The following is a 288,358-nucleotide window of genomic DNA, read 5'->3' as shown; positions in this document are numbered from 1 at the left end:
TTGAGAAGTCAATATTAATATATAATAAGTTCTTTATATACATGGTTCTATGAAACCATGCACTATTGTTTTCACTGACATGCTTGTTCTGTTTACATAGTTTTAATTATTAATTTAAATACCTTTATTTTTCTGTGTTTCTTTTGTTATTCTACTGTGAATATTCTTCAAAGTATAAAATATAATCATTTTGAAAAGCTCTACTCAGAAAAATTTATATTTGAATTGATTATCAGTAATTTTTGAGTTGTTTTACTTTGGTGAAATAAATAACGATAAGGCAATAATGACTATTATGGAGTTCCATTGCAATATACTACTATGACTTATCTCTTTTTAAAAACAAGAAACAAGGGATCCCTGGGTGGCGCAGCGGTTTGGCGCCTGCCTTTGGCCCAGGGCGCAATCCTGGAGATCCGGGATCGAATCCCACATCGGGCTCCCGTGCATGGAGCCTGCTTCTCCCTCTGCGTCTCTCTCTCTCTCTCTCTCTCTCTGTGACTATCATAAATAAATAAAAATTAAAAAAAAAAAAAAAAACAAGAAACAAAAAAATCATATTGCTTGTGGATGTTTCAAGAAATATAATGTATGAACTCAAAATAAATTATAAAACAACGACCAATTTTACCAAGCAGTACAAGTTAGCCAAAAAAAAAAAAAAAGGTTTGAATTATTGAACTTGTGTCCCTAAGTGGGGTAAAGTAATTCAGAATATAATTAGACCCTTACTCCTCTGACTGATTGCAATGAATGATGAATCATCCTCCTCTGGTGGGAAAAACTTGAGGGATGTTAGCTTTACTCTGCTATCTTTTCCTTAAATGCCTCACGTTAAAAAGAGGACTTTTGATTGAACTAAGAAAGTGAGCTAGGAAGAATGAGAATAAAATTCTAGAAATTCTTTCCCACTCACGTCACTACATTTAGTGAGGTTATGTTTATAATTTCTTTAAGTACAGTTTTGCAACATTTTTCTTTATTTTAATATAGAGTCCAACAAAATTTTTTTCATCAACTTCAATTCATTCCAGTAATATCATAAATAGGATGTTTATCAAATTTTCTAATTGTTTCTTACCGGTATATAGAAATGATATTGATTTTCTAAGAGGCCATGAATGGAACTTATTTATTAGGTGCAATAGGTTTTCTCAGGTAGGTGACTTTCTTATCAAAACAATAATGATTTTGGCAATATTCATTTCAAAATCTAGACATTTTGTGTCTCATCAGTTACCTCCTCCTGGAAAAAAAAAATTAGTGACAATAGTTATCAACATTTTCTACAGCACAGCACTTGCTCAGGTTATTACCAGTACAGTTTTAGTTACATGGGAAATTAATACAACATTATTATGTGGGAAAATATTCCATGATCAAATAAGTCTGAAAAAAAATGTTGTTATATTAGGTGAGCCTCACTAGTGAAAAAAAGCTTAGAATTTTAAAGTAATGCTTATTTTGGACCTCCTAGAATATAATATTGTAGGCTATTTTTCACCTAATTATTTGACCTATGTAGATCACTAATTCATCCTAAATTTAATTTATACCGTGAGAACATTAAAAACAGATATAGATTAATATTATTTTCAGATAGTTAACTCTTCCAAAGTCAGGTTTTTTTCCACAGATTTGAGAAATCACTTGCAAAATAATATTTACATTTCCTGTTTAGTTTATTATATATATATTATTGTATAAGATTTTTGTGCTAGTCTTTATCAAAGACATTCTTTATGTGTAGTATAGATTTTCTGGTTTGAATTTTTTTTAGTTAGCTTTTACATATTAATGCTTTATCAGACCACTTTGTAAGAATGTTCATTCATAGTTCAATGACTCCTCTGATTTAAACTTTAGCCAAATCACCAGATTTATTTGATATTATATTACTAATACAATTTCATGTTTTTTTAACATTTGCTTGTTTAATGTAATTATATTTTTAATCACTTTTTTCAAGCATCACCTGTAAACAACATGTAGTTTTTAAAAAAATACTTTACCTAACCTCCAACTGCTTAGTAAGTAAATTTATCTCATTCATATTTATTATTGTGTTATTTTATTTCAGTCAACTTCTTCTATATGGACTACTTTTTTTCTACTTTTATATTCTCCAGTACTTTAGATGAAATATATTTTATTTTAATTTTATTCATAATTATTGTAAGATTCAACAACATCTTTGAAGTTATATTAGTCTAGTATTAAAATAAAATATAAATTGATATATTTTGGAACCTACTTTTCTGATGATACATTTCACATGTTCAGCTTTAAAGTTTTTCCCTATTTAACTTTATTATCTGCTACATGCCTCTTTTGAAATTTTAACTAGTAACTGTTCATACCATGAAATATAATGATTATCTCATAATCTAAATATTTCTGACTTTAAAATAAATTACTATACTATATTATACTCAGTTATAGAAAAAATATTGAAAGAAAATACTAGAAAATAATCAAATACATATACATACTATGTTGGTTAAATTAACAATGTTGTAGTTTTAGAATTAGATTATATTATTAATCTCAACTTCACTGGGATTTGCATTCTATTTTTCACTTATTTTTTCTCTTTCTCCTCTCATTTTTCTTTTTTCTTTCTTTTCTTTCTTTCTTCTCTTCTTTCTCTTCGTGAATTTTTTATTTACCCACCTTGGCCTCACCTTCTTTCCCCATGTTCTCACACACAATCTGAGACCACCCACACAGATAGTCAGGATGCTTTTAAGACTTTTTCTTAAGGAGACATATACCCAGAGGTAGCTATATTTCTATTTTAACTCTTTGACTAGTAACCTGAAAGCTTGATGTTCATCTACGTAATTCAGAGAGCTGTATAAGTGTCAGGAGGGGAATGGAAAGATGTCGTTTCATTCACCTGGTACTATTGTATCTCATCGGCTTAAAAGCACCATGGCAATAGTCAGTCATTAGGCTTCAACAACGTCCCTGACTTTGCTCTGAAAGCTCCACTAGAGGACGAACAAGAATTCCTCTGTCTCACTGTTGAAGCTCCAACATTTATCCCAACTCTAGCACAAAATTAAAATGTATACTGTCTAAATTAGAATAATGGCCAACACCACCAACAGCATTCAACGTTACTTAATAATAATTAACAACATTACTTAATAGAATATTGGTTTTTCTTAAACAAAACCAAGGCAGATATGAAGTGTACTGTTATGCTTTAGATTATATATGCCATGTAATGATTCAACTCTTTCTCCACTTTTTTTCTTCAAACTCAATGACATCATTATTCCCACAGAACGGTTTGGCTCTCATTTGATGAAGGATGCATTATTTTTATATTCTTTTCTTATTAGCCAGTAACAACTTAAGTATTCTGTCTTTTGCATTAAGTCAACTCAATGTTTTAATCTAAAAAACTAAATTTTTATTCAATAAAAATGTCTTTTACTACTAGAGGACTTCTGGAGAAGCTGGCAAAGTAAGAGGATCCTAAACTCACCTCTTTCCATGGATGCAACTAGAAAACACTGACATCAGTGTAAATAAACCAGAAAATGAACTGAAGACCCTTCACAGCTAAATCTAGAGAAGAGGTGCATCAAAGAGTGTCTAAAGGCCAGAGATGCACTGGGGAGCCAAATGGATCCAAGGAACTGTCCATGGGATGGAGGGATACTGCAGGCTCAGAAAGGGAAAAGGAGCAGATCCCCAAACATTTAGCTTTGAAAAGCAAAGGGGCCCAACAATCAGTGGGGCCTAACACCTGGAACTTTAAAAATTGTCAGGTTCAACTCTGGGAGAACTAAAACGCCATAGAAAACGGAGTCCCTGCTTTTACAGAGATAGCACAACCAAGAGCCCCAAAGAGATACAGTGTAGAAGTGGCAGTTTGAAAAACTCTTGGGATATGTAGTAAGGAGATTTATTTATTAATCTCAGAGCTAGAGGATCAGATATCTTTAGGAGACTTTTCCAAATCAAAAAGCTGGCAGGACACATTTCCCTCCCTGGCCCCCAGCCTAGATACCTAACCACCTGCAGGAACTAGGTCAGCACAACACTCTCCACCTAGCTTGCTAACAGTGTACCCACCCCCCATTCTGTGTGCATCTGTGAATCCACCCCCTCCAACTTAGCCTCTGCAAGAGTTTTCTAGGTGGCTGCAGGTCCCCTCAGAGAGCAAACACAGACCTTGCTGGCACTACAAGCCCCACCCCCAAGATCTTCTGCAGACCTGCCCTCTCCAAGAGGCCTTGGTAGAAACTCATCCAAAGCAGAACCACAAGCCTGACAGTGTGCAAGCAGCCCTAACAGGGGCCAGCACCACTCCAAGGTGGCCCCTGCCTCAGGGAGAGGGGATGATAATCCTCTTGAACACTTGCCAGTTCAATTGTGACCCCAGTGAATAAACTGGGGGCAAACAGTAGTCTAACTGTGGGCCTCTCGCACCAAGGAAAACTTTTTAGAGAGACAATATGGGGCAAGTGCCCTGCAGTTCAGTGTTACTGCATCTGGCAAATAAATACCTGGTCTGACTCAACTCAAGCCCAAGGTGGCCCCAGACTGGCTCACTAACACCACAGGGACCGATTCCTCTCCAAAACAGGCAAACTAGACTGAAGGCAAAAGTAGCTCAGCCATAATAGTAATAATAGGTCCTCAGATTGAGGCTAGAGTCTGCACTGGGTGCTTAAGATTCTCTGTCCCCTTCTGCCCCAGCATCCTCCTCTCTCTTTCTTTCTCTCTCTCTCTCTAAAAAAAAAAAAAAAAAAAAAAAGGAAAGGAAAGGAAAGGAAAAAAATAGGTGATGAAGGAATGCTCCAAATTTACTCTATGAGGCCAGCATGACCCTAATTACCAAAACCAAATGTAGACACTATTTAAAAAAAGAGAGAGAGAGAGAGAACCACAGCCCAACATCTCTAATAAACATAGATGCAAGGGATCCCTGGGTGGCTCAGCAGTTTAGCACCCGCCTTCAGCCCAGGGCATGATCCTGGAGTCCTGGGATCAAGTCCCACGTTGGGCTCCCTGCATGGAGCCTGCTTCTCCCTCTGCCTGTGTTCTGCCTGTGTGCATTCTCCCTCTGCCTCTCTCTCAGTCTGTGTGTGTGTGTGTGTGTGTGTGTGTGTGTGTGTGTCTCATGAATAAATAAAATCTTTCAAAAAAAGAAGTTTAAAAAAAACAGATACAAAAGTTCTCAATAAAATAATAGTAAACCTAATCCAACAATACATTAAAAAAAAGTATTCACCACCATTAAGTAGGATTTATTCCTGGAATGCAAGGTGGTTCAATATTTGCAAAAAATCAATGAGATACATCACATCAAGAGAAATAATCTTAAAAATATCATTTAGGTGGATGCAGAAAAAGCATTTTACAAAGAACAATATCCATTCCTGATTAAAAAATCCTCAATAAAGTAGGTTTAGAGGGAACATACCTCAACACAACACAACGAAGAGAAAACCTCACAGCTAACATCATACTCAGTGTTAAAAACCCAAGAGCTTTTCCCTTAAGGACAAGAACAAGACAAGGATGTCTATTTTCACCACTTTTATTCAATAGTACTGGTAGTCCTAGTCACAGCAATCAGACAACAAAAAGAAATAAAAAGAAGGTAAAACTTTCACTGTTTACTAATGACATGATACTAAATATAGAAAACCCTAACTCCACCAAAAAATTACTAGACCTGATCAATGAATTCAGTAAGGTCGCAGGATACAAAATCAATATGCAGAAATCTGTTTCATTTCTATACACTAATAATGAAGTAGCATAAAGAGAAATTAAGAAAACATTCCTATTTATGATTGCATCAAACTAATAAAATACCTTGGAATAAACTTAACCAAGGAGGTGAAAACTTCAAAACACTGATGAAAGAAATGGATGAGTGAAATTGGGGAAGGGGATGAATAGCATACTTATCATGAGCACAGAGTAATGTACAGAATTGTTGAATCACTATATGGTACATCTGAAATCAAAATAACACCATATGTTAACTATACCAGAATTTTTTTAAAGTTATTATTTCAAAAAATAAAATATCTTTAATTGCAAATTTAATTGGCAAAATAAAGGTTGGGAGTTTATACCAGATAAAATAATTCAGCAACAATTTTTAGAGATTATTGTTCTCATTTTGACATTAAGATATGCTAGCTTAATGGCAGCCCTACTTATTTTACCAGCACAATAATATTTAATAGTGTCACATTAGGTGATCGTTTGACATCTATGAAGTCATAAATATGTATGAAAATACAGTAATTGAAATAATAACCTAGAATGTGATTACATTAAGATATTAGATTATTATTAAAATAAAATGCACAAAATTTTAAATTTCTACAGAATACTCATGGTTCATGAAATTTCATCCTCTTACCACAGTTTGAGAAACAGTGCACTATTATCACAGCAATGATTAAAGAAGTGAAAGCATAAATGATTTTGATGTGAGAATGAAGTAGAGATAGGCAGGTTCTATCTAGCTGAGATGTCAATGAACCAGGCATCTGCTAGAAGTCTCATTTTGCCGAAAATTTTCTCTCTCAGCTAGGTGATGAAGCAATGAGGACTATTTCTCTAGCTTTAACTTTGACCAAAAAGAAAGAACTGGTTCATGAAATTCAAGTGACAGGAACCTTGGGAGAAAGTCAACTTGTCATCTTAGTGCTTGAAATAGCCAAGAAAGGAAACAGCACAGTCTGACAGGTAGCTTGGACTTCAGAAAGCGGATTTCAAAAATTTCAGAAAGTAGATCTGAGTGATTCTATGACTTCAAGTCTTTTAAAAGGATTGGAAGCCTTGAAAAACAACTTCTGATAAGAAAATTATAAACATTAACAAGGTAGAAACAAAAGGGCACAGTATATAAAGGAAACTAACATAGCTACATACATTTTCCTGCATGCACTGTGAGGACAAAGGGAAAGGATTGTAATTTTGAACATCTTTATGCATATAAAAGATGCTAAATTGTTCACATAAATATGTTCCTATATCCATTTTACTGATGAGGAAACTGAGGCTCAAGGAGATTATATAGACTCTAGAAATACAAAGTCTAGTATAGAGTTATTAAAATAACTAAAGATAATAAAAAGCTCTGGCAGCCATTGGCAGCCATGTGAAAACATTTTTTTTAATTTTTTTTAAATTTATTTATGATAGTCACACACAGAGAGAGAGAGAGAGAGAGAGAGAGAGAGAGAGAGGCAGAGGCACAGGCAGAGGGAGAAGCAGGCTCCATGCACCCGGAGCCCGACGTGGGATTCGATCTCGGGTCTCCAGGATCGCGCCCTGGGACAAAGGCAGGCGCTAAACTGCTGCGCCACCCAGGGATCCCTGAAAACATTTTTTAAAAAAGAAAAATGGTTAATTCCAGTACTTGATGCTGATTATTTCATATTAACCAAAAATAGTAAATAAGCATAAGTAATTAATGCTTATATTCTCTATGATGGAAACGCATTTTTTTACTAGTAAGGATAAAACAAATGCAAATAAAAGACACTTATGGATATACCTATAATAAGAAGCAAATTTAAGGGTCTGTTGATACATTATGTTCTGTATAAGCAAAAGTATCTGTCAATATGCTTGCCCTGCCTTTGTCCCCTTCTCAGCAGGTAAGAAACACACTCACACACACACACACCAGCCAATCCACTGCCAACTAGTAACTAAGTAGATTCTCTTTTTCTAAGAGTCTAAACTAAGAGCCTCAGAAATAGTAACTAGTCAGAAAAAAGTAAGTAGTAGAATTGAAGAGTCATTTTAAGGCACGCCAGCATTAGCATCATGGCAAGTCTGAACCATTTTGCACATTGACATTATGGAGAAGCAAAAGTCACAAGTAGACAAAGTGTACAAGTGTTCTGAAAGCAACAAGACCATCAGGCATGCATACAGAGAAAAGTGTAGATGAGGGACCTGATATCCCAGGAAAGACAGGAATTATACTGCCTCAGCTAATGGCTTTCCAATTCTAGGCCTCCTGGGTCCAGGCTGCCCAGTTCTGATCCTTAAATACCTAAATGACACATGAAGTGTAATGTGGATACCTACAGGGTTATCTGTACATCATCTCTAGTTCTAGAAACTTCTCTACCTCCTGCCATCCACATATTAATAGAGTAGTCATATTCATACACTATAACTCCATCTCCTGACAACATTGATTAATCCAGACATGGAAATCTTAAACAAGAGAAACAAAAATATTTTATGCATGGAATATGGAATAAAGGATTTCAACCTAAAATATACTACTTATTGATAGAGGACATAAATTTGAGTGTTATTGGTAGTCACCATGATCTACTTCTGAACTAGAAAACTATAAATATTCTCTTAAGGTGATATGAAGAGAGAAGCAGAGATAACAGAGAGAACTTACTGGGTTCCCTTCAAATAGACTAATATGGGATTCATTTCTGAAATATAATTGCATTCCTCCCTTGGGACCACAAGATATTCCCCATGTAATGGTGACTGGGAAAACTGTTTTAAAAAAGATATACAGAAAGATGCTAAAAATGATATATTTTATTGAATTCCATGTAAAATTAAAATGTACATACAAAAATCTCACATCTTAAAGCATTCTATCAATTACCAGCAAAATTCCAAGACATATAATTAGACAGATGGCTCATGAACACCTAGAAAAGGAAGTGGTAATCACCAAGAGCCACTTTAAATTCACTAAGAATAAATTATACCAAATTAATTAAATTATATAGACATAGTGAATCTGTATTTCAATGAGGCATATAATGCAGTGTTCTGTTGATGTCTTTTTGGACAAGATATATGCGGAGAGGATGTTTGTAAATTATGTGGATATGTGTTAGTTGAACAATTATCCTCAAACCATGACAATTACATGGCTCATTTTTGAACCTGTTGTGAGCCTTAATCACAATTTTGAGTTAAAAAATTGATATAGACATAGAAAAGATGTGTATTAATTTGGAGAAATAGTCAAGTATTGAATGACAGAATCATGATTGAAAAATTGGTATTTTCTTTTCATTACTAGAGTTGGAACAATGCATCAAATTCAGAAGAAGGAATTGTAGAAGATAAATATGAAGTCTAATACTTCTGGTTAAAAAGTCAACCTCACAAACACAGGATAGCAAAGATTATAAACAGAAAAGAAATAATCATGTCTTTTGAGTAATGGACTATACCTTGTAGATCCATATTCACAGCTCCCAACACAACTGGAACAAAACAGATGCTAGAGTTAGACGATTTTTAATCACTGAGAGATTTAATATGAGCCAACAAAAGTCATGCACACTTATGTTGCATTTACATAAAGACAGTATTTAACAAGGAAGTCGATAATATCCCTGTCCCTTACACTGATAAGATCATATTTGGAGCACTGTGTCTGCTTGGGAGCCATATATTAAGCGAAACACTGATAAATTGTAATGGTTCCAGAACACAGTAAATAAAACAGTGAAAAGACAGCATTCTTGCTCAATGTACTCCAGAAAACAAAACCAATAGGATATTCTTATATTTAGATCTATATTTATCTATGTATTAGGAGGAGAGAGAGATTTTAAGAAATCGGCTCATGTGATCATGCAATTATGGAGACTGGAAAAATCTACAGAGTGTGCTGGCTAGGTGGAGACTCAGAGATGAGTATGTTAAAGTTCAAGTCTGAAGATAGTCTGCTGGTACAATTCCCTCTTTCTGGATGCGGTCAGTCTTTTTCTTAAGGCCTTCACATGACTGGATGAAGCCCACCCACATTATAGAGAGCAATCTGCTGTATTTGGTCTACTGCTTTAAATGTTAATATCATCTAAAAAATATCTTCAAGGAACATCTAGATTAGTGTTTGACCATATATTTGAGTGCCATGCCCTAGCCAAGTTGACACATAAAATTAACCATCTCAACTCCACTGTCATACAATAAACAGTTAAGGGAAATAGAAATATTTAACTTGGAAGAGAGAAAAGCTGGAGAGATAGATATATAGAATCTGTTTTTTAAAATTTCAAATTTTAAAATAAAGACTCAGCCATTATAACTCTAAAGTGTTATCCTAAAATGAAGGTCAAAAATTACAAACAAATCTAGAGAAGAATATTTTTAGCAGCTAAACTATCTAATTTAAATGAAAAGTAGGATATACTTAAGGGAAAAAAGTATGTGGCAAAGTCTCAATCCTCAAAGCAATTTACAGTTTAATTGTGAAGGCAAAAATGCAGATATGAAAAAAACTCATTCATTCATTGAACAAATATTAGTTACTTATGATTTTCTACACATTAGCAATACACTAATAAAATTTGCCTGCCCTCATGAAGCTCATATTCTCATGGAAAGATACAGAAAACAAATAAAATATATAGTAGTAACATAGAGCATGTTAAAGTGGTAACTTCTAAGAAGACGGAGTCGTCTGGCTCCTGCTTAAAAACCGAGGTGTGATTTTTCAGGCCTGATCATTGGCAATTACAAAGGCTTTATCTGGCAGGTCTCATGGGGAAAAGGTGTCCTCTCCACATCAGACCTGGTGTACATACAGCCAGTGCTTACAATCTGAAGGAGTTACATCGGTCTCAGGTCCTCATGGTCAGCCGTGCTCTTATGCTCATCCACATACTTAGCCCAAGTACTTTCATTTTAAGGTTTGCTTATCAGGGGTCTTTATCTTAGGCTTTCTCCAGGTTACTCTGCCTACAACTTCTTATGGGATGTAACTATATATGAAGACATTTTTCTTCACTCTGAATCAGCACTCAGTACTTTACCACTCCCAATCTTTTTCTCTCTCCCATTATCTTTCAGGTCCACAAGACTGCAGGAACCTTTTGATCAGTGCTCCCTCAGTGAAACAATCCCTACATCTGTGTGGAGCTGCCTGACCCTCAACCAATGTGCCTTTCCATGGGGAAAATGGAAGAGGAGAAAGTCCATATCTCCACCAGTTTAACTTCTTGCTTACACTATAGCAGTTAGTGTAAATGTTTAGCTATTCCTTTTGGCTTATTGTCATAGTGGACTACTTTGACCCCTGACAGTTCAGCTATCCCCATAGTGAGCTCCAGAAAGAAACTATCTGGGCCAGTTCCAACTGCTATAACAGAAATATTGAAGACTGGATGGCAAAAACAACAAGTATTTATTTTTCATAGTTCTGGAGTCTGGAAGTCTGAGAATAGGGTGCCAGCATGGTCGGGTTCTTGGCCATATTCTCAATGTACCTTTGCAAGACAGAGAGAGACAGCATGATCTCTCCTGTGTCTCTTCTAATAAGGGCACTAATCTCATTCATGAGGACTCCACCATTATGATCTACTTACCTCCCAAAGGCTCCATCTAATACCATCACACTGAGGACTAGGATTTCAGCATGTAAATTCTGGAGGGACACAATGTTCAGTCCAAAAGACAGGCAAAAATAAATAAATAAATAAATAAGGAAGATAAGCTGGGACAGGGGAAGGAGTACCATAATGTAGTCAGAAACCAAAGAAGGTAATACTTGAATAAACTTGAAGGAGGTGAAGGAGAGAGTTTGGAGGACACCTGGGAAAGAGTACTGTAGGCAGGGTAAATAGCAAAGACAAAGACCCCAAGGAAGATACAGGCCCTGCTAGACAGCGGCCAGATGGTGAATACTGAACTATAATGGAATACAAGAGGTCTTGCTTCCATAGTTCTTTCAGCCTAATTAAGAAAAAAGCAAAGAGGACGCCTGGGTGGCTCAGCAGTTGAGTGTCTGCCTTCGGCTCAGAGTGTGATCCCGGAGTCCCGGGATCGAGTCCCACATCAGGCTTCCTGCATGGACCCTGCTTATCCCTCTGTCTGTGTCTCTGCCTCTCTCTCTCTGTCTCTCATGAATAAATAAATCTTTAAAAAAAAAAAAGGAAGGAAGGAAGGAAGGAAAAAAGAAAGGAAGGAAACAGGATAAAAGACTGTGAGAAGTGCTGTGGCAGAAGAAAAATAGGGAGGCTCTGGAGATACAAAGCAAAGGAGCCCAACAATCATCAAGTGGTCATGATAGATACGCCAGAAGTCAGGATGGCTAGTCAGAACATAAGAAGAATAAGAAACAAACAAACAAGAAGGGTCAGAAAGAGTTCCATGATCTAGATATATAAAGGTTAGTGATTAGGTAGGGAAATCATGCTGCACAACTCTAGGGAGCTCCACTCACAACACACAGTCTTGGCATCATGCAGTGCACAGATGTGAGGCCTTCTATGATGAAATCAGAAGATAAAAAATCATGCTGGTTTGGGGGAAACAAACATTCAATTCAACTAGAGTGTAGAGTAACTCAGGAAATAAGATGTCAAAATCAAGAGGTAAGCAGCAGAGATTTACACAAATTTTTTAAAGTCATGAAAATATTTTAAGTAAGATGTGAATACGACAAAAACTCTGGCTGTTATGATGCAATAAGGGATTATGGGGTAATAGGGAAAACCAGTGATGAGACTATATAGTCAGAGATCAATTTTCTTGGCTTAGACCAGGGTCTTAAAAATAAGGTTAAAAAAAAGAAAGTAGAAGCAGAAAGGGCTAGGAGCTGATGGAATGTGAATGAGAGTAAAAAAAACAAAAATCAAGGATCATCCCTCGGTTTTGATGTGGACTCTTGCACCAACAGTGACAACATTTCTGACTTACAGAACAAAAGAGGAAAACTAGATACTGAATATAAGAGGATTTCCTTAATATGGACTTTATGCACTTGAAGGGCCTTTATGGGATTCAATGGATAATCCATAAAAGAAGGGTTTCTTGGTCAGATATATCTAGAAAAATACTATATATTGTATCCTGCTCTTAAAGATCTATTTAATTATTTACTCATTCAACCTACTTTGTAGGTTTTATAGTTCCTACTTTGTGCCATCAACTATGTTTCACTCTGGAATACAGAACTGAATAAGATGAACATGGTCTCTGACTTCAAGAAGACAGAATCAAACAAATACCTATTTAAATTATATTTGGGATAATTCTACAAATGAGTAGTATGAAATCCAGGAATGTGTAAAACGGGGGCCAAATCAAGCCTGAGGAGCCCCCTTGTCACTCACACATGAATGTATTCAAATCCTATCACTGTGAAATTCATCAAAATTATTTAAATAAAGAGCAAACCTCAGAATGTAGCTTGAAAAATTTCTCAAGAAAGAAAACAATGAAAATATAACAAGTAGTGGAGTCTTCATTGACAGTGTGTTGTTTCCCTTTTCTTCAAAGAAAGAACAAGACCAAAAATGTGGAGGCAAGACACACAAGGCAGTTTGGAGCATAGGAAGTAGAACAGTCTGATTAGATAAACAGCAGGTCCAGATAAAGCAATTCGGACCAATTGGGGACTCAAAGAGAAACTGTAGGAGTACTTGCACTGAGTCACTTGACCACCCAAATTGCTTCTATTTCCTACTTCACACACTAAAACTTAGGACATTCATTTCTCTTTTCCTCCTATTCTAGAGACACAGCAAGTCTGTCATAGCTGTGTTTAATGAATGAAAGAATGAATGAACTCTGATCTCTTTGGTATGTGTAATGAATAAAATATTATTGATATTAATAATGAAATACAGTTATTCAGCTTTTAACTGGCACAGATTAAGATTTCATTTCTGATGTCTGCAACTGTTCTTTGAGTCATCAAAGGACTTTAAATCAGTTGAATGTTCAGGCTGAATATATTTATACTTTTTTTTTTTTCTTTTTGGGTAGAAGTGTGAGTCAAGGATATTGGAGCTAGAAATATGCCCTGGGAGGACCAGGACTTAGGGTGCCTTCTCAGCTCCTCCCTCTCTCCCTGTTGATCTTGTCCTCCCAAATACACTCTACTAAATTCTCAGCCAAAATGTTTACAAGACAATCTACATGAGAGCAATATTAGATATTGATCACCATGGATCCACTAAATACTAGAGTAAATCACTGTACTTAGATTAATATGCAATGATTAAAAATAATATTGCATTTAATGGTGCAGGAAGATGTTAAAAACATGTTAACTAAAAATGCAAATTCAGTGTACACTCCCATTTTTGCTTAAAAATGCATGTGTGCAGATAGATAGTTTTACTTTTCAGTTGCACTACTGGGTATTTACCCAAGGAATACAAAAATGCTAATTCAAAGGGATACATGCACCCCAATATTTATAGCAGCATTATCTACAATAGTCAAATTATAGAAAAAGCCAAAATGCCTACTGACTGATGAATGGATAAGAAGTGGTGTGCACGCGCGCACACACACACAAACACACACAATGGAACATTACTCAGTCATAAAAAATAATGAAATATTGCCATTCGCAACAACATAGATAGAACTAGAGTATGTTATGCTAAGTGAAATAAGTCAGAGGAAGACAGATACCATATGATTTCACTCATTTGTGAAAGTTAAGAAACAAAACAAACAAGCAAAGGGGAAAAAAAAAAACAGAGGGAGGCAAACCAAGAAGCAGACTCCTAACTATAGAAAACAAACTGATGGTTACCAGAGGGGAGGTAGGTGAGAGGATGGGTGAAACAGGTGATTGGGGTTAAGGAGGGCACTCGTCCTATTGAGCACCAAGTGTTTCATGGAAGGATTAAATCACTATATTGTACATCTAAAACTCATATGACTCTGTATGTTAACTAACTGAAATGAAAAAAAAAAAGACTTTAAAAAAAGAGTTTTATTTCTGATGAATAAAAAACAGATTTTTTAGTTTTTTATTCATCTATAATTTAATTTTTTTTCTATTTACTGTTTTAAGAAAATATGTAAGGAACTAAATAAATTAAAAGTTTCAAAGGCTTTTTGAATAAACATTCTGAGGTGATACAAATGAAGTTGTATTAGGAATAGCTTGTGTTAGGTTTATAAGTAGGTTTGAATTTTATTTACTTTTAACTTTACATTTGCAAAACCTTTTCTGACATTGGGTAAATATTCTGTTCAATAATCTTTCCATTGTTGCCTTTACAAATACCCTATGCTCACTGCTTTCACCACTCACTAGCAAAAAATAAGCAGCAATGGCAACCACTTGTTACATTTCAGAGATCTGGTGGCTAAATTCTTCAAAAAAAAAAAAAATCAGCTGCAGCCTGTATATTCTGAAAGAAATGCTCTTGGTGAAGCATCTAGGTAAAGAGCCCTGAACAGTGAGGGCAGTTTACATGTGAACACCAAGCATTTTATACAGGCTCTTGAAAAGAGAGCTGATGAATAAAGGCTTTTTAATGACTAACTCTGTCCTTCTTGCCAAACTATACTTCTATGTAAAACAATCCCTGCATGAAAAAGTGAAACACTAAAGTGCCAAACTGATTTTCATGAGTCTAAATCTTGTAACTTCATAGTGACACTCCAGAAACTTTTCATGAACACTGTCTATGTATCAGCACAAAAGAGAAAGAGTTTGTGTATTGCACAGGTGGTATTGGATGAAGTGAAGGATACAAATGGGAATAAATTATTTGTTTTAGAAATATTTACAAAGTAGAAATGTAGATAATCATAATGCACAGTGGAATAAACTAACATAACTCTTTGAAGATTAAATAGTTTTCAGTGACAGGAAGTAGGGAAAAGGTATTCCAAGTTCATCAGGACCAAGAGCATGAGGGCATGAAAGTACACCGTGTACCCAGAAAAATGGCTAAAAGCTAAGCTTAATGGAAGAATGCATTGGGGGGGTGGTCTGTATAAGCAGACTGCAGTCAGTCCTAGCAGCCTGTGAACACCACTCAGAAATGTGACTGGGGGTGCCTGGGTGGCTCAAATGGTTAAGTGTCTGCCTTTAGTTCAGGTCATGATCTCCAGGTCCTGGGATCAAGCCCCTTGTTGGGCCCCCTGCTCAGTGGGGAGTCTGCTGCTTCTTCCTCTGTCTCAGCCCCTGCTTGTGCTCTTTCTGTCTCTCTCAAATAAATTTTTTAAAAAATCTTTTTTAAAAAAAGGAAATGTGACTGTATTTTATAGGCCACAGGCAATCATCTAAGTTCTTTGAACATAAAAGCTGGAGTAGTATATTGAAAGGCTAAAGACAGATACAAGTTGGAAAGTTACTGGAATATTCTGGTTGTGAGATGATGTCTCCACCTGCAATATGAAAGGAACAAGTGAAAATAAATGATAAACTGATGAAGCACCAGTGTGCTCAAGAACAAACAGAACTCAATAATTTACCAGTAGTGTGGGTAAGGGCAACAAAAGATTCAAGGATAAACAGCTTCCTTGTTATAAGCAAGTGGGAAGATGAAGTACCAGCTCTACTGGATTAAATTTAATATGGCTTCAAGACATCATGCAAATTCTTGGGAATTAAGAGAATTTCAGGAAAAATATGTAAAGTTGATAGTTACTACCCAGAAGCCAGAGAAGGATATTAAACAATATGTGTTAAACAATAAAAAAAGTCCTAGACCAGAAATATAGGGAAAGATTACATTTTTTGAAGGTTAATCAAAGGTGCAGAAACAGTGGTAGAGACAATTAAGGAGAAAGATAATATGTGGAAAACTATAAATCTGTAAAATTAAGAAGAAAATATCATCTTTCTTACTTCTTTGATCAGAATATAAGTACTATGATAAAACTAAGTAAGGAACAATGTCAGGAAATCAAATGGAGCAGAAAGGTTAAAGAATGGAGTAGTCAACAGTGGTCAAATATAGCAGAAAAGTTGGGGAAAAGGAAGTCTACAAAGAATGACTAGGAATGGCAAATAATACACTACTGATGACTTCTGAAAAAGCAATTTCAGTAAAATGTGGAAGATAAAAGCCATAAAGAAACATTTTAATGGATGGTTAATAAATGGAGACAGCAATTTAAAATAGTCTTTCAAAAATTTTAATAAAGTTAAGAAGAGATATGAGGTGTCAATTTGGCAGAGAAACAAGGCCTGAGAAAGAGTTTTTCTTATTTATTTACACTTAAAATATGGGAGACTTTGATCAATCTGTTGACCAAAGAAAATCTAGTGAAGATAAAGAAATTAGTTATAAATTGAGTGATAAATTATGGACAATTATGGAACTGAGGATAGTAATGAATTCAATCAATAACAAGAATGAATTCAATCAAGGACAAAGGAACCAGCCTTGGAAACTAGGAATACTTTTTCTGTAAAGCAAGGACAAATGATGTGGAAGTCCAGAACAAATCAGTTTATTGGAAGGGAAGGAAGTTGAGAGCAGTGTGTTGGCCTGTTGCTTTACTACTAAATCATAGAGCAACCCTATGGCTTAAGATAATATATGGGTTTAATAATTTTACATCGCAATGGTGATTCACAGAACAATTGTGAAATTTCAGAAACCTTTGGGTGGACAAAGTTACCTGACATAACTAGGCAGGTAAGGGTATAGCTCACAGACCCAGAAGATAAATGGACCCCAAGAAAAACAATTACTACCACTGAAATTAGGTTTCCTTTGGAAGTACCTTTTTTTAAAGATTTTATTTATTTATTCATGAGAAACGCAGAGAGAGAGAGGCAGAGGCAGAGGGAGAAGCAGGCTCCATGCAGGGAGCCTGATGTGGGACTCTATCCCGGGTCTCCAGGATCACATCCTGAGCCGAAGGTAGGCACTCAACCTCTCAGCCACCCAGGCATCCTAGGAAATACCTTTTATTTAAGATAAACTGAATTGAATCTATTTAGTGCCTGAAAAATCCAGTTCCTATAACATGGCTCAGTGAACTACACATCATAACACTACTTTCATGTAAGTCAACTTTCACAAACGCCAACAGTCTTGGAAAAAGATGGTGTCAGTAAGATGAGCAGCTAGGGAAAATGCCATAGTCGTCCGATTCAGTATTGGGTGTGACCATAAGCACAAGCATGTTACTTAACCTTCTATGCCTCCTTTTCTTCATTGACACTGATCTGACAGTTTTGCTATGAAGGTGAAATTGCTGGTGCACAATAAGACCCATTAAAATTAATCACCATTTTCTTCCTCCAGCTCTCTTTGTCCTTCTTCTCTATCTTCTTTCTTCTACTTCACTATAATTCTTAGTTAACTCCATCAAAAAACATTTATTTAAAACTGACTATATGCCAGATACTATTCTATGCCCTAGATGTATTCTAATGAACAAAACATACATGGTTCCTGGGCTCTTTGAGCTTGCAAACTTAGTACAGAAGGTAAATGATGAACAAATAAAATATATTTGTATATAAATATAAATAAATATGATCATAAATTGTGTTAAGTTCATTGAAAGGAAATAGTAAAAAGCAAGAAAATAGACTGATACAAATAATTATTCTAATGTGGAAGCAGGAGAAGGACTTTCTGAAAAACTGACAGTTAAATGGAGATATAAAAATGCCCAAATTGGGATCCCTGGGTGGCGCAGCGGTTTGGCGCCTGCCTTTGGCCCAGGGCGCGATCCTGGAGACCCAGGATCGAATCCCACATCGGGCTCCCGGTGCATGGAGCCTGCTTCTCCCTCTGCCTGTGTCTCTGCCTCTCTCTCTCTCTCTCTCTGTGACTATCATAAATAAATTAAAAAAAAATTAATAAAAAAAAAAAAGCCCAAATTTTGGGATCCCTGGGTGGCGCAGCAGTTTGGCACCTGCCTTTGTCCCAGGGCGCGATCCTGGAGACCCGGGATCGAATCCCACGTCGGGCTCCTGGTGCATGGAGCCTGCTTCTCCCTCTGCCTGTGTCTCTGCCTCTCTCTCTCTCTCTCTCTCTCTCTGTGTGTGTGTGTGTGACTATCATAAATAATAAATAAAAATAAAAATAAACGTTTAAAAAATGCCCAAATTTTTAAAGCATGAGTATTACTTAATTTTCTAAAAATAGTCATCCAAAATTTATTTATTCCCAGTCAATTCAATTAGTTAAGATTTTAAGTGCTTTATTACACATTATACACTTCGAATTTCTGTGCGAAAAAAAAAAAACCAGAAAAATCTTAGCTTGAAGTCTAAGATTGTTTCTATAAAAAACAGGTTAATCAACTAAAAAGTAATAAATTCCATTTAAAGAAGTCAACAAATTTTTTTAGGTGGAGAGGCAGAGGGAGAGAGAGACTCTTCAGCAGGCTCCACACCCAGCACAGAGCCCAATATGGGACTTGATCTCACAACCCTGAGAGCATGATGTGAGCCAAAATTAAGAGTTGGATGCTTAACCGACTGAGCCACACAGGTGCTCCAGTCAACAAAAAAATTTAAAAGGCCTTAAAACATGTAATGAGTGTTACATGTTTTAACTAATTTTCATTCAACTAGTTTATGTAGAAGATATAATCTAAAGCTAAATTACCAAATTTACAACCTTAAGGAAACAAAACTTTATATTGAAAGGACAACTAATTATAGTTAATTTGTATAGTATCTGTCATGTAGATATCACTTTAATTTTGTCTGAAGTGTCAGGAAAAGGTTCTTAGCTCTTCTTGCTGATATAATATGGGAAGATTAATTATAATTAGCCTCTAAGACTGATAAAAAAAACATCTATGCTAAAACATTCAAAGAGAAGAGTTGGGAAACTATGGTGAGATTATAGATTTCAGATTTTGAGGTGAAGTGGAAACAGTAAAAAAGAGCAAGTTTGACTAAACTAGTGATCAAAATCAATAATATAAAAAGAGAAATGTAAGTCTCATAGTTAAGTCAAGAGGGTTGGTTTCCTTTTTCTAAATGAGATTGCCAAAAAGCAGGAGGTGGGAGAAGTAAGACAATAGCCATGGTTTAGCTTTGATGCTTAAAGAAGGAAGAGAAACTTTAGGATCTGACTCTAGTTGGGGGATGTCTTTACTGCCAAAGGACTTGAAATATTCAAGTGAATGCCAAATTCACTGGCCTCACCTGAGGGCCCTGACATTCATGATTACTGGTATACCAGATAAATAAGACCTCTTGAAAGTGGGTAAACCTTATATTCTGATTTTCTAACAGCTAACATCATTCCATAGAAAAGAGTAGAAATGGTAAAATTTTGGTGGGTATGTTACAGCTAACAATTGAACTGAGGCCACTGTCCACAGCAAAGAAAAATATAAATAGGTAATTAATAAATCAGATATGATTATGTCAATTATGTATTATTATCATGTGGAGTTTAGGCAAGACATAAATTGATTACAATATAAAAATATTCAATATACTTGGTTCCCTACTATAAAAATAAGTGCAGTTTAAGTATACTTGGAGAAATAAATAAAATATATTTAAAGACAGGCACCAGTTTCTGTAATGAAGTAGTTATTAGCTTCAAAGAAAAAGTGACTAGCTCAAACAACAAATGTATGAAGTAGTTGTACTGCAAATTTGCTCCTTTTCATTAGCTTGTAACATTAGCCTGAATTCTATATTCATGTGTGATGTGTATTTTCTACATTACAACAATTAGCAGTTGATGATTGCCACACAAAAGAAGTATTTTAGGAGCTTTTAACCTTTACTTACCATACTTCTTTGCACTTACTGATTTTAAAATCATGACATCATTTCTCCAGAAAATCTTTAATTGTAATTCATAGCTTTAAATAATTTCTATGCACTCTATGAAAACTTCACTGAGAAATTAAGTTGGTGAGAGTTTACTTTGGAAGTTATCATTTTAAATAATTTATAGGCAACACTTTTCATTTTTGCTAAATGGTATGACAGACAAAAAGCCTAAAATATTTAATAGATTTAAACTCTTTACTTTTGGACCTTATACAAACCATATAAAATCGGAGGCGAGGGGCAAGGATTCTCAGGGAAGCAAAACTAAATTCAAGATTTAAACAATTCTATGTTGAAATTTAGTCCACAGTGATATACATACATACTGAGTTCTCATTGAGATGAATATCAATAAATTGACTGACCTGAGAGATAAATATTGATTTTAGCAAGCCCAAAGTCTGCATTTATATCAGACAATTCTTCTTGATATTTATTAGGATACAAAGTCAATAGATGAATTGTTATATTTATATTCTGAATAATTTCCCGAGTCTTCAGGAACGTTAGGTTTTTCACTCCATTTTGGAGAAGTAGTAACCAATTTACATTTATATTTTGTGAAATAAACCCAAATGGAATATTGCTCATATTTGTAGCGCTAATATTTGACTCACTTTTACAACACTGAGTATCATTCCAATTCAGTGCTATTACTTATAGTCAATATTTTTCTATCCAATAGATTTTTTATATGTTACCATCATATTCAGACTACTTTGATATGAGGCCAGCACATATGGTCACTGAAATTAGCCCAGAAAAAAATAAAATTTAGCAATTGAGTGAAATGTTTTGTTCTGATTGTCTGGCAGTAATTATAGTAAGCATACAGATGTTTTCATGGATTGTTTATAAATTAAATGAATAAAACTTCTGATATTCTATACATAAGGATAACATTCTTTTCTGATTAGGAATATTGCATTGTCTTCACTATCACTTCAGTTTTATGGCTTTGGTCTAATCTAAAGGGGCTGATAGCAGCACTAACTATATATTCAAGTTTTAAATAGGCATCAAGGGATGTGCTTTAAAATAAATTCATAGTCCTGGTGCTGATAGCCTGAATTTCTGAACCAGGAAATCATTACTACCAATGATAAGTTAATACAGATAATTAACCTAATAAATATTTTGAATCGTGCCCCAAAGGATTATAATCTTTTTGTTTCTACACTGAGTCTTCATTCCAAGGAAAGCAACAGGTATAATTCCTTCTCAGACTCATAGGAGAATGTGATGAAATAACTAAAGATACATGAAGTTACTATAAATAAAGTATATCTTTCATGAGTATTATTCTTACTAGATGGTAGATATACATATTAATTTCCCAGGGCTGCCCCAAAAATATATCATAGACTAGGTGGCTTAAATAACAAAAATCTACTCCTCACAATTTTGGAGGGTAGAAGTCTGAGATCAAGGTATCAGAATCGGCAGGATTGGTTTCTTCTGAATGCCTCTCTCCCTTGAGATGATCGATTATCTTTTTCCAATATCTTCACATGGTGTTCTCTCTGTCTGTATCCTAATCTTCTTTTCTTTTTTTTTAAAGATATTATTTATTTATTCATGAGAGACACAGAGAGAGAGAGAGGCAGAGACACAGGCAGAGGGAGAAGCAGGCTCCATGCAGGGAGCCCAATGTGGGACTTGATCCCGGGTCTCCAGGATCACACCCTGGGCTGAAGGCGGCGCTAAACTGCTGAGCCACTGGGGCTGCCCCCAATCTTCTTTTCTTTTAAGAATTATGCATATTATATTAGGGTACACCTCAATAACTTCATTTAACCTTAATTACTTCTTTAAAGACCCTATCTCCAAAATACAGTCACATTCTGAGGTACTAGAGATTAGGACAATGTATGAATTTTGAAGGGACAAGTTCAGCCTATAACAGTAGCTAAGGGAAATAATTGTTTTTATTTATGACAAGGAAATATTATGGTTAGAAAACAAAATTTGCTTAATTTGAAGATATACAAGTGACTCCAGAAAATATTTGTTTGTATTGCATTTCTTCAGACCATGCTCTTGGAAACTTGAAGGTATAGTGTTCTCAGCTCTGAGGATGTTTCAGTGGAAATATTGAAGAAGCATTGGCAGTAATAAAATAACAATATATAAAATAAAACATACCTGGGGGACCTGAGTGGCTCAGTCAGTTGTGCATCTGACTCTTGATTTCGGCTCAGGTCGTGATCTCAGGGTCCTGAAATCCAGTCCCGCTTTGGGCTCCATGCTCAGTGTGGACTCTGTTTGATATTCTCTCTCTCTCCATCTCCCTTTGCCCTGTCCCATGCACTGTTTCTCTCTGACATTAACTAACGAGTTAGTACATGGAAAGCCATTATAAGAGTCACTGGCATCTAGAGATCAATGAATGTTTGTTATTAGCAGTACTACTATGTATTCGTCACTATGCTAAACAATTTACTATTAGCAATTTACTAATAGCACAAAATGTATTACTTCATTTATTCTGTCAATATCCCTATGAGATCAGTACTATTATTATCTGCATTATACAGATGAGGATGTTGGAGTTCAGACAGGCAAACTCAACTAGTAAATTAAAGAGTCGTGTGTAAAACAAGGGGTTTTCAACTTTAGAGGCCAAACTCTTAAAAGCCATGCTATAATTCCTCTCCCACATTTTATCACTGGTGGGGACAGTCTTAGTAAATGTTCTCCCATGGGGTATTTCAACTTTCAATCATGCTTCTTTCCTCTTCATTTAGTTGGGGAACCATTTTTATTCCAAAAGACCCAAGGTTTCCAGAATATATTAAATAGTGTCAGCATAAACAAAGGAGACCGTGCACCTGCTTCTCCTTTTCTTTCTATTCTCTTTTGGTTTAAATTTAATAAGAATTGTGTATTTCTGGAAGGTATATGATTATATTTTCAAATGAGACCAATGTATGTAATTGCCTTCTCTTACCAAAATGGTATAACCTTGATTCGAAAGAAAGAAAAGGACCTAACAGTGAAAAAGATGACTATCACAGAACTGCACCTCTGTAGAAACAATACAGATGAATAACGACTTACACTATTTTCTACTTTCACTATTTTACACTAGCTCCCCATCCAATATACTTTCTACAGTAACAAGGTGCTTAGTGAATCTGAATAACTAATTGTACAGATCCAATAAATTTTTTAATGAGCCTCATATTTCTGAAAATTTATTTGCAAAATGTTTAATTATTATTTGCAAAACCAGTATGTTATCCTGAATTCTGAATTCTACCATTTCTCAATCTTTGTTCCTCTCTTTTTTCCCATTTATTGATACTGTCTGCTTTAGTTCACTATGCATGAATCTTTCTAATCTCAAATTTAGAGAGCACAAAACAGATTCCCTGAACCTTAATGTTTTGAGAAGACATTAATGAAAAATAGGTGTCCATTTAATTTAATTTGTCACTACTCCCCCCAAATCCTCCCTGGTCAAGTCCCATAAGGGTGCTGTCATGCCACATTTATACATTTTTTTTGTTTAAGCTGCTCACCTAAACTTTAGAGAACTTAATTAAGTATTTCTAAATATAATAGCATATACCTCATAGAAACTGAATTTTCCATTAAAAGTTACCAAAATAAATGCATATATAAAAGCTTGCATAGTTGTAAAGACAAAGTAAAGATGTCAGCTGAAGGGAGATAAAAGATGGAAAGAAAATTACTGTGTCATCAAAAAGATAATGAAGTTTAAAAGAAATAAAAAAGATGAGACATTTTGTAGGACATAAAAAACAGTTTGTCTAGAGCCAATAAAAAGAAAGAAACTTTGGTGAAGGAAATGTCACTAATTAGATATTGTTAAAGCTGAAATGAACATTTTATATTATGCTTTTATAGGCTAACAAATAAAAAAAGGCAGTTAAATGAGCAATATCTAGTTTTTCCACAGATCAGAGTACAGATTGTATGACATTATCTCTACAGGAATACAACCTAATCATGTGGTGCTATGACACCAAGAAACAAAGTGAAAATGCATTTTGGAAAAGACCTTGAACTTGTATGCTACATACAGAAGGAAGCAAATGCATTTTTTTAATCCCTGGAAAGGATGGAAAGGAAACACCTTTGAAAGTAATCTACAAAGAACAACAACAACAACAAAAAAAACCCCCACAATTCTGTCCCAACCATTCTAGCCTAAGATTAGTCTCATTATTAGCAGAAGTTAAAAATTATACTTATCACCCAGAAATAAACCCACAACTATATTGGTCAGTCTTTGACAAAGCAGGAAGGAGTATGAAATGGGAAAAAAAAACAATCTCTTCAACAAATGGTGTTGGGAAAACTGGACAGTAACATAGAAAAGAATGAAATGACCACTTTCTTACATCATACACAAAAATAAACTCAAAATGGATTAAAGACCTAAATGTGAGTCCTGAAGCCATAAAAGTCCTGGAAGAGAGCACAGGCAGTAATCTCTTTGACATAAGCAATAGCAACTTCTTTCTAGATATGTCTCCTGAAGCAAGAGTAACAAAAGCCAAAATAAGCTTTGGGACTACTTCAAAATAAAAAGCTGCTGCACAGCAAGGAAACAACAAAATTAAAAGACAACCTACTGAATGGAATAAGATATTTGCAGATAACGTATTTGTTGGGGTTAGTATCCAATATCTATTAAAGAACTTATCAAACTCAACACCCAAAAAACAAATAATCCAATTTAAAAATGGGCAGAAGACATAAACAGACATTTCTCCAAAAAGGACGTAGAGAAGACCAACAGACACATGAAAAGATGTTCAACATCACTACCATTAGGGAGCTTCAAATTAACTCTATAATGTGATGTCACCTCTTACCTGTCAGAATGGCTAAAATCAACACCACAAGAAAAAACAGGTATTGGAGAGGATGTGGAGAAAGGGAGATCTCTCTTGTACTGTTGGTGGAATGCAAACTTGTGCAGCCACTCTGGAAAACAATATGGAGATTCCTCAGAAAGTTAAAAATAAAACTTCCCTATGATCCAGCAATTGCACCAAAAGGTATTTACCCAAAGGGTACAAAAATACTAATTCAAAGGGATACAGGCACCCTGATATCTATAGCAACATTATCTATAAGAGCCAAATTATAGAAAGAGCCCAAGTGCCCACTGACTGACGAGATAAAGAAGTGGTGTGTGTGTGTGTGTGTGTGTGTGTGTGTGTGTGTGTGATGGAATATTACTCAGCCATCAAAAAGAATGAAATATTACAATTTGCAATGACATAGATGGAGCTAAAGGGTATAATGTTAAATGAAATAAGACAGTCAGAGAAAGACAAATACCATATGATTTCACTCTATGTGGAACTTAAGCAACAAAACAAACAAGTGAAAGGGAAAAAAGAGACAAACCAAGAAATAGGCTATAGAAAACAAACTGATGGTTACCAGAGGGGAGGTGGGTGAAGGGATAAGGGAAGTAGGGGGTGGGAATTAAAGTGTACAACTTATCATGATGAAAAAATAAAATTATAAAAATTATAATTGTCATAATTATAACACCTTGTATTTTCAAAATAAAATCTTATACGGCAAAACAGTGTAATAACAAGTAATGGTCAGATGTCATTTGTCATAATAAGACTGACAAAGGTGGAGATATTACCAATAAATAGTGTGAGGAAACAGAATTGCTGATGGTGCAAAACACATCTTTGTAAGGGACAACATAATGGCAGGAGTGAAATGTTAAATCTAAATATTCTTTGATCCAACAAGCCTATTTCTAGGAGTTGATTATAAATAGAGATTACAATAAGGATGTAAGGATATATTCATAGTAGTTTGCAATAGCAAAAAACAAAAATTAACCTAAATGTTTCGTCAGTGAAATAGAGCTCATTAAATGAGATAGTCAATGTCCTTTAACAGTGGTGATGCCTTATTCATTGATATGTCTCTAGGAGATCTTTTGAAGAAAAATAGAATTTATATATATATATCATATGTTTATATACACATGTATTTGCAAATGTGTGTGTGAATTTTTATTTTTTCTTTCCCCTTTATTACACCTTTTCACATTTGCATTTTATACAATAAGCATATATTTAACTTTCTAAGCAGATAAAGTAAAAAATAAAAAGAAACAAGATATTGTATTGTAAACATGGAATCAAGAAGCAGAGATGGAATGATGTGCTCCAAGTGTTAGAGTTAACAACAGAACCAGTACTAAAGCTCAGGTTACAATGCTACTTCAACCTGTATCCAAGGAATGATAGAAAGGTTTGGGTTTGTCCCACATTAACACGCATTAATATACAAGATTACACTGAGCTACAACACTCTTACATTTGAAAACAGCTAAGAAAAAAAAGTCAAAAAAGAGGGTAAAACAACCATAACATAAATCCATTATTAATCCAACTCCGCATTTTTATATGATGAATACAGAGTTCACTCTTTGTGTCTATTATATTAGCAAAACCTCACATTGCCGATAGCCAGCATAGGAATCTAAATAATGTAATATATAACTTTTCAATTAAAAGAAAAACATTATAAACCACAACAAGTTATCATTTGTTTCTGGAAAAGATCTTAGTTTTATCGTGTCCAAACTTTTCAATTTAAAAATTAAGAAACTAAGGCTCAAGTCTGATTTGTTCAAGCTCACAATAATATAGAGTACCTTGTAATTTGGAATTATAATTGAAATGGCATTCAAAAGAGCATAGAACACATTACATCTACGAATTGTGCATGTCATTTAAAGACAAATATTAAGGACCTGAGCTGCAATTTCAACCTGTTGATGGTTATTGGTGTCACTCTTTTGCTTTTGTAGACAGTCCTTTTTATCTTTATACCTTCTCCACCTCCATATCAGCATCACAGAACACAAATGATCTCTTTGCAGGAAAACCAAGCTAAGTTCCAAATGCAGATGTTCAATTAAAAAAAAAAAAAAAAGTAGGGGCACCTGGGTGACTCAGTTGGTTAAGCAGCTGACTTCAGCTCAGGTCATGATCACAGGGTCCTGGGATGGAGCCCCCCACCTCGCCACACACACACCCAGTAGGGACTCTGCTTCTCCCTCTACTCCTCCCCACTGCTTGTGCTCTCTCTGTCTCAAATAACTAGATAAAATATATTTTAAAAATATTTTCCTCCATAAAGGGAGCCTAATGTGGGACTCAATCCCAGGACCATGGGATCACACCCTGAGCTGAAGGCGGATGCTCAACTGCTGAGCCATCCAGGCGTCCCAATAAAATATTTTTTAAAAGCATGTTAATGTTGGGACACCTGGGTGGCTCAGCAGTTTAGCGCCTGCCTTCGGCCCAGGGCGTGATCCTGGAGTCCTGGGATAAAGTCCCACATCAGGCTTCCTGCATGGAGCCTACTTCTCCTTCTGCCTGTGTCTCTGCTTCTCTCGCTCTCTCTCTCCCTGTGTTTCTCATGAGTAAATAAATAAAATCTTTTTTTAAGTATATTAATGTTATATTCCAAGATTTTCACCCATGAGAATTTAGATGATCATGGCATACAAACAAAACAATAAGTCAATACACGTATTCACAAAGTTGAAATTTATAATTAAACAAAACAAAATTGGATTAAACAACACTAAAATAATGTACTGGGAAAACTATCAAATGTCTAGGCATAATTGGGGCAAGAGGGGTGCTAAAGGTAAATTTTAGTTTTGCTTTGCTCATGGCTCAGTTGCCCTACCTAATCTTGCCCAGATGTCACAGGATTTAACTCTGTGATCTAATGGACTCAATAAGAGGTGGCTGCCAATACAAGAGTTTTTCTCTGCCAGGGTTTTGCCTCACTTGGACACATACCCAGGGAATCAGAAAGTCAGACCAATGTTTACCTAATTATTCACAGGATGACCTATGGCGGATATTGAGAAATGAATCATTTGTGGCTCACCCAGTAGAGCACAGGAGACTTAAAAGTACTCTACAACTTACCTAGATCCAAACACCAGGACAGTTTCCTGATTTGTCTAGAAGGCTACACCAGATACTCCTTAAGGTGACTAAACGTCTTGGATCATGTCTCAGCTCAGAATGCTATAAACAAAATGCCATAGAGTGAGTGGCTTAAATACCATATTTATTTCTCACATTTCTGGAAGCTGGTAAATCCAAGATCAAGTTATAAGCAGATGCATTTTCTGCTGAGAGACCTCTTTCAGGTTTGCAGACAGTTGTCTTTTCACTGTGTTTCCATGTGGCAGAGATAGGACAAGAGCTCTTGTCTCTTCCTCTTCTTATCAGAGGAAGACAGTCCTACACTCATGACCTCATCGGGATTTAATAAACTCCCACAGGCACCACCTCTAAATATCACCAATTTGGGGAATGGGCTTCAACATATAAATTTGGGGGCCCAGGGAAGGATAAACATTTAGTCTGTAATAGATCACAAGTGCACTCTAAGTTGGATAGTGCACTGATCCAACTGATCAGAATGGTTTCCTGGGACACAAAACATTTTTGGCTTGCGGAGAGATTGGAAAGGAAAGCAGAGGTGTTTATGCCCTCAGACCTGGGAGCACTAACAAGGCTATCAATGCTTACTTCCAATGCAAATGTTATCTATGAATGCATAATCACAGTATAATTCAAGGGACAACAAGAAAGCTTCCCAACTACAATGTTTTCCCCACCCTAAGTCAAATAATCATTACGTTGAAAGTAAACATTCCAGGAAAGGATAAGGGATGGTGTGTGGGTGACTGCCAAACATTTCAACTTAGGTTAATTATGTTTACTCAGATTTATTCCCAAAAGTTAAAGTTCATGGAGAGAGTTTTGATGAAAGGGACTGAAGAAAGAAAAGGTAATTTTGGATTGGGAGCACTACAGAGAAAAGAGGGCATACACCCAAGGCACTGGGCAGCCAATGACAATAGGAAAGCATGTATGTGAGGAATTCCAGGTGACCAAAAGGAAACAGAAAAGAAAGGTGAGGAAAAATGCAAACTTTCAGATTCTACTGATGACTAAGCCAGCCCTCCCCCAACACGAAGTGAACTACAACACTCACTGAACACTTGTGAAGAACCCTGTACCCAGAAACCCTGAGACACACCATGGTGCGACATAACTAATGATAGAAAAACAAAGGCGGAACTGGTTTGGGCCTCAGAAGACTGTAAATTAATCTGGTGATTCTGGAAGGTCACATTCCTTCTCTGCGGCCTCATTTCCAGGTTGTACTCTCTCAGGAAGGGTTTCTCAATCTTGGAACTATTTACATTTTTAACTAGAAAATAACTAGTTATGAGGTGCTGTCTTGTGCATTACAGAATATTTAGAAACATTTCTGGCCTTTACCACTAGATATAGTAGCATTCCTCCAGTTATAACAACCAAAAATACCTCCAAATGCCACCAAATGTCCTATAAAAAACAAAGCCTCTCCCAGTTGAGAACCAATGCCCTGCTACTTGTAATTTTTCATTCTCTAATTATATGTGTTTAATATGCCAAAGTAATATATAGTAAAGTAGTAAAGAGCATAGCATCTGGAGTCAGAGTACCTGGGGTAAAATCTCTCTTTACCACTTGGAAATTACTTTTGGCAGCTAATTTAACTCATTTGTAAAACGAGAATGGTAATAGCCACTTCATAGTGTTCATTAGGGGATCAATGTATAGAATGTACTAAGAACATCATCTTCCTCTTTGCATGCAATTTTGTAAGTGTAGCTATTTTGATTATTATAGCCCTAATCTTTCACCTAGAACATTGGGCTGGTTCTTTAATGACACATGGAGGATTCCTGTGACTTGCTTCCCCAGGTAAACTCCATATATCAAATCTGAGCACAAACATATAATATGCAAAGCTATCCTTTGGAGGAAATGGTGGCTAGATTGAAAGCACCATGGGAAGAAGAACAGCTTTATGCATTTGGCTTTGCATCTTCAAGCTCTCATCATTAAGACCTATAGAATAGGCATTCAGGAAATAGTTGCTTATGGATAGATCAACTAATAAAAGAATGATGTAGAATACTGATAATTTCAAATGTATTGCTTGATATTCCAAAAAGCCTAAAAGTGAGTAAAGACTTATTTATATTTGATAGTACCTTTATGCCAAAAGACAAAGAAATCATATATCAAAAAATCATCCATGTTCTTGAGAATTTTACAGAATTGCATTACTCTGATATCAGAAATAGTTATGAAAACAAAACTACTCTTCAGCCATACTTCTTGCATCACTAAGGAATCAATAAAAAGAATAAAAAATCAATCTGTCTGCATCTGCAGCTTGTGTCCCACTCTCCACTAAAGACATTGGATGCTTAAATTCTAATGTAGCTGTTCAAATCACCCTTTCTCTCTCTCTCTCTCTTTCTCTCTCTCTCTCTCTCTCTCTCTCCTCAGCCTTGCCAAACAACTCTACAAGGGAAAATAGAAAAACTGAGAGAAGAAACTTGTGAAATACAATTCTCCCAGCAATAAGGATTTTTATTGTCAATCTAAAAACAGCTGACACTGCCTGAAAGTAGGACCATAAAAACAAAATAGAGCATACATCCTCCATTTGCCTACACTTGAAGGAAATGAGAAGTTCTCACAATTGTTATGGCAGCTAATGTTACCATGTTTGATAGTTTGCAACAATGGATAAAGGTGGGGGGGGGGGGGTGATCTTCTGAGCCTTAGGACACCTCCTTGCTTTTCAAACTGAAACAGCTTAATTTAAGAAGCTCTACAGTAAAAACGCATCTTCATGATGAAAACGTAGTTCAACAAAGAATGGGATGTTAAGAAAACCCACCACACACTCAGCATGGACCTTGCAAATACCTAGTTATTCTAGCTCAGTAAAAAGGTAGAGAAAATAAAGTTAACTTTCTTGCCTTTAAAAAAAAAAAAAAACGTAGTTCAGCTTCTTCACAGTTCTTACCAACAATCATTATCTGCTAGTTATAGGACCAGAGAAGTAACTGTTGCACTAAGATTGTTGAAGTCATTTCCTTTTCTACTTTCAAAATTAAAATTCTTCAGAGCCAAAACTTTTTCATTCCGTCTCCTATTGGTCTCCCCAAATATTCCAAACCTTCACAACTCTTACCTCTGGAGAAATCTTTCTTCCTACTTCCCTGAAAAATATAGTCAATTATGCATTAAGTACCTCAATATCCTGCTTAAAAATGTATCTGTATTTCAGATTTTCCCTAATTAGCTATTTCTTATCTCCTTCTCATGGACTTCTCATGGATCCTACTCAAATGTGTATCCTCTCCTTCTCAATGGACTCTTTTCTTCAGAATCCAAACCTGCTCAAATCTGCTTAAATTTTTCCAATCATAAACCTTTTTCCCTGAATGTTCCTCTAGCTTATCTCTGGCTATTGCTCTACTTATGCATCTCTTCAGAGTTAACATCTTAAAGGAGCATTTTTTTCACAGCTTCAATTCCAACATGGTTCTACCCATTCTAACAGCCTCTGATCCCATTGACTATAACCATTGTTGAGAAGGTCAGTAACAAATCCTACATTTCCAAAAATCTATATTCTTCATGTGACAAATCCAAAACAATTAACTAATGAGTATTATTAGGTATTTCCCCTCCCAGGTTTCTGATTTTGCCCTCTCTGTTTCTCTTACTTTCCCTCTAAAGAAGGTTTCTTCTTGCCCGATGTTTTTTTGGGGGGATTTTATGATGAAGGATCAGAAAGAAATAGATAAGAGCACAGGATAAAAGACAAAGAGCTAAAGACAATGGAGGAAATTTGGGAGAACATTTTTTTAAAGGGTGCCAAAAGAGCAGTTATAGTGAGACAAATAAATAAAACAGAGAGTGAGGAGGTTAGGAATGTGGTTATAAATTTCCTCAATAATATTAGACAAATAAAGGGAAAACTAAGCTGTTTTGAAATTATTTTCCATACTGATGACGACATTTCTCAGAGAGTGGACAATTGTTACGCTTAGCTTATCTGATGTCTCATCATTTGACATGGCTAATTAAAGGCTAATTGAAGACGTCCTTGGGGCAGCCCCAGTGGCTCAGGGGTTTAGCGCCACCTTCAGCCCAGGGTGTGATCCGGAAGACCCGGGATCAAGTCCCACATTGAGCTCCCTACGTGGAGCCTGCTTCTCCCTTTGCCTGTGTCTCTGCCTCTCTCTCTCTCTCTCTCTCTCTCTCTCTCTCTCTCTGTGTGTGTGCGTGTGTGTGTGTGTGTGTGTCTCATGAATAAATAAATAAAATTTAACAAATAAATAAATAAAGATCTCTTTGAAGGTCTCGATTTTCTACACTCATCACTTTTCTTTGACCTAGTTTTGTATCTCTAGCATACTTATAAATATCACACATAAACTTCTCTTCCTTCCTAGCCAAAGAAATCCATGATTGGAGACTGATCTAAATTCTTTTCCCCCTTCCTTGGAAGCCATCCCCACCTTACAATGAGAAGATACTCGCTATGAACTGAACTGCGTTCTCACAAAATTCATATGTTAAGGTCCTAATCCCCCAGTACCTGGCAATGTGGATGTATTTGGAGATAAGGTCTTTAAAGAAATGATTAAGTTAAAATGAGGTCTTCAGGATGGGCCTTAATCCAATCTTACTGTTGTCAAAAGAAGAAGAGATTTAGATACCCAGAAAGACACCAAGAGAAGGACCATGTTGGGACACAGCAAGAAGCAAACACAGAAAAAAGACCATGTCAGGACACAACAAGTGGCCATCTGCAAGTCAAGGAGAGATGTCTTAGAATGAAACCCACCCTTGAACTTAAGCTTCTGGACTCCAAACTATGAGAAAATAAATGAGAAAATAAATTTCTGATATTTAAGCTGCCTCCTCTGTGACATTTTGTTATAGCAACCCTAATGTGACAATATTTAAATATTTGTTTTGGTATGAAACCAAATGAAGATTATGAAGTCTAATTCTGATTCTGTATTCTGAAACAGAGTCACACAGTATTAAAGCTGAAAACTTCTTAGTAGTTGAGTAGTTTTTTTTAGGGGTGTAGTAGTTTTTAAAATGACTAAATTCTTTGTAAAATTTACGTAAGCCACAGTCCCTTCCCCAGCATAGTGAACATGAGAACACATACATAACTTTTGCACAAATTTCATTTTATTGTATTAGGAAGTAATTTTATTATATAAGCAGATTTTTTAAAAAATATGAATAAATAATTCTTTCTGCCTCTAATTTTTCAAGAAAAATTTAGAAATCACTTTCTGAAATAAAAGACAAGTGAACTGTATTGTGAAAGTAAAAAGAACACTAATCTAACATGGCTCAACAGCAAATTTCAATAAGAAACCTGATTTAGGGTACTTTAACATGGTAATATCTTGGACATTCAACAGATTTATGACTTTGTTCAGTTTGGGAGCAGGAAGCAGTGAAAAATCCTAGCTTGTTATATAAGATGTCACTGCCATATTATTCAGAATTAGAATAACCATTAATTACTCTCTTTGCAAGTCAAGGATAGGATTGCGTTAAGAAACAAAACATTCTCCAAGACCCTTTGAAGAAATTCTAGTCACATAATTTCCTCCAGTCAATAAGGTCACCTTTGCCAAGTACTGCATCACTGATCCTGTCTATTTCAGCGAGAAAATAAAATAAATCCATATTTTGATGTTAAGGTCATAGAAGCAGGGGTAACTTTCAAAGAAGTTTTTCAGTACTTTGATATATCCAAAGATTTCTGCCAATGGATAAAACGACAAGACTGTCAGTCTCAACTCCAGGCTCTAGAAGCATTTTGCTTGGAATTAGAAAGTTTGTATATTTGTCAAATCTGCTCACCTCTCGCAGAATGAAAATGTGGCCAAAAGAGCTTCTTTTTTTCAACATCATTCACAGGTAATGTAAGGGCATAAAACCAGAAGATCTGCCTTTTTATTGGTCCAAATTATCTGCCCCTGAATCAGTTCACAAATACAATTTTCCTATGATTTGGGCTTTTTTTTTCTCACAAAATAAGTAAAACTTGTTTAAAGTTTAGTCAAACACTTAAAAAGGCAGCAAACTTTTTGGTGTTCAAAAACTTTCCATTATGCTTGAATTTGTGACAGATTTCTTGAAAAGACATGATTTAAAAATCTGGCCTTGAAAACAATAAATAAACAATCTGATTTTGAAGAAACTGGTATTGTTCATAACAATAAACAAGATTCTTTTCAAGACTGCTGGCTGGGTCTTTGACAGCAGTGCATCCTCGTGTCAAAAGCAATGAAAAGTCAAAATGATGGGACTTCTCCAAAGTAGGAAATCCAGGTGGTAGCCAAGCCTGTTGATGCTTCACCGGAGTACAATAAGCTGTTTTCTGCCCCAAGCCAAAGGCTTTCTCATTGAAGAAAATTCTCACCATTTAGAAAGTATCTATGGCCATTGACATTTCTAAAAGTGATACAAATATTAGAACATTCTTTTTGATAGTTTTAGTGTGTACATAAATCAGAAAACCAGGGTTTGGTAGCACAGAAAAATAATAGAAGTGTTACCTAGTTTTATACTAAAAGGAAAATGACGCAGTTGTGAATTCTTCCTACTTCAGGGTATTAGAAAAAATATCAGCAGGTCTGATGTGCATGATGTCATTTGCTAAAGACTTTGTTTCTATTTTCCTCTGTGATTTCAATCACAAACAAACTCAAAAATTTCAAGAAGACCATGCCAAGTGTCTCTAATTTTATGTGGCATCTTGTTCTTAGCAATGTCATCAGTGACATCTTACCTATAGAGAACTAAATAAAGCCAAAAACATCATCCCAGTGTCAAAGAATCATCAGGAAAGAGACACCATTGTACTCATTGAGAATCTCTTCTCAACCACCAGGTAGTATTGGCCATTTTTCTCTCTCTGGCTCAGACTCCTGAAGTGATCAGTGGTAATGGTGTGACAGTGTTGTTTATGCCTATCCACGTCATTTTGCCATTGCCCACACTATATATGATGTCTGTCAAAGTATCTCAAGAAAATGATATCTGCACCAACTGTGGTTTTTTTTTTCCACTGCAGAAGCTATCGGCATGGTCAGCAAGCCCCAAAAGCAATCCAAGACAGGCCTATGTTCTCTACTGGGGAGAATAAATCCTTACAGCCTTGCTCTAAGTTACACATGTGCTCTCAATTCTGATCAGAAGCTTACTGTATCCATTATGTACTTTACTCTCATAATTCATATAGAGGTATAATTATGCACAGAGATACAGGAACCCTATGTCTACTGGATGCATTGTCAGAGTATTATATTTTCCCTTAAAATGAGAAATTAAGAGTTCTTTTATCTTGTTCTATATATTACATTTTGCTTTAGGTTGTGAACTGTGAAATCAGAATTTGAAAAAAAAGTTTATAGTATTTTTTAGCTAGTTGAGCTGAAACCGAGTAGTTGAATAGCTAGAAGTAGAAGCTACACTAATAGCTAAAAGCTACTAGTGTAAAGACTCCCTATACTCTTAGGTACTGGTATCCATTTGCATCAACAAGCATAGAATGTTTTTTGGTTTGTAACTGAGAAAGTATGGAAAACTTTGGAGTCAGGGCATTAGAACAGAGGAGGACAGAAAAGGGATGACACAGCATTTACCCCCAATCTACTGTCTGGGATTACTTTGGAACTTCTATGGACAGAGAGATTGAGGCAGAATCTGATAATATTTTCAGGTGCTGGGCACAAGTAAAATTGCTTTGGACCCAGGTATCAGGGTGGAGCACACAGTAGGAAAAAAACAAGTTCCCATATGTATTAGTGAAGGTTCTGAAAAACAGAAACAATAGAGAGTATTAGGGGGAAATAGGTACATGTTAAATACATGTAAATAAATATGTTTATATATTTAATTCTATATAAAATAAAATTTTACACACACATATATATGAAATGAAATGATTATAAGGAATTGATTCACAGGGTTACAGAGGCAAAGAAGTCCCATTCTGCCTTCTGCCATCTGGCTAGAGAGCAGGAAACCTAGTGGTAGTTCAAAGTCCTGAGAGCCAGGGAGCCAATAGTGTAGATTCCAGTCTGAATTCGAAGGCCTGAGGCTCAGAAGCACCAAGCACAGGAGAAGAGCAATGTCTTGGCTCAAGCGGAACATTGAGTAGTAAATTTAACCATCCTCTGCCTTTCTCTTTCTATCTAGACCTTCATTGAATTTGATGATGTCCACTCACATTAGGGAAGGCAATCTGCTTTATCCTAAATCCACCAATTCAAATGTTAATCTCTCCTAGAAACACCCTCACAGATAAACACAGAAATAATGTTTAACAAGATATCTGAGCACCTCATGGCCCAGTCAAGTTGACACAAAGAATTAATCATCACATCATACTTCGCATGGAATTATGAATTGCTCAGATGTCCTGAGGATTAGAAATGTGGAATCAACTGAAACAGGAACTTTGGCTTTATACCTGTGCTTTGGTGCTCTTGTGCTGGGTATTGATAGCAGTGAAATATCTGTAAGTAGCTCTGTAGAAAACAGAGCTGAAAAGTGCAAACTGAAGTAGAAGCAGCAGAGAATAAGGGCACTGTGTCATAATAAATTCTTCTGATAGCTAATTTAGGGCCCATGCGATACTGCTCCTAAAGGAAACTCAAAAAAAATGGGAGACATTTTGAGGATGCTATTAGCAAGCAGTCAATACAATGGGGATGCATCCCATTACACTTTGGGTATAACAAGAAAGTGCTGTCTTTCCTTATAGCCACAAGCTGCTTGGTCTAGAATATTAGGATTCTGTATACAGTACCATATAAGCTCTTGATTTAGCATAAAGAAAGACAGGAATCAGAGAATCCTGGGCATAAACATAACTGAGGTGACTTGGAGAACAAGTAGGATAATGGAGCCACACTCTGTATTCAAAAACAATTTAAATTTGAACTTTTTTAGATAGGCACAAATAAGAACATAAGGCACAAATAAGGCACAAATAAGAACATAAACATATCACGAACCAGTGATACTGAGTAACATAGTTTATTGTCCCTGAAGGTGAAATAAAGAAAAATAATCAAAAGATGATTTGACTGGAGCAATTGGGGTATCATTGTTTATTTACACATTATAGAGTTATCCCTTCACAAATATAAGTATTGCTCCATGATAGGCATAAAGTACATACACCGTATCAAATAAAATTTATCATTAAGAATTCATGATATAAATGTTGGACTTAAAATGAAAATAATATACATGTTCTGAAGCATTGAAACAAAAAATGTTAGTTCCATTTATTGTTTGATCCTGTTTTCTTCTTTTTCTTATCTTCTATCTTTTCTTCTACTTTCTATCTTCTACATATTATCATCAAAATGTGTTCTCTTTCCCAAAAAATTATTCAGTTGCTTTGCCCCTTAAAAAATATTAGTGGTAGTCTTCATATGATCTTTTTTAAACAGTGTATAGGTTTCAGCACATAAAGTCAACAAGAGGAAACTTCATACCCAACTTCTATCTGCTAGGTTCCAGTAAAGGCAAATCATTTCTCAGTGATTCTAATCAAATTACATTGTTCCCCACACCCACATCCCGCAAAATCCTTGCCCACACACACACACCACCATAGCCATCATCACTGCCTTCATATTGTCAAGTGGCACAAGATTTTTTGTAAAGGAGAAAGCTGCACAAATGCTCGAAATAGGCACGATAGGGCTCCATGTATCTCATAGGTCACTTCAGGAGATTATTCTGGATAAGCCCCAACAACCTAAAATGGCCCTTGGAGCAGCAGCAAGTAGTTTTCAAGAGCCTGTACTTCCTGCCAGTGACTTGAGTCAAGTTTTGGAACACCTCCCAAGGGCTTAGAAACCTCTAAGAAAAACCTCCCTGGTATTTGCCAGCTTTGCTTACAGTGTATCGATAAGTGACTGAGTATCAATCTGCTATGAATTTGAAGACATGGTCATTTCCCATATTGTTGGTCATTAAATATGCCTTCATTCTGGTTACAAGTTTATTGGCTCCCAGTTCTAGACATGAATAAATTACTGGAGTTAGTAACTTATTATTTAGAACAAATATTTATATCTATATGTATTTATCATGTTCTCATACCTGTATAACATTGATATATCTCTAGGACCTAAATATTAAAATTCATGCTCACCCAGAACATGCACACAGCTATTTTATAACATGATGGCATGGGGAGGGGTGGGAAGAAAACTTGAGAGTTGGAATAATTTATCCCATGGTATTGCATCAGATTTAATATTATCAAAAAAGTGTGGTTTCTTATTATTTTAATATCAGTTTTTTTATTTGAAAAAAATTAAATGTACGAAAAGCTGCAAGAACAGCCATATGTCCTTTACCTAGAAGCCCCATTCAAGTTTCTTCAATGTGTGACAGGATCTTAAATTTCCATCAGTCCAGGATGGCTGAAGTGGGTCACTTCCAAATCAGTCACCTTCCTCATGAGGGTTCCAACTCCTATTGTGTCATGACCTTCAATCACCTTCTTCCTCTGGACCAATATTTCACTCAAGGCCACTTCTTTGTTCAAGTCCATCATCCCCTGCCCCCCGCCCCACAGCTACTTTCCTCACTCAAGAGTTTGGATTGAACCATTTGCTTTATACTACCTTCCTTTAAGGGTGTCCATCCAGTCCTGATCTGGCCAGCAGTTAAACTCCTGGCAGATCTTCTTGATCATAAAGGATTTGTTTTATACTTTATTAAAGAGGGTCTATTTTGGCTTTATCCTTTTTCCTGTCATATGGTCCTTACTTTATTTTCTAGTTATTCCTAAAACATGGCCTTTCTAGAGTACCAGCTAAATGTCTGAGGTGTTTCCCAAGGCCCCTCTCCACTCACCTGGTCATGAACCCAACCATCTCCTGCACTGCATAATCTCTGGTACTTCCCTTCAGCTATCAGCCCTGCAGCAGATGTTCTCATTCAGGCAACATAGTTTTGCCCTGCACAGGGACACCAGTGTTCTCATAAAGACCCCCATGCTGACTTCTGGAGCTCCCCTCCATAAAGCTCTTGGCTCAGCCAGTTAAGCATCCAACGTTTTATTATTTTTTTAAGAGAGAAAGAGAGAGAGATAGTGCAAGAGGGGGGAAGGCAAAGAGGGAGAGGGAGAGAGAGAATCTCAAGTTGGCTCCTCCATACTCAGTCCAGAGTCTCACCACCCTGAGATCATGACCTGAGCTGAAATCAAGAGACAGACATGTAATGGAATGAACCTCCCAGGAGCCCCAAGCACCATTTCATCTAAGGTCATGATCTCAGGGTCATGAGATTGAGCCCTATGTTGGGCTCTGAACTGAGCGTGGAGCCTGATTGAGATTCTGTCTCCCTCACCCTCTGTCCCTACCCCTCCACACGCTCATAAATAAATAATAAACAAATAAATAAATATAAAATGCCAGTTTGACTATAAATCACTCAAGTACTCCCATTAAGGTACATAATACACCAGCCCTAGCAAAACCCATTGATAGCACAATTCTAAAAAACATAGAGATATTTTTTGTTTGTTGTTTGTTTTTGTTTTTGTTTTCTTAAGATTTTATTTATTAATTCACGAGAACACAGGGGGGAGGGGCAGAGACACAGGCAGAGGGAGAAGCAGGCTCCATGGAGGGGGCCCGATGTGGGACTCTATCCCAGGACTCCAGGATCATGCCCTGGGCCAAAGGCAGGTGCCAAATCGCTGAGCCATCCAGGGATCCCAAAACATAGAGACATAAAGTCATCAACCAATATGCCCATAATTGCATCTTAATTGATTTGAGTAAATGATGTTGTGGATGCAATTCCATACGGATTATCCCAAGTTGACTGTGACAGCACAGATTCATTTAGTGCTGTCATTTCCTGGAATGCATTCACACTTCTAAGTTTGGTATAACTAGCTTATTATCAATGTATCTTACCCTGAAATATATTAAAGTCTGTCAGACTTTTCAAGTGTACCTAAGAAAGGTAGTACAACTCATGGAAATTGATCACAATATTAAATTGTTATATACCTTATATGCATAATTAGCTGTTTTTTAAACATCAATTTAATCATATGCCATGGTTGAAATGGATGTACTTGAGGTCTACCACTGGAAGAAAATGTCAAGGACTGGAAGAGTGATGACTGGTGAGTGGTGAGACATGCATGTCCCCTTGCATACATATTCACTGGTGAGTGGTGAGACATGCATGTCCCCTTGCATACATATTCCCTATGATTTTCCTCAATGCAAGAAAAAATCTACACCGAGAGCTCTGATTTTCTACATACTACAGAGAACAGAATGCATTATGGCAGGAAGCTCACTTTTCTCTTATAGCCACATAGTATTCTCAACTAATTCTAAATTTTTATAAGATAAAAGGAATCAAAACCACTGTTTGTTTGTTTTTTTTCAAAAGAGACAGATATTAGTGAAAACTAAACAGTGTTCACTGAGAGACCTAGTTTGGCACAGAAGTCTCCCACTCAGCAGTATAGAATGTAAGCAACATGCCAAGGAGTCTCCTCAGAGAGTATGGAGGATATCTTAGGAATTATAGTCAGCAGGAATCAATGAAAATCTGAGTAGGGTAACTTACCAAAATATGGAATGATTTTTCTCATGTTATTAAGGTGCATAAAAAAGGCAATATAGGATTGATTTAGCTGCTCAAGAAAGTGTTCATGATTTATAATAATGGTGTTTATAAAAGAATTCCCACCTTCTATCATGAAAAAAGGTGTTTTTTTTTAAGTTAAGGGATGTGTTTGCCATTCTGTAATGAATTTAGAGTAGTATTTAAAAACACATGTAATAATGGTGTTTATTAGTTGTACATGAGGAATACTTTAAGAAGTGTGTTATTTCAGGGAATGGATATGACACTTCTTCCCTAATACATTTAGAGAAGTGCTTAAAAACATACATAATAAAAATGTTCTAAAAAGTGGTAACTACAAAGAAAAAAGTGCTTTTTTAAGTTAAGGGGTGTCTCTACCATTCTATAATGCATTTTGAGAGATGTTTAAAAGCACATTGCAGATTTCCTTTTTTTTTTTTTATCTGTACATGGTTCTAGGGTCTTTTCTCAAATCAAAGGGTAGTTACTCTACCACCAAGGGTATGTGTGTTCTAGGCAGAAAGAAAGTGGAAGGATAAAGGTCAAAAGACAAGAAGAGTCAAAGAAGCAAGTAGTCCTGTCCTTTTTAAAATAAAGTACTTCCTCAGAAGCCTCTTCTCCCATACACAGCAACTTCTAAATGTATCTCTTTGGTCAGAATTGTGTCATATCATTACAACTGACAGATGAATATTTAATTATATTAGATTCTATCACTAAACAATGGGAGAATAGTTATTGGATAGGCAACTAGCAATGTCTTCCTTAAGGTCTTTTAAACATTGTTTGCATTATTTTGGCTGCGTCTGATTTAACCTTATTTATCTCTGCAAGAGCATTTGAAATCTTGAATTTTATTGACTCCCTAACTATTTCTAGATCCAAGCTGGCTATATTGTGTCTTTACTTGGATATTAGGTCACAAAGATAAAGTAAAAGTTATATATGATATAAAACTTTATATTTAAATAGGTCTGGCAATTTTTAATAATAGTAAAAACAGAAGAGTACTGATTATTGATTTAATGATTATTAAAAGAATATTATAAGTTTTTTGAACTATAGATTTTGTATATTAGCCATAAAATCATCTAAGCAAGATATGCCTTAAGAAAGGGATTCAAAATATATATATACCCATACTGAACAAAGTAAAATCTTAGACACGAGAGTTAAAGGAACAATACAATGTTCCTTTAACATTCTGTATTCAGAATGTTACATTTCTGTATTCAGAAATGAATACAATGTATTCACAGCTCAGTGTCATTATCATAGGATTTAAAGATTAATGAGATGTTTTGAAGAGAGCATGCCCAAGACTAACTGGACCCGAAGCAACCAACCTTGGCTAGATCTTCCAAGGAAACACCTCTGTGCTATAGAAAATTATTTTTGGAAAGGACTACTGCAGGTGAAATAGATGAGAAATGCTGTTTCTTGAGCTTATGGAAGCTTATAACTATCAATTCAAGTTGATCAGTATTTGTAGACCCTATACTATATGTTACAGATACTAGATTATTTAGTTAATCCTTTCTTTTACTCCACTGAGTGAAAAACAGTTAATTATCTAAGATCTTTTCTTCTGGGGAAACTTAAATATTAAGTAACTGGGCAGTTCATTTTAAGCAATTAAAATGAAAAATAAAATAAGAGTTTGCAACATGATGGCACATTATGGCAAAAGTCTATTCTCAAAGAAAATTTAGTACCATAAATCTAAGAGTTGTTTAAGAATTCCTAAGAAAAAATCTAGAAATTAAATAAAAAATTAGTTTTGGCTAATAAAAATGTTAAGGGCAGCCCTGGGTGACTCAGTGGTTTAGTGCCACCTGCAGCCCAGGGCATGATCCTGGAGACTCTGGATCGAGTCCCATGTCAGGCTCTCTGTATGATGCCTGCTTCTCCCTCTGCCTGTGTCTCTGCCTCTCTCTCTCCCTCTGTCTCTATGAATAAATAAATAAAATATTTAAAAAAAATAAAAATGTTAAATCTGGAAAGTCATCAGTACTCACTTGTCTAAACCCTAAAATGAATCCAAGCATATCCTGAGGAATTCAGATAGGACAGGTGGCTGAAATATAATCAACCCTGCCTTATTTTTTAATTTAATTTAAGGCAGTCTGAAGTGAGGTGTAGGGACCCTTGATTCATTAACCAATAGTAAAAGCTATGACACACTTAGAGATGGGAAAAAAAGGTGAAAATTGTCTGCAGAAGGAAAATATCAATGAGAATCAACTTGATTCTAATCTTGATGGAAAAATCTCACTTTGGTAGTAAAATCTCAGAGAAGCTATTATTGTGAAGCACCAGATTATCTCTGAAAGCCAGAATGAAGGATGAGGCCGAAAACAAAAGGTATACTAAATAATTTGCTTCAAAAGTTCAAAACTAGCTCCTCTCCTTCCTTCTGAAATTGCTTCTCCTTTACCTAGGAGGAATAATCGATCAAGTTAATTTATAGAGAGTTTGAACAACAGATCTATAGACCTAGGGATATCAGGGAAATTATAGGCCAACATATGGCCATACTCAAAGCAATTAATGACATTCTGTATTCTGAACAAAGAGACCCCTATTGTCCTAATGTGCTGACAGCCAGACAAATCCCCAGAAAGGAAAAGGGATGCTTTATCTCTAAAAAATAATCAACTCAAGAGAAAAGACATATAGATACTAACATTTAGATTCCCAATGACAGAGTCTACTTCTCACCCAATAACCCTATACTGTAAGGACAAACCTAAGCCATACACACAATTTTCAAACAACTATTTGGCATCTCACTCTTAAAACTATCAGCTTAGGATCATTAGAAAGCCTAAAAATGAGAAGAAAAAAAAAAAACTAAAACAAGCAAAAGGCAAAAAGAAGTTTAAGGAAGAAATAAACTTCAAAAATATAAGCAATGAATGACATCAGAGAGATCATTAAAACACTGAATCAAAAAAATTATATTATAAAGATATGAGAAAAAAGTGACAAAGCTTAACAAAGTAAGAGATGCTAGAAATTACCACTCTTGAAGCAGAATTTTTAAAAAATTAATAGAAGAGCTGGAAAAAAAGTCAAGCTAATCTCCTGGATAATTAAATGAAAAGACAAAGAAATGGGAATTAAGAAAAAATTATAAGAAAATCAGAAGATTAATTCAGGAGATCAACCTCCCTCTCAAGGGAGTTCCACAAAGAGAAAATAGATAAAATGAAAAGAATTTTTAAAGAAACAATACAAGAAAATGATTTAGAATTAAAAAAAAAAACTTTCTGAGTTAAAAAACATAATGAAAATGCATAAAGCACAATTTTGTAAAATATTAAAATAAAAAATAGAAAGTAGTAAAAGTTTATAGAGATAACAAGGTCACATACAAAGATGCAGAATAAGATCATGCTCAGTAGTGGTAATATGGATAATTGAAAACAATGGACCAATGCCTTCAAAATTCTACAGCAAAATTGTTTCCAACCTATAATTTGTTACATAGCCAAAAAACCACATCAAATGGAGAGTCAAAATAGTTATGTTTAGTCATGCAAGATGTTAAAATAGCTGTTTATGCACCTACCCATTCTTTTTGTTTTTGCCTTTTCTATGCAGTTCAGTACATTTTGCTGTATAAAATTTGTATTTCCACTATCTCAGAAGCAAAAAATTCTCCAAAACTCATCAAGCTTTAGGGAATACCAAGAGAGAAGTGTTTAGAAATAGGTAGAGATTAGAGATAGAATTAATGTCAAAATTCCTAGCATAATCTCCCCAAACAAGATTTCTATGATGTAGTAGAAAAACAGGAACAAAAAGACAGGAAAAAGGCAATCCAAAACAGGTATTACAAAAAGGGAATCCCATGTATGATGGTGAATGAAAATCCTAGGAAAACTGTTGTGCAGCGGGCCCAGAAAGCAACAGTCCAAACTGAGGCAAGAGGTCAGAGGCTCATAAAGGGGTAGAAAGAGGACTGATGTACTTAATAGGGCAATAGTGTTCTTTACTCTGTTGGCTAGTATGGGGCTGAATGTGTGCTAGAAAAAGAATAAAACAAAGAGATCATTATGTGGCAGACACAATAATTAAATGATTAAATGATTAAATTAGAATGGCCTCCATCCCTGTCTTCTGGTATTCATACCTTTCTGTGTATGTAATTTCCTCCCCTTAGGTTTGGGTAGCACCAGTAACCTGCCTCTCATCAAAAGAATATGGCAAAGATGTTGGGATGTCACTCTTGTCATTACATTATACTTTATAAGACTCTGTCTTCTAGCCAACCTGCTTTGCCTCTTGTTTGCCTTGAAGAAGAAAAACCATAGATAGAAATAAGAAACTGCAACAGAGGGACACCTGAGTGGCTCAGTGGTTGAGCTTCAGCTCAGGTCGTGATTCTAGGGTCCTGGGATCAAGTCCCGCATCGGTTCCCCTGCAGGGAGCCTGCTTCTCCCTCTGTCTCTGTATCTCTCATGAAAAAATAAATAAAATCAAAAGAAAGGAAAAGAAAAGAAAAGAGAAAGAAAGAAGAAAGAAGAAAAGAAAGAAAGAAAGAAAGAAAGAAAGAAAGAAAGAAAGAAAGAAAGAGAAGAGAGAGAAGAGAAGAGAGGAGAAGAGAAGAGAAGAGGAGAAGAGAAGAGAAGAGAAGAGAAGAGAAGAGAAGAGAGAGAAGAGAAGAGAAGAGAAGAGAAGAGAAGAGAAGAGAAGAGAAGAGAAGAGAAAAAAAAGGAAAAGAGCAACAGAAAACATTAACCCTAAGGGACAAAAAGTTGTTCAAAAAAATAAACGTATAGAACATGGCTTAGCCATGACTAATATTTATGATCATAATCATGTAAATTCTGAATGTTGACTCTATAAGATTTCTGAATTGAGAATGAGGGGGAAAGTACATATTTGGCAGAAGAAAAATTTATAAGAAAACTAATTCCTCCCCTTCAGAGTGATAATAACAAAATCTATTTTCTGCAATTTTCAAGCACCAAGATGCATTATTTCATACATTGATCAGTGGCTTTATTCATCTTCCTCAGCTTTCCGAGCAGTCTTTCCTCATGCCCGCTTCCCTGACTTTCCATCCACCATCCCGGACACTGTCTTAGCCACTCAGTCCTTTCTGACTACTCGGCTCCTGCAACTCCCCTGACGCCTTCCTTTACTAAAAAGGCTATATATGAACATGCTGGAGGAAGCCCTCTGAAGAGAACGAATTTCATCTCCCCAATGAGAATGAAAATATTTAGACCAAGAAGACCAACCCTCCCGGGCTATTTGAAAGGGAAATCAAAACTGTTGCCATTTAGAGCCACGGGCTAAAGCTGTGGGTTTTCCTTGAGGTGGAGACCTGCACAGAGTTCCACTCAGGACAACTCAACATTGCTGGAGCTCCTGAGATTCTCCCCCAATTTCCAGCCACATCCAAATTTACTCAGAGCACATCACTGGAGGGGGAGGAAAAGAGAGAGCTAAGATCAAAGAAAGTCATAAAAACACAGTGAACAGAGATGTATTCTATAATACGTATAAATTTTCTCTATTTAAAGTGTTTCATTTTCACTGATAAATTTTATTTTATAAAACCTGAACACTTTCAGCAGTTTGATTTTTTTGAAAACTATGTTCAGAATTCATGGAATAAGGGACGCCTGGGTAGCTCAGTGGTTGAGTGTCTGCCTTTGGCTCAGGGCATGATCCCGGGTCTGGGGATCAAGTCCCACATCAGGTTCCCTGTAAGGAGCCAGCTTCTCCCTCTGTCTCTGCCTCTCTCTGTGTATCTCTCATGAATAAATAAATAAAATCTTTAAGAAAAAGAATTCATGGAATAAGATATTAAGCAAAATAAATACTGAAATGCCAGAATTCCCGTTTTTGCTTAAGTAGTGCAATCATTCATAGCAGGAAGCCGATAGATACTACCTAAAATTTTGTAAAAAAATAAATAGTCATAGGGACACCGGGGTGACTCAGTCTGTTAAGCTGCTGCCTTTAGGTCAGGTCATGATCTCAGGGTCCTAGGATCAAGCCCCACATCAGGCTCCCTGCTCAATGGGCAGCTGGCTTCTCCCTCTCCACCACTTGTGCTCTCTTGTACGCAGCCTCTCAAATAAATAAAATATTTTTAAAAAACATACAAATAAATAGCCATAGAAACACACTATTTTGTATGGAGGCAAATATCAGAAGATTTGAAATTACCTCTTTATTCTACAGGATATTGATGTCATATTTCTAAATGATATCGACACATCATTTTCAATATGCATTTTGAAGTTATAATAATTAGAATGATGTGATATTGGCCCAGAAGTCAATAAACAGATTAATGTGCCACTACAGAATTTAAAGATTGTTATAAATGAAGTTTGTGAAAAGAGCAGACTTTTCAGATGAACTAAGGTCTGGTTAAATGACTAGCATACTCAAGTAGACAAATGTTGTGCACAACCACAGGCCTCCACATGCAAAACTAAGACAAAATATTCTCCAGGTGGAAAATAAAATTACATGTTTTTGGTAAACAGTGAGTAGTGTTTTGCTCTTCTTCAAATTTGCTATTGCATACTCCGTGAACAAAGCCTACTCACAGCACTAACATAGACTCACATATCCCTCACAAACTAGTCTCTCCCTCCTTGAAGAAGGAAAAACAAACAAACAAACTTCTCTAAACCTCTTCTAGCAGTGAGACTTTGAGTCAGAGGTCTGAGTTGAAGTCCATCTCTACAAACCAACTTTGGAACTCTGGGTAAACAAAATAACCTTGAGTCTCTGCTCCTTTATTTTAAAAACTGTGATGAGTAACCACTGATAAAAGCAAGCTATCTCATTTAATTTCATGGTACCTGATGTAGACCTGCCTTGAAAACAGCAAAGCACCTAAATGAGTAATTGGTATTAGAGTGACCATTGCTTAAAAGGACAAATTCACATAAAATCCTTAGGAGAAAAAGAATATTTCCAAGATTTGGGATGTGTGTGTGTGAGTACACACATATATATGTTCCTATGTATATGTGTTGCTACTAACAATTCATATTCTTGAATAGAATATATTGCATTTGTATAGTTCTATTTTAGAAATAACACATTGCAAGAATAAATTATTTTACTTCTAAACATATTTGAATTCAACAATAAGAAAATGAGCAACCCAATTAAAAAATAGGCAAAGATGTGAATAGACACTTCACCAAAAAAGATACACAGATGGTAAATAAGCAAATGAAAAGAAGCTTAACATCATGTCATTAGGAAACTGCAAATTAAAACAACAAGACATTACAATTTAAAAATAGGCAATTAAAAAAAAACAAGCAAAAGATCTGAACAGACACTTTACCAAAAAAGATACACAGATGGAAAATAAGAGTATGAAAAGATGCTCAACATCATATGTCATTAGGAAATTGCAAATTAAAACAAGATATTACATGTCTGTTAGAATGGGCAAAATCTAAAACACAACACCAAATGCTAGCAAGGTATGGAATAATAGGAACTCCCATTTACTGCTGGTAGAAGTACAGAATGGTATTGCCACTTTGAAAGACAAATTAGCAGTTTCTTACAAAACTAAACATACTCTTACCATATGATCAGCAATTAGGCTCTTTGGTGTGTTCTGAAAAGAGTTGAAAATTTGTGTCCATGAAAAAATGTGCACACATATGTTTTATAACAGCTTTATTCTTAATTGTCAAAAGCTGGAAACAATCAAGACGTCCTTCAGGAGGTGAATGGATAAATAAACTCTGGTATATCCAAGCAATGGAGTATTATTCAGCACTAAAAAGAAGTGGTGGGGGGAGGTTAAATAGATGAAGCGCAAAGGATTTTTTGAGCAATAAAACTACTTGACTCATACTATAGTGGAGAATATATGTCATTGCACATTTGTCCAAACCCACAGAATGTGCAACACCAGGAGAGAATCCTAACGTAAACTATGGACTATGGGCAATAGCGATATGTCAATGTAGGTTTTTCAATTGTAACAAATGTACCAGGCCATAGTAGGATTCTGATATTAGGGGAAGCTGGGTATATGTGGGAGCAGAGAATAAATGGGAAATCTCTGTAACTTCTGCTTAATTTTGCTGTGAAGTTAACACTGCTCTAAATCCATTTTTTAAAAAGTACTTGAATTTCAAGTATATATGATTTAATTTGCTAGAAGCATAGAAGCACATTTAAATAATTAAAATTAAAATCAAGCTGCAACATAGGGTAGACAGTTTAGGGTTTTTTAAGGGTAGTTTTTTAAATAACATGATATTTAGAATCTTAAACATATTTGACTTTTAATTTATTCCTCATAAAATTCAACAAATTCAAACAAATTTTTAAATGAATTGAAACCACAGAAAGTATTTGAATGAAAATCATGATTTAATGTATTTAAATTAGCACTGGGGTTATACTGTATGTAGGCAAATTGAATTTAAATAAAATATTTTAAAAATTAAAAAAATAAATTAGTTCAATTCCAAAAGTTTCATAATGGTGACCTTTCAAGGAGATAAACTGGGATATTAACAACATTATCTGCTTAAATTAATTACTGAAAAGCACAAATCTTAGCCAACAAGTTAACTCCAAAAAATTGGAAAGTTAGTGAAATTTAGGCTTACATTTTATGAGGGAAAAAAATCTACCTGAGCAGCATATTAGTTGGGACACTTTTACTTTCAAATAACAGAATCCCAACTCAAACTAGTCTGGATTCAGAGTCCAGAGTGCTCACCATTACATCATGGAACCACCATAATTCAAACTAGTCTAAGGAAAATAAAAGGAGTTGGGGAATTTATACTATTTCCTGGGAAGAATGGGGTAAACCAGATTAAGTTAGGAATAGGTGTCTGCTTCCTTCTTCCTCTTTCCCCAATCTTACTGCCATCTTCCTCCTGTCTCTACTTCTTTTGCTCTCTCCATCTTTATATGTTTGGTTTTTCCCCTCATTTTTTCCTGTTGAGGATTTGATTCTTCCAAGTACTGGGAGATGGACATTGCCTGTAGTTGACTCCATGCTCACAAATCCTATACTAGCCACATCAGAGGAAGGAAAGAACATTTATTTCCCAGAGCCACCACATAAAATTCCAATGAAGCAATCTGATTAACCCTGTTTGCATCACATGTCCATCTCTAAGTCAAAGTCATTAATTTCACTTGGCATAGAAAGGAAAATGCCCCCAAATGAGGAGGGCAGAAATGGAAAAAAGGGGTAGAGAGGGAAATTAAGAAGCCAACAGTTTGATTAATATATTTAATTTGGTTTTTATTAATACATTTAATTTTTTAAAAAGCTTTCAAATATAAAAGTCCTAGGACAAAAATTAAATTTTTATTGGGAAATGGTAAATCCAGAAATGTGATTTCTTAAGATAATCTAAAATCTGATAATGAAGACACCCAGTATATTAGTTAATCAGATAACACCAAGTACTGAAAAAAGCATTTTCTTGAAAAAAAAAATGTGGCTGACATTGTCCTTTATTATTAAATATACCCTCCTGTCAAGATGAAGTCCTTTTTCCAATAGTCCGTTTAGATTTTTGAAAAAAAATTTTTTTTCACTTTGAGGCTATAATCAATCTGTAGAGCTCTGAATGATTGGTTTACATGATAAGTGACTATGGATTAGATTTCAGTGTTAACAGTGTATTTCCATTAAAAATGTTCACCACATAAGCAAAATAAACAAAATGGTTTCACCTTACTTCTGAGATGAAACCAAAGTGAAATATTAAATAATTAAGCTTAAATTCAATGATTTCCCAAAGATCTGAAGAACACTGCTCCTCATTAATGTCTCCGAAATCCTAATTCATAACTTAGGAAAACAGATTTATAGACCTTGTTCCAGTTCCACTTTCATATCTAATCTCAGTAAGCTCAAATGGTTCAGTGGCATCTCAAGTTCCAACTCTGTCACCACTAACATAGCTCATAAATCCCCTCCACCAATCTCTTTCCATCCTGATTTTCCTGCAGTGTATTAACTATCCATGTATTTATACTATAATAAGGTTTGGACGCACGTGAGAAAATGCTATCACTTGCCATCAGGGAAATACAAATCCAAACCACAATGAGATACCACCTCACACCAGTGAGAATGGGGAACATTAACAAGGCAGGAAACCACAAATGTTGGAGAGTATGCGGAGAAAAGGGAACCCTCTCGCACTGTTGGTGGGAATGTGAACTGGTGCAGCCACTCTGGAAAACTGTGTGGAAGTTCCTCAAAGAGTTAAAAATAGACCTGCCCTACGACCCAGCAATTGCACTGTTGGGGATTTACCCCAAAGATACAGATGCAGTGAAATGCCGGGACACCTGTACCCTGATGTTTATAGCAGCAATGGCCACAATAGCCAAACTGTGGAAGGAGCCTTGGTGTCCATCGAAAGATGAATGGATCAAGAAGATGTGGTTTATGTATACAATGGACTATTCCTCAGCCATTAGAAATGACAAATACCCACCATTTGCTTCAACGTGGATGGAACTGGAGGGTATAATGCTGAGTGAAGTAAGTCAATCGGAGAAAGACAGACATTATATGGTCTCATTCATTTGGGGAATATAAAAATTAGTGAAAGGGAATAGAGGGGAAAGGAGAAGAAATGGGTAGGAAATATCAGAAAGGGAGACAGAACATGAAGACTCCTAACTCTGGGAAATGAACTAGGGGTGGTGGAAGGGGAGGAGGGCAGGGGGTGGGGGTGAATGGCTGACAGGCACTGAGGGGGGCACTTGAAGGGATGAGCACTGGGTGTTATTCTGTATGTTGGCAAATTGAACAAAATTGAATAAAAAATTTATTATTAAAAATATATATAATAAGGTTTGGTAAACATTTTGGTAGCAGGGAAGATAGACTTTATAAGATTAATGCCTCTCATCACGTACAATCTCTTACAGTACTTTCAGTCGCAATGAAATGAGAGAATATGAACTGCAATCAACTAGGAGCACACAAAGACTGACTTTACACATCCCAGTTATTCATATACTGAATTGAATTCAACATCTCTTGGGTCTGGAGTCATAAATACCATCTGAAGTAGGATTTTTCCCATATGGAAAAATATTTTTTCTGTAAGTCCTTGACCTTGACCTTGCTATCCTAGGCCCTCAGAAATTTGATTCATTTCTGGACACCTGATTGCCACTGCTAAATGCATTGTTTTTAATCTGTTCCCTGCTCAATTTTGGTTACCTGAATGTAACTCCTACATTCTAGCCTGTGTCTGCATTTCTATATTTACTCTCCTTTTTAACCTGATTTGAAACTAAAGATTTTCCTTGTATCTACGTTCACCTACTTTCTTTCAGCATATTTAGGCTTCTGGCTTCTACTCCCAGACATATCCCTGCTCTGGTGGCATCTTGATTGAAATATGACTAATATTAAAATGAGTTTGCCTTGAATATACAACAAATAATGGCAGTAGGAAGAATATAGCGAGAAAGGCATCCTTCAATCAAACATTATTTGTGGAGAGCCTACAAATGATACTAATACTGCTAGACAATCAAAAGTTGTATATTGGGACGCCTGGGTGGCTCGGAAGTTTAGCCCCTGCCTTCAGTCCAGGGCATGATCCTGGAGTCCAGGGAGAGTCTTACATCAGGCTCCCTGCATGGAGCCTGCTTCTCCCTCTGCCTGTGTCTCTGCCTCTCTCTCTCTCTCTGTGTGTCTCTCATGAATAAATAAAAATAAAATCTTAAAAAAAAAAGTTGCATTGAGGGGCTGATTAACCACACCTAATTATTCAATTCTTTTATCATCTGAAACATGTCCATTTTTTTGTTTTTTTTCCTAGTATCTACCTTTTCACCATTTCTTTAAATTGAAACATTAACATTTCTTAAACCAATATCTATAATGATATTTAGAATTCATGAATTTCGGTGATTTGTGCAACACAGTCAAATCAAGAGTCAATACTCTCTGAGGAACTATCTAAAATCTAGATAGTTCCAAAAGATTTAAATATTTCATCATTCTAAAACTGAGCTTTTTAGGGGTGTAGTAGTGAGAAAAATGTATGCCAACTTTTTCTGAGAAGTAGTGGGGAATCAATTTATTGATACCAGTGGCTAAAACATTTCTTAAAACTAGTATGATTTCCTTTTGGTAATTTGTACATTACATTTTCCATTCACTAACTTTATCCTTATTTGTGTTATTACTTCTGGATGTTATTATATAAAATATTTCAGTGACTATTTAAAATTCAGGGTATTAATAATGAAAAACAATTCAATCCTTTACTATTTTAGCATTTTACTACACAACAAGAATACACAGCATTGAAAAAATGAAGATATCACTTTTTATCATGTTTAAATCTCATATCTTATCCATTCTTGTATCTTAAATCAGTTCTTTCTTATAGTTCAAGCTATTTGAGTATGGCTGCTTTGTTAGGCAGGATTTTTTCCAAGCTTCCTTTTTCAGTTGCTTTCCAAATGTGCAAAAATAATCCTGTCACAACAGAGAAGAAGAGCTTATAAAGATGCTTTAAAAACCTTATCACCAGGAAACAGTGCACAGGGTATTGTATAATATAGTGTCTTAAAATACTTCTGCTTACCTCCTCATTGATGCTGCTACAATATTTACATAACACTGCTAACTAATTCTTCATTATGTAGATTATTTATCCTCTCTCTTGGAGACTGTCTTCCTAACACATTTAGTATTATCGAAGTGAGGCATTGTTTTTATTTCTACCTGTTTAGAGGTAGTCTATCTCTTCTCAGTTCTGGGGCTCCATTGGTGGGTCAGGATTCATGTTTATTGCTCCTTGGAGAAAGAAATGAAAAAGTAGGAGGAGGTTTGTGGCAGGACAGAGTCTTGGCTAGCCATCAAGGCAAGTTGTTTATGGCTGCAGGATGGGTTATTTCAGAACCCAAAAAAATAAAATAAAATAAAGGAGTAGTTGTGGTTCAGAGGAAAAGTTGTCCTGGGAGCAGAAAAGTAAAAGTGGAAATATTTTAGAAAATATTTCAACAAAAAGACACTTTTAGTGCAAGATATCTCAGAGGTTAGGGGAAATTATTTGAAGCATTGAATATTTTCAGGACTTTTTGTGTTGAATACATTTTTAAACCCTAGGCTAGATGTTTTTGTTAACATTTCATGTTGACGAGTTGATTCACATCAGAAACAAACAAAAAATCATATATCCATGTGACCAACTCAGAGCTCTCCAAGGTAAATAGCATGTAGGCACTTAGGTCTACATAGTTTCAACCTGAAGGTCAATCCAGATGGACAAGGTCTTTGAGTTTCCTCTTTAACACTTCAACACTCTGTTAAGCCCGGTTTCCCATTAATCTTGCCACACCATGTGTCTACCATTGCAGCACAGTGCCTCGGGCCGAGATCACCTAGCTTCAAACACAGTTGTCAGTCCCACTCCACAAATAAGTCACCTCATCAAGCAGCAGCCAACAATGTCTTGGCTCATACCCACACTCTAATCTCCTGGAGCTAAACTACACTGCTTCTCAAATACACTCCTCCTCCAGTAGCTAGGGAAATGAAACCTAGAGGTCACTTCCAAGCTAGGTTTTTCTATATGATTTCTACCAATTCTCCAAGCAACGCCAATGGCAGATATTTACAGTAATAGAGTAGCTGAACTGCTTTAGATTTGTAGAAAGGAAAAAAAAAATCCAGGTTTACATTTTTTTTTCTTTAGCTGAAACGATAAACATCTAAATTTTAGAGGTTCTATAAACCTGTATAGTTTTATGTACTAAACCTAGCTGTGTATATATAAAGTGGCCATGCACCCTTTTTCTCACCAAGTCAAACAATAAAATCAGAATCATTCTGCCAAATAAATGCAGTAGTCCTTCCAAAACTGAATTCATATGGTCATTTAATGAGCAAAGCAGACCTCTTAATATGTTTAGCTAAACATTAAAGTAATGTGATAATTAGAGCATTGAATATATATTACTAGAATATGACATTTTCCTGTTTCTTATAAATAAGAAATCAAACAAATATTAACTGACTAGTAAAAAAGTGACACTTAACCATGGGCTTTCACAAAGTCACCTCTCAGTGAAGCTATGAGTTAGGTTTTATCATCCTTTTAAGACTAAGGAGAAAAACAGCCTCACAGAGAACAAGTGACTTCCCAAGTTTACTCAACACATTAAATGAGCTCTGATTCAGTTCTTTAACTCCAGCCCCAGTGTTATTTCCACTACTTGATGCTGCAATTCTTCATCTGAAAATTTAATCATAAAGAATACTACATCATTAATACACAGACATGTTTTCTTTTCCTTTTTTTTTTTAAGATTTTATTTATGTATTCATGAGAGACAGAGAGAGAGAGAGAAAGAGAGAGGCAGAGACACAGGCAGAGGGAGAAGCAGGCTCCATGCAGGCAGCCCGACGTGGAACTCAATCCCAGGTCCCTAGGATCAGGCCCTGGGCTGAAGGCGGCTCTAAACTGCTGAGCTACCCAGGCTGCCCACAGACATGTTTTCATTCCACCCTGTAAAATTTGCTGAGTACATTGTGCTGTCCTCTATTAAACTGCATAACCTTGGACAGGGCTAGGGTAGTTTTGATCTATTAAAACAGATCTGATTAAAAACCTACATTAGAATACACGGCTAAGAATTTGAAAAGCAAACATACATTTTCAAGCTCATGGTAAGTTCTGTTTTCAGGAAGAATGTTTTTAGATGATTTATAATGGGAATTTTTCAAATTACTTATTATAATAAAATACTTGATTGTACTTAGTAACTGTACATAAGCATATTTTAAACCATTTTAAGAGGATGAACATGATTTAAAACTCCTTATACTAATTTCTGCCTGATGTAGAGGACTTATAACAGATGCATTAAGGAGATTTAATGAACTTCACAAGGATAAAACTTACAACAGAGCACTTTCTTTAATGCTGAATTTAAACTCTTATACAACACTAGTTTTAGAGTACATTAATGAGTTTTAAAAAATCTAAGTAGATTTAATGTGCTTGGGATTTTATTTTTTTTGTCTATCCATAATGCAGAAAGGTGCGTTGTCTCACATGAAACTTTGTTGAACTGTAGATAAGTCATTTTTATGATACTGTAAATAGCACTACATATTATATTAAGTGTGTTCAGTAGGTGTTAAATAATAATTTTGACTTAGTTCCACAATTTACATGCAATACATTACTAACTTTTGGACCAAAGAATGGTATGCCAAAATGCTATTTGAAAATGGAACATAACTGAATGACTAGTCTGTTAAAAATGAAATTAATGAGAGATGCAGCCATTTCATATCCAGTGTATTCATCTCTACTGTTTTAGGTTCTAAGGTGATTTCAGTTGTAAGAGAAATAAAATACCTTTTATCCTTTCTCTATAATCCCCAGTGTGTATTTGTTGGCCATTTCCCTATATTAAGAAACCTACCATTGTTTATAAGATCAAAGTACGATGAATACAGAAAAAGGGGAAGAAAGCAAACTACCTTTTACGGCTTTTTTTAAATTATAGGGTTAATCATTTTCCATAGCTATTAATTACTCTAATCAGCAGGTCAATTATTTAATCATCCTCCACTTTTTATTCTTTAAATTTTCATACAATATTCTTGACTACCTGAGAAAATGGAAGTTTCAGGACTTACAAATACTCTGGTTTTCCACTTCTTTTTAAAAGTTTAAAAATCCTCCTCAACATTTTTGTATGCTAGCAACTTGGTTCAGATAGAGCTTATACTCCCTGCATAATCCAATAAAAATAGCTTATGTGTGTTTAAAGTGCTTTATACATATTAATATTCTCACCAATACATTTGATCCTCCAAGTCCAGAAAAATATTTGGAAAGTTTATGTAACTTATACAACTATCATCCACCTAACCACAGTCCCGACTCTAGAACTCTATACCTTCCAATGGGAAGAGCCCTAGTAGAAACATAGGTAGTAGAAAAACCTTGGGAACTGTAGAAAAACAAAAAGAACAAATGTACAAACAGCTTAGAATTAAGAAATTTCCCAAGTCTGGCTGCTGACTTCCAGGAAACAAATTCCCAAAGAGGTTAGAGGTTCCCCTATTCTCATGGACAAATTAGTCTCTAAATTTTCTAAGCCTTGACTTGATTTCTTACCTGTATAAGGGAAATAACTGATATATCTAAATCCTCTACAGTGTGCCTCATTTTATTAAATCCAGATCTTCCTAAGCAATATGGAATTCTATGTAGTTTTCCATTTAACTACTATCATAAAAATGTTGTCTTTATGCCATTTGTAATTTCATAATTTCATTTCATTGGATAATGAACAAAATCCAGTTTAATTTTAGAACTATAATTGAAACCTGCATTATTAGAAAAAACTAAACAAAGTATAAAAAACACAAAAATTTTGTTTTTAAGATGGCAAAAGAAATCTGAGGCTATTTCCATAAAGAATATGATTTTTTAAGTGAAGAAAAATTAGGATAAAGAGAGATATTCAGAAATAGAATGACATAACAAATTTTGATGACAAAGATCTCTCTCTCTCTCTCTCTCTGGATCCTCCTAATTTTCCATAAGAACTCAGGAGCACAGAATTGATGATCATAATTCACATCTCATGGCCACACTAATCGCTAGATTGTGAAAAGGACAAAAGGTAGTTGAATTCATCTATAAAAGAGAACATGTACAAAAGAAAGAAGAAAGAGGTATGACCAACAACAAATATGCAAGTGATTAAGAAGTACAAGAGTGATTTTCAAAAGGCCAATAACCAGAATGCAATGAGGCTTGCCAAAATTCTAAAGACACGCAAAATAGGGTTTTAAAGTTATGCTCAGAGAAAATGAACATGTTGCTTCAAAGTAACATTTTTATAACACATGACAAAGAAAAAGCTATACCATTCAACTTTTATTTCCATCTTCTCTGTCAAGGATAGCAAAAATAATGTTGGTGAGAGGAAATTGAAACCCAAGAAATATAAGACTGTAAGAAAGCAATTCTTTCCCTAAATGACTTTACATCTTTTGTCCCAGATGAATTATATCCCAGGTTAAAAAAGGAACTTTCAAATAAAATGTCTGTACCATTGAACTATTTCTTGAGGCACTGTGAATAATCAGAAAGAGATAACCAAAATACTAGAGAGGGAAAAAATGGTTAATTTCTTTTTAAATTAAAAATTAAGGACTCAGCCGTAAAGAAGAATGAAATCTTGGCCATTTGCAACATGTATGTATCTTGAGGGTATAATGCTAAATGAAATAAGTCAGATTAAGACAAATATGTTATTTCACTCATATGTGGAATCTAAAAAACAAAACAAACAAAAAAAACAGACACTTAAATATAGTGAACTGGTGGTTGCCTAGGGCAGGTGGGTGGCAGGATGGGTGAAAGAATAAAGGAGATTAAGAATACACTTACCATGGTCAGCACTGAGTAATGCATAGAATTGTTAAATAGTTACATTGTACACCTGAAACTAATGTAACACTGTGTATTAATTATACTTGAATAAAAAATAAGCTAAAAAATTAAAAATGGGGAAAAAATTAAGAATTCTATACTATACTGGAGAGTTTGAAATTAATTCCATAGAAAGTTCTAGAAATTATTATTATAATATGGTTTATGAACAATTGGAAACAAATGATCATTAGGAATCAACATGGGTTCACTAAACACAAATCATGCATGTCTCATTTCATTTTGTTGTTGTTGTTGTTGACAGATTTAGCCCATTTATGTACTGAGTGATTTCTAGACACATATTGCAATTCAGGCAAATTATCAATTAGGTATGATCTTGGATGATATATTCATGAACAAGCAAAAGAAATTATTCAATTCCATTATAATTTGCTAATGGTTTGAATGGTTGCACTAAAAATATATCATACATAACAATCTGGAATGACATTTTTAGTGGAACAGGATTTTGTTTCAGGCTCCATTCTCATCAAATGTATCTGAAAAAAAAAAAATACTGCATAAGATTGGATTAGGCAGAGAAAAGCGGTGGTGGCTAGGGGCCATAAGAATGTACCTCAAAGACCAACTACAGAAAGCCTAATTGACCAAGCGCTCCTGCTGCTGTACTGAAATCCAACTGTGTGTTTATGCTAAAGGTACGTCTCGGAAGGGCTGTTCCTAATCAACAACTGAGCCTGGCAGGGATACTGAAGCAAGTCTGTCCCTGGAAATTGTGGGACTCCCTGAGAGGTGATTTTGACTCAAGGGCTCCCTGATGGCCTTGCTGGACCTTCTTGTAATCCAGGATTAGATCTCAAATCATATGAGAGAAAACTTAATCAGTTTGGCACCTAGGGCATACACACGGATCACTGGATTTCAGGTCTTGGCTAAAAAGAAACTCACAGTTGGAGCTCCAGATTCTAAGTATGAGAGTTTGATGTAATTCCAAGCTCTACTCAATGGGAAATGATAATAAGACTATAAATGATAATAAGACTAACTTCCTCAGAATTGAAGGGCATCAGTAGATACAATGGGCAAGACAAAAGCTAACAAATGAGGGAGACTTCAATATCTTTGTATTAATCTAAAAGTAGTTCATGTTTCTTCAAAAGACACCGATTTATGAGTAAAATAGGGTCACAGGAAATACACAAAAATGGTTTGATACTGCTTTTGAGAAAACAGTTGCCCACATACTCCAGTGGTTCAAGAAACTAGCCTTCCTTCTATCAGGAAATCTCATTTCCTTTCCCCTTCCTCTTCTGTGCTGCATGTAATGGATGGCTCCTTCCACCAGAGGCAATCTTTCCTGATGTATGCTAGTGTGGCTCATAACCTGGCCTGTAGAGGTCTTTCTCTTACTTTGTTAACCAACCTGGAAGAATGTGACTTTCCATTATTTATGTTTTTAGGAAAGATCAAAAGATGCTTTATTTTCTCATTCACAGATATTCCTAGTGGGATTTACCTGCCAGCTTTCCAGATATATATGGATAGCACTGAATGTACTTTAAGCTCTCAGGCTAGAAGCCAGAAAACATAATAAAAGACATATTCAAAGAATGGCTCAGCAAGAATTTGAAGATACTACATTGGAATTCAGGAGAAACTATGCCAATGGATATAGATTTAAGAATCATCTTCATTAAAATAGTAACTGAAGAATCAAAAGAGATATATTTAATAAGGCAGGCAGTGTAGAGAGAACACAGGGCTAAGATTCAATCTTAAAAACTGCCAATGTGACCTGGTCTTGGGGACCCATTTGAGCCTCTCCACAGCTCAGCCCTTAGACCTTTCCATGGTCTCTACTAGCTCCCTGTGTTCTTCATTTCCTTCCATCTTTGCAGAAGCTCCCATAGACTCAGCTTTCTCCATTTGGTAGTTTCCACCACCATTTCAATTCTTGGGATTCTATTCATGTCAGCTAAACAGTAGCATAGTCTCCCCAACTTTCTAACTTCCTTTGAAAATTATGTAAACTCTTATCTTTCTCCTCAGAGTCTCTGTGGCCACTATAATAAATCACAAACATACACAGAAATATACACAACTGTACATGTGCACATATGCACACATGAGGGACATCAAAAATAAAAAGGACTAGAAAAACAAGCCATTAAATGTAGTTTTTAGTCTCAATTGAACAAATAGGGGTAAATGGATACCTGATTATCTTCAGTTAGCCGTATGTTTTCATTTTCCTCAGAGACAAGAGCCCATTACACCTTCCTTATTGCTTCATCCATTGTCTTTTTCTATTTTTGAGAGAGGGAGAGAGAGTGTACATGAGCAGAGGGGAGAGGCAGCAGCAGGCTCCTTGCTGAGCAAGGCACCCCATGGGGCTTGATTCTAGGACCCTGGGATCACAACCTGAGCTGTAGGGAGACATTTAACCAACTGGGCCACTCAAGCACCCCACCTCGTTCATTCTCTTAACCCTTCTTTAGAAACTACCACTTCAGAAGTTCTCTTGTACTTAGCACAGTATTTTTCAAACTCTTTTATCCATGACCCATGGTAAGAAATATGTTTTATATCACTGCCCAGCAAACACATAGCTATGTGTGCATGCATATGTTTGAAATAATTCCTATCCCTACTGCAACAAATGATATTATTTATTTTTCTATGTTTTTTTCTCTTGCTATTGGTTATTACCTATTAACTAACCTCATAGCCATCTATTAAAACTAGAATAGGGCAGCCCCGGTAGCTCAGCGGTTTAGCACCACCTTCAGCCCAGGGCCTGATCCTGGAGACCCAGGATCGAGTCCCATGTCAGGCTCCCTGTATGGAGCCTGCTTCTCCCTCTGCCTGTGTCTCTGCCTCTCTCTCTCTCTCTCATGAATAAATAAATAAAATCTTTTAAAAAATTTAAAAATTAAAAAAAATCTTTAAAAAATAAATAAAACTAGAATAGAGCCATATTTTGAAAAATCCTGAATCAAAGACCAAATTAATGCTTGAAGATGAAATACATGGAGAAGTAAAACTGTTCCCTTTGTCTCAAAGGGCTCATGTGCCCTTTCCCAGACCTTCTGGCAGGCCTCATCCACACATCTTCTGCCCTGTTTAACATTTTCCTGTATTTATTCATACTGAATCTATGGGGGAAAGGGTTGAAACTCCTGGTAAGAAGTATTCCTAATTACGAGGGCACAGGATGAGGCCACAGAATAATAGCACTTCACTTCCTTCATATCTTTTCTCAAATGTCACTTTCTCTATGAAGTCTTCTGTGGCCATTCCATCTAAAATCCAAACCTCTACCAATGTATATATCCCCATTCTCCTTAAATATTTGTTTTTCCTTAGCAGTTGACCCTATTTAATATTCCATATATTTAAGATACCTATCTTTCTTATTCATTATCTGTTTCTCCGCTATAATATTAATTCCAGAGAGACAGATGCAAAGAACAGGAGTGTTTAAAACACACACACACACACACACACACACACACACACACACAACTTAGAAGCCGAGAAAGAAGAAAACAAACATTTTTCCTGAGCTCTCCTTATCCAGGAGAGATGTGGCAAGGCCAAGTGTAGCTAGACTGCATACCCTATAGCAAACATGCACTGGAGAGGAACCCTTACCCAACAGTGCTCTACATACTTACAGGGACAGGGACAGAAAACAGATTTGAATGTAACAATGGAAAGTTCTTAAGAAAGTAGTCTTCAACTTTCCCTTAAAACCTATTCAAGATTTTAGAGGAAAATTTTAAGAGAAAAGACATGATCAGACTTGTCTTTTAGAAAGTATACTTTATTATAGTGTGAAGTTGGTCAGACTAGCTATTAGCAGTTCCTCTTGTCACTCTCTACCTTCTGAGAAATTGGCTAAGGCTTCTCTAGGTTAAGAAATTTGGCTGGTTGAGACCTCAATAAATCGTAGGTAGTTCAGAGAGATGCTTGGCTCCATTAGCTATAAGGAATATGTGCTTAAGTGTTGCCGATGAAGTCATTATGTGCAAAGCACAGAGAAGAGGGATTGCAACATAACTTTGTGTACTTTATTCCAATTTTTAAAATTATAGTAGACCATAAGAAAAAACTTCTTTCACCTTTTAACTCTAAGGAGACTAATCAAAAATGTTTGCTATCTGGCATAATTTGCTTTTTACAAGATTTTAATACAATGTGATTCCTTTCTCCAAGGACTCTAAAGTATTAAAAGATAACAAAATCTTTCCTTCTCCGATACTGATTAGAATTTTATTAGAACCTTGGATTTTTTTATATCTTCTCATTTCTAGATCAGCACTATTCAATACAGAATGTGAGGAACAAATACATATGTAGTTTAAAACTTTTATATACTACATTAAAAAAAGAAACAGGTGAAATTAATAATATTTTTATGCACACTAATATATCTAAAATATATCAATTTCAACATGTAATATAAATAATTAAATGAGATATTTTGCCTTCTTTTTTTTAATAGTCTTCAAAATCTGGTGTGTACTTAATACTTATAGCATATCTCAATTCAGAAAAGCCACATTTTAAATGCTCAATTTGCCTTATGTGGTTCATGGTTACCATATTGGACAGGCACATTTATATATCTTTTTTGAGGGAAAATATCGATAAATGAGAGTAGAAAGGAATATTTACTGAGTACCTACTGCCAGCCAGACTTTACCAGCAATTTCACATAGATTTAAAATTTAATACTCACAAAAACATGTCTAATAGTTAATATATTCATATTTCAGATGAAAAAACTATCACTCAGAGGTTTAACAAACTTGTCAAAAGTCATCCAGCTAAAAAGTCTATCTGGACCCAAGATATCCTCTGTCCACCCCTCTTTCCTTCCTCAAAGCAAATATCCTTACTATTATCAATAAATATTTAAGCTATAGTAAAGATTACCAAATGCCTAAATTGTTAACTATTAAGGCAAGGAAAGAGGAAATTGCATTCATTTTCTTTATATTTGAAAGGAGATGTGTATATTACCATTATATCACCCAAGAAATGTAATTCTGGATTCACTGATTTGTATATTTCAAGACATGTTTTTCACAGAGATCATAAATTTGGAATCTCTAAAATGATATCTAAAGCTGATACTTGTCAGTTTCTGTCATTATCAAATCAGTCTTTTTACAAACTGAATTTCTTGGTCTTGGTTTTGAAGGGCATGTGAATATGACAGTGTCAAGGTCTGACTGACATAGGCTGAAGAAAATATGTTTGTTCTGATTTGCTGTGCATGAAAATATTAATCCCACAACATGTAGGCCTATATTTACAAGGCATTGCAAATTGATGCTCTGCATATTTTGGTCACAGATAATTCTAACACAGTTGAATGTGAAATTGGCCGTGCAGTATTAAGAAGATAAAAAAATAATTATTGTACTTATTTTGTTGTTTGAATTTGATACATACTAATAGTTTAGAATTGCTTTATTTTAATAACCTATCACCATTTTTTTTAAAAGCGTTTTTAAGAGTTTATAAAGTGTTCTATGGTGTGTCTGATTGAAAAGCAAGAAAATAATTTCTTTCAAAAGTATAAAATTCCAGATATTATTATTGTGAAATAATAGATTACAGAAAATAATTTTTTGAAATAGAGTGTGATTTAGTCCTACAAAAAAAGATACATGCATAATATATATATAATTAAAATCATTAAAATATTCTATTTGATTTTTTAAAATTTTATCTATGATTACAGCAAAACTGAAATACAGTATACATATATTTTAGATAATCAAAATAAATAAAAACCAAAAAGAAATATCTTTACTTTTGGTAACTTAGTAAATCACTAACTAATGAATAATTCATATATTTTATCGGTGGACAGGAGTTTGTTTTTATGTAAACACTACTAATTGTCTTTGATTTCTTTTTAAAACTTTGATTGTTTAAATATTTTTGATGTTTTGAGATAATGTTATCTGTAAACAACATGGTTTATTGATAAGAATCTAGGATTCAATCTGAAAACCTGAACTTGAAATGATTTTTGATTGAATATCACTTTTTGTCATGAATATTAGATAATACAGAATTCGACATAACTATAAATGTTTGTTTTACATAAAATGTGATTTTGTCAAATAAAATAATAATTCAGATGAAAGTGTTTAAATTTTATTTATTTGGTCTATATTTATGAGAAAATCCTGATTCACATAGAAAGTTTCTAATTTGGATAACATGCTAATTTTTGTTAAATTTTCCCTCAAAATTTCAAAACAATTTCTTCTTTCTATGGCAAGTGATTTAGAGAGTAACAAGTGTCTTTACATTCACACAGTATAAAGAAAAACAAGTAATGGAGAGCTCTGGAATATTTTTTCTCTTGTCCAGTTGAATTGTAAAGATTTTCATGTATGTCAGCCTATGAATTAATTAGTCAAGTAACTTGTATGCATAGTCTTGTAGTCTCTTAGCTTTATTTTCAGACAATGCACTAATTGTGTTTTCCTAGCTGCCTGCTAATCTAATACAATTGTTACAATATAATAGAATGTCATTTAATAAGTGCATTTTCAGCATCAGATTCAAATTGTGTTTGCATACATTTTTCATAACATTAAGCTGTTTCATTTATTCTGAAAGAACTTGAAAGCTTTATTTTTATGCTTACTTTGTTTTGTTTCAAATAATGTTGTAACTTGGCAGAGATTGTAGAACTCTTTTCAAAATTTCACTGCATACCACACTGGGGATTTGAGTAATTTTTATTGCCATAAAATGATCCCCAACAAAAATAACTTTAACTTTCTTTTCTGTTTTTTCTTTAAATTTCTAATGACTTTGTAGAAGAATTTCCGGCATAATGTGTTACATCATGGCATAATGTTTAATATAGTACATGTTATTTCATCCTAAACCAGAGCAAATTCATAATTAAATTCTTCCCTTTTTTTCATTTTTTACCAATAATTTTAGTTTTAAAAGTAATTATATTTTATTTGAGGGTTGCTTGTTGGGTCAGTGGTTAAGTGTCTGCCTTCGGTTCAGGGCGTGATCCTGGAGACCTGGGATCAATTCCCACATGGGGATCCCTGCATGGAGCCTGCTCTTCCTTCTGCCTATGTCTCTGCCTCTCTCTGTGTGTCTCTTGTGAATAAATGAATAAAATCTTTAAAAATTATATTTTATTTGAAAAAAGTAATAAAAAAGTTAAGAATACAAAGCTTACCATAAACAGTCATAGAAGAATCTAAAATTTAAAATAAGTGCTAAAACTATTTTAACACTATGTGTATTAGAGTTCTCCAAAAAATGCATCAAAGGGATGATTATAGACATGTGTGTGTGTGAGAGAGAGAGAGTACAAGGAGTTGGCTCAATGATTATGGACACTGAAGTTCCAATATCTACAGGGTAAGCTGGCAAGCTCAAGACCCAGGAGAGCAAATAGTGTAGTTCCAGTGTGAAGGCAGGCAGGCTAGAGACCCAGGAAGAGCCTGTTTCCATTTTAGTCAGGCTTTCAATGAATTGAATGAGATCCACTCATTTCACAGAGGGTGATATGTTTTCCGCAGTATGCCCATTTAAATGTAATCACATCCCAAAATACCCTCAGAGAAATACTCAGGATGTCTGACCAAAGATCTGGGCAGCCTATGGCCCAGGCAAGTAGACACATAAGATTAATCATCACACCATATTATATACACAGAGTTTGTTATATTCGCCAATCCACAACAAAATATTACCCTATGATTTGATCCTGCACTCACAGATATGCCTGATCCTCACCTGGCATTAAATTGAATGCAAAGACATACACTTATGCTATAATAATTTCCTTCCTTTCACAGTTTACAATTCTTAGCATGCAAGGGTCTGAACCTTTTTGGTATCGGTGTAGCATTAAATTATATTGCAATGATTCAATGAAAAGTTTCAAATATATGCACAGAAATGACAAACAAGCTTTTTTCTGATACATATAAAAAATGAGCTAACCTGGCAAAGTAAGTTAACTAATAGTTTCTGATGTTTTAAATACAGCATACAACATCTTTGAGAGACTGTGCTGCTTTATTTTATAGTTGAAGTTATTTTCTATTAAATTTTTACTAACTTTCACAGACTCTGAGTCCTCTTTGTACTAATCCCTAGCAGCCACTTTTTGTTCTTATTTATGGGTCACAGATCATTACTTCAGAAAGTAGCACATTGAACATCAACTCTCTAAAATTTTGTAAAATATCCATGAGACCATCTGGAAAGGAAGAATTTTCCACTTAATAATAAGGAATAAGCATATTTTAAACTCTGGTAGGAATTAAATAACCTCTCATTGATAGTTGGGAATTAAAAATAAGTAGCTGCTAGAATTCAACCTATTTCAACCTATTTCCTGTTTTCCCTCCAGGTAGTTGGGTTTCTGGGTAAATTTGGCAAAATCTTTGTGATTCGGTAAAAATCAACTGTCATACAGGAACCCTCTCTGCCCATTAACTTTCCGGCTTCGTACTCTACACTGGCAAAGTGTTTCTGGACATATATGCATTCTGCCACTTTATTGTCCTTCAAAAGTACATTGATAGAAGCATTTCTTTTCCCCCTTAAGAACACAAATCATATCCTTATTTGCCCACCATATTTTTGGCCTTTGATTCTTACCTATGACCTGAGTGAAATTCAATGAAACCTCTGACCTAGAAGGTCTCATTGCATTTTACTTAGAAGCAAATCAGTTTGACATCAAAACCCAGAACAAGGGCTCTTATCCCTGGGCACCGTGTATATGTATGCAAAATTTTACAGTTATGTACATGTATACACATTTTCCTGGGTAAATTCTGTACTGTTCACTGCGTCTTAACTATGTTTTTCATCCCAAATAGGTAAAGCCCTGAACCATTAGGAAGAACCAAGATTCACCAATTTCCTTTTGTATTATGGTTCTCTAGGAAAACAAGAAACTTTGTAGAGATGATAGATGATAGATAGATTAGATAGATAGATAGATAGATAGATAGATAGATAGATAGATAAAAGAGTGAGTGAAAGAGGGATTTTAAGCAATTGGTTCATGTAATACACAAGGTTAGCAAGTCTGAAATTCACAGAGCAGGCCCTCAGGCTGGTAATTCTGGCAAAAGCTGATGTTGCAATCTTGAGTTCAAATGCAGTCTGGAAGTAGAATTCCTTTTTCTTTGGAACCTCAGTCTTTTCTCTCAAGGCCTTCAACTGATTGGTTAAGGCCCACTCACGTTATAGGAATGACTTGCTTTACTCAAAGTCTCATGTAAATGTTAATCACATCTAAAAAACGTTTTAACAGCAACTCTAAAACAAACATTTGATTTTTTAAAAATTGGGTACCAAGGCCTATGCAAATTGACATACAAAATTAATCATCATACATACTCTTTATGCCCAAGGGCACCTTTCTGGGAGTACTGCCTTTTGATAGTAGTATTGTGACTCACAATAAACATTCAATAAATGTTAGCTTTGTATCTGTACATTTTAGCCTGCTCTTTGACTTCAGATCTGAGAGAGATCACCTACCATACTTTGGCTAAGAATGGACTACAATTCTTTATCCTAACTGTCCTCCAAAAGCTCGTCTGAACTTCTTTACCACTGTGCAAAAGGATATATCATGCATACTATAAAACCTATTTCATATTGGGTAATGTCAACAAGATGAACTAGTCAAGTCAAAGATAAGTAGACAGGAAACAGACAAATAAAAACAGCGCCCTTAATGAAAAAACAGGAGTATAAGGAGGAAACAAAGAAACAAATTTAGAGACAAACTTTCGCCTTGGCCCTCCAAGTTATTAATTGATTTGCTTCTTGAAATAGGACAAAGTCCTAGACTCATCAAGACCCAGTTTTCTAAAAATTTATATTGCCTAAATTTAAACTGGCAAATCACTGCTCTTTAGCAATTCTGTCTTTAATTTACTGTTTAGTCTCTATGAAAATAATTCTTAAGTTCAGGAGGGAGGTTATGAGGAAAAAGATACAGTTGAAACCATTTTTTTAAGATAAATATATACATTCTTTGGAGGATTTGCCCTCCCTGGGGAAAATACTTGTAATAATTATTGTTACAGATAAGGGTACATAATATTCCTGAGATGATATGCTGACAAATGTTTGAGGCTACTTCTGTAGAAGAATTATGGAAGTGTTGGGGCACCTCCGTGGGTTAGTCAGTTGAGAGTCCTACTCAGTTTCAGCTCAGTTCATGACCTCAGGGTCCCCAAGTCACACTCTGTGCTCAGTGTAGAGTCTGCTTGTCCCTCCCATCCCCCCCCACCAATCTGAAATACATAAAATATTTTCTTAATGCTCTCCTCTCCCTGTCCTTGTCTCCTGAAAGATCAACTTACAGTCTTTAAATTAAAACATCATCTTCATTCTACCATAGCTCAGCTCTTTCTTGATATTCATTATCTTCCCTTACTCCTCAGGCAGAACTCCCTTCCTTGTCATAGCTAACCCCAATGAATGGTCTTGGTCTTCTTCTCTCCTTTCCACCCCCAAGACCTGAGAACATCAACAGGTGATCTGAGGATACCAGCACCTAAAACATCCTTTACTCACTTAAAGCTCTCTTTTCTGGTCTCTACTTTGATATTACCGAACCAGAATTTCTGAAATAAGGCCCAGATTTGTCACCCTTACCTAAATTCTCTGGGAACTTCTTATGTATATTGATGATTTAAGAAACACTGCTCTCAATGATTACCTCTTACTCTAACACATCCAGAAGTTTCCTCTCATTGTCTTTGAAATCTGACTCCCATTCCCCAATTTAGTCTACATATTCATTGAGATTACTTATAACTCCCTAAATGGTCACTAAAATGACATATTTCCAGTCTCTATTCTTCCTGACCTCTTTATTGATTTATTTTTTCTTCCTGACCTCTTTACAGCATAAAAGAATATTCATATCATAAAGCACTGAACTTCTGAAATTTCAAAAGTTGACCAAAGGAAAGAAAATATAACATAAGCAGGTGATTGATGTGTTATTCCATACAATGAGCCCTGGTCCCAAATGGCACCAGATGGGATACATCAACCTATTGTCATCTCAGTAGCTCATACAGTGTGAGCTACTTGATCAGTGTGTAAATCCAGTGTTGAAATTATCTTTTACATGCAACATGGTCCCTACATGAAATTCAACTATGACTTATGATGCTGGGAAGAAGTAAGGGAAGGAGAGAGGGAAAGAGGAAGGAAGAGAAGGTTGGAAGAGAAGAAAGAAAAGAAGGGAGCATCTATTTCAACTTGTGGGGAAAAAATTACTTGTGTTGAATTTCTACAGAAAAACTATGTGTCTATATCTACTGTGGCACTTTTGTAAAATAATTTTGACTTTACATCATTTTCAACTTACGTCTTGAAGTAAGAATTATAGAAACCATAGATAAGATGAAAATTCACTGTATAACTAACTATATTCTTTATTAAACTACTTCCTTCTTTAGCCTCAACAAGTTATTCTCCTCTGGGTTTTTCTCTTTTATCTTATTGTTTTCTATCTTGATCTTCCTGATTCTTTTCCCTAAAAATGAAGGCATTTTTAACCCTTTCTTTCTTCCTTCTCTTTCTCTAGCTTCTTCCACTAATCGGTACCAGTTGTAGAACAAGGCCATCACCTAGTGTCTAACTTAACTTCAGCCAAGGGTAGAGGTCTTCTGGTAGCACCAACTCCACCAATTTAAGTATACTTGAAATAAAGTCCTAGGTCCTAGGTAATGGATTCTAGTGACCCAGTCACAAAGGTCAAGATGCTGTTTTGCTACCCCAAGTTTCCTTGTTATCTTTCAGGTCCATTACTTTTTTACTGAAGGATAAATTGCCAGTGTCTATGTCATCCAGAAGTTAACAGGAAGTCTCTGTTCTCTCCTCTGCTGATCTTGTTCACAGGTTGAGGTTCTGCCTTGAAATTCACTCAGTGAGCTGATTTGTTGGCCTATGCTCTCTGTGAAGCACTATCAGCTTCTCTAATTTTAAGTTCTATCAAATAGTGAAGCTGAGAAACTGACCAAGTGGCTGGTGAGATAGACCAGAGACAGAGCTCCAGTGGATCCAGGTATGGAGAATGTGGTAGCTGAAAGCAAAAGAAATAGAGGGATAGAGAAAGTTCTTGTTGTATGAGAGGTTAGTTAGCCTTTAAGGCACTTTTCATTTTATAACTATTCTTCAATATTAGACTGAACTTAAACAGGAACTTTTAAAATTTATGATATGTTCTCACTTTTATTCAAAAAAGCACACATTTCTATGTTTGAAAATGTCAAAGAATCACTATGAAATTAGTTCTAATCGGATACTTGCCATTAGTGAAGTGTGAATTCAGCAGCATTCAGAGGAAATGGCTTTCTGAACATAAAAGTTAATCTATCATGCTAAAAGATCATTGAAAACACTATTTTATAAGCCAAATTGATGGCAGCTATATTAACCAAAATATATTTGCAAAGGAAATTTTTAAGAAGTATATCTTTATTTCTACTAGATGAAAGTATATGTATATCTCCACTCATACATAAGCAGATAAAATTATAGAATATTTTATAGTTGGGAAGGATTTAATTAATTAAGTCTAGCATTCTCATTTTGCAGATAAAAGTACCAAGGCCCAGCAAAGGCAGAATAAATAACACATCTAACATCTAGTTACTGGCATTACTAACTGTAGACCTCTTCTCCAATGCTATTTCATTTTTGCAACAGCTATCCACTGAATGCCTTCTCCATGTACTGGAGCAAAGATAAATAGAAGCATCCTGTTCACCAAAAGCCCACAGTACAAAAGGAAAATCACAACTGCAAATAATATAACCCAACTAACAAGTCCTTCAGCTGTGGGTTACCATACTCCCCTTTATATTTAAATGAACTCATTTAAGCTCCTATCATGTGTATACTGGAAATCATTGTCTTCTTTCCCATCTATTGGTTTCTCTGAAAGTTCATGTTTTTCTCCTCAAGTTTTGCTGCAATTTCCTGCTTTTGATGAATTGTGTTTCATCTTTTATGCGTTTCATCTTTCCCAAAGCATCCGTAAATGGAAGACCTTAATATTTATCTTACTTTCTAAAAAGTTGGGAATGGTGAATGGGTATTAAGTGAGAACTACAGTTCCTTGGATCTCTTGGTTGTAATCAATAAGAAAAAAAATGAAGTCAAATAGTGCTAAACTGTTCACTAATTCAATAGTGCATTATTGATCCAGGCATTGGGGAATTAGTAATGAAAAAATAGTAAAAAAAAAAAAAAATCTTGGGAAGATGAATTTTTCTTGGGGGACAAAAATAACCAATATGATCATTAATATAAGCAGTGATCATATCAGAGACAACATTAGGGGAGAGGAGGGCACAAGGCATGGTTCGTCTATTTATTTATTTATTTATTTATTTATTTATTTATTTATTTATTTATTATTTTAGTTAATCTGTTAAATATGTGGCATTTAAGAGAAACTTGAAGGAACTGAAGAAGTGAGCCATGGGAACATTTTAAAGACAAGAGTTCTAAGCAGATGAAACAGCAACATAGAGACAATGAACTTGGCAGATTTGAAGAAAAGCAAGGAAGCCAGTGTGACACACCAGGAAAGTAGTATATAAGAACTTGGCAGATTTGAAGAAAAGCAAGGAAGCCAGTGTGACACACCAGGAAAGTAGTATATAAGATCTGGACTATAACTGAGGTCCATATCAGACAGAGGCTAGTGAATGGACTTGGGCTTTTACAGATGTATAACTTTATGACTGAAGACTGTCTTGCTTTAATTATAACTTTAGAGAATCACTACAGTTACTCATTAGAGAAAAGGATGGCAAGAGTAGAAGCTGAGAGGCATTTGGGAGCCTATGGTTATAAACCAAGAGAGAGATAATGTGGGTTTAGATTAGGGTAGTAGTGACAGAAATAATTAAATGGTGAGAGTCTGGATATATTTTGATGGAAAAACTCTCAAAATTTGCTAACAGATTACATGTGGGTTATAAGAAAAAAAGGGTAAAAAGTGGGAGGACAAAGACATCACTTGACAAAATTAGAAAAAAAAGGAATAAAATCAATAGAAAAATTAGCAACAAAATATATAGAAATCTGTTGTGTCTCTATAGACTGATAATAAACTATCACAAAAACAACTATCACAAAGAACATTTTTTAAAAATCCCATTTACAAACTGTTCAAAAAGAAAATATCTAGGAATAAATCTAACCAAGGAGGTGAAAAACCTGCACTCTAACAACTATAAGACATTGGTGGAAAAAAACTAAAAACAATACAAATTAATGAAAAGAAATACCATTCTCTTGGATTGGGAGAATATTGTTAAAGTGTTCATACTACTGAAAATCTACAGATTCAATACAATCCCTAGAAGTAGAACAAATAATTCCCAAATTTGTATGAAACCACAAAAGACCCTAATAGCCAAAGTAATCTTGAGAAAGACTAAAGCTAGAGGCACCATGCTCCCAGATTTCAAACTATACCATAATTATAGTAATCAAATCGGTATAGTACTGCCACAAAAACAGACATGTAAATCAATGGAACAGAATATGGAGCCAAAGATTATATGGTCAATTAATCTACAACAAAGATTATATGGTCAATTAATCTACAACAAAGGAGCAAGAATATACAATGAGGAAAAGACAGTCTCTTCAATAAATGGTGTTAGGAACACTAGACAGCTATATGCAAAAGAATGAAAGTGAATCACTTTCTTACATCATATACAAAAATAAACTCAAACTGAATTAGACTTAAATCTAATACCTGAAGTCATAAAACTCCTAAAAGAAAATACACTAAGCCTTTTGACACTGGTCTTATTGATGTTTTTTGTATTTTTCTCCTCAGGCAAAAACAACAAAAACAAAAATAAAGAAATGGGACCACATTAAACCAAAAAACTTTCACACAGCAAAGTAAACTATGATCAAAAAGAAAAGGCAACCAACTAAACAGAAGAAGATATTCACAAATGACAGAGCCAAAAAGGGGTTAACATCCAAATTATGTAAAGAACTCCTAAAAGTAGGTATCAAAACAAACAAACAAACAAACAATCCAAGTAAAAAAATGGGCAGAGAACCTGAATAAACATTTTTCTAAAGAAGACATACAGATGGCCAACACACACATGAAGAGATGCTCAACATCACTAGCAATCAGGTAGACGCAAATAAAAGTCACAATGAGGTATCACCTTACACCTGTCAAAAAGGCTGTTATCAAAAAGACAAGAAATAACAAGAGTTGGCAAAGCTGTAGAGAAAAGAGGACCCTCGTGTACTGTGGGTAGGGATGTAAATTGGTGCAGCCCTATGGAAAACAATATGGAGGTTCCTAAAAAATGTAAAAATAGACCTACCATATGATCCACCAATTCCACTGCCTGGTATTTACCTGAGGAAAATAAAAACACTATTTTGAAAAGGCATGTAGACCCTATGTTCATTGCAACATTATTTACAATAGTCAAGACATGGAAACTACATAGATGGCTATTGACAGATGAATGGATAAAGGAAATGTGAGATATATATATATAAATAAATATATATATATGGATATTATTCTGTCATAAAAAAGAATGAAATCTTGCCATTTGTGACAACATGAATGGGCCTAGAAGACATTACGCTAAATAAGGTAAGTCAGACATGGAAAGACTGATATACGATATTTTTTCATTTATAGAATCTAAAAAACCAAAACACATAAACATACAAAACAAAACAGAAACAGACTGATGGTTGCCAGAAGGGAGGCAAGGTAGGGGGATGGCTGAAATAAGTGAAGGGTGTTAAGAGGTACAATCTTCCGGTTTTACATAAGTAAGACATACAGATATAATACATGGCAGGTAATATTGTCAATAATATTGTAACAACTTTGCATGGTGACAGTTGGTAAACACACTTACTATGGTGACCATTTCATAGTGCATGGAAATACTGAGTCACTATGTTGTACATCTGAAACTAATACAATATGGTAAATCAATTATTCAATTAAATGAATCAATAGATACATAAAATTGGTAATGCTATAGGAGAAGTTTATTTCGAAGGGGGAGAATTGAGTTTGGTTTTATTCAATAAATGAGATTCACTGGGTCATCTAACTAGAAATCTACACCAGAAGTGTAGAAGGCTTCAAGATTAGTTTATATAGGTCGTTTGATCTTAGTGATTAAATTAAGTCATCAAATACTAATTTTTTTCTTTCCATTCTTCCATCTCTGTTATTCACAGTCAGTCTTCCAAAGGATGACTTCCCATATGATCAATGGATAACTGCCATCAGAAATTGGAACTCTGTCTCCACATGCAGTAGGACAGGAAGAGCAATTCTCACAACCATAAGACAAAAAGTCTTGAGTGTCTGCTAAATAGATCTTTCCTGAACCAACCCCTGTGCCTCAGAAAATGTCAGGAAACTTGTTAAACCTGAATTAAGTCTACACTACTTTCAAACTAATCACCATCTAAATGGTATTATGGGATTACCTGATTGTTTAGACCAATATGCTGAGAAGAAAGCTTAATCCTATCTAAACCAACCGGTTGCTACATAATCAGGGAAGAGTGAAAGAGACATAAAGACAGGCACAACACACCCAAGGAAAGGCACAGAAGAGGGATCCTTGGGGTGGCTCAGTGGTTTAGCAACTGCCTTTGGCCCAGGGCGTGATCCTGGAGTCCCAGGATTGAGTCCCACATCAGGCTCCCTTCATGGAGCCTGCTTCTCCCTCTGCCTGTGTCTCTGCCTCTCTCTCTCTCAGTCTCTCATGAATAAATAAATAAAATCTCTGATAAATAAATGTGCAGAAGAGCAAGTGACTTAATATTAAGTACTGGATGCAACCATTCTTATAAGCCCTTTGGCAATTCCTATCCTAGGGAAATCTCACTGGCTGGTTTTTGTTTTTATGGTTTTTTTTTAACTGAGGTTCCCCAACACAATGAGTTCCATGTTTGTATAACTTTCTTTCCTTCAAAAATTTTCTCATATCTCCTCTTCATATTACTTCTCAGGCTCCCTAAACCCCTCTCCCTCATGTTACCACCAGGATATTCAAAATCCCCATAACCTGTCACTTCATTATGCAGAAAATTAGTTTCATGCCAGTTTTGCATATATACAAATTCATTAAGGTGGTCTGTTAAATGAAAGACTGTTCACTCCAAATATAAACTCTTTAGCAGAAGCATTTACAGACGTTTTGAAATTGGGTCTTTTTCCTTTAAATATACGCAAGTTTTTATTCTTCTCCTATCAAGCTCTGTGGGTGAGAAGTAGCTATATGGACAGATACAAATTGCTTTAGAAAACAGAAATAACAAGACAAGTAGGATTATGTGAGTTTATCTGAGAATTTATTGTATTTACTGTTTTAAATAGTTTACCCCTTTTTCACAAAAATTACTCAGTGAATCAGAAATGCTAAATAAGGTATGTACAAAATGCTATAATAGTTAAGTGAAATAGCATCTAATTCTGCCCAGCATGGTGATAAGAATGGGTATTAAGGATCTTTTAGACAGTATTGAAGCTACTACAGTTTCCATGAGACAAAACTGTATTCTAGAAATATATCTCTAACAGTTAAAGAGGAGCAACTAGGAAGTTGATGAGTAAAACTAGATCCCACACAGTCAGTTAGGAAGCTACGGCAGTAGCCTAGCAAAGATAGAATGAGGAATCGGCCCACAACACTGACAGCTGGAAAGAGGCCCCAGCTCAAAGATAGTCACGAAACTGAAAATTATTATGCCATCTCCCCAGTATTTCATATAAAACGTACTATAGCAATATGAGGTGATATCTTTGGAAGCCTAAAGATTGAATAAACAATTTTTTATTTTGTCACTTTCTTTTGGAACTTGTTATTTTGTCAATATCTTTTTTCTTCCTCCATTAACAACACCTGAGTTTTACTTCCAGGGAAATGCTCTTTTCCCATTAGATACTAGTTAGAGCAATCAATAGGATCCGTTTTCTTCCATATTGTTCAGTTTAGACCAGTAAGACATATCTCTGAAATCTGAGAGTGGGAGTGGGAAGGAAGGAATGAAGATGATCATCAGCAACACCTGATGAGACCGTCTATTCGTTGTTACTACCAGAATTCAAAAAGCTGCCCTGATGTTTAGATTTTAGATTTTTCAGACTTTAAGTAACAGATTCTTATTTCTCCCTCCCAAGAAATTACTTTCTGTCTATGTAAGCTAGGATAGGTTTCTATTTCTAACAACAAAAGCAGCCTAATTAGCACATAAGTATGGTAAAAATCAAATGAGCCGAAACAAAACAGGGCTAAGAATCCCAATCCCCTAATACTTCGTTCAGTAGCTTTTCTACAATGTCATGTAAATATTTAAATATTCATTATGAAAATGTTCTTCAGACATAAAAAATATAGTATCTAATGGAAGTGTTTTAACACTAGAATAAATTATAAAGAAGGATACAATAACAGGTTTAGATCCTATGAGACAATGGCAAAGAACAAACTGGGTATTACACATGCTAGGACTTTATGACAGCATATCTGACCTTAGCCATTTCTGAGAATTATATTAAAAAAACTGAGTAAATAGAACACAGTCTTGGGGGTCTGGAAGGAATGGACCACAGGCCAAGTGCTTGGACCTTATCATCAGAACAATCTGGGAATTTCTGAGCTTTCACTGTAGCTACTGCAAAATTCTATTTTGTGGTTTGTGGGTAAATTAGAGAACCTTCAATCAAGGCTTTAAATTGGAGGTTTTGCAAATAATAGAAAGCATAGCTGAATAGATTTAAAACCATCTTCCTGGTTCACTGAGTGTGCAAGAATAAAATTTAATGGAACGGGGAAGCTCCTTTCTGCTCAGTTTGCCCCCAAGTTTAGGTGGTGATCAAACTCCTGTGACCGTACCTTGATCTTTCTGGCTTCTCAGAGATGAAGGAATTCTGTAATTTATCTGCTAAGTAGGGAATATGGCTCCTTCCACAGTAAAGATCAAACTGAAACTTACAATACAGGAGCTATTAGAAGGGGGAGGAAAGATGAATTCAAAGAGAAACAGACCAACAGACTGAACAATCCTGAAAGCTGACACATATCAGTGCGAAAAACATTGGCAGATTGCCAGACAGTATTTCGGAAGAAGATATTCAAGTATAGAAGAGCTAACTTTGGAATGAGAAAAGGCAGTTGAGTGGAGGAAAATCAAAACAAAATGGGTCAAGGGGGGGAAATGTAAAATAATCAGAGTTAAATTCAAGAAGAGACACTGACAGTCCCTTTGCTTTCATAAAAATACCAACGACAAAACAAGTTAAGTTTTCCTTTTCTACTTACTGAAAAATTACTAAGGATGAAAATCCACCACAACTAAGCAACAACACTGATGATTTCTTTGATTTAGTAGATGGTGGCCTAATCAACAAGACGAATTAAAGAACACTGGTAAATAACGTGCAGTTTCCTTCACCCTGACCACACAGGCTTGGGACTAGAGGCCACGACCTCCCGTTGATGAAGTCTCCAAAGCCCCGTTGGTAGAGGTGACCTTTTTGTTTTTCCTCATAAAGTCATGTCACTTAGATCCTAAACAAACCGCAGAAGGGGTGAGCACGAACCAATGGGTCCCCTCACGAGCTGGGAACCCAGTCTCGGGCTCCTGCCAGGTGCGCGTCCCTCCGCCGCCGCCAGGTTCTCCCTCCCACGGACCCACCCGCCTCGGGGACCCGACCCGGGGGCCCAGCGAGGAGGGGCCCCGAGGGACGAGGGCCGTGGTCCCCTCCCTCCCCAGCGGAGGAAGGCTCAACGCCAATACGGAAAAGGAAAGCGAGGCCTAAAGCAAACCCAAGGAGAGGGGCGGCACCGCGGCCGGACGGCGGTGCCCGAGGGTACAGGGCGGGGCCCGCAGCGTCAACTTCTGCGTCTGGAGCCGGCCCTGGCTTGGCCTCGCCGTCCTCACTCGGCGCTCCACGGCCCAGGCGGCCTGCGCGGAGCGGGGTGCGCGGTGCGGGGTGCGGCGTGCGCGGAGCGGGGTGCGCGGTGCGGGGTGCGGCGTGCGCGGTGCGGGGTGCGCGGTGCGGCGTGTGAGGTGCGCGGTGCGGGGTGCGCGGTGCGGGGTGCGCGGTGCGGCGTGTGAGGTGCGGGGTGCGGCGTGCGCGGTGCGGGGTGCGCGGTGCGGCGTGTGAGGTGCGCGGTGCGGGGTGCGCGGTGCGGGGTGCGCGGTGCGGCGTGTGAGGTGCGCGGTGCGGCGTGCGCGGTGCGGGGTGCGCGGTGCGGGGTGCGCGGAGCGGCGTGTGAGGTGCGCGGTGCGGCGTGCGCGGAGCGGGGTGCGCGGTGCGGGGTGCGCGGAGCGGTGTGCGCGGTGCGGCGTGCGGGGTGCGCAGAGCGGGGTGCAGGGTGCGGCGTGCGCGGTGCGGGGTGCGCGGTGTTGGGTCCTGGCGCTCACGCGGGACGTAGCACCCTTGCTCGGCTCTCCTTCCACTCTTGCACGCCGGACGTGGGACTCGACCCCCGGGTCTCCAGGATGATGCCCGAGGGTAAACCGCTAAGCCACCCGGGCTGCCCCAGTCCTCGCGTTCTGAGTGGGGTTCTGCCACCCTGAAGGTGGCTCCCTGTTCCAGGGGCCGCCCGTGGAGAATGGAGGTGCAAACATCCCCCATCCCCCATCCCCCATCCATCAAAGCATTCTTCTATTCCCAAGTAATCTCTAACATTGTTCTATCATATATATGAATCTGAATGCAACAAGTAGAGGGGCCACATCTTGGTCAGGAACCAAAAGGTCAGAGGGGAGAAGAGGCAGTCCACGGGGATTTTGGGGCACGTCTTGAAGAGCCACCCTCGTAGTAGATGTTGAAGTGCCCAAAGGTGGCCACTCCTCAGCTGTACACCTTCATCCAAAAGGCCACGCAGAAATCCTCGACCTCCTGCGGCCCCTTGAACTCCAGCAGCTGCCCTTCTGCGAGCTGGGCGCCAGCAGGCTTAGCAGAAAACTGCTTATCTTCACAATGCAGGGTGGTGGGACAGCAGATCTGTATTTCTAGATTTTTTTTAAAATTATATTGTCAATGTATTTGAAAAAATTTTATTCTTACAGAATAAATAATTTGACAAGAACATTTGAACTAGTTGTGAAAAGTGTGTAACAAAAGATACCATTTATATACAGTGGAGTAACCTAATTGTATAAAAAGCAGAAGATGAAGGAAACTTCCTTGATCACCAACTGGAAAACATCTGATTTCCTATATATTGATAATTTTCTTTGTATGTGCTTATCTGGATGACCATCTGTGTAAGAGAGGTGTAATGGTATGTCATATATATGGCTTCACAGTCTTTTGGCTTTCATTCCTTAAAAACATTATTTTCTGAGCTATGTAAAATTAATAATTAAGCTGTGTAAACTATAATCCATGTTTAGCTTATAGGTACATTCAGAGTACAAGTAACAGTTTGAATGATCAAAATTGGAGAATAAAAAGTAACTTCTGCACGAAAGAACTTTAAAAAAATTCCTAGTTTGAAAACCTGAATTGGCATATGTTTATTTTGTTAGACATTTAGACTTCTTATGACCTAGCTCTATATTTGTTGAACCTTTGCTTCAACAGCATGTTTCGAATTGTTCATCTTTTTTTAAAGCATTCTTCTATTCCCAAGTAATCTCTAACATTGTTCTATCATATATATGAATCTGAATGCAATATTTAATAACTGCCATCATCATGTAAGCATATGTCAGCTATCAGAATGTGGGGTAACTAGAATTTACCATCCCTGCCAATTATATTTCTATAAGATATTGATGACCCATGTATCAAATCTATTCATGTTGCATAAAAGGGTTAGACAAGCATCATGAAAATTGGTTAGGTCCTTTGTGATTTTTGTTTTTATCATTGTTTGATGTGACATCTACTTAGGAAAATATTGTTTTAACATTTAGACCTATTTCAAACCTGCATGGAAAAGGCGTGATGAGATGGAGCAAAGTTGCTAAACTTAATTGAGCTTTTTCTAGTATAAACGATTAAAAAGTCTCTATTATTTTAATGACCAAAACTTAAAAAGATATGTAATATATAAAAAAGGTTTCAATAAATATCAATACCTTAATACCACAGATAGCTTCATCTGTAAGCAATCAGAGCTTAGCTCAACACATGAGGAGATTCATTCATGTGTTATGAATTTCTCCTGGTCCATAATCATTCTGAACTTTGGATTTATGGAGGTAAAACCTTTCACTAACTAGAGGCACTTATCAGAGAAAAGTTTTTGTTGTTTTTTCTTCAGTTCTTCAAATGATCCCTATGGTAACTCCACCAAATGACTGTTTTCCAAGGTCTAAATAGAACATTACAACATGCATAATGTGTTTTTCCAATGCTGTTTTTTTTTTTCCCTCATTCAGGGAATTATCTGAAATCATACTTCCATATATTTTTAATTCTATCCCAAAAGCTCCTTCAATTTTCAATTATTTAACAGTTAGTTTACACTGAGAGGGTTTTCTTTTCTAAAATCTGCTGTTGTACAACCAGATTGTTAAAAGTCTCTAATTAAATTGTGGGTGGGTCCCAACTTTTCCCTCTCAATATGTTAAAATTATTCAAATTAGAAAGGATAGTTTGTTACACAGGTACACAGACAAATATTCCAATAATTTGGGGTCTCATTTGCTGAGCAATACTGTTTGTGGAATGCACCTACTTTTCCACTACTCCATGACACTGTGCAAGTCCCTTAACATCTCTTGTTCTCATCTTCCTTCCTTTTTTTTTTAAGATTTTTTATTTTATTCATTAATGACACAGAGCGAGAGAGAGGCAGAGACATAGGTAGGGGGAGAAGCAGGCTCCATGCAGGGAGCCCGATGTAGGACTTGACTCAGGGACTCCAGGATCACGCCCTGAGCCAAAGGCAGACGCCCAAGCACCGAGCCACCCAGGAGTCCCTCACCTTCCTTCTTTATACAGAAGTTGAACAAGATGGTCCTTTGGGTTGTTTTAAGCTGTAACGTTTTATTCTATTCTCAAGAGCGCAGTTCTTAAATGCACGAAGGTATTCCTTTCCTAACCTTGCATTGACAATCAAACTACTATGTGTTACACTGAAACTACTTTTTTCAAAATAGAGCTTGTTTTTTAGAACAGTCTTAGATTTACAGTATAAAAGAGAAAAAGCTGAGATGATATACAGAGTTTATTTATACCCTACAAGTAATTTCCTCATTCATACCTGTATGGTACATTTATTACAAGTGATGAACCAATGTTGAGCCATTATAATTAACTAAAGTTCATACTTTATTCCAGTTTCCTTAGTTATTGCCTTATACTCTCTTTCTGTTCCAAGATTCCATCCAGGATACTATATATTTAAGTATCGCGTCTCATTAGGCAGTTCTTGGGTGTGACAATTTTTTATTTTCTCTGTTTTGTATGACCCTAACAGTTTTGAAGGATATATATATATTAGGTAATTTGCAGGGTTTTTTTTTTTTCCTCATAGCTAGACTGGGGTTATGAGTTTTAGCAAGGAAAATCAGAGAGGTAAACTGCCATTTTATCACATCCTATCAAAGGCATATACTACCAACTTGCTTTATAACCTAAAACTGATGTTGATGCTGATGTTGATCACCTCGCTGAGGTAGTATTTGTCAGGTTTTCTCATTGTTCATTATCCTCCCCTTCCCATTTTGCCTTCCTTAGGAAAAAAGTCACTACATATCCCACACTTAAGGAGTGGGGGGTTTATACGCCCTCTCCATGAAGGCAAAGAATCTACATAAATTATTTATAATTCTTCTAAAAAGGAGATTTGTCTCTTCTACCCTATTTATTTATTTATTCAATCATATTTATACCATCATGGACTCATGGGAATTTATCTTATACTCTGGATTACAATCTAATCCTTTATTTATTTTGTTGCTCAAATTTTTCTGGCTTTAGCCATTTGCAACACTTTCAGTTGGCTTTCTTATCCCTTGAACAAACCTCATCAATGTAGGTTTCTGTTTTGTTAGTTTTGTTTTGGGCATTTCCTTAGTTCAGGCTGCTACGATAAAGGCTACCACGGGCTAGGTAGCTTATAAACCACAGAAATTTATAACTCACAATTCTCGAGGCTGGAAGTCTAAGGTCAGGGTACGAGCACAGTTGGGTTCTGGTAAGGAACCTCTTCTGGGTTGTAGACTGCCAACTTATTGTATTCTCACATGGCAGAGAGAGAGCTACTACCTCTCCTGCCTCTTTTCATAAGTGCAGTAATCCATTTAAGGGCTTCACCTTCATGTCCTAATAGCCTCCCAAAGGCCCACCCTCTAAATAACATCACATTGAGGATTATATTTCAACATATAAATTTGGGGGAGACACAAACTTTCAGTCCATTACACTTCTCTATGTTCTAGCACTGTGTGATGCTCCAGACTCATATAATTCCTGATCCAATCTTAGAATCAACCATTTATCCAAGAAGCTCTGGTTCCTCTTATTGGTGATAGTATTAGAAACCAAAATCTGGGTACTAGATATCCTTGCTGTTACTGGATGTCATTGTTTTGAGGATCTCTCAATTGCCAGGTTAAAAAATATATAATTGTGTATACTAATCTGTGTATATACACATATCTATAAATATTTCTGTATGCAACCATATATACCTATATTAAGCTAAACATGAGTTCATACTGAAACATGAGTTCATACTGATGTTTCCAGCTCTGACCTTTTACTACATGGATCATTCTCTTTCCCTTGCTTATCTCTAACCTCCACTTAATGGTGAGAAACCTGGCTTCCACTATCTTCTATTCATTTATTTAATTGTTCAATTGAAGTATATACATATACATATATATATATATATATAGTAGTTTTATCAACATTAACTCATACTCCCATTGGAAACAGCTAAAAGTACAACGTTTTGCATTAAGAATTAGAGGCTCCACTCATTTCCAGCTATTTACATTAGCGCCTTTCCTCCCTACCTCCTTTTTTGTGAAATATATATATATATATACACACACACACACACACACACTTGGCATATGGGCAGATTCTTTCATTGTAGTCTGTATTCCAATTTGGGATTCTCCAACCTTCTAGATAATTTTTTAAATGTTTATATACATGAGCTTTACTCTTCGTGTGAAAAAATTATAAAGGTTTTTGTCAGATGCATACTATTATATATTCATATGTATAATAGTATATTATTATACTTTCAGAGTACAAGTATACTTGTATCACACAGGGTAATTTCAGTCCCTCAAATAAAAAAATATTTACACCTTCTCTCCTTCCTCCCAAATCTAGTCATCACTAGATTTCTTTATCGTCTATATAGTTTTAATCTTATATACCATTTTAATAATTTCATATAATTAATCTTAATGTATGTAACCTTTCAGACTATCTTCTTTCACTTAACAATATGCATTTAAGGATGCTTCATGTCTTTAACTGGGTTGATAGTTCATTTCTCTTACTATCAAGTAATATTCCATTGTATGGATGCACCACAATTAATTTATCATTCATGTATTGAAGGACATCTTTGTTGCCTTCAGTTATTTATAATTATGAGCAAACCTACTAAAAACACTTGAAGATTTTTTTTTTGTGGACATAAGTTTTCAAATATGTCGGGTAAATACCTAGTCATGGAAATGTTATAGGTAGCAAGACTATATTTAGCTTTGTTTAAAAAAAAAAAAGGAAAAAAAAGAAAGAAAGAAAAAAACCTGTCAAAATGTCTTCCAAAATGGCTCTACCACTTTACATTCCCACTAGTGATAAATGAGAGTTCCTGTTGCTCCATCTTGACAGTATATAGTGCTGTCAGTGCTCTGGATTTTGGCCATTCTAATAGGTGGGTACTGGTATTTCATTGTTTAATTTGCATTACTTTGATAGCATATGAAGTGGCACATCTTTTCAAATGCTTATTTGCCATCATATATTCTTTAGTGAGGTGTCCAGATCTTTTGACTATTTTTTAACTAGGTTATTAGTTTTCTTTTGTTTGAGCTTTAAGAAGTTTTTTAATATTTTAGTCCCATATCTCATATTCAGGCTAAGGAAGACTGACTGGTATAGTTCATATGGGTAAGACTCACAAAGCAAAGATCAAAGATAGATTTGAGTAGGAGTAGACTGGCAAACATGAACCCCAAAGAGAGAACAACCATCATAGAGATTTTTGTCCACATCAGTACATATGATCTTTTTCATTTTAAATTACTAAAGAATGAAGCTTATGGAATAAAAAAGGTTAAAATTTAATTTTGAAAAACTTCATAATCACTAATTTTACTACTTTGCTATTTTTCCCCAAATTCAAACTTATTTAGGTACTATCATATACCATCAAAATTTATACAGCACATGTAAACTTAGAAACTGGAAAAATGTAAACATCACCTAAATCTATAAACTTTATTTCAAATTAATTTACATAATATATGTAAACAAACAGGCTTTCAATCAAAGTTTAATCAACTTATTATTAAATATTAATATAAAACTGACATTCTCTCTAATTTATGTAACTACCAATCAAGAAAAGCTTTAATTTACTTTGTGGTTTCAAACCTCATTTGTCTTCTTCAAATATAGGAAAATATTCCATAGACAAAAGTTATAAAAGTCAGTTTCTCGAACATAATTTTACTATTAAGCTTATCTCAACTTGAGAAAGTGCATTTTCAACCAATTAAGTCTAAAACTATATAGATTCTTTTTTAAAATTCATGTTAACCTTTTTAAAGATTTCAAGTTCATTTAAAGATATTCTGACCCTGTTATTTGGCAAAAATAACAAAAAAAAATAGCCTTTATGGTGTTTAAACATTACTAATATTATTTTCTGGTATAAGTATGCTTAGTTATGTCTTAGATATAACTGACACTTGAGATAAGATAACCAGACAATTTATCATCCAAAATACAGTTTTGTGAAAAAGAAAAAGCAATAATAATGATAATAGTAATGATGAGACAGTGGGCATAAACTGAGTCTGTTCTGGGCAAACTTCAGTAAAGGGTTTAGCCTAACCTTAATTTTAAAAATCTGAGTCAAACATCCCAAAAATACTCAAAACTTACAAAATAACTAGCATTAAATGGCACAAATATAATAATCCGTCATTGATTGTAGATACTTAAGATGCAATTTATTTGCCAAACTGCTGATACTGTTTTGTGTAACAATTAGAAGACCAGCTTGATTTTAGCTTATTAATGAAGTCTGGGAGACTAAATATAAGATAGCAAAATATTTGTTTATCTTATGGAACAATTTAAAAATATGTTGAGGGGTGCCTGGCTGGCTCAGTCACTGTAGCATGTGGCTTTTGATCTCAGGGTTGTGAGTTTGAGTCCCACATCAAGGGTAGAGTTTACTTTAAAAAAATAATAAATAGGGATGCCGGGATGGTTCAGTGGTTGAGCATCTGCCTTTGGCTCAGGGTATGATCCAGGAGTCCCACACTGGGCTCCTTGTGTGGAGCCTGCTTCTCCCTCTGCCTGTGTCTCTGCCTCTCTCTCTCTCTCTCTCTCTCTCTCTCTCTCCCTCTCTCTGTCTCTCATGAATAAATAGTTAAATCTAAAAAAATAAATAATAAATAAATAAAAATATATTGAAGATCTTTAAAAGCTTTTCCTTTTCCAAACTTATCCACCTAACTAAAAAGTCATCATTAAACATTATTTGCTTCTGTTTAAGGCCACATTTTTCAAAGTCTATTAAAAGCATATCAGACTGTCAAACACTACTGGCAGAACCCTTAACAACATGTCCTACTTGAAAGCTAAGACCTTTTGATACAGACATTTAACATTTGTTTTTCCTTTTAGGGAAATAAAATGAGATTAATATACTTTACCTTTTGCCTATTGTTTGTAAGCAGGGGTAAGCCAAAGTACTTCTTTTCAGAGATAAGACAAATTTGCAAAAAAGAAGAGAAAGACTGTTGGAAGATTTCAACTTAAACCTCATATTTATTTTTTAATATTTTTAAATATTTATTTATTTTAGAGAGAGAGAGCACATGCATGCAATGAGCAGAGAGAGAAGCAGAAGGAGAGGGCGAGAAGCTCGAGTAGACTCCGCTTTGAGCATGGAACCTGACTCTGGCTCGATTCCTTGACCCTGAGACCATGACTTGAGCGAAAACCACGAGCTGGACACTTAACATACTAAGCCACCACATGCCCTTATTTTTTTAATTTTTTAAAGTAATCTTTACACCCAATGTGGGGCTCAAACTCACAACCCCAAGATCAAGAGTCACATACTTTACTGATTGAGCCAGCCAGGTGCCCCTAAACCTCCTATATTTAGAAATCATTTCTACTTGATTTGGTAAAATTTGGGATGTATTTTCCCTTTTTATAGGAAATAAGACAAAGGAATACTGACTTTCACAATAGGTGCACAATAATCTAGGGATAGCAAGATGGAGATGTTACCAGTTAACAGAATCCAAAGGATGTAGCTACAGGGGAAATTTGCCAGAGAAATGTAGCCCTCACTAGAGAAGCACAACTTGCATGCAGCAAGGAGAGAGCTGGGAAATGATTCAATTAACTATTGCTGGATAGCACACTGCCCCAAAACTTAATGCTTTATTTTTTTTTAAAGATTGTATTTATTTATTCATGAGAGACACAGAGAGGAAAGAGGCAGAGACACAGGCAGAGGGAGAAGCAGGCTCCATGCCGGGAGCCTGAGATGGGACTTGATCCCAGGTCTCCAGGATCAGGCCCGGGGCTGAAGGCGGCGCTAAACTGCTGAGCCACCCAGGCCGTCCCAAACTTAGTGCTTTAAAACAACTATTTTATATTGTTCATATTTCCATGGTCTTACTGGGTAATTCTTCTAATCCACAAGATGTCAAGAAGGGCTACAGTCATTTGGAAGTTCAACCAGGCTAGAGGGTCCAAGATGGCTCAGATCACATAGTTTCCAGTTGGTAATAGCATTTGTAACAAGACACTTAGCTGGATTCATCCACCAGAGTATTCCCCATCTGGCCTTTCCATAGAGATATGGCTTCTGACAACATGGTTACTAAATTTTAAGGGCAGATAGTAGAAACTATATGTCATAGATGGACTCTCCAGAAAAAGATTCTGGGAATTTTGGGGTACAGGATGTTTATTATTGATCAACACCTGAGGAGAAACAGTGGAAGCAACAGGATTAAGCAAAACAAGAAATCCAACTGTGATACAGGTGGTTAACCTACAAATCTGTTGCACATTAGAACAAAATGTTCAGAGGACGGGGCAAGATGGCGGAAGAGTAGGGTCCCCAAGTCACCTGTCCCCACCAAATTACCTAGATAACCTTCAAATAATCCTGAAAATCTGCGAATTAGGCCTGAGATTTAAAGAGAGACCAGCTGAAATGCTACAGTGAGAAGAGTTCACGCTTCTATCAAGGTAGGAAGACGGGAAGAAAAAGTAAAGACACAAAAGGCATCCAAGGGGGAGGGGCCCCGCGGGGACCCAGGACAGGAAAGCCCCCTTCGGGAGAAGCAGGAGCTTCACCAATCTTCCCGGGCGGAAAGGTGCTCGCAGGGAGTTAGAGCAGGATCCCAGGAGGGGCGGGGATGCCCTCAGGCTCCCAGGGACACTAACAGACACCTGCGCCCCAGGGGAGAGCGCCCACACACCGTGGGCAGAGCTCCCTAATGGTCTGCAGCATGCACTGGGCTGGACCTGGGAGCAGCTCTAGGAGGGGATCGGTGGGCGGCTCCGCGCGGAGGGGGCTGCGGGGCGGGATCGCGAATCCACCAGCGCAGGCCCGGGAGCACTGGGCCCTGGGACACAGCCCAGGATCCGGCCTCCCTCCGGGACAGGCAAAGGCCAGGAGGGCCCAGGATAGCAAGGACACTCCTGCCCCGAGCTGAGCAGATCAGCGGCCCTGCCCTAGCAGCATCCAGGCCCTGCAGACGGAGAGCTCTGTAGTTCCTGCGGGAGCTGACTCCAGGGCTCTAGAGCTGGCCACAGCCACTGTGCTTGTCCCTCCTGGGGCCTCACAGGGTAAACAACCCCCACTGAACCCTGCACCAGGCAGGGGGCAGAGCAGCTCCCCCAAGTGCTAACCCCTGAAAATCAGCACAGCCCAGAAGAGCAGCTAGACAGGGGAAAAACAAATTATTAACCAAGCAGCCCTGGAAAGTTCCAGGGGAAGTCGAGGGATTTACAGTACACAGAATCAGAGGATACTCCCCCTTGTTTTTTTGTTTTTTGATTTCTGTTTGCTCCCCCCCCCCTTTTTTTTTCTTTTTTCTTTTCTTCCCTTTTTTTCTTTTTCTTTCCTTCTTTCTCTTCTCTTTCTCCTTTTCCCAATACAACTTGTTTTTGGCCACTCTGCACTGAGCAAAATGACTAGAAGGAAAACCTCACCTCAAAGGAAAGAATCAGAAACAGTCCTCTCTCCCACAGTTACAAAATTTGGATTACAATTCAATGTCAGAAAGCCAATTCAGAAGCACTATTATAAAGCTACTGGTGACTCTAGAAAAAAGCATAAAGGACTCAAGAGACTTCATGACTGCAGAATTTAGATCTAATCAGGCAGAAATTAAAAATCAATTAAATGAGATGCAATCCAAACTAGAGGTCCTAACGACGAGGGTTAACGAGGTGGAAGAATGAGTGAGTGACATAGAAGACAAGTTGATGGCAAAGAGGGAAACTGAGGAAAAAAGAGACAAACAATTAAAAGATCATGAGGATAGATTAAGGGAAATAAGTGACAGCCTGAGGAAGAAAAATCTATGTTTAATTGGGTTCCCGAGGGCGCCGAAAGGGACAGAGGTCCAGAATATGTATTTGAACAAATCATAGCTGAAAACTTACCTAATCTGGGAAGAGAAACAGGCATTCAGATCCAGGAAGTAGAGATCCCCCCCAAAAATCAATAAAAACCGTTCAACACCTCGACATTTAATAGTGAAGCTTGCAAATTCCAAAGATAAGGAGAAGATCCTTAAAGCAGCAAGAGACAAGAGATCCCTAACTTATATGGGGAGAAATATCAGATTAACAGCAGACCTCTCCACAGAGACCTGGCAGGCCATAAAAGGCTGGCAGGATATATTCATGGTCCTAAATGAGAAAAACATGCAGCCAGGAATACTTTATCCAGCAAGGCTCTCATTCAGAATAGAAGGAGAGATAAAGAGCTTCCAAGACAGGCAGGAACTGAAAGAATATGTGACCTCCAAACCAGCTCTGCAAGAAATTTTAAGGGGGACTCTTAAAATTCCCCTTTAAGAAGAAGTTCAGTGGAACAATCCACAAAAACAAGGACTGAATATATAACATGATGACACTAAACTCATATCTGTCAATAGTAACTCTGAACGTGAACGGGCTTAATGACCCCATCAAAAGGCGCAGGGTTTCAGACTGGATAAAAAAGCAGGACCCATCTATTTGCTGTCTACAAGAGACTCATTTTAGACAGAAGGACACCTACAGCCTGAAAATAAAAGGTTGGAGAACCATTTACCATTCGAATGGTCCTCAAAAGAAAGCAGGGGTAGCCATCCTTATATCAGATAAACTAAAATTTATCCCGAAGACTGTAGTAAGAGATGAAGAGGGACACTATATCATACTTAAAGGATCTATCCAAGAAGAGGACTTAACAATCATCAATATATATGCCCCGAATGTGGGAGCTGCCAAATATATCCATCAATTAATAACCAAAGTTAAGACATACTTAGATAATAATACACTTACACTTGGTGACTTCAATCTAGTGCTTTCTACACTCGATAGGTCTTCTAAGCACAACATCTCCAAAGAAACAAAAGCTTTAAATGATACACTGGACCAGATGGAATTCACAGATATCTACAGAACTTTACATCCAAACTCAACTGAATACACATTCTTCTCAAGTGCACATGGAACTTTCTCCAGAATAGACCACATACTGGGTCACAAATCAGGTCTGAACTGATACCAAAAGATTGGGATCGTCCCCTGCGTATTCTCAGACCATAATGCCTTGAAATTAGAACTAAATCAAAAGAAGAAGTTTGGAAGAACTTCAAACACGTGGAGGTTAAGGACCATCCTGCTAAAAGATGAAATGGTCAACCAGGAAATTAAGGAAGAATTAAAAGGATTCATGGAAACTAATGAGAATGAAGATACTACCATTCAAAATCTTTGGGATAGGGATCCCTGGGTGGCGCAGCGGTTTAGCGCCTGCCTTTGGCCCAGGGCGCGATCCTGGAGACCCAGGATCAAATCCCACGTCGGGCTCCCGGTGCATGGAGCCTGCTTCTCCCTCTGCCTATGTCTCTGCCTCTCTCTCTCTCTCTCTGTGTAACTATCATAAATAAATAAAAATTTTTAAAAAATGTTTAAAAAAAAAAAACAAAATCTTTGGGATAGAGCAAAAGCAGTCCTGAGGGGGAAATACATCACAATACAAGCATCCATCCAAAAACTGGAATGAACTCAAATACAAAAGCTAAACTTACACCTAAAGGAGCTAGAGAAAAAACAGCAAATAGATCCTACACCCAGCAGAAGAAGAGAGTTAATAAAGATTCGAGCAGAACTCAATGAAATCGAGACCAGAAGAACTGTGGAACAGATCAACAAAACCAGGAGTTAGTTCTTTGAAAGAATTAATAAGATAGATAAACCATTAGCCAGCCTTATTAAAAAAGAAGAGAAAGAAGACTCAAATTAGTAAAATCATGAATGAGAAAGGAGAGATCACTACCAACACCAAGGAAATACAAACAATTTTAAAACATATTATGAACAGCTATACGCCCATAAATTAGGCAATCTAGAAGAAATGGACACATTTCTGGAAAACCACAAACTACCAAAACTGGAACTGGAAGAAACAGAAAACCTGAATAGGCCAATAACCAGGGAGGAAATTGAAGCAGTCATCAAAAACCTCCCAAGACACAAAAGTCCAGGGCCAGATGGCTTCCCTGGGGAATTCTATCAAACGTTTAAAGAAGAAACCATACCTATTCTACTAAAACTGTTTGGAAAGATAGAAAGAGATGGAGTACTTCCAAATTCATTCTATGAGGCCAGCATCACCTTCATTCCAAAACCAAAGACCCCACCAAAAAGGAGAATTACAGACCAATATCCCTGATGAACATGGATGCAAAAATTCTCAACAAGATACTAGCCAAAAGGATCCAACAGTACATTAAGAAAATTATTCACCATGACCAAGTAGGATTTATTCCCAGGACACAAGGCTGGTTCAACACTCGTAAAACAATCAATGTGATTCATCATATCAGCAAGAGAAAAACCAAGAACCATATGATCCTCTCATTAGACGCAGAGAAAGCATTTGACAAAATTCAGCATCCATTCTAGCATCTATACCCTAAAAACTATAGAACACTTCTGAAAGAAATTGAGGAAGACACAAAGAGATGGAAAAATATTCCATGCTCGTGGATTGGCAGAATTAATATTGTGAAAATGTCAATGTTACCCAGGGCAATTTACACGTTTAATGCAATCCCTATCAAAATACCATGGACTTTCTTCAGAGAGTTAGAACAAATTATTTTAAGATTTCTGTGGAATCAGTAAAGACCCCGAATAGCCAGGGGAATTTTAAAAAAGAAAACCAGAGCTGGGGGCATCACAATGCCAGATTTCAGGTTGTACTACAAAGCTGTGATCATCAAGACAGTGTGGTACTGGCACAAAAACAGACACATAGATCAATGGAACAGAATAGAGAATCCAGAAGTTGACCCTCAACTTTATGGTGAACTAATATTCGATAAAGGAGGAAAGACTATCCATTGGAAGAAAGACAGTCTCTTCAATAAATGGTGCTGGGAAAATTAGACATACACATGCAGAAGAATGAAACTAGACCACTCTCTTTCACCATACACAAAGATAAACTCAAAATGGATGAAAGATCTAAATGTGAGACAAGATTCCATTAAAATCCTAGAGGAGAACACAGGCCACAGTAACTTCTTGACCTCGGCCACAGTAACTTTTTGACCTCGGCCACAGTAACTTCTTGCAAGATACATCTCTGAAGGCAAAAGAAACAAAAGCAAAAATGAACTATTGGGACTTCATCAAGATAAGAAGCTTTTGCACAGCAAAGGATACAGTCAACAAAACTAAAAGACAACCTATACAATGGGAGAAGATATTTGCAAATGATGTATCAGATAAAGGGCTAGTTTCCAAGATCAATAAAGAACTTATTAAACTCAACAGCAAAGAAACAAACAATCCAATCATGAAATGGGCAAAAGACATGAAGAGAAATCTCACAGAGGATGACACAGACATGGCCAACAAGCACATGAAAAAATGCTCTGCATCACTTGCCATCAGGGAAATACAAATCAAAACCACAATGAGATACCACCTCACACCAGTGAGAATGGAGAAAATTAACAAGGCAGGAAACCACAAATGTTGGAGAGGATGCGGAGAAAAGGGAACCCTCTTGCATTGTTGGTGGGAATGTGAACTGGTGAAGCCACTCTGGAAAACTGCGTGGAGGTTCCTCAAAGAGTTAAAAATAGATCTGCCCTATGTCCCAGCAATTGCACTGTTGGGGATTTACCCCAAAGATACAGATGCAATGAAACGCCAGGACACCTGCACCCTGATGTGTCTAGCAGCTACGTCCACAATAGCCAAACTGTGGAAGGAGCCTCGGTGTCCATCGAAAGATGAATGGATAAAGAAGATGTGGTTTATGTATACAATGGAATATTCCTCAGCCATTAGAAACGACAAAACCCACCATTTGCTTTGACGTGGATGGAACCGGAGGGTATAATGCTGGGTGAAATAAGTCAATCGGAGAAGGACAAACATTATATGGTCTCATTCATTTGGGGAATATAAATAATAGTGAAAGGGAATAGAAGGGAAGGGAGAAGAAATGGGTAGGAAATATCAGAAATGGAGACAGAACATGAAGACTCCTAACTCTGGGAAACGAACTAGGGGTGGTGAAAGGGGAGGTGGGCGGGGGGTGGGGGTGACTGGATGGCAGGCACTGAAGTGGGCACTTGATGGGATGAGCACTGGGTGTTATTCTGTATGTTGACAAATTGAACACCAATAAAAAATAACTTTAATTAAAAACATTTTAAAAATAGAACAAAATGTTCAGATTTTGTACCATCTTTGTTTAGTCTTCAGGAAAGGCATGACCTCAGGTGAGGCAGGTCTCTGTAGCTGAGGCAAATGCTGAAGGAACTGACACTTGATGGCTGTCTTTATTCATCATTGCTGAACAGCAAGTTCTTCTTTAAAGTATGATCTGAGTGGCTCATTTTATATATGCCATACTATCAATCCTCTTAAAGCTTGGTTTTCTAGGTCCCAAAACAATAATTGTACCAATTTCATGGACATTTGATTGCTCAAAGTTGGTTACAAGGGCAACCCACATTCAAGGAAAGGGGAAATAAACTCCACCACTTGAATTAGGAATAACATGTATACAAAAAGAGAGGAGTTTGGAAAGGCACTCCAGATTCTGCTTTCTGGTTGTAGCAATTCATGTAAAGTATACTTAACACTTCCCAATACCTGCACAAATTCCCATTCCCTTGTGGCATCAGCTCATATCCAAATCTTGTCACGTGTATCAGAATCAAATGTAGATGAGGTAGATTCCTCAAGCTCTTCAGGAGCATCTGTGAACTAAAAACTGAAACACCAACACAATCGTAATATGCCCCATACACACCTAATATACAACTATGAGGTAAGCACATGGTAGCCTCAACAGAAACGTTCACTGTACAAGTGTAAAACTGAAAGCACATAGCAATTACTGGCCCATAGCAATTCTGAAATCTGGCAGGACATGTCACCATTTCTTCCTTCTCCAGGGATAGAGACTGTTTCTCATTTAGGGTCCACCTGTGCTCCCTGAGAATCATTCTTCATGGCTCTGCCTCCTGTCACCTTTACTTTTCCATAAGAAGTAGAATGTGTTGCTGTTATTTTCTCAGCTGTGTCCTATTCATATGAGATTAGTAACACCAAGATCGTTTTCCATTTTGAACTACTTCTGTCCCTTTTAGTCCAAGCTCTTAAAATTTCTGTTAAAATTTTTGGACTTCCAGTGTACCTATAACACATTTCATGACAGATTTTAAAGACACACCCCTCTCTACTTTGGACTTAGAATCAGGATTCTACAGGGACAAACCTTTAAGATACTTGAAATTCCTTTTTTCTAGCTGAATGGACCTATGAAGCATTATCTAAAGACTCTTGAAAATTCTGTCTAGCTGAGAAGGTCAATAAGGCAAGCCCTTAGGATTCTTAAAAGCCCTATTGTCTAGCTGAGAGGGTATAAGGGGCAAATCCTTAATCTCTCTGAAGGTTAAACCGAGTCTTTCAACTGCACTATTGATCTGATCTTCATGCTGTGGCTGTTTTCCTGGCAGCACTGTGGATTTGATCTTTGCCCCCAGGTTTTAATTTGCTCTGAAAATCTCATATGGGCTGGAAAAGATGAATATGAGAATAACTTATGTTCCAACCCAACAAATCCTTATTTGAAAGTGTTTCTTCTAGATCAGAGGTTGGTCAACTATAGCCCATAGGTCAAATACAGGCTATCACCTGCTTTTGTCAATCAATTTTTTTTTTATTGAGCATAACCACACTCATTCACTTACAAATTGTCTGTGTCCAGTTTCATGCTACCACTATAGAGTTGAGTAGCTGTTACAGACAGCATACAGCCTGAAAAGCATAAAATATTTACTATCTGGCCCATTAAAGAAAATATTTGCTGACTTGAACTTTAGATACTACTTGAAAATTAAATGGTTTCTTCTCTAGTTCATTTCACCCTATTAATGGTCATATACATCTAAAAAAACCAGTTGACTCTTACAACTTTCTGTCTGGAAACCTCCTGAGCCAAATACACAAGGTCATAAGTATATTTTCTATCTTCATTGTACCACATCACAGCATTGTTAAACATTCTCCCTCTACATAATAGGGCAGAAGCTCACCTTTGCTCCAGGCTCAAATAACAATTTCTTCAGTTTTACAGCCTCCATTGACTATCTCTGTAAGTCCTTTCTGATCTAAAAGCCAATGCTTTAGGTTTTTGTTATAGCAGCACCTCACTTCTTGCTGCCAATTTCTGTTTTTGTTATCTACTACCACAAAATAAAACATTCCAAAATTTAATGGTTTAAATTAATAACCATTTTATTATCTTTAACGATTGTACATGTTAAACTAGGTCAGATGGTCTCTCTTGCTCCTTATGTAAAACTGGGAATCATAGAAGTCTGGCAGGCTATTCAAATTTCCATTCCTTGCTAAGAAGGATTTAGAATGAAAATATAATGTTTTTAGTGTGAACTCCCTAGAATAGTCACATTATATATCTTTTCTTTATGATTATTAGCCTAATTTGTGTTCAGATTTACATTCTACCTCCCTGATAGCAAGCCCTACTCAGCCTTTAAGTCTCCCCAGTTCTTATCTGCAACTTTTTTGTAGAGACAGGGCCCTATTACTGTATGGCTATTTTCTAGATACTAGTAGAGCACTTCCATCCATCACATCACAAGGATGTATTGTTGCCACCTTAGATCCTACCTGATATTGTCATACTTCCTTAGACATTATGTCTGGGTCACTCATATTGGAGTCAGTCCTCTAACACCTGTTTCATTCATGCCTGACTTAATCTTCTCTCTGTAATGGCCTGCCTTTGAAGAAAGCACTGTATTAGACCTCACCCACTTTTAAAAAAGGACAGCTGGTCATTTATCTGTGGTTTTGGCAGTGACAGTACTTTTTGTCATGACCATTTGAAAAACTAATGCTGTATGGATGGTTACCTGTCGTCTTCAAGAGTTAAAACCAAATGCCAGCAGCATGGCATTTTGACATTCACTGCTAACATCCTAAGTAGGATGATTGTATTTTTGTACTCTGTTGAAAACTCTCTTCCTATGGACTTGTATGACCCTGAAAGATTTTTTCATCATACAAAAAGCACTATTAAAGTGTTTTCATAGTTTGTTATGTGTTTAAACTTTCAGCCTTCAAAAATCTAATTGCTATCATTTTTATCTCACATTAAGCTAAATGTTTATCATCACTTATAACCAAGCCAGTGATGATCTAGATTGCCAATATATCCAGTATCCACTAAAAAACAAACAAACAAAACTCCATTACTCAGAAGCTAAGGTGTATTTTTATTATATTAATACACTATATGGTGCTATTGGAGGTACAAGGTGTTTTATAGACATTAATCTACAAATAAGCTGGCACATCACTGCTATTCTATAAACATAAAGATGCAAATAGAGCTAATAAGTGAATTTCCTAACATCTTGCAAAAGTCAAAGCAGAATTAGGATATAATCAATTTCATCTCCATCTGTATCCTTGGACAATAAAATCAGACTTTCCTTAAAGGAGTTATATAAGCCACTTTTACCAAAATATGATTCAACCTATTTTGGGGTCATTGTGTGTCAGAATCATTATTGATAACTTTAAAAATTGTTTTGTGTATGAAATATGGAATATATGGAGAGGAGTTTATAAAATAATAAGGGCAGGTGACAATGTAATACTAACATGAACACCCATATTTACATCACCCAGGTTAAGAAATAGAATATTACCAGTTAAAATCCCACTATTGCCCCTCATTAATTACATTTTACTTTCTCCTCCACTTCCCAGAGAAAAACCAGTATCTCAAATTTTGTATTAATCATTTGCTAAGTTATCTTTACATCTTTACAACCTATGCATGAGTTCTAATACAATACATAACTTTCATGGACTCTTCACACTGCATTTAACATAAATGGAATCTTACTGTATCTATTCTCACTTGTTTCTTATATTGATCAATATACTTTGAGGTTTATGTTGACATATTTGGCTATGTGTATTTCATTAATTCTCTCTATAGGATTCCATTGCATGAATATACTACAGTTTATTATTTTATAGTTGATAGATATTCCATTTTTCCAGGTTTTTTTTTTTGGTACAACTGCAATGTTCTTTAAAGCATTCTTCTAAATGGCTTCTTTGTGCACAGAGTCAATAGGGTAAATGCCAACTACTAGAATTGCTGACTAATAAATTCAAACATGTTCAATATTACTCATTGATACTATAGAAATCATAATGGGCTAGAACCACCTTCAAAATCTTATAGTATACACATCAAAGGCTTATTTGTTGCTGGTGTTATGTTTTCATCTTAAATGGGGGTTGCATAGGGAGAGTTTCTTCTACATCACCTTTCTTCAAGAAAGGAAGTAGCCATGGAAAATGGGGAGAAGCCTGATCACTCACTCACAGGTCTTAAAGCCTCCCACTTGGAAATGATAGCCACATAGCCACACTTAACTTCAAGGTGGTAGTACAATATTACCATATATTCAGGAAAAGAATAAGAAATACTTATGAACAGTCTGAATGTCTATTAATGATGATTACAAACTTTTTAGAAAGTGATTGCTCAAATTAACACACCTATAAGACGAGTATACTGTTGCTTCATATGCTGCCAAATGTGATATTAAGACTTTATAAATCTGCTTGATATGAACTCTCCCACTGCAGATTTAATTTGCATCTTCCTGATTAATAATAAGATCAAGCAACTAGATACATGCTTTGTACTTACACAAAATTCTTCTTTTGTAAAATTACTCTTAATATTTTTTTCCTTTTTTCTATTAAGCAATTCTAATTTTTCCTTATTTTTTATTCAAGTATAATTTCATGTTATATTAGATTCAAGTGTACAATATGATTCAACAATTCTATTCATTTGTCAGTGCTCATTATGATAAATGTACTCCTAATCCCCTTTATTTATTTCACCCTGCTCTATCCCCATCTCCCCTCTGACAATGACCAATGTTTTCTATATTTGAATGTTTTTTCATTTGTCCCTTTGTTTCTTAAATTCCACATATTAATAAAATCATTTGGTATTTGTTTTTCTCTGACTTATTTCACTTAGCATTCTATTCTCTAGATCATCTACGTTGCTGCAAATGGCAAGATTTCATTCTTTTTGTGGCTGAGCAATATTCATTTGTGTGTGTGTGTGTATGTGTACACACACACATATATATCTCACATATTCTTTATCCATTCATTTATCAATGGACACTTAGGTTTCCTAGTATCTTGGCTATTATAAATATTTCTGCAGTAAACATATATAAATAAACATTTATCTTTTCAAATTAATGTTTTCATATTCTTTGGGTAAATATTCAGCATGGAATTGGTGGATCATATGGTAATTCCATTTTTAATTTTTTGAGGAAACTTCATACTGTTTTCCACAATGGCTGCACCAGTTTGCACTCCCATCAATCAATAATGTATGAGAGTTCCTTTTTCTCTATATCCTCGCCAACACTTGTTATCTCTTGTGGCTTTGATTTTAGCCATTTTGATGGGTGTGAAGTGACTGCTCATTGCTTTGATTTCAAAACAGTTTGAGCTCAGTGTTTGCATGGCTCTAATGATTAGTGATGTTGAGGATCTTTTCCTGTGTCTGTTGGCCATCTGAATGTCTTCTTTGGAGAAATGTCTATCATGTCCTTTGCTCACTTTTTTAAATTGGATTACCTGGGATTTTTTGGTGTTGAGGTGTATAAATTCTTTATATATTTTTGAATACTAACACTTTATTGGATATGTTATTTGCAGATATCTTCTCCCATGCAGTTAGTTTTCTTTTTGTTTTATTGATGGTTTCCTTCACTGTAGAAAAGTGATGTAGTTTTTTTTTTTTTTTGATGTAGTTCCAGTAGCTTAATTTTGCTTTTGTTTCCCTTGCCTTAGGAGACATATCTAGAAAAGTTAACATACAGAAATCTGTCGTATTTCTATACATTAATAATGAAGTAATGGAAAGAGAAATTAAGAAAACAATCCCATTTACAATTTCAGCAAAAAGAATAAAATACCTAGGAGTAAACTTATCCAAGGAGGTGAAAAACCTAGAATCTAATAACCATAAAACACTGATGAAAGAAATTGAAAATGACATGAGTAAATACAAAGACATTCCATGCTCATGGATTGGAAGAACAAGTATTGCTAAAATGCCCATACTATCCAAAGCAGTCTACAGATTTAGTGCAATTCCTCCAAAAAGCAACAGTATTTTTCATAGAACTAGAACAAATAATCCTAAAACTTGCCACAAAAGACTCTAAATAGCCAAAGCAATTTTGAAAAGAAGATCAAACTGGAAGTATCACAACTCCAGATTTTAAGATATACTACAAAGCTTTAGTAATTAAAACAGTATGCTACTGGCAGAAAATAGACACATAAATCAATAAAACAGAGTCCAGAGTCCAGAAATAAACCCAAATGTGTGTGGTTAATCATTCTATGACAAAGGAGGTAGGAATATACAATGGGAAAAATACAGTCTCTTAAACAAATGGTGTTGGGAAAACTGGACTGTTATATGCAAAAGAATGAAACTGGACCACTTCCTTATACCATGTATAAAAATAAACTCAGAATGGATTAAAGGTCTAAATATGAAACCTGAAATCATAAAATTCCTTTTTTTTTCTTTTTTTTCTTTTTTTCATAAAATTCCTAAAAAAAAAACATAGGCCATAATCTTTTTGACATCAACAGCAGAAACATTTTTCCAAAAATTTAAAATAGTGCTTTGGAGGAATATTTACATATTCTGGATATTAATTATTTATTGGTTTTATGTGTTGCAAATATTTCCTGAAACTCTGTGGCTTATGTTTTCCATCTCTTGAAGGTGTGTTTTCATGAACAGATATCTTTTTAAATTCGGCAAATTTATTAATCCTTCATTTTATTATGTTTTTCATGTCTCACTTAGGAGATCTCCTACCTGAAGAAATTAAGATATTCTAATATATTATCTCCTAAATGTTTCATAGCTTTGTCTCTATCTATATGCCTTTAATCCATCTAGAATTGATTTTAGTGTATAATGATATAGTGCTTCATTTTTACTTTGTTATTTCCATGTGAGTATGTATATGAGTCAGCCAGATGGCTCTCAGCCAGAGAAGGGAGGGATGGATTTTGCTTTCTAGAAGACATCTGACCATGTCTGGACACAATTATGCTTATCATAATGGGAAAGAGGGTGCTTCCGGCATCAAGTGAGTAAAGATTTAAAAATCCTGCAATTCACTGGACAGTCCCTCAACATCAAAGAATTATCCTATCCCATTGTTAACAGTGTTGACATTAAGAAACTCTGGATTAGATTATCCCAGGGGTTACAGACAACCCTAAATCTTTTGACAATAAAGGTTATTTTTCCATCACATTCATGTCAATTGAGGATTGGCTAATGCTCTATTCCCCTGAAAGGATAATTCTCCGGTTTCATAGGAGAGGGGAAAAGGGAATGCAATCATAGCATATATGCAGTAGTTCTATCAGAGATGTCACACATCTCTTCCTCTTCAACTTTTTTGGGCAAAATCGGTGGCCTAAGTTTCCACTATAAGGAGCTAGGAAATAGGACCAATTAAACCGAAACTAAATATAAAAAAGGATATAATAAAAATAAAAATGAGACTCAGTGAAACAGAAAATAGTCAAATAATATAAAAAATAAGTGAAAAGCTATATTTTGTAAAAATCAATGAGGTTGATAAATCTATAGATACAAAAGAAAAAAATAAAGAATATACAAACTATTAATATCAACAATGAAAGAGGGAACACCCACACCACCATAGACCCTAAAGATATTAATAGGATAGTAAACAAATATTATGAACAATTTCATGCCAAATCAACAACAAACAAAATGGGCAAAATCCTTGAAATTCCAAATGTGATAAAACAATAAATTTCAAAAGTCTGAACAGCTCTAGACTTTGCAAAAATTAACAATGTTTTACAAAGAAACCTCCAGTCTTAGATAGCTTTAGAGACAAATTATATTAAATATTTAAGGATGAATGTACACCAACTATATACAAACTCTTTTAGAACATAGAAAAAGTAGGTATACTTTCCAACATATTTTATGAGGCCAGCATTACCCTGATACTAAAACTAAAAATACTATAGATATCTATTATAGATATAACTGAAAATTGTAAGCCAATCTAATTTATGACTATAAACACAAATATTCTTAGTATTAGCAAACAATGCCCACATACTTTATATATGTACATATATATATACATATACATTAACATTTATTTATGTTCAATCCAGTAATAATTTCCTTCTTTTCTACTTAATACTTAGGTCACCTATAGTTGTAACTAAGATAAAGGTAGTAGTAGAAGATTTGCGGTACTCAATTGTTATTTGTGTCTCTGTGGATGTGTGGAAAAAATGAGTCAAAAGAGGGAGGAGGTCGTCTAGAGCACAGAAGAAGCAAGAAAAATGGGTCAATGAGGTGAGTATAATAAATCGGGATAAGGATGGCCCAAACAGCACAAAGAAGGCGGCAATGGACATTTTGTTGACTGTTTCATACGCCAAAAAAATCAATTCGCAGATGAAGTGTTAGCTTTGGGGATATTACTGGGGACAAGGCACGACTCTAAAGTCCTGGGAGTCGTATACTTATGTTTAGGCAACTTACTATTTTGGGAATACTGGCAGGTAGAGCTCTGCAGTGATTTTATCGTCTTTTCAAGGATCCTACTATGTATGATATACTTAACTAATAGTGATATTTAAATACCAATACATGGTTACTGATTAGAAAATTCATAAAGTATATTAGCAATTTGTTTATATGATAATATCTTGATTTTTGAGATCTCACATACATATAATTTAGTGCTTCTCACTATTTTGACAGTGTTAAAACTGATTCAAGTCAATTTTGTTTGATTGTTGATTCAAACAATCAAACACTTGGTGAAGCACACTGTCTCATTTCAGAGAACTGCAAAATGAGGTGGAAGGCAGGAAGCTTTTATGGGATAAAGAATGAAAAGCAAGAGAAAAGTAGAAAATATCTGATTGTCTGGGGCCATCTCAGAGTAAGAAGATCCAGAGCTGGCTTGGCATTTGGGAATCAGCTGACTAGATATACTGGTCAAGAAGAGCATTTACAGGGACATAGAAGTTACATAGAAGTCTGTTTGCTCACATGGCACTCCAGACAGAAGCAGAAGAGGAATCATCTTAGGCCTACAAATTTGTTTTCAACAACAGTACAGTAACTGCTATTTTTGACATTTAAATTGTGTACTAAGTATACTACCTAAAAAAATAAATAAATAAAACTTCATCTTTCATCCTTTTTTTTTTTTTTTCTTTCATCCTTTTTAATTACAAAAGGCAGTAGCATCTGTGTGACTATAGTTTCTCATACAATATGGACTGTGGAACAACATGGAAAATAGTACTAAATCTATACATTCAGCAAATGTGGAGGCTTGTGTAGATTTAGCTTTAAGATAATGACAAGCACTGATCTAAAAATAGTAAAATAAGGGCTACCCATCAAAATGTAGCTGGCTTACGTGTAGGTGTAGCATAAACCTTGCAAATTTGACTCCTCCTGAGTAGTTTGCATCTGTCTTCATTACCCTGAAAGTATCCCCCAAACGCCTTGAGTTCTCACATACTATAGATGAAATCAATAGGTAATTAAATAGTAGCAGTGACTTATTTAAAAAAATATTTCTCACACACATATTTTTGCCATGCATTGTGCTAAGAAATAACAATGTAATTATGACCTAGCTAGACATCAGCTTTGGATTTCGTAACCTCATAGTACAAATAAATTTAAATATCTAACATAGACTTTGTGAAATACGCTAGAACAACCTGTATGGCAATCTACTGCCCAGGCCAATGTAACTTTTTGATGGTATTTTAATCAGAACTAGGAAAAAGGAAACAGCCTTATATCATAGTGAAGTGATTTTCATATTTGCACATCTGTTTAGGAACATTTCAGGATCTCATTATCTCCAGCATCACCACCAAATTCTCAAGACAAAATAAAACAGAACAAACAAACAAGCAATATAACCCAGAAAAACTAATTATCTATGCCAAGTGGCCTGTTCTGAAGGCTGGAAAGTATATGTTATAATATTAAAGAAAAGTACTTTTGTAATTTTTGGACAATGCTATTCAAAAAAGCTTGGAGTATCTACCCTGAAGTCTCTATTTCCTTCTACGTAAACTTCTATAGACACAACATATTATTTCTTATTCTACCACTCATTTTAGAATTTCTAGTGGAAAGAGCACAAATGTGGCTGAAACATCAAGATAATTTCCTACTTTAATTGATTCTAGATTTCTCTTTCAGAATTAAATATATTTTAAGAAAGGAGAAAGATAAAAGAAAAATGATCCCAGTTTTAAGTAAAATGTTTTCTATTCCTCCAAATATTTTTATCTGGTGCTAATTGGTTATTGAACAATATTTTGCAAACTGTATGCCTCCTATTATTTTCCATAAGAGCTGAGGTTCTGCATATACTTAATTTGAATTTTTGAGCTTCTAAGTATTTTTAACACCTCTAAGTCATGTTAATAAAATGTGTCACTCATCAAATTTTAGTACGGTGGTGACCAGCAATACTTGCATTTGTGTTGTCATCCTAACTTTTTTTTTGGCATTTGCTTTAGTAAAAAACTTTTTCTGGGATATCTGAGTTATAAATTTATAAAGCTATAAATTAATTATAATTAATATAATATAATAATAATATAATACTTAATATAATAATAATACTAAAATTATAAATGTGTAAAGCTATAAATATATAAATTTCATAGTATAAAAAGAATTATAAAATTACCAGAAAAGATGTATTTTTTAAAAATCTATTAATACTAGTTGCAACTTGTCTTTATAAATCAGGATTTTCTTGCTACTCTGCCACCAAATAAAGAAATAAATCAGATGCCAAACCTGTTATTTACAGTCTCTAATTTCAAATCTTTACATTACTAAATGGTTTGGTTTTTCTCCATAATTAGTTTCAAAGTAAATATTGTAAATTTTAATTCATATTGTAAATTTATATTAATAAAAGGCTCTTTCTTCCCATTTTATAAAAAGATTTTATATTTATTAGAAAAAAGATTCTACTTAAAACTACAACCTATATTATATATGATATATAGCTTAGCTTTTATTTTCAGTGTTTGGATACCTGAACAAGTTTCTATGTGTCAAAGTGGGAATTTGAAGGACCATAATTATGACTTAATGTTACTTACAAGGTTATAATGAAGATATTATGTCCATTTAATTGGCATTCAAATTCAAATTGAAAAATTATAATACTGATATTTTTCTGTATTGTATCTGTGAAGAATATATAACTCAATGCCTGCCTACTTAGACATTATGCCAATCAAAGTTTGACATTTGTTCACTTCAGAAGGCTTGAAGAAATCATGCTAAATTTGGATGACAAGACAAGAAATCCAAATTGTTGGTTATAAATCCAGAGGAAAAGTATTTGAATTCAATATTATGAGTCTTAACAAATGGGGGTAAACATATTGGCTGAAATTCCAGGCAGGTAATAATGAGTGAAGTGGCCCAGTTTAGGTATGAGTGATGGGAACCAGGGCAAGGCCCCAAACTCATGTCCTACCTAGAGGGACAACTGCTATTTAGCATTGGCCAATCATTGCTACGTGGAAATGTGGGAAATGTAGGACCAGAGTTACCACAATATGTGATTTTTCAAAATGACACTGCAAAACATATTTTTTTTACAACATGATGTCTATTTATTTTAAATGTTGGCTCCCAAATAGAAATATAATGCTGGCAAAATAAAACAAAGTAGTCAGTATGTAACCTCTCAACTGTATAAATCAAGCTCAATTATTTCAAATTTCAAGATTCATTTTGTATGAATCACAGGAACACATATAAGTCTGTATTACCAAAAAATACATTCACTATTTAAAATCATGTAAAGAATTCAGGCTCACACATAATATGTAAAGCCACTTAAACATTTATACATTTTTTGAAAATATCTATTTCTATATGTTTTATTCTTCTACTTTTGGCTACCAGTAATATATTACAAACTATAAGTGAATATTCTCTCCAAAAGTAATAGATTAAACTTAATTTAACCACATAACTCCTTAGAAAATAAAGGTGCATTTTCCTTGACTTCTTAATCATAATGCATAGTGTTTTCAAATTATCCTTACAGAAAGTCAGAACTATAAGGATTCTTAAAAAATAATTTAATAAAACTCTTCATGTTATGGATGAATAAGATCCAGAGAGGGGAAGTGCTTGTCCAATATTACAGATCATTAACAGCAGAACTGAAAATCTTTTCAAATAGCATAAAGAAGTAACATTTAATATTCCAAACTAAGATTGTGAAAAGACTGACATGCAAACAGAGCATGTGAGGAAATGTAGCATATGTAGTAAGTTAAAATATACAACTGGTGTAGATACACACATACCTGGATAAATTTTACTAGGAGGCCTAACTAAAAAAAGCTTAGCCTTATTTTTAGTGGACATTCATTAATATTTTTATGGTTGGTGAAAAACAGTTTCCAAGTAACAACATGGGAAAGAATTCTGGATGGGTACCATTTGTGAGCTTCTGGGGGAATTTCAAAATGACTTGTGGCAGTGGACAGAACTGGTCCTGACCCTCAGTAGTACTTAAACTTAGTATCTGTCATTTATTTCTGTTTTGCAAATAAACTAGGAACTCAGAGATTTCTCAATGACAGAAAGATAGGAATTTAGTGGGCAGTTCAATATATAAAAGGCTTAAGAAACTGTGAGAGATGAGAACTCCGCTTATGTCAGAAAAGCTGACAGGATTCAGACAGATTCCAGCAAAGAATGATGGCATTTTCTATCAGAACCACAGAGCCGCTTGAGAGACCAGGATAGGATGTTAATATAGCCAGTACGAATTTGCTCCACATAGTAAGTAATATGCTTTATTTATTCTAAAACAAACCAAATTATAGTCCAAATTCCCACCCTTTAGAGTTGTACAAGATTATATTTGTTGAAATTAATGGAAGGAGCTATTTTCTTTCCTAGGAATATTCAAGGATCTGGAGGATGCATAGTTGGTACCCATCTAGAAATTGGGGTTGTGGGGATGTGGGCTAGTCTTTATGTCATGGCAGTTATTATTTCTTTATGCTCCATGATGCTGTTATTGCAATTCATCTTCTGCTGTATGCTGATCCACTGGCAGTCTCAACAAGCTTACCATGGTGACACCACTCATTGAGGGCAGAGCTGCAAAGACCTATAGTACTGCCCTGTAGGCTGCAATACTAAGTGGTTAGTCTTTCATAGCATCACTTAGTCATTCTCCATTAAGAGAGATGCATGCAAGAGTACTGACATTTTATACCTCTCCCTGCCTCTCAGATAGGAGTCACTTTCTCCTTCTCAACTCTCAGTACCAACATCTCTCTTCTTTTGAATGAGCCTCTCTTCCCTCAAAAACTCTTGGGTGTTCTTCTTCCAGTTACCTAACAGTGTTGTATTTTGAAACACAGAAACCTCTATGTCCCCCGACTTAAGGTAGAGATTTTGGATTCAGAATACTAAGCCTTGGCTATCTTCTTTTTTAAGATTTTTATCTATTTATTTATTCATGAGAGATGATGATAGATAGATAGATAGATAGATAGATAGATAGATAGATAGATAGAGAGGCAGAGACACAGGCAGAGGGAGAAGCAGGCTCCATGCAGGGAGCCCAATGCGGGACTCGATCCCGGGTCTCCAGGACCAAGCCCTGAGCCAAAGGCAGATGATCAACCACTGAGCCACCCGGGCTGCCCACCTTGGCTATCTTCTGGTAAGAAAAATCTCTCTCATCCTTAGAGTATCCTATGTACTAGATGATACAAAGCAGGTAATAGTGCAATAAATTCTTAACACAAAAATTCAGGATAAAGGAACACAGTTTCATTTTAGATAGAACTAACTTTATAGCTGATCAATAAAAATGATTCAGACAAATTCAGATGCTGATTGGGCCAGGGGTGGGGTGGAAGGTTGTGTTAATAAAATAAACAATTGCAATCTTTGAAATTAGTTAGGGAAATATGGGACCACATCTTGGCTCAAACGGTTGAAGCATAAAAATTAGGGCTTGGGACTGACTGCAGGGTACAAGTGGGGGACCGAGAGATGGAAATAAACCTGAATATCAAATTGAAAAATGTACTATCTAGCTGTGGGGATATCTATCTCCAGGTAACAGCACCTGGCTAAACATGCCTCCATGGCATATTTGAAGTAAGAAAAAGGGGTGCTAGCCCTGGTGTTATATAAACATATACCAACTAAGCTAATTTATGGATAAAATTCAGTTATCAGTACACAGGGGACACAGTAAACTTATTTTTCTACACTTTCTGTTTCTTCTTTTCTTAGTTTCCAAAAATTCTATTAGGAAAGAAGTCCAAAAAAAAAAAAAAAAAGGAAAGAGGTCCAATTTTTCCTCAGTTTAAGGCGCAAAATGTTTTGTGAGACCAAACCCTAAGCATAAAGGAAATCTGAGTGTGAAGTTTAGTATGATGGTAGTACCATTCATTTTGGCTTAGCACTCTAAGAGCTAGTCGAACAAAGAGGTGGAAACATAGAATGGGAAAAGTCTGGAACACTTGAAATATTTATCTCTCAGCACCACAGGCTTTTCTTTCCTGTGGGATAGTGGGGCTTCTGGAAAATGGAGGATATAGAGAGTCATTTTGGAGGCTCTGAAATATACCATTGATATAGGTATTGATAACTCTGTTCAATCTAAAAGAGAATCTTACCATCTACTTCTTAGGTTTATTTTCCTTTATCTTTCTCCTCCAGGTACCAATACATAAACTTTCCTAAATTTTAATTAAGAAAGAAAGTATTGTTAATACTTAGGTAATTAGGAAGTTATAGCTATGATCCTCTGGCTTCTAATGTTTTCTATGATACATGACAGGAATAGTCAACACTATGCTGAAACAACTAGATTTCCACATGTAAAAGAATGAAGTTGGAACTCTAATTCACTATAAAAAATTAACTCAAAATGAATCAATGGCCTACATATGAGACATAAAATAATAAAACTCTTAGAAGAAAACATAGGAGTAAATCTTCATGACTTCAAATTTTGCAATTGATTCTTAGATATGACACCATAAACAGAAGCAAGAAAAGAAAAAAATAGGCAAGTTGGACTTCATCAAAATTGAACACTTTTGCAAATCGAAGGACAGTTTCAACAAACTGAAAAGACAGACTACAAAATCAGAGAAAATATTTGTAAATCATATGTTTGGCAAGGGACTAGTATCCAGAATATACAAAGAAAATCTACAGCTCAACAAAAATTTAAAATGAGCAAAAGACTTGAATAAACATTTTTTCAAAGAAAACAGACAAAGAAACAGACACATATTATGTGTGTGTGTGTGTAGTATTCTTTGTTCTATCATTTAGAATATCCACACAAATATGATAAATATGTTCTCATTTAGCATATAGGATATATACTTTATGATCAATAAACATATACTTTATGTTCAATAAATAACATGCATATTATATTGTTGGTATAATGTGTTTGAGGTTCATCCATATTGTACTTATATAATATTCCATTGTGGAATGGTAAATAGTATATGTTACATGTGACTATACCGCATTTTGTTATCCCTTCTTTAGCTGGAGATTTGGGTTGCTTCCATTTCCTGGCTATTGTGAATAATGCTTTCACTAGAACTCATGTAAAAGTATTTGTTTGATCCTGTTTTCTTTTGGATAACTTTATATCTAGGAGTGGAATATCTGGGTCATATGAGATTTGTTTAGCTTTTTGAGGAATAACTCAATAGAGTGGATAAAATTCATAAGGTAGCAGAATACTGTGAGAAAAGAGGTCCACAGAAATAGACTTTTGGATATATGAAAGGGTCTCTTTGGGTCTTCAGCTGAGTACTAAACAGCAGATGCATTGGAGGGAACTATCTAAGGAAATGAGGAAACAGGGATTGGTGCTCACACAGAGCTGGGAATAGTTCCTGCTCCCTCTACCTAGAATGGAAAAACCTCATAATTCACTGTGCATCAGCTACAGTATTAAGATGGTTTTGCCTCAGTTCTGAGGTAAGGTTAGCACTAGATTAGATGGTGATCTGGTTCTACCTCATAAAGCAAGACCCCAAAATAACCACATTCAAGGACAAAGCTCAAGAATATTTATAGTAACACAAAAATATCCAACATACAAGGTAAAATTAATAATACCTGATATCCTATAAAAATTACCAGACATGCATAAAAACAGGACAATATGATTCATATTGAAGAGAATAAAAACAATCAAAACCATATCAGAAATGACATATAATACAACCAATAAACAAAGATATTAAAATAACAATTTTAACTGTCTTCCATATGTTCCAGAATATATAGGATTTATTCAATATATTAAGTGGATACTTGGAGGATATAAAAAAAAAGACCTAAGCTTAATTTCTAGAGATCTGAGAGAGAAGCCTACTAACTTCTTACCTGATCTGAGATGAGAAGCCTACTATCTGAAATGGGAAGCCTACCTGAGATGGGAAATCTACTAATTCTTACCTGATCCATATAGGTGGAAATTTTAGACTAGTGACCAGAAGTCTGACTTGAACCACCAAAATAGAGTCATGGCCCCCAAATTCTGGACCTGAGGCAATTTACAAATCCAAGAAGGATACCTTGAGAAAGGATCCTGCTATATTACAAAATTTTTATACTGTGTAACAATGAGCTCATACTCATGGAATTCACTGTCTTATAGCCTCCATCATTCTGAAACAGCTGGTTTGATAGGGCTATGGATTACCCTTTTGAAAACTCAGTCATGGCGTCAATTAGGTGGCAATACCTTTTGAGATGGGGCAATATCCCAGTGATCCATGCTCTAAATCAGACTTAGCATATAGTACTATTTCTCCCATAACCAGAATTTATAGATCCTTACATTGTAAATCCAAAGCCTGGAAATGTGAATGGCTCCTCTCACTATTGTCCTTGGTCTAAAGATCTTAGTTTCAAAGCAAGGAATGCATCCACCAGATGATACAATAAAGATTCCACTGAACTAGAAGTTGAGACTGCCATCTGGCCACTTTGGGCAGCTCAACCCTGTGAATCAACAGAATGAGAAAGGAGTTACTGTGCTGGATGCAGTGACTGATCCTGGCTATCAAGGAAAATTGGGTGCTATTATACAATGAGAGTAAAGAGGATTTTGTCTGAAGTACAGGAGATTCCCTAGAGCATCTCTTTCATTCTCATGTCCTTTGATTAAAGTCAGTGGAAAACTATAACAATTCAATTCAGATAGGATTTCTACTAGCCCAGCTCCTTCAGGAATTAAGATTTGGATCATCCCACTTGGCAAAGACCCACAACCAGGTGAGGAGTTTGCTGAGAGCAAAGGGGATATTGAAAAGGTAGTGGGAAAAGGAAATGAAGAAAGTTGTGGAAGACTAGAAATACCAGCTCTGAAGATGTGACCATATGAGGAAATGAAGACTATAATCATTAATAATATTTTTGATGTGAATGTTTATAGTACTTATATATTACTTTATTATCTCTTATTGTGTAACATAAAATGTGTTAATAACAGTTACTATTATATTTCCATATTTAATCGACAGGAGATCACAAGAGAAGTGGAAACATCACCCAAAGATTTTGTATCCTCTGCTGGGGAAATGACTAGCATGTTTTTAGTTTTATATGGGATAGTTCATTCTGTATATCATTATTTTTTATTACAAGTATGATTTGGTTTTGTATTTCCCTGGTAACTTCAAATGGTTTAAGAAGCTGTGCACAGGTGCCAGGGTATAAAGGGGTGGGCTGTGATAGCTTTGTGATATGTCAACTTAGTTAGGTTGAACTACATTTCACAGAATGTCTTGTCTAGTATGTTTGTAGTTAGGGTAGTCTGCAAGAGATATTCTTTTGTGAGAGTTGGAAGACAGAGAGGAAGCAGCAGCCATTTGCAGGATATATACAACTTCTTATAGTTATTCAATTAAGCAGTAGTCTAGGGCCTGATGTGAAGGGATTTTGGAGATATAATTAAATTTCCAATTTTTATTTGACTAAAAGGGAGATTACCGTAGGTGGGACTGACTTAATCAGGTGGTAGCCATCAAAGCAAGTAGGTCTCTGAAAATCAGAGACTTAAAGCATAGTTGGGCCTGCAACTGCTCTCCCTTCCTCCTGTAGCTTTGCTTCTTGAGTGTCCATCTGTGGATTTCAGGGCTGGTTAGCCAAAGCCCACAACTGTGTGAGCCAATTCCCTTAATATCATTATCACTATGTATCTTTGTGTGTGTATAAAGTTTTACAAAATACATATCCTACTAGTCTGCTTCTCTGGTTGAAGCTTGACTGACATAGATTAAAAGAGATTTAAGTAATATATGAACCTGTTGTAATGTATTTATTTGGGTAGAGGTTTAAACAAAATGTAAAAAATATTATTCATATAACATTCAGAAAATTTAAACACAGACTGGATATCTGATAATAATGAGTTTTTGTCAATTATTTTCAATATAATAATGGTATTTTGGATTATTTTAAGGCTATAATTTTTTCAGAATAAAAATCTAATGATAGAATTTGCTTCAAAATTAGCCTGAGAGGGGCACCTGGGTGGTTCAGTGGTTGAGTGGCTCAGTGGTCTGTCTATGGCTCAGGTCATGATCCTGGGGTCCTGGGATTGAGTCCCACATCAGGCTCCCCATGGGAAGCCTGCTTCTCCCTCTGCCTATGTCTCTGCCTCTCTTTCTGTGTCTCTCATGAATAAATACTTTTAAAAATTAGCCTGAGAAAGAGGTTAAATGAAACAAGATTGATCAGAAGTTTATAGTATTGAAGGTAGGTATACAGTACATGGGATCCATTATACTATATTATCTCCTTTTGAATAAGAATTTCCATTATAAAAATGAAAAAATAATTTTTCTTAAAGCCTACAGTATTTGACTCTGAGAGGAAAAAGTTAAGTAAAGCAAATTATGCATTTACTAAATTTTCTAGCCTCCCTTCAGACATTAGGTAGATCTGCTATACCCAGTCCCTTTACAACACACACGCACACGCACACACACACACACCCTGCACCTCTTCTTTCTGCACAAAAGACATTTAACATCCATATGTAAAATGCAGGTTTTAATAAGCAAGCCCTACACATTCTCAATTATATGAAATGAAACATGGATAAAATAATTTAGAATTACATGAAGTCAATTAGACACTTCTGACCTACCACGGAAATGCTTACACAGTGAAACCAAAGGATTAAATAGCGAGGCAGAATCCAGCAAGGTAGAGTATGGTAATGTAGTTTTTTTTTTAATATACAAGGATACCAATTTCTTCTTGTACTTATAAACACATGTAACATTATTATAAGAAAAATGGAACTTCCTATTATCTGACGTGTAATAAGCAGTGGAAATAGCAGACTACATTAGAAAGTAGTCTTGACTAGAGTTGTAAAAACCTTGTCTAGAATTCAAGAAGGACTAAGGCTTATTTGAACAGCAGGAAGTAAACACTCAGAAAATCTGAATAATCCATAATGTATGCAATTCCCTGATGCTGTTTGTGGGTCTAATGGTTTATCATTTGAAGATATATTTCATTATATTTATAATGTCTATTTCTTCAATTCACATCATCTTGCTATAGTACTTCCTGATAAAGAATCTATCAAAATGATTGTTTCCACATTCAAATGTGAAAAAATAAATTTTGAAGTTCTATCCTCCTACTCTCTACCTCTGTTCTTGATCTCTAGCTTAGTTGAAACTAAAAAAAGTATAGATAGGGAATAAAACATCATGAAGCCTAGAGGATGTGGAAACATACTAATTTATTACACCACAATGTAATATAAGAGTAAACAATAATAAACATTTCTACTATTACTCATGGAGAAATTGCCATATAAAAGAATCTGATGAATAAAAAATATTTTAGGTTTATAATTAGCAGACAAAAAGTCAAAACTCTTGAGTGTATAAGGGTCACTATATAATTTACTATCAAATTAGGACAATTTTGAAGGTATTGATGGCCTAAGCCAGGACCAGAACAAACAGAAACTCAGGATCACTCTAGGCATCAGAATAAAGTATGTGTAGAGGAAGGTATTTTATGGATGCAAGAAATAAGTGATTTCAACTTAGTAGACATTACATATGAATACTAGTTAATTACAACTTCTTTAATCTACTTTTGAAGTTCTTTTTTCTTAACTTTTCTCTCTCTTCATTTTATCATCTTTATCATTTGTTTTTACTCCAGCAATTTTTCATATCCAAATAGTTTAAAAGATGGAACTGTCACGTTTTGGATTGTCGTCCCAATAAAATATTTTTAACTATAGATTTCAATGAGTGATTGCTTTAAAAATGTAACAGAGAATAAATATATCAAATATATTATTTACAGTATCAAAATTGTTTTCCTTGGTATATCATTTTCCATTGTGCCTAAAGTACATACACCTTCAAAATGTGTATCATTAACAGATTTACAAATACATGTTAATGCATTTTGATATTGACAATTTTCTTTGTAAGATTCTATGGTCATAAACAAGATCGCAAAGCTGAGTAGGTAAGAGTCCGAACCAGATTATCAGTTTAAGGTTCTTTTTATTTTCAACTTTTTTTTTTTTGAAATAATTTAGACTTACAGAAGAGTTTCAAATATAAAAATTCCCCAATACCCCTCATGCAACTTCTCCTAATGTTTACTATTTACATAATCATGTACCAATTATCACAAGGTTCTTTTTGTTGCACTGTATAAAGTATTAGTTCAGATTTATTGTCTTTAAGGTAAGTGTGAAAAGATGTATTTCATAATATTTAGAAAAATGCCACATTATTGATCTGTTACAAATCAAGGAAATATACTCCGTGCCAACAAACTTAGGATTCTTTCTAATATTAACATATCTCTTTATGTATTGGGATGAATATTAAGGCTTGGGGATGTTTTGGAATAATGCTAATAACACACTTATGTTTCCATATAAATTAGGGTGAGCTTTCATAGACTGTTTCATAAACATATTCGCCAACAATGAATTAATGTGATTAAATACATCAACATAAAAATTTGAATTTTTGAGAAGATAAAGTTTAATAAATAATTTTTCTAAGAAGTGCAATCTTAGAAAAGTATTTCTAATCAATATGTCTATTTGTAGAACTTGTTATACAAACTCAAGAGGTGGGATTGGGTGATAAACTCTTCTGGTATATATTTGCTCCTATTTTCTTTGTGCTGCATTAGATGAAAAAATAGAGTATGTACATTGATTCTTCCTGTCTATATCTTAAAAAATTAAAAATGTGGTTTTTTAAAAACCAAAAAAATATTCAGTCTTCTTAGAACCAATGGTTACAATATTTGGATCGTGAAACTTATAAAATCTTAATTTTTTTAGTATTTCCAGCTTTCCAAATTCTTCATATTTATTTGGCCTTCCAACAATAGTTTGCAGTAACAGATTGTCTTCTGTTTTTCTTTTTCATACACTTATGTTGATATTTGTAACAAACTGTTAGTGCCCCACCCATATTTCCTTACCCTCCCAGGGCACAAGTAGCCTGATTTTCCACAATGGTGGGGGATGTGTCCATAGCACAGTATTGATTCCCTAGCCATTTCCAGCCTGTATAAGGGCAGAATAGACTCCAGCGGCCAGGGAAAGTTGTCAGAAAAGGATGCAGCTCTGGCAATTGGAAGACTAGCCAGCATGCATTAAATTAATGCACCCTAGGAAAAGACTTCCATCAATGACTGAAGAGAGTTGGTGCATATATACATACCTCAGTTTTCTCACACCTTGAGTGGGCTAGTTCTGAAGCTACTATTTTAAATGGTTTCCCAGGAATCCCAGTAAGATTAAGCTCTGTTTGCTCACAGTGTAACGTGCTTGGTAATTCACCCTTCCTTGCCTTCCTTCCATTCCCTGTCTCATTTACCCAAATCCTTACTGTTTCCTGAAATCACTTTCTAAAATACACTATTGGTGCTTGAATACTTAACTCAGGATCTGATTTTGGTAGAACACAAACTCCGAAAAGTTTCCCAAAGCATAGGCTGAAGAGACACTCAAGTAGAGACAGCATTAAGTTCTATAGTTAATAGGACTCGCTGTAAGAAAGACGGGGGGAAGCAGGCGAATGGGCTTAGGAATATTTGTGGACATTGACCATCTGTGTTTTCTCTAAAAATCCAGGCATTATTATTGAAAATAGATTATCTTATGTCCATTTTACTCTAAAACTTAGAAAAGAACCCCTTCTGAAAGCCAATAAAGACCAAGGATTTTGTTCTTCAGATTAATATCATTTTCTATCAGAGTTGCTTATGTTTTCATCAATTAAGCAAGGAAAAGCACACATTCTCTTGTATGGTGTTAGAAAATATTATTAAATTTGCAGTGCCAATTGCTTGGTTAATTAAAAAATAAAATATTTCTTTTCAGAGAATTAAAAGGTCAAACATTTCTATTATATTTTTTAAAAAAATCATTCAAACAGTTTATTTGCAGCATAAGAGGTATAGCATACTATATAAACTGGGAGCTGCTTTTAAAATTTTTTTTTCCAGTTTTATTAGCTGATAAAAATGCATAATAAGAGAGAAAATGTTTGTGTCTATTTAATCAGAATGGCAGAGGTATACACTGTGTGAAATGGAGAAGTATGTTTTTTTTTTTTTAAAAAACAAACAATAAAACATAATAGAGAATGGAGAATAGAATGTATTCTCTGATAACCTTCATTGACCAAATCAGATCATAAGCTAACTGACCCTTAGATGTCCAACCAGGTCTTAGGATAGTCTCTGCAATCCCTGGCATATCAGAGTTAAATAAACTATTGGTAAGCATGCTATCCACATTTAAAATCATACCTTCTGCTTCTAGGCCCCATGGAATGGTGGGTAGCATTTAAATATTAAGTCTAAAGAAGGAAATAAGAGAAGGGTCAAATCAATATCATAAGAATACAGTGTCATGACTCTCAGGAAGCTAATTTAACTTAGAAAGTTCATTTTCAATTTAACTTATACACGGCAATGACAGATATTTTCTAAAATAAAATATTTTATTTTATTATTATTTTTATTTTCAGAAATTTGAATATTTTATTTATTATTTTTATTTTCAGAAATTTGTTAACATCAGTTTCCAGGTCTCAGTCTTTCCCCAGTTCAAAACTACATTATGCTGAATACTTTGTCCAAGCTTTAATACAATATAGCTTTGAACTATCTTCATTTTTGAATTATCTTTGTCCCCTGTCTTTCACTGTTTTAAAACAATCTCGTAGCAAATCCCAGCCTTTTTCTAATTTTTCATTTGAAAACATCCTCGCATATTTTTGGTACACTTCACAGAACACTTTGATTACACAATGTCTGGCATCAGCTTTTTCTATCTTGACTACCACATACTTATTCCAAACCCTGATTTTCTTTCATCACAGCTCCCTTGTGGCTTGTTTTTGTTGTTGTTGTTGTTTTTTTTTTTTTTTTTATCCAATTCTGTGTATAAATCCTCTTCATTTTGGTCATGAAGGCCATATCATGGTTTCCTATTACATCATATATCAGATAAAAATCCTGGACTTTTTAAAGGCTCACAGGACCTTTCCCAATATGTACTAACTTACCTGCTTTCCCTTTCTTTGAAGTCTCTGCACATCTTCTTCTCTGACTGGAGGCAAAGTGTTTTTCATAATTCCAGATGAACTTTTATTCCCAAACTGTTATCTCTTCCCTTATTCAGTGGGCTATAATCTATCTTTCATCACTTAAAAAGCACCAGAAATCCCAATGCCGCCTACATGTTCCTTGCAATAAAGGGATGCTGTAAGGAGGGTTAGTATTCTTTTCCATTCCCTTCTCTGTCAGGAATTAAATTTTATTCTATTCTCTTTGGTTATTGCCTCAGATACGCAGGTATTCTTGGATAGAATATAGGATTGCAGTGAGGTTCTTTATTATGCTAGCTTTTACTAAAGCCATCATTCAGGTTGAAGGGCTGTAGTGAAAAGTACGAGGAAGGAGCATCTTTGTTCTAGGAACCCAGCGAGTATGTTTATACCTTTTCACATGTTACAACACATTTCACATCTTACATTATCTCATTTGACTCGTTTAAGACCTGTGGAAAGCAGGGTTGCAGCCCCCGTTTTTAAGCGCGAAGGAGCCGAAGCTCTGGAGTACTGCAATATTCCAGAGGACGGACTCCGGACTCAGGAAGACCTGAGTTTGAATTATTGCGACAATATTTATACCTATGTGGCTTTGAATTATTAATACTTCTAAACCTAAACTGCCTCGTAAAATAGGGACAGAAATAACTCTATGATGTACTGCACATAAAGAGCATTGCATGTAAAATGGATGGCCTGGCACATGGTAAGCACTCAATAAACAGCCAACGCGTTAGAGGATTTGCCCAAGACACTTTTAGAACATGACTGCAAGGACTTGAAACCTAGATTTTGGGCTCCAAAGCCCATGTTTTCCCGATTACCCCTACGTGATTCCTAGCACACCGATTAATCAGGCGAGCAATCTGACAGGTGACCTTGAGCAAAATACTCGCGTGCATCAGTTTACTGATCCGTAAACTGAGTCTCTCCTGACTTGCAGAGTCCGCTGTAGCTGTGTAATTTTGGTCTTTTCCTGTAGCTTTGTACACTTGAGGCTCAGATTCCCTGTCTACCCAAGATCTGTATCGTCGTCAGCTGTGCACATTGCAAGGAGTTTGCATTCAGACTTCAATGATTAAGTTTTGTGCCCACTCAGCGGCTGCGGGTCTTTAGCTGCCTGCCCATGGGCGCCTGGTGAAGGGAAGACCCCCGCACCCAGCTTTGTTTAGTTACGACCTGGCTTGCCCCCGAAAGGATTAAAGGCGGCGAGGGGCACTCTAAGTTCCCCGACGAGGTCACCCAGTGCCACTAACAAGCACTCCTGGGACGAGATCCACCCGCACAAAACCGCCGGTGCGCTGACACCCTCGCTGTCCTCTACCTCACTCTTAGGGACTCGCGTACCCAGTGCCTAGGAGTCCCGGGAGCCTAAAGTTAAGCGTCTTCCTCCAGCCTGGACGCCGTCTCACTCGAGCGCCCTTCTCGGACTGACCCAGAGCGTCGCGGCCGCGGCCGCGGCCCCGGCCCCGACCCCGGCCCCGACCCCGGCCCCGACCCCGACCCCGGCCCCGACCCCGGCCCCCGCCGCCGGAGCGCCCACCCCGCCCCTTCATCCCTCTCCTACCCGAGGGTCCTGATTGGGAAGGGGCCTGAAGAGCGTTCCTTACATTCCCATCTTATTGGCTAGCACGGCTGTCAGTAATCTCCGCTTCCCGCCTTCTAGCCTAGCGTGTTTCTCGGACCCCTCGGTGTCTGCGACAAGCCGCTTACGTTTGCCTGAGCCGTGCTGCCGCGGCCCGGCGACCTTTCACCCCCCCCTTTCCCACAGGAGCGCCCCGGGCCCCGGCCCCGCCCCCGTCGCCGGCGCGCGCCCCCGGGGCCCGCGCTCGGCCCGCGCGCACACGCACGCGCACGCGCGCACACGCACGCGCACGCGCGCACTCGCTCGCACCCCCTCCCCCGCCTCCGGCGCGGCCCCCTCCGCCCCCGCAGGCTGAGGCACCGGCGCTGGGAGGAGGCGGCGGCGGCGGCGGCGGCGGCGCTGCTGAGAGGCAGGGACCCGAGCGCGAAGTGTGTGGGAGTCTACGAACTCAACCCCTCCGTACCCTCCCCTCGCAGCCATCCCCCTCCCTCCCCGCCAGCCCCCCCTACAAGCGGGAGAAATAATGAGCGAGACCGGGCGGCAGCAGCAGCATCGCCGAGCAGCCCAGGCAACGGCAGAACCGCTCCGGCAGCGGCGGCGGCGGCAGCACCAGCAGCGGGAGCGAGCGCAGCGCTAGCGCGGCGCGGGGATCGCCGCGCTCCTTCCCGGCTCCTGCCCTCCTCCGCCGCCCGCTCCTCTCCGCAGCCGCCTCCTTCCCCTCCTCCTGCTCATTCACTCTTTCCCTCACTCTCCCCTCCTCCTCGGCTTCTCCCCGCGCCCCGCCAGCCCTCGCGCTCTCCCACTCCCTCTGCCCGTCCTCCCCGCTCCCCTCCTCCCGCTCATTCACGCGCCCCTCTCCCTTCACTCTCTCCCCCTCGCTCCTTTCTTCTCCTTCTTTCACCCTCCGTCTCTCACACCCCCTCCATTCCCCTGTCTCCTTTCTGACACTGCACTGCAGCTGCTCCTCAGCCCTGCCCCCTCCCCAGTGAGAACAAACCAGCAACATCGCTTTTTTTTTTCCTAAAGAGATTTCTATTGATCCGATTAAAAAAAAGAAAAACAAAAAAAACCTTAAGAAACCCCAAACGCAAAAAAAAAGAAAAAAAAAAGCCAAAACAAAAGGGAGAACCTTCTCCCCGTAGCAGCGGCAGGAACTGCAAACATGATGGCGGCAGCTCCCATCCAGCAGAACGGGACCCACACTGGGGTTCCCATAGACCTGGACCCGCCGGACTCGCGGAAAAGGCCGCTGGAAGCCCCCCCTGAAGCCGGCAGCACCAAGAGGACCAATACGGGCGGTGGGTATCGCTTCCACCTCCCCGCTGGCCCCATCCCCCGCCGCCCGCCCCTGCCTCCCTCCCTCCCTCCCTCCCTCCCTCCTTCCCTCCCTCCCGCCGGCCCGCCCGCCCGCCCGCCCGCCGGCCTCCCTCCCTCCCTCCCTCCCGCGGCCCGGACACCTCCAGCCCGAACCCGGCGGCTCTCGCGCCCCTGCCCCGCGCCCCCTCCCCTGCACCTGCCCCGCACCTCGCCGTCCCGGACACATTTCCATTTCTCTGTTTATCATTCATCAAAATGGCGACCGGGTTTTCGGAATAGACCTATCTTTCCTTTTAATCGGTCCAAAGACTGACCACTGAAATATCCTAGACCTGGGCCGGGGGGTCCGTTAAGGAGGAGGAGGATGACCCCCGAGCGAGGTGATGGCCGCCCGGAGATGCGCGCTGCATTTAACAGTCTGATAAAATAAATAAATAAATGGCACTTGGGTAGCGGATAGCAAATGACTGGGGCACCGGAGAGTTTTTCCTCTCTCCATCCCCCTTGCTTTGGGCCACAAGTAGTAGGCAAAATCCTGACGAGTGCATGCTCTTACCGCACTTAGATTGTCGTTGCAAATGTCTCATTGATTTGTCTTCAGAGGTGTGCATACGAGGGTGGGGGTGTCTGGTACTGTGGCTTGTTAGTTTAACATCCTGCGCTTCCTGGGAAGATGAGTTATAACGGGACCGGTATCGCTTCTTCATTTGCACTGGAGTCATCCTAACAATGCACCCAATGCATCGAGGCAGAGGTGAATTTATCCACAGCATGCACACTAGAGACGGATGGGGGTCTTGCGAACGGCACACCCGCAAAAACCGGGGACGTTTATTCACAGGAGGAAGCTGGATTTACCGGGCTGTTTCCTATTTTAAGACTCCATCAGTTTGTCGGAAATTAAAGTTTATGGAGTTGGCTTTATTCTCGAAAACATTTCATTTCACTCTTTCTTGGGTCATCCACTCCCTCCGCTTTAAAAATCGTGGTGGCTATTTTGGAGAACTAACATAATCTGTCGGGTCACTTCTAAGTGTGTTTGATATAAATGACTCCTAAGCTTTTTAGTATTGGCAGAATTCTTCTTAAGGTCCTTTAATTAATGAGCTTAAACGAGATCATGCTAGACTAAGAAGTGCTAAAGAAATACCCCAGGATTAGTTAGATCTGCCAGTTCACATCACTTTGAGTTATTTCCTGGCAGTTATTGCAGGCTTGGAATACACCCTACAGTTTGGGTGGATTATTTGGTGGGAGAAATGTTTGTTTTGCATACTTTAAGTAGAATATAGGCGATGGCTAATTGTAGTCCTTAGGTGTTTGCTAGGGTCAAACCAATATATATATATATATATATATATATATATATATATATATATATATATATATATAGCTCATCACTGTTTACAGCCCTCTTACTTATTTATTATATCGCAATGTGTTAAGTGGAGATTTGTCATCATATAAATCTCCGAAGTTTTGTTAAAGGGTCAGTTCATTTCATTTTACCATAGTAACCACAGATAGAATTGGAGGACTTCCATGTTTGGAATAACAACTGGAATTTAGTCATCAGTTTCTACAATGCTGCAAAATGATGGAACATGTTTAGTTTTTAATTCTAAGTTTGAAAGTAGAAATCCTACAAAATGGGAATCATTTAGTACTTACTTATTTTTCATTGCAATTGGCTTACTTTTGTTCTTTGAAAAAATTTAACCCCCTGTTTCCTGCAGCTGTATGCCCTAGGTTTTAATTGCTGTTTTTCCCTCTTGAGGGTGGAGAGGGGATACAAAGTTTAAAATTATCATGTTAACCAAGTATATTTCTTTGCATTTTTCAGAAGACGGCCAGTATTTTCTAAAGGTTCTCATACCTAGTTATGCTGCTGGATCTATAATTGGGAAGGGAGGACAGACAATTGTTCAGTTGCAAAAAGAAACTGGAGCCACCATCAAGCTGTCTAAGTCCAAAGATTTTTACCCAGGTAGGTGCAATGATGAAGAGATTGTTTGATAAATCCCCACGGAAAGAAAGAGAACATCTACCTGTGTTGTGTGCCGTATTCAGATAAATTCTTAAGAGTATAGACTTTATTTATATGTTGTATTTGTGGAAAATCCTAAAGTACATTTCTACTGTTGGTGTTAATGTTTTGTTTCAGTCGATATATTGTGTCTGATTTAAGAACAATTACGAGGTGCATCTTTTGGGTATTTCTAAATACTACTTCTAATACTTTTTTCTAATTAGGGAAAAAAACTCTAAAATTTAAAGATAGAAACGTGGACAGCTGGCATCAGGAAATAGGGTTCTTTTGAAGTTTTCAGACATCATTGTAATGACAATTAGTCTAGAGTGAATTCAGAAGTGGGGGTAGGAAGGCTTCTTAAAGAATGGACCATTTACTTCTAAATCCATTATGTACCTCTTTCTGCTTCACTGCTTTGTTTGTTGGCCCTGGAGTGAAGTAAAGAGTGCTGCCTCTTCAGATTTTTAAAATACTGCGTTTTTAATGTAATTGTGACAAGGAAATATATTATTATGTAAGAAGTAAAATAATACTTAAGAATTTGTGTTATGAAGAGCTGTATTGGGTTAAATTATGTTAACAGTTGTGTGGTACTGTAACCTACTGGAATATGGCAAGTTTCCTAGGTGGTATAATATATATATATATTTTGTACTTTTCAGTGTGTGCTTTTTATTTCAAGTGTTACATAGTTTTGCGTGTTTGTTCTTTTTCTTTTTTTATCGTTTTGGTACTCAGTATATGGACTTTAAGTTTAACTGGAAAATCTGCATAATTGAATAGTATTCTCTTAGGTAAAAAACATGAACTGATTTGCTTTTACCCAGGTGTAGCTTCTGCCTTTTTTTTTTTTTTTTGGGTTATTTTGTCTTTATTGGCCATAAAAACTATTTATTCAATGCTGAGGGAACTGATACTGCCTTTTTTTTTTTTTTTTTTTTTTCCTGTTGGGGAAAAAAAAAAGCTTATTTCCTTTCAATGATCTAATTTCAGTAAGGGTTCTTTAACAGAGGGTTTCTTTTTCATAGCCAATTGATTGGTGGTATAAAATGGACCATTATGCTAGATAAGGTTTAGGATGGTTGAAAATATCATTTAGTTATATAAATTAATGTAGTATATTTGGTAAACACTACAAATATTACACTGAAATGTAATTTATTAGATATGCTGTCCTTTGAAAGTTTGCTCCTGTGAGTGTAGTTTTGTAGATGGCTTTCCTTGTCTCTGAAACTTTCCTTATGCGTTAAGAAAGTTTACTAACGTATTCACGATTGTATGTTTAAAAGATATATTATGATGAAAAAAAATCAATGTGGAATTGTGAAAACCGTAGTACAAATAAAAGCACTCAAAAGAGCTTGATTGCAGAATTAATAACGTGATAGTTCTAGGAAAAGAGCTGCAATGGTAAATTAAATTCACTGTCAATAGATGAAAATGAAATAGCTTTTCTGCATTAAACATGAGGTGGTATCAGATGTGCAGGGATGTTACAGAAAATTGGTGTTTATCAAGGATATTCCAAATAGTAAATTAAATGCCTTTTCATTTGAATATAGTTTATTTTCAGTGGGTTGGAAAGGGTGCACCGAGAATTAGATCTTTTGTTTTTAGTCCACTTAGTTATGCATTTTTTTTTATTACATTGAAATTGCTTATTTATAGTTCTGAGGCATGTTATTCATATAGAACAAGAATATCCGTTGGAAAAAATGGAAAGCTGGAACGCGTTGAACAAAATTTTGTGTGTGTAGTGACGTAACCTGATCAAATGTGATTTGAAATGTCTGGATAAAAGAAGGCTTATCCTCTGCCTGTAACAGGTGGAAACCAAGTACACACTGGAATCAATTTTAAGGATAAAATAAAGCCTGTAATTAATAAGAAGCTGTATTAATTCTGAACAATTTTTATTTAAATATGATATTAACTAGGTTATTACCTGTTCAGACAGATACATCTCTCTTCTTCTGATAGACTCCAATTTTAATGGTCTTTCTGTTTACACTTGACCACAAGGCTATGGAATTATCCAAGGTCCTGGTATTCCTCAACATAACAGCCTCTGAGCTACTTTCAAGTTCTCGTACTCAGATATATTTAAGGGATAACTACCTGCTCATCTCAGACGAAGTAAATTAGAAAAACGTGATTTATGTCACCGAGTTATAAGGACTTTCTTGTAGGATTATGCAGTAATTTATTGGGAAGCCCATTTTTGTGTTTCATGTATGCATTTATGACTCCTGTTGGATTAGAATGAATATGCTTAATGTTTTATTTCATGAAGAGTTTTTCTGTTTCTCATTTGGTAAGACAGTGTATTTGTGGAAAAGTGTACTTTAGTTGTATAACCTAATGGATTTTCCCAAATTACCTAAGTTTTGAAACAGTATAATTGTGTTCAGAAGGTTTAGTTAAAATACTGGTGTACGTAAGACAGATTTTCTGTAGAATATATAATGCAGACTACAGCCACACTTTGAGGATATTTTAACAAATTTCAACTCAAATGTATGTCCATTGTTTTTATTAGAGCAAATATAGTCTATTCATATTTATCATATTTGTAGATTTTTTTATGGGTTTTTTTTTTTTTGCTCAACTTGTGTCTTTAAAATATCTTAAGCAACCTTGCTTTTTTGAGTAATTTTTAATATTTATGGTTGAAATCAAGAAAACATTTTGTGCACATTAGTTGGTATGATTTAGAATTTGTAGAACTGTATATTGCATTGTATATTTCACATTTCATAGTAAAATAATTTGGGGAAATTGTATGATCAGGATTGTAAGGTGCATTTTTAAATTACTGTAATCAGAAAGAAAAGATCTGCAAGTAGACATGCTTTATTTTTTGCTGTGCTTCGTAATTCATTTATCTTTTTAAAAATCTAAATCTTACAGAACACTTACCACCTGAGATTTGTGAATATGTCTTTTTTTCTTACTTGATTAAAATAGCTTATTTATTTATATATCTTTTTTTATAAATGGGTTCCCTAAAGTTGTTGCTTTGTAGTAAAAAATAGCTTTCTCATTTGGAGGAATATATTACTGAATGCATTTTCAGAATGGCGATAGTGTTCTCTTTTATTCTTTTATTTGGCATCTGAAGATGTGTTTAGTTTTTGTTAATAAATAGACTGATTTTATATGTTAAAAGTATTGCATGGTTAACATAGATAATCCAAAAACTTATTGAATACGTTATTGGTTGGGAATACTAAAGGGTTTATAAAATATGTATTTTCATGTGTGCCTTAGATTTTAGAACATTTCGTAATGTACCTATTGTTATTCCATTGTATGATAGTAGAGATATTCATTATATCAATCAAACAGAAATACTTCACTATAATCTCAGCATATATTAGTGTGTTTCTTATATTGTTTTCATATTTATGCTAATGAAACTGGATCACATTTGATGTATTTACTTTTTTTTATGGTCCTTAAGTTAAAATTTGAACTTATATTCCTAGATTTATTATATCATAATCTTAGCATTGTCCAACTTGGGTGATTTTTTTTTTTTTTTTAAATCACAAACCATTTATATGTTAAAATTTTAAAACTCATGAAAAAGCAGACCGTAAGTGAATTTTTCTTTTAGTGAAGGAAATACCCAACACTGCCTTAATTTTAACATGGGGAGAATTCAGTGGCCAATTTAACTTTTAGGATCGGGACTGTATAGCAGAAAAATGATCATTTTTTGCGAAATCAGATGAGTTGATGAAGTTTTAAAATAGGTCACTTCTTTTGTTTATATTGTTGAAGGAAGAGTATTATGATATTGGTAGTACAAAAGGAATACTTTAGTTACAGCTTTTAAAAGTTGCAGTCTAAACACTTTAGATGGAAAGCATCTTAGAAATTTGTTGATAAATATGTTAAGGCAAAATTAGTAGATAAATAGTTGTAAAAAGGAAAAATTAGGCAGTTTAATTTCTAGTATTGTTGAGTTTAATATGACAGTTATCATTACATCATGCTATACCTTTGATTTTAGTGTGATCAAAGATTTGCTAATACATAATATGGTTTTCTTTATATCTTAAACTTGTGGTATTATATTTGTCATATTACCTGTTGTGGATTACTTTATATTTTGTCTCTCTATACTCTCAGTTGGGGGAGGAACCATAATCTTTCACTTGGACATTAATGTCTCCGAAAATCTGCTGTATTTTTAATATTTTATTTCTCATTTTAAGTAACAGGAAATCTTAACATGTGAAGGAATTTAACTGGCTTAGCACAATCTATGTTAAAATGTAGAGCCCAAAAGATACAATTTTGATACTTAACTCATGTAAGCAAATATTTAGTTAGTAGCATAGAATTTTTAGAAAAATGGAATTAGCATTAAAAATCTTAGGTATTCCATTTATTTGATTCTTTTTAATTTTGTTCTGATGTTATATCTTCTATCCTTGATTTAGTAAGTTGTGGAACATCATTTACAGTGTTGGTGTTTTCATGAATTACAATGTACAGTGTCACTTTGGTATTTGCTATTTGAAACCTTCTGCATTTTGGAAAAATAACTCATTTAAATATGTGACGTTGTAAGGAAATCCAGTATACCTAACAACACCGCCTTGCAAATATCATTCCCCAAAAGGTTTCAGGAATAGTTTAAAAGTAGTGAATGCAATTGGTGCAATAGTTCAATATTTATGTATGGAAGATGTTTTGTATAATATACAAGAGGAAAAACAGTCTGTGTCTTGGGAACTCTTAGGAATATGTGGTATCACTGAAAACACGAGCAATAAACCACCCATTGAAAACTTGTCTATTTTATAGCTGTGTTATTTTATTTTGCTTTGCTTTGGCTTAAGAGAATTAATTTTTAAGCTTTTCAATAACATGAATAACACTTATTGAAACACAATTACGCCACTTGTTACCTAAAATTCAGTACCTAATAAACTATTTTTTACCATAGTGTTTAGTCTTAGTTGTTTTCAGTTTAGTAGAGTTGTTTTAAAGCACTTTTATGAACAAGTGCAGCTTTTCAAAATAAAATTGGGGGGACAAGGGTGGGAGATTTGTGCTTGATTGCCATCTCATTTCCATCTTTGGATACAGCTCTAGCATAAAGTTAAACAACATCTGCAGAGATCTGACTGACAAACATCTCTCTGGGACTCATCATTGCAGCCTGCAGCAGGTGCATTCAGCTTGCAGTCTTTTCCAAAAAGAGGTTAGTTTGTTCTAACATTTATCAGTAGACCAGTGGGAGCAAGTGACTAGAGAGAAGAGGTTGGTTGTCACTTGTCCAGTGTTGGAATACTACAGGTAATTGGACTGGACTGGTGGGAACCGCAGCAGTGTGTGTCTCACATTGCACTGCAGCTGCTATGGAGCTTAATTAACCTGACCCTCAGAGACTGAAGTGTCATGGTATAAAACACAACATGCAAGAAATGAAGCAGTACTTTTCAGTACTTCCTGATGCTTGAGTTGATGAAATTTCCATTTTCCTCATCTTGTCCTTAAAAGATATGGTATCGGCTTTTCAACTTCTTTGTATGGAAACATTTGAAACTAAAATGATTTCTATGAATCTGATAGAATCCACCAAAAAAAGAGATGTTGTATAGAAATAGAAAATAATCTTACGTCAGAAGTATTTAAATTTCCCTATCCCACAAGTACATTTTCAAATCATGAGTGAACAAAAATAAGCGGAGGTACATTGTAATTTATTATTATTATTATTATTATTATTATTATTATCTTAGCCTCACATTTATTCATCCTTATAGGAGAAAGAACCCATTGTAAGATTATGTTGCATCTTTTTAGCATGTTAGGAACTTTGGCAAGCAAACTCTGCTGAATGCTTTGAAAAAAAGTGTTTCAATAAACAAGACAGGCATAGCATAAAAACTCTGAGAAGATTAATCTATCATTTATTTCTGTTGTTTTGAATTTCTTCATCTACTTGAAAGACTGAGTTCAGTATACTTCCATGACAAACATAGAAGTTTCTTATGTCCTCTAATAGTGTTTCCACTTATTGTAGGGGTCTTATTACAGTGCTGTTTTCTTAATTGCCCTTGAATAGAAACTAATTCCTAAGGTAAATATGTCTTTAAATTAAGTCTGGCAATGTGCTATACTATTTTAAAATGATTCTGAAATTTAAAATATCATTTGGAATCTTGTGAAGGAGTTTTGTAGTATTGACTCTTCTATTAGTTTTACTAATTTTAAAATTTTGGTCTTTATTGAATATAATCTATCAACTACCAAAGAGTAATTAAGTCCTGGAGTTTGTACAGATTTTTTTTTTTTGTAACCTATATGCTTTTCTTGAAGGAATTTTTACCAGTATTGCCAGTAACTATTTGATTCTGAAGTTACTGTTTATAAGAAGTCTGTTAAAGTTTATTTTTTATTTTAATTAAATTATGAATAGTTAATAATTTATTGGTAATTATAGTAATCACAGGAAATAAGATTAAAATAATTATCTCTAGAAGTTGAGAGAATCATTCCACACTTTTAAACATTTTTCATTTTTGACACTCTGGATAATTGTTTTCTTATCAATTCTTATCAATATAGATATGATTCTTTAAAATTTCACGTATATACTGCACCATCATTTGTAAATTTTTGACAAAGAAGGTAATTGTATAAAAATAAGCATTTAAGACCGCAGAGTACAAAAGAAAAAAAGAACATTATGTACACTGACAAACTTTTTGAGGTATTTTCAATATTCCCTGAGTTTCAAACTACTATACGGATATCCTTTTCCATAACAAAACTTGATCATGAAAACACGTAATAGCTACACTCCATCATTGATCTTTTGCTGCTTCCTGCAGGGCCTGTCATAGCATCGTTGACAGGACCAGATGAAAAATGAAATCAGTATCTTGAGTTTTTTAACAGCAAAATGATTCAGGTAAGATTATTTGGTGTGGAAAATAAACCTTTTTTTTTTTACTATTCTTAAAACTAATTTTATTTAATAATTGATATCTAAAATTAACATATTTGTTCTCATTTTAAGATCTATGTCATACTGATGTTCAGTGTATTTGTAATTTATGATGAATTTCATTCTGAACTCAGTAATTTTTAAATTTCAGACTGTGGTGGTTTTTACTTTCCTTGTGAAATTGAACCACTTTTTGAAGTTTTGAGGAGTAATTTTTCTGTTTTAAAGGTTTTTGAGAACCGTTTTACATTGGATACTCCATAATTCTTTTGCAGGAGAAATTTTCACATAATGTGCTTATTTATAAATTAAATAAGACTTCAAATCCTGCATTCCCTCTAGGATATAATAAATGCTGACTCTCCGTTGATTCAGTTTTAAAAAATCATTCTTATCATAAAGAAGAAAGTTTTCATTTAAATCGTTAATAATTTAAGATCTAGTAATTTGGGGGAAGGGTAGAAAGAAAGGAATTAGGGTAGTACATTTTGTTAACACTGAATATAGTAAGGAATGTGGTACACATTTTTGTTTTATATTACTAAATATTTTGAGGAATTGTAACTTTTCAATTTTGGTTATATTCATTCTTGAAATAATTTGTTTTTGGAGGAGTTAGTATTGGAAGTAATGGAGTTTATTTGGAGACTGTTCATTCACATATTTAGTCTTAATTACTCTTTGTATAACTTTTTATTTTTCTAAGACTAATTTAAAAAAAAAAGGCCTTTTTTTTTTTTTTTTTTTTAAATTCAGAGAGAGAGAGAGAGAGGCAGAGACACAGACAGAGGGAGAAGCAGGCTCCATGCAGGAAGCCTGACGTGGGACTCGATCCTGGGTCTCCAGGATCACACCCCGGGCTGCAGGCGGCGGTAAACTGCTGTGCCACCGGTACTGCCCTTCTAAGACTGATTTATGTTTTTTTTTTTTTTTTTTTTTTTTTTTTTAAGTCATGGAAGTACTTTTTTGAGAAACCTAGTGTGAAATCTGTCAGGAAGCTTTCCCCTTGTTAATTATTATGTGTATTTATCAGATGCTTCCTATGAGCTCAGCTGTAGATCATCAAGACTTAGAGGTACTGCAGAGCATCTTTTTCTTTGTCAAAGGAATATGGGCAGGTTTTATTTTTCCCTAAAAAGTTGTGCTTTAATTGTTTCTGTCTTAAGTTTTTTTTCTGTTCTATGGCATCTCTGTGGAAGACTTAATGGGGACACTTAGAAGTAGCAAATAGGCTTATTACCATGTGAAGAGGCTGGCAAGATCATGGAATTGTAGAACTAGATGAAAGGAATGGATCTTAGATCTGATCTCTTCCAGGATTTCTATTTAACCATTGAGAAAACCAAGATACCAGAAGATTAAGTGATGTATGCCAGTACTTGTCCTGTAACTTTTAAATATGTTTTCTAAATTTGTGGTACTTTGTGGAATTTTAGTAGGTACTTTGTTCTCTTCTTGTGCTCTACTCTGTTTTCCCCTTCCCTTCCTGGATATGACTCTCTGAGGAAATGCATTTTTACTTTTTCTCTTCCCTAGTTTTAAAATGAATGTACTCCCGGGATCCCTGGGTGGCGCAGTGGTTTGGCGCCTGCCTTTGGCCCAGGGCGCGATCCTGGAGACCCGGGATCGAGTCCCACATCGGGCTGCCGGTGCATGGAGCCTGCTTCTCCCACTGCCTATGTCTCTGCCTCTCTCTCTCTCTCTCTGTGACTATCATAAATAAATAAAAATTAAAAAAAAAATTTAAAATGAATGTACTCCCTTCCCCATTTTGAACATTAAGTTGAAAGCACTTTACCTATTTTAGGACAATTTTTGTTGTTGATTCACTGAATCAACTGAAGGGCCATAGACAGGTTCTCTTTATCATTACCACATATGAGAAAAAAAAAAGATATGACAGATTATATTTGCTTAGAAGATGGCCTGGTCATTTTTTGTTTTTCCATAGTTGTAGTTTGAAAATGTCAGTATTTTCAGGGTGATTTGATTTCTACACTTTTGTTATTTTTCTTCATTTGCGAAGTTTCTTTTTCTTTTTTTTTCTTCCATGTTCCTTAGCTCATTTATTTTTTTTTTAATTTCTTTATTTGGGTTTAAATGGATTATTGACCTTGATTTTTAAAAAATCTATAGACTTTCTAATTCAAATCTGTTTTCAAGGGTATATGTATTTTCCATATGTTTGTGACTTCTATAAAAATTTCCTTAAGTATTACATATTTGGCTGGGTATTCATAACAATTGATTTTAAAAGGACAAGATACTAAGGTTAAAAAATAAGCAACAGGCTAGTGGTAAGGCAATCTAAGTAAAAATGAAGGTATATTACACAGTAATTATTTTTTTTAAGAATTTTTATTAATTTATTCATGAAAGACACACACAGAGAGAGAGAGAGAGAGAGAGAGAAAGAGAGAGAGAGGGGCAGAGACACAGGCAGAGGGAGAATCAGGCTCCACGCAGGAGCCCGATGTGGGGCTTGATCCCGGGACTCCAGGATCATGCCCTGGGCCAAAGGCAGGTGCTAAACCGTTGAGCCACCCAGGGATCCCCAGTAATTATTAATTTTAAAACATCACTATATTCTCTTTTTAGTCTATCCATTTCGTTAAATTGGTCTGCTTCTCAGTTAATTAGAGTTGTGATGATGTTTGCATTGTGTTGTAAGCTTAAGGATTACTTTCTAACATAATTATAAAAATACTTAATGTGATTTCTGAGGTTTTTTTTTCTTTACAGCTTTAAACTAAAACAAAAAATCTTTTGTGATAGTTCTTTATTTACATTAGTTAATTAAATTAGGCTCCATTGGTGTGAAGGAATTTCTATCATCCTTCATGCCTTTGCTATATGTTCAGTGTAGAGCCAAGTGCTGTAAACGTAGGTGGTAGTTACATTTAAATCCATGCATGTATGAATGAATAAATAACTGATTGAGGCTTATTCTGTGAAGTGATAACGTAATATCAATACAGTGGATGGAGAAAGCATTTTATCTTTAGTACCTTGAATAGAGGGTAGTGTGTGTATATAAAGTCTATATTTCAGATAAGTGAACTAATGGGTTCAGATATTGGAACAAACCAGAAATGGTCATAGAAGTGTTAGGACAACTTCCTTAATACCTGACATGGGCCAGGTATTAAGGAAGAAGAGTGGAATTTGAGAAGGGAGTTTTGCTTTGTATTTATTAGCATGTTGTCCTGTGTGAAGGAAACCCAGAAGCCGGTATTATGGAGAGTACTTAAAAGCCATCTCCAAAACTGAAAATAACTTTTAAAATATTCTGACTTAAGCAATATGAGTTTAATTAATATCTATTAATAAAAGTAATGTAAAATACCTATATTACAACATTTTATAGTTATGTCACTTTATAGTTTATTTACTGCCACATGGCTATTTGTGGCAAGTAAGGAAGTCTGCTGGCTGATGACTTTTCTTGAGATACCCTGAAAATCAAAGATTATTAATCACTAAGTTAGAGTTACATTATTAAAAATATGATTAATAAATGTTTTATTTTTAATGTATTTTAATGTCTTTTTTACCATCGTAGTGCTACATAGTAGAGCAGAATTTTGTTTGCTTAGGGTTTGACTAAACTGAATATTAAGGTGTAACATACTAATGTGTTACTTTATTTGAAATTAAAATTTTAGGAAAGTACCAAATTTGTGCTGCTTTAGTCTTTTAAATACTTTTTAAACAGTTAAAATTTAGAGAAATGCATGAAATACTCACGTTTTTCTTGTATTAGTATATTGAGTTCTGCTACAATAAACCAATGAAAACGTCCAAGATTTGGTAGATAAATCTATTTAGTCTTATACTTAGCCCCCACCCCCTACATTTTTATAAGTGCTATTATTTTTAAGCTAGTGGAGAAGAGTGGGTTCAAATAACTTTGTTGTAGGGTTTCTTTACCTGGCTGCTTCCCCTGCTACTACCATGACCAGATTTTAACATTTTGATGAATGTTTATATGCATCAACTAGTTATGAACTAGGTATGCAGTGGGTTTAGAACTAGGTAGCAATGCTCCGAAGATCTTATTCTCAAGCAAGGAAGCAATAAGAAATGAAATGTAAATACCTGGTCATAATAAATTTTAATAAATGTATAATGACAGAATTTTGTCTCGAAGTAAAACTACATTTGTGACCAGATCTTGAGAGGAGAGGGGGGACTTCAAAGAAGACTTCAAAGAAGAGGGGGGGCTTTGGCGGTTGAGTTTTAATTGGCTGGCTGGACAAGAGTGGAAGGTCATTTGAGCCTGAAAGACAAAATATATATCCATGTAGATATGAAAAATTCCTGTTATATTCAGGGGTCCAAAAGTTAGTTTGGTATTACTGGGATAAAGAGCGGATATTGCTGGGAAGGGGTGAGGAAAGCGGGTAGGAAGATACTATAGATATTTGTACAGATAAGAGAAAATGTATTACATGTGAAAATGGTAAAAGCTTGTCTGAAAAATACTCATCTTGGATATATTTATTAGCAAAAATTATTTTAAAGAAAAAATATGGGTTGCATCTATGAAATGACTGGCAGGGTACTGGAATTAAAATTTATGTACCTATTTGTTTAAATATAGAAGGATACTTGTACTTTGGAGAAAGATTACCTTAAGTAGAGCTGAGGTTGAGGAGTATGGCTTTCTGCTTAGGCAATATAAGTAAGATTAGAGAAGACTAATTTGTTTTGGAAGGAAAAGATGAAGAGAAAGGTGAGGCAACTAGAATACAGAAAAAAAGAGATGTTAAGAAATATGATGGTTGTCTTTTATTAAGCAATTATGTGCCAAGTGTAGAAGAAAACAGTATAGGTACCTAGTGAAGGACAACTGCCAGTGAAGAATGTTGTGCTGTATTCAGGACAGTGTGGATAAGAAATCTGTTTTTGACATTTGTTCATTTTTATAAATCTTGTCTATGCAGGTACATTTAAAGTTAGTGACTTGAATGGTTTCTTTTACTGGTTTGCTTTTGAATCATGGCTGTTTAGAATCATATATCTGATTAAACTTTTCTCATTTCTTAAATTACATGAATATGTAGGCCTTTTTAGCTTTCTTGGCATGTGAACAGGTATGTTCACTTTTAATTTGATGAAAATTTGTGGTTTACACAATGTATACATTTTTTAATATGAATTTGATGTCGTCTGATTTGAACACTAAAGTTTGGTAGATGAGAGACACATTGGTATGCGTTAGGTCAATGAAAGTGAAAATTAAAACTTGTTACTCATTGTTGGTGGATTCTCTGCTATGTAATTTTTTAATTTGGAATTTCAGTTGATTATTGAGATTCAGAAGGACTCTCCATCAATTGATAAATACTTATTTCATATAGGAATCAGTCTTAATCAATACTGTATCAAAATCAGATTAATTTTTAAAAGACCAAAATATGGTACTGTTTTTCCATTTAGAAAATGAGATTAAAAAATCTATTTAGCATTTTATACTGATTTGTGAAATTATTGGCTAGTTGTGTAGAGAAACATTAAAAAATTGAACAGCTGAAGTGACATTAAGCACCAGATGGGGATTTGAAATAAAAATATTCACTGTGTAATCTTTATTTAAGTGCTATTCATAATTCAATAATACCAGTTGTATAACTCAAAGTTGAATTCAATATAAAAAGGAAGAACAAAGTCTCATTGCCTTCAAATTGATACTCATATCATTGTATGATGTGACTTGTTCTTAAAAAAGATAATAATATAGGTAAGACAACTGCATACATTTTTTTGCAGAGGCAGTACAGTTCTCTTTGAGAAAAATTTTGAAGAAATTCTGAGTTTGTGAATCGTTTCAAAGTAGCATTTATTTGAATTTAACATCTTTACTGAATCCTGCCTTTAAATGATATTCTCCTTTGTATTTACTCCTTATCCTCTAAACTAGAAATTTTCAGCCAGATTTTCTTTACAGTAATATTTTAAATTTCTTCTGAAGAATATACCTATTTTGTTTAAGGAAAGGTATGTTCCTCTGAAAGCTTTATCACATTTTTAGCTACACTGGTGTATTTGACATCTTGTTTAAGAACTAGAATGACTCTGGATATGAAAACACAAACTGTGATAATAAGCTAGATATGCCATATGTGGCAGTTTAGGTTGGCATATATCTCAAATGGCATGTTTAATGTACTGTATTACTAAGATCAGTAATTTTACAGTGGAAGGCTGCTACTTTTATTATATAGTTTCATGCTGGTGGGCTTAGAATACCGAGAGATTTTGTACTTTGTAAATCCCTGTTTTCAGCCCTTGTAAAAATTTTTTCACTGTTGAAATGATCTACATGGGATCTGTGTTAGTAAGTTATTCTCTGAAGTTTGTGAAAGTTGATGAAAATATTGCAAATAGTATGTAGTTTGACAGATGATTATGTGAATAGCAATCCTTACGTTGTATTTTTGTTAAGGAGTAATAATGCTGACATATTTGTATGACAAAAAAATGGTTTAGCAAAATAAATAGTTAAGAATTGAAAACAGTATTTTTATTTTTAGAAAATGTACATATGTTGATAGGAAAAGCTTTGAGGTTCTCTAAGAGTCTTGGCAGTGAAGCCATTTGAAGCAAACTGCAATAAATATTGCCCCTTTATGACAAAATACTCAACTTTAAAATCGTATTCCAGCTTTCCTGAACATAATGTTTTTGTTTGATTTTTTTAAATATTGATTTTAACAAAGATTTTTCTGAAGGCCCTTCAAATAATTCAGTAGACTGCATTAAAAATAAGTGGAAACCGTAATGTGATGGGGAAAATTAAGTAATTTAAAGGGATAAATAATATAAAGACTATGTACATTTTTTGGCCACTTAAAATATGCAGGACAAATGCAATTCTGCTGGAGAAAAATTTTGAAGAAATTTTGAGTTGGGGAAATGTTTCAGTAACAGTTTTCTATGTGCAGTATCTTTTAAAGAGCCTGAGTCTGAATTTAAACTATTTCTGTTATTGTTAATGAGAAAAGTGATGGTCTTGTTTTTAAAAGTCTGAAACCATATAACGAAAAGTTATTTAATAAAGTAAATAATACATAAAAGTAATCTATTAATCATGGCTTAGTTAGATCTTACATTTTATTTCATTTCAACTCTTTAAAAATCGGGGTAGTTAAGAATTTTGTTTTTGGCAAGAATTTTTACCTCTGCTTTACAGTTCAGGAAAAATCAGACAGTGAAAGTTAGAATGATTTGAGATATAGCAAGTTAATGATGAACCTGTTTACTGTTATTCTGTAAATCTTTCCATCATATTACTTACAAACTTGAGTTCAGAAATACAGTATTCAAAATTTAGGTAAGATCCACCCAACTGCCACGTTAGTCCGTCATTGGGAAATAACAGATATTTTTGATGGCTTCATAATTTTTCCCTATTCATAAAATAGAGAAATCTTACAAATTTGAATTTTGCCATCAAAATAAAAACTGTAATAATCAAGCAAAATGGAGGCATAAAAACAAGTTTTCTCTCCTGACCAGACCTCTGTAAACATTGAATTTGATATCTTTTATATAATTTTCCATCTTTGTATTGATACAAAATTTCTACGATAGTTTGAAATTTCACCTTACCTATGAGATTATTTATGTGAAGTTATTTAATTTTTCTTAGTTTAGCATTATACAATTCGGCTTTCACTTTTTAAATCACATAACCGATAGAGATTTGTTAAATTATACCTGAGGTTAGAAAGGTCTAGTCAAATAACTATGACAATACTTACTATGATCAAAATTTTTGTGAGGAAAATATGTTTTGGACATTACATAGTGAAGTTTATTAAGAAATTATCAAATCAGTTCAGTGCATTTTAGTGCCTTTTGGGTATGTAGGATGGAATGTAACACCTTAAGGGAACATGTGGTAGCAGAGCAGAGTTTGAATCTGGTCTCTGACAATTGCTATAGGATTTTTGTCAAATCATTTAATCTTCTGGGACCTATAAATTTTCTCTAGCACATTCTCATCTGTGTAATGGAGCTATTAGTACCTCTCATATAGTTATAAGTTGTTGGTTCAGGTACCACAAAAGGCAGGATGTAAAGTATGTCACATGATACTTGACCCAATAAGCATTTTATGACTCTATCTTTTTAAAATCTCTTCCTTCCTATATTTGTTACATTTAATAACACGAAATATACAACAGACATTTTAATGTAAAATCAATTACAGAAATATGACCCTAAAAAGGAAAACAACTACTGTGAGGATTTTTCTTTCAAATATTTTTTTTCATAATAACTGATTGTTATTAAAATGCAGACAATATAAAGTTAAAGCTAATTTCTCATCCCACCCCCTTTAAGATAATTAATATAAATAACGTAGTATTTTTCATTTAGACTTTATAAATACATTTTTATATTTTTATACGTATGTTTATAAAAATTCACTTTTCAATTCACTTTTTATACGTATTCAATTTTCATATACTTCATATTTTAGTAGATGATTACAAATGATATTCACTGTTACATTTAGGAATGAGTTTTTAGCACATCACCTCTGTTGGTTAATGGAATGTAGAACTTCTGAATACTCAAAGATGTCCTTCCATTCGCAGCTATGCAGGTATTTTATGTGAATATTTCTGTGTGCAGACTTAAAAATCTGTTCTATGATACCCTTGAAGATAGAGTTTTATTGCCCATATCATTGACCTGAAAAAATAGGGATATGAATTTATAATACCAAAGGATATTACAATCTCATATGAAGCATATGGGCTTCTTTGTATGTATAAGGCTCTTGAAAATTAACATAATTTATTAATCTCTGCTTCATCTTTGTACAGTCAAATATAAAACATTAAAAATATTGACTGGAGCTTTATGAGGAAGAAATCAAGTGGCATATAGAATGTTAAATACTTCTTTCATCATGTTTTTCTAGATACCAAGACTTCTGAAAATCTTTTCCATTAGTCAAAAAGGAAGTCATACTATATAAATGAGGATGCTAGATGTTTAATAATATAGGTGATAATTCACAAGACTTAGTGTTCCTTTTTTTTAACCTTAAAAAATTGTTTTAATTGTTTATATAAAACACTTTTAGTTCATGTTCCTGTAACTTCCATGAAAGATCCAATAAAATTTAGTGGTATAGTTTTACTAAGAATATGTTTCGGGGTCATGGTTTATTACTTTCCATTCCTTAAAAAAAAATTCATATTCTCCATGACTCATCACAAAAATTCTTGATTGCCATTATGGTGAAAAATTTTTTTATGATATGTCCATTTTGTTATAATCAGTGTATAAACAAATGCCTTACATATTAAATATTATTTATGTATTAAATATTGAAGATCTATTTAATTCCATAGTAAGAATAAGTGTAGATATGATCTTGTTTTGTATGAATGTGCCTTTAAGGACAATAAATGTAATTCAAATCATACTAATTCTTATTATTTTGTCGAAAATATAAAATCTTAGTGAATGTCTGCCATAGTATAAATTCAATTACTTATTTAGAATTTTATACCTTTGAATTTGTAAGAATACTAAATATTTTCAAAAAAAAATAAAGTGAGAAACTTTGCTAGAGGTCATTTAATTACAGAATAATTAATCTTTAGAGTGATGGATTTATTCTTAGATACTTAGAACATGTAGAGATATTCAGTGTTTGAAGTCTGATTAGATTGAGAGTAATATTGAATGTTGGCAGTTTATAGAAGAGGAAGCTGAATTAGTCTAGGGTAGAGATGGCTGAGGCTTATCTCTGATTATATTAGGGTATGGTCTTGGTAATAGAGAAATTTGAGATAATCTGTGAAAACTGAAAATAGCTCCAACTTCCTTGTCACTTAGAACATTTGCACTCTTCTTTGGAACTAAGGTAGCAGGCTACACAATATATGATGGATTTAAGTATTAATTCCTAAACTTCCTGTGTCATCTTGATTCATGATCTGTTGTCCTGTGTCACTGAGAAAATAAAAGTAATTTTTAAAAAACGTCATAAGCTCCTACCACCAGATCTATCTACCTAACTACATCAGTACCTATGTAGTCTACATTTTCTCTCATTCTGATAAACTGTCCCTGCCCCTAACAAAGGCTAATCCTCCACTTTTATTCTGGATTTCATTCCCTCTTAGGTACTCAGACATGTTTTAGCAATTCTTTTTTTTTTTTCTTAACGTTTTCAATATACCAGTCAATAGCAGTTGACAGTGATCATTCTCTCCTCTTTGAAGCATTTCATTTTGCTTCCAGCAGACCTCTGCCTCACTAACGCAGCCTCAAGTTTCCCTTGCTGATTTCTTCTTATTTTCCTGAGCTCAGTCCTTGGATTGCTCTCTACTTTTTTCTATACATATTTATCCCTTGGTGATCCTATTCAGTGTCATGGCTTTAAATAACCATCTGCTCTTCCATGATTACCAAATGTTTATATCCATTCTGGACCTTTCACCTGATCTGCAGACGAATGTTGCAGTTACCTACTTGATATCACTTGTATGTCTAATAAATATGTTAGAATTAAATATTCTGGTCTTTCAGATAACCAAATCTACTTCTCCATCTTAACTGCAGCTTCATCCTTACAGTTTCTAAGGCCAAAAATCTTCCTTCCTTTCTTTCTGTCAGACTTTACATTTAATCCATCACGATTCTAATTTTGTTCAAGATTATTTACCTTTTATAAAAGTCAAAAGCACATATTAAAAACAAAAATAAATGTTGCAAAAATGCATTCTCTTCTGATTAGCCAGGAAGAAAGTCAACTAAAGATGTGGTTGGAATGGATTCATTGTTAAAACTCTGGAGAATGCCAGAGAGTAGCTTCTCCTAGTTACTGGATTGACCAGACTGAGCCCTCAAATTGTTTATAATTTCAAAAGATAAAACAATTGGAAATCTAGATTCATGTTTAATTTTATGTTATAGGGAAGTCTATAGGAAAGAATCTTTATTCTAAGGAATATCAGTATCAGTATATCCATTATAGTAGCATAAATATTTTATACCTGCAGGAATTGATTTTCAAAGAATAAATATGAAGCAGTAGAATTAAGAAAGCTCTAAATAATTCCAGTTCATTGGATTGTAGCAAAATGAAATGTATCAATCCTTGAGGACACAACTTAAAATGCAAACTGTTAGGTGGTATATATATATATACACACATTGGGAATGTATATTGAACTATTTGGAATGTTGTGCTAAGTCAAAACTTCATCTTTTTTTTTGAGGGTTTACCTTAAAGAAATTACATACCTAAAAAATATATTACTCATGTTGTAATTATTTTCCTATAAAATATTTTGAGATACATTTGTTGCTTGTCGACTGGGAATTTCATCTTACTACCCATGAAAAATTATTCTAGTTAATGGACTTCATTTCACTTTATAATTTAAATCAGTTAGGTTAAAAAAAAAATAAAAAAAATAAATCAGGTTTTACTCTACTATTTTATGTCTTTCATTCTGAACTAAGTTATTAAAGGAAACCACATTATTTCATACACAAGGAGAAAAAATAATTGAATTTTTATAGCACCATTTTATTTTTAATAAATTATATAATATCAATTTTGACTTCTTTTCTAATTATACATTTCATTGGTATGTCTTGCTGGCAAAAGATATTTGATCTCTGGAAATAATCTGCCAGAATAGGACAAAATCAATCTGTTGTATACCTGTCAATATGTAGATGATTCAGTAGAAGTTTGTTTAGTCACTGTCGTAAAAAAGGAAAAACTGGTGGACGTGGCCTCCTGTTTTACAAGGGGTAAGAACGTGTGTATGTGTGAAGTTATTCAGTTCTCTTAAAGTTTTGTTGTCTCTTAGTTCTTCAACTCACTAGATTAACTTTTTCAGCCATCTAGTGATCACCCTCTTAATTTTCTGGAGCATTCCATGTTGATAAGCACTCTTGATACTACCTCGAGATTTAATTTTGTGATTCAAGATTATAGCTTAAGATTTGTAACTTAAAACATTTTATTTTGGCATGCTTATTAATTACTTGTTTCTTTCTTAAATCATCCGTTAGTATTAGTGTTCATTTATGTGAGATACGAGTTTGCACATCATTCTTATATACTACTTTGGAAATATCAATTTTCACACAGCTGATAGAGACAGATTTTATACAGATTTTTCTGATCCAAAAGCCCATTTTCTTTTTTAACATATCCTATTATGATGTCAAAAAATCCTTTCAATGAAAGCAATTTTCCCATAGTTGACTTGTTTTTAATTTTTTTTTTATTGAAGTTTTGTTTTTAAAGCGTTATTACATGGTTGGTTTCAACATACTCATATCATGCTTTTACTTTTCATCCTTGCAAAATAGTTTTAAGATTTGTCTACGTAAGCAAATAAAACAGATTATGGTTATGATCATATTTAGTTAGAGTTATATATAAGTAGGAAATAATGTTTGAATTTTAACATAATTCCTGATTTGTAATTTATTTATTTATCCATGTAGCAAATATTTATTAAGTATGGATTATGTAGTGGTCATTTTGGTATATACAGAGGCATTTAAGACCAAATTTCTTATCAAGAGAAAGGCTACAGAATGAAGCTGGAGTGTCAGGCAAGGGCTAGAGGGCCTTTTAGTCTATGTCAAATTAATTTGGACTCTTATTTATTTTAAATCAGATTGCACATAATATGTTAATACAGTGCATAATATGTTTTTTTTAGTGCATAATATGTTAAAACAACTTTCTAAATCACTAGTTATTACATATTCAAACCTATATTGATGATCAAAACTCCTAAATGGTAGGGGGTATTTGCAATTTTTAGAGAATTATTTAGTTAAAATTTACCTAGAAGATATGTGACTATACAGTTAGGATTTTTAAATATAAAAAGCCACTATGTTTGGAGTAACTGGTTAACTTTAAAAGTTTGAAGTTATTAAGTAATTATTTTCTGATAACTTCTTCAGTTTTAAGCAACCGCTAATTTGTGTGGCTCTGTTTAAAACTGGAACCCAAAGTTGTTTGTACAAAATATAGTTTTATATTAAGACTCTGGTAAAGAGGATATGTGTGCAAACTAACAGAATGAAATGATTTGAAATTAAAACTGAGTGACATTTCCAAGGTAGTAATGAATGTACTACACTCTACACTAAACATATCATTGCTGTTTTACTTTTTTCAATTTTGTGATATCCATTTCTGTTCTTGAAAATCTTTAAAAATGTGCAGTCCTTTTTTTCTTGAACTGTCAGTATTTAAAATGTTAAGTGTAAGATCTGATGTTGTTCAGCCTCATACTTTTATTGTCATCCACTTTGTGTACTTCTGCTCCGGAGTTGTTGAGCATCCCTAGATAAAAGACTAAAATTGGACCAGTTTGATTTTTTTGTTTTTTTTTTTGCTTTTAGTCTAACATGTATTTATCCAGTTGAGCTAGCTCTTGTTTTTATCCTTTCAGCTATCTCTGTTTAGCTTTCTATCCTGTGCCTACTTTTCAAACTTTTCATCTTTGTCACCCTAGAAATTCATTGCAGTACCTTCAGACCCTCTAACTGAATTTGCTTCAGTTTCCTTAGATCATCTTTAAGGACCTCCATCAACTTCTTTTGTACTTCATATTACTCTATAACTTTACCTTTACTCTTTGCCTACATTTATCTCTTGAGAGGGAATTCTCTCATCTTTTGAGGCTACATTTTATCCTGTTTTTTACCTTTTTTAGACTCTTGTTATATTATCTCATTCTTTTTGGATCTTTTTATTTTTTCATTAGATCATTTCTTTTGCTTAGAAATATGTTCAGTTTTTATTGATCTTAAATTACAAAAGACTAAATCCTTTCTTTGATTCTGATAATTCTCTTACGTTTACTGCTTCCCTCCCCTCTGCAGATTTCTTGAAAGCATAATTGGTATGTTGAATTTCAATTTTCTCAGCAATCTGCTACTCCTGAAGTTATTCAGTTCTCTTAAAGTTTTGTTGTCTCTTAGTTCTTCAACTCACTGGATTAACTTTTTCAGCCATCTAGTGATCACCCTCTTAATTTTCTGGAGCATTCCATGTTGATAAGCACTCTCTTGATACTATTAGATTCCTTTGACTTTCTTGACAAAGATCCCATTTCTCTTTTTATCTTTCTAACTGTACCTTCTTAAGCATTTTAGATGAGTTTTAAATCATCCCATCGATGTAGTAGTTACATTAGATTTTGTCCCTGCCCCTAAAGATTCCTCTGACTTTAATTATTACTTTTGTTTAGGTCGTCCTTAAGTCCATATATTTAGATCAAAACTGTTTTGAACGTTTACTTGTGTAATTCTCATCATAGATTTCATGTATTTCAAAACAAATCTGACTATTTAAACCTTATTTAAAATCTTTTTGCCAAAAAAAAAAAAATCTTTTTGCAAATAACCTTATCCTAAAAGTACAAATTCTTTAAATGATTCACGTGATTGGGGCTTTTACTTTTCCTTCCAGAGATAGTTGGTTTTATTTCTATACCTACCCCTAATTGAATGAAACACACAACACACACACACATACACACAGACAAGCACATCAGTATTCCTGTGTACCATTAAGGTTCCAACTTACATATTTCATCATCTAGGAATTCTTCCCTGACCATGTAAATCTAGTTAAGGACCCATCTTTTTGTTCATGAAGCATGCTGTACTTCTCGTGTTCATAGAAATTGTAAATCTTGTCTAGCACAGTAGACTGCTAGCTCAATGACAATGAAGACCAAAGCATCTTTATTTATAGTGTATCCCTCATATTTTAATATGGGTTCTTAAGTGAAAAGGTAATCTCTTCTTTTGAGTACCCTCAGTATGTAGAGATCATTCCCTTATTTTGCAACACCCCAGGGGCAGGATACTCACAAAAGAGAGACTGACCTCAGTTGTTTTGTTCTCTTCAGAATGTAAGGATGCTTATTTCCTTCTTGTTCCCTTCTTTGAGTCCTAGTTTCCAAATCTCAGGCAGTAGGAAAAGTATCCTTAATCATATATTATATATTATCAAAATATTTTAATCTATATTATTTAGTCTCTAAAACCAGAATGATAGATCCACCAGTCATTGCTTTCTACTTCACCAGTCTGGGAGAAGAAGCATTTCACAGAATTTAGGAGGATTCAACAAAGGAGAACATAAATGATATATTGAACTTAGTAAAGCCTGGTTTGGAATTCCTTCCAAAGGTGAAGTGTCTATGTAGTATAAATTATGAAAGATTCTGTTTATTCATGTTACAGTATCCTAACATTGCTTCCTGAACAATTGAAAGAGGTGATTCAGGAGATAGAGTAATTTAGTTTTATGTGTTGTTTTATGAACAAAAGGCGTCTGGAACTTTTATCTATTGGTTTTAAACATATGGACATATGTGTATGTGTGTCTGTGTATATGCATATATATGTGTCTGTACACATATATGTATTATATAGGTAAAAGCCTCCCCTTTTTTTTTCCCTAATCTGTTTCTATGACAACTGTAATTTTGTCATTGATGGGATTTTTAGTGCTATCAGCACAGTGATAGAGGATGGATTACTTTAGTTCAGTTTTTAGAAACTAATAATTTGTATCTTTTACAGTTAGTGAAAAATTTTAGTGAGGTAGAGAAGTATTTCCTCCTGTTATCTTTTCTGGCATTTACTTCTGTAGATCCTTTAAGGTGAAGAATCAAGAGTGGAAGGTTTAAAGTCATTAAGTAATGAAAACACTGGACTCTTGTTTAAGTATGTACTGAATCAGAACTTCAAAATTATTTTTTTGCTTGTTTCATTAGATGCTGAAAGGGAAGTTCCACACAAAGAAATAGTATACTATTGAAGAAGTAAAGATTTGAAACAATCTAGGACTAATTTAACTAGAAAATTGCTTTAGGCTATCCTCTCAACTGTTACAGTAATTGCAATTGGGTTTGGTAATTATTTGTTATTAAGAATGGGCAAGTTTTACATCTTCATTTTTGTCACTTTGAACTTTCTGATAGTTTGTATATCTAGATCTGAGGCTTATCCAGTTACTTTCCACGACAAACAGAATTTTCTAAATAAAGAAAGAAAGATGGCAGGGCGCATGGAATTTTTAGAAATTACGTTGGAAACTCAACGTACGTGAACACTCAAATATATTTTATCCACTTCTCAGTGCTTATTAATATTTTCATCATCTGGTTTGTTGTCAAGAAGTATGATTAATAAACTGCATGCAAGTGTAAACTATAATTCAGCCTTTTAAATTATTCAGATTTCTTGCTCATTTAATCAAAATGTGTTTTGGGGAGGAAAATGGAAAAGAAGTGAATTAAAATATAGTATGGTATTCTATATGCAAGATACTTTCCTTGGTTCTTTAATTTTGGTTATTTTTCATTTCTGGAAGTGTTGTTTGATTCTTTTTCAGATCTCTTTGCTCATGTGTTTCCAAGACTAAATAAATTCTCTGTGATAATTCTGCTATCTCTTGTTTCTGCTGGTTCTCACTCATGTAGCCATGCTTCCTTGTACACTTCATAAATTTTTATTACTTTTTCTTAACAGTTTATTTTTTTTTAAGTTTATTTTCTAACAGTTTTTGAAACCTCAGATAAAGGTAGTTCCCTTCAGAGTGGCTTTGCATTTACTTTTGTAAGATGCCTGCGGTCACTCCTAGTTGGAACAACTTGAAACTGAGTTCTTGGCTTGAGGTCACTTAAATTACTGAAGTATAAATTCAGGCTGAAACCTGCTTGAAGGTGGACTTGCATTTATGAATTACTAGAAATTTTTATTTCCTTCTTTCCAAGAGTGTATGTTGGGGGAATAGTCATAGTGAAAGATGTTTCTGTTTAATTCTTACAATGATGACATGGCAAATTGGTATCAGGGTTACTGGGGACTCTTTAGTAGGCTGCCCACCTTGAACATACTCTGTGCTTTTTATCCTAATCCTTATATTCAGGAAGATAAAAAGATAGAAGCTCAAATTACATTGGTTCATAAAATGTATTCAAGGTAAATATTCTCTCAAATGCTCTGCTATTCCTCAGGGTTCCTGCATTCATTTAGGTCTTGACTTCAATATTTATTACTTTCTTGCCAGCTAGCAAATGCCATTGAGTAATGTGTTAATATTTTTGCCCAACATATTTAGATGTTTCAGGCAGAAAGACTGGTCTGATTATCTAACGTATTGTATTGCCAAACATAAAAGTATACTAGATTTTTTTTTTCAAAATTATGTTAACCTGTTTCCCCCAGGTACTCTGGTAGTCTATACATGTATTATAACCATTTCAGAAATGAGGTTACCTGACCCGTCATGCACCTGGTAATTGAAGAAGATTGCTCTGTACGCAAAATGATCTATCTGACTTCAGAGTCCTTGCTCTACATTGTACAGCACTGCCTACGTGTAGGGTTAGATTTTTTCATCTATAAATATTTGTTCTAAATAGTGTTTATGTTGTTGATCATTGGTGGTGTATGTAAGGAAATGGAATCCTGAATTATTATCTCAAGGAGTTTTGAAAAAGAACATGTAATAACAGTTACAGTACTGTAGAGTTAGAAATACATGTCAAAAACTGGTAATTATTGCATTGTGATTCCCTTATGAAAAAAAAAGAATCTTTTCTATTTTCCCTAAATCTCTCCTGTTACCTCAATATTGTCTACTTAGCTTTTCCCAACATCCCAGCAGATCCTTTCCTTATTGCCACCTTTTCCTTGACTTTAGCAGTCCTATCAGTATTTATGTTAAGATGTGTCACATAGTAAATATCAAGAAACTTCTTTGGGTGTTGTAACTACAAGTGGAAATAAACGTAATATAGTATTTGTTAAGCTTTTCTCATCTGACAGTAGTGAAGAAAGCTTTTATTGATTACCAAGTAGGAAAATTAAAAAAAAAAAAAAAAGCATTACTAGTTCATATTGAACAAGAGAAACATCGCCTAAAATGTTATCAGATGTTTTGCATTTTGATATAGCTACTTCAGATTTAATAGATTTGAGAAAATGGAAAGTTAATGAAGCAGAAGAGTAGAGATGAAACATGTATAAAAACCATGTACGAAATGGAAGTTATCTTATTAACAGTTGTCCAGATTAGGTTACTCTAACCACTACCAAACTATTCAAATCAGGCAAGACCTGTGAGTGTCACAGGATAATGTGTATAAGAACTATAAATAAATTTTTCTGAAGGCATTCTTAAAAATTATATTTAAAGTTGATTATACTGTGTGTTATTTTAAGTTGGATTTTAAAATTTAAATAAAAGTATATAGACTTTAATATATTGGTTTTTAAATCATAACTTAGCATCTTCTTGTGAAGTTTATTAAAAGTGAGCTGAATTGAAGGCAAGGCAAGTGTTTTTTTATAGGAAATTAAATGGATCTTTTTCTCATTTTCTAGTTATTTATTATGAGCTCATCCTATGTAAGAGATATTTCTAGGTAGTGTTGAAGATAATATACTAGGTTCTACTTTTAGGAGAGGGGGGAAAAAGCAGAATGTTTGTCTAAGAACTGGTCTCCTAGGGAAGATTTTTGAAAGTAGCTTTTAGCCCTTTAAAAAAGTTTGTAAATGGATTACTTCTTTTTGCTTTTCTCATCTTTTATTATGATGACTTCTATTTTCTTATAATTTTTATTGATAGTAAAAATTACTAGCATCAATAAGAAATACTGAATAAGAAAGAAGAAATATGGTGGGTCCTTTTTCTCAGTATCTGTTTTTTACTTTCAGAATTACAGTTTTTGCTTCCACAGTCTTGATCATAGTATGGGATTAACTTTCTTATTAGTTAAGAAGTGAATTAATTGATGATAAGGGAAAGAGTATAGTAAAATAATAACAATAGTAATGACACAGCTGACATTTATTGAGCATTTACTATTTACAAGGCCATATTCAACACACTGCATACATATGATTTGTTCTTCCCAATAACTTTATAAAGTAGAGGTGTATTCTTATAAATTGAAAACTGAAGTACAAAAGTCAAATCACTTTCTCTGGGTAGTCGAACCATTGGAGTTAGACTAGGTAGCATATGTGTATGGGACTCTGCATGTAGTTGATTTTTAGGGATAGTTCTTGTTCTGATGGCAATGAGTTAGACCTGGAATTTGAAGCTGATCATATAGAATAATTCTGTTAATAGTCTTCAAAATAGGTATATTTTCTTAGAAATTACAGATCTGTAATATAGCTTAAGCTCTTCTAAATTCTTTAATCGTGGCATTTTAAAGAATTTGCTAACCTGTTTTATGTACTTCCTATAACGTTTTTGGTTTTTTATTCTACTCTGAAACAATGCTTTGTCATTCATGTAATTCATATAGTTTTTTTTTTCAAATTATAATGTTATCTCTATATTTCTCTGCCACGCAACATTTTCTTTTTTACCATTTTTTCTGTTGTATCATGGTTTCTTTCTGCTCACTCAGATGCCCTGTAACAATCATAGATGGCTTTCTGAGTTATATTTTTTTCTATATGGATGCCCATTTTGTGTTGTCTTAAGAACTTTACCTTCAGTTTGTATTCTTATGCTCCTTTTTTCTTCTGTCAAATTTTCGGCACCAGAGATTAAATAGGAGTTAGGAAAAAAAAAAAAAAAGCAGTAAGAGAGACAATGTGGTGGTCCCGGTTTTAAGTTAATTATTTTCATCTGTCAGAGATTTGTTTTTATTAAGTGTTAGTTCATTTTCACACAATATCATTTGGTCCTTAAAATAGGAGAGTGCTCAATGCTAGGTTACAAAAATGAATGAGCATGGTGTGCGTTTTTTCTTTCCTGTCTTATCCAGGCTCTTATCATGTCTTGGCCTCATATCACACTGAATATTTGGTCTTTTATATGTGGAAATGAAGAAGTAATAAGATAGATACAGAATAGGTAGACAAGAAAGAAAAAAGGTGGGAGAAAGAAAGAAGGCAGAGAGGGTGGACTGTGGGAGCAGGTGTGCAAGCAAGCGCTGTGGTGCTAGGACTACAGCAGATCTAGCAGCACAAAAGAAAGCCACTGGAGGAAAGAAAATAAAATATCTTTGTAATCTTGGAAAGGGAAAGAGTGCTTTAACAGACCTCAAGGGCAGCACTGTAAAATAGTAAAACTCCCAGTCGGTAAAAATAGAGAACAAAGTCAAACTGCTGTGTTCTTTTCAAAACAGAAGGACCAATGACAAAGAGATTTCTCTCAGTATGGACTTCTTAACAAAGTTGCAGAACTCCTATTGATTTCAGTAGCTGTTAAGTTTTATCTTTCACTATTTACACTAACTACTTTGCTGCACAGTGTAATTACTGAGGCTCACAGTGATGAGCCTCATGCATCAGGAAATGTTTCCTTTTTTTTTTAAGACTTATTTATTCATTCATTCATTCATTCATTCATTTATTTATTTATTTATGAATGATAGACCTAGAGAGAGGCTGAGACACAGGAGGAGGGAGAAGCAGGCTCCATGCGAGGAACCTGACATGGGACTCGATCCCAGGACTCCAGGATCGTGCCCCAGGCCAAAGGCAGGCGCTAAACCACTGAGCCACCCAGGGATCCCCAGGAAATGTTTCATTTAAGATATTAGGGATATGTGTGATAATGTTTTAGAAAATTTCCCATAAGTGAATTTAATATTCAGGTATAGTACTTAAAGGTTTAACTTTTTAAAAAATACTGTGATGAAGAAAACACAGTCCCTTCCTGAAATCAACCTTGCATGTGTCATGTGTAATGCAGAGACCCTCAAGTGAATTTTATTGTGAGGATTTTTATTTAGTTATTTATTTTTAAAGATTTTATTTATTTATTTGACAGAGCACAAAGAGAGAGCAGTAGGCCAGAGAGAGCAGCCGGCAGAGGGAAAGAGAGGGTGGGTGAGGCTCTGCATGTGGGGCTCTGCTCCATCCCAGTACCCTGGGATGATGACCTGAGCCAAAGGCAGGCACTTAACCGACTGAGCCACCCAGGTGCTCCTCATTGTGTGGATTTTTAAATAACTATGTCAAAAAGGACGTAAGGCATTTTACTTAAATACAAATTGTGCATTAATGTAATTTTTTTGTTGAGGCATAAAGGACATATAACATTATGTGTATGAAAGGTTTAACATTCTTATCTGACAGAAACGCTAAACCAGACATGCGTGGACATATTTTAATACCAAAAATAATTCTTTACCATATTGTTTATATATTACATACTAATAAGATTAATGTCAATTTTTTGTTACAATTTTCACCTGTTTAACTACCTTACCTTATTCAGTATATGAAAGAACAGAAGCTTTGGAATAAGGCGGAACTGAGTGTGAATTCCTGCCTTATCATTTGATATCATTTGATCTTTGAGTAAGTTTCTTTTTTTTAATTTATTTTTTATTGGTGTTCAATTTACTAACATACAGAATAACCCCCAGTGCCCGTCACCCATTCACTCCCACCCCCCGCCCTCCTCCCCTTCTACCACCCCTAGTTCGTTTCCCAGAGTTAGGAGTCTTTACGTTCTGTCTCCCTTTCTGATATTTCCCACACATTTCTTCTCCCTTCCCTTATATTCCCTTTCACTATTATTTATATTCCCCAAATTAATGAGAACATATAATGTTTGTCCTTCTCCGACTGACTGACTTCATTTGAGTAAGTTTCTTTATCTCTCTGTTTTACAGTTTCCCAGTGTATGCATGGTTATGGTAGTACTGGTTGCAAGAGGCTATAACGAATGATGGTGTAAAAACTATCAGAATGCAGGCTAAGCCCTTAGGAACTGTTATTGTCTTAGTATAGAGCAGCATGCAGTTACGAAATTATGAAATTATGTAAGAATGGCTTCTTGATTTTTACCTTCATTAGCAGTGCTTGAGGTTCTCTATTTACCAAAGAAAAATTATTTGTATCTACGTAACAATTATTAGTAAAGTTAATTGTAATTAAAATTGTGTGACATTTCCTCCTTCAGTACTCCTTATTAATTAAAGTAGCCATTGTACTTTAGGCATGAATTTGAAATCGTGTAGTGGAAAACTTTGGGACTTTTGTTTTTAGAAAAGAATTATTCTATATCACATGTATGCCAGTTCACTGCTTTTAAACATCTTCCATCAGAACTGAAAGTATATTGAGGGTTTATATCCCTAGGGATTACAACAGAAAGGGTGAGAAGCAGCTGAGCAGGGAATTGAAGAATGAATGCTGACTAATTGTCCCATTTATGCTCCTTATTCACTGGCAACCAAGTAGTTCTACTTTTAATTTTAGTCTTTATTCTTATACAACCAAAGAAACAGGAGGTTCTGTTTACAGAAAGTGCTCTATTTAAAAGCAGTTGCAGTTTCAGAGAAGAAAAAAGCATTAGAAGTTAGGAGGTCTTAGAGAAAGGGACAAATTATGTATAGTGATGTGACAGTACTATTAAATATTTAAAAACTTAGTCTCTGGAACTAGATTTCCTACTGAATTTGGAATTTTCTGTCTTCTATTCATTAGCCCGTGTAAACTCCAGCGATTTACTTAACCTGGGTTTGAGTTTTGTCATATGTAAAATAGGAATAGCAATAATACCTACCTCACAGAATTGTGAGGATTACATTAATAAATACATATAAAGCAAATGGAACAGTGCTTGACATATTGTAATGTTAGTTACCATATTTAATTAAGTCTAAAGTACCATAGGTTGTAAGATAAACCATTACTTTATGTAACAAGAAAGAAAAAAAATGTAGAAGAAAATGTGTCTTAGAATCAATGATTATAGTATTGTTATTAGATAGGCATATTTAATAAGCTTTTCAGATTGTGATTCTTTTAAAGATAATGTTTTTCTTTTTGTTATACTGCTTGTATTTAATTGACTTTACCAGATAAAATACTGGTACTACTATTTACAAGGGCAAAATAGAAAACGACAAACAATGTATGTAAATACTTAGATAATACATATATTGTTTGTCAATTTATAATTTTTGTGGGAAATTTTTATTTTAAATTTATAAGGTGAATAAATTTGGTATCTGGCATTACATTTTTAAAATTTCATTTATTTATTTTTTATTCATCTCTACACCCATTGTGGGGCTTGAACTCATGACCTTGAGATCAAGAGCTTTGTGCTCTTTCAGCTGATGCAGCCAGGCACCCCAGGCATTATATTAATTTTGAACACACTTTCAAATATCTCTAATATGTTCATAATAATAGTTTGTTCTATATCACAAGTATATAATATTATACATGTACATAATAGTATGTTCTTTAGAGCCTACAAAATTCTAAAGTGTTTTCCAGATAATCAAAGACAGTATATTGTGCTCCGTAGATTTGTAATGCTAAGTTAGAACATAGCAGTAATGATAATCTTTTACTCTTTTATTTTTATTTTTTACTCTTACTTTAAAATTATAAAAAAAGACAGACCTGGGTCTGTTTAATGCAGGACGGAGTATTAATACCCCAGAGGTTCTGGTACAAGTATGATAATTGGTATGTACAATAACACCTAATCATCAAAAGGTAAGGAATAATACTTGATCACTCAAGAATATATGTGGTATTTTTTTTTTTAGATTTTATTATTTATTCAGAGAGAGAGAGAGAGAGAGGGAGGGAGAGAGGCACAGACACAGGCCGAGGGTGAAGCAGGCTCCATGCAGGGAGCCTGATGTGGGACTCGATCCTGGGTCTCCAGGATTATGCCCTGGGTTGAAGGCGGCACTAAACTGCTGAGCCACCCGGGCTGCCCTATATGTGGTAATTTAAAAAAAAAAAAATCTCTTTAATAAATTGTGAAAAAAGGAAAATTTTATCATTTGAAGACATAAGTTTCAATTCACGTCTGGATTTTTTTATGTGCCACTCTGCTGGTGCTGTTCTTTATTGATTTATCGATTTTTTTCCTCTATTAATTTCCCTTTTGATAAGTTGGAAGTTGATTATTCTTACATTTGTGTCACTTCATTCTCTCATATACTTACACAGTAATCACTCCATTTTCTCAACATACTTCTCCAATAATTTTGTATTAAAGTATCATATTATAAACATTGCTCTTTCCGAGTGAAGTGATGCTACTATTTTCCCCCTAAATGTTTCAGCATCTTATATGCATATCAGTAATTTTTTTGAATGCTCAAATATGATTTGAAACACTATCAAATTTGTCTTTTTTTTATAGAGTTCTTTCTTTCCAAAATGGTTTGTTCTCAATCTAGATTGGTTGCTTTCTACTTCTAGTACTTGGTGAACATCTTGGGACTTTGCCTAGCTATTCTTCTGAGCTAGATCGTTAATTTCCTGAATCCTTTGCTCTCCCCCCCCCTCCTCCTTTTTTCTCTTTCATTTTTTCAGAAGTATATTTTATTTTTCAGGTGCTTCTTGATAAGGGAGCCATTCAAATTTGCTTACTTGAAAATATCTTCATCCCATCATCCCTTTTGATTAGATATTGGCTTATGGGGATCACTGGGTGGCGCAGCGGTTTAGCGCCTGCCTTTGGCCCAGGGCACGATCTTGGAGACCCAGGATCGAATCCCACGTTAGGCTCCCGGTGCATGGAGCCTGCTTCTCCCTCTGCCTGTGTCTCTGCCTCTCTCTCTCTCTCTGTGTGACTATCATAAATAAATAAAAATTAAAAAAAAAGATACTGGCTTATGTATATAGTTATAGTCTATAAAATAATTTTTCCTCAGAATTATAAAGACATTAATCCCATTCTCTTTTCTGTCCTTTTTTTTTTTTTTTTCTCATTCCTTTATATTCTACTTACTAGGACATTTTCTAGAATTTTTGTTTAATTAAATATTTTATTTCAGCCATCTTTATTTTCTAAATGTTCTTACTGTTTCTCTGATTATTCTTTTTCTTTTTTTTCACATAGCACATTGTTTTTATCTTGAGTCTATAATTGGTATATTTTATATCTATGAGGCTAATATTTTTTAAGAATTCTTCTGCTCTTTGTGTTTTGTTTCTTTTGAGTACTTTTTTTTGTTTATTCAATACAATTTTAGTCCTTAATGTTGGAGACTTTTCTGAAAGCCTTGACTTAATGAGATACTGCAGATTTGGTTGGAAGCTGTGTGTCTGAGAACAAGAATTGTTGCCTTGCTGGCTTCATGAGTATGATTAAGCAAAGAGCCTGAATTTTTCTGGGAGATGCCAGATTGTGTGTATCTATAGGTCTATTCTCTGAGGTCTTAAATATTCTCCAGTGAATCTGCAAATATTCTTTCTGGATAGTTTACTTCTACCTACCAACATTTAGGAACCAGTTGAGATCCAGTTGACCCTTGTTCCTTATCTATGTTGTACTTGTTACTTCTAAGGAATATCTCTGTTCAAAACATTCAGCCCTCTGATCCGGAAGTGGAAGACATGTGGAATGCAGTAGTTAACCCATGTGTGAAAGTGTTCTCTGTATAGACTTTTAGAGAATTCCTCAGTATCCACTGCTAAAATTACCTCTTGTCTTTTTGGAATTCCATTAGGCAAATTCTATTATCCTTTTTTTTTTTCTGCCACTTAGTTTTCAGCTTCCTCTGCTGTGCTGAGTCTCTAGTCTTCTGCCTGTTTTTTATTTTTCACAACCATGTTTAATTTCTTGTTTACTCTTGTCTTCTCTGCCATTTTCTTTGTCCTTTGGTTTTGTACTTTTTTGTCATTTTAGTGAAGTTTCAGAAGGGAGTATGCTGAATCTGCCACACTCAGCCATGTTAGTAATATTATTGACCACTAGCATTTATCTTTACCATGTGCTAGATTTGTTCTAAGTATTGTAATGTAGATTTTCATTTAATCTTCAAACAGATCTCATTAGAAAGACATTATTATTATCCTCATTTTATAGATGAGGGAACAAAATGATAAGTAATTTGCCTAATACCACATGACTGATAAATGGCAGAAAAAATTGAATCTGGGAACTTACTTCTAGAACCTGAGATTGATACTTTATCATTATAGGCAAGAAGTCTACAATACCTTCATGACATTTAGAGTTACTGAAACTAATGTACATCTTAAAAATCACTTTAAATAAAGCAAGTCACTAGAGTATTTAGAGGAAAACCTAGTAGTTTATAAATATACTGCATATCGGCACACTCACAAATGTACATTTAGAAGTAACTTATTGAATGAAGAGTAATTTTTTGGTAACACAAAATTAACATAAAAAATTATAGTTTACCACCATTTTTCAGAGTTTTTTTTTTTTTTTTAATGACATTTACTGTCTGAACAAGGACAAAGTGTTCTACACACTAGGTATAACTAAAAAAATCAGGACCAATAAATTTTAGTTGATCTTATTAGAATTTTTCCTTTGTTTAAAAATTTCAGAAGTAGAAATATGATGTTTGTTTCCAAGATTTAAAGATTATGAAAACATAAATCTTTTATTTTTAAAATATATTATGGCCAAACACTTGAAATTTAAAATAAACTTGATTCTACTTAGAGTCACCAGCTAAAAATAAAATCTATTCAATATAGTTTGGTTTTTCTTTTATAATAATAATAAATCATTTCTATTTGTGTAATTTTTCTATCCTCCTGTTTCTTCAGTATAGACAGAAACCTATTGCCTTCCTGCTGAGGATATAATTTCTGAATCTAGGCGATGTACTGTCAGCACAGTGAAGCAGGAAATTATTCTCCTGTGTCAGCTGCTGCTGTTAAAGAATAAAGAAGGTTTGGGATAGGATGCAATTCTATTATCTCTACTCACAAATCTCATATGACATGCAAATAGATTTTAAATTCAAGAGAGTTCAAAATATTTTGTGACAAGAGATACTTCCTGCGCACAGCTATTCCTCTACTCCCTCTAAAAATTCCAAGTAAATTTCAAAATTCCATGCTTTTTTTCTGTTTCAGTGGCAGTAGTCCCCAAACTTATCTCCTTATTCAAGTGATAGAATATGTGTAAATCATATTCTGCAGAACATTGGGAACATCAGTATATTAAACTTAACATTAGTAGAGCAGCAGCAATGGTAATAATAATAATAGCTAATAATTATATGGAACTCTCTGTGAGCCAGGGACAGTTATAACTATATGCTTTCTGTATATTAACTGAATAAGTTCACACAATAATCGTGTGAGATAAAGTGATTTGCTCAAAGCATATATATATATATATATATATGCGCTACATATATATGTGTATGTGTTTGTGTGTGCATGCATATATACATATCCATAAATGTATATACACATTAATTGCATTATTTAACATATACATATGTACATGAAATGTGTATATGCATAAATCTATGTAAATATATACATATATATATACATTTTTTTGTCTGTAAAATTAGAGGCAGAGGTAGGATTTGCTCACAGTCTGCCCCCCAAGGTCTCTCCTCATAACTACCATGTTATACTAATAGAATATTCTAGTATAGGCAATAGGAGGGAGTTGCCAAATATTAAGAATTAGGTGTAATATTAAAATTAGGCAGTTTTATCCCTTAATCTAATTTTTCTATGAATTAGGTAAAGACTGCCATTATTTGATTTTTATCTATAAAAACCTTGGGAAGTTATAGATTATCTCTTTGTTGATAGTCTCTGTGCTGTGTCTTTACCTGGCATAGATAATAAATTTAAATTTTTTTATTCAATAAAGTTTTACTAAATTATCACAATGAATGATCTCATTATATTCCTATAACTTTGTGTAGAGGAAATTTGAGGAAATTATTATTTAAGGATATGTATTATTAAATATGATAAGATACTTTATAGATATTATAAGGAGTTCTGAGAGATTCATGTACATTTTTGGCATTCTTAAATTAGGGAATGGTCTTAGAGTCATGATAAAGCATATATTTATTTTTAGTATCACATAAAGTACAAATTTGGTGTATGATATCTTGAATATCATTCATGGATATTTAGATTTGGTAATGTCAATAGCAACTGATAATAAGACAATCTCAAATATAAACCTGTTTACATCAGATGAAAATGATATTAAAATTTATAGTTATCTTATATTTTTATAAATGGGTATTCAGTATCCTTCCCAGAATTATGGGAGCCAGTAGAGTATTTAATAAATGATCAGAGTAAGATTAATTCCACATTGTTGGATCCAAACCAGACTTTATCTAATCATTATCTTTAATACAGCTACCAGGGTATTTTATATTTTCATAAAATATAAATGGTTATTGGTTTTAATATTTCATAAAATATTAATGGTTATTTCTCATTTTATGAAAGACGCATTAGAGTCCTATATGTACTGAAGAATATTTAAAAATAAATAGAAGGGGCAGCCCAGGTGGCTCAGCGGTTTAGCACCTGCCTTCAGCCTAGGGGCCTGATCCTAAAGACCTGGGATCGAGTCCCACATCGGGCTCCCTGCATGGAGCCTGCTTCTCCCTCTGCCTGTGTCTCTGCCTCTCTCTCTCTCTCTATTTCTCTCTCCTCTCTCTCTGTGTGTCTCTCATGAATAAATTACTAAAATCTTTAAAAAAATAGAATAATGATTGCACAGAGGTATAGATAGATCTGTAAATCTACACACCAGAACAATAACTTATTTTTTAAAATTTTAAAAGGGTAGAGAACTATTAACCTCTCTGAAAATTCATGTCATAGTTAATTATAAATTCCCTTGTCTATATAAATGTTCAGTTGTGTCCAAGTAAGACATATAATATGTAGGCAGGGAGGAAAAACTTATCCTTGCATTCTTTTAGTGAGAAGTTTTCTGTTTCATTTTGCTGAAACGATATCACCTTGTTCCATCCTAATATCATCAGGTAAGCTAGGGAATTTTATAATGATTAAAGTAAGTATAGCATGGATATTTTTTAAAAAATAACATCAAACTCTTGATACTGTTATATCCATGGCATTATCTGGGTTTCTGAAATTAAAATAGCACATTAAACCTAACAAAATGTCTTGGCCTATTTAAACCTTGTTTCCCAGACACAGCTTTCCTATATTTAGATTATAATTTTATTGTGTTTTGTGGCTTAAATTACCTTTATAAACATATAGCTTAATATGTACCGAGATCCCACAAACTTATGTATGATGAAAGTAAGTTTGTTTAGATGTATGTTTAAATTTCTTACTTTGAATACATGAAATGCTTATTCTCCTTCACTGTGTTCCATTTCAAGTGCAATAACTTGAAAAAGAAGCTTCAGAATGAAAATGTTTTTTGGTAAGACTATAAAAAAATAGCTTTACAAAAGAATGTCAGGGGAAAATGAGGAACAAAAAAGTTTTACCTTGATAAGCTCATTTGCATATCAGCCATCATAACAATGTTACCATTGTTTCTTACCTGCCTTATACTCAAGTCACATATTTTAAAATTAGATATAATGTATTTCTTGCATAATTTACTTTCATAACAATTACTGCAAAAATAATATTGTCATCATTTGCATGATAGATTTTTAGGTCTATTTCTATTTCCATGTAATTATCCTAAACCTTTCACTTCTCAATCGTCTTAATATAACAGCCACTTTTCTTTTTTTAATTAACAGACTTCAATTTTTAGAGCAGTTTTAGGCTTGCAGAAAAATTGAGTAGTAAGTCCAAGGAGTTGCCATATATTTTTTGTCCTGTACCCCCAGAACACTGTTTCTCCTATTATTAACATCTTGCATTAATGTGGTACAATTGTTACAATTTATGTACTGATATTGATAAGTTAGTAATTGAAGTCCATAGTTTACATTAGAATTCACTTTGTGTTTTTACAAATATATAGTGATATGTATCCACCATTACAGTATAACACAGAACAATTTCACTTTCCTAAATATCCTCTATGTTCCCTCCCCATACATTTCTGGCAATCACTGATTGTTTTACTGGCTTTGTAGTTTTGCTTTTTCCAGAATGTTGTATATTTGGATTCATACAGATAAGGTTTTTTTTTTTTCATTTTGCAATATGCATTTAAAATTTTTACATGTCCTTTGTTTGATGCCATGATAGCTCATTTCTTTGTATCACTGATTAATATTCTGTAATATGGATATACCACAGTTTCTTAATTCATTCACCTGTTGAACATCTTGGTTGGCTCTAAGTTTTGGCAGTTATGAAGAAAGCTGCTATAAACATTTCTGTGTAGATTTTTTAGTGGACCTGAATTTTCAGCCCATTCATGTAAATACCAAAGAGTGTGGTTGCTGGATCATGTGATAAGAGTATGTTTAGTTTGAAAAAACTGCCGGATGTTTTCCAAAATGGTTGTACCACTTTTCATTCCATTAGCAGTACATAAGAGTTTCTGTTCTACATCTTCCTTAGCATTTGCTGGTATCAATGTTTTGGATTTTAGCCATTATAATAGGTGTGTAGTAGTATCTCATTGATTTTTAAATTTGTAATTCCCTATGATATACCATTCTGAGCTAAATTATCTCCTCCCTACCCAAGTTCATATTTTGAAGTCCTGACCACCAGTACCTCAAACTGTGATCTTATTTGGAGATAGGGTCTTCACAGAATTAGTAAAATGAAGTTATTACAGTGGGTCCTAGGCCAATATGACTGATGTCCTTATAAAAAGGGAAAATTTGGACACAGAGATATGCATACAGGAAGAATTCCATGGAAACATGAAGATGCCAACTATAAACCAAGGATTGAGGCCTGGGATCTGATCCTTCCCTGACAGCCCTCAGAAGGAACCAACCCTGCTAACACCTTGATTTTGGACTTCTAGCCTCCAAAATTATGAGACAATTAATTTCTATTGCTTAAGCCATCTGGTTTGTGGTACTTTGTTGTTGCAGCCCTAACAGGCTGATACACTTAGGATGTTTAGCATCTTTTCATATGCTTACATGCTATATGTAAGATATCTTTGATGAAATATCTGTTAAGATATTTTGCCCATTTTTAAAAATTGTCTTCTCATTGGTGGAGTTTGAGTTTTTGTATATTCTTTGTTTTTTTAATATATATTTGGATGTGCGTTTTGCACACTCTCCTCATCTGTGGCTTGTTTTTAAAATTTTTTACCTTTTTTTTTTTACAGAAGTTTTTAATTTTAATGAATTCTGATTTAGTTTTATTCTTATATGGATTATGATTTTGGTATTGTTTCTAAAAAGTCATTGTTAATCCCATATCGCCAAGATTTTCTCCTATGTGATATTTCAGGAGTTTTATTATCTTTGTCTTGATTCATTTTTATGAAAGGTTTATTATCTGTATCCAGATTCTTTTTTTTTTTTTGCATGTGTATGCCAGTTGTGCCAGCATCCTTTGTTGAAAATGTTATGCTTTCTTCATTGAATTTTGTTAGTTCCTTTGTCAAAGATCAACTGATTATATTTGCTTGCATTTATTTCTGTTCTCTTCCATTGACCAATTTGTTCTTTAACCAATACCACATATTTTGACTACTGTGGCTGTTTAGTAAGTCTCAAAGTTGTTTAGCGTCCGTCTTCCAACTATGTTATTCCCCTTAATATTGTGTTGACATTCTGGCTAATATTTATTTACTAACAGTGAATTAACGTGTAGGTTTGGATGACTTGAGTTTGCACGATTTTCCTTACTTTTCAATTTGACTTACAACAAAATATTTATTTTTATATCCTATTAAAATATAGCCTAGGAAAAAGGTATAAACATAGAACTTAGTTTTGTAATTTTGACTCACATTATTTTCTTTTCATTATGTTGTATCTCTGAGAAGGACCAATTGATTAAATATATCTTGAATATACATGGCATAATTTAGGATGATGAATGATTATAAAATACATGGAAACTTTACATAAAGTATTATAAAATAACCAATATAATAGGATCCTGAATTCTCTAAAAATGTGACATTTAAACAGATACGGTTATGTATAATTTAGTCATGTGAAATACTGATACTTCTTAACTTATGTTAAAGGATTTATCTGAATTTTTAGGGAATTCCCATTAAACATTAAATACTAAATGACTGGAAAGAATATGATTCAGTTTGAGGGAAAGTCCTAGTTATTAAGCTATGAGTCAGCACAGAATATTCTCTAAACTTGTGTTTTAAATTACTCCATTGTGAATGTCTAGTCTGTTTTTTTTTTTTTTTTTCTTTCCTTTTTGCCCTTTTGCCTTTTATCCTGCATGGGAGCCTTTTTGTTCTGCAAGCTTTTAAGTCTTATTTAAGGACATTTTACTTTTTAGCTTCTATACAACCTAGTATTTGTTAGTTTTTGTAATAAGATCTAAAATTATAAATGTTGAAAATAAATATTTAACTTGTATTTAAGGGGAAAATCTAAGGAATTCCTTATAAAATGCCTATAGTTATGTCATTACTAGTCATTCTTAAGAATAGGAAGTAAAATTGTTAATGCAGGCATTTAGTGTGATATTGGTAGAATATTTTAGAGCGATAAAAAGTCAGAATCACTCAATAGCCTAACGGCGCTAACGATGTTTCATAACACAGTATGAATTGAGGTGGAGAATTAAGTGGGAATGGAAACATGGAATGGTTATATTTTTCTCCAGTAGCACCTTTGTTAATGATTGGTCAAGCCACTTTGTTTCTTAACTCATCTCGAGAAAATGTTATAGCTTTTTGGACACTTCAGAAAATCACTTTAATCTGACTTTAATCTAGTGGAGTCTGTTTAATCTGCCTAATTTGAATTTTAACCTCATAGCCCAATTTAAAACTCATATTTTCCCCTTCTACTCAGTGCCACTTGGGCTCTAGATTATAGAAAGAGTTGTATCTAGTCATTCAGTCTGTTCACTCCAGTGAGTGGCAGGTGATCTGCTTTTTCATTTAAATTCCTATTTCTCCTCTTGGGTTCTGATATCTAGAGGAAAGAGATGGAAAAGGGGAAAAGTTCTCCTATGAGGAGACTTATATATAGGAGAACTTTTTCAGGAGAACTTGTGTTGTTCTATTTTTCTACTTCTGCTTCTCTGCTAAACACTGACTAGACTTTATGCCTTCTGTGGGGAAAGAGAGACAAACACTGGTATTCTGATGCAGCATGTGTGTAAAACCTGTTTTATGGGTAAGATACTTTTGGAGTGTCACACCATCCAGTTCTGGCTTGTCTTCTATTCATTCTCAGTTTTTACATCTCTGGATGTAAAAGGCTGCTAGGATCCCTGCTGTCTGGAGGCTCAAGTTCAGCTGCCTTCACAGCCAAAGCACTCTTGCTATTACAGGTAGTGACTTCGGTTCTCTCTACCCTGATTTCCAAATTTGAGGGTTTTTTTTCCCTCTCAAATAAGCTTGGGGAAGGGGAGTGGGCATGGGATGACAAGCAGTATAAATGGAAGCAGAAGTCCGCTGAGAGAGATGAGATAACCGTCCTCCCTCTTGCCAGTCTTTTGGATCACCTCTTTCTGGATTTGAATTCTTTGACAACACACAGCCCAACTACATTTTAAGAAAATGAAACAAATTCTCAAGTTGGTAGACTCACTCAAAATGAGACAAAAGTAGAGAGTTCTGGGTTTAAAAGAAACTGAGAAAAGTGAACATGTTTCAGTTATGGAGGAGCAGTTGGTTCTCACATGTTCTGACTTCGGAATGTTAAATACATGATTGATGATTTTTTGTTCTTAGTCTTGAGTTCTGGTTATTAATCTCACCTCATATTATTATGTAAATTTTACCACAGTCCTGCTAGTATAGTAGTACCAATACAGTATATCTTCCAAGACAGGCCCTAGTGGATGCCTGAAACCACAGATAGTACTGAATCCTATGTATACTGTTTTTTCCTGTACATATATAGCTATGACAAAGTTTAATCTACAAATTAGACACAGTAAGAGATTAACAACATAATTAATAATAGAATTGCAATTATAATGATATACCATAATAAAAGTTATGTGAATGTGATCCGTCTCAAAATATTTTATTGCACTGAGCTCAACCATCTTGTGATGTGAGATGATAAAATGCCTATGTGATGAAAAGTAAAATTAGGGATCCCTGGGTGGCGCAGCGGTTTAGTGCCTGCCTTTGGCCCAGGGCGCGATCCTGGAGACCCGGGATCAAGTCCCACATCGGGCTCCCAGTGCATGGAGCCTGCTTCTCCCTCTGCCTGTGTCTCTGCCCCTCTCTCTCTCTCTCTGTGACTATCATAAATAAATAAAAATTAAAAAAAAAAAAGTAAAGTTAATGACAGGCATTGTGATGTGTGTAGTGTTAGGCTACTGTTGACCTTCCGATGATATGCTAGAGGGAGGATCACATGCTCCCAGAGAGCAGTTGATCATGAGTAACTGAAACTGCAGAAGGTTATAACAACTGTGGATAAAGGGGGGCTACTGTATTTCCATTCTTGTTGGCTACTATCAATTCCACCACAGTAGCTCCTATGATCCTTATAAAAGATAAAACAGATTATATCACTCCCCAGTCCAAATACTGCAGTGGTTTTCTGTAAGGGCCTTTTTTTTTTTTTTTAATAGTTCAAAGGCCTTATTTATGGCCTATAAGGAAGGTTCTATGTGATCTGACACTAGGTTAAAATTTTGATCACTTGTTCCTGTCTCAGAACTCTGCTCTTATTGTTATATGTAGTGTTTTTACCCCAGATAGTCTGTGGACTCATGTCATTTCATTCTTTGTTCACTTAATGCTGCTTCTTTAGGTTTTCTCTGACTACTCTGTTAAAATAGTATATTTGTCAGTCTGTTCCTATAACATTTTTTTTTGGTTTATATCTGAATCATTTCTATATATTTTATTATAATTTATTATATTATATGATTTCTATATATTTTATTATAAGAAGTTTATCTTCTTTTTCATTAGCATGTAATCTTTGAAAGGGCAAATTGTTGGCTCCTTTGTTCAGTGTTTTACCTAGTGTTTTAAAGGACTCATAGGAGACAGTTTTTTTATTGAGTGAATAAATGAATGTAGGAATGCTAGTTTCTATACTCAAACTTTAGAAATAGCTTTGAAAAAAAAAAAAGAAATAGCTTTGATTTATCTGACAATTTTTACTCTTCTAGTTTTTACATAATAGTATACTTTTGTTTTTTTTTAATAGATTTTTTTATTATTCCTAATTATATATTCCCATTGTTTTCATCCCAGTTGAACCATCCACACCTTAGCTCATTTTCCATGATGCTGCTAGAGTGATTTTTGTAAAATGCTTCTCAACATGTCACCCTTTGGAGTAAAATATTCTAAAACTCTTTAGCCTAATTGAGCCTGTGTTTACTGTCCTCCTCCTCACTGACCCCTACATGTACTGTATGTTCTATTCCTGCCTGTCCTTTGTGTTGCAATACTCTGAATGCTTTAATAGGTTTCTCTCTTTACTTTACTTGAAGGCTTTTCCCTTTTTATCTTATTGCTATGTATTTTATTAGTGTGTGAATACATAAAATGTAACTCATTGTGAGAAGACTCTAGAAAAACGTTTTTCCCAATTGAAATTATTGGGAACCAACTATATAGTTGCATCATATCCTACTATTTTGTACATACATAAGCAAACCTTTCAATTTCTTCACTGAGAATCTTTAATATGTGGTAAAAGTTCATTTGACATTTTTGATAAGTATTTAAAAGTTGCCACAATCTTGAAGAACACCATAAACACTATTTTGTAATGCTCTTTATAATATTGTGAACTTATTTTAAGGGTATGGTAATCTACAGATGTCATAATTCACAGATTCTTTTTAAAGGATGTACCGGTATGATTGTATATTGAATCATTTACCTTCAGAAAGACAAAAATGAAAGGAATAAAGAAAATGATTATGAAAGTAAGAATGTTTCTTGTACAACCTTTTCAGAAAATGTGATCCCTTTTGATAGGTTCTTCAAATTTAGATTTTTTTGTTTGAATGTTATTGTATGCATGAAAAGAAAGACCCATAAAGGAAATTAAATTATCTTATATAGACAATTGGAGCTGAATATTTTCCATTATCTGAGCCTGTTCAAAGTAAGTACAATGTCATAGAAGGGACCAGTGTGACTCTCTTGGAAATATAGACTCTAGGAATACATAGCAGTGTTCTGAAACTTGTATTTAGCATTAACATCTAAAATAATATAGAAATGTAGAGCTCGTGATATTGGTCTCTTTTAGAAGATAGAGCTAAATAAAAGTAGAAGACGCAGCTATGAAGTTACCTAGAAGTAAACAAGATGAGACCCTATAAGGAAGTTTACGTTGAGATGAGCTTTTTTTTGAGCAGTTATTACTATTACTGATAATAATAGATCAGATACTGTACCATGTATTTATGTGAATAATTTCATTTAGTTGTTGGAACATCCCTGTATCTGTTATTCATAGTACAAAAAGAAAACGGCTGCTCAGAGTTAGACATTTAATTTAAATGAATAAGGATGCCTACTCAATTGGGTATCTTCATATCACTAATCAGTAGTTCTTAAATTTTGGAGGGGAAGTCACAGAACCTTTTGAGAACTTCACAAAAACGACCCACTTGCCTTAGAAAAATATGCTTGTGGACCCATATAATATGTCTTTATTTTAGCATGCAATTTTGTAGAATTTCTAGATTACCTAAATCATCCCATACCTGGACTTCAGATTGAGAATCTCTGATCTATGTCTTCTTTTAATAAAGAGACTGATAAACTCTATACTTTTGTCTTCCTCTACAACCTCTTGTAACTTAAGGGATGTAATATTTATTTACACTATGCTTATTCTAGAAAGAATTTAAGGAAGCTGAAAGGAAATTGTGAACTATCTCTAACTCTGTTGAGTATATGCCAAAACAAATACATAAATTCTGGTATGGCAAGTGAGATTCAGAAGTTTGATGGATGCTTTTTAATAGTCAGATTTGTTGGGCTCTGCTTCTCAGCATCCTCAATCTGTTTCAGGAATCTAAATGTGAATATTTTGAAGTAACGTAAACTGTTACTTCTTTATAGTAGTATAAACATAATAGCTGAGCCTAGAGATAAAAAATTAGAAAGATAGTGCCTTCCAGCCTTGTGATTGAGTCAATGATATTCTCAGAGAATAATTTTTAAATTTGATCTAATGATTCCATCAATATAAAATATGTAGAAAAGGTATAGTTGTAGTAAAAGTTGGAGGTAATAATTTTCTGTACGAATGAATTCAAGTTATTGTGTACTTAGGTAACATTGATTTGGGCTAAGGATGAAGACTGTATTTAGATTATAACTCTAACTCTGAAGAAGAAAAGTTGTCATTTTATTTGAGTTCACTTTTAAAGCTCCATTATATGAAAAATAACCATTGCTAGTTTTGAGGACTTACTATTTTATAAAATTGTGTTTTTTTTTAATATAAAGTAATTTAGAATTTTAGGATGAGTTTCCTTACATTTTTAAGATATTGTCATGTCACTTATACTTCAGTTCTGTTATCTCACCTATTTTGTTTTTACCCTCTTGAATTGTCATCTAAAACAAAAGCATTAAAATAGCTGAACATAGTAAGAATCTAATTGTATATATTTGCTTGGTTTTATTAGGTAAATTACTATAGAAATAATGTTATAAATCAGTATACTATGTTTGGGTTTAATTTTTCAACATTATGCGTTTTAACATTGATTTATAGTTACGTTGTGAATTGAATAATTGTATTTCTACTTTTTTCCTCAATCATTCTTAACATCGAATTTTTAAATGAACAATAGCCCATCTGTAAGGGCTCTTGGTACTTAATGATGTATTTTGTTTTTCTGTGGCACAGTTTTTGGGACAGCCACTTTTGTTGTTAAATATTTTCATTTTCTATAGTACTTTTCATCCCTGTATATATGTACAGGAGTCACTTCACCCACCACCGAATTGCAGCCACTTCTGAGGTGGAACGCAGCAACTGTTTAACAGCGCACTTTCCCCTAGGTGCTGACAGCTGCGGAAGAAATTGTACATGGTCCTGTACAGAAGGTATTTCTCCACTGTGCCATCTGCAGAGTGAAACTGACTAGGAGTACTACATAGACTGTAAGTTTCTTGTGTACCCGTCCTAGACTGGAAAACCCAATAAGAGAATAATAACTGGGAAGCATCATTTAAAAATGTATTGAGGTCACTTAAACTTAGTGCTGCTCTCCCTGGCTCTAAATTTTATTTTTAAGGTCATCTAATTTGTGATTGGTATAACAAACAAATGGATGCACTCCTTGGCGATTGTTTTATTCTAAAAGCATATGAAACTAAAGTGCTTTTATAAACACTTCACTTTTAATGAAACTTAAAAGAATCAATTTGTTTTTAAATATTTTCAAATAACCAAACCAATATTATCTAAGATTTTAGAGCTGTGTTCTTAAGTAACAAATCAACTTAAAATTCAACAGGAACATCCTAATTAGTTTTGCTTACACTGTTTTATGTCTTAGTCTTAATACTTTCATTCTTGGGTGAAAGCTTTGCAACAAAGCCAGTTTATAATGAACCTAATTTTGATTCTTTGTTTAAGAAGCAATGAGTTTGAATTTTTTTTTAACACATTGAAACAGCTTGGGAGAGAAGACATGGTAAATATTTGAACTTTCACTTAATGTAGTTTAGTCTTTCTCTCCCATTTCATTTTTTAATGATTTACTTGTTCCTTTTGTAAAAGCATTTTACCAGAGTGCTATCTTTAGTAACAGTTTGGCATGTTTATGTCTTATAGGATAGGAAAATAACATTAGGAAATGCTGTGTCTGTTGTTAAACAATATGATATGGATTGTTATATTTCATTGTTTTTGCTTTTCTAGTCAGCAGTATGACTTACTATCTATTTTTTTGTGCATCTGTAGAATTTCTATGGCAAGAAACTAGTATCTCATAGTCTTCACAGAACCTTAATTATATGAAATACAGTGTCTTTGTTTAGGTAACTTTATATCATAATTTAAATGATATTTGTGTATATCTCTATGCCTATAGATTCTCAGTCAAAGCAGATAAAAGCCTCTCTGGGCCACAGTTAACTTACTTGTAAAACGAGGTGGGTGGAAGAAATTATTTCTATAGACCCTTTCTTTATATGTTTTCTGTTTAACTCAGGGGCAGAATTCTTTGTATTCAGATTTGTAACTTATGTTATGTAATCCAGATTTTTTGGTGCAAGTAACTTTGTTCTAGTTAGATAAATGTTCTAACTACTTACCTAGTTAGAACATTATTTGTATTAATTAAAAGCCCAGTGATAGTATTTTAGAGTTAAAAAAAAAAAAAAGAGGTCTGATTTCCTATCAAGATTTTTAACTATCTCTAATTTTATAGTGGAGTTACCCTAGTGTTTTGAAATGAACTTTTTTTGAGAATAAATAAAATTCTCAATATCCTATTCATCATAGAAGTATCTTGTAAATTTTTTTAAAACTAGGCTCTCTTTATATTCAAAGTAGAGTGCAGTTAAATATTACCAAAATCTAACTTTTTAATGAGACTTCCCCCTTAATTAGTCTTAATACTTCATTCAACAGTTAAATCACCAAAGAAGTAAACATTAATATTTTAAAGAATATAGTTTAGACATAGCATACTGTACTTATGTATATCTAGCAAGAAGGTATTTTATCAGTATATGTAAAACTTGATTTGCTATAATTGGTTCTTTTGCATTTTCTACAAACAGTGTAATTGTAAGTATTGCTTAATCCCATTTATTTTATTAACTGAAATAATTATATTTGACAGAATAGACCACATGCTTTCTATTCTTTTTTGATGAAAAAGTACAAACTATACCTGTTGTGCATATCTGAGTATATATTTTTCATTTATACTGAATTGTTATATATTAGACCTTCTGTGGATGATGTAAGTTTAACAACTTAATAGATTCAATCTTTAACCATATGAATCTTATAATTTAATATACTTCTAATATATGTTATTTGGAAAAGGGAATTAGATGGAAACTTCATTTTTATTGAATATACTTCTGTATTATATGAATTAAATGAACATGTACTACTTGTATAATCAAAAATAAAGGAAAATGTTGGTATTTAAACTGTATATTTGGAGCATTTGTTTAGTTTATTTAGAAATTATCTTCATTGCATAAAGTATCTTATAGATACTTAATTTTTCTATTTGATTGTTTTCCAAGAGAGGGGCTCTTCATCTTATTCTGAAGAACCAGAATTGTGGTTGGGCTTATTATATAATTTATATTCATTTAATAATTTTGGAATTCAGAAATACTACATCAAGAATAATTAAATCTTAAATTTGTATTTTTCATCTTCTCCCAGTATAATCTCTTGTTTGAAATAGGAAAAAATGAAACAAGTACATAGATGAAATGAATTTTTAATACTTAATACTATGTACTTAGATGTCTCTCAGTAATGTTCTAGTAACATCTAGCTTTCAGTTGGAGGCTTTAAAACAAAATGTAGCACCAACTGAAGAAATAGTGAAATTGGTGAGAAAATAAAATATAAGGAAATGTATTTTAGGTGTTGAATTTACTTAAACTCATTTTACAGAGCATACATTTTCATAGAGACTTTCAATCTATATTTTAAAATTCTTAGATACTCTCTTAGTTTTATAAAATACATACTTTCATCATTGCGTTAGGGACATATTTTTATATTCATCCCAAACGAATTTCTAAAATACTATTTATCTTCTCAAATTTGTCTGAATAGATTCTTGTCATGTGATAGGGAAATGAATACTTTCAGATGTTTTATTGTGAATACTGAGGAGATGCTTTTGCAACTTAACATTGGGTAGACAATTCTTTTTACACTAAATGGTTAGTATTTGAGTTACTTTATTTAATAAACTTTAGTATTCAGAATATTTTCTATCATCCAAAACTTAATTGATATCCATAGAACAATACTTGCAGTTTGAATTTATATATTTTAGAAATAAATGTGAATGTTTTTTTTTTTCCCAAAAACCCCAGGCTAGTTATATGAAGATAAGATAATCATATAATTACCTGAATGTTTGTTATTCTTGTTTTATATATCAACTAATTCCTATCATTTTTTATGAATTCTTCAGTTATTTCCCAAGTAATTTAATTAGTTGAAAAATGTAAAGTGTGGATAAAATCTAAGTGTGGGTGAAGGACTACTTATGCCACAAATCTCTTTATCTTTAATACTAAGTTAACAAACATTTATTACGTAAAATTTGCCTTCAATTCTGAAATTTTTATGTGTCATAGATAAAGTGTGTGTGTGTGTATGTGTGTGTGTTTGTGTGCCTGTGTGTGAGTAATGTTCCTAATATATTTTCTGAAGCATGGCCTGGAATCCTGACTGCCACTTTGTAGCTATTTAATAAAGCATAAATTGCTTAACAACTGTAAGGTTTTTTTTTTTTTTTCAATCTGTTATTAAGAAATCACTACACCTACCTCACAGGGTTGTTGTGAGGAAAAACAATAAAACATGTGAAAAAGTGCTTTGTGTATGCCAGATACACAGTATATAGAAAAATGAGTATTACTAAAACTTTAGTGGACCTCATTTTTATCTTACAACAAAATCTAAATTCTGTGCATGTGATCTGGCTCCCCCCTTATGTCTTCAACCTCATTTCTTTCCTTGCAAACTGCAGTATTGATTAATTGATATTCATCACTTTGCAGTTCCCAGAATATGTCATGCTTTCTTTGGGCAGCAGCATTCTTTCCAACCACTCACAACACCCCTTTATCCCTAGGCTGCTATCATCTGTATAATTCAGCCTCATCCTTCAGGTCTCACTTTTTAGATTTCTCCTTTTTTTTTTTTTAAATTCTTTTTTTAATTTTTATTTATTTATGATAGTCACACACAGAGAGAGAGAGAGGCAGAGACATAGGCAGAGGGAGAAGCAGGCTCCATGCACCGGGAGCCCGACGTGGGATTCGATCCCGGGTCTCCAGGATCGCGCCCTGGGCCAAAGGCAGGCGCTAAACCGCTGCGCCACCCAGGGATCCCTAGATTTCTCCTTAACTAAAAGATGTTTCTTATTTCTCCTTCATCCCTTACACTTTGGTTAGATGACCCTTCTATATGGTCCTATAGGCTTTGCTTATACCTGTTCTAGCAAATATCTCATGTATTACAATGGCCTTTGTGCCTATTTTCTTTGTGAACTTGTTGAGAGTGGAGTCTGCCTTTAACTTATTTTACCTAGTACTTAACAGAGTTTCTGCAACTCAGGAAGCAGAGTGAAATAGATGTTAAGTTCCCCTAAACAAATCCACAACATATAATTTATACTCCTTAAAAAACTTTAATTCTTCTATATTTATATAAAAGATTTTAAACTCCACAATAATCATATCAAAATTGCCCCTTTTGGGGCATTTGGATGGCTCATTCTTTTAACCATCCAACTCCTGATTTCGGCTCCAGTCATGATCTCAGGGCAGTGAGATCGAGCCCTTTATCTGCATCCAGGCTCCCACTCATTGGGGAATCTGAGATTCTTTCTCTCCCTCTCTCCTCCCCCCACCTCAGACCTGACCCCCAAAGTAAATAAATCTTTAAGAAATTATTGGTATTTTAAAATCGACTACTTTGTTCACCATTTATCACTCTTAATGGATTTATTAAGAGGTGAACTCACTAGGGTACAAGTAGAAAGTTACTTTATTCTTTCCTGTCACTGTACCTGAAATCTCCCCCTGAATATTTTCTTTTCTGCCCCCTTAATGCATGCTGCTCAAATGTTTTTTACCTCTTCTCTGCTCTTGCTCTTCTTCCTCTTTCTCTTCTCTCTTTCTTGTTCTTTTCATTCTCTCTTTAATTCTTTCTTTACTTTTCAGGTATATATGTATAAAAAAAAAAACAAGGCTAAGAAATTAAAATTCCAAACTCATCCAATGTGAAATTTTTTTTTTGTAAGTTTTGTTCAAAGAAGGCTTAAAAACTTGAGTGGGGACATGTGAAATAGTAGACATTTGTATTAGTTTTTGCCTTCGTTTTTCTCCTTCTCCTTGTAGTACTCCTTGGTCTCCCAGAGTCTGAGGTTAGAAATAGAGAAGAGCTAATTGATAGTAAAGGTATGTTGGAAATGTAACTTTGTTTTGCTTTTCTGGGTTTATCAAAGATTCCCACTGTTTGAGGACAACTCAGCTATAATTCCTGGATGCAGTTGATACTTACTTTGTCTTCTTTTGACAACTATCCTTGGTTTCTGACTTTTTAATCTGTTTCAGACCTCTTTCTTCTGGGATTATCTTGTTTCCTTTGCAATCCTCTGTGCAGAATTCCTTTAAAAATGTCTCAATGCAAGTTCGCTTCCCAGGAATCCTTACCTGTCCCATTGGAAAAGATAATTCTTTACTTCACAAATTCTGAAGTGTTGTTGGCCATTTCTAAGTTAGTAGCCCCACACGAAAGGCACCTTAATCTCTTGCCTTGTTAAACAATCTCTTAGATTGTTTTTAGGCCAAAGTCCAGTTCCTGTGTCATCTCTTAAATGTTCTATATTCTAAAAGACATAGGCCAAAATTTGAGAAAATTGGTGTTCCGTTTCTTCCTCAAACAGTATAAGCTCCTCTCCTCCAATATGTATTTATATTTTTTATGTGAATAGTGGAGCAAACAATGCCTGAACAATTTTTGGCCACATTTTTCCAAATGTGGCATAGATAATGGTCTATTTGTTACCTTAGTTCTAGTATTTGGAACCTGTTGTTCTCAGCTTTGGGTCCTAACCAAAACAGAGAAAACCAGAAAACTCCCATTTTAATATCCTGTTACACTACTTACACTGAGGCCATTAACAGGCAGCTTGCATTTCTATACATTTCTGTGAAGGTTCATCCATTTCTATATATCCATGCCTTGTGTTAGGCTATTCTGTGAGTTTGGAATGCCCTTTCTACTTTTTCCTCATGGTGGAATCCTTTCCAGTTATCAATGCCCAATTCAGGTGAAGTCTTTGTTGGTCTTTGCGGTTAGAATAAATACTTCTCTACTATGTTCTCACAGATACTTTGTGTAAGCTATTATTGTAGTACCTATAAATTTGTCTGTCATTCTGATTAGATTGTGAGCATTTCTGAGACAGCCACTGACTTCATGGTGAACCCCTTACCATCTAGTCTCTATTACATGTTCCATACATTACTTGCTAAATTAACGAATCCTTCTGAACACCTGAGATTGAAGTTTGTAAAATTATTACTGAGTGATTAATACTTCTATTCTTAATTATTTCTGTCCATATTTCAAAAACTATTTGAAGGGGCAAGAATTATATATTATGCCTCTGATGTTTTTTATCCCAGTGGCATTTCACTTTATTTATTCTTAGACGTGTTCATTCTAGGTTTCAGTTCTGTTTTGCTCAATTTTCTCCACTTAGCTCCCTGCATTCTTTATTTTTCTTCCTTGTTTTATTACAGTTGATTGATATAACTATGGTAAGTAAGGATAACCACGTATTCCAAGCAGGTTCAGGTTGAAAGTTATACAAATAAATAAATGTGGAAGATCTCAGGGTTAGTTGAATTTTAAGCAGTATAGATGCCAGGAATTGTAATTATTATTTATCTAAAGTCATATTGCTTATACCAGTAAATTTTTGTGTATATATTTACATAAGAAGGAACAAACTATAAAAAATGGCCAAGTGATTAATGCTGCTCAGCTTTAGATACCAAGAAACACTGTTTGTTCCTGTTAGTTACCCCACTCTGTAATCACTATAGTTATTCAGATACTCTATTTAAAAAATTAGTAAAATTAATTATCATTGTTTTTCACTTAGTTTAAGGTAAATATTACCATATGACAGAAGTTTGATACTAGGAAGAACAAAGTTCTATTTTTCTAAGTTTTTGTGAGCATACTTGGGAAAACTAAAATCCAGGAGAATTTTTAGGAAGCATCTGGTAGGGACAAATAGGAAAATTAATGCTAAAAAATATTTTTTCAAAATATGCCATTTGAAATATAATTCTCTTTTAAGTATTTGTTATTCCATTTTCTTTTCCTTTTGAATGGCTTTATGTTTTTCTTTTTTCTTTTTTAAAGATTTTATTTATTTATTTATTTATTTATTTATTTATTTATTTATTTATTTATTTATTTATGAGAGACACAGAGAGAGCGAGAGAGAGGCAGAGACACAGGCAGAGGGAGAAGCAGGCCCCATGCAGGGAGCCCGATGTGGGACTCAATCCCAGGTCTCCAGGATCAGGCCCTGGGCTGAAGGCGGCACTAAACTGCTGAACCATCCGGGCTGCCCTCCTTTTGTTTTTCAATTGTGGTTTTGAGTAGGATTTTAATTAAAAACCCTCTTTTACTGGGTCAAGAAAAATGTAAAAAAAAAATCTTATAAACCGTAAAATTCATTGAAACCTACTTAAACCTAGGTAATGTTCCTACGCAAAATGCCTTATTCATATTACAGATATAAGTGCACATAATAAGAAAATTGGCCAGGGGCATCTGGGTGGCTCAGTTAAGTAGCCAGCTTGTGATTTTGGCTCAGGTCATGATCTCAGGACCTTGGGGTCCAGCCCGGTTTCGGTACTGGGCTCTGTGCTCAGTAGGGAGTCTGCTTGAGGATTCACTCTCCCTCTTTCTTTGCCCTTCCTGCTTGCTCATGCATGTATTCTCTCTCTCTCTCTTAAATAAATAAGTAAACAAACAAATCTTTTTTTTAAAAGGGAATTGACCATTAATTGATATTTTTTACACTTCTCTCTGAAATCCTAGCTCCATGTTTTTCCTCTTGTGCTGCAGGTTATGACAGATTCAGCACGTCTGAAAAACAAAATAAATCTCAGTTCTCAATTCTCATTCTGACTCCCAACTCAGTCATTGTTGCTTATACTTCACCATATACCTTGTGACCCAGAATCAAAATAATACCACTTTCTCCTCTCCTTTAACTTCAGTGTCATCTTTTTTATTTCTAGATCTTAATTATTTTGCTTTTAAGATATATCTTGAATCAGTATGCTTCATTCTATATACATTGATAAACTCTAGTTCATTGTCACTTGCCAAGAATCATGTTTTAGATTTGTCTTTGTTGGGCAGCCCCAGTGGCGCAGTGGTTTAGCACTGCCTGCAGCCCGGGGCCTGATCCTGGAGACCCGGGATCGAGTCCCACGTCGGGCTCCCTGTATGGAGCCTGTTCTCCCTCTTCCTGTGTCTCTGCCTCTCTCTCTCTTTCTCTCTCTCTCATGAATAAATAAATAAAATCTTTAAAAAAAAAAAAAAAGATTGGTCTTTGTTTATATTACCTTTTTCTTGAAGATAAGAACCAAATTTTATTCACCTTTGTGCTTTCCCATGAATTATAGTCTCAGAAATCCCTTCTAGGTTCACTCAACTAATTGTGAGGTAGTTGATTCCTTGTATTTAAGCCTTAAAAGTTTTGGATGGATTGCTAAAATACAGAGCAGTGCCACAGTTAAAATTAATCGCGCATTATTCCAACTTGGTATTAGTGTTAATGCTACCAGGAAAGGTGCTTTAAGTGAATTCTAAGTAATCTTGGACACTTGGCTTGGTCCTAATTATGTGAAAATGGAATTTCCTGGCAATATGCTGGTATATATGATGGTTTGTGGCTCTTGCTATAACTTTTCAAAGTTGAGTCTTTTTTCTCACTGATACCATTTAAAAAATAGTTATATGCCATTTTGACAATGTAATTTAACAAGTTATGATTACTTCACTTTTTACATTAGTCCCTTTCTAGCTCTTTCAGAGCTGGTATTATTCCCATAATACAAATGGGAAGGAAGCTTCTTTTGCAGTCTTGCGAAAGTCTTCAACCCAACTACCAGTCCCACAGGTGGATCTAATTTATCCTAGTAAGAGGATACAGTGGCTTCCTAAGAGGAATAACTGCGGTATGGCTATTTTAGTGCTTCCTGTGGTAGAACTTTACAGAGAACTTATTTTTCCCTTTTGCCTCTTCTCCTTGTAGTCTTTGAAGATAATCACTGGTTTCTGGAAATTTACATTATTAAGGAGCTCTCATTTCAGATTTGATTGAATATGTGCTTATTCTGATTTTTTAGTGTTTTATAAAATTGAGTGAATGTGTTATACAGAAATAAGATGACCTTTTAAATGTGTTCTCGAAAATATTTTCAGTTTATGATTTTGATTATTTTGATCAGTATGTTCCTATTTTTTTCTCATTCCTCTCCTGTTTCTTTTAGTATATATGTACCTTTATCCAGATCTATCATCTATTTATACACATACACATGTATACATGAGCTTTTAATTTTGTAAATTCACCTTTTTATATTCTCATATCTCAATTATTTCTTTGATAAATTTTCAAATCCATTTAATTTTATTTTTGCTATATAAAAATAAAATATAAAAAATAAAATAAAAATAAAAATAAAATATAAAGCCTACATAGGTTTTTTTTAATCTATTTTCCAGATTTATATAAAATATAGCATATGTTGCTTTTGTAGCCTATAAATTATATGATATTCGTGGTTTGCATGTCACTTAGTAAGTTAAATATAATTAACATTTGGTTATTTTTGTACAATCAATTATTTTTACTCTTCATTCAATGTGTTTAGTGATACTGTGTGCTAGGCACTGTCTGACATGCTGGAAATGCAGAAAGTCTTTGCTCTTATGGAGCTTTTATTCTTGTTGCTGAAGAGGCAGAGAAACATATGACACTAAATACATAATTTTAGATAGGCATAAGTACTGGGAAGGAAACAAATGCATATAATAAAAAATGTTGAGGTGGAGTATGCTGTAGCTAGGATAGCGAGAGGAAATATCAAAGATGGGACATTTGAATTGAGATCTAAATGATTAGGAGGAAGAAAATCACATCCAGGCATCAGGAAGAGCAAGGACAGAGGTCTTTGGATCTGAGTGAGTTTGGCATATTGAAAAAAATTGAAAGAAATGGAAGTGTGTGTGTTGAACATTGTTGGGAGGGGAGATAGGAGAGAGTGTGGCAAGAGGTGAGGTCTTTGAAATAATGCAAGAACCGGATTAAATGGGCCATAGTAAGAAGTTGGAATTGTATTATAGTTACAATGTGAAGACATTGGGTGATAATTTGGTGAGTTTGGTGATAATTAACACTGAGGACATCACTCTTCTTGCTGTGTGGAAGATCAACAGGGAAAAGGAGTTAGGGTCTAGGAGAGGTAATTATTAGGCAGTTTACTGCAGTAGTCCCAGAAATTATGGTATCTAGGATTAGGGCTTTTGGCAGTAGAAATAATGAGACGGAGGATGTTTTTAGAGGAGTACTGATAGAATTTGTGAATGGATTAGAAATGGTGTAGTCAGCAATATCAGACATAATTGAACATGAAATATTTTTTGAAGATACAATTTAATGGACTTACACTTTTCCATGGCAAAAATGTACCATAATTTATTTAAATTACACTCTGGTTTTGATTATTTTTTCCTTACTCTTTGCTAGCATAAACAGCATTAATGTTTCATCATTTTTTCACCTCACTGTCATTGTACATAAATAATGATTTGTGATGGCTTGTCAATTTCAAAGGTAGAAAATTATATTTTTTTACTAGCTAGATTGAAATTTCAATATGTTTATTAACAGGTTTTGGTTTTCTAATTGTGGCTTGTTTCTAGCTTTGTTTATTTTGAGATGTTATTTTCCATATTGATTTGAAAGGTCACATTAACTATAGAGATATAAACATCCCAACATTATTTGGCCTTGCGATTTTTAAACTTGTCTTATGTTAGTCTCCCCCATGTCCTTTATGCTCTAAACACTTCAGCTGTTTCTCAAACAAGCTAATAACCTCTTTCTTACCTCATAGAATATGCACTAGTGACTCTCCATTTTCTGAATCCCTCTTCAGCCAGTCTTTACATGTTTGACTGTCTTGTCATGTTTCAGCTTAAATATTACCTCCTTAGAGGAGCTGTCCCCAGCTTTCTGACATAACATTCCTTCTCACACCCTTCACATTCTGCTACATTACTGCCTCTATTGTGTTTGTTTTCCCCCCAGGCTTTTTAGTCTTCATAGCACTTACCACTGTCTGAAGTTATTCATTACTTACTTATTACCTCTTCTTTCCAATAAGAATGAAAGATCCATGAGGGCAAGCATCTGCTCTTATTTGTTTACTGCTATGCCCTCTGAGGCTAGAATATTGTTGGGTATTAGTACATAATTAATATATATTGTAGAGTGGATAATATAAGGATAGGATATTACCTGTTTGTCCCATATGCTTATGTTTTTCCCTTTTTGTCAAGTGCCTTCATTTTTGTTCATGGCACTTTTTATATGAAGAATTATCTACTTTCATGGAGTCAAATCAGTGAAGTTTTTTTTTGTTTTTGTTTTTGTTTTTTGGTAAATGACCTTTTCCTTACTTTTAGAAGGAAAAGAAAAACTTTCCAATCTGGAGATACTCCATTTTCCTGTATTCTAATTAAAGTGTTTCTGAATATAAAGTTATAATTTATTTTCATGAATTAGGGAAAGTATTGAAGATAAAAATAGCCCTTATAAATGTGTTTCTGTGCTTTCTTCTAACCTGTGCATTTATTTATAAAAATAGATTTCATACTATATAGAGAGCTTTTCATCTTTTTTCACTTAATATTGGACCCACTGCATTATTTAGAGGATATATATTCTTCAGAAGTGTAATTTTTTGAGGTCTACAGAATATTCCAACTTAGGCATTTGTTATAATATACTTAATCAGTCTCTTACTTTATACTTGTTTCAATCCTTTTTGACTTAAATAACAGTACAAGTATTGCATTTTTGTGTTCATTTATAATTGTTCTCATAAATTATTAAACATAGAATAATTAATTTACTGGGTCATACGCATGCATGCAGTATTTAAGATATTTAAGGATTCAGTGCCAAATTATATTTAAGAAAACTTAAATAAGTTTACACTCCTAGTAGAAGTGTATGGGTGTTTTTCTCATCCAATTTTCTGATTCCTGATAATTATGTGCATTTAAAATATTGGCCAATTCCTCTCCATCTGTGCCACCCCCCAATAATTTTGTGTTTTTCAAATACAAAATTAAGTATTTTTAGGGTCAAATCTATCATTTTTCCATATTTCCATATATTCATGTCTGTACTTAAAATAGCTTTTTTCATTCTGAGGTTATATATTTGATTACTTATGGTTTTGTCTAATTTTTTACTTTGTAGGTCTCTAGTTTATGTGGAATTTATTTTAAGATATTTGAGAGGAAAAGTTCTAACTGTATTTTCTAAGTAGTAATCCAGTTATGCCAGCCATATAATTTATAAGTAATCACCTATACTGTTTTCACACTAAATTTTTATGTATTCCTGGGATTTAGGAGGAAGGGCTATTTATTCTGGTCCATTGTTATTTTAATTCTTATGGTACTCATTATTGCTTTGTAGTATCTTTTTATTTTGAGTTATCTACTAGCGTTATAATCCCCTGATTTTATTATCTTTATTCTAACAACTATTCTGGTATATTATTCCATTTGTTTTACTTATGAATTTAAAATCATTTTGCCAAATATCCTTTCCAAATATGGTATTCTTGTTTTCTCTTAGTGAAATTGTGTTAAAACTATTCACTTATTTGCACAAGATATTCTTATAATATCTAGGATTTTGGGGATCCCTGGGTGGCTCAGCGGTTTGGCGCCTGCCTTTGGCCCGGGGCGTGATCCTGGAGTCCTTAAATAATAAATTTTATTATTTAAAATAATCTTTTAAAAAAATATCTAGGATTTCATATATGAACTGAGATTATTTTTTCTTTTCTGCCTCAGGAAAGCTTTTTCTATATAGATGTTCAACACATTTCATTTAAGATCATTCTTTAATGATTTAAATTCTTTAAGGTCATTCCTACTTACTGTTTTAAATATTTTTTTTATTTATATGTAACTATTTTTTTAAAGATTTTATTTATACATGACAGACACAGAGAGAGAGAGTGAGAGAGAGAGGCAGAGACACAGGCAGAGGGAGAAGCAGGCTCCATGCAGGGAGCCTGACGTGGGACTCGATCCCTGGTCTCCAGGATCATACCCTGGGCTGAAGGCGGCACCAAACCACTGGGCCATTGGGGCTGCCCTATATGTAACTATTATTATAGTTCTTGAATGTATTAGTTTTCTATGGTCACATGACAATTGCCACAAATTTTGTGTCTTAGAACAATACAAATTTGTTCTCTTACAGTTTTAGATGCCAAAAGTCAAAATCAGTTTTACTGGGCTGAAGTTAAAGTGTTGACAGGGCTGGTTCCTTTTGGAGGCTGTAGGGGAGAATCCCTTTCTTTGCCTGTTCTAGTTTCTGGTGATTGCCCGTTTTCCTTGGCTTGTGATTCCTTCCTTGAATCACTACAAAGTCTTAGTTCTGTCATCACATCTACGTTCACCTTTGATTTTCTTGTCTCCCTCTTATAAGGACCCTTTTGGTTATATTTATGGTCCACTTGGATAATCTAGGATAATCTCCCCATCTCAAGATCTTTAATGGAATTACATCTGCAAGTTTCCTTTGCCATATAAGAGAACATTCACAGATTCTATGAATTAGCATATGTGTATTATTTGAAAGGCTATTATTCAGCTGCTACATGTAGGATAATCCCACTAAATTTCTATACTATTTTGCTTTTTTCTATTTTATTGAACTATTACATTAAGTATGGTTGCATTTCTGAACAGTCATAAAATCATAAGTAATCATAACTTTTTCTCTATTTTATAGTAGTAACTTTATGCCTCTTGTTTCTATTTCTGTCTTATTTCTGCTTTCAATTTTTAATACAAATGCCCAAGATATTTTCCCTTTAAGTATCATATTTGCTGTTGGTTTAGGATAGACATTTTTCTAATCATAGGAAAGTATTTTGGTCACTGTTCAGTATCTCCTCACTCTCCATTCTTTTGACATATTTGTGTTACTTTCATGTACAGCCAAATATTAACCCACACTTACTTTTCTGGATTAAGATGTATTCATTCTAGTATATCGATTTTTCAGTAGTGCTGGATCTAATTTACCAGTACCTTATGATTTTTTAAAATATTTATATTAATAAACGTGATTCATCTATGTGTATTTGTTTTTGTGTCTGACTTGCTATTCCATTTGGAATATCAGAGTTATGCTACTTAATAAAATGAATTTAAAGGTGTTTTATTTTTCTCTATCGACCAGAATAGTTTTTATAGCATGAAAATTGTTGAAGTTTAAAATTTGAAAGATCACATAAAGCAGTCTGAGTTCAGAGCTTATTTGAACATAATTCTTTGACAGACTTTTAAATTTCTTCGGTTATTTCATTTTTGTTGAAGTCAATTTTGAAAATTTACATTGTTCCCAGTGAGTTGTCTGTTCTATCAAGATTTCAAAGGGACGTTTGTCATTCTTAATATGTGTTAAGCATTGTGCTATGTTCTATATGTGCAAAAAATAATATATGATTCTTAATCTCAGGAAGTATATTGAAGTGAGAAGAAAAGTTAACTTCGCTAGGAGGAAGCAAAAGAAACAGAACTTCTGATAAAGATTTCATTATGAATGCAGGTAGCAGGCACCAAGGCCACAAAAAGTTGAATACAGGAAGGACTGAGAGTGTAATGATGTGAATACATCATTACAGCTAGAATTTAGGTCTACCAGGAAGGAATAATGGATAGAACTTAAAAGCTATATTGTAGATTATTCTTGAATTTGTACTTTCCTATAGATAGCCTGTTAATAACATTAATTCTGAGTTTTTCATCAACAGATTCATATTTTTAAAAGATTAGTCCACTGGCAACATGAAGGACTCTACTGAAGCCAGTGGGATGTCTAGAAATAGACATCCTAATAAGATTTATGAACCGATATAGCATCTTAAAAAATCATATTTTATTTAGTAATATTTTTATAAATCTTTATCTGGAAAAATGAAATGAAAAAGTCTATAGTGAGGGAGGGAATTTAGATATAATATTGAAATTTGTTAGAAGTAATTTCTCAGCAAATGTATATGGACACATGAGATATAGGCATCAAAATGAAGTATCTTTGTCCTTAAAAGATATGAAAAGCTTGTAAGACATGTTTAATAAGGATGATTTCAAAGTCTTTATGTGCTTTATATAAGTAATATAAGTCCATGTAACTACCACCTCAGTCAAGATGTAGTATATTTCCATCATGCTAAAAATTTCATTGTGTCCATTGCCAGACCATCCTACACCTTCCCTGTTGCCTTAACCCCTTCTTTCCTACATGCACTCCTGCCACTGACAATCACTGATCTGTTTTCTGCCACTGTGGATTTATTTGACTTTTCTAGGGTTTTAATTTAAATGGAATCTTATATTATGTACCCTTGTGTCTGCTTTTGTTTTGCATAATGTTTTTGAAATTCATCCCTGTTGTTGCATACATAAATAATTTGTTCCTTCTTATTGTTGAGGAGTAGTTATTATCTGAATATGTAGTGCTTTTTTTTCCCATTCACCTGTTGATGGACACTTAAGTTGCTTTAAGCTTTTGACTATTAGAATAAAATTGCTGTGAACATTTTTAGTTCAATTCTTTGTGCAGACAGGTGTTTTCATTTCTTAAGTAAATACTTAGGAACGGCATAGCTGGATCCTATGAAATGTTAAAGTTCGTAAGAAACTGTCATTATTCTAAAGAGGTTGTGCCATTTTATGACCAATATATGGGCATTTTGGTTGGTCCATATTCTTACCAGTACGTGGTAGTTCATAATGTAGCCTTTATAAATTGTATGAAGTTGTATCACATTGTAGTTTTAATTTGTGTTTCCCTAGTAGGCTTTCTTGTGCTCATTGGCCATTGATATATTTTCTTTTGTCAACTGTCTCTTCAATTCTTTTGCCCATGTTTTTTGGATTATTTTCTTCTTACTAAGTTACGAGAGTTCTTTACTTATTTTGGAGACAAGTTCTTTGACGGATATATGTGTCATGAATATTTTCTTCCACATTATTGGCTTATCTTTTCATTTATCTGTGCCTTTTCATGAAGTTCAGTTTATAAATGCCTTTTTATGTTTCTTGCTTTTTGTGTCTTAAGAAACTTTTGCAAATGTTTTCATCTGTTTTCTCCTAGAAATCTTATTATTTAACTTTTGAAAGATCTGTTTTAACTTAATAGTTGACCACGGTATGAAAACAAATTTGATCAATAAGTATATTTAATAGAAGGCTGAAAGAGTTATCTTCACAAATTTGATGGGCTTTGAATATAGAAAAATGAGTAGACAATTTCTTTTGAATTTAAAGATAGATTTGATATAGGTTTGTGTAAGAAATACTATTCTAGCTGCTTTACCCATCCAACAAATGAAAGGGTGCTTCTGTCTTGAATGAATTTATATATATAAATATATTATCATTGTTCTTGTCAGATATGAAATAATTAGAAAATGTTGGGTGCTGTTATTGCCAATATCGTTATTGTTATTACATTCAGACGTGAGGAAGTTTAGAGAGGATGATATTTAGATGAGATAGGTATGGATTCTAACATTTATTTACTTAACACATAGTTGTCATACTTTTTTATATTTCATGTTTTTTCCACCTCTGCCCCCCAACAGAGAGCTTAATTGTTAAGGGGTACCAGTAATTATATATTCAGAATCAAATTAATCATCTCTTTTAATTTTGTGGGTAGTTTATGAATACTTTGTTTTGAAAAGTTCAAATAATATTGATGTAGAATAAATAGTGAAAATGCCTTCCTACCTACTCCTTTGGTCTTCTCCCAGACATAATGGTTAAAGTTTTGATGTATTTCTTTTCTGATTATTTTTAATATATTTTTACTAACAAATACTTTATATATATATAAACACAACCAGGTGGCTGTGATTTTTTTTTTTACCTGGGCAGTGCAGATCTGATCAGCTTGTTGATTTTACTAATGTTCATCCTCAAAGGGTTCTTTCCTAGAGGCATCCTCATAGATCATGGACAGGAATTGTGGGTCTTGTACAATCTGATATATATACATATATATATATATATATACACACACACACACACACACACACCTATTTGTAGGGTTTTTTAAAAAATATAAACCTGAAATAAGCATGTTATACTTGCTTTTTTTTTATCTTAACAGTATGTCTGATAAGTCTTTACATGTTGATATCTTCATTCATTTTTACTTCTGCATAGTATTTAACAGAATGAATATACTATTGTTTATATTTCTTCCAAGCATGCATGCAAGGCCAATACCTGACTGACAAAATGACCTGGTAAACATAAAATGAGCTACTTTTAGATTCAGTTTATTACTAACATAGACAACAAAGGGAGGAGAAGTCAAAGGTACTACATTCCCAGGTTCTTGTCCCACACAATAAAAGGACAACATGAAAACAAAAGATGCTAGATGACTGGAGTATGAGTAATGGGGTATCTCATTACTGAGGAGCCAATTCTAGGCTGCAGCTAAATACTTATTAGTCTGCAGCTATACCCTAAGGGGTTGAGAGTCGGTCAGGTTGAGGTAGGAAACTTTATAGCTAGCTCATCAGAACCTGTGAAGCTACGAGAAACTGTTTCCTGATAGCCTCCCTGATTGATAGGGAGGGGAGTTGGGGTGGCCTCATAGCAGCTCCTCATAAGCCTCCCATTTTCTCTGTTCCAAAAAGATCGCAACACATTCTGGGAAGATGCACATTAGTTACGTTTTAAGACATTGCCAATGTGGCCTATAAGTATACATTCACAGATTCCAGGGCATTATGTCGGAGCCATTCTCCTACAACTCCTGCCCTCAGCCTTTCCATATTGAGATAACAAATCTCATGAGCATTAACCACTTCATCAGACACTTCACTTAATTGTCCTTATAGGGCTTAGATCAAATATAACTCCCGATTGGGTAATCAGTACTTTTTGGAGGCAAGACCTCAGCCAGGCTCCTCATCCATCGTCAAGCCAGTTACATATGTCATTAATCCAAGTGTAGCAAGAGATGTTGGCAATCACACATACCCCACTTTGGCCAGCAGGGAGCAAAAAATTGCAACAGGGGCACTGCAGTTTTTTATCACCACTTGGGCTAGAGAATTTAGAATAATCAGCTATAATCTGAGAAACATGCAAAAGCGTTTGTCTTAGGTAGCAGAGAGAGGACCACAATTACCAAGAATAATAGGAATAGGCTGAATAAAGTCATAATAGTGTCCAGAAAGTTAATCTTATTCTGTTCACTCTTGATGTCAGTATCTTCTGGGAAGTTTCTGAGAGTTCATGAATTAATGTTTGTAAGTGGTCAAGTTGAGAATGATGGCTGGGTTCTGGGCCAGATGCTCTGTGGATAAGAGCTGGGAGAAATTATTTCCTTTCTCTACCCTGGCCCTCAGCTAAGTTGTTCACTTTTCCACAGCCAAGGTTGTTGCTCTTCTTCCCAGCCATGTGATTCAGTCTCTACATCATAATTAGTCCCTTCAGCAGTCATTTCACTCTTTTTTCTGATTCTCCCTTATGTCTTACCCACACTGTAAGGTTTCAACTCCGTTGTAGGTAGCTCACCAGAAAGGTGTCTAATTCAGTCAGCACTCCGCAGTATCCTCAATAGGAGAAAAGAGAGATAGCCTATTGGTAGGACTAGTATCTGGTGCCCCAGGCTGTATTCATTAAAGTTCCCTTTTCTACTTGCTGTGCACTTGTCTGTCTGGATATATTTGCCAGGCTTCCCTGGTCTCATGTGCTATAGAATCACTTGACTTTGTCTTTTAGACCTATTCTAAATGGTAGATGAATGACTGTGCCCTGGACAATGGTATAACCAGGTGGCTGTGATTTCTTACCTGGGCATTGCAGATCTGATCAGCTTGTTGATTTTACTAATGTTCATCCTCAAAAGGTTCTTTCCTAGAGGCACCCTCATAGATCATGAACAGGAAATGTGGGTCTTGTACAATCTGCACCCATAGTATTGAACTCCACACAAACTGGGATTTGATTATCTAATTGTCCCACTGCCAGGCCCCAGAGCCATTTAAAATGTTACAAACATTGTTGGCTATTTTCCAGGGTAAGCATCACCACTCATGTCTTTACCCAGTGAACAGAATTCCCTTTTCCATGCTGAGTTTTAAACAATTTTCTTTAGAACTGCAGAGCTGCAACACTCAGTATGCTCCATTGGATTTTAACCTACCTCATTCATTCCTTTGTGAACCAGATCTAGGCATCCTTAGGAACTTCAAAGGACTGAAGCCCTCCCAAGATCTCTCGGGTTCTAGTACAGACGCTGTGTCTAGGATAGCCACATTCTAGACTTGACTAGCCACTTTTTTATGTAGCTGGTATGTCTCTGATTTTCTTTATTTTTTTAAGGCAAACAATGAATTCTTAAATTTTATTTTAATTCCAGTATAGTTAACATACAGTGTTATGTTTCAGGTATTACAATACAGTATTTCAGCAATTCCATACATCACCTACTGCTCATCACAAATGCACTCCTTAATCCCCATCACCTATTTAACCCATCTACCCACCCCATCTTCCCTCTGGTAACGATCAGTTCATTCTCTATGAATCTCGTTTTGGGTCCCCCAACTTTTATTTTTTCCCTTTGCTCACTTGTTTTGTTTCTTAAATTCACATAAGAGTGAAATCATATGGTATTTCTCTGTTTTGCTTTAGTATCATAAAATCTATATGTGCATTTTCAAGAGCACTGTCTTGAAATTAGATTTGCCCATTAATTATTTTAGATAATTTGAAGGGAGTAGGTATTATTAAAAAATAAAGACAAGTTTCTTTTAGTTCTGTTTCTCTAGATTCTAAATTCAGGGCAAACCTTAATCATATAATTTTCACCATCCATACAAGTGTTAGTTTCTAGTACAGTGTAGCTAATTACAGAGGAATATGAGTAACTATATACAGTTCATATACTAATAAAGTGAGTAAGCATATATATTTTTCTAATATTAGAAATGTAACAGATTTTTTCCTTTGTCACTAAATGAGGGACATATATAAATTAACTTTGTAGGATTATCCCAAGGGTTAAAGAAATCCATGACTATAAAGTACTTAATATGGTGTGGGCAGTAAATGTTCAGTAAGTGTTGACTAAAAAATATAACACATTTTTAAATAATGAAAATATTTTTCATTTATTTAAGAATTTTGTAAATAATACTAGAACTTCTAATAAATATAGGTGTTTCTGATCTAGTTCTGTAGTTATTTCAGCTTAAAAATTATGCCAAGAATTTATTTCCTCCTTTGAAAAGACATGAAGTGTTTATATAGGTTTCTAAGCAACACCAGCATTGCAATTGTAAGAAGAATGACTGAATACAAAAGTAACTGATCCAAATTTGTTACACTTTTGGTATTTAGTAATTGATGAAAAACAGAACCATGTTAGTCATCAATAAACCCCACCCAGTTTACTAGGTTAAAAATATATCCTCATATCTAACATTTCTCAAATTTGAGTTGTTTGCTGAGCAATATTAGGATTGATTTCTTAATATTGTCAGTTAACTCTCATTTATTAGCATATTAAGAAGATTTCCACTGAGTACATCACAAATTAGCGTGCAGTTTTTTGTTTTTTTTTAACTGAACTTTAACTTAAAAAACAAGCAATAGTGGGCAGCCCGGGTGGCTCAACGGTTTAGCGCCGCCTTCAGCCCAGGGCGTGATCCTGGAGACCCGGGATTGAGTCCCATGTCGGGCTCCGTGCGTGGAGCCTGCTTCTCCCTTTGCCTGTGTCTCTGCTTCTCTCTCTCTTTCTGTGTCTCTCATGAATAAATAAAATCTTTAAAAAAAAAAAAAACAAGCAATAGAAAAAGTAAGAATTGTATAATTTCCAGTATAACAATGTAAACTCAAACTACCAGGTGGAAAGAATGTAGTCTTAGAACTTACACTTTTTTAGTAACACTTCGAATTTTAGAATCTTAAAGGACATGTATTATTGTCCATTATACAGTCATATTCAAATGAATCCCAAGTCTTCCCAAAACAAATATATTGACATTTTTCTTTATGGGTTACAAAGCAGACGAAGAATGGAGACAAAAATGCTGCAGAAACAAAGAGGGAGGCAGATTTAAGAGATGAAAAGGCTGAGGGACTCTAGGAAAAATATGCCATAAAGAATGTTAGAGAGCTTTGAATATAAGAGGTTGCTTACTACATGTTAATCTAGTAAAAAAAAAAATAGGAAATTTCTAAAAGTGGAAGCCCACAAAACTGTGTTTTTAACAAAAACCTTTTGATTGTTTTATATATTATGTATTAATGATTTGATGTTTATGAAAAATGCAATTTTATGAATTGGGTATACTTTTATCTCAGGGATTGGGATACTCAAGAAGTTACACATTTACTGATAGATGCAAATCATTAAGATAGTAAGAGAAGGAAAGAGAAAATGAGGACTTATAATAAGCAGAAATGATACTGTGATGGGAGAATGTGATTTCATTTTCTAATAACTTCACAAATAACTTTCAGACATGTAACTGTAATCTGAAGTGTGTCATAGTCATTTAATAAAAGTGTGATAAGAAAGAAGTTTTTTTTACAAAGATTGTCACAGGACCTTTCCTGAATCTAGTTTGTACTTTTTCTTCATTATAAATATAGTAGTAGGCATTTGAGTCTTAAGAAACTTGCTTTTTATTTGAGAAATGGAAGAGAAGTTAGCAAAGTTCTTTGTTGACTACAGGAGAAAGCTCTTATAGGAATTGGCCACATCTGTTTTAATGTTTGCAGCTGAGACATCCAATACAAAATAAGTTGGCTGATAATAAAAGTACAATGACTGCTAATGTAAAACAGACAGATGTTTTTCTCATTACATAGCACTGGACAGATGCATTTTGGTAAAAGAGTGAAATTTTTTTAACAAAACTAAGATGCTTATGAGTAGTGTTACTTTGAAACCAAGTATATATCAACTCAAGTAAATATTTTACCTTCCAAAAATGTGTATGTGAAATGATTTTGTTGTTGTTGTTTTATTTTTGCATTATACTTTCAAGTGCAGATGGGACTAATTGCAGTTTATTACATTTTCAGTAGTAATATTTCTGAGAAAATAATTATTCATGTACTACTAAGGTAGTGAAATATCTACACTTAAAATATTGGTAATTTCTCTGTTTTTTGTTTTTTTTTAAAAAAATACTTCCTCTAACTTCAAATTTTCACTTTTTATTTAATGGTTACTTGAATTACTCCCTTGGATGTCTTCTTGCGGCTCCCATAAATATGCAAAACCACATTTAAAAGACATTTCACGTCATTGATTCCATCACATGTTGCATGGGAAAAAAGTGTCCTAAATACACTTTGAAGAACTTATTGGATATTCTGAGATTTACCTTATTATTATTCCAGAAGATGACTACTAGGTCATGTTGGCTACTTTAGTAAGTTGATCTAAGAAGGTCTTCTGCATCTTCCTGTGATTTGACAGATGTAAAATATGTGATGTCATTTTACTATTGGGTGATTAATATTAATATTAACGTTGAATAAAATCTTAGTGGTACATGTCCTTTGAGTGATTTTTATGATGGACTCATGTTAGTTCATCTGAACTCATAAACCCCTTTAACGACACCAAAAAATACAGGTAAAAGTCTTTCTGCAGTGTGACTTACAGTCTGTTCTATTCTCCAGAAATATTTAATCCACAAGCACCAGATCCACAGACTGCTTTCTATCTTGTTTAAACTAATTAACCTGTGATCACTAGCTTTCAGAAAGCCTTTTTTGGGAGACTTTGTTTTATTTGTACCACAGGTTGGTAGACTTTGATCTGTGAGTCAAACCTAGCTCATGTGTTATTTTCCCCAGCCTACAAGCTAAGAATGTTTTTAAAATCTTAAGTAGTTGGAGTGTCTACTTGGGTGGTACAGTTGGTTGAGCTTCTAATTCTTTGGACTCAGGTCATGATGCCAGGGTTGAGAGGTAGAGCCATGAGTCAGGCCCTGCACTGAGCACGGAGCCTGCTTGGGACCCTCCCTCTTCCTCTTCCTCTCCACCTCCCTAAAATAAATAAATAAATCTTAAAAAAAAAAATCTTAAGTGGTTGAAAAAATCTTAACGAATAGTATTTTAAAAAACTTGAAAATTATATGAAATTCAAATTTCAGTGTTTTAAATATAAATTTATTAGAACATAACCACACTGCATTGTCTGTGGCGTTTTTCACACTACACTGGCAATTGAGTAGTTGCAACAGAGATCACATATGGCACTTTCATCACTTCTCACTGCTTCTCCATGCACTACAAATCATAGTGACACAGTAATAACTCAGCAGTGTTTGCTGTACCACAGTATTTTACTTACTTGTTTTTACCAGTGCATATCCATAATGTCAAAACAAGGAAAGAAGAGAAATATGAACTTCAAGTGTTGTACTTTTAAGGCACAATGGGGTGTGGATTATTTTGTTACAAATCAGGTCACAAAGCATTGTGTTACATAAGCACACAGGTAGCTGTGTTAAAGAATAAATGTCAACATTAACAGATAATGCAGTCATGACAACATCCCCAACACACTAAAAAGCAACAGTTAGAAAAATTTTAAATGGAAGATTTTATTTACGAAAATTAAAAATGAAATGAGGTTGCAACCAAAATAAGTTTATGAGTTGCTAATTTGTTAGTCAAGCAAAGAAGGCATTTTTCAATGGTAAGTAATTTAAAACGTGTCCAGAGACTATAAACTTTATTCAAGGAGTTAATGCCAACTTTCATTCAAGGAATTAATGTGGTTGGTAAGTAAACTTCTGGTAATCGTCTCTGAGACTATTTTCAAAGAAGTTGAGAAAACATCAATTCATAACAACTTTAAGCAGAATGTGTTAAGATGTATTACTACTGATGGTAGTAAAAATATGTATTTACAAATGTACGTGGCTTGTGGAGATGTGTTGAAAACCTGTGCCTTATTCATTGTATTATTAAACTGGCAAATATCTTGTAACATATATTGAATTCATCATGTGTTATCAAGCTAATAATTTGGTTGACTTCCTTCACTCACATGGACTTCATCATTGTCCATTCTTTGAATTTTTATCAGAAATAAAAGCCCAGGGAGGGGCACCTGGGTGGCTCAGTGGTTGAGCATCTGCCTTTGGCTCACATTGTGATCCTGGGGTCCTGGGATCAAGTCCCACATCAAGCTCCTTGCAGGAAACTTGCCTCTCCCTCTGCCTGTGTCTCTGCCTCTGTGTCTCTCATGAATAAATAAATAAAATCCTTTTAAAAAAAAAGAAAATTTTTTAAAAAATGAAAAATGACTATCCTGATTTGTCCTACCACATAGCAGTTCAGTAAATTAGCAGTGATAAAGTTGATTGACCAATGTGGAAATTTTTCTGACTGGGAAAAATGACTCTGACCCTCAACCACTGTTACTGACATTAAGTAGCTGTGAAAATTAGCTTTTGATGTGGACTTGATAATGTCCAGCTTTTGATGTGGACTTGATAAACAACACTTCTGTGCAAAACATAAAACTGTAGTAAAGTCTTTCCTACAGTAACTGTTTTTGCATCACAAGTATGTCTTTTCTGTGCAATCAACAATTAAAATAAGAAGTGATATCTCCATTCTCACACAGATTTACAGCAGATATATTTTCTGAGTTCAACCCATACTTCTTGCAGCATCTTTCAGACCTCAATGCAAGGTAGATTTCCATATTTGAAAATCTATTTAACTGTGCAATTGAGCTTCCACTTAATCTTCAATTGACAGTGATTAATTTGTAATGTAATGACGTGCTAAAAGCAAATTTTAAGGGAAAAATCTATTAGAATTCTATAAATGCCTCCTAAGAAATGGCTATGCCATCAAAATATCATATGCTCCTGGATTGATCAGTATTTGGCAGTACCTGTCTATGTGAAAAGGCATTTCATTTTCCAAAACAAAGTATGTAAAATCTCATTCTAGATTGATGTTAACAGATGAACATTTGCAAGTGATTTGATAGGAACCTTGACTGAACCCTAATTAAGAAAAATGTTATTCCCCTCCCTCCCAAAAAAAGAATTTTATTAGACCTGTATGTTCTCCACTGCTGTTGCTGTTGTTAGTAGTAGCAATATTGTTATAATTTGAATTTTGTCAATACAAAATTGTGGAAATCTGTTTTCTCTCTTGTTATGTAGACCTACATAATATTCTTGATTTTATCTTTGGGCCTGCAAGGCCTAAAATATTTACTCTCTAAATCATTACAGAAAAAAATTTGCCAATCCCTGCTCTCTCATGCCAACTTTCACTTACAAGGTTTTTAAATAAATATTTCCATACTATATCTTTGATTGCATACCTTTTAAGAGGAAGATAAAGAGTAAAATTTTAAAAATCATGATTTATAAAGAAAGAAATATTTTTGCAAACATTGATTACTTAAAAACAAGATAGTCAAGTCTGATACACAGAGAAAAGCAATAATCTGCTAGTACTCTCATACCATTTAATGCCAGCAAAAAAAAAAACAAATGTGTCCAGCCCAAACCAAAGAAAAACATTTTTTGAGAGGTAAATCATGAGTCAGTTTTGTTTCTTTTTGTTGCATAAAAGCAATTGGTTGAATAATTATTAAATCCTTATATCATTTTTTACTTTTTATTGATACTAATTTTGCTAACAACATTACCTTAAGTTTATGGATAACTCATGGGTTTTCTGTGTTAGAATAATAAGTCCAGTAAACTGATTACAAGGGAAGCAATATACAATCTTGGCAGTTTTGAAGCTAATTCTAATGCTAGGAAATTTAGAAGGTGGGTCATTTTTTCTTTACACATTTTTCAGCTTGTGAGCTGAAATACTGAACTATCTCAAGGGGACATTGAATTTCAAATCCTACTCTTTGGAAAATTAGTATTTCTGACTACTTTTCTCAGAAGTACTTTGGGATCAAACTTTATTCAGTTTGTTTATTTTTGGATATGCATAAATTTTACCAAATCTAGTGTTAGACTTTACCATTGTCAGAGCCTGTTTGAAAATTTCATCAAGGGGGATGCCTGGGTGGCTCAGTGGTTGAATGTCTACCTTTGGATCAGGTCGTGATCGCCGGGTCCTGGGATCGAGTCCCACATCGGGTGACCTGCAGGGAGTCTGCTTCTCCCTCTGCCTATGTCTCTGCCTTTCTCAGTGTGTCTCTCATGAATAAATAAATAAAACTTTAAAAAAAAAAAAAGAAAATTTCATTAAGGAGACTATGAGTTCTACATCAAAGAGCTCTACGGTGCTTGAGCTGGAAGAATCTAGAAATAAATGTGGAGGGCTTTTCAGTTATTTGGATAGGAAAATTTGTTTCTTGTTCCTGGTTATGTATCCAGTTATTTAAAGAATAGGAATTAAGTTCAAGTCATACAAGGTTCATTCCATTAAATACAGTCAATTTGTATTATTTATTCATGGATTCCGTATTTGCAAATTTGCTCACCTGTTAAATTTATTTGTAAACCCAATATTAATACTCACGGAGCTTTCAGTATCATTTGCAGACTTCCATGGAGTGCTGAAAAATTTAGGTCACCTGGCGCACACATTCACAGCTTATGTCAAACAAGGCAACGCTTTGCCTTCTTGTTTCAGCTCTCATACTCCAAACAAGTATACTTTTCACAGTTTAGTGCCACGTCTTTCACAATTTTGTGCTTTTTGCTGGTGATTACGCTGTTAAAATGGCCTCAAGCATGGTGCTGAGTGCTGTCTGAGCTGTCTACTGTTTCTCAGTGCAGGAAGGCTGTGATGTACTTTACAGAGAAAATACGTATGATGGGTAATCTTTATTCAGGCATGACTTACAGGGCTATTGGCTCCAAGTTCAATGTTTATGAATCGACAATATATACTAAAGGTTTCCTAAGCAGAAACACCGATAAAAAACAGTTATATATTGAAGGTTGATGAAAATGTGTGACTCTGGTCACAGAAACCTAAGCCTGTATTTGCTTGAAGAGTTCTAGTTCGTTGTTAGTGTTTGCAGTGACCTTGTGGATCATAACTACGGCAAGTAGTAAGAACTGACCATATATGCATATCAAGAGAAATTTATCCCATTCATTAATTCATGCAATTTACCATATTTTTTTTTCCAAGATCATGCTGATGGGGATGTAAATTAAGAAAAACATTTTCCCTTCTGTTACTTGTTTTAGAAAATATGTTTTCCTGTGTCGTTTTCCAGATAGTTATTTGTTCCTTTTAAGGTCATATAACTTTTGTTTTTCTTAGCCATAGAATGATTCTCTAATACTGGCTGTTGTTTTACTAGTATTTCTCATTATTCTCTTGGAATCCAAGGGGAGAGAAACTGAGTCCTGCAAATCTGTTACCATCTCTAGAAAAACAATTCAAAGTACTATAAAGAAGACATACTTTATTTTAGTGCATCATTTTATAGTTTATTATGACTTCTCATCCTCTGTTAGTTATTTGGCTTTGTGTTTCCTAAATTTTTTTGCATAGAGGTTAACAGTCTAATTTTTTAAAAAGAAATCTGAATGGCTTCATTTTTCTCAGAACTTATACATTAAATCCAAAATCCTTTATCTGAACTTCAAAGCCCCTTATAAACTGGTCCTCTTCTACCTATATTTAATCTGTTTTATTTATTCTCTAATGCACATCATTTGCTACTACCTCGATCTCACTGTTTATCTTCACTTGGCTCTCTACACTCACATCCACTTTCACTCATGCTGTCTCTTCTGATCCTTCAGAAGGTTCACAGATTGTAATATGATTGGTTCATGTGTAAATGTAACTTAAAAATTCTTCCCTGATTGCTTGGGCATTGACAATATCTTTTACTTTTGAAATTCTACATTATATAGTTATGTTGGACGAACTGTATGTTCTAAATACATTATTAGAACATTTTACATGAAAAAACGAGTAAATCATTTAGGTTAAAAATAAAGTAATAAAGGGAGAAAATGTTTTCTGGTGTGTTAATTTCTCTATTATAAAATTTTGATAGTAATTATTTCAGTATTGAACATAGGCTTTTCTTTCCATAGACAAACCCTGTAGATATACAGAATGTTGGATTTCAAAAAAATATGAAAACATGTAATCTAGTACTCACATTTTATGCATGAGAAATCTTAGCAGTAGTTCCTTATTTCCAAATATAATTAAAAAGATGATATTTAATTTGGTTAAGCCAATGTTTACTCCAAAGCAAGAAATATAGTGAAATTTCAAATATTTATTATGTCATAAAAGTGGTAAAAAGAAATGGTTATTAATAAAAGAGGGCTGTGTAAAATAAGCTGACATCTTCAACCTAACTTATAAGAATAAAGGCACTCCTTTATTTTAAAATGCTTTTACATAATTATTATAGTTGTTTGAAAGTGGACTTATTTATAGACAATTTGGACAACAAAAAACTGTAGAAAGGAAAACAAAAATCTCCCATAATCCCAACACAAATACTGGTAAAGTTTTAACTGTTTTCTTCTGTGTCAGAAACTATCTTTTTGTCCCTTTCTTTATAAATAATTGTTATTCTCAAAGGAAATTACTGGGTTTTTTATTTATATATCATAAGCTGCATAATATCCTACGTAACATAATTTTTCAACTATTGATCTATTGTTGAAAATTAAATTTGTTTGGAATATTTTTACATTGTTTATGAACTCCTTCCCCCCATAAATTTTTGCATTTCTGAGTATTCCTTTGTAGAGCCAAATTATGAAAATTTAAAGTTCCTGATTTTTATTGTCAAATAGCTTTCTAAAAATTAGTTAAACCTTTAATTATTTAATATACCTATAATGTAACGTGTTCTGTAATATGTTGCAAATCCACTTTTTTTCTTTCTCAAATAGCTTTTCCAATTTCCTTTTTACAGGAATAATCTGAGTTCCATTTGTTTATAATACCTTATCATATACATAATTTATTTTTCAGAATATGTTTCAGGCCTTTTTTCTTCTCCTGACCCATTTTTTGTTGGTGCTGACAGTGGTGGATGAATATCAAAATATTCTAATTATTATGGATTTAGACTTAATTGGATAATGTATACTCTCATCTGTGTCCTTTAAAAAAAATAGGAAATTATGCCTTATTTTTTAATGAGCAGTAAAATCACCTTTTCAATTTCCAAGATCAACTCCAGTAGGAATTTCTTTTTTATCAGTTCCTTGGTTTAATATAATTGGGAATGAATTTAGTCTTTTCATCAAGGATAGCAATGCAGATTTTAGGGTTTTTTTTTCTGTAACTTATACATTATATCTCTTGTCTAATTATTATTTATTGAAAGTTATTTTTGGAGAGGTATGGTTACTATCTGACTCGGTCATTTTTAAATTTTATTTGCAGTTAATACTTGTGGATTTGGATTTAGGCATCCAGGTTTTGGAACTTTTAGACTATATTTTGCAGTTAGAATTTGAAATTGCAAAGAAAAACTCAGTTCTCAATTTTTATCATAAAAATACTTAAATCACCAATTATTTTATTTTGTAAAACATCATTAATGATTCTTAATGTTTATTATCACTTATGATATCTGTTATTTGGGAAAATTATTATTTTATTTATCGTAACACTATTAAGATTTTTTAATGTCCACATTTAGCTAAATAAGTAGTATGGAGTTTTTAAAATTCTTTTCCTATTAACTACAACTAAAGTGATCCACTAATGAAAATTTTTATCAGAAGTAAAATATCTTTACATAAAATGTTTCTTCACTTTGGAATAAGCATGTTTAAGAAACTTTTATTACAAAATAATATGATTTATTATTACTTTGAAATAAGCTATTTAACATAAATACAGTATTAGATTTATTCCATGTTTATGATAGAGATTAAAACTTGGGAGTGCATTTAACTGTATAGTCTCAATTATAAGTGGCATTTCATAAGAATAGTTGGTGTGTTTCCAATCCTGTTTATAGCCCAGATTTCACATACTTATTTCAGCAGACATTTTCTGAGAAGTTTAAAATAAATGCATAGTATCTTTATTCTGAAATTGAGGAAGAGGAAACATAATAGTTTGTAAAGTTCTTTGAGTTCAAAGGATATACCTGTTGAAATGGGCTAGTGATTTACATATAATTATGCCATCTCATGGAATATATAACCTATTTATGAGTACATTTTTCAGACATGTATTATTAATGGTAAAAATAGCGTTTCAGTTTTAGCTGGAAAGTGACAAGCAGTAAATTGGTATTTATAATAAAATTAATTACAATTGTTAAATTATCTTAATTAGCATTCTGAGGTACATATTCCATTTAGTCTTCTAGACTTATAATTTTGTTTTCTTTCAACCATAGTGTACAGTCTTTATTAATTGATACTTAGAGTAAACAAATATTTAATGAGCACTTACATACCCAGGCACTTGAAATAGAATAAGGAAACAGGACCTGTAAAAAGCCCTGCTCCTATTAAAACTTACAAATGTGACCAAGGATACCAGTAAATAACTAAAGTACTAGCATTTGAGAAGGAGAATTTGTAGGTAAACTGAATAGCAACGATCTGTCTCAGGACTGGTATTTATGAAGAAATAAGCTGTACAAAGATGATAGTGTTTGGGGAAAGAGCATTCTAGCAAAAAGAGCTAGAGTGTTGCAAGAAGGCCAGTGTAGCTACAGCATACAGGGCAAATGGTGGGGAATGGGGAGAAGAGGTTAAGATATAAAATAAGATAATAAAATCAGAGAAGCAGGCAGTGGCCAGAACTTGAATGCATTGTAAGCCCTAGTAAGGAGTTTGGATTTTATTCTAAATACGGAAGGACACTGATCAAGAAAGTGATGTGGGCTTCATTTTTTCAAACCTAATAAAGACATACACAGTTAAATGACTTACACTGCCAGATAACCAGACCCAGTGAGACAGTGGTATTGCTGCAGGGATAGATGTAGCCCAGTAGAATAGAAAAATCTGTTCAATAAAGAGACCAGGTACAAACTCAGACTATATACTGTTAGTTCATTTGTGACAAAGGCGATCCTGTAGTGCAGTTGTGGAAATACAGTTTAGGTCAATTGAGTAACCAAATGGGAAAAAAATACATTTGTTGTCTCCCACCTCACATTATTGTTAAAAATCAATTACGAACAGACTGCTAATATAAATGTCAGTGATCAGAAAATAAAGATGTTGGGAAAAAACACAGAACATCTTTATGACCTTAAAGTAGGCATATGTTACTGAAGTAGAACATAAGCTCTAACCATAAAGAGAAAAATAATACATTTGGACCATTACTAAAATTAAGAATTTCTGTTCAATAGATTATCATTAACAGATAGACAAGCCAAAAAATGACATATATTTGATGTCCATATATGTGTGTGTATATATATATATGTATATATATATGATGATGACTTATACTTAGAGTATGCATAGATTACTTTCAAACCAAAAAACTATATCCTAGAAAAAATGGACCAAACAATTGAATAGGAATTTCACAAAAGGGAAGATCCTAATGGTCAATAAACTCCTTAAAAGAGGACAGATCCATTAGTTATGATACCACTGTATATCCACCAGAGTGACTAAAGTGAAAAAGACTGACAATACTATGTGTTGGCAAACATATGAATTAACTATAAGTCTTGTAAACTGCTAGCAGTTTCAATTGGTACAACACAGTAAAAAATCATTTTAGAGTATCTCATAAAGCTAAGCATACACTTACCATGTGGCCTAGCAGTTCCATTCCTACAACATACCAACAGAAATGTGTACCTACATTCACCAAAAAATATACAGAAATATTCACAATAACTCTATTAGCAATAGCTCTGAACTAGAAAGTAAGTACTTAAACATCAACAATAGAGTGTAAAAATATATTCTGTTAAACTCACACAGTGGGATACTATACAGCAATAAGAATGGGTTTACTACAAATACAGTCTGACTGAATCTTACAAATGCAATATTGAGATGAAGAAACCAGACATAACAGAGTTAATACTGTATGATACCATTTTTATATAGTTCAAAATCAAACAGAACTTATCTCTATAGCAGTCAGGATAGTGGTTAGTTTTGGTAAGAGCAGGCAGTGCTGGAACAGGGTGCAGTGGTACAACTTTTAATGCTCTATTTCTTGATCTAGATGCTGGTTACATGGATATGTTTTTGAAAAATTTAAGGTGCACTCTGATGGCTGTTCACTTTATGTACATATTTATATGTATCTCAATAAGTGTTAAAATAGCAAATAATATTTGTAGACATAAATATGAGAAGAGAAATTTACAAACTTCGTAAAGTGTTCCAAGGAGCAGCCATGATTTGGTTTTCTTTACAGATAAAGCATTGCAATAATCATCATGGGAAAGTAAATGATAATTTAACCAATACTTTTTTCTTTTATCATTCATTCTTTATCATGCTTTTAATAGAAGATGCATGTTCAAAAAAAATAAATTAAAAAATTAAAAAAATAAGATGCATGTTCATTATCTCCTATTATAAAAATGTAAAATAACTATGATCAAAGTATAAATACATACTGATAACTATATAGATTAGTAACATAAAATTTTGCATGTTACTGATCTTTGAGCCCAATCGTTTGTTAGATAACAACTTGGAGTTTCTCTTTACAGATTTGATGAGTAAATTATAAATAACTGAGTTTGCCTTGCAATTAACTTCATCTAGTGAACATAGGAGAGAAAGTAGATAATGTGTAATTATGATCAACTGAGTAATGCACATATAATAAAGAAATATTCTCTATAGTCAGTGTTTCAGGAAATTTACTGAGGAGCACCACCTGATTTTAACAACTTTTAGACTTGTATAATTTTTGCATTAAATAAATATAAGCTCAGACCTTACAATATACATCCCAAGTTAACACATCATAAATAGGCTGTATGAACTGGAACCCTAAGGAGAGCACTGTGAACCAGCCAGTTTTTAAAAGTAATACCTAATGACAACATGGAGAATAAAATGAGAATTTCTCTTGAGATTGATTTCATAGCTTGAAAGTAACAAATATTGTCCATTTCTACTCTTCATTGACCATTTGGGGAGTATTATTTAAAAGTTTGTAAATCTTTTAAAAAAGGAGGGGACCACCTGAATGGCACAGTAGGTAAGGCACCCAGCTCCTGTTTTCCGTTCAAATCGTGATTTTGGGGTGGTGAGATCAAACCCCACATCTGGCTTTGTGCTCAGCGTGGTCAGCTGGACTTTCTCTCAGTCTCCCTCAGCTCCTTCCCCCTCCATGTACACACACACACACTCTCTCTCTCTCTCAAATAAATCTTTTAAATATAAATAAATAAATATGAAAGTTTATAGAGACATTGGAAAGAAGAGGAAGTAGATGGTAAAGAAAAAGGAGGAAAATAATTAGATATAAGTAGAATGATTAGTAACATGAAAATAATAATGAAATAGTATACTAAAACAATGAAATAGTGTATTAAAACAAATAGGGTAAAATGATACATGAAGAAAATGAAAGAAATATTGCTGGGTTGTGGGTTTGCTTTTGAAGATAAGGGCAGATATAATAAAGGATTGATAAATAAGGCAAATATGTATAGTTTATACTGTTCTTTCCCAATTCATATTTATTTTTAATTAATAGAGTTAAATTTTCTTTAGCAAAACTCATTTGAAATACTTGAGTTAAACTTGTAAAAGAATGAGAGAATAAATGAAGGCAACTTTTATGTAGTAAGGCCATACTAGTATAAAACCTGTTTATTTCTATGGAAACTTTGATTTTGATTTGATACTCTTTTTTTAAAGTTTTAAGTCCAGTTCATTAACATACAGTGTTATATTAGTTTCAAGTGTATGATATAGTGATCTCAGCAATTCCATTCATCACCCAGAGTCATGATTTAAATACTCTTTTGAGAGAAAAAGGCAAAGTACTACTTCTGTCAACTGTCAAACAATGCACACATTCCTTTACTCAGAATGAAATAATGAATCTTAAGCAAACATTATCTATTTATAAATATATAATGTCATAATTTTAAGATTTTAACTCCTTAGTATTATATTAACAAGTCAGTGCCCAACTGTTGGAGAATTACATTCTTTTATTTAACCTGAATATTTTATTGTAATTATTTAAAATATCAATCTGTGAGAGTACATGTATACCATAACTATGAACATGTATATCAGTTTTCCCTCATGGATATCATGCATGAAAAACTGTTTAATAGAGTTATTATCTGAAATTTGTATTTATTTTAATATTGACAAAATTCAGATAATGTGAGATTAGATCTATATATTGTCACCTATGTTTAAACTGATGATGTAAACTTTTAGCTATATGATTTTGGTATATAATATAATTTGTATAGGTAATGTTTAACTGAATTTTTAAATTTAAAGCTATTTTGCTTATAATTTTAAAAATAAATGAGGGACATTAATACTAATTAGCATCTTAATTTTATCTTTTAAGCATTTTAATTCTCTTGAATATTACATTAAGAAATTGTTAGAATATTTTGGCTGAAAGAATTGCAGTAGTATATTATACTATTGTAAGAATTAGCACTTTCAAAGGATTTACTATTGTTAAACACTATCTATTGTGTCTATATTAAGTATAACTTAAGTGTAATTTATATATTGATGTTTATAAACAGTCTAATAGTTTTGATTTGAACTTATCAAGTACAAGAACTGGTGAATTTGTAGTTTCTTTTAACAATAGTGTCATTTCCGGTTCCCAATTAATGTTTGAGAATACTTTTCATTTGTTTCATTACACGTATTTATCAAAATTTGTATCTGACTTCTTACTATAACAAGTAACATTTATAGAGGGAAATTAATATTTTGAAATGTCTTAACACCATACTTTTTTTCATTGTTGGTGCTTTATTTCACAAGAGCATTATTTTGCGTTCATTCATTGTTCAGAAGCACTGACATTTTCTTTGAATTTATTGCCATTTACACTGGCTGTTTCCATGACAACAGGTTTTCTCATGCATGCTTCCAGATGATTTTTAAAAATCAGATTCCTTATTTTAATACGTTAATAATTTTTTAAAAGTTTTTGCCAAGTGGTTAATCAAGTGTTTTCCTGCTTTGTTTCAAAAAAATTAAATGTAATAGTGGTAGCATTTTGAGACCTTTTTTTTTTAAGATTTTTTTAATTTATTCATTCATGAGAGACACAGAGAGACAGAGAGAGAGAGGCAGAGACACAGGCAGAGGGAGAAGCAGGCTCCACGCAAGGAGCCTGATGTGGGACTCGATCCCGGGTCTCCAGGATCACACCCTGGGCCAAAGGCAGGCGCCAAACCGCCGAGCCACCCAGGGATCCCCTTGAGACCTTTTTATACTATCTTATTTCTAGAAAATTACTCACTTTGTCTCAGTTTTCTAACAAATTTTTTAAATAAACATCTTTCATTAGACTTCACCAGAAGCAATTTGAATTTATTATGTTTTAAAACATAAAAGTAAAATGTCCTTCTTACTAACTGCTTAAATCACTCTTGTAAGAACATATAGGATCAGTTTCTGTTAATTGTTAAAATACAGAAGATAAAGTGCAACAGAAAATTAAATAAAGTTCCCAATGTCCTTTTCTGGTTTTACAGATGGAAAGTTTAAACCAGTCTGTAATGTATAAACTTTTGTATATACTTTTCTGGATGTTGAAAGCAGTAGGAATTATTGACCAGTAGATAGATATAATATTAAATATTAGACATTTTAAAAGTATTTTATATGCACTTGAAAATTAGTTGTAGATAAAATCATTCTGGAAGGAGAAAGTATAAATCATTTTTATTTATTTATTTATTTTTTAAATTTATTTTTTATTGGTGTTCAATTTTCCAACATACAGAATAACCCCCAGTGCCCGTCACCCATTCACTCCCACCCCCCGCCCTCCTCCCCTTCTACCACCCCTCGTTCGTTTCCCAGAGTTAGCAGTCTTTACGTCTGTCTCCCTTTCTGATATTTCCCACACATTTCTTCTCCCTTCCCTTATATTCCCTTTCACTATTATTTATATTCCCCAAATGAATGAGAACATATAATGTTTGTCCTTCTCCGACTGACTTACTTCACTCAGCATAATACCCTCCAGTTCCATCCACGTTGAAGCAAATGGTGGGTATTTGTCGTTTCTAATAGCTGAGGAATATTCCATTGTATACATAGACCACATCTTCTTTATCCATTCATCTTTCGATGGACACCAACACATTTGGCTGTTGTGGACATTGCTGCTAGAAACATCGGGGTGCAGGTGTCCCTGCGTTTCATTGCATCTGTATCTTTGGGGTAAATCCCCAGCAGTGCAATTGCTGGGTCGTAGGGCAGGTCTATTTTTAACTCTTTGAGGAACCTCCACACAGTTTTCCAGAGTGGCTGCACCAGTTCACATTCCCACCAACAGTGTAACAGGGTCCCTTTTCTCCGCATCCTCTCCAACATTTGTGGTTTCATTTTGTATTTAAAATTTCAATTATCATCTTATACTATGTTAATTGGACATAGTGTGTTTATGTCTCTTCAAATAAAATTTACTGGTGATAACTACACACATATTCTGCTTCATAAATCATGATATATCTAGAGAAAATAAAACCTAAGTTTTATAAACTTTGCTGTAGGATAAATACATTTATTATATCATACTGTGTGCATTGTATAACTTTATATAATCTTTAAAGCTTTTAATAGGATATTTAGTTGCAGTATGATGAAGTTTGTAGTATCATTTATGTAATTAATATTGCATAATTTAAAACACTGGGAATTTAATAATTTAATTTGATACATGCTATTTCTCTTTATGTTCAAAAAAAGTCATCTGTGTAGTTTATCCTCTACATAAACGTTCATAATGTCAAGGTATACTAATTGTCTATATTTATTTTGCTTGTCTGATAGCAGTTATGGTGAATAAGATATGGTGGGAAGCAAAATTTTCATTGCCTCATGCAAATTTTTCATAAGTTCTGATCACAAACTTATTTATTGGAATAATCAATTGCTGTAAACAACATATTAGCTTTATGTAAATTTAAGAAAATATTGCCAAGTAAGAAATCTTAGAACTTGCACTAATGGCCATGCATCATCTCATAAATTATGTGCAAAATACCATTTGATTTTAAATCTGTGTTTTTACTTTTTATTTTAGTTTTTAATTTAAAAAGTTGGGCATATTTTACTTTATAGCTTTACATTTTATGCTCATTTTATGCTCATAAACTTGTCTTTAATTGTTAACTAAATATTTAGTGTAATTCTGGAATAAGTAGTTTCCCAGTGATATGAATTAAAGTATATATTCAAATTTAAAGTTCAGTGTATTTTTTTTTTTTGAGAGAGAGAGAAAGATTGATTGAATCTTAAGCAGACTCCCTGATACCAGGCTCTATCTCACGACCCTGAGATCATGACCTGAGCTGAAATTTAGAGTTGGATGCTTAACTGAGCCACCTAGGCACCCCGAGTATATTCTTTTTTAAAGTGACTTTACATTATATAGCCAAAAATATAGTTTGTGGAACAGTAGTTGGAAGAGAATGAGAAATTTCACAAAAAGAGGTGTTCTTTAGTCAAGCAAGTTTGAAACATGCTAGTGCTGTATTTCTCCCAAGAATTCTGATATGCGCTATTGAGTGAAATGTACAGAGAGCCAATAAACAGTTCTGTAATGACGTTTACATCTGTCCCATATTTACTACACTGCTAGACTATGAAAGCTGACTATGTCAGTCAAAATTGCAATCTTTATTTTCCTGCTTTCCCACTCTCCCTCTCCCACATATGCTGTAAAAACCTGCTGGTGTAATTTGGGAGACTCTTCTTTAATAAATTAATACCCTATCTATAAATTCATTATGATGAATGAGTTAAAAATATAACATGTACTTGAAGATGTAATCAGAATAGAGGTATTATGTTTTAGTTATTGATTAATTTTTGTGTGGCCAAGAAAGTACACAAATAGATGTGTATTTTTTTCCTAAGTATATTTTCTACAACTACATCAAATAATGTAAAATACCTCATTTTTTTAGCATTAGGGATATTCGTTTGCCATACTTTCTGTACATCTGGGCAATTTAACTATGCATGTTGCTCAGAATTATAGATATTAGAAAATATTCTATTAGATAAAAATAAATCCAAGTGAGAAATTTTCTTTACTCCTTGATTTACTTAACAGTATTTATTGAACCTTTTTTATTGTGCTAGATACCATGCTGGATGCTAGCTTTTTGAGACTTTTTTCTTAAAAGGGACATTATCAAGTTAATTAAAAGTACATGTACAATATAGTAGGATATTTTCTTATAGACTTTCTAATCTGAAAATGTTATTTCCTGGGACACCTGGGTGGCTCAGCGGTTGAACATCTGCCTTCAGCTCAGGGTGTGATCCCCGGATCAGGGATCGATTCCCACATCAGGCTTCCTTGTGGAGCCTGCTTCTCCCTCTGCCTGTGTGTCTGCCTCTCTCTCTCTCTCTCTCTCTGTGTCTCTCATGAATAAATAAATAAAATCTTTTAAAAAAAAGAAAATATTATTTCCTTATATAATCTGTTTATTGAATCACTGAATCAGTGGTAAGCAATGTGATTTGTCCTATTTGTAATTATATATCAATATGAAATGCTATTTGAAAATTATATTTATTTTAAAAATACTACACTTATTGTGATGAGCATTGAGTCATGTATGGATTGTTGTGTACCTGAAACTAATATAACATTATATGTTGACTATACTTCAATAATTAGTAAAAAAAAAAAAAAGTTTTAACTAATTTTGTAAAAATTATTTACAATCTTATTAATGAAAATGTAAAATAAATCTGTAGCTGACATGTAGTCTTTTATTATTAGTTGAGCAGCAAGAAATGAAAGACTTTTAATGAAATGTATTTGAAACCTTTATGTCCACAAATTCATTTTGCCATTAGTTTGTTCATGTTTGAGATAAAGCAGTAGAAGACTTTTCTTCATGCTGACTCTTGATTTAGATATTTTCACTTTATCCTTAATTCATTTTTTCTTTTAAATACTATTCACCTTTTCATCCAATATTTTGTATTTTCTTTCTGCCAACTATATGTGAGCTTTTTAAAAGAAAATATGTGTCTTTGGTCTCCATAATTTTAAACTTTCCTTTTATTATTATTTCACTTTACTCTTCATCTTTATTTGCATACACAGATAATTTTATATCATTAACTGAGATCTTTCAGAAGTTTCCTTGTATCCAGGAAATAAGTATTCATAGTGATGTGAAGATTTGTATTTAGAAAGGCTGTAATTGCTGGTTTGATGTAAGAATATAACAATCCTATATCCTACTTGTGTTTGATGAGCACCAAGATTCAACAACAGAAATTTTTGAAACATACACACTATTTGTAAATACTTAGGAAACTTCTATATTAAATCCTTAAGAATATTTCACTTTATTATCAATAAAAAAGCAAGATATTATTTTAAGAAAGAGGGTAAGCATGCTATATTCATCTTTGTAAAAGAAACCAAATAATAACCTTTTTTTCTTACCAGTCAGTACCCTACTAGTTATTAATTAACTTATTTTTTTTTAATTTTTTTTTTTTTTTTAATGATAGTCACACAGAGAGAGAGAGAGAGGCAGAGAGATAGGCAGAGAGAGAAGCAGGCTCCATGCACCGGGGGCCTGACGTGGGATTCGATCCCGGGTCTCCAGGATCGTGCCCTGGGCCAAAGGCAGGCGCCAAACCGCTGCGCCACCCAGGGATCCTAATTAACATTATTAAATTAATATAAACAAATACCTATTTGATCTTTTTTCACATAGAATTTTATTCCTTTCACTAGCTCATTTCTTCATCAAAGGAAGGGATTTTCATCACAAATGTTTCCTGTGGTATTGTTAGCATAGTACATTTATGGTAGTACACATTTTGTGTTGGTTTTGTTTCTGGGTCTCCTCTGTAGATGTTAGTATGATGTACCTGTGGCTATGATAAAATGGAAAAACAGCAGAAAACATTCTTGCTGAATATGTTGCCTGATTATTTAGAATATTAACTTGACCTGACAAAACAAAGAATATAGTATGATTTTACTATGAGATGAACCAAAGCTATTTAAAAATGTATGTTTCCAAATGATAGACTTCATGAAGTTCAATAAAAATAATGAAATATGATTAATCACATTCTGTAGCATGTGTTATTTTACTATTACTTTAAAAATTTATTTTGGACACATTAAAAAAAACACTCTTTAAAAATTTAAATCAAGCTTTTATTTAAATCAGGTATTTACCCACAATACTATAAGAAGTAGCAGCCTAACATGAACAAAGGGCTGCATAGCAGGAAACGCTTCAGTTAGCAATTCAGATCTGTTAACCACTCTGACAAGATTTGCAGAAATCATCAGACATGCCTTTTAGAACCTAGTTTTGCCATTAATCTATTTCTTCAAGTTGATAAAATACATATTTTACTGAGGTATTCTATTGCAATCATCCTAATTAGCTAGGGGTGCCCTTTATTTGAGCACTAAATACGTTTCTTAAAGTTTGGAAATAGTGCTAAGTTCTTGCTTATTATAACATTAAAACAGATATAACTTATGATAAATCAGTACTTAAGGGATTTCACATCTCTTTTTTTTTTTTTTTTTTTTTTTTTTTTTGGGGATTTCACATCTCTTAACGCTAGTCACCTTAGCACATAGCAACCAGGATGCTCTTGAGTTAAGACTTCGGGTACTGCTAGTTCGTGGATATTCATCACAACACTAACTTGGAACTCTAAGGCATCTCAAAATCACTGATACACAGAAATAATCTCTTGCAATATGTCAGGTAATCTTTTTTTTGCATATAGAATTTTTGGGGTTTTATTGTTTTTTATTTAAATTTTGTTAGTTAACATACAGTGCAGTATTGGTTTCTGGAGTAGAATTCAGTGATTTATCACTTACAACACCCAGTGCTTATCACAACAAGTGCTTTCCTTAATACTCATTACCCATCTAGCCCATCCTCCACCCACCTCCCTCCATCGACCTTCAGTTTGTTCTTTATCATTAAGAGTCTCTTATGGCTTTCTTCCCTCTCTTCTTTTTTTCTTTTCCCCCTTCCCATGTTCATCTGTTTTCTTTCTTAAATTCCACATATGAGTGAGATCATGTGATACTTGTCTTTGACTGACTTATTTCACATACTCTAGCTCTATCCACATCGTTAGAATGGCAAGGTTTCATTCTTTTTGATGACAGAATAGTATTCCTGTGTGTGTGTGTATCACATCTTCTTTATCCATTCATCAGCTGATGGATATTTGTTGTCTGTGTTGTTGTCTCTCCATTGTTTAACCATTGCTGATAATGCTGCTATAAACATTGGGGTTCATGTACCCCTTCTGTATTTTTGCATCCTTTTGGGTAAATACCTAGTAGTACAGTTGCTGGATTGATTGTAAGACAGTTCTGTTTTTAATTTTTTGAGGAACCTCCAGACTGTTCAGAGTGGCTGTACCAGTTTGCATTCCCACAAATACTCCAAGAGGATTCCTCTTTCTCCACATGCTTACTAGCACCTGTTCTTTCTTGTGTTGTTAATTTGGGAGGGGAAGGGGCAAAGGACAGGGAGTGAGAGAATCTCAAGCAGGCTCCATGCCCAGCACTGAGTTGAAAATGGGCTCGGTCTCAAAACCCTGAGATCATGACCTGAGTAGAAATCAAGAGTTGGGTGCTTAACCAACAGAGCCACCCAGCCACCCGCTCTTGTGTTGTTAATTTAGCCATTCTGACAGTTGTGAGGTAGTATCTGATCATGGTTTTGATTTGTATTTCCCTGATGATGAGTGATGTTCAAGTAATCTTTTTATGTGAATAATCTTTGGATTAGTACAAAAATGAAATACAAGAAATTTCAGGTAACTGCTGACTGCTTAAACTATTCCAGATTTTTATTTTATTTGGTATCTAATACCTATCTAATATCAAATATGATATGTTAACAGTCTTTAAGGGACAGTTGTTTATCTTTCTATCTGCAGAGATCAGGTTCAAAGTCAGCAATGGGTCAAGATTTTCTTTATCGGTGAGGACTAGAGTACTCATGAGAGATGAAGAGGACTATGATTTAAATCCAGCAATGTAGCAAGGCTTAACTAGGTTAAGCATGAAAAGTTCTTGGATTTCTTAAAGTAAATTTCATCCCCAAGTCTATCTTACTGATGTTGAGTTTACTTCCCTTTATGAACTCCAGATCCAAATTATTCTTCTAAGGCCTACTGAAGTTGTTTTATGCTGTCAAAGATTAGCCTAATTAAAAAATACCTTAAATTCCTAACCTGGAAAAAACTTTAGCTAAAGAAGTAGTAGTTTATTCAGGTACTAGTAACACAGCATTGGCCTAAGAATAAGATTTCTAAGAATTGAGATTTGTTTTCTGAGAAATGATAAATAACTTGGCATTTTTTAGAAGGCTGTAATTACTGTAATGTAAATGTAAATTATATTCCCTTTAATGTATTTTAATCTGATAGTGTTATTTATTGATTTTATTAACTTTTGTTAATATTTTTGATTACTTGGACTAGTATGTTTTAGATGGGCATCAATGTTTATGTACAACTGACTTAACATTTTTTTTAATTTCACCAAATGTCTAATTTTTAAGATTTTAAAATAGTTTAATACAAATAAAACAAGGAAAAGGATTTTTTAAAAGATTGTTTAAACTTGACTCCTATTTTTCTGAATGAATTACAAAGTTGAGTAAGATATTTCTAACGGTATGTTTCAATTATTTACAATGGGGTCATTTTATTAATATGTATTATTGATTTCAAGAACACATGAAATTATAGGAAAATTTTAAAGTGTAGTTGAGTAAAATAAGCAAAAATTAAACCAAATAATACTGTTCAAAGATAATTACTTTTAAATTTTGATATACTGTATATTATTTCATACTTTTTCTCATGCATATGTGTATATTTTATTTTTTTGATAAAATGAGCATTGTGCTTAGTAGAAGTGAATGTAAAGCTGTGTTCAGTTTACTGTCAGCTCATTCATAAATTTTGTATAAACATTGTTCAGCTGTTATTTTTCTCAAATATGTAGTGATGTCTAAGTTCTATATACTTTACATATGAGCTTTCCTGTTAGCCTCTCTGAATAGGATTTACTAAGGCCTTGCTTCAGTATGTCTGTAGTCATCTGTTTTACTTGAGTATGTCTAGTCAAGCACTTGCTGCCTCTCCAGCCAAAGTTTCTGTAGTCACTGCTACAGAAACCTGGGATCAGAAGCCCATTTTTCTACTATTTGGAATGAAGAGAGGAAGGAAGGACGCAAAGATTAATTCCCTCCTACACATGTTTCAAAGAACTATACTATCTCTTGCTCTACTAACCCTCTCTTACTTCTATTTGAATAGCTTCTGTTTTCTGTAAGTTTGGGGCTGTGTTATACTTTTTCTGTTTCATTCATGGTCATTTTTGTTCATTTGGCAGTAATTTGTTGGATATTGACTGCATGTATAGGGCATACTTCAAGCAATAGCGAGTCATACAAGACCATTGTCCTCAAGGATAAAGAATTGAACAAATAATGAATAGCATAAGTAATTTTACAAAGACATAATGTAGTACTAGAGGGAAAAGGAGTGTATACCTATGATGAAGAGGACCTGCTTAATAAGAATAAACAGCTTCCTTACTCAGGAATTTTTCATAAACTCTGGCCCAATAAGACAGCTTTCTGTAATTTTGAGACAAGGAAGAACAGGGTGTTAAAGTGTCTCTCCTTAAGTTACATCTATGTTTGTTTAATATGCAAAACATCACTGGAAAAAATTGGAAGTATGTTTTTTGTTAACTTGGGTTTTCATATGTGCATATAAATAATGTGTATAAAAACTGTAAGTAGTACCACTACCACTGAAATAAATACCTATTTAATGAAAATAAAATCTGTTGAATATTTTTGTAATATCCACATGTAAGCTGCATGGTATAGTTATACGCTGTGTTGTGGACCATGAGGTAGGTAGTTGACATTGACCTGACATTCTATGAGTGAGCTATGCATAGTATGTAAGTAATGAGTTGTTTATAGTAATGATTAACTTACACTTTTACCTGATTTTGAATGGCTAGTATGCCTTCCAGAAAGTTCTGGTATAGAAAATTTCATATTTTATAATCCCTTAATTCCAGTATCAAGATTGCCCTCACTAAAACCTTGAACAACGATTTAAAATGTGTTATTAAAGAAGTACCAAACATACCCAGGGCACTTCATGTTTTGGGTTGTTCCTGCTTTTGTGTTAACTGATATTTTTCATTTAGTTCATCTTGAATTTATTTCCATACTGGTAAATAGAAGTCCTCATCATACCTTTAACTTATCGTGATTAATCACAATTTATTGGGGGATCCCTGGTTGGCTTAGCGGTTTGGCGCCTGCCTTTGGCCCAGGGCGCGATCCTGGAGTCCCGGGATTGAGTCCTGCGTCAGGCTCCCGGCATGGAGCCTGCTTCTCCCTCCTCCTGTGTCTCTGCCTCTATCTCTCTCTCTCTATGTCTATCATAAATAAATAAATAAATCTTATTTAAAAAATCACAATTTATTTAACCAAACTTCTGTTGTTAAACTTTAATTTTTTTGCCATTAGAAGAATGTTGTCATGAACAAGTCTGTGTTTGCATCCATGTATTCCATTGGTTTCATGTAAATTTAAAGATGTATAAATGAAATTACTAGGTCATGATATTTTTGATACTTGTTGCTAAACTGCCTTCCAGAAAGAGTGTGCCAACCTGTAATTCCAGCAGGATTATTTATACTAGAGTACCCACTCCTACATTATCCATACCAAACCTTTATAATTACTTGCCAATTAGAACTATAGTCAGATGTGATTGATTTGCTTTTTTAAATACAGTGAACTGAATATTTTTTTCATTTGATTAGCAAATCAGTCTTTCTTCACTCCTTCCTTTGGCTTCCCTTTTAGTGGCATGATCATGATATAAGGATATGTTGGCATATGTCTGAGTGTTTGTGTGTTTATGTGTGTGTATGTGTTATAAGAGAGTAAATGAAATGGCCATTTGTATACCTAGTTCATTTTATTCTGCTTGATATTTATCTTTTCCTTAAGGTTTTTCAAAGTACTTCACATGTTAAGGTATAAGTACTAGATATCAATCCAGTATTTATCACATACTTTGTAGATTCCCCTACTTTGATCTTAGTCCTCTAACTTTGGTGTCTACAGAAGTAGTAAATTATATGTTGAACTGTTTTGGAGAATCTGTATGGAAACAGGGACTTTTATACATTGCTGATGAGAGACTAAGGGAGACTAAGCAGAGGTGGCAAGAAATATGTGTTATAATCTCTGATTGATCTTCAGTTAAGGAGAAAAACAGCTAGGAAGTACATTATTTAACATAGTACTTTATTTATATAGAGCTAAATGATGTACCTGATTCTAAAATGGCATTTTAAGAAAAATAGCATAAAACTTGAAGACAGTATTATTGTATATGTCCTCTTTCAAGCAAGGTGAAAAATGTGACTTTTTAGAAATACCTAGGAGAGTTATAATTGTCAGAACCATTTAATTAACAAAATATAATTATTTATACTTGAACTTTGCCACACAGTAAATTTTTAAAATTTTAACTATCCAGTTTTTGCAATATAGTTAACTGTACATAGTATCTTTTTTAAGTTCTAGAAAAACATTACCTTCAAAGTCAATTATATGCATAACTTGTAGTAAAATTTACACTTTGGGGTAAATGATATTCTATATACTCTCTTCTTCTGAAAATACGGTCTTAGCAAGTTAAAATATTCTAATACTATGTAATGCTGACTGTTGTGCACTTAAATACAATAAAAAGTGGTATAAAATGAATTTTTTTCCTTTGGCTATACTATGGCTTTAACAGCAGAGATTACTTGCAAATGAACAGCTGCATCTTTAGCACCACAGGCTTAAATTAAGGTCCCAAAGTCCCATAGGTTTTATATTCCATGACATGTTAGCAAGAAACTTACAAATATAGAAAGGCTCATGTTCTAAGATGGAACACAATTCATATAATATCCATGATTAGCGAAGCAAATAAAATGCAGATAAACAGCAGGCTGTATAAGAGACATAGGAAATGATGAAAGAGAAAAAAGGAAGAAAAAGTAGTTGGTTTCTGTTAAAGCTGAATAACAGTAGAAACAAACCATTTTCATCATACTAGCAATATTGAAGAAACCAATTTAGTTGATACTATTACTCTGAGCAGCTAATGTTGTAATTATTTTAAATTTCTCATTTTGTTCTAATTTGAAATGTTTTCACATAGCTCTTGTAACACTTAATGATATAAACTTCTAGGCCATGTTAGTTTTTCCCTTATTTTCATTTTTGTAAATGAGAGACATAAGAATGACTGAATACTTTGAATTAATAATAAAGAAACACTTCAAGTTAAGATTTGATAGCTGAAAAATTTTATAATAGCATAGTAAATATTTTGTTCTGCTCAAATTTAGTAATTACTAAAGTTTAAAATTTGCCGGATCAAATATAATGTCAATTTTGCTTAAAGTTTACTGAAATTGAGAATGAAAAACTCTCAATACAAAAAAGGATAGGACCTGATTCTTTACCAATAATACCTGCCTTTTTCTTAATAAGATAATAATTTAAAAAATGAACTTCCTAGCTGTATTAACAAGAAACTGGCTAATCTGACCACTCTTTCCCTATACTTAAAAATTGTGTCAAAATTCAAAACAAATCTGTTGTTTGCTTCAGTTAAGCGTACTTCCAGGAAATTTTTCATTAAAATAATCTTAACAGCTAGCATTCTTCATCCCTTAATATTTGTACACGTATATACATTCATATATGGGATTTGTATACCTGTTCCTATGCAATTAAATTAACATGTAGCCCCTCTTTCCTGGCACTTGTACAACTAGATGTCGTTCTGTGGCCTCTTTATTTTCTCTGGCCCTAGATATGCCAGTAAAATAAGAATATTATCTTAACAATATCTAGATGATGGTAATGGAAATTTTTTCCGACTTGAAGATGATATATCTTTTTTTTAAATATCTGGCCTTATATTTTACAAATAATAGTGGATTGCTGCCTTTTTTAAATTATAAGGTGAACCCTTCAAATATGAATTTGATTTGTGGCATTTTAGTTTTGGAGAGTACATTCTGCAAAATATTGCTTGCTTGGGCAGGATGTTAACAGATGTTACATCCAAAAAACTGTCATGGATAAATAAATGTATTCATTAAAAGTTAAGTGAGTTTCTTTATTGTAGGACTTAATGTTTTTAATATGCTAGTATGTATTATGAATCATTCAGAGAGGAGGTTATTATATGTAGTTTTTCCCCTCAACAGTATTGGACGAGAAACTCCTTTTTCTTCATGGAGCATATTGTAGGGCAAGTGTTATGTAAAATTTACTTAGAGAAGTGCTAGACTAGCATTTGGGGGTTTTAATGCTTTAAAAAATCTTCTTCTTCAACTTATCTTTAAAAAAGGTGATTGTATAACACAATTATGCTTTTCGTTCTTTTAAAAAATACTTCTCATAATTATTGAATTTTCTTGAGGTGACAACTTCAAAACTTTTACCAATGTAGTCATATCATTCAGCTCATAATATCTATTTTTCTTACAAGTATTTTGTCTGATCTGGGTTCTTCCTTTCTTTCCATCTTCATCTCTTTTCATATTTCACTTGAACTGTTTTCCCAACTCTGTCGAGCTGCTTACATGGACATCGTGGTTCTGACAAACCTTTTGATCTCAGACTTCCTTACCTTAACACATGTACTTCTCTCATCCTGGAATGGCCCTTTCTTACTTCACATCTGCTGGTGAACTCTTCCTTCATAGGACTTAGAACTCAGATTAAGTGAGACCACTCAGTAAAGCTTTACTGAGCTAATACCTGCTATCTATTTATATACTTCCATTTAGCCACTTACTAGATCATGAATATTTATTGAGTATTTGACACACATACATATATTCCAGGATGCTGTGAGTGTAAGGATGAACAATATAAATGTATCAACAAAGAGCTCACATTCTCATGGGCTGGACAGACTAGGGAATAGGCAACTATAATAATCTGTGATAATTGCTATTTTGGCGAAGTACAGAGGGCTGTGGATGCACTTAACCTAGAGTATGGAAACGTGGTAACACTTGGGAAACTGATAACTGGCTAGAGATTTTAAGAGAGAAATAGAAGTTCCTTTGGTAAAAGGATAACTGCAAGCAGAACATCTAAGAAAAGAGTTAAAAACAGAGATGTACTTGCTTGAAAATACACGGATTTACTAGGGAAATAGTCAAGCAGACATTGATAATTATGTGGTGTAGTTGTTATTTAGTATTACCATAGTACTGTAATATTACCAAATGCTGTGGCTTTGAGAACCCTAGCCTAAACTTTGAAACCATGTTGGAATTGATTGTAACTACTAAGCTGGTATTCTACTATATTTGCAACATTTTATATATATTGAATTTGTTTCTCTATATCATAGCCATACAACTATGCAATAGAAAGGAAGCCCTAATTGGATTTTCATAAAAGAACAGATTTTCAGCAAGCTTGGAATAGATTAGTTGTGTATGAGAAACATAGGAGTACATAAAGTCATGTATATTTTCTCTAGACTAAATGTAATCAAAGTCCTTGTAAATTTTTTTTTCAGGCTACATATTATTGTACCCATGAAGTTCTATATCACTTTGTTATTTTCCTTTTTTGTGTTACAGGTAAAGAATAGTAGCCTTTGGCTCAGCCTATTGAGCAGCTGCCTTTGGCTCAGGTCATGATCCCAGAGTTCTCATGATCCTATGAGCCCCACATCAGGCTCCCTGCTCGAAGGGCAGCCTGCTTCTCCTTCTCCACCACTTGTCTCTCTCATGCTCTCTTTTTCTCTCTCTTTCAAATAAATAAATAAAATCTTAAAAGAAAATAGTAGCGTATAGCTTAAAAGTTTCCTGTCAGTAGGGACTTTCTCCTCAGTGTTATTAGAAATTAGAAGAAAAACCAATCTGTTATACTTTCCACGTTCACAGTGTGTTATGTATATTTCTAGATTATTGGTCTCTAATTTTAAATATGCTGGAACAATTTATAAGAAGATTATAGGTAAATTTCTAAAATGTTTATTCCTTTTAAATCAATTCACAGAAAATTTCTTAACAATATTTCCAGGTTTAACCCATCAGGGCTCTTTTATAAGTCTTATTCAGAAATAAGACTCTTTATAAAAAAGTATTCTGACAAATTTGCTCCTAATGTTAAGTTTGTGTTGTATTCATTTGTGTTTCTGTGATATTTCAGCTTGGTGTAATACACTATTTGCTTGCAATATATGCAGATGCCTATAATTTTGATTCAACAAAAGAAAAAGACTAGGGGTAGTTTTACTCTAAATAAAATTATTTTACTATTAATACGTGAGCATTTTTTTTCAGAATATCTGAGTTGATTATAGGTGTTTATCAAATAATGATTCCATTGGATCTGTTCGAGACTCATTTAATAATTTAATGTTTTAATGGCCCTTTAGAAATATCCCATAATATCACTTTATTTTTCATCTATTAAATAGAGATGAACTCTTATTTAAAGTCAGATGTTCTCAAATTTTTACATAGAAATGGTCATGATCAATACATTAAAACTCTGATTTAGCTCTAATATAATCTAGCAGAATTTGGCCAAATAATTTAGTTGAAAAAGATATTTTTTTTCTTAGAAGTGAATAGTTTTGGTATTCTGGTAGGTGCTAAACTTAAAATGTCACACTTTGATATGCAGCAATATTATAAGAAAGCCTTAATTTATGGTCAGGATTTGATATTTTATCATTATAATTATTAAGTTTAATTGGAAAATTTCAACTATATTCCTTATTTGGCTAGTGCTGGGAATTGACTTACTTAGATCTTTTTCCCTGGGAAAACCCTTTATAAAATTATGTGTGGAAATGGGTGTACTTTAGAAAAAATAGTCATTAGACATTGAGCTGAGTTCCCATCCATGGATGTTTCTAAAACAATGGGTAGAAAGAACATATCTTTTGAAATAGAAATGTATGGTGGATATATTCATTTGTAGACTTTGATAGGAAACCATGTATGATAATGACCTTTAGTAAATAGAAAATAGTCTAATAATGGCCCTTTATTGTACATGGTTCTGTTGGTAGTTCGTTTGTTTAATACTTTTCTCTGTATGTATATTCCCTCTTCCTTTGGCATTTATAATAGAGTTTAATGGAATCAAGATGGATTAATAAAATCTTAACTAGAATGTGGTTTATGCAAAGCCATAGTTTTTATTCATTAAATAAATAATTCTTTATTAACAGTCTGGTAAGTTTTGGGCTGAGGATATAGCTAAAAACAACACAGTCAGGGTTCCTGCCCTCTTTGACCTTTGTTCTAATTGAGGGAGGCAAACAATGAAGTAAGCAAATTACAACAAACAAGAATTTCAGAAAGTTATAAGAATCATGGAGAAACTAAAGAACTTAAAGTGATAGTGAATGAGAGTGGGCTACTTTATGGTTATTGAGTGAGACCTCTGATGAAGTGTCTCTGAACCGTGGCCTTAATGTGAGAAAGGGGCTGCTATAGGAAAAGATAGAAGGAAAGTGCTCCTAAGGTAGAAGTCAGTAGGAAAAAAAGCCGAAGTGAGAACAAGCCTTGGCATGTTCTAGTGACTAAAAAAGACCCAACTCCCTGGAGTGAAGAAAAAGAGAAAGTAATATGAGCTGAGGAGTGAGAACTAAGCCAAGGCCAAATCATGAAGGGTTTGAAAGCCAGAGTAAAATTTGGATTTAACTCTAAGATGAGAATACACTGATTTTAAACTGGTAAATTACATATGATTTGCATATTCAAGAAATTACTTTGAGCAAGGAGTGGATTTATAGAGATGAAAGAAGTGAAGCAGCCTGTCCTATTTAGAGACAGTGATGGCTTGGACTAGGGAAGTATCAGCAGGGAGTGAATTCATAATACATTTTTATGATATTTACAACCAGGGAACTAAATTACTTAACGTAGCAAGAGTATAGCAACCAGAAAGCCAAAGGAAGTGTTTCCATAAGGCAGAAATGGCTAACCGAGGCTACTGTATGGAGAGGAAAAGTAAAATACCACAATAGTATACCATTTACTATTTGTCTTCATTGCATAATTTACCAGCATCCCTATCATTCTTTCTTGTTGACTGAAAACTTTAGCATCTGATTTACTATCTAACTCTATACCTGTACTCCTGTTCAGACTTTGTTTCCAAAAACTTTAAGAGAAAATATAATGGCAAGGACAGCAAGGGAGTGGCAAAGTGGAGTAAGGAAAATATCTATATAGTTTGTGGCTTTGAGTAACCTGGGATTTGACAGAATAAAAACTGCCCCAGTTGAGAATGTTCTGTGGGACATAAAGAACTAAAGGAACAGCCAGGTATAATCAAGGGGTGAAACTAAAAGGAAATTCATAAAAGAGGTTTTGGATATGAAGCATGTGTTGGAAGTAACAGAGGGTACAATGAAGAGGTTTAGAGGGATATAGAAAGGGAGGGAATTGGGTCAAATTTAGAGACATAGAGAAGACAGTATAAGAATCTGATGTGATGACTAGAGACTTCTGCTGGTAACTGATATATAATGGGAATATGTGGAATAGAAATCTTTCTATATAAGAAGATGAACAGTTAAAGTTTAGTCCAGTTTATTTTTTTTTTTTAGGTTTTATTTATTCATGAGAGGCAGAGACATAGGCAGAGGGAAATAGCAGGCCCCCTGCGGGACGTCCTATGGGAGGGAGCGGGGGATGGGATGGGACTCCATCCCAGGACCCTGGGATCACACCCTGAGCTGAAGGCAGACACTCAACTGCTGAGCTACTCAGGCATCCCCAGTTTATTTTTTTTCTTCTCCTTAAATGCTATGGTGGTCTTTGATTGGAGAAGAGCAGGGGTAGTGAGGTACTGTGGTGTGGTAATCACTAGACAGGAAAACAGTTGGCTCAAATGAACTAACTGAAGGAAATTCAAGGACTTCTTTACAGGGGCAGGTTAATGAGTAAAGGCAGGAAGCCAGAAACTACATAGAGAGTAGAGTGGACAGGAAACTGAACATCTAAATCCCTTCTAAAAGAAAGGAGGCCAGGAGAAAGCAAGCCAGTCATCTGTCCTCACATGGATCCGAAGCCAGTGGGTTATCAGGAGTCCAAGGATCTGTCTTCAAGTGGATTAGAAGTCAAAAGGACTAATCAAAGGGTCAGGAGGTTTAAGTCTATGGAGACTTATGTATTCCTATGTTAGTGCATGAATATATCTTGACCAGGAATCACTCTATTACACAACAGGTAGCATCTAGCCTGAGATCTCTCCAGTTGACAGACTTTATTCATAACTTTTTAGTAATTCAGAGTATCAGAGACAAATAGGAGACAGGCTTATATGAAACAGGAATTGAAATTATAGAAAATTATTCTTACAGACACAGTTTTGCCATTTTCTAGGACATATTTTTGAAACTAAAAATATAATGGGTAAGTCAATTAATTTTAGTTCATGATATCACAGAAACTCATCTGAACATAGCTACCTGTTTTGAGCTACAAACTGGTGTTAGATATATTATCTATTTTCATACCTCACCTTTAGCCCTTTTAACTCTAATATATTCTGATTTTCCTTAGTTTATAAGTCTTTAGTTCTCTGTGTTGAAAAAATGAATTGTCAACCTACTCCATTGCCTTTTCAGAACAGAGAATAAAAAAAATAACTTAGCAATTGAGTTGAAGAACTTTGAAAAACTTCTGAACTTCACCTTCAGCCTCAAAGCCACATTTTTCTCCAAATCTGTTGTGGCATGCTGTAGCCATTTATTTAAATAAGATATTTTGCTAGTTATTCTCAGCATTATGGTCACAGCAAAACTATCATGTATGGTTAGAGAGTATAGATTAGTAGGATGTCTTAGTGCTGGTTTACATTTTATTTCATAATAAAATATTGCCATTTTTTTTCAACATGATAAGAGGCACTTATAGAATCCACAGCTAATGTTACACTCAATAGTGAATTTCTGAAAGCTTTAGCGCTAAGATCAAGAACAAGACAAGGATACCTACTTTCAGCACTCAACACTGTACTGGTAGTTCTAGCCAGAATGATTGAACAGGGAAAGTTTTTAAAAGGCATCCAAATTGGAAGGAAAGAAGTAAAACTCTGTTTTAACAGATAACGTGATCCCAAATGTATATAAGAAACCCCAAAGAATCTATTAAAAACTGCTAGAGTTAGTAAATTCAGCAAAGTTATAACGATCAACACACACAAAAAAAAATCGTGTATTTGTGTACACTAGCAATGAACAATACCAAAAGGAAATTAAGAAAACAATTTCATGTACATGGCGTCTAAAAGAATAAAATACCTTGGAATAAGTTTAACCAAGGAGATGAAAGACCAAAGACCTAAAAAAGTGGAAAAGCATCCAGTGTTCATTAGTAGGAAGACTTACTATTCTTAAGATGTTGATACTACCCAAAACAATCTACAGTTGTATTCAGTTAACTCTCTATTAAAATTCCAGCAGCCTTTTTTACCCAAATGGAAAACCCAATCTTCAAATTCGTATGGAATTTCAAGAGACCTTGAATATCTAAAACAACCTTGAAAAAGTCCAGAGTTAGGGATTCACTCTTCCCAATTTCTAACATTATTACAGAGGTACAGTAATCAGAACATTGTGATGCTTACATAGTGATAGACCTAAAGACCAATGGAATGTAATTGACAGTTCATAAAAAATTTAATATATGTATGCATATATTATATGCAGGTATTATATATTATATGCAGGTATTTGTAGATCATATGTATGATAAAGCTTCTTGTAAAATAAAGAAGTAAAACTCTACAACAAAAAGAAAAGCAAATTATGGGGAAAGGGGGTGAATAGACATATCTCCACAAAGAATATACAGATGGTGAATAAGCAGTGAAAACATATTCAAAATTATTAGTCATTAGGGGATTGCAAATCAATTGTACAAGTGATGGCTAGTTATTAAAAAAAAAGAACACGTATTAGTAAGGAAATGGAAAAATCGGAGTCCTCATACATTGATAGCAGGAACGTAAAATGGTGCAGCATCTGTGGAAAACAGTTTAGCTCTTCCTCAAAAAACTACATACAGAATTACCATATTGCCATGCAATTCCACTTCTAGATATATACCCAAAAGAATTGAAAACAGACTTAAGCAGATACTTGTACATTAATGTTAATCGTAGCATTATTCAAGATAGTCAGAAGGTGGAAACAACCCAAGTGTCCATCAAGAGATGAGTGGATGAACAGATGTAATATATAGACACGATGGAAAATTATTTAGCTATAGAAAGGAATGAAGTCCTGATATTTGCTATAACATAACTGAAAAAATAATTTGTCAAGTGAAATAAGCCAGATAGAAAAGGGCAAATACTGTAGGATTCTACTTGTATGAAATATTTAGAATAGGCAAATTCATAAAAACAGAAAATAGATTAGAGATTACTAAGGAATGTGGAGAGGAAGAGATGAGGATTTATTTCTTAATAGTTACATGTTTTCTGTTTGAAATGATTAAAAAAATTGGAAATAGTGGTGATATTTGTACAACCTTATGACTATAATGCCACTGAATTGCATAATTAAAATAGTTTAAATGGCAAATTTTATGTTATATGTAATTTACAATTATAAAATATTTTACTGTTTTATATCATCTCAACACAAGTTAAAACTGTGCTCAAAATTAATACCTTTTTAATAAAAATTAATACCTTTTTAACTCAACACAAGTTAAAACTGTGCTCAAAATTAATACCTTTTTAATAAAATCCTTCTTGAATGAAGGATTGCATATATACTTTTGAAATTTTTATCATTTTTCCAAACTTTACAAATTTGCCTTCCCATATTCCTTCCCCCAGCAAGTTAATGGGTCACAATTCTTCATGTTTCCTCTACATTCATTTGATATAGTACATGTGAGCAAGAGTATGACATTTGTTATCATTCACTAACTTGAATAATTCACTCCCTCTTAAAACCTATGCAAATGTGGACCTTGTCTTCATATTTGATTTATAGATTCCTGATAAAGATGGGAGTCTTTTTCAAAATAACTCTTTTTAAAGAAAATACGGAATAAAAAACAAAAAAATAAAAATTCACTGCTTAAACTGCAGTAATTCATTAATCTGTATTGGATCTCAAAGTGATAACTTATGTGTTAGGAACAGAACTGTCACCAGAGATGTTCATCATCTTGCAGCTTACATCAGCAGCACTTGTCAGATTTTCTACCATGCTGCATGTCCAGTGGTATGTTTCTTTACTTACCTTCAGATGACTTTGATTAGCTACCATTGGTCATGCTTCTGAGTTTCTAAGCTTAATTTGATATTACATGTTTGTTGCGAGCTGTTTTCCCAGCTTCTGTGCATGGTCCACAAACTTCTGCAAGTGAATTCCTGTTAATGCCTAAGGAATAGCTAGAAGAATTCTAAGTGCAGTTTTTCTTATAGCAAAAATTTAAGCGTACAAAATCAATGTTAAAAATGGTGAGCAGCCCAGATGGCTGTGGCTCAGCGGTTTAGCGCCGCCTTTGGCCCAGGGCCTGATCCTGGAGACCCAGGTTCGAGTCCCACGTCAGGTTCCCTGCATGGAGCCTGCTTCTCCCTCTGCCTGTGTCTCTGCCTCTCTCTCTGTGTCTGTCATGAATAAATAGATTAAAAAATCTTTTTTAAAAAAGGGGGTGACAGTGATTGATAGTGGCAGGAAAGTCAAGAAGTCTATTTTATTAAACTTTTAATAAAATTTAGTCAAGGCAGTTTTATATTCCTATAATCCATGATGGAAGTTCAAAGGTAATAATACTGACCAAACTAGGATTGCAATGCCTGAATTTCAACACAAACTTGTGCTAAGGATGAATGAACAACTAGTTGTCATTATAACTGTTGCTAGCTAGGTCCTTTTGCATGGCCTCAGAATTTAAAAAGTAGAAATGAGTTATAATATATAGGAGAACAATTGCAATTGTTAAAATTTTCAGATATGTCTGCTTTCAAACCTCAGTGTTCTTCAGAAGTTAGTATCTCCTCTGCTCCTGATACTACTTTATGGGAATGGCTGTTTAAAAGTAAATGACCATGCCATTTGCATGCATGGAACAGAGAATGAGTTTATAAGAAGCTGGACATCTACTCTGATTCCCATTCATCCTCTCATCTTAAATTATTTGAAGAACGAGTACTTTTGATTTTTCTGAAAAGTATACTTTCATTCTTTGGTTTGACTGAGTATATATCAACGTTAAACCATGCTCTGGAAACAGAATCAGGCCTTTGCTATATTGGGACTAAAGGATGTTACAACGGCCCTTTTTCATAGTTTTACAGTTTAGAAGTAGACACAGGATTGTGTGGATAGTTAATTACCTGGAGAAGAAAAGCAGTTATTACTTTGTATCATAAAATGTCAATTCCTATGATTTCCTTTTTTAAAAAAGCCTTTTCTTGAAATAGTATATTTTTTCCTTAGAAATTGAAGAGTAGGAGGAAACATTATCAAATGTGCATAACTGCACAATGGTATAAAAGCTGCAATTACAAATTGAACTTACTTTTTATGGCAATTTTCCTAAGTACTTTTGTTGATTTGAAAACTTAATTTTAAAAAATTTGCTAATAGTCCACACAGTTATTAACCATCTCCTGTAATAGTTGTCTATTCTCCACAAGAAAGGTCAATCATTTCTTTCATTTTATGCCAGATTTGGAATAAATCAGTGAAGTGATACCAATGGTATGATTCAGTGTATGTAAAAAAAATTATCAGACTTAAGTGAAAGCTATTGTCCCATCATCAAGCTGAAACATATGTGACTTTCTTAAATGGAGGTAATTTGGTAGCTGCCCTAATGTTACATTTTCAGAAAGTATGTGTTGTAATGGAAAGTCTATGGTATTTGACAAAAGCTTACATCTCTCTACATTTGTTAGTTATATGTCCTTGGCCCAACTACTTCAAGATAATATTATCTGCTCTGGCTATTGTGAATATTAAGTTAGTTAGTATATAATATACACTTATATTAATGATATATTAAGTACATATATTACAACATTTTTATATAAATCATAAGATGGCTTGCAAATTTAACTAAGTATAATAAATATTTAAAACACTTATCTTACAATAATATTCTAAGATACATATTATAAAATTACTTAAAATTTTAAGTTAGCTCTTCCCTGTGAGTATAGGGACATGACATGGAAAAGAAAGCAAGCCAAAGGAAAAGATTTATGGTGATTAACTTCAAAGGAGACCTTTGAATGGCTTCGCTTCTTGGAATTGGTAAAGTATATATTTTCCCCTGAAAAAAAAACCAATACTATATTTCTACACCTACCAGACCCTTAAATATCCTTAAGTGGAGCTTTTGCTGGTATAATTTCCTTAAATGGGACTTTTGCTGATGTAATGACAGCTATAAATATGGAATACATATAAATCAACTATTTATAAAGGCATTAATAGGAATAGGTATCTCTTAGATATAGATCATTGTAGAGGGTGATATTAAAGATAAAGTACCATTATCTGTTGAAAGGGGTATGTTAAGGGCATGTGTTTTCAAGTATTAAAATCTTTTAACAGTTTTAATCTGTTAAATTTACCATTATTACTGTTATTTCCATCTTTTAAAATAAGTTACATTTTGTTCTACCTAACCTGAAATTTGTAATGCCTGTTATTACAAATGATGGATAATGTGTAGTATATTTTTAATAAATTGAAGGAAAGCAAAGCTAATGTTTCTGCTTTTTTAAACCACAAAAACATGCAAGTAATTAAATTACCATGATTATATATTGAAATTAGTGAAATACTCCTTGAAAATGGCTTTATTCATTTAAAAAAGTGATACTCTCTGTTTTTTTATTATTGAAATATAGTTGATATATTGTATTAGTTTCAGGTGTACAACATACTGATTCAATTCTGTATAATACTAGGTGCTCAATCACAATACGTGTGAGTCATCCTCTGTCACCATACAGTTACTATATTAGTATTATTATAATAGTATTTACCATATTCCCTATGCTGTACATTCCATCTCTGTGACTTAATTAATTTATAACTGGATGTATGTAGCTTTTAATCTCCTTCACCTATTTCACCCATACCCCACCCCCTCTCCTTGCAGCCATCAGTATGTTTTGTGTATTTATGAGTCTGTTTCTGCTTTTTTAAAAATTTTTTAATGTTCATTTGTTTTAAGATAAATTGATGCACATAAGTCTTGAGATTACCATTTTATTACTGCCCAGAACTACATAGTTAAGTGCAAGTTATTGTGGAAATGTTAAATATATTTGAAAATATATAATAAATTGGGAGATCTTTCTTAAAATGACAGAAACTAAATATTATGTTGAAAAAAATGAACCTTTATTCAGAATACATGCTGTCTAGAATAAGTAATTTCTCAGTACTATTAGAAGCTATTATCTTATTATAAAAATTATCTGTATGTCATGTTTTATTTTAAATCTCAATTTTTGCCTATTGCAAAATTGACACTTCCACTTTCCCAGTCCTTTTCAAGGCCAAAATCATTGTCAATAAGTTATCCTAGAATTATTAATATTGGACTAGATTTTTATATTGATTTTTTGTTTTGATATGTTTTACTGTCATTCATCCAACCAGATCTTTTACTTTAGATTTATACTGGTATTTCTTCAAGAATTATATATTTGCATTCTTAACTAGGTTATATTCTCAATAAGAGTATAAACCAATACATTTAAAAAAAAAATTTTCTTAAAATAAACCAATACATTTTCTTATACCCAAACAAAATGTTCACTAATTTTCATTATACCTAACAATTTGAAATATGTGAATCATATGATTAGTATATACCCATTATTCTAGATTAGACTCATTCTAATAGACATGATAATTTATGACTTACTAAACTTTTTAAAATCATTTCCTCAAATATATTTGTTTTACACACATTGGCTGATCTTATAAACCCAAAGAAGGTAATTGGTTTGATAGACATTTTATGAATAAATAGTTCTTAAAATCAATTACATGTTTTCAATATACAGATAAGAACATTTAGACTTTTTCATTTATTCAAAAAACACTTCTTAAGCATCTGCAGTATACTGGACACTATTCTAGGCAGTTGATACAGTAGTGAACATACAGACAAGGCCCCTTTCCTATTTCACTTTAATTTTTATCTTTGCTCATGCTGTTACTCTTCCCAAATGTTCTCCATAGCATGAATTTATTTTGTATTCTCTCTATATATTTTCTTTGTTTTGTATATAATGTCTACATGAACTAGAATATGAACTCCATGAAAGCAAGAGGATTCATCTGGTCACTCAGCTTCTATTATAGTACCCCAAATTTAGTAGGGACTTAATAGATTTTGTCAAATGAATGAGTGAGTTGAATGTATGATATCCTGAAAGCTAAGTGAAATGTTTTTAGAACCAAATAGCTGTGTCAAATGCTGCTGATGGGTCAAACAACATAAAGACATGAATATTGGACTTACCCAGGTACAGCTGTGATGAATGGTTTGCATGGAGTGAGAGAGAAAAGCCATATTAGAGTAGATTAAAGAAAAAAGGACATGGTGAAGAATATATACGTGAGTGTGTTTGTGTGTGTGTGTATTTATATATGTATATATTTAAAACCCATTCAAGGAATTTTGAAGGATAAGGAAATTGAGCTATAACTGGAGAGAGGGGTACGAGGTCAAGGAAGCCTTTAAAATGTTCTTCTTTTATTTTAAAAATTCCAAACATACAGTGAAAGAATCATACAGTGAATCCCCTTATACCTTTCACATATATCAGCAATATCTAGATTGTTGTATACTTATTTTATTTAAGCTATAACTGGAGAGAGGGGTACAAGGTCAAGGAAGCCTTTAAAATGTTCTTCTTTTATTTTAAAAATTCCAAACATACAGTGAAAGAATCATACAGTGAATCCCCTTATACCTTTCACATATATCAGCAATATCTAGATTGTTGTATACTTATTTTATTTACTCATTTTTGTTATTGCTGCAGAAATATTTTGAAGTGAAGCCCAGTCATTTTGGTGTTTATACCTCAGTGTGCATCTAAAAAAAAAAAAAAGAAAAAATAGCAGTTTTTACACAACTTGATGCCATAATCACACCTGTTAAAATTAACAGTAATTCCTTGATACTGTCTAATACCTAGTTCTTATCATATTGCTATAATTGTTTTAAAGTAAAAGTTTGATTCTAGATCCAGCCAAATTCTAATTTACATTTGATCATTATATCTCTGAAGGCTCTTCTAGGTTAGTCCCTCTTTTATTGATGAAGCTAGATCAATAGGCCTGTAGACTATCTATATTCTTTTTTTTTTTTTTTTACTATCTACATTCTTGATTTGTATCTTTGCTTCCTCATGGTGTCATTTCATTTATTTTTGTTTTCAGTATTTTTGGCAAACTGTAATGGAGTGTAAATGTTTTAATTAGATTTAGTTTCATCTACTTTGGGAAACATACTTCGTAATCAATGCCGTGTGTGTCCTATTTCATCATATCAAGAGGCACATGGTTCACCTTCATCTTCTTACTTATGCTAATGATTATCAGTGAAGTCAATTGGTGACTGCCTTATGTTTCCATTGAAAGTTACCTATTAACCTTTAATCTGTGATTTTGATGATCTTTGCCTAAATCAGTTATTTCATTTACTTTACCAAAGGGTAATTTTTAATTGTCATAAGGGAGGAGTCTTTAAAAATTGAAGAAATTATAATGTTTTTCTGCTGATGGAATTGATCTAGTAGAAAAGGAAAAATTACGATGTATAAGAAAGAACTCTGACACATGGGGAAAAGGCAAACTTGATAGATAAGGAATAGAGTTCACTGTGTAAGTGATAGAATACTTCAGATAGGAGCAGGAACAGTTTAAGTGACTTATTCAAAGTTACAGTAATACAGAGTGAATATATTTTATTAAGTTTCTATCAGAATTTTGCTATGGAATCTGTTTGATAAATTGTACCTAATTTTAGAATCATGCATTTTCAATATGTGATATTGTATGTGAAATTAGAATGGAAACTATTTTAAATTTCACTGCCTATATTGACATTGACCCTACTTGTTAGAGTTTTTCTAATTTCTTCCTCAAAAGTGCCTTTTTATTTTTTTTTATTTTTTTAATTTAAAAAAGTGCCTTTTTAAATTAATGTGTCTTATACATCTGTATCTTTACATTTTAAAAAATGTGGGCATGTACTTCTATGTAATTGTTTTTCAGCTTTTGTTGCTAGTCTATTGCAAAGGGAAATAAATGCTACTACTAAACAAATGGTAAAAAACTGGCAGTTTAGTTTAGACACTAATGGAGCCTAAAAGCCTTTAAAGTGACAAAAACAGCAACTTTTATGATTTATATCTGCATTTTTGTTACACAGTTTGGTCATATACCTGACAGTTTTCTCTCTTTGTGACTTGTTCCTAAAAATTATACTTCTGTATTATCTGAATGAAAAGGCCATTAGAGTTCAGTAGAAGAATTTGTTCACAGCAATCCCACTGGTGAATGTACAGTCTCCTTTTTTCTTTTTCTTTCCTTTTTTTTTTTTTTGGTAGTACTAATGACAATGATATAATTTAATTCTCGAAGAATACAATTTGCAAGTTTGAACCTATAAATGATCTCCAAATTGTCTCCTATATGCTATATGAAACTCAGTTTTAGATAATCATTTCTTTATGGCTCAGTGATTTCCATTTACTTCCTGTTAGTCTATATACTCTGAAGAGTATTGTTACTCTGTTGGGGTTACTGTATTGTCTAACATGATATACACTGTCCTAAATTAGAATTTTAAAAGCAACATGGATTATATAATCTCTTTAGTTACTTAGTGCCATGTTGTTGCTGTTTTTCCAGAATCCCTATTGAGGTTGAACTGATTTCCTTTCCTGCTTTGCCATCTGCAAAAGAGCACTCTGTATTTGTCCCCAAAAGCAGAAATGTAATCTGTTTTGTTTTGCCTCCAGACTTAGATGAGAACATATTGCATGAACTACATTGATCAGTTATTATTAATTATTATTGCATCTAGTCATTTATTGGACAGTTAATACAACCTTGTAAAGACTTCCCTAGATCATTTTACCCAAGAACCACATAGATACATCTAGGTAGACAAGGATGAAAAAAGCAGATTAGGAGAAACAGGAAATATTAAATCTTCAAACTCACATTATATTTTTCAGATTCTTTTAAACATTCCAAATGAAAGACATACTTGCTCTCTACTGAAATATTTGTACAATTTAAGAAACCTAGTTTTTTCATTCACTTAAATCCTCATTGTTTAAAATATGAAGATTTAATTTAGGTTTATCCATATATTACTCTTTAAATTCTTGTGATATAAATCTTTTTTGTAGAAGAATGATAATCCTTTACTGTTCTTTTTAAAAATTCAAAAATACTAGAAAAATGGCTTATCAAGGCAACTAATTCTTAAAGCAATGTAAACTCCTTATGATTTTTTAAATATTTATAGATTTGCAACTTTGTTGTCCAAATGCACTTTAATTATGTTTTATATAGTAGCTTAGAATTTTTAAACTGTAGTACCAAAATGTGTTAGTACTTGGAAGTTTTTTTTTTTTTTTTTAAGATTTTATTTATTTATTCATGAGAAAGAGAGAGAGGCAGAGGCAAAGACAGACTCCATGCAGGGAGCCTGACATGGGACTCAATCCCGGGTCCCCAGGATCATGCCCTGGACCTAAGACAGACGCTTAACTGCTGAGCGACCTGGGCTGCCCTGGAAGTTTTCATATTAATTCAAAAACAAATATTTTATAAATTTAAAAATAATCATTCTTTTTGGTAACTGTTTAGTAAAGAAATACTCCTGAGATGTAAGTTTATGTGTTGTGTTGGGATGCTGAATTTATTTATTTATTTATTTATTTATTTATGATTTATTTATTTATTTATTAATATTTTATTTATTTATTCCTGAGAGACACAGAGAGAGGCAGAGACATAGGCAGAGGGAGAAGCAGGCTCCATGCAGGGAGCCCAATGTGGTACTCAATCCTGGGACTCCCAAGATCACACCCTTAGCTGAAAACAGACGCTTAACCACTGAGCCACCCAGGCATCCCAGGATGCTGAATTTAATACCAAGCTGCTATAATGAGACTCGGAATTATCTGAAAACTAAGTTTTGGGTTTTTTTTTTTTTTTTCTGTCTGAAGGCTTATCTGTATCATATAAAATGAGTTATAGGATCTGTGTATTAGACCCAACCAGTTTCATCTTAGTCATGCTCACATATATTTACATTTTATTCACTTGATGTGAGATGAACAGTATTAATCTTCATCATTTATCCATAAATTTCAAATTTCATAAATTGTTTTTTAAGATTGTATTTATTTGAGAGGAGAGAGACAAGTAGACTCCATGCTGAGCACGAAGACTCACAACCCTGAGATCATGACCTGAGCCAAAATCAAAAGTTGGACGCTTACCACCCACCTGCCCCAAAAACTATTTTAAAATTTTGTTCTTAACTCTGATATTCTGTCTTATTATTAAAATTACATGATAAAGACCACATTGACTCATTTATGCAATAAATATTTATTGTGCACCTGTTATGTACCAGGGACTTTTTTTTTAAAGATTTTATTTATTCATGAGAGACATAGAAAGAGAAGCAAAGACACAGGCAGAGGGAGAAGCAGGGGAGAAGCAGGCTCCATGCAGGGAGCCTGACGTGGGACTCGATCCCAGGACTCCAGGATCAGGCCTTGGGCTGAAGGCAGCGCTAAACCGCTGAGCCAACTGGGCTGCCCTGTACCAGGGATTGTTGACAGCTTGGGGAAGCTATAACACAAAACAAGCTAATCTCTTGTCCTCTGAGAGCTTACATTCTAGTGAGAAAGTTAAAAATAAAGATTAAAATATCAAATAGTGTTGCTATGATAGTATGTTGTTGCTATGATTAGAAAAAGAGCAGGGTAAGTGAATAAAATGAAGAAATTAACCTGGACTTTCCAAGACCTCCTCTACCCACAAATTTATTTATTTATTTTTTAAAGATTTATTTGTTTATTCATGAGAGATAGAGAGAGAGGCAGAGGCATAGGCAGAAGGAGAAGCAGGATCCCCACAGGGAGCCTGATGCAGGACTCCATTCCAGATCCTGGGATCACACCCCAAGCCGAAGACAGATGCTCAACCGCTGAGCCACCCAGGCATCCCTACACACAAATTTAAATGCTCTTTTCACTCTAGATCATCCAAGTGTGCCATTCATGTAGGTACATCCATTATTTTTCATATCATACGATCATATAATTGTCTTGCCTGATGTTAATTTAGTTTTTCACTCTTAAGATATCCTCTTTGAAAGCTGGGTCCATCAATCTTTATCTATGTGTTACCAGTTTTTAACCCTAAGTCCTTTTATAAGTGCTCAGCAAGTATTTTTTTTTTATGTTGATGAATGAATGATATGCTCAGAACTTCTTAAGATCTCTGGCTCTACTGGAATCCAAAGACCCTTTTTGAGAAAGAAAAGAATGAGTTAAAAATGAAGAAAGGAATATTTATGTATGTCTTCACTCTGTTTGGTTTTTGGTTCAAATGAACATTTCTAGTGAATTAAGAGTTCTGCATTTTTATTTTATTGGCCTTACTGTATCATCCTTTCTCATAGCTTTTTGAAAATAAAGTAATAAAATAAGGAAGGTTTTCTGAAAAGTAATCTTTCATCCACAGGTACTACTGAACGAGTATGCTTGATCCAGGGAACAGTTGAAGCACTGAATGCAGTTCATGGATTCATTGCAGAAAAAATTCGAGAAATGCCCCAAAATGTGGCCAAGACAGAACCAGTCAGCATTCTACAACCCCAGACCACCGTTAATCCAGATCGCATCAAACAAGTGAGTGTTTAGTTGGGAAATCAAAGAGAAATATCCACAGGATAGTATGAATTCCTTATAAAAGAAGCATTAACATCTTAGCATATAAAGTTTTTCTTTTCCTAAGCATACGTAATACATAACAAAGTTGTCATTTTATGTACTTAAAGACTACCAGTCTCTTCCTTAGATTGATCAGTTGATTTATTGATTGATTTAACAACTCGTTTTTTAGTATTACACTGAGGAACAATTATGTGCCTCGGTTCTTTTGTGATTGCCTTTTAAAAAATTTATAGACACAAAATTGATTAATTTATAGGAATTTAATCTATTTTAAACTACATTCAATTATTAAAATATAAAAATTGAAACAATATCCTCAACATTTCAATTACCATATTTTTAATAATACTTGTAGTCTTCAGTATAGTTACTATGCATATAAACTACTGTTTTGTTAATTTGTTATATTCAACATTTTTATAAACAATTATGTATAAGTAAATTTTTGTACCTAACAAATAGTACTTTGTTTTAAATCAGCTATTACATTATGTATAAGATGTAGTATTTATATATATGTCATAAAGGGCCAATGTTAATCTTTAATGTGTGAGATTTTTCTGTAACAGAAATTTTACTTGATAAAAGACAATGTGAGCTTTTAAGGTTGAATAATGGCTGACATGATGTAGGAGAAAAATGACATTCTTTAGTGTTAAGTTAGGAATTCTTCCCCATAAACTCTTTTAAATTCTGAAATTTTTTTGATACCTTATGATTATAATTATTGTTTCTGCATTTGCCCTTTTTAATTAGCTACTTAATTTGTGATTATGCTATCAATAGACTATGCCTTCAAAAAATGTATTATTCTTCATTAATTCATGGAGTATTTAATTTACAGAATTTTATGTTTATTGTAATAAATTTGAAATGTAGCTCAAAATCTTATTAATTTCATGTTTCTGAATTGAGAAGAAATTTTATACTAAACAATGTTATGAATATATTATAATTTTACCAACATATATATAATAATAAGCCTGACTAATCATATACAGACATAGGAATTAATAATTAGGTAATATATTTTCAAATTATAGGCTAACACTCCATTTTATATTAATTACTATTAAAAAATATTTTTCCATGTTTACATCAGGTAGCTGTTATTCCATATAAAATCATCACTTTATACTCTTTGTCACAGTCAAAATGGTTCAATTTGTATACCCTTCATAAGTTTTCAAGGAGTTGTCTTTTAATTTATGCATGGCAGAATGTAAATATTTTAGAGCTCTAAATATCAGTAGATTTGTTATTCTTCACAGCCATTTATAGTTTTGAAATATTTAGTTTGTCTCAACTCTAAGTGAATACGAGGAATATTTCTAAAACTGACCCCAAGACTCTATCCAGATTCTAAAACTATGAGTTTAGTTAAAGACCTCTGGGTTAAAATCACCTGGGGCTAAGAATTTACAGAGTTGGCACTACAGTGTAAGTTTATTGACTTTCTGCCTTTTCCAGCCTATTCTCTTTTGCTTTATAACTTCTGTGAGAAAAGTTCAAATATTTAGAGACAAGAGTGAACATTTTTATTTTTTAAAAAGTAAAGTTGAGTAGTATAATATTACTCGTGATATATTTAGGACAATGATATGAATTATTTATTATTTTTATAATAATGGGTAGTACCATCAAATAATAGAATATGAATCATTGCTAAAATTCCAATTGTCTCTGTGCAATATGAAATTTGAAGGCTACCATATATCCAGTACCAGTATAGATTGATGAAAACTAGATTTTGAAATTGTTTGGTTTATTTTTACTTGCCTTGTTCAGATAATGTTATTGAAATTCAAGTTAAGTGTTAAAAAATATAGTGATTGGTTGACTTTTGTGTATTTGCATTCATTTGTAAGCCATGTAGATATTGATGGAATTAAAATTATTGTTGATTTTAATATATTCATGTAATCAATAATGTATGTAAATAGAGTATCATTTTAAAAAATTATCAGACAAGTACACTAAATCTAGTAGAACAACATATTTAATCTTTAATCCCTTTCTTTGTAAATCTAAAAATTGAAATATTTACTTGAAAAATCTGGCAAAAAGATCGAAAATGTTTCCAAGATATTATAGATCAGTAGTTTTTTATGTTCTAAGTTTTTCTATTTTAACAAAAAGATTTTTTGTTGAATTAGTCCCTAAATAGTAAGTCAAGTATATAAATTTAAATACTATAGTTTTATTTCTAGAAATACTGGTTATCCATTATCAAATACTATGTCCAAAATAAATTGCTCTAGAATATATAAATATATTTCATGGGGTATTTATATATATTGTAGATTATAAACATAGCATCACAGTAAGATTTTCTTAAAATGGTGGCCTTTCATTTAACTGATAACATTTATCTCTGCTTTAGGCTTTATTTAGTCCTGAAGTTAATTTTAAAAACAATTTAAAAAAATTTTTTTTAGAATTTTATTTAAATTTTGCAAAGAATAATATTAGAATATATAAAAATGAGAGATAGAAAATATAATTTCTGCATAGAAATGAATCCATGTTGAATATGAAATTATATATTTTCTTATTGTTTATTACTAATGTGTATTGTTTTTTATGATTGATAACTTTAAGGTGTTGCTTCCTAAAAATGTATAATGTATATGTAACGTACTTAAAACAGGAAGTCAAAGTTAGTTCTAAATAAATAAAAGTTACTTTAAAAGTTATTATTTCAAACCATATATTTTGGACTTTTAACAGAATGTTATATTCTGAATCTAGATACACTTGTTAATTGAATAAATTGCATGAACCAGAACATTCTGCCCAAATTCTACCCAAATACCCTTATTAACTGAATGAGTGCTCAAATATAGTGTCTTAGGAATATACTGCAAGCTGGTCTTGCAGATCTTTCAGGTAGTGGAATGATGAAATCTAGCATGACAGCCTTACATCCAACTTTGAATATTAGATGTTGTTTCCTCTCAAGTGTATCTTGTTGCCATTTTATTTTAAAAATATTTATTCACTAATAGGGTCTCCAATTTTTATATATTCAAATGATAATAGTAATAACAGCTATTGAATAATCAAAATATTGTAGATTCTGTTCTATAACCTTAATTAGAATTATTAAGGTTATTATTATTATGAAGTACCTAATACCATTGTGTTCATTTTACAAGTCAGTATACTAAGAAACTGATATGCATCAAGAGCCAGTAAACCAAAATAAAACATAATTAATTACAACATAGAACATACTATTTCTTATTTTCATGACACACAAATAGAAACATTCAGTGATCTTCAAATAATTTAAACCTTATTTGTAGAAGTTCTGGACTCATTCCTGGAACATGTCTTTAGTTCAGACTCTGTAGTACACATTTTTCCATTTCCAACTTTTTATATTTTGAGTTTGATACCTTTTACCCCTCCTAGAATTATTGAAAATCTTCTAAGTCCCTCAAATCCTTCTCTAAATATGGTTGTTTACATAATGAATCAGTACAATAAACCCTAAAACATGGTAGAAACCACAAATTAGTAATATAGTTAATATTTGTTAATTTCTTGTGTCTGTTACAGATTTTCAGCAGTATTTTTCTCTCTTGCCTCAAATGTAGTTTTAAGGAAAGCCACATTAAGAATGAAGTGGTTATAGGCATTTAGAGAATTCACTTGTATTTTAAAAAACAAATCAAATGAAGATATCAGAAATCTTAGTCAAGAATTTTAGTTCTGTCATGAAAAATTGGCAAAAATAGCACATAATGTGTTCATTATTCACCTATTGTCATGAATTTATTAAATTCCTTTTTATTGAATTGCAAGATTTATTAAGTTGTAGCTCTTGTTCTCTAAAACTAGTTTGTGAGAGATCATAAATTGTTAAAATAATTAATGAAATGTCAGACTGTATTATATACCAAAACTACAACGTAAATAATGTAGCATAAAAGTTCAGACGCATGTGAAAGAAATGTAGGCTTGAGTGACACTTGATCTTATAAAATAGGTGAAGATTTGAACCGGACCTTGAAGATTATATAAGAATTTCCTAATTAGTGGAGAAGAAAGTAAAAAGCTTATTTTAGGCATGTGAAACAATATGGATTTGAGAAGAAAGATATAATGGTTGAATAGTAAGGAGACCCTTGTGACAGAAGAGGAACATTTGCGGTAGAGTTTAGAGGAAATTAATATTAGATAGATAGGATGGGACCAGATCATGGTGAACTTTGGACGTCTGGCTGAGGGGCATTCTATAGATCATGGATACTTCCTAATATTTCCCAAAAGAGCTCTTTCACTTTCTCTGGAAAGTTAGGACAAAAGGAGGCACCTCTGCATTTTGTTCTCTTCTGGCTAAAAATCCAGACGGACTCTTAGGGTGCCTGTAGGTGCAATTATGGATATGAGAAAAGAATAATGACAATTAGCCTAGTGATCTACTATGTGGATCTGTAGGATTGAAGGTTTGTAAGATAATATTTTCTTCTTTTATGCGACACAAATTTAAGGAGTGTTAAACTTTGTCAGGCTAAATAAATAAATAAAGATTTGGTGGTCAAGAATGAAGGATCAGTAATATAATAGTGATATCTGTGCCAGCCATTGTGCTATGCACTTTACATGTATTATCATATTTTATCCATCTTCACAAAAACCTATGAGTCATGTAGAGTACAGAATCCATGTTAAAGTTATAGAAACTAAAAATAAATAAATAAATAAATAAATAACGTTATAGAAGCTGATGTTTAAAGGAATTGAGTAACTTACCCAAGGAAATGTAATTGGTAATTGATCTTAACATTGGACTATATGGTCTCCACTTTTTAGCAATGTTGATAAAATGAAACCAAATAGATTTCTGTCTTTGGGGCCTTTTACAGTATCTGGAATAAGTTTATCCAAGAAGAGAACCTCATTTAAAATAGAATATCTTGGGTCAAGGTTAAGTTAAGAGACTAGGCAGTATTTTAAGAAGATGATGAACACCTAATCTTTTTTGGTAGTGAACTTGAAACAAATACTTGAAGTTAAAAGATAAATAAATAAATAAATAAATAAATAAATAAATAAATAAATAAATAAATAAAAAAAAAAAATCTGTAAGGCTTTGAGACAGGTTAGTTCCCGTTTCAAAATGGTGAGAAAAGAATAAATACTGATTACGTATGGTTTTGAGCTTAGCAGAATGGTGAAGCCTAGAAAGCAATAACTGAATTTTAGTTAGGTGCCTGTTTGAGATAATATTTTTGTGTGTTGCAGGCAAATTGAGTAAGTTGTACGTAGTGTACTTTTCTCTTGAAGTAGTCTTTTATAGAAGTACAGGTGAGAGTGTAAAACTCAAAAATATAGGTCCTAAATTATATTTGAAGCATTAATTTCACTTTACCATCTTCATTGTAGGAGAGGGAGAAAAAAGAAGCACAAAATGAAATAAAGAAGCAATTATCAGGAAAGGTAGTCAGAGGCATTATTAGTATAGGGGTTTAGTGCATAAGATCTGGAGCAGGACTGCCCAGGTTCAATTCCTGGCTCTTTAATTTATCAGCTACATATCTTTGGGTGAGTTGTTTTGCTTCTCTGAACCTCAACTTCTTTACCTATAACATGGGACTAGTAATAATAATCTATTTCATAAGGATGTTGCATTAACTGAGTAGAAGTATACCCAGTTCCTAGTAATTGCTCTTTATTAGAGATAAAGATAAAAGGGAAATCAGTAATATTCCCTGTGATAAAATAAGGAGGGAAGGTTTAAGGAAAGATGCTAAGAAGGATCAAATGCCTGAGAAAAATACAAGAATTCTCTTTTAATAGGAAATATTTGGAGATTTTAAAGTTAGTGTTAACCACATGGTGAGAGCAAAGTCATTATATCCTACTAATATTATTTCCTAAAAGTAAAGAGGCCAGTTGGGTAAAGAGAAAAAAAATGGTGTGAAGGGTAGAAATGCTGATTTGGAATTTTGGATATGCAAAAGAGTGAAATACAAGTTAGCTGAGGAAGGCTCATGTAACCCCTGCAGGAGGAAATGGCTTATGTTAAAGAATAAAAAGGAGCTTGAAAAGGCAGAGAAATTAGAGATGAGATTACTGTGATTGCTCAAGATGCCTCAGGAGTGGTGGAAAGTTCATATTTAGGGTGTTAAGATCCTAACCTATGAAGAGTGGAAGTCTGAGTAGGCAGTTTTGTCTATAATGAAAAGAATAGGAAGATTGGTTGAGGGAGGAAGTGGTTTAGAAAAGGAAAAAGTATAAGGATGTTCATTCTGAAAAATCATGATTTCTTTTAGGTAATGAAGACTATCAGTTGAAAGGTAGATAAAAGCCGTGGGATTGAGTGGCTGAGAAGAAGGATAAAGGTGCAAAATAGTAATTATGAGGAAAATAAGCTATAGAATAAGTTCTGAAAGACCTGTGTGAGTTGCTCACCAGCACCATATTAGTGCTGATGGGTTCCAGATAGTCCAGATGTTGGAAGAAGGGGAAGATGTTATCACCATGAAAAACCAAAGATGACAATTACATATTCACGTATTTTTTCCTTTTTTTTAAATAGAGGACTATACAGATTTTTTTAACAGAACTCAAAACACAGGTTTGGGAAAGTGATTGTTTGAGTAATATTACTCAGTTAGTAATAGATTTTGAATTACAATTGTGATTTGTTGTTCATTGCTGTTCTCACTATACCTATAAATATCAGAGGTTCTTAACAGTCTGTTACTGTAGATTTGCCTGGAGGTAAGCTGCATATATTACAGAGTTTATTTATAGTAATATTTTCTGGTCCAGCAACACTTGTTACTTGTTAACAAGAACGCATTTTACAATTTGTGATCAGTTTTTAGTTCTTATTCCCAGAAGCCAAGTTATAGACCCACTTAATGTCTATTGTTAAATCATGAATATTTTAAAACCATTTGAAAGGATTCACTATTTTGAAATTGTAAAATACTTTGAATTTTTCTGCAGTAAGTAATTCAGCCTTCAATCTTTAAAGTAGAATTCTTAAATAGCTAGTCAATTTGTCTAAACAAAACTATGTTATACTTTTCCATTTGAAAAGTAAATTGTGCTACAAAATGACTGCCCTTCACAATCACTATTTGATAAATGTAAAAAAAAAATTTAGAGGAGAGTGTCCTTTGTACATGTTATTTATAATAACTATTTTAATATACTGTTGCTTAAATGGATATTTAGTCAGAAATTTTATTAAATGATCTTTAACTTGAAACCACTAAATTTAAATCTGTGTAGTAAGAAGGAGTAAATGTTTTGTTTATAAAATATAGGGGAACAAACATATCATTTATATTATACATTGAAATATTTCTTATGGATTCTTTGATTCTAATTTTGTTGTTAAGAAAACTATTTTTGTTGTTAAGCTGTTTAAACTACTTAATAAACATTTTAAAGTAAAGGCATTATTTTAATATATTTACATTTATCTGTTAGTACAATTTTTTTGTAGCTAGTACTTTAAAATATCAACCCAAATGGAAACTCTCTGGTATCTTTTTATAGTTATAAGAAAATTGGTAAAGGGAGGAGACATTTTGTGTTTAAAGTATCAAAATGAATAATAGCTACAAAACTCATTATGTGTTCATTAATTTAGGAATTTAAATGAAGAAAATATATTTAAAGACAGTTTATTGTGATATTTTGATAATCTTATCCCTTGAAGCTCAAATTTATATAATTTTCACTAGTTTATTTAAAATATTAAACTTTATTATCAGATTATGTTTAATAAGCAAATTTTTAATGGTTTAAAAGCAATATTTTCCCTGAAGTTCAAAGCTACTATTTTTTGTTTCTGTGAGAAAGAAATAGCATCAGAATTATTAAGGACAGTGTTGATGACTATGAGTTGTATCAGTTACTAATAATACATGTCCAGTATTTCATATATATGCCAAGCAAAAAGAAAGGGATTGAACAAATTGACAGAAGATAATATTAATCTAAGTGTCTACAAATTCTGAGCCACTTGATATTACTACTTTTACAGCATCATTCTTTGCAGTGTTTCAGTACCTTATTAAGAATTCATATCTAGGACGAGGTGGGTGTCGTAGTGAATATTTCAGGTTGATTTTACCCTGATGGATGTACAAGAACCCAACACATACTTAGTGCTTCTGTAGGTTAATATACTTAAATTCTAACCTATTTGGGGAGAAATGACCTCTAGATTCATTTCACATCGTTTCATGAGCAACCTCATAATCTGAGATAAGTACAGAACAGATTTTTAAATGTATGTTAACTACTCCAAGGAATTCTCTAATAACGTCGTAACCAGAGATGGGAAAATAAAATCTTTACTATTCAACATATAGTAGTGTGAAGTCAATGATATATATTCCAGCATAAAATTGCATGAATAGGAAATATTAGAGCAATCTTTAATAAGTGAAAATGAAAGTCTCTCTGGAGAAATGATGGGAATCTTTTTGCAAAGAGCAAAAATAGAAAAAGGATTTGAAGATTTTGTTTCTTCTTTTATGAGGTTTTACTTCTGAAAGTAGCTCTGTGCCCTTTTTAAATATGATTTAACAAAAGCCTTGGTTTAACTCAACATTTAGTTTTCCTCAAAGTATTTTAGGTTTTAACTTAGAAGAACCAGGAATCACTTGAGCGGACTGTTTATAACATGATTTGATGTTAGAACCAATCTTACTTTTGTTACTGGAGAACAGTAAGTTAAGTAGAAGCCTGTGAATTTCTTATTCTTTCTTTTATGCACACGTGCTTTGTTCTACCCAAATCAGAACTTTTGAAATGTCAAATGAAGAAACGTGATTTTATTAATTAATTTTATTTGCTTTTCCTGATGCTGCTGAACCTTTAAAGTTATGCTTTTGCTCATATCTGAGTAATTTTGATGCATATTTATTAACATAAAATGTCCACATAGAATTGTGTTTATACTATAAAACTACCCCATTTCACCTATAAGGTAATATTATCTACTGAGGCTGCTACATAAGCAATATTATTTGCTAAGTGAAAAATAGTTTTTAAAAGAAAGAAGTTTAACATGGTACACTTCAACATTATTCTATCAAACTTGAGAAGTTTTTAAAATGTATTAATGAATTGTTCAACAAGTACATTAATGACCTCATACAGCATATTATATATAGTATGTAGAAATGTTTCGAAATGAAGTGAACAATAAATATGATTCCTAATATTTTGTGTTTATTTTCAACACAGGCTGATGGTGCTACAACACATCTATATTAAATTTTTAGTTTTAAACATAAATGATAAAAATATGGCAATTTGTTAAAATGCTATTAATTACTTGTTTATTAATATGAGGTTAATGTTTACATTTTCAGATGGGCTCTAAATTTATTAAAAATTATTATTTTAAAAGATAATGTGCTTTAAGAATTCAGAACTACAAATGTAGTTGCTTTTAAGTATGGATCCCTAAATTTATGTGGAATCAACTTGTTGGTGATGTTCAACATATTAAGTAGGTGGATGCTTTTATGCCAAAGTAAACTTCATTTCACCACTTCTTCCAATCCCGGACTGTATTCATTGATAGGAAGATGACTCTTTCAGTTTTACTCATTGAATTTCTTGAATTTTTGTTTGACATCTCTTTTCCCCCAAGCAAACAAGAGGGAAAGAAAAGAGATTACTATTCATGAATATGGTCAGGATACCTTTAATACTCATGTGAATTTTTATCAGTCACCACCATGATTTCAAGTCATGAATTTATTTTTACATGCTTATGCATGCATATTTACATGCATTAGTTACTTAATTAATCTTAAATTCCATTAAATTTGAATGAGTAGGAGAAAAATTTGTTCATAGGATTTTGTTCTCGTTATATTACATTTTATTTTATTTTGTTTTATTTAAATAATCAGTTTAAGGCTTTTAAAGGTTGATTTGCTCCTGAACTGCTTTGTTCCCAGACATTGCCATCTTCCCCAACTACCACCAAGTCCTCTCCATCTGATCCCATGACCACCTCCAGAGCTAATCAGGTACAGTATCATCCTGTCATCTACACCATACTTTTCACGGGTGATTGCCTGCACACTGGAGAAAAAGATAATGGTGGGTTAAGGATGTATTCGTTCATTCACATATGTGCACCATGATCAGATTCCAAATAACCTGAGAAAGAAATATCAATTATTCCTGAAAATTTATATGCATTTTTTAACTTACATAACAAAAATATATTCAGATTGTAGACTCCTTGAATTTTGGATTTTCCCTTAAAATTATGACTTTATGGAGCTCTGTGGGTTATTTATTGAGTCACTGTTTATAATCTCCATTATTGTTTCTTCCTAGGATTACTGATATATAAGTTAAGATATCATATATGTAAAAAAATGTATAAATATGACTTATTGAGCAAAGGTATATCTTTAAAAGTGAATGCATTTTCATTTGTTTTTTATTTCAGACATGCCTCACTATATAAACAATTCTCACTTTCAATGAAAAACATTTCTAGCGATCTAAAAATAACAGAAAATTGGTGTTTGTTATAGTTTTAATTCTGTTTTACAACTTAGGAAATGGTATTATTTTCTCTCATTTAATACAAGCATTTTCTTTGGTGGAGTGGCAAACTTTGCAATTAGAAATATATTAGTTTGATTTGATGATTGTTTTGGTACTAAATATTTGTAGGTCATTTTTCAAAACTGTAGTTATTTTTGGCACATTTAAGTATATTATCTAAACTATTTTATGTAATTCAGAGCCATACTGTACTTGACAAATGTTGAAAAATATATTCATTAAAATGATTAAACACATTTTCATTTTGTCTGAGTTGAGCTTCATTTAGGTGACAGATGTTATTTTCTTTAATATTTCTACTTTTTCTCTAATACAAAGCCTTATGGTATTATTTGATTATCAAACAAAAGCTTATCTTGTAAATATATTTTTCTTATAATTGATCAATAAATTATTAACTTTGAACTATATTTGCTAACTATATTAAATGTGCCTTTTGCATGTAATCTAAGACTATCAGAATTATTTTGCTTATTTATTGAGTCTAATACTTTTGCAGCCTCAGGAAAAATATTAAAATAATAGCTGGAAGCAAAACTAACATAGGGTATTATGTTATTCTATAGTAGGAGCTTGATTTTCATGTTATGCAGTAGCATTCCCTTTAGACAAAACTACTTTATAATACTCACATTTTAGCCCCAATAAATTAGTTAAAATACTACACATCTCTAGTGATGAATCCCAGCACTTCTAGTTGAAAGAAATGATACAACGTAAGGTGAGAATGAAGCTTGTAATATTAATGCATGAGATTAAAAAGTATTTATATATTTTCTCTATATTTACCTTATCTCTTAAATGAACTTTAATTACATGATATAGAAAACTGTTGGAACAAGTAACTTTATTGTTTTAATATTTCTCTTGTACCTTATTCTTTATTTTCCAAACAAAAATAAGACAAATGAGTGCAGCAGCAATAAAAAAAAAAAAAAAAAAAAAAAACTAAGGCGTTTTCTCAACGTACAACATAAACAATCTTGGATCTGAAAAGGAAAACTATCTCAATAATTTTGTCTTTGAAGTTAGATTTGTATTTTATTTATTTTATTTGAACACATGAATTTTTATTAAATGATTTCTTTAAAAGGCTAATTTATACATTGGAGCTTACTAATATTTTTACCGTCTAGATATCATACTGTATCCACCTCTGCCAATTCTAATAGTTTTCTGTTTGAAATAATAATTCATTGTGATTTCATACTCTGTCCACTATACTCAGTTATATTTGTTAAATATATTTTATTTATATTCTGAATTCTTCTTTTTTTATGCAAACAAGCATAATATCTCCTGGATAACATGAGGCAAAATATAAAAGAAGAACCAAACAAGATTCTTAAGTTTATTAAAGGAATTGTAGTCATCACCCATCCTTATGTAGTTTGTAATCATTTTATTCCCTTAGTATTTCCCAGTAGATTCAAATTCACACTCTGTTAGCATAGATCTGTAAGGCTAACCAAGATAGAAAAATGGGTTCCAATATGATAATCTTAAAATCTCCATAATTAAAATGAACATTTAAAACTATAAGAAAATTACTTTTATGTATTACAACTAATATGGTACTCTGTATATAAACTACCAAACTATAAACTTTTTTCCTTGTGAACTTTTATAAAACAATATAAATATATATAAATATATACAAAATATATATATATAAAATATGTCCAATTGATTGTGTTATTTTCATCAATAACAACTAAATGAGTTATGATTGAGTTCTATTTTCAGAATAGTTTGTCTATGTTACAATGATGTCCCATTGTCACCGTAATATGATAAAAAGGTCTGAGGAACTACTAATACGCAAAAAAAAAAAAAAAAAAAAAAGTAAAAAAGCAAAGAAAATACACTGAGGAGTAAGTTTTATTGCAGTTTCAAAATTCAAAAACTTTTCCTATTCTTTTAAAAATGATTATGTGTTTCAGTACATACTAAATTTTAGTTTTTCTGCCCTCTGTTTATACAGGTCAGACTATTTCCACAGATCAGACTGGCAGATTATAACTACAGTGTTGTGGGTCTATAATAATTTCCCCCTGAAAACTGAAGGACTATCATATGAGAAGTCCTGCAGAATGATAGTTGTAAGTCAAAACTGGTGCCAAATTGCTTATGATCCAAATCCTTGTTCTGGCACTTATTTGCTGAGTAAATTGGGTTTTCACTTTCCCCTTTTGTGAAATTCAAATAACAATAGCATCTCATAGGGTTTGAAGAAAAAAAGAAATTCATTGTGTTACAGTGTCTAGAATGTGATGTTAACCTTAAATGATAGTTTATGTTTAATTTATTTTTTCTAAAGTATCTTATAAGTGATATGAAAAAGAAAGTATTCTGTAAGGTGGTAAATAACATAACATGTAGCTTATGAAAACTGAGTTTTATCTTTAAAGAAGGATTCTCAGATACTAGTTGCTGAGAATCCAACTGCTTTTTTAACTCCAAAATATTTCTGTAATAGAAGTCTCTGTATGCTTTTTAAGATAGTTTAAACTATTCTACAGTTATTTTCTTCTCTAGTGAGAGTACTAAGGTTTATGTTGTCTAATGATAAAGCAAATTGCTATTATTCCCCTAATGAGAAAGAAAAGTTAGGACTTTTTTTTGCATGTATTGCCTATTATAAGGTGCAACATTGAAATTTCTTATATATGGAATTGTAAATATGAAGCAAATAAAAAGATACAATAAATATAATTAGATGCTTTAAGCAATGTGTTTTCAAAAAACTTATAAAGAAATTAAAAAGCAATGAGTTGGGTTTGATCATCAGTTCTAAGTTATTATTACATTTTTCAGTCACTTCAAAATTCAACAAAATGGTTTTGTTAATCAGTTAGTGGTGCCAAAAATTAAATTCCACCCTTAATTTTAGGTTCCTGATTGTCAGCTCTCCTGGGATTCTTCATGACAAGTAAAAAGAAAAATAATGATTGCAGAAATATGTGCTTTATTGACATTTGTTTGTTTACTGATAAATTTGATAACTATATACCAAAATATAATAAAACATAAAAATAGGCAACTCATATGTTGCACCCCTTTGTTTTCTTATAGTTTCCAAAGGTCAAGAGTCTAGGCACTGCTTCACTGAGTTCTATGTTCGTGGTCTCACAAAACTGCAATCAAAGTGTCAGTTGGAGTACATTCTCATCTAGAAGCTTGACTAGAGCCTAATGTGCTTTAAAGTGGATCCAGGTTGATGGTAGCATTTAGTTCCTTGCAGTTGTCTGACTGAGATCCTGACTTCTTACTGTTTATTGGCAAGAGGCAACCGTCATATTCTAGAGGTCTCCCAAGTTCCCTGCAGATTGACCCTCTCTACAGTAGGTACTTTGCACCATGGCTATTTTCATCCTGCAAAGCCAGCAGAAGAATCTTTCTCCAGTGTGTGCTAGCAAGATGGAGTTTAATCACAGGAGTGACTTCTTACCACCTTTGCCATACAATATAACCTAACCACAGTACTGACATTCCATCTTTTTGCCACATTCTGTTGATTAGAATCAAGTCACAATTTTCACCCTCATTCACATGGAGGGAATTGCACAAAATGTAGCACCAAGGAGGCAGAGATCATGGGGCCAATCTAAAAATTCCTCTATCAAACCTTCTAATATCTCTTACTCCATCCTCACTCCCAACCGACAACCTTACTTCCTACTTTACTGAGAAAATTGAAACAATCAAAAGAAAACGTCCACAAACTCACACCAACACATCTACTTACTGAGCCAGTATTTATACCCACATATTCTACATTCTCTTCTATTATCTTACCTTCTACGTAAAGCCAGTAATTTTAGCTATACATTAAATCTTATCCTTTTTCCTTTACTCAAGGAATTCCCTTCAGCAGTTCTACCTTCTTTCTCCTTTAACTTTCACGATTTTTGTCTCTGTGGACACATTCCCATAGCATACATATATGTCTTTTTTCTCCCATCTTAAAAGACAAAACTTCTTTTTATCCCACTTCTCCCACCAGCTAATGCCCTACGCCTTATACTCCTTTGTAGCAAAATTCACAAATTATTTTCTGTACTGTTTTCCAATATCCCTCTTCCCATTCTTTCTTAAATCCACTCCAGGAAGATTTTTGCCTTCATTCCACTATAACTGTGTTTGCCAAGGACACCAGAGATGACCACACTGCTAATTCCAGTTGTCTGTTCTTAATCCACATGTTACTTGACCTATCCATGGTATTTGTCATGATTTATCATTTCCATTTCCTTGATATACTTTCTTTACTTGATTTCCAGGATATTTCACACTCATGATTTGTCTCCTACATCATACAATATACTGTCTCAGAATCCTTTGCTAGTTCCTCTTCTCATCCCACTTAATGTTGGGAATGCCCCATATCTTAATAGTTGAGATGACCTCTGGGTTCATACTTTTCTTTCTCCTCATCTAATATCATGGCTTTCATATGCTGACAACCTGCAAAATTTATGTTTTCAGTGTGAGGCAGGTTTCCTATGAACCAATGAAGCTTAATTAAACCTTAAGATTTCTCACCTCCACAAACTTATTACAAGATGCTATACCTAATTTTATGTTCAAAATTTTGAATATATTTCCCAGAGATGTCCCTTAAAATTCAGATTCCACATAACTTGGGTTCATACTTATCTCTAATCCAGATATCACAATGAAATGATAGACTGTATTCAGTTTTCCATGCAGCAGTTTCCACTTTCATATCTAATGGACATTTTAAATTCAACAATCCAAAAACTATCCCAAGCCTGCTCCATCTATATCCCCTTTTTCTATCTCAGTAGAAGACAATGCTATACATCCACTTGCTTAGACCAGAAATCTTGGTTTCACCTCATTTATTTCTTTTGTACCCCAAATCCAGTTCCTATAAGAAATAATAGTGCCTCTACTTTTAAAAAAGCATATACAATCTTAATCACTTCTCATTACATCTGCTGCTACCTTAGTCCAAGCATGAATTATTGCAACAGCTTCCTTGTAGAGTTTCCTGCCTTTCTCCTCTTGGTCTCCAAAAGTCTTTTCTCCACAAACTCTGTATTCCTTTTAAAATGTATCAGTCTTTTTTTTTTCCTTTGCCTATACCTGTAATAGTTGCCCATTTCACTCAGTAAAACACAAAATCACCAAAATAATACCCATTAACTTACAAGATCTGGCCCTTGTCACATTACCTCTTTCACTTCATTTCCTACCTCACGTCCTCACTCACTCTGCCACAGCCAAATTGACCTGCTTGCTTTTCCTTGAAGGCATTAGGCATGGTCTAGCCTCAGTATTTTGCTCTTGCTTTTCTCTCTCTCTCTCTGCATGAAATTCTTTATCTCAGATCTTCTTGGCTAATACCTTTATAGCTCTCCAATCTTAGTTCAGAATTCACCTTCTCAATAAGACCTACTTGACCACCCTATATAAAACTAAAACAGGAGTGTTTTAAAGTGTTTTTTCCATCACCTCAAAGAATACCATATACTTTGTGTATTGTCGTATTTGCTGTGTATTGTCTCTCTCCTTTTCTAGAAAGTAAGTTGCATGAGAACAGGGATCTTTGTTTTATTATCTCATGTATCAAAAGCACCAATCTGGAACATAATAGGTTCTCAGTAAATACTTGTTGAATGACTAGTATTAGGAGGAAGAATAGGCTTATAGCCTATATGTTTAAAACTGTTTATTTTTGAAAATCCCTCAAATGACATTTTCAGCATAAGTTCTTTAAAAATATAAACCAACTGGATAAAGTGTGCTTTTAAAATTTTTATTACTTAAGTATAGTTGATATACAATGTTTCAGGTGCTCAACATGGTGATTGGAAATTCTATGAAAAATGGAGTTACAGTTGTTACCATAGACCATAGAATGTTATTACAATACTATTGGCCCTATTCCCTATGCTGTACTTTTCATCTCTGTGACTCATTTATTCTATAACTGGAAGTCTGTAATTCTAAATCCTCTTCACCTATTTCACCTATTCTTCCACCTCCCTCTTTCTGGAAACACCAGTTTGTTCTCTGGATTTATGTGTTTCTGTATTGAATAGAGAGGTTACGTGAAAGGGACATAGCCTTCTTCAGACTTCTGTTTTACTCAGAATACAGTTTGAAAGCCAGTCAAGCTTTTATCTCTTATCTCAATCGTTATAATTCTCCAACCATCAAAATTAATTTTCATATCCTTCAGTGTTTGTGTGTGTGTGTGTGTGTGCGCACGCGCACGCACATGAAATGTCAGGAAGTGTTCTTTAGAAGTGTATTTAAGAAAGTTCTAGGAAAACAATGAAATCAAAATGTTCTTTTTAAGTGAACTTACTGATTTTACTATATATGTTGGAGTTTATATACTTTGCTTACTACTAAGTAGAGCCTTATGAAATTGCCAATATTAAAGAAATCACTAATATTTGAGCGTAGTTTCTTAATGTATATTATATACATATCAAAATCTTCAAACTCCCAAGAATAAATTGAACCAAAAAAGCATAAGAACCCCGATTAAGAGAATGTACAGTTTTCAGAAAAGTACATAAAATACTTCCTTAATGAATTGACTTAAAATAATTTTGGAAGAGAAAATTTAATGTAGAAATATCAATACTTTTAAAGTAAGATGTAAATGTACTGTAATTTTCATTTTCTTCCAATTTTTTTTGGTTTTGTGGGAGAGAGAAACAAAGGCAAGTGATTTTAATATTCATATGAAAAATAAGTGCCTAAGAATTACCATAAGGCTATTAATAAAAAGAATTATGAAGGAAAATAATAAAAAGAATTATCAAGAAAAATAATATTTTGTGAGATGACATACTTCATTCAGTATTAAAATTTACTATAAAGCTATCATAATAAAAAGAATGTGGAATTAACACAAAGTTAGCCAGTGAAACATAATAGAGATTTCAGAAATCCAAGTACATATGAAAATTTACTGTATTTTATTATATATTAAGAAAGGTAGTATCACTTAGGGGTTAAGAGAACTGTGATCTGGAGTCCTAATTCCCTGGCTTCAAATCAAATCTTTGCCACTTCCTAATTTTCTTATTTGAGGGCCAAGATTATGAAAAGGCACTTTACAGAAGAGGAAATGAAAATATCCAATGAACATATGAAAGCATGTTTAACCTCATGAGGCATCAAGGAAATATTAATCAACATCACAAGATTATACTTTTTTTACCAATTAGATAGACTTCTATGTGTGTTAATAATACCCATATATTGGGAACACAAAAGTCTGTGTGTATGTGCATGCATTTGTTTATAAATTAAAAGTGGCTGGCACAGATGTAGGAAATAATCATTCTTATACGATGTTGATGTAAGAAATGTTACAAAATTGCAGCTTTTGAGATTCTATCCAGTAAAACTTAAAGCACCAATACATAGGAATATAGAGACAAGGATGTATATATCACAGTATTATTTGCACTGGCAAAAGTTAGGAAACAGCCTGACCTCTTAACAGGAGAGTAACTGAATAAATTATGGTATTGCAGAATATTATGTGGTGAAGCTATTAAAAGTAATGAGTTAGAGCCTCATAAATTGGCCTAGAATAGTGTTTGTAATATATTATCTAAAGAATATTAAGCTGGTAAGAAACATATGGCCCTATGTTTAATAGTCAAAAAACATCTTGAGTTCATGTATTATCAGGGTGATGACAAGAAATATGAACATTTTTAACTTACTCTGTTTATATCTCTACTTTGTTTTTAAAATCTTAACTATGAGAATGTAAAACAAGATGGAGAAAATAATGACTTCAGTTGTGGTATATACTCCGCTTTTAAGAATATAAAGTGGGAATTTCCCAAGAGGAAAATTGGACTGTCTTTGACATTATATATCTGTTTGAGCTACTTGGTTCCTTCTTTTTCTAGTTGCGGATTGCTTTATTGAGGATTTTCAAGAAGGGTCATGAGAAAGGGTTCAGGCCTGGAGGAGGCACTTAATGACTATAAAGAAATGAAAACTTTCATATTTTAAAGTTATGTCAAATTAAATGATTGATATTTGTGATAGTTTTCTTCATTCTTTCTTAATTCATCTCTCAAAGGTTCTCAGTCCTAGCTTCAATCAAAATTACCTATGGAGATACTTATTTAACAGGGCTAGCACAAGATTGGACGTCTATATTTAAAGAGCTAGAGAAATGCTTTCTGAAGCTGTTTACTGTATGAAAACTGCATCGTAGTTGACTCAAATCATGATGATTGTGTACTATACAATGCTGCTTCTCTCAAACTTTATCAAGACTTTTTTCATGAGATAACACACTTTATCTGAAAATTATTAAAGAAAAAATACTTGATTTGTGCAAAAGCTGAAGGGTAGGTATTAGGTTCAGCATTGAGAATGGTAGAATTTACTAACTAGAATTTACTAACTAGTATTTACTAACAGTATAATTTAAATCTGAAGGGTTATTATACAAAGGATGATTATCTTTTCAGATACCAGTAGTAGCCTTTGACGATTATCAGGTATGTTTAGGAGTTCTCTTACCTTGGGGATCTTTATATGCAGATTACAGTAATATTTTTTTAAGATGATTTAGCAATACTCTTGCCCAAAATTATGGAAAAGGATTAAATGAGTACTTCCTGACCATATTCATTCCATTGCAAACTTCTAAGTTTGTTAGTTTGCTATGCTGTAGATAGTGTTCTTCACACCCAGTGTTGGGATAAATCAGAGGGCAAGTTAAGAATTGCTGCTGAAAGCACATAATTTATATTTTCATAACATGCTATATGGTAAATACCAGATTATATGACCTTCCAAAGTCTCTTTTGAGGTATGATTTCATCTGAGGATATATTCATGTTTATGGAAAGTCTCGGGTTTTTCAGTTATTTTGATTGAAGAAAGTGACAGATTTGTAATACTCTGTCTTTCTGGACTACCTCCTAGGTAAAAGTGGTTTATGTATCTTATCAACGTTTTCCTTGCAGTCGTGGCTATAGTAGTTCTTATACCACAGCATGTTCTCTAGACAGAACGTTATACACGCATTTAGATAGAAGCTCTTAATGCTCTTTATTCCAGAATGTGTATCAGTCTTCTTCTTTTTTTTTTTTTTTAAGATTTTATTTATTCATAGAGACACACACAGAGAGAGAGAGAGGCAGAGACACAGGCAGAGGGAGAAGCAGGATCCATACAGGAAGCCTCACATGGGACTGGATCCTGGGTCTCCAGGATCACACCCCAGGCTGCAGGAGGCACTAAACCGCTGTGCCACGGGGGCTGCCCTGTATCAGTCTTCTTGCTGTGTGTGTGTGTGTATGTGTACAGCTCAATAGAATTTTTTTCTAATCTTTCAAATAAAGCCACATAAAAGGGATAGTTATCAAGCTTATTTTCGACATTTTAATTTTCTTTTTACAATCTTTAGAAATAGGAATGAATGTCTTTACATGTTCTTTCAAACAAGAGTAGTTTTGCCAGATTAGAGAATTTTATTCCTACTCTCTATAGAATAAAAAGTTACTTCTCCTTGTTGGCTTTTCTAATTTTTTATCTTTGATTAAGGAATATTCTAGGAGATCCTAAGTTGATGTTTTACATCTTTTCTTCTGAACCTAATGGCTTTATAATTCATTTTATTAAGCATTTGATTTAACTATTGTTTTTTCTTCAATTAGATGATAGTTTTTTCACTTAATCTTTGAAAATATTTTTTGGAAAAGGAAATATTCTATTTCATTAACTAACTGCAAATTGTTTTTAGCCAAATAATAGAAGTTATAAAATTAATTTATTTTTATTTATGATTAATTAAATATTAGAAGTGAACCTCTTCAGTCCATATATAGGGGAAAAGCTTATTTTTGTGACTAATAATAAAGTTTGTTAAGCTACAGACATTATTTTGTAGCCTTATGTTTAGTTAATATTTGTTTATCCCAAGTGTTAATCAAATAATAATTCGTGAAATTTTCATTTTCTTAACAATAGTCATTTGTGACAGTAAATTATCAAACTTTACGAGTAAGATTCTGAACTGCAAACATGTATTATGGCTTCAGAAAAATAGTTGATAAAACTAAATATAAGAAATGTGGTATTAGCATGATTAGTAAATTTAAAATACCTACAAGCACTGACATTTGATTTCAGTAATATCTTAAATCATGTAAGAAATATGGCACATCAGTCTTTTCAAACATAGTTGAGACATTTATTTCTAAAAATATCTAATTAGTTTGGTTATATCTTAGTGTGTCAAATCAATCCATGAATAAACTCAGAATTTTAAAAGGCTTTAAATTCCAAAATTACCTTTGTGGTTTTTGTAAACAGGCATTTATTTTAATTACATGAGTCTTATTTAAAACTGTTATTTTAAAGTTCCTTATCTTAAAATTTAAAAGAATATTCTAAATCTCCTTTCTCTCATTTCTCAGCTAATTTTATAATATAAATTTCAATATTAAGTAGTCTTTATATCATCTAACTGTAACCTTCGTAAGGGTGAGATCTTATCCTTTTTATTTACTTCTATAAAATCTTCAACATCTGGAACAGTGCATAGTATATAATAGGCACTGAATAAATAATTGTGTAGTGAATAGCAGAAATGTACTAAAACTATTTTAAATAAATTGTTTATTTTGCTTTTTTTTGTATTTTTTTATTGGAATTCAATTTGCCAACATATAGCATAACAACCAGTGCTCATCCGTTTATTTTGCTTTTGCAGGATTTATTTATTCAGCATCCTAATTTGGGAGTAATTTTGTTATTTCCTTTTGTTACATTGCTTTTAAAATATTAAAATAAGGGAAAAGTTTATATGGTAAAGGAAAAAAAACACACCTGAAATTCAGCCTCTATTATTCCTGTCATTTGTTTTACCTGCATATAATTTTACACTATTTAATCCAAACCAAACATATTTTAGGATTTTGTGTTATTTTCCACATTATTTTACAACTGCATATAGTGCCTGTGCACTGTTCTGTGCGTATGATGTTTTCTGTGTTTTGGATTATTTCCCAGAAGGATCACAAGAAGAGAGAAACTAAGGTAAAGATTATGCTCATTTTATAATTTAATGTATACTATAGTGTGATCTCCAAAAGGCAATATACTGCCCTACATTTTTTTTTTAAGAAAGACCAGTCCTGGTTCACTTTTTTTTATTGATTAATTTTGCTGATCTACTTTGAAAATTTTTTACTTATTTTAGCAGGGTATTTTCTTGTCAAACACAATTCTTTACTGTTCACTGTTTAATGAATTATTTACTTTCACCATCTCCTAGACTACCCTATCCATTCCTGTTGCTTTACGTAATTATCTCGGTGTTAACTCTCAAATTTCCTCCGATCTCTGGACCTACTTGGTATCACCACTTAGATGTCTGATGGGGATTTCAAACTTAAAATATCCAAAACAATTCTTGATTCCCTCTCTCCTATCTCTTGTCCCTTTTTATCATTCACTTCCATGAACACAGTCCCTACTTTAATGTTCATAGCTATTTTTCACTTTTTTAAAAAAAGATTTTATTTATTTATTCATAAGAGACACAGAGAGAGAAGCAGAGACACAGGCAGAGGGAGAAGCAGACTTCCTGCAGGGAGCCCGATGTGGCACTGGATCACTGGACTCCAGGATCACGCCCTGGGCCAAAAGCAGGCACTAAACCGCTGAACCACCCAGGCATCCCTGTTTTTCACTTTTTAAATTGATATTACAACCTTTAAAATACAAAATTAAAATCTTTAGTTTTCATATTAAAAACCCAAATGTTTCAAATACATTTTTTCACTAATCAGAATTACGAATACTAAACATCATATTATATATACTCTGAAAGAGCTGATCTAAGAAGAGATGGCTTAAAATAGTAATAGTAATAATAATTTCTAAGAGACTTTGGATGATTTGAAACATGGACAATGAGACAAATAGGACTTCCAGAAATTAAACCTCATTTTAGTAAAGTATATTTTAGTAAGCATTAAGATGACAGTGCTCCACATTATTTTCATCTGTAAATAATAAGCTGTCCTAAAGTGTTTTATCATTTACAACCCTTGTGGTTTATTTATAATTATTTGATTTCTAGTATTTTTCTCTTTTGACATAATTATGTCTAGAGTGCTTAGCGTCTCGACAGAAATAGTTAAAAGTGCTTTTCTTTTCCTTGTTCTTACCTATAAAAAGATTATTTTTCTGATTTTTCTTATACTTAAGTGTATTCCTCTCTGGAATGTGATGTGATGTATCTTTAAATTACGTAGCAGTCATCAGAAGAAATAAAAACTTCTAATAATGCTTCAAGGGGCAACATGAAATAATGTATTAAGTAAAAAATAGTTAAGTTAAACTTTATTTGCCTTTAGAAATTTCATGGGGATTATCATTCATTTTCTGTCTTCCAGAGAGACACAAAAAAGCAGTGTACAGTCTGTCATTCTCTCTCATATCTAACAGCCAGAGGGACAAGTAAAGTAAGGCCCTTTGAAAGAATATGTAAAATGAAGTACTATCTCCAAAAACCTTTTAGAGTTAATTATTCTGAGGTAAAAATGTAATTGCTTGAAGCAAGACAAGGGAGAGGAGTTAATTGCACCAGTTATGAATTGTGATTATGACTCAGTAGAACCTATCATTTTAGTCATGTTATTAATTGTTCCAGCTCATCACTTAATTAAGTAAACACAGATATATTTGTATTCTGGACTTTTAGAACCAACTTGACGACATTTCTTATGACTAAAAAAGCCTAGCCACAAAACCTTAGTGAATAAGAAACTACAAATTATCATAGAAAAACATAATCAGTGAAAATTTAAGAAAAAGGCAAATAGTACATATTTAAAAATTTTATTATTATAATCTTAGTGATTTTTTTCTCTTTTTTTTTTTACATTTTCAGGGTATATCTTTTTTCTTCTATTTATGTTTTTAATGTTTCAAGATTTATTTAAATCCCAGTTAACATAGAGTGTAATATTAGTTTCAGGTGTACAATATAGTAATTCAACACATCCATACAATTTACTTATCATAGCAAGTGTGTTTCTTAATCCCCATCACCTATTTTATTCATTCCCCCCACACACGCCCAGCCACCTCCCCTCTGGTAACCATCAGTTCTCTATAGTTCACTTCTTGGTTTTGCCTGCCTCCTCTTTCTTTTCCCTTTTTTTTTTTTTTTTTGTTTGTTTCTTCAATCCCACTATGAGCGAGATCATATGATATTTGTATTTCTCTGATTTTATTTCGCTTCAGTCTAGCTCCATCCACGTCATTGCAAATGGCAAAATTTAATTCTTTTTATGGCTGGGTAATATCCCATTGTATATCTATACCACATCTTCTTTATGCATTCATCAGTCACTGGATACATGGCTGGTTCCATAATTTGACTATTGTAGATAATACTTTACTATAAACATTGGAATGCAAGAATCCTTTTGAATTAGTATTTTTGTATTCTTTGGGTAAATACCTAGTGTTGCGATTGATGGATCGTATGGTAGTTCTATTTTTAACTTTGTGAGGAACCTCCATGCTGTTTTCCAGAGTGGTTGCACCAGTTTACATTCCCACCAACAGGGCAAGAGAGTTTCCCTTTTTCCACATCCTTGCCAACATCTGTTGTTTCTTGTGTTGTTGATTTTAGCCATTCTGACTGGTGTGAGGTGATATTGTAGTTTTGATTTGTATTTCCCTGATGATCAGTGATGTTGAGCAACTTTTCATGCATCTGTTCATCTTCTTTGGAAAATTGTCTATTAATATCTTCTGCCTGTTTTTAATTGAATAATTTGTTTTTTTAGGTTTTGAGTGTGATAAGTTCTTTATAGATTTTTGGATATTATCCCTTTATCAAATATTTCACTTGCAAATATCTTCTCCCATTTTGTAGATTGTCTTTTAGTTCTGCTGATTGTTTCCTTTGCTATGCAGAAGCTTTTACTTTGATGAGATCCCAGTAGTTTATTTTTGCTTTTGTTCCCCTTGCCTAGAGAGATATATCTAGAAAGAAGTTGCTGTGGCCCATATCAAAGAGATTACTGCCTGTGTTCTCCTCTAGGATTTTTATGGTTTCATGTCTCACGTGTAGGTCATTAATCCATTTTTTTATTTATTTTTGTGCATGGTATAAGAAAGTGTGAGAAAGTTTCATTCTTTTCATGTTGCTGTCCGGTTTTCCCAACACCATTTGTATGAACTACCAAAACTGAAACCGGAAGAAATAGAAAACTTGAACAGAACAATAACCAGTGAAGAAATTGAACCAGTAATCAAAAACTCACAAGAAATAAAAGTCCAGAGCCAGATGGCTTCACAGGTGAATTCTACCAAGCATTTAAAAGAAGAGTTAATACCTGTTCTTCTCAAACTATTCCAAAAAAAAGAAAAGGAAGGAGAACTTCCAAATTCATTCTATGAGGCCAGTATCACCCTGAGAAAGGTGATAAAGCAGATAAAGACTCCACTAAAAAAAGAGAACTATGGGCCAATATGTGATGAATGTAGACACAAAAACCCTCAATAAAATACTAGAAACCAAATCCAACAATACATTAAAAAAAATAGTTCACCATGATCAAGTGGGATTTGTTTGTGGGTTGCAAGACTGATTCAGTTTTCACAAATCAATGTGATACACCACACTAATTAAAAAAAAGGATAAGAACCATATCATTTTCAATAGATGCAGAAAAAGCATCTGACAAAGTGTAACATCCATTCATAATGTTAGTGTTTTTTAAATGACCATAAATCTGAGTGTGACTAATGTCAGTGATTTGATAAGATTAAAACATCTATACATTTATCTTTTGTGTATTTCAGCATAGTTGTAATATATTCTTTGAATTATTTTTTTATAGTCTTGAGGTTTTTTTTGTTTTTGTTTTTGTTTTTTACACTTATCATGCTATGAATTCACAGGGAATGGGTTGCCGCAGCTCAGGCTCCTTTCCACTCATTCTCACAAAATATGCTTCTCTGGATGGGGCAGACTGACATTTCAGTTGAACTCAAGTACCTTTCTCTTTGGCTTCCTTTTTCTGATCATTTTCCTTCACTTCAGGAAGTGCTTAATATGCTCAATACGTACATTAATTCTCTTGGCAAGAATCTTGCCCTTAACTTGTTTGTTTACAACAATGTCAACAGCATGCTGAGGAACATTGTAGACTTCCAATTTTGCCATGGTAACATTTGTGGGGCATTACTTTTTGAACAATACCCATTCCTTTGATGTCCACAATGTCACCTTTCTTGGAGATTCACATATATGAGACCAAAGGATCAACTCCCCACGTTTTCTTAAAGGCCTAGAGAACATATAGCATGGAAAGAACAGTGTGGGAATATAGGTAGATGACATTTCAGTCAGTTGGACCAAATGAATCAATAATAAGCAAAGACATGGAAAAATGACTAATAAAGAGTATATCCAAGAACTAGAAGGTAAAGTTTGGATTCAGCGTGGTATACCAGTCTTAAAAGATGAGGTTGGAAAGGCAAGTCAAGGACAGGATATAGAGAATTTGGAATGTCTACATAAGAATTCTAGATAATTCGGTGGATAACTGAATGGGGGAGTGGTCACTGACAGCTATTGAGTAGGGTTTTTTATAACGATAAAATAAAAGCTCTTCATCCATAATCTTACCAAGTTGCCTGATTTTACAGATGATGAAACTGAAGTGATTTGACAAAGGTCACATACAGAGCCAGAGTGAGGGCCTGTATCTTTGAATGCCTATTCTAGATCCTTTTTATTATACCACACATTTCTTCAGATAGGATAAAGTAGTTGGTCTGGGCAAGAAGCATTTCAGGGAGAGAAAAATAAACAGTACAATAACAGAATGTGGATCTAGAGAGCAAGAAAAGGCACAGATGGCTCCCAGGTTTGAAACCTGGTATTGGCTGTGGTGGGGGAAGAACAGGTGAAGATATATAAGACAGCATGGTATTTTACAATAATATTATGCATGCTTATGAAAGCTGTATTGCCTTTGATTTGGTTATCAAAAAATGAGTAGATTAAATAGACTAGTAGAGAGAAGAGTTGCTATTTTTATTCTATTTGGATACTTGTGTTCATGTAACAGTCTTGTAAATATTTTGTTTAATCAGTACTTTCCAGGAAGGCAGTTATTTATGTGTATAAAAATCTATAATCAAAAGATACAAGGTTTTCAATTTACTTTGGTCATCAATTCAATATGGATCCCCAAAATGACACATACATCTTCTTCATTGGACACTACAAAATGGTCCTTGGTAGCTTAAGGTGTAATACATCGGGGAAATGATAGAGACTTATTCTGTTAGATCATGTAGGGTATATCTTGGTAAAAGGTAAATTAAGGAATACATTTGTGTTTCTTTACCAGAGCTGTAATGTTTTGACTTTTAGAGCATCAAGAGGTACAACAGATGTCAGTATTTCATTTGGATAGGCAAATAATATATGATATAACAAGAATGTAAAAACATTTTCTAATATACTACTTGGCTGTTTATAAACTACAGAAACCCAACACAAATTATATTGATCTGTGCTAGCTTTAGACATGGTTAGATTCAGATGCCAAAATGCTGTCAGAAATTTTTCTCCTTCATTTCTGTAGTCTCTTTTATCTAGGTTAACTTTATTTTAGTCAGGTTCTTCTTCTTTCCATAGGGTGACAAGATAGTCACTAGTAATGTCAGGCTTGTGCTCTGATAGATTAGAAACACAATTATCTCTGTCCTAACAGTTTTACCAAATTCTCAGTTTCACTCATTGGACCATTCTGGGCTATGTGCATAGTCCCAAATAGTAACTGCCAGGGGTATGGAAATTGTGATGTGTGAGGCTCTGTTATGTTTCCACTAGTAGAGTCTTAGAAAGTTGTCAGCCTTACCTGAAGCACATGTACTAAGAGTGAGAGGGTGTTCCCCAAAGGAAAATTAGGTTCTGTTGCCAGAGGAAAGATCAGCACTGTTAAATGAATGAAATAATAAATGAAAGGTATCCACTGTTGATAGGCATTGCTTTATAAATGTATGTCCATGCATATGTGGTACATAATATGGCAGCCCTAAATAATCCATACTATTAATTGAGATCATTTAAATTATAATGGAGCTTGTTTTGAATTTATATGAAAGTATGGCTTTGCGAAATAAATAATTTTCCTGTCATGATGATGAAGAATTATGATGACTACAGACACTTACATTGCTTTATAAGACAATAATGAATTTTAATTCTTATTTGGCTAAGACTGAATTTGTTTTGCTTAATATTTATTTTTAATCAGAAACATATCAACATTAAAACCTACCTAATTGTAATTTTTAATACTTTTCATAGGATTCCCATAGAGGTTCTTCTTTGGCTGTACATAGAAAAATAGCCATTTTATTACCTTTTTTCTCAAAAATCACTTGATACTAATAAAATTAGCATAATTATATTGTTAATCTTAGCTCATAGTTATCTCATAGTCCATAATTTTAAATCTAGGAATAGAGAAAACTTAAGTAAACATTTTTTTTTTCTTAAAAAAAATACTTAAGGGGCACCTGGGTAGCTCAGTAGGTTTAAGCATCTGCGTTTGGCTCAGGTCATGATCCCAGGACCCTCGGAGGTTTAGTATATAATAGTATGGATTATTTAGGGCTGCCATATTATGTACCACATATGCATGGACATATATTTATAAAGCAATGCCTATCAACAGCGGATACCTTTCATTTATTATTTCATTCATTCAACAGTGCTGATCTTCCCTCTGGCAACAGAACCCTACATCAGGGCTCCCTCATGAGGGAGTCTGCTTCTCCCTCTCCTGCTCCTGCCTCCACACATTCTCTCTCTCTTTCTGTCTCTCTCTCTCGTACTCTCTAATAAATGAATAAAATCTTAAAAAAAAAACAATACTTAGGCACATGATCACTATTGAAATGGGTTTAGGTGTGAATGGGAATCCACCAACATAGAACAGAGACCTATCTTTTCAAGAATGTCTGATAGTAAAGAGCAGGATTCTTACAGAACAAAAATGTGAAAGACGTTTAGATAAATATAATCATTGTGTCTCAAAGATTTTCTTACTCCTTCTCCTTCCAGTTAGGTTTTGTGTCTACTGTGTAGTCTTCATGTACATGTACCAGCACTTTTAAGACTTCACTGCCCTGTTACATTTACATATCTTTTTCTACACCTAATCTAAAAGTTCCATAAAGGCAGGAGCAGCATCATATATATCCTTTATCTCTAACTCCCAACAGAGGACCCGGACCACTCAGTAAACATTCCATAAAAGATTGAATTGATGGTAGCAACTTTAGAGCATAGTTCTGAGAACTGACTTGTAGCTGTCAACAGTATATCTATTTTGTTGGTGTATGTGACACCGTATAATTTATACGCTAATTAGAATCCAGGCTTTTTTTTTAATTCCTCTCAATTTTCCACCCTTTTTTGCTCTCCCGTACCCCACCCAGTATTCAGTAGCCCACCATTTCCAAGTTTCCACACTGGTGCCTCACCTCTTGGCTCTGACCTGACATATAAAATGGAACTAGAACTCTACTTTTTCTGAGATGTTATGCAAATTGATTAATTTTTCTTTTTGTCTCACTTTATTCTTTTCAGAGAGTTTGTTTCCTATTTGTGTCCATGTTAGATTAAGTGTGAAAATAGATACATTTTTTTTTAATTCTTCAAGGAAAAAAGTATAAATCAAAGAGGTTTTTCATTTCCTTGGGTCAAAAGTAAAAATTAAGTGACATATTCCCTTTGCTAGGCTATTAAGTATTTATATTTTTAAATTTGGAATTTAATTAACTTTTATATTTATATTTTCTTTAATTCGTTAATTTAATTTCTGAGATCAGTAACCTTATACAGAATTATTACTATCTAAAGTTAGGAAGTGTTACTATAAATATTAATATGCAATAATTAATATCTTCTCTTAAATCATAACACACCTTTACTTAGTTATATGTGAATAAATGTAAGTTCTACCAACAAAATTTTGGAACCACAACACTATTTATAAAATAGCAGTTATGGTGACAGTACTTTATATAAAATCATTTCAAATAGTTAAAACTAAAATCCAGGGACTAGTACTTACTATATGAAGATATCTTTTTTTGTGTGGGCTAACAGTAATTCTAATTAGAAGGACATCTTTAATATAAAGATAGATGGCATGATGTCATTTTTCAATTTCCAAAGAGATTTTTTTGGAAGGTGTTTACTGATATGAGAGGTTCACACACCATTTCTGAACTATATGTTATTTCAGAATTTTTGAATATGGAAAAGAAAGAAAAATGAAAAAGGGTAAAGCAAGAAAAGAGAAGACAAATGTGTAATAATAGAAATGCTGTGCACACGTTTGCAAGTTCTTTTGAAAGGATAGAACTAATACTAGACTTTAAAAAAAAAGCTGTGGAGATGCAGTAAATATAGTAGGAGACTGATGTGGAGTATAGTAGAAATTAGTATCATTTTCACGCATCTCATAAAAGCTTAAGGTGATTTTAGGATGGATGTTGTGTATTTATATATTTCATTTATTTTTATTATCAGTCTATAGGAGCATTCCCATAGTTAACCCTTCATGTGTTCTTTTTTTCTTGATTTATAATCATGCAGGTAATCATAATATTGGGCAAAAACAATAGTGATGTTAAAATTTTAAATAATTTAAAAACAACTCTTTTAAAAGTTATGGTTAATATATTTCTCTTCATAAAAATTATGTTAAAACATAAGAATTAAATTAAAAACTACAGTTTGCCATATATAAGTGTTTTCAACTATATAAAAATGTTCTGATTTTGAAAAGAAGTACTTATTTATAAAATATAATCATATTTAACAGATATTTAAAATCTTTTAAGATTTACTTTTAAGTAAATTTTCTCAGTACTTCGTGTGTGCAGGATAAAATGTAAGGATGTTTCTAATTTATCTTTATAATTAGTGTAAGAAGTAATCATGGTTAAACTTTCTAATTCTAATACTTTAACATACTGCAGCATTTTAGACAAATGATTTTCTACAAAAAAGTCTATGAACAAAATTAACAACATGTTTTAAAAAATTATTTCTCAGCCTGCTTCTTGGAACTGAATGCACCTAATCAGGAGGAATATGAAGGATATATTTGACATTCCTAAGAAATGTTTCTAGAAAACTCAGCTTGTTTTCAATAAAATGAAATTATTTTATAGACAAATTAGAATGAAACAAAATCTCATTCCTATAAACTGTATGTGTGAAAAGAAAAGTTGGTTGTGTGTGTGTACATGAGTGTTAATACATGTAAACATATTTATGAGGTGACCCAGTATAGAATTTGAATTTATACTCTGACTGCTTGCTCCTTTCAAGAGCACAATTGCTAGAAATGCATGGTGGCATTTCTTTAATATATTTTTACCCAGATCTGTGTTTTCAAGATAACATGACAATACTTGCTAAAAACTAGCTAATGCATTATTTCAGAGAATATCTCTACCAAATCCCTGCTCACATTTCAACAAGTTGCTTCAACCTGCCCATTTTAATATCTAGAACAAGGAAAGCAATCCCTTCAGTGTTTTGCCAGTGACATAACACTCACAGTTTTTTATCTACCTGGAGAGTCATAAAACAGTGCCTGTGTATCTTTGTGCTGCCAAAATAAAATTTTTAATATTTATATTTTAATTTTAGGGTTTATAGAAAATATCATACTGATTTTATATTTTTTACAATAGTATTTGATTGTAATTAAATAAAATAGGCTAGGTTTTGGGGATGTATGTTTCAATACAAATTAGCTAAAATGCCTTTATATTCATATGGTCACATTGCATCATTGTAATTATTCCTGTGACTTCAGTAATTTTTTAGTAACCTTTGATAATATAATGGTGATCCCTATTTTTTTAAAACGTAACTGTGACTGCCAAAAAAGAGAATTACCTATCTAAGATAGTCTTTTTACAAATTTAAATACAACATCCAGGTAATATCATTCTCAAATCGTTCTTCACCTACCTAAAGTGATTGAAATTTTTTGTATTAATTATTTAGAAATAGCTGTTATTTTTATGAAGTTCCATATTCTGTGCCAGTTTAGTTGAAAAATCAAAAATACTACTAGCAACAATTTTGTTGATCTCTGAAAATATTAGTCACGAAACAAGTAAGGCTTGAATAATACAAAAATTGCTAGGTGGTAAGGAACATGAAATTAATTTTCTGAAGGGACTCAAGCTAGAATTTTACTACTTTTATCTTTACAAACTTTGTATTATAATCCAGCACTCTTTGTTTTTATAGGTTTTAGATTGAAGGTATTCTTAAAGCTACAATAGGTTAAGAATATCAACAGTGTTTTTATTTTGGAGCTATATAAAAATGTTACCATTGATGTATAGTTATGATACCTTTTAAAAAAAATAGTTATTTCTTATAACTTCTACTGCAATGCACAAAGACTCCAGGAAATTTTTTAATAATTTTAAGCTGAAAATTGCTTTTCAGAAATTCTGATTTACAAGATAATTGTATTAAAATGCGATAAAAGTCACTTTAGAAGTTGTGATATTTCTCTTTCATAACTTATGTTTAAACTAATTTTCAATTTATTATTTTTTTAGGATAGCAAAGTAATATAATGTATATGTGCAAAACAGAAGTATTATTTATACGTATTTTTTTTAATTACAGGTAAAGATTATAGTTCCCAACAGCACAGCAGGTCTGATAATAGGGAAGGGAGGTGCTACTGTGAAGGCTATAATGGAGCAGTCAGGGGCTTGGGTGCAGCTTTCCCAGAAACCTGATGGGATCAACTTGCAAGAGAGGGTTGTCACTGTGAGTGGAGAACCTGAACAAAACCGAAAAGCTGTTGAACTTATCATCCAGAAGATACAAGAGGATCCACAGAGTGGCAGCTGTCTCAATATCAGTTATGCCAATGTTACAGGTCCAGTGGCAAATTCCAATCCAACCGGATCTCCTTATGCAAACACTGCTGAAGTGTTACCAACTGCTGCCGCAGCCGCAGGGCTATTAGGACATGCTAACCTTGCTGGCGTTGCAGCCTTTCCAGCAGTCTTATCTGGCTTCACAGGCAATGACCTGGTGGCCATCACCTCTGCACTTAATACTTTAGCCAGCTACGGATATAATCTCAACACTTTAGGTTTAGGTCTCAGTCAAGCAGCAGCAACAGGGGCCTTGGCTGCAGCAGCTGCCAGCGCCAACCCAGCAGCAGCAGCAGCCAATTTGTTGGCCACCTATGCCAGTGAAGCCTCAGCCAGTGGCAGCACAGCTGGTGGTACGGCGGGGACATTTGCATTAGGTAGCCTGGCTGCTGCTACTGCTGCAACCAATGGATATTTTGGAGCTGCTTCTCCCCTAGCTGCCAGTGCCATTCTAGGAACAGAAAAATCCACAGATGGATCAAAGGATGTAGTTGAAATAGCAGTGCCAGAAAACTTAGTTGGTGCAATACTTGGCAAAGGAGGGAAAACATTAGTGGAATACCAGGAGTTGACTGGTGCAAGGATACAGATCTCCAAAAAAGGAGAATTCGTACCTGGCACAAGGAATCGGAAGGTAACCATTACTGGAACACCAGCTGCAACACAGGCTGCTCAGTATTTAATTACACAAAGGATCACATATGAGCAAGGAGTGCGGGCTGCCAATCCTCAGAAAGTGGGTTGAGTGCCCCAATTATACATCAGATTGTTTTAACCCCTCCTTTACCCCATTTTCAAGAAGGATGTACTGTACTTTGCAGAAGTGAAGTTTTTCTGTTATTAATATATAATTATGCAAATGAATGCGACTATGTTGACAATGTGTATATGTAAATAATATGTGTTTTACCAGATGTTTCATAGAAAGAATTTTTTCTTGATCTGTTTTGTTCTCTATACTTTGCTTGTGTATATTTGTCAGAGGTGTTTCTAGTGTAAGATTTAAGCCTGCCATTTTACCAGCATTATTGTAGTTTAATGATTGAATGTAGACAGGGATATGCGTATAGTTTTCAGTATTAGTTCTAGATAACACTAAATTAACTACTGTTAGGTTGAGTATGGTGGGGTCAGTGACCTAAAATGGAGTGAGGCCAAAGCACTGTCATGTAAGTCTTACTTCCTGCTTAGGGCACAGTGAAGTAGGAAACAATATTTTGAAAATAAGTTTTAAATTTAAAATGATCAAAAAGCAATATAGTTGCATAAAAGCACTGTAAAATATTTAAAAGGTTAAAACTGTGGAAAATTATATTGGTAAGTTTACAGATCAATAAAAGCACCTGTTCTCCATCTGAACTAGACAATGGAAATAATGCTGCATGCTGGCCATGGCCCATTCTTCATCATTTGTAAGTTCAACAAAAGTTCTCACATGGAGTCCCACCTCTTCAGAGGTTTGTACATTTGTTTTTAAGCACTGAATTCACTACTGATCCCATCGCCTGGCCAGTAGAACAGTCATTACTCCATTAACATCCTCACTGTTTAGACACATAACTGTGGTACAGTGTATTGGAAATTTTATAAACAAAAGTGAAAGTGCCAACAAATTATTGATAGCTGATAATGTTTCATTATCTGCAACTGCTTGATAAGTATGTTGCATTTTAAGAGCTTATAATTGTGTATAATTTGTTAACACTAGAAACCTATTAGTATTGTGAATGTAGATTTTACTGTGAAGCTATCTGTGATTTAGCTGTTTGCTCCCATGATGGAGTCTTTGCAGCATGGCGCTAGCAGCCAATGCAGTTTCTAATACTCGGTAATTTGCATGTTTTGTGGAGCATTTTTATGTCACCAACCAGACAGTATTTCCTGCATGCTTATTTAGAAGAGGCAGTTTATCTTGAGAGGTAGTGTGATCTACCTTTGTCAGGCTTTTTGACAGGTCATTTCAAAGTAAGCCTTTGTTCCCAAGACCCAACAACTGTCACCCTCTTCTGTACCTCTCCTGAGTGCCAACTGTCCAGGCCATTTGACACACCATCTGTTAACCTCTGAGTTTGCCCACTCAAGGCCACTCATAGGGGCATCCATCCCCAAGCACCTCCTCATGCTGTGCATGCAGTCTTAAATTCAATGGACAAAAATAAAATGCTGGCTACCTCTGGATCATCTGGCTGAGCAACTGAATTACAAAAGAGAATTACTTCCATCTCAACTTCAACCCATTGATTACGTCCATCCTAGCAAGCTAAATGGCATCCCAGCTGCTCCTTTCTGTGCAACCAATTAAAGAACAATGAGTGTGATGCTCCATGTCTGAATTTCGTCCAGCCTCTCTCTGAACTGTGATCTTTGTCCTCATGAACTTTCCCTTTTGTTCATTGAACTATATGGACTCTTCATTTCATATTGATTTACTGTGCAATTTACTTTTGGACATTGAGAACTTGAAATTATTTCCTGATCCCTTCCCCTTCCACTATTAATAATTCATTTCTGTCAAACTGTAAGAGTAGATTCATATTTTTTTTTAGTTTTTAACATTGGACTGTTATTTCATTTAGAGTTCTCTATCTCTAAATATTTATTTAGAGAATGATTTTAAAAGGGAATGATATGCTTGTTTAAATGAAAGAGAAAAGCTGTAGTAAACTGTGTTAATTGGTAATGACTATTTATCGTCGATACTCTGTAGCTGTGTAAGTTTTGACAAATAGTGTATCTCGTGGAATCAGTGGTTAGCATTGCCGCTATTATATTTACTCATTTTATCATTATAAATGTGCTTAGTTCATCATGTAGCATCACTTGTCTCCCGTCTCATTTTTTCCTTGCATGTCACAAGTCTCAGATCATTTATAATACATTAACAGTAAATAATATCTATGTAAATTTCTTTCACCATGCTGTCTCAGAGTCAGCAGTGAACAAAGGCAAAGATTGGGGCCCCACTTAGTTGAAAAAGAGAAAGGAAGTGATCTAGGATGTGTATTAGAAGCATTTCAAATGTTGGGTCTTTAAAATGTTTTGTTCAGTCTTAGCAAATCTTCAACCTTTTATTTCAAAATTCCAGTAGTCCACTGTGGAGCCCATGCATTTCATCTGGAATTTAATGTTACTTTGAAGCCAAACCATTTAAACAATTATGTGTATTTTATTAGCTAGTATTGCTAAAAATGCACTCAGTTCGATTTTAATTGTAAATGGGAATTTTAAACTTTTGCTAGTTGGCATGGTTATATGTTAGTTAAATCTGAAAGCTAAATTGAAGATATTTACATTTTAATTTATGGTAACAGATAAGGGTTTGTGTGCATTATGTGTAAATCAGCTTCATGCTGTCTAAAAACTTATTCTCTGAAATTTATAGACCATGTAGAATTGATTTGTGATGTGATGCTTTAATTTACTGGAAGAAAATTAGTATGGCTTCAAACTGCCACAGGTAGGCATGTAACAATGGCTGTTCAGCTATACTGATCCAAAATGGAGAAAACTGATGATACAAGGGCCAAACATCTTATGAAATGCAACTATTTATAGACTTGTTTTGCTATAGGGAGGCTGGTGAACATGCTGAATACGAATTACCTCAGTTCTGCAGCTTTCTATGTCTTTTTAATGCATTCTGTTTCAGGGTCACTTTCAATCAATATTTCATTTACTTACTGAGATTGAATGGGCGCTCTGAGACACAGTGTGCTGTTTATCATACAGATTGGACACCTCATTCTAGATCCAAGATCTTTTCCTCAACACTGGGAGCTGTCCTTTCAGCACCACAAAATTACTGCTTGAAGTTGCATTGCAGTTTTTTTTTTTTTCCTTTATCACTGGGAGCTTTTCTTTCAGCACCACAACATTGCACCTAGACTTTTTAAAACGGCTGCCTTCCTCTTTGCACTGAAGACCAATTTCGTCTGCACTTCCAGTTATTGCTATTACCTGTAGGACTTTCAATCCTACTTCACCTCACCCACCCCACTCCTGAAACAGTTAAATGTATCTATTTCTGTGGAAGTCATTTTCTCATTGAATGATCAGAAACAAAGATAAATTCTAACCTGTAACGGCTCATTTCGACTCATTGCTTACAATAGATCTAAGCTCTTTTTTCTGCTTATTCGACTCCTTCCAGCTTCCCATCACATCTGTAACAAACTTTTAAAATTATATTGCCACACCACCATGCACAGCCTACCTGCACAGTAGAGATAGATTATTCCATCGTATTCAGATGGTTAACAGAGGTTAGCAAGTCCTGTATTATATATTTATATCGCTTTCTAAGAAAGTGCATATTAATGTTTACTTTAAGAATGTGTAAATGGTGCTATCAAGAATCTGATAAATTTTATCCCAGTTTTTTGTGTACCACTTCTAATGTATGAGATTTATTTTTCTATTGGAAAAAAATAAACAGTATGAAAGCATTAAATTGGTAGATTTTAGTAATTTAACAATGAATGGAATCACTATGTTACAGGCCCTATCTTTCCTTGGAAATTTTAATGGTGGTAATAGATTTCAACAAAGGTACTGATAATCACATTTTTTTAAGCCATTCTTATATTGCATTCTTGATTCATGTGCTGATTCCTCACTGAGTCCTTAAGTAAATTTTACTTACTGTAAGTCTTCTCCAAGAAGGGAATTCTTGCTTTCCAAGGCAGCAATTGAAAAGAATGAAAATATAATTTAATACTCTTTACATCACAGACACGATTTGAGAGCAGTTACTCTGTTAGTAGGAGAAATTCATCACTCATTAAATACAGGGCAAGCATGGCTATCCATAATAATTTTGGGTGCAATGCAGTCTTAGAAATTTAATGTACACACTTTATTTAAATGATGCAAACAGCCATATGAAATTGCACATGATTAGAAAGCAGAATGAATTCATTTTGCCTCCTGCTTGGTTTCTCATAAACATGAATACATAATATTGTTATGCACTGTTGTTCATAGATGTCTTATTACATAAAGGGTAAGTATCATTACTTTAACAGATTATTTTTGGAATTCTGCATGTTATTTTTTGTTTCATCAGATATGTGCCCCAATAAAATAACATTTTTTCCAAAAAAATGAAAGTATTAGAAAACTTGTCATGTTAATTTTGAAAAAAAATGAAGTGTAGTGCATATTACTAGGTAGGATGTCATTCCACTGGTCTATATATTAAAAAAAAAAACTGTTCTTGAAAATTGAAGCATTACCTTGTGTAATTAATAAAGTAATCAAATCAGATTTGTAAATAAAATATTGTTTAAATCTAAAGTATTCAATATTTTGATTAGATTATTTTTTTAAGGAAAAATATTTAACGTGTATGTGCCGAATTTTTTTTTAAATAGTTTTTTATAATTGCAATGGAAGGGCAATTGTCTCATTACAAGTGGTACAGAAGCCAATACTTGGGTTACCATAGATATATAAACAAGTAAAAACTGTGGAACAAGTTTTAAGCTCATTTTGGAAAAAAAAAAAACAGTTCTGTAGAAATGCATATTTGTATTTGTTTCTCTAATAAATCTGCAAATAGCTTTAAACACAAATTAGTTTTAATTATTTAAATTATGAGTTCTCTTAAGTAATTTAACATCTGTTTTGCCTTACATTTGTGAAAACATTGTCTCATGGAAATTAATAGAGCTTATTGTGAAAAATCAAGGTAGGTCTGCATTTATTTGAAAAGGTCAGGTATTTAGCATTCAAGTATGTTTACCTCTATGAAATGATTAAAGAATTTTTACAAGAAGACACACTTCTCCACCCCTCCCCAGTCACATCAGTTTGGCCACTGCCCAAAACTAAAAGGCCAATTTGTATCAGCTTTAGTTCAGTATCAAAGAAAAGAACAAAAAATAAGTGAAATCACATGTTGAAATGGTTGATAATAAAAAGATTATTTGATATAGATAATTGACTTCTTTTTATATAGTAAGGAAGAAATTTGAACTCTTCTGAACTGCAGTGCCTCCATCTTCTTTAATGTGATTTACACATTATGATTGAAATTGTTATATAAATTACATATATTTCCCTTGCATTGTGACCTTATAATAATTTATGTTGAAAATGTTTTAGGATAAAATACAGTTTCTATTTCTGTTATTAAATAATGTAGAGTCCCCATTTTTTAAAACAGTTTTGTCGAGAAGTATACTAAATATATATATATACACACGCAAATGTATGTTTATATATATTTTTTTAAAGATTTCATTTATTCATGAGAAACACAGAGATGAGAGAGAGAGGCAGAGACACAGGCAGAGGGAGAAGCAGGCTCCATGCAGGGAGCCCAATGTGGGACTCAATCCTGGGACTCCAGGATCATGCCCTGGGCTGAAGGCGACACTAAACCGCTGAGCCACCCAGGCTGCCCTATATATATATTTTTAAATTGTCATTCTGGTTGGGCAGAAATACTAAGCTTTTGTTTAAGGACTCAATTGAGTATTCCAATACTGTTGAACTACAAAGAGCCTTCAATTATAATGAAGTCATTTACTTTACAAATTTAATTTTATTCATGAAATGTTTTGGGAGATCTGGCTTATGAAAGCTTAAGCTTATCCATTTTTATAGCTTTTGATCAATAGCAAAAATAGTGTTTCTGTCAATATTTGAGATGGTGGGTAATTATATCTTTTTTTTTCTTGAAAGAAATTATTGTAACCTAAATTTCAAAATTACTTCTCAAAATTTCCACACTTTTAATGTTATATAACTTTTTAAATAATATATATCAAGTCTTTAATACATAAAGTAATGTATTAACAATATTTTATTATATATATTTACCAAAACATCTTGGATAGATTTTATTATTTTCTGTTATTTACATATTTTAATTGCCTATTTTACAATATAAATGCTTAAAAAGGTTCTGATTGAATATACTTGTAGTGAGACCAATCCACATGCTGAGATTGTTTATTGTAAAATAAACCACTGCTTTTAGAGTTTAAAGCAGAGACAAGAAACAAATTGTAATGTTTTAAAAATAATAGTTGGGTACAAATTAACATACCTCATTGTGAAAAAGAAAACCAAACAAACTATTTTGAATCTAATAAATCAAAGCCTAACCACCATATTGTCCAAAATATCTCAGAATAAAAAGTAAAAACTCCCCAGTCAGTTCAATACAGGATGCATTTCGTGGGGTTCAAGTCCTTAGTAAAAAGTATTTGCTAATAAATTCACCACTTAGGTGACACTACTCTTAGAAGTTTTTAACATTTCTAATGTACATCAAGATTCTACGTGGGATTCCTTTTTGGAGTGGGGGATATTTATACATAGGCAAATAGAGGATAGAAGCAATTATCAGAACTATTTGCATTCAAACTACTTGTTTTATAGAAAATTATTTGGAAAGCCAAATTCTCAATTAGCTAGTTTCAATGAAATTTCCCCTTTGCTTTGTCAGTAGATAAAAAACCTTTGAGGTTGAGCTTCCTCTTAAGTTTGATTTTATGAATTCTAGAAAATGTTACTTGTGTATACACTACAAAGGCTTAATCTAAATTAGAGAACTTTATAAAAAATTTTTTTATATTCAAAATCATGAAACATTTTACACCTAGCAGATAGCTAAATATAACTATTGTTCATTATCTTAAGAACATGCTTATAATTTCAAAGCTTTAAATTATCACCAATGTTGTTATTTTTTAACAAAAATTCAGTGAAATTTTAAAAACTTTTCTTAGGATTTTTTTAAAAATTTATTGTTATCTGTCCTATTTAGGAACTACTTCATTTAAGATAATTTAATTGAATAGCTTTTTAAAAAGCATACTTACATTTCATTTCATTGGCTTCTCAATTTGTTTTTAGTTCATGTATTAACTTTTATTATTTAGAATAGTTTTCTCTAGCTATTAGAGATATTTGAAGGTTGGGTAAATGATTATAATGATGCTTTTTTAAGACTTTCTGGAAAGAATAATAGGTACTGATGGATACAGCCATCATCAGTATGCTGATAAATATTGAATCTGTTAGGCATTAGTCTTCATGTGGATTTTTTCATTGTGAACGAAGTCAAGTATTCTAGATACTTAACTCAGACAAAAATGGGGGAAGGGGTGTAAGAAGACAAAGCACTGGAGAACCACGCTTTTGATGAGTGGCAGAACAATCAAATCAGAGATCCCTGAGCCAACCAAGGATACCTCATCCTGAGACCTTAGGCATACAGAGGTTGATGACGATGTAAGGTTATCTCTGTTACGCATCTTCATATTTTGTGGGTTTGCTATCTCTTGAGTATTACTTTCAAATCATTACTATATTGATAGATCTATAGGGAAAAGCAAAGATAAACAATAATTAAATTACCAGTGAAGTGGCATGTGGAATGTAATGGTACAGAAAAAAACATGTTATTACATTATATTGGTAGTACTGCCCAGGTGTCTTCATTATATCAAATATTTACAGATTTACACGCACTTTATTATTTTCTTTCTTCATCACTTTTTCTCATGCACCACTTTTTATCCTAACATGATGAAATCCTGGAGAAGAGAAACCTACACCAATTTTTAAATTTTAAGCACAGTATTATATTTAAGAGCACAAAATTGACAAAAAAGTACAGATACAAAACCCCTGTTTTTCTGAATAGTATGTTATAACAATTGTGAATATATATTCTGTATATACTGATTCTGATTTGGAACTGAAAATACATTATTTTCACTAACAATAAAAATGCCATCATTGGTCTGGTAAAATAGTAAGAGTGGTATAACTAAGTGTATCATGCCTCTTTTATATCATTTCAAATGTTTAAGACAAAGTTACATCTAAAACCTTATAATATTTTCCTTATTAGTACAAGCTCTATAGCCATTAATTTTTAAGTATACTTAAAAGGGTGAACTTCTAAAATTAAATAAAAAGGAGACCATTTTTCTCCCAAGTATTATTAGGACAAGTATTTTCAGAAATTATTTCCCAATATGTGATGAGATTGTAATAACTAATGTTTATGTTATTTTCCGTCATATACATAACACCCTTTTATTCTTTATTTAATTCTCACAATATTATAAGGTATCGATATTAATTTTATCCCTGTATCTTAGAAAATGGAATAATATAAATCACTGAGCCTCAAGCCACTAAGATCAAATTAATAAATTGAGGATATATCCCATTTTACTGAGAACATAAAGGTTTTGAATTTATAAATTAAAATCATAAAATGTTCTAGAATATTTTAAAATATAACTTTAACACGAGTCGTGTTTTTGTTTCCAAAAATATTTCAATAGTCTGAAATTTCAGAACCATAGCTTTCAGAGAAAGAAAAAAAAAACAACTAGTAAGCATGTTTCCATTTAGACTCATTTAAATTGTACTTTTAAGGCTGTTACAGTATATGCTGCCTCTTTGGTATACCTTAAGTGGAGAAGTAAAGCCATAAGCCTTATGAGAACTAAAGCATTTTATGGAAGTAACACATTTAAATAATTGGAATAACATCATAGGAACATATGGAATTATTTGGGATAAATGTGTATCTCTTCTTCTGTCCAATGCATGATTAATTTTGTGACCCTAGAGAAAATTCAGATTTCATTTTGAGTGCTTACAAAATGCAATTTACTACAGAGTTTCAAAACTATTTCTAAGTGCTATTGTTGGTCAACTGTGCTCTTAGACGTTTTTTTTAAAAGTTTTTCACTTAGTGTATTTTTTCAATTAAAAACAAATTATTTCAAGTTATCAAAGAATGCATATGATATAGAAGAATCAAATGATGGAAAATTTAATAACATTTACATGGATAGTTTATCTTCCAAACCCATGGGGAGGAAAGTGAGTTATTAATATATTCAGAAGGTGCTTTATTTCGGAAGGACACATTTTCAAGCCAAAAGAATTAATGTTTATTAGTTAATATTAACCCATATTAATATTAAATTGAATAAATAGCACATATCGAAAAACAAATGAAAGTGGAGGTTGTATCTCAATTTCTTTCGATACATGAAGATACCAGTTTCCTGACAATTCTGTTGGGAATTTATATTTTCAAGTATTCATCTATAAGAAGCATTTTGTCGTATTTTAAAAATTTATTAAATTCTTGTGTACTAAATTATAAACATTATTGTATAAAATACATTACTAATGTGTTTTTATAATTTAAAAAGTTACATGTTACAAAAAGTTCAGGAATGACATGAGAGACTAGTTTTAAAATATGAGTAAGATCTAAAGGAAATTTTTTTAAATTCTGCAATAATAATTCTTGGTTTATCATTTGTTGTCCTTTCTCTTTCTGAGAGTCAGGAAAGTTAAAAATATGTGGCAATTTCCATAGGTGGTATAAACTGATCATTAATATTTCGCAATTTTTTCTAGTATCCTTACTCATCAAATGCATTCTTTATATATTTCATCTTTCCTTACGTACTGGATTATCAAAACACTTCTGAGAACTGAATTAACTCTGTCATAGACAATTTGATCATCACATTCAGCATATCCACAGATACTTATTTCTTTGTAGAATAAGTACAACACTTAAATTTTCAAATCCTAGAAGTAGCTGAATTGTTTTAAAAGGATTACTTTGCTCACACATTCCTTATACCAAGTTTTTTTTTAATTTCTAAAAATTAAAGTATAAACATTAGTATTAAAGGAATTAAAAACATTTCTAACTTTTTCATCAAATGATGATGATGTTTTCCAGTTAGGAAGCAACCTTTGTATATTCACTATTAAAAATATGTTTATATTCATTTTCAAAGGTCTTCAGGAAAAGCAAATTACATTATCACTGAAAATGCTCCTTATAAAACATTCTATTTGCCTTACACTCAAGAATAATAGCAAAAATTTCAGGATTATTGTAGCCATTCTATAATATGATAATTATTTTCTCTAAAATAGAAATTATCAATCAATAGCATGTCCTACTAAGAAAATTACAATTACTTAAATCTCAAAACAATTACTTCCTGCACCTTGTTGTCCAAATGAAAAGACATATAAATCATTTTATTAGATCTTCCAATTTTTAATCTACCCTGAAACAAAATCTGTGCTGTCCTAGGCAAGAAGTATAGTTTGAAATTAATTTTCTGAATAAATGATATCCAAATTGAAACATGGTTAAGAATTTAAAAGTTATAGATGTGGTATCTATAATCTCAAAATAAAAACATAAATGTCAGTGTGCTTATTTTCATAACTAAGAAAAAGTTTTGTGACTCTTCTTAAGAAGTTTTCATTATCAGAAGTTTTAACTAAACATAATCTAGAGAATACAACCCAACAGAGCTTGATATAGGGGAAAAAGGTCTTAGACAAATAGGGATTTGGGGTTTTGGGGGGTTTTTTTAAGATTTTATTATTCATGAGAGATACAGAAGGCGAGAGAGAGAGAGAGACATAGGCAGAAGCAGGCTCCATGCAGGAAACCCAATGTGGGACTCAATCCTGGGACTCCGGGATCATGCCCTGGACCAAAGGCAGACGCTCAACCACTGAGCCACCCAGGCATCCCCAAATAGGGATTTGAATCTTAGTTTCACTCCTACTGCTGCTAAACATTTTGTAGCTGTCAATACCATGTATAGAACATGGATATCACAATTACCTCAGGATATAAAAAATAAATGAGATACTTGTTCTAAAAACCTAATTCTTAGTACCTAAATTCAACCTCAAGGAGACAAGAGATTTTCAATAAATATCAATTGCCTTTAAAACTAAAGGGGAACAAATTTATAAGTTAGTAAAACTTGAATCAGAGCCTGGTAAAGTTTGTAAATACACTTTATAAAATATATGAGCATGAAGGAACCTAAAGAGAAGACCTAAAATCAAAACCTTAGATCTCATAGCAAAATGCCTAAGTACAATATAAACACAAAAGAAGAATTATATATTTGCTGATATCCACTTATTTATTATACTTCCATTTCAGTGATCCTATAAGCCTATTACAACAGGTTTTTATTAAAGCCTTAATAGAAATGCTCATATTGACTAAAAACATCTGCAACATCCTAAATTAAAGAGTAGGAAAAAATGACTATATAAAGAAGTAGATTTTTAATTCTGGCTTATTAACTCAATAGAATTAGAACCGTAATTATAGGTATAAGGAAGTGTTTAAGAACACTCAAGGAAAACACATTTTAACTCATTTTTTAATTTAATTATATATATAAGTTATTTAACTTATTTAATTTCTTTGCCCATAGACTTCAATGAGTAAATGAAAGAAAGTGAACTCTTGTAAAACTCTAAAAGTTTATTATAGAAAAAACTTACACTTAAAAAAAAAGACCTGCTGAAATGAAATGAACACTGGCAATCAGTGACTTTATCTGAGACAGTAAGTTTAGTGAACTGACAAGTCTGATTGTTTATTAATAGTCTTATTTTAATTTAAATCTTTAATAAACCTCTCCAAAAAAAAAACCACACTTCTACTTTATCATGTCATGTAAATAAAAGAATAATGAAGAGCTTGAAATTCATCAATAATTGCACTATATTGAAAACTAATAAAATCTGACTAGTAGTATCTCAGCAAAAGTTTTTGTGGGTTTAGTGCTTAATGTTTTCCATTTCAAATAAATAATTTCCCTGTAAATTATTTATTATTTATTTATTTATTTATTTATTTTATCTTTAGTGAACTTAATATGTCATAAAATAAAAAACACAACGGACCTTTACATTTAAAATGTCTAGTGCACATGTCTTATAAGCAAAAGGAAATTTGATTCAGAAAAATTTTAAGATAATAAGTATCTACTTCTAAAAAAGAACTCTTGAAAGCTAATAAAAAGATTCTGAGGTATCTCTCTTTTCCTTAATGGGAGAATTGTAAGAAAGCAGATAAAAATCAGGTCATTAATAGATTGCACATGGTCAAAGGTAAGTTACACAACAAGGAAAATGAGAGGAATTTTGGGAGTCTTTGTGGGGTATATTTTGTAGAACAATTTTATCCATACTGCATTCCACAGAGTGTATTTACTGCTCACATAGATAATTTAAGGTTTTAATAAGTTAGAAGAATCCCACGCTTTTCCAAAAATCTACAAAGTGCTTTGACACTACATCAATTTTGATTTTTTCTTTACAATGACTCCTTGAAAATGGTAGAACCAGCATCAAATTTAATGTTCTTTCCTTAAGCTATGATAATAATCTACCCAATTTCAATAATGAGGAGAAAGGCAGAGCAGACTGCACTGTGTACTCACTGAGGGAATTTTAACACACGCCACTTGGCATGTTGAGGTATTCAGAGGTGGCTCTTGGGCAGGTAGAAACCCCCATATTTAAATTTAAAAGTTGCAGTCAGGTTCTTCCCAGCATAAGAACAGAAAGTGCAAAGTAATTTGGACAATCCCACAGGAAAAATTGGCACTTCGATTAGTATTAAGCAGACTTATAAATCCTCAAAATATCCGTAGTTTTAGCGACAGCTACTGGTTATGGAATATTTAAGACTCTAATGAAAATATATTTTTAAAATACCCATTGCCCCATCTAATTTGAACAATCAATACCTTTGCTGAAATTGGCTCTTAAGTTGTGTTCCCATATTTGGGTAAGAAGCAATCATCATTACGCATATGATTTGGTATACAAGCAAAGATTTAAAACATGGTTCAGTGCTTTTTTTTCTGCTAAAATGTGTTCAGTTTTACTATGGATATAATATGTTACTAGTTTTGTAGAAATCTGATTACAAAATTTACATGATGTAAAGATGTTTTTGAAAAGCATACAAAATGGAAATTCAAGAATACAGGATTGCTTTTCCACTCTGGGCAGGAATTATTCACTGTGAAGGATGTATCAACACTATATAGAGGTTAACGAAAATGATATTCAGTATAACTTATTACATAAGAGCCTAGTTCTAGATATCCTGGGTAAAGGAAAAGTATATTTGCTGCCATTAAAATGTTTTCTAAGACCAATGGTATGAGAAAGAAGCAAACATTAGGAACATGAGAAAAGGACAAGATTTATATCCAAACATAAGCAAGACATTGTTAATAATTATTGATATTTGAAAACAAGATTTAGTAATTAAGTAGATTTTCATTTTCATTAAATTTAAATATGGGAAATAGTAATCTCAGAGAGTTTTGCTTGCTCTGGTCTTAAAAGCATTAAATTGAATATTGTGATAAATGTTCAAAATGCACTGTTTTTTGAATGGTAAGAAAGGGTGTCTGAATAAAAACAAATCTATGAATATAAAGTTAATGGGGAAAAAAGGAAATGAATTATTCCCAAATTAAACTATAAGGCCTAGCTTATTTAAGCTTATTACTATTTCTGGTGTGTAATAAGCAATGGTAATCATCTTAATCATTTTAGGTAGGTGATTATATTCATTAAGAAGATAGAAAAAGAAAATGAATATTCTACAACCTAGATATATAAAAATCAACACTTCAACATTATTTCTTAATGGCATGAATGCAATAGTGACCAACTCTTATTATCATTGCCAATAAAGATAGTTCTAAAACATAACATAGTTTCAAAAGTGATTTATATAATAGAATATGGAATTCTAAACAGTCTATAATAAGTGCAGTAAAAATTAATTACAGATAGTGACTCAATTTAAAGGATGCTCATACCAAATATTTTTAAGAGCTGATTTTGAAGAGAAGGCATATTTTTTTAACTCTGTGAAATTTTACCCATGATTCTAAAAGGGGGAGTTGATTTTCAAGGAATTTCCTTATTTGTGACTCAGAACCCTTTTCTATCTCTGTCTTTGGGCATTTCAAATGGAAATTCTCAATGTAAAGCTTAAGACACTTTCTTTGATTCACGAGAAATATTTTTTTTACTTCAAAAGCAAAAGAGGAAAAGAGCATTTCAATTAAAAGACCTATGTTTACTGATCTAATTAAAAGATATTTTAAAATTTTCATTTCCCAAATATATTAAAATTATATGTCAAGTTGGTTACTACACAATATAAGAAAACACCTTTTATTATGTTAACAGAGGAGCAATAGTACAGAAATGTACTTGAAAAGAATGATCCAACTGTATTTTTCTTGCTGTTTTCTGACTTCTCTGTCTAAAAATGGTGTGAACATTCACTAGGGAAAATTGCATATACATGAAAAAGATGAAATATGGGCCCAGCATATTGAGAGAAACAGCAGTTCTACACTGTGGTCAGTGAGAAGACTGAAGATGATCTTCAGGATGCATACAACAAAGATGAAGATGACCATATCACCTTACATTTGTATTTTACTACACGAAGGGCAGTTATCTCATTTGATCTCTCACAACACTCCATTAAAGTAGCAAAACTCACTTAATAAGAAAATTAAAAGTTTACATCACACATCATAGATTTTATAAAGCATCAAATAAAAAAATTACAGTTTCAAAATCTAGCCCATAAATTGGGTTCTCTCAAATTTGTGCACTGTTATTAGTTTTACACAGTTTATAGAGAAGCCTTTCCAGGAAAACCTTCAGTAAGAAAAGAATGAAATTTTCTTTTGTTTATAATATGCCTTGACTTTAGTACTATTGAACTTAAAATATCAGAGGAACAAAATTAACAGATAGGAATGCTTTATGCAGGCTAGCCTCTTCCCTTAGAATAAAGATCAAAGAAAGTACCCAAAAAATAAACACAAATAATCCCATATAGCACACCCTTCTCCCCAACATTTAAGCCTAGAATGGGTTGTGTACTGATGACATTGAAGGAGTAATAGGTAAGCTTGTTTTACTTTTATAATTCCAAATTTTTGAGCAAAGAATATTTCTCTTGACCTATTCACAAATTTCATTTCTAAATCGGTAAAGTTATTTCAGGTTCTACATATTTGGAATTTTTGTGTCCTGGCTTTCAGCATAACCAAGAAAGATAATAAAAACTAAGTAAAATTTGCTTTTACCATTTTTATCTTTCATAAAATGTCATAAATTTTGTTTTGATTGACTTTGAAATAAAAAGCAAAAACAAAAATTACTTTGTGTAAATTCTTAAGGTGAATATCAACTAATTTAAAATATACTTATTTCTATATATAACTTTACATTGTAGTATATAATATCATTCAAGAATAATTTTCCTTGTATTTCTCTTAAAAGCAAAAAATATAATTTTAAATATGAATCTTTATGTATATATACTTATCTAAAGTTCTGACAACATATATGCTGAATACCTGACAAGTAAGGCCAAATCTTTAGGGTCCGTTAGCTTTTAGTGTGCATGAAGAATATGACACATTATTCAGAAACAATGGCAATAATAATATTTAAATGTGTAATGTATTAAAATTTTAACCTGCTTCATGCCTACTTAGATCAGCAGCTCTCAAAAATAATCCAGAATTTGAGAAGGTAAGTTAAAGTGTGCTTGGATTACACTCTTTATGTCCTATTGTTCATTATAGAGGCCTGACTTTCAAGAAATAAGTAAATATCAACCACTGACATAATAAAATTTTAAATGGCCTTTTGATGTTGTATATTTCATATAGCACAATTAAGTAAAGTAGGACATAGAAAGTGGGAAATGGGCTATACAATCTTTTATATCTCTTTAAGATTTTTTTTCCTTTTTACATTAAACAAGCCCAGATTTGGGGGTATGACAGCTGAATCTGAGAAGCATGACTGGTTGAGGCCCAGCTCCACCCTTTTTTCCCCACTATGGTCTTAAATGTTTTTTCCTGCTGAATGATATGGTGAAGCACAGTAGGATGAAGTATCCTGGCTGAATTTAAAGCTAATCAAATTTATGCTTAAAAGCTTCCTAAGAGCTCTTCTTTTCAGGGGAGGAGACACTGGAGGTTGCTTATTGCTTATAGACTATAACATGGCTATAACAAATTAAATAATGCCACAAAATACAAAACTGTCCCCCTGTAGACATAGTTCAAAGTCCACATTATATACAAATAGATATGGTGGTTCTCTTCCTAAGCATGAAGATGATCAACTTCTTAAAACTTCTTATAATATATAATTGTGATGTTCAAATATTTCTCAACAACATCATCATTGATTAGATGTGAAAATAAATGTGAGGAATGAGTGGGTCAAACACTACTTGACTGCAGCATCAAATCAACGCACATCTATGATGGTAAGTTTTTACACTGATGTTATTAAAACACTGAGGACACAAAGCTCAATACTAAAAATCTGTGACTACATGATTTTGATTCTACAAATTACGTAAGCATCTATATTCAGATTCAAATTCAGAAAACTAACCCTAAAGAAACATGAAATCACCTTCACCTATGTGTTATTCCTGGAGCTACCTTCAAACCATAATCCAACATAACAATTAAGTATCCAGTTGAATTCTCATACCAAACAAAACTGAGCATATGTTTAGTTCCTGAAACAAGGACTTACATTTTTCTTATATTAAATACTATCTTCCAACTTTGAAAAAAGACTTAAGGATTCAAGAAATATCCCTTAGTTTCCTGAAAAGGAATCTGAGAAATTTCAAGAAAATCAGAAGTTGCATTTTAAAAGGTTCATATATTGACGATCTTTTCAACAACAACAAAAATAGCTACAGAACTAAGTAAGATAAAAATTAGTACCAAATAAGATTCTTTTTTCCTTTAGCATATATTTTCTTGCTATAAACAAGGGAAAGTCTCAGAGTAGGTTAATGACAATAAAATAATAAAAGCAGCTTGCATTTTCGTAGCAATTTTGTCACATAAAAATATAAGGCATTTACATTTGTTGAGTGAGTCCCCCCAGTGCCACATAAAGAAGTCCATTATTCACTCAAGTATTTATTGAGCACCTACTGTGTGTCTCTCTATAACGCATAACAGATTCTAGATGGAACAAGACAGATAAGTGCCCATCTGATAGAGCTAACATTTCAGTGGGGAAGTAAAAAACTAAATCATGAAGACAATAAAACAGGGTAAAGGGAGAGAAAATCGCATGGGAGAGAAGTGGAGAAGGACAACTTTAGACAGGAGAATTGGAGACGGCCAGTTGAAGAAGGCAAGACCTCCTTTATGAAGTCATTCAATCTGTCTTGTGGATTAGAAAGAACCAGAGGATGTTAAATTAATTATTCCCTATCTTTAGATGAGCACAGAAATACATAGCAGAGACTAGTTATCTTATCTGTGATTTTCATTCTTGAATTCAATAAACATTATGTGTCCGCAATATGCCTAGAATTGGGATAAGTCTTGGGTTTATTAAGATAAAAAAGAAATAGATCTTGACCTAACTTTAGAGGAAACATAATAGGAGACCAAAAATTATGCCACACTATAACACTTGATATAATAAAAGTTTCTGATAGGATCATTACAAAATACATAGGAAGAAACAAAAGGAGGGGACACTAGTAAATGGAGAAGTGACCAAGTTAAATGGACTTATTTTATTTTATTTTATTTTATTTTATTTTATTTATTTTATTTTATTTTTTTACCTATGCATATATTTATTGCAGATTCGTTAGTGATCACATAGGCAAACCCATGACAGAGCTGTGACTGGAAATTCGGTTTTCTGTTCCTCAGCCAAGTTTCCTTCTTAGTAATCCATTCCAAATCCATAAATCTAATTGGGGAAAATGTTTATATAATGCCTCAATAAAAGAGAGCCTGTTTTTAACATTCATTAGGACATATTATAATCCAGAAATGACTGAAAAAGAATCTGAAAAGAAAAATGTAATGTTCTTATGTTCAGAGAATAGAATTCAAAGAAAAATTTCCTGTACATTAATATATAAACTACAACAGAGTGAAGACCTGAGAATAAAAAACAGACCATTGAGGTCAAGTAAAAGAACTGAGAGAAAATGCTTGCCTTCTCTTTATTGTGTTAACAATTTGCCTTTCTGAAACAGTATTTCATAATAGCTAAAGATTTGAACAAGTAAATCTTAAAAACACTGATATGAAATATATCTACTTCATAAGAACATCTCCAAATATAAAAACTGTCAGGTTTTGCGTTTTTTAGATGATGTTTATTGTTTTGATATATAAGTCCTAAATGAAGGGACCCCCTTCTAGCCTCCATTTGGCTTAAGTTACAGTGAACATTCATATTTGGGACAAGAAGGAATTTAGGTCAGAATTATACCATGTTCTATTTTACTGCATTCCTATTGACTTTGGAAGAATTGATGAGAAAACTCCATGCAAAAATATATTCCCACCCCACTGAGTTACTATTGTGAGTGTGGTGGTGATTCCTTAAATGCTTAAGGAATTTACTCATAGTGAGGAGCCTGCACACAGCCTCTAGAATCTAGACTGAATTTCCAGCACATATGAGCTCAATGGTAGCTCCAGCTACCTCCTTGAACTACCTCAGGTCCAACCATTTACAGTGGAACACTCAGTCTCTTCTAACACCTCTAGAACATCTTGTGAGTGAATGGCCTTCTTTTTTTTTTTTTTAATCCTACTGCCCTCACCTACCCTTATTTGTTTATTTTCTCTTCAAATAACATGTGTTTTGGGGGTGCCTGGGTGGCACAGTCAGTTAAGCATCAGATTCTTGGTTTCTGCTCAGGTGGTGATCTCAGTCACAAGATGGAGCTTCAGGTTGGGCTCAGTGCTCAGCAGGGAGTCTGCTTGAGATTCTCTCTCCCTCTCCCTCTGCCCCTCCCACTCATGCTCACTCTCTCTCCCAAATAAATAAATAAATAAATAAATAAATAAATAAATAAATCTTTAAAAATAGATAATACATTAAAAAAAAAAAAAACCCTCTAGCACTGAAATGTGATGTAGGAAATTTCCAAAGAGATTCTTCATCAGAATTAGCTAGTAATCCAGAATTAAAGTCCTAGTTAGGAAAAGTGAAAAGACATATGTTGGAGGAGAGATGGCTGGCAATATCTTGGTAACTAGTTCCAACTTTAGATGCCCATGGCTGGTGAGTAATCAATTATATTCTATTTCTCTTAGAATGGAACAAATTGGGATAGTCTTAAATTTTAAAAAGATGTTACCTGGTCAAAGAAACTGATTCACTGTCAGAAATATATAGTACTAGGGATCCCTGGGTGGCGCAGTGGTTTGGCGCCTGCCTTTGGCCCAGGGCGCGATCCTGGAGACCCGGGATCGAATCCCACATCGGGCTCCCGGTGCATGGAGCCTGCTTCTCCCTCTGCCTGTGTCTCTGCCTCTCTCTCTCTCTCTGTGTGTGTGGCTATCATAAATAAATAAAAATTAAAAAAAAAAAGATTTAAAAAAAAAAAAAGAAATATATAGTACTACAATATTTTATCATAAATGACTTCTTGTGCAATATTTTAAGAATATAGCAGTCATATTTTCTTTTGAGTTATTATAAGGACAGATTTTCCATGGCAGCAAAATAGTGTGTGGCTTTCTAAATTTTATTCCTTTTTTAAAAAAGATTTTATTTATTTATTCATGAGAGACAGAGAGAGGCAGAGACACTGGCAGAGGGAGAAGCAGGCTCCATGCAGGGAGCCTAATGTGGGACTCAATCCCGGGACTCCAGCATCACACGCTAGGCAGAAGGCAGGTGCTAAACCGCTGAGCCACCCAGGGATCCCCCTAAATTTTATTCTTAAGCAGATCTTCTGGTGCCCCAATAATTATTCAAAGTCTCCTCATACTGAATTCAATACAAAATTATGGAATTAAAGTATCTATAAAAAGTCACTTCCAAACAAGTTTTCTTCTAGAGGATTATTCCCAACCATTAGTCTATCATTCAAAAAAATCTAGTGCGCATGTAAATGTAGCAATATTTCTCCTTAAAGACAGCATCCATGTCTCTGCTGAGTCTTGCACATTAGTATTCTATTAATACTTAATGAATAAAGTGTTGAGAAGTGTGAAGATATATCTAGAAAGGAGAAAACAGGGATATTCATTCCAGGAGAGATTACAATCCATTGTGTGTTTTATAATCTTGGACTAAGATTATCCATATGAGGATATTTTACAGTTGACAATTCTTGTTGGCTTACACCTCTTATAATAAGTCATTTATGTTCACAACAAATCCTCTACTTAAAGCACAAATAATCCTGGAATCAGGTATGATTGTGTTTTTTCAGTGTTCTAATTATATAATCTTAAAATTCTTGGAATTTTATTCTACTTCATGGAAGAGTTCAGGCTCACTATTCTAGTGTTGTTAATATTACAACAGTACATTCTTCCTCTGACCCATCAAGGTTTTCCTGGTCCTTAAATTAACATTCTTCTATTAAAGAATTTTTTTTTAGTTATGAAAATGATGTAATGACGTAAAGTCATAAAATTTTAGAGTTAAGAGAACATCTTAAAACATATTGTTGAAAGAACATATGTCAAAGGAGTGAATGACTTTGCATATGAGGAACCTGATAACAGTTTGAGATAAAATAAATTGCCCAAGGTGACACAGCTTATTCTAGAAGTAGAAAAACGGCAGATTACCTTTAGAATAGAGTTTGATACATATTCTGGTGGTTCTTCCTACCATACTACTTTGTCCAAACTTGATTTCCAATTTCTATTATGTGGCTTGGCTCACAGAACTGAGAAATGACTTCAGGACAGCCCTTTCTTATATGTTACTGGAAGAAGTCACCTAAATTTTGATTTATCTTAAAATAAAAGATAAGAATACAATTAGCTGCCTTTCAGAGATAATACCAAAATAAATGAGGTAGAATAAGAAATACTTAATCTGTGCTAGCTGTGAAGAGGCCAGGGAAACAAAACAGCCAATCCAATGTTGTATAATGTTGCATTTGCCTTTGACATGTTGTATTTCTCTTTATGCTGTGTTTAGGAGGATAACATTTTCTTCCAAATGATAGTAATAGAACCCAAGAAGCTAGGCAGCATTTAGCTGCTGCTGCTATAAACAATTCAAAGAATGGCCAAGATGTGCACGCAGATTTTCAAAAAAGTAATAGACTTCTTCTGAATGTTCTTTCCATGAACTCAAGGCACTGACATTGTGAGTAGTAACTTCAGGTACCTGTCGGACCTATACACAACAGTGGATCAGAGTTGGGTACTCATAGGGAACTCCCTTTCATTTAAATCTAACTACCTGGTTCATCAAATGTGATTGATTTCTTGTCAACCTAATGAAGTATAAGCTTTCATTTTCCTTATTCATTAGCTTATGTAAACTCCTGCCAAAGACCACTTATAGGCTCTACTTTGCTAATGCATGAAACTAAGCGATCTCCTGATGCATTTTTTGCTTCCCAAGAGAGATTCCACTTCTTGGTATTATAGTTCATTACCTTTTCAATCATACTGTCTTGTCTTGAATGCATGGTACACAGTGCAAGATCCAATCTTTGGTGTAGACTTCATATATATACATACATACATATATACTTATTTGCTGGGGAACTCTACACAAAAATTGTATGTTCAAACTCCTTTTATAATCAGTAAATTTCAAGCCAAAGAACATTTTACATAATGAAATACATGTCTCTCACTTTACTTCCTGCCTCCTTAAAATTATAAGTCCCTTGAAAACAAGTTTCTTCCCTCAAAACCTTAATTCTTGAATCTCCTCAATCTTATTTAGAATATGAATTATTAAATCTTACTAGATTGCTCTTAATGATTTGTTTTCTTTTTCTTCATCAGTTTATCCCATTAAATTCTGAATTTAATTATTAGGAAATATTGTAAGAATAACATTGTAAGAACAAACATAAGTCACTGACCGTGTGTTGTAGGAATTATTCCTTTTTCTGTCCTCTCATGAATACAGAAAATAAATGCAAACCTCATTGGGAATAACAACTAATTTATCTGGTTGGTTGTCTGCTTAGCAATCTTTAGTTGCCATAGTATTTCAATCAATGGAAAACTCCTTCTTCTCACTATACACACATTGTCAGGATTGTACATCTCAGACAAGAATTAGAACCTCCCAGATCAGCAGCACTTGTTATGAATTAGTTTGTACCTCTCCCTATGCTTGAGCCCCTCACTTTATCTAGGTGAGATCTATTATAATGAGTGAACTATGAAGGCCTCGGTGGCTCAATTGGTTAAGCATCAGCCTTCAGCTCTGGGTTCTGGGATTGAGCCCCCACATCGGGCTCTCTGCTCAGCAAGGAACCTGCTTCCCCCTC

General features: G+C 33.8%; 1 protein-coding gene and 1 long non-coding RNA gene across 8 annotated transcripts; one reads left to right on the top strand and one right to left on the bottom strand.

The window, feature by feature from the left end:
- Positions 1–52,869: 52,869 nt before the first annotated feature.
- Positions 52,870–119,246, bottom strand: LOC111096972. Of its 2 annotated transcripts, XR_005363081.1 has the most exons (5): positions 119,066–119,246; positions 116,693–116,742; positions 73,982–74,016; positions 60,770–60,859; positions 52,870–53,602 (listed from the first exon to the last, which is right to left on the bottom strand). It is a non-coding gene; the product is annotated as an uncharacterized LOC111096972 (long non-coding RNA). The 2 variants fall into 2 exon arrangements; XR_005363080.1 differs by lacking the exon at positions 73,982–74,016.
- An 876-nt stretch (positions 119,247–120,122) lies between these two features.
- On the top strand, positions 120,123–269,636 carry NOVA1 (NOVA alternative splicing regulator 1). 6 transcript variants are annotated; one of them, XM_038544373.1, is made up of 7 exons: positions 122,254–122,387; positions 127,536–127,650; positions 129,287–129,366; positions 167,282–167,383; positions 232,400–232,566; positions 242,562–242,633; positions 264,932–269,636. In XM_038544373.1, exons 5-7 carry the CDS (start codon positions 232,486–232,488, stop codon positions 265,934–265,936), a joined length of 1,158 nt encoding a protein of 385 aa, XP_038400301.1. In that variant the 5' UTR covers positions 122,254–122,387; positions 127,536–127,650; positions 129,287–129,366; positions 167,282–167,383; positions 232,400–232,485; the 3' UTR covers positions 265,937–269,636. The 6 variants fall into 6 exon arrangements, with proteins under 6 accessions (XP_038400296.1, XP_038400297.1, XP_038400299.1 ...); XM_038544368.1 differs by lacking the exons at positions 127,536–127,650; positions 129,287–129,366; positions 167,282–167,383 and adding an exon at positions 120,123–120,381 and having other exon boundaries at positions 122,244–122,387; XM_038544370.1 differs by lacking the exons at positions 127,536–127,650; positions 129,287–129,366; positions 167,282–167,383 and adding an exon at positions 120,760–121,154 and having other exon boundaries at positions 122,244–122,387.
- Positions 269,637–288,358: the final 18,722 nt, after the last annotated feature.

Source organism: Canis lupus, chromosome 8, assembly GCF_011100685.1.
Source record: "Canis lupus familiaris isolate Mischka breed German Shepherd chromosome 8, alternate assembly UU_Cfam_GSD_1.0, whole genome shotgun sequence".
Taxonomy (NCBI): domain Eukaryota; kingdom Metazoa; phylum Chordata; class Mammalia; order Carnivora; family Canidae; genus Canis; species Canis lupus.
The sequence above is the reverse complement of the archived record's forward strand: the minus strand, read 5'-3'. Positions and strand labels throughout refer to the sequence as shown.

Excerpts from the sequence above, each read along its gene's own strand:
- NOVA1 (XM_038544368.1), top strand. The coding sequence starts at position 120,246 with ATGATGGCGGCAGCTCCCATCCAGCAGAACGGGACCCACACTGGGGTT. Across the intron at positions 122,388-232,399 it reads GTCCAAAGATTTTTACCCAG|GTACTACTGAACGAGTATGC; the intron begins GTAGGTGCAATG and ends TTTCATCCACAG. Across the intron at positions 232,567-242,561 it reads ATCCAGATCGCATCAAACAA|ACATTGCCATCTTCCCCAAC; the intron begins GTGAGTGTTTAG and ends CTTTGTTCCCAG.